This window comes from Neomonachus schauinslandi, chromosome 5 (assembly GCF_002201575.2).
Source record: "Neomonachus schauinslandi chromosome 5, ASM220157v2, whole genome shotgun sequence".
NCBI lineage: Eukaryota > Metazoa > Chordata > Mammalia > Carnivora > Phocidae > Neomonachus > Neomonachus schauinslandi.
The window spans coordinates 123406535-123694892 of NC_058407.1; the positions used below are offsets into that span (position 1 = coordinate 123406535).

The 288358-nt window shown below is 43.8% G+C and overlaps 2 protein-coding genes across 3 annotated transcripts in view; both read left to right on the forward strand.

Annotated features, from left to right (window-relative positions):
- The first annotated feature begins 116499 nt into the window (after positions 1 to 116499).
- On the forward strand, positions 116500 to 241462 carry FAM171A1 (family with sequence similarity 171 member A1). The gene is made up of 8 exons (XM_044914997.1): positions 116500 to 116678; positions 182917 to 183144; positions 192623 to 192715; positions 207410 to 207568; positions 212132 to 212308; positions 235324 to 235440; positions 238254 to 238368; positions 238996 to 241462. The coding sequence occupies exons 1-8, from the start codon at positions 116582 to 116584 to the stop codon at positions 240695 to 240697; spliced, it is 2688 nt and encodes an 895-aa protein (XP_044770932.1). The 5' UTR covers positions 116500 to 116581; the 3' UTR covers positions 240698 to 241462.
- Positions 241463 to 279540: 38078 nt separating this feature from the next.
- Positions 279541 to 288358, forward strand: part of NMT2 (N-myristoyltransferase 2) — a 62350-nt gene continuing 53532 nt past the window's right edge. For both annotated transcript variants that reach the window (XM_021696727.1, XM_021696728.1), the window contains exon 1: positions 279541 to 279723. In XM_021696727.1, the coding sequence (XP_021552402.1) occupies positions 279614 to 279723 (110 nt within the window). In that variant the 5' untranslated portion in view covers positions 279541 to 279613. The remainder of the gene's footprint in view (positions 279724 to 288358) is intronic.

A 288358-nucleotide genomic window follows, 5' to 3' on the forward strand; every position in this document is an offset into this window, starting at 1 on the left:
AATGGACAGGAAGTGGCACTTCCTGCCGAGAGTCGCAATTGAGACAGATGCCGATGGCGCAGAAACAGGGTGGCCGTGACTCTCTGTACAACATCTTTAAATGACGACACCTCCCCGACCCATGTTCCCCATACTTGCCAGAGCAGTGGTTGAAGGGTATTTACATTTTAACAACTTCACATCTGACATCATGTTGGTTATATTAAGTAGTAAATGCGAAGCTACTCAGGACAAACTGGGAGAAAAGCAACAGTTTGGATGGTTCCAATGAATGAGAGACAAGAAAGAGATAATCACAGTTATGTAGGATGGCTTCCCACTCTTAAATATTATCTGCTTACAATTATTATTATTCCATCACGTAGGAGCTTTAAGTTTTTAATTCAGTCTTTCTGTTGTATCATCTTGGCCAAGTCTATGCCGTAGTGTTCTTATTTATAGGAAGTGGGTAAAAATGTGGCAATCCTTCACACAGCAGTAATGAGGTTATTTTTAAAGGAGTTTTAAGGCCCGGGGCAAGTCTTAGTACACAGGTCAAAGGGTTTTGTATACAATCACTAAAAATTCTTTCAGTGCTTCTGTAGCTCAAGATGCATTTTATCCTTGTTATCTCCCCAGAATCATAGGTCCCTTAAAAACATGACCTTGAAAAAATCCTTTTAATTATGTGTTGACAGCAGCACTGCCTACTCCCTCCTTTTCCCATTCACTTTCCTCCCCCAACAGAAATAACACAAATTCTCACCCCGGAAGATAGTTTCGTGCTACAACACATGGCCACAAACTTTAAATCTCAACTGAGCGCTGAGCCCCTCATATTGTGGAAACAGTTCGCTAGCTTGTGCCCCAAATGAGCAACATTGTAAGAGTGGTCATCAACTAGAGACTTTGTTCACTGTATTTCCTTAAAACCTGCAGATTTGGGGCCAGATTACTAACGAGCTATCACATGCGTCAGCCTTGGCTGTCTTCCTCTAATCTACAACTTTGTCTTACAGTTTCATATTTGCATTCATTTCCCTTCCATGGCCATATTAATCAACATCCCAGCAGGACCCTTACTGAACATTCAAGGGATTAAACCAAAGAGCGTTAAAAGAATTATTTACAGAGGGCGAATCTCTGTATGCCAGACAGGGAAAGAATAAGAGGGATGAATTCTCTGACCTCTCCTTCATCCCTGTCCCATCTCCTACCAATACAGCCAGCCCCAGACAGACGCCAGAGGGCAGGCAACCCTGGACAATGTGGGCACTGGCTATCTGCCTCCTGGGGCACGGAGTGTGTGTGACGGACTGGGGGCTGCAGTGTGGAGCCCATGCATGGGCCCTATGACACTGCCTTTCCTTCCCCCGCCACAGCAGGGTGGCCAGACACTGCCATTCTATTGTGCCCTCATTCACTGAATCTTACCACAGTGTGAGGTAGGTACTATTATTACTCTTCCCATCTCTCAGACAAGGGAACTGAGATACAGAGAGGTTGAGTAACTTGGTCAAGGTCACACAGCTAGTTGGTGGCAGACTGAAGATCTGAATCCGGGCAGCCTGGCTTCAGGGACTGTGTTCTTTACCCATACCTAGGTCGTCTCTCATTCTTTTTATTGTGACCCGAAGTAGACACTGGATTTCTATCCCGAATATAAGAAGGAATCCCAAAACCAGCAAGAAAAAATCAAGAACCCACTAGAAAAATGGGCCGAGGCTCTTGATAGGCAACTCACAGAAGAGAAATTAAAATGACCAATAAACATATAAACCATCACTAGTAGTAAAGGAAATGCAATTTTTTTAAAATGAGATGTGATTTTTCTTCACCCATTACATTAGCAGAAATGATCATTGCCACGTATTGGCAAGGAAACAGTTATTCTCATAAGCTGGGTTGGAATACAAATTCGTAGAACTTTTGTGGCACTATGTAATAAAACGTTAAATACCCATTAACTGATGACTCAGCCATGCCCATTGCTTACCATCTACTGTAGAGAGAGATGTCCATTATGTGTACCATGATATCACTGTCATATTGGCAATAGTAAGATTTTGGGAAGTACCTAACCGTCGATTTCACATTGATAGTTTCAAAAAAAATGGCGGTAGCGTCTACGAATCACTGGCCGATAGTTCAGAAGCAAGAGAGGCAGTTACAGCGTGGTGGGTGAAGTTTGCGGACCTGAGTCAGACCCGTGGGTATTCCCATCCAGTGGTACCACTGTGTGAAGAGCAAGCTCTGATCCTCTCTGTACCCTGAGGGCTTCATCCAAAAGCGAGTCTAACAATAGCACCCACTTTGGTGCGAGAAGTCAGGCAGGCAGGACCTGTAAAGATCTCAGAACCGCGTCTGACACCTGCCAAGTGCTCTGTAACTGTTAGCGGTTGTTATAAGTCACCCGGAAAGATCTCCTAGATACATGGTTTAAAAAACAATGCAGACACATGCACGCATGCACCACACAGGATGACTGCAGTTATGTATATAAATATATGCATAAATAATATATGCATATATATGGATGAACATAAGCAGTCACTTAAAAGTGATTTGTATAATTGTCTCACCCTTTTTGGAAGGATAAATGCTATATCCTTTTAAAGAGACATTTAAAAAAATTATTTTTCAGGGCGCCTGGTTGGCTCTGTCAGTTGAGTGCCCAACTCTTGATTTCGGCTCAGGTCATGGTCCCCAGGGTCATGAGATCGAGCCCCGTGCTGGGCAGTGTGGAGCCTGCTTAGGATTTTCTCTCTCTCTCTCTAAAAAAAAATAATAATTATTTCTCAAACTTCACATAGAAAAAAGACTGGAAGAAAATATATCCGAATGTTCACAGTGATTGCTTTTGGATGTAGAAACGATGAATTCATTTTGCTTACTTTTTCTCTTCCAAATTTGCCTTTGGGCTTACGTATTACCTTAATTCCAACATTTAAGCAACTATGGTTTTAGGGAAACACATTGCTAACATGTATTAAGAGAAATGATGAAGCTTGAGACAAAAGGCCTTTCCTCGGCACTGATGATTTTCGTGTAGCTCAGATGAACTTCAGAAGTTTCCTTCTCTACAGTTTTTTTTCTTTCAAAAAGGCAGGAGGGTCTGAAAAGGAGCAGAAATGACTCCCAGTAAAGAGGTCATGTGCATAAAGATGAAAGGCTTTGGGACAGTTTGATTTGGAAGGAAGAAGTTCCCAAACTCACAGCCTCTCTTGTCGAGTGCAGCCTCCCGACGTGCATTGGTTAGACTAGGGTGGTTCACTCAGTTGTGATTCTGGAAGCCTTGACACGACACACATGCTCCATTTTCTCAGGATCCCATCATTTCTAATTGCCTTAAACCCTTCGGCAGCTTTTATTTATGATCCTTGCCTGGTCCCTAAAAGCATGTGAGCCTGCAATGCCCAAGGAAGCCCTCAGTTCAGAACCGAAAGGGAACTGAGAACACGTCAAGAGATTGTGATTAAACACGAAGAAATAGTATTTAGGTTTAAATCAAAGAGAGCTTGCGCAGGCCCATTCCTGACGAACTCCGATGGCAGGCTATTTAACTGCGTGTCTCAGATGATTTTGTATACACTTTCACGGAGATCAGGCATTAAAATCCCACTGGGAATCTTGTAAAGCAGCAGGTCTCTGACGGGCATGGGCGTCCACATCACCTGCAGTATCCAAAGCACAGATTTCTGAAGCCATCCCACCCCCCACTTCACCACTGAGGTGCTGGATCAGTAGGTCACACTAAATCAGGGAAGCTTTGACCTCATTTCAAGAAACTGCATTGTGGTAGACACCTTGAGAGATGCCCGTGAAGCCCACAACCCCCTTCTCCACAGGATGCACCCACACAGCCCACAGCTCTGGCCACAGCAGACTGCACAGGGAAAGACATCTGCTCTCAAGGTGGGCCTGTCAGACTCTCTATCCTGACCACTCGAACTTGGAATTCAGCGAGGCTAATAACCTCCACTCATTCTCCAACTGGAAGGAGGTGGGACGTGCGAAGTTGGAGGCGGGGGGAAGGCTATCTTCTGCCTCCTGGATATAGAAGCAAGGAAAGCTAATCTTTTAAGGAAATGAAGCAGCAGTGCAGAGAAAAACAAAACTGAAAGATGATGCAGTCCCGTATGAAGGTACAGTAACTGCTATGACAAACAGCCCCAAATTCCAGTGACTTAACACAATAAAATTTTATTTCTTGCTCATGTAACTGTCTACAGTGGCATCTTTTGGTCAGTATTTCTATCCTGTGGCTCTGCCCTCCCTCAGGTCCCTGGAGGCTTGCGTTCAGCCAGTGGATAGGATCAGCATATAGGAAGCTTTTATGTGCCAGGTCTGGGAGCAGCACAGAGACTCAACTGGCCAGAAGCCAGCTACGTGGCCCTGCTTAAAGACAAGGCATGCTTGGAAATGTGGTTTAGCCACGTACCCCAAAGAAAAAGGGAAATGGAGTTTGGTGAACACATAGCAGTCTCTGCTAAGCTCCAAAGAGAGAAAAGTTAAAAGAACAGTTGCCAAACTATTATCAAAATGTAAACGAACAGAGTTACCTGGGGGGCTCAGTGGGTTAAGCGTCCAACTCTTGATTTTGGCTCAGGTCATGATCTCAGGCCCTGAGATCAAGCCCCGTGTCGGGCTCCGCACTGAGTGTGGAGTCTGCTGGAGATTCTCTCCCTCTGTCCCTCCCGCTCATGCGCTCTCTCTCTCTCTCTCAAGTAAGTAAATTAAAAAATCTTTTAGAAAAAATGAACAAGCAAAAACCAGAAAATAAGTAACTGTGAGGATGTGGAGAAATTGGAACCCTCGTGCACTGTTGGTGGGAATGCAAACTGGTGCAGCCGTTGTGGAAAACAGTATGGAGGTTCCTCAAAAAATTAAACATGGAACTCCCTAGGGTCTGGAATTCCACGTACTCAGCGGAATTAAGAAAAGGAATCAAACAGGTACTTGCACACCCCTGTTCATAGCAGCATTATTCACAAGAGTCAAAAGGTGGGAACAACCTGAATGTCATTAAAAGATAAATGGATATACAAAATGTGGCTTATTCATACAGTGGAATACTATTCAGCCTCAAAAAGGAAGGAAATTCAGGGGCTCCCGGGGTGGCTCAGTGGGTTAAGCATCTGCCTTCGGCTCAGATCATGATCTCAGGGTCCTGGGATCATGACCTGAGCTTAATGACTGAGCACCCAGGAACCCCTAAAATATTTTTAACAAAGGAAGGAAATTCTGACGTATACTATAACATCCCAAAAGTACAAATATTTTATGATTCCACTAATACAAATTTCCTAGAGCAGTGACATTCATAGAGATAGGGAGTGGAATCGTAGGTACGAGGGGCTGGAGGGAGGGAGGAATGTCTCTAGGCCAGGTTTATTCCTGAGCTACAGACATGAATGTAAAAACAAACAAACAAACAAATAAAAAACATGTACACTCAGGTTCCACACATCCTATCTCAACACATCATCACCCTCTGCTCTCCGGAATCCGTTCCTCTGCTCCTCCTTCTCCATTCTCTATTTCAGCCAATAGTTCTGCTTTCAGTTGCCCAAACATCCAAAGAATTATTCTAGATGCTCTTTCTCTCCAACCCCACCATCAAAACCATCTGTTCAGCCAGAAGCGTCTTTCCCATCCTGTGTGTCACTGCTCTAGCCCAGGCCTGCTTTAGTCTCCAGATTCATCACTAACAACGTGCTGATTGCTTTCAATACCTTCAATCTCTTTCCATCCTTTGCCCACGATTCCCCAAACAGATCATCGCAAAGTACGGGTCTGATTGTGTGTCGTCTGCCCGCCACCCGGACTCGTCTGCCCACCTCTCACCCTCCATACAATGGCACGTGAGACTCTTCATAGAACCAGCATTGCCCATTTCCTCCCGGCCACCCCATCTCCCACAGCACCCAGCTCACTCCCCACACAGGGCTACTTCTCAGGCTTCCATGACGTCACAGTGCTATTCCCCCCTGCCTGGAGTACCTCTCTCATCCCCTCCTTCACTTCTCTGTCAAGAGTCAGGTCAGACATCACCACCTCCTGAAAGCCTTTTGTGACTTCCCATCCCTATCCCTCATCTGGGTTAGTTGCCCCTCTGAAATGTCCTCCCAACCTCACAGATGCTCCTTGTACATTCATTTCTCCATCCACCCGGCTGCCAGCGCTTAGGTCAGGGACTCTGCTTTTGCCTCAAGGCCACCAGAACCCATCTCTGTGTCTGGCATGTGTAGACGCTCAACAGATGTCTGTGGTTCCCACTAAGGGGGATTCATTATTTCCTGGGAAAAGTTATAAAGACAAGGTGCCAATGGGAAAAAAAAAAAAAAAAAAAACCACACATGTATTGATGTGCTCATTACACATTCAATCAAATCTTGATTGGGGAAGACTGGTTTTTTTTGGACTACTGACCCTCACGCAAGGTATCGCCCTATGCTAGGGGAGCGAAACTGAAAGCAGCCCTTTTCCCATCCCTGAGTCCGTCCCTGAACTGACTGTATTCAGGAATGCAGACACCGAAAACAATAAAACACAACTGGAAGCTAATGAAATACTCATTTGTACTCGTCCTGGCCATGCTTCTACATGGGAGTAATTCCATTTACATCTCTAGAAAGAAAATCTGGGTTTCATTTTGTAAACTCAGAGCAGACATAAGGTGCCCAAAGACATCTTGACACTCCAGCAGTATTGTAGAGAATTCCACATATAGCACTTTTTGCTGATGACACCACCACTCAGAAATGTGACATTTTCTTCTTACAAAGGAGAAACTATACTTTGCCCATAATCTGGCAACTCACTTCTGAAAGCTGTGTTTAGGACTGATTTGCTCCAAATTCCCAGATGAACACATTCATGCAATTTCTATTTATAGGTTAAATCTAGTCACTACAAAAATGCACAATAACAAAAGATGGTTACACCCCTAGCGGATAACCTACTTAAAGGAAAACCACTGGTCTCTAGGAAAGCGCAGACCACAGAAGGCTTAACCCCAGCCTTGCTTCAGTGGAATTTGACCTGTGTAACCATGTCCCTTCCTCATATAACAGTTCTCCAGCAGCACTTCTCCGCGGGCTTAATCCAAACCTTGCTTGCTGCCTATCCCAATCCGTTTCTGGCACTTGGTATTTTGTGGGACTGGATTGAGTTAAGAGAGCCAGATAGTTTCAGTGGTGAGCAGCATGAATATATGAATGAAGGTATGATGAATTCAAGTGCTCTGACTTCAAGAAAGGATAGGCACGGGGCCCAGGTAAGATACGAGGGTAAAAATCCGTCTCCCCTTGGCCTTAAAAATAATGAAAAGAATTTCATGGTATGCATAAACAACATCTCACTCCTTCTGTAGATGAGCATTTCACACAGTGTTCTAGTCCCCAACATTCATGCTTGCAATCCTTTTCTCACATTCTTATTTTAAGAATAATAGATCAGCTTAGCTATTGGGATAGGAATGTGGAATCACATTCTTATTAGGAATATGGAAATCTTCCTCTTGCAGAGATCACTTTGGTACTAAGCATGAATGAGAATGACAACAGGGTTCAAAATCATGTCATTCTTTTTCTGGCCCTCGCTCACAATAATCCTTGCCCTCCAGTATCGTCAGTCTCCAGAAGATACATACCTAATTTCTAGAATCCACTCCCACTGTTACAGAAACCGTCCACAGTACACAGGCACTGCTAGAGGTCTGAGCCAGCATGGAGACCCAGAGGCTCTGAAAGCACCCTCGAATTTGTTACCATGCCCCAATCTTGAGGATTTCTAAAAGAACACACCACTCCAGGGCACTCAGATCTGCTCGGGTCTCAAGCATCCCAAGCATCCTCCGGAACTACGGGTGGTTATGATTCCTTTCCTCCTTCCAGGGTCACAAGGTCAGGGCCAAGGGAAAATTACTGAAAACAAGACCATTGAGGGTTGACTTGCTAATATCAAAACATGCTATCCTGACACATTAACTATAAATAGCACAGAACTCACACAGGAAAGACAGATCAATGGAATGAAGCGTCCAGAGACTAGATGTAAGCACACACACACACACACACACACACACACACACATGCTCACAAATTTATTACATGATACAAATATTTCAAATTGGTGATTCACAGAGAAAAGACTCTTAGCAAATAAATAAAATAAATGGCCTACCAGTTTGGGGGGGAAAATGAAGATTGATCCTCATCTTCCATTCCATATCCAAATAAGTTCTGAATAGATTCAGATTCAAATGTTAAAAAAAAAAAATCCCATAAAATAGCCAAGGAAAAGATTAATAGGTTTAAACTTTTCTATGCTTAAAAAAAACAGACATATGACATATGTTTATAGGTAAATAAATGCATCTTTGCAATGCCTCTTTTTAAAGGTGAATATAGAAAGGCATCTTACAAATCAGTAAGGGAAAGAGGGATTCTCCACCAAAAAATGGGCACAACACAAGGAGGCGATTCACAAAGGTAGAAATACAGATACTACAAAATGCTGGTAGAGATCAAAGCAAGTTGCATTAAAAAACAATGATCTATCATATTTCACCTATCAGATTGGCAAACACTGAAAAGAGTGATCCTACCCAGGGTTGACTAGGCAATAGCCAAGGGAAATAAGGCCCTGCTTGTGGGAGTGGAAATCGATACCCTTTCAAGAACACCGTCTGGCGCAGGGCATCTAACTTCAAAATACATGTGTCATTTGACCGGCAATTCCACTCTGGGAATCTATCCTGAGAAACAGTCAGCCAGGTATGGGAAGAGGAAGGTGCACACAGTGAGGTCAGTTTGGGGGGACGGGAATGCAGCAAAGGGATGTACGACAGGTCCCAGGGACTAGGGAGGACAGAGGGGAGGACATTGGGCAGATTTCCTAGAGGAAGGGATGCTGGAGGTGAGTCTGGGAAGACAGGCAGAAGGAGGAACAGAAGGGACAGGAGGACAGAGGTAAGGCACAGAGAGAGCACCGTGCACCTAGGAACATAAGTAGGGCCTTGGAGCTGGGGGCAGGGAAAGAGGAGGAAGGGAGTCAGTAACAAGAATACCAACAAGGGCTGCTTGTGATGTCCACTTTATGGATGACAAAACTGAGGTTTGGTTACACAGTTCAGGTGGACAGAGATGCTCACATTACTTGTAATGATAGAGCGGGAATTTGAGCCAAGGTTCCTCTGACTGTGGAGCCCAGGGCATGGTGGGGAATTTGGGCTTTCCCCAGCTGGCCACAGGCCACTGTGGAAGGCACGTGGGAGGCACGTGGAAGGCACATGGCGGGGGGGGTGGATTCACCTTCCTCAAGTTTGCTCTGGCGGCAGTGTGGAGAGCAGATCAGAGGCCTCCCAGGAAGAAAGAGAACAACCAGGTAGGCATTGATTGCAAGACCGATGAGTGAGGAGAGACCAAGTAGGCATGGAGCGGTGGGGGATTTGAGAGAGAAAACCCACAGGACTTGAGGACCTGTTGAGCGAGAGGGGTGGGAGGCAGAGGAGGAGTCCAGACTGACTCCTGCTGTCCCCCTGACATTTCACGATGAGCAAGTGCTAATATCCAAACAATTGCTCTTGCTTCTTGGACACACCTCTATCCACATCTTTGCTCTCAGCCTTCCCTCCCATGACACATCATCCCCAATTGCCTTCAAGGTGAAATGCCATCTTTCAAAGGCTGTCTCCAATGCTACCTCCCAAAGTCACAGAAAACTCTTCTTCCACCCCACTTAGAGAGTGTCTTGGGGGCATTTTGTGTTGGCCTTTACCTGCCTGACAGTTAATCAGTTGTGCAAATACCTTGTTTTCCTCTCTTGTCCACATGGCCACATCGTGCCCCTTCCCACATGTTTTGCAGGACAAAGCAGAGGCTCTTGGGCATGGTGGACATTTAAATAGTTGAAATAAAGAAAAACAAATAGCTCTCCCCCTCTTTCTGCTCTTAGATTTTGCCTTCTCAGCTTTTAGCAAAGAGCTTGCTTAAATGTTTCTTGCTCCAGAAACCAAAAGAGTTGGAAGGAAGTTTTGGAATGCTGCGGGAGATTTTCTTAATCCTTAACTGGCTGATAACACTGCAGGAAACTAGCTTAAGGAAAACAGTGATGAAACAGTAAGGTCCTATTACCCCTATTACTGCTTCCCTGCTATACTGAACAGGACATTCTGAGAGTAATTTCCAGTGGAATGTCTTCCAAATGTATATAAATAGTCATGGTCAGCCTGGTGAAAGTGTGTGTTTCCAAGATGAACTGATAAACTAAGCAAGATAAAAGAGGTCAAGTGGACAAGATGGATTGCACAGGACATTTATAGATGAAGTTGGCTCATTTTGCTGGAAAGCAAGTGCATACGAGTTCAGACACTCTATGGATCTGCCTCATTTTAGAAAGCACGGGACAAAACTTTAATCTCAAAAACAAGGATAAATAAATAAGGGGAGACTGTTTACAGAACCAAAATAGTCCAAACTCTACAGTAAGTCAGGCACAAATAGATATTCATGCAAGAAATCAGGGTGATCCTTGGTAAAAATGAGTCAACTCAAAACCCTCCACCATGTAATGCTTTGGCCATTGTAGTGATGGGGTCCCAGTGGGGCCCCTCCTAGAGTTGTCTTTCCTCTCAACCACTCCATACACCAAACCAGAATTTCCCAAAGTGTGTTGCCTGGAACACTAACCCCAGAAAATTTTCCATCAAGGGGGTTCCATGGTCAAAGACAGCTAGGAAATGTTTATTAATATCATAACATCTCTTGGAGACTCACCATGCATCTTGGCATCATGGAGCCTCTGAAAACTCTTCTATAAATAAACTTTCACTCTTCTTAAGCGTGTGTTTCCCAATTATTTGGTCATGGAACCTTCTAAGAGGAGCAAAAGTAAGACCATAGCACGAGGTTGATACAGTGTTCCCCAAAACCCAGTTGAGAACCTCAAGATCTTACCATCCCTGGTTTTCCTTCCTTCTTCTGAACCTCATCTCTTCACTTCAAAAGTCAATGGCCACATTGCTCTTTTCCTCAAAGCCCAGAGAGGTGACTAGAAAACATGAAGAGATCATTTAATTCATTTATGGATAATGACTTTTTTATTACCTCTCCCTGGGAACATTTACATTTTTCCTGAGGCCTTCTGAAATATAATGGCTAAATCCAAAGGAAGAGTGCAAATGCCAAGACTCTCATGCCTCTGTGTCACATCAGAAAAGTCAGCTCTTCTTTCCAGGCATAGACTCCCCACCAGGGAGACGTAGGGAAGTTACACTCCCTCTCCTTGGCCATCAAAGCAACCCCCACAACAACAAAATACCATGTGTGCTAACATTCACCCTCATCTTTACCTTGTCATGCTTTAGGGATCAAAATAAGTATTGCTTCCTTCTCCCTGACCCCTGGATAGAATAACAAATGGGGCTATCCACATTCATAAAACCCAGGACGTCCCCCTGCCCTGCCCCCATAGCATGTATCACTTTGTATGCCACAGTGGCTCACTTCTCTGTCTCTCTGTCTCCTCTTCTTCTGTGTGCCCAGAGCCTGGCCCAAGACAGAGTACATCGCAGGAAATCAATAACCTGACGAATGGAGAAATGTGTTTGTTGGTTGTCTTTTAATCCAACGGGACTAACAATCCCATTTCCAAGAAGAAATCTAAAAGGAGAAGATGAATATATGAGTCTGCAGCGGTGAGAGTCTAATGATCCCATTCATACTATTTGAGCATTGCCATATAAGGCATTATAGAAGAAACAACAGGAATATAAAAGGTTTGTAAGATCCCATACCTGCCTTCAAGGAACTTAAAATGATGAAGGAACAATCATAACCCTTCTACTGGCCTGCAACATGGCTGATGCAGGAGAGCAATGCTGAGCACTAAGAGTGTCCTGAACACCCTCTCTATTTCCATATTAAGAACACAAACAGTTATTAGATTGAAAGTTTCACCCTGGCCCCCAGTGCCAACAGCCTAAAATAGGGTAGCTTCCTGGGGCAAGGAGGCTTGCCCACAGGATACCTAACAGACATAGTGTGTTTCTGCTACTCAATGCTGTGTAGGCACCAGCAGAGCAGACAAAAGATGCAAGGGCCCAGGCTCACGGGGGGCTGAGGAAGTCGGGTGGAGCTGTGCAGCTTTGCTGGTGTGTGTGATAGCAGCCGAATGGGGAACATCTGTGTCCTGTCAGAGTTTCCTAGAGGTCTTCTCTAACTGCAGTGTGAGCAAATTAAGATTGATAAACTGTAGGGCTCTTTCTGGCTTTAAAGATCCCAGATGCTCTGCGAAATTAATGAATGCTCTATCTCCACTCAATCTGACACCAAAACAGAACTTTGAAAACATACCAGACCCCTGCTCCCCCAACACCCCGGGCAGCGCTCCTTCTTTCAGCTCGGATTCCAGGGGCGCACACCCATATATTTAGTTGGCGACGGTGTGTGTGTGTGTGTGTGTGTGTGTGTATACATATGCGCACATGTGCATTTTCAGACCAGAACTATCTTCACTCTAGGGCATGTGTACACAGTCTTGACCAACAAATGTACCTCTGTTAACACAAACTCCCCAACTAAGTTCCTTAAACACCAAACTGTCCATTACAGAGTAATTCCAAGAAAGATGAGATCATTTGCGTCATTTGGAAACTATTGTTTTACTCAAACACAACACATTGCTAATAATAATACCTAAGTTGTTCTGTTCTTATTCTCCAGCACTGAGTTCACTAACCTAGTTCTCTACATGGCCAACAGCATGTTTTATTTCTATCAGTAGAAAATAATCACATGTAGCTCGAGGAAAAGTATTTGAGGCACTTAACTAAAGCAATTCTATTTCTGTGAGATTCTGAAGATCAGATACAATTGGAGAACAGCCTTTTGGTGGCCACCCAAGTAAGCACGCAAGTCCAAATGAAGTATCTCTAACAATGGTAGTTCCCTTAGAAAAGGAACTGACTAGAAGGCAATATCCCTAACAAAGGAAAAGCATCCTAGGAGGATACCAAAGCCAAAAAAAGAAGAAATGCCCTACAAAATTCAGACCACTGGATCATCTACTTCCGTGTTCTCTTTCCAATTAGGGCATTAAAGGGAATTAAATAGTTTATCCTCTATAACATCATCCTCAGAAGTTGAAAATGTCCCTAAACATCCCTAAATTCCCTATCAAGGTTGGTGAGAAAACTTAAAGCAATGATTTGGGGTGTTGAAGCTCTTTTAAGCAGAGCATGCCTGGACAGGGGCCCCAAGTCAGCGGCCTCCAGCATGGGAATCACACTGGTTTCCTCTGCTGCTTGTTATCTGGTTTTCAAAGTTCTCCGTTTCCAGAGCCCAGGGATCATATCGGCAAGCCAGCTTCATTCATCCCCCCATTCATCCATTCAGCAAGTCTTTATGGTGCATTTAAGATTCCACCACCTGGGATACATTGGCGCATAATAAAACTGTGGTCCTCAAAATCTGGTGCGGGGACCAGGGGTATCAGCATCAGCTGGGAACTTATTAGAAATACAAATTCTTGGGTTCCACCTCAGACCTACCACAAACTCGGGACTGGCTAGCAATCTGGTTTTTTAGCAAGCCCCCCAGTAGATTTGGAGGCGCATTTAAGTGGGGAACACTCTCACGGAGCACACCCTCTTGTGGAGGAGATGGGCGATAATTAATAAATAACAAATGTGTGATATAACGTGAGGCAACAATTTTTAACTGTTTTTTTTTTTTTTAAGTAACTCAAGGAAACAGGAAGAGAGAAATAGAGTGCTATGTCAGATAGGAGGGTCGGGGAAGGAAAGCCTCCCTTCGGAGCAGAGCATGAAGCCAGGGCACAGGACACATGCACAGCCAGCCCAGCATCATCGCGGCATCCTGTCTCCCTTCAGAGCTTCCGATAAACATCAGACCACACTGGAGAGACGTTTGTCTTCCCAGCCATTCTAGAATGCCTATGGGAATTTGAATCTTGAGGAAAAGTAAAAAAATCTAGTACCTGCTCCAAACCTCCAAATAAGTTTTGAAATCAGAAGATTACAAAATAGCCAAAAGCCTCAATGATTTCACTTACCATTGGAATAGACGTAAGAGAGACCTTCTTGACAGGGAAGATTATGAAAATATAGAATGGGCTGCCAAAGAAGACACAGGACTGCTATCCTGAAGGAAAGATTATTCCCCAACACTCATGATTCATGTGAAATTCTGGTGGGATGCAAGCCTGAAACAGATGACCCTTTGGGGTCACATTTATGCCTGAGATCATAAACATCTGCTATACTGTTTTTCCAATGCTTTTAATAAAAATCCTCAAATATATGGAAGAACAGAGTGAGGATCCCACATAGACGTGCCATCTAGAATCCAAAATGTTACTTTTTTCCATATTTGTTTTACCTAGATAGATAGGTAGATAGATAGATAGATAGATAGATAGATAGATAGATAGATAATAAATAGATATTGCAAGTCATTGGAAAATAAATGATACTGTGTCACTTTACCCTTAAATATACAATCATGCATCTCCTAAAAATCTATTTTTTCCGACAGAATCACAGTGTTATTATCACTCCTAAGAGAATTATTAGTAATTATCTAATAATTTCTAATCCATATACAAGTTTCAAAGATTTCCCTTAATTACTTATTTAGGTGATAACTGCAAAATGCTCATCTTGGTTGGATAGAGATTTGAGTTTCATCTGGTTCTAAATACAGACATAGATATAGACATTGAAATTATACCAAAACTTAAGATGACGATGATCACTAACCCAATGGTTACAATAAACAATTTATGGAGAAATGTTAGAAAAGGAAGTAGGGATCCCAGAAAAAGAGACTGAGCCTGCTATCGATTAAATGTCTGTGTCTCCCCAAAATTCATATGTTGAAATCCTCACCCTCCCCCCTACCCCGGACCCTGTGATGGCATTAGGGAGTGAAGCATTTGAGAGATAATTAGATCATGAAGGTGTAGCCCTCATGAAATGATTAGTACCTTTAAAAGAATAATGAGAGAGCTTGCTTCCTCTTTCTTTCCATCATGTGAGGGTAGAGCAAAACAGCGACAGACTCTAAGCCAGGAAATGAGCCCTCACCAGACACCAGATCTGCTAACACCTTCATCTTGGACCTCCAGCCTCCGGAACTGTGAGAAATAAAAGTTTGCTATTTAAGCCACCCAGTCTGTGATAATTTGTTATAGCAGCCTGAACTGACAAAGATAGAGTCTGAATACATTCATTCATTTATTCAGCAAATAGGCTGCTTGTCAGACCCGCAGAGATGTATGAGACAGACAGTATTCATGTATTCTAGGGTCAGTTCAGTCAGTAGAGGAGAAGTCAGAATCGAGGAGAAATGGCCGCCGTGTAATGGGGATCCCTTTGTGGGCTCAGGACCTACCTATCCCTACATCTTTCATCTTACTGCCAGTCTTGAAAAATTCTTTTTACTTATAAAATGGGATTTTTTTTAAAGATTTTATTTATTTATTTGACAGAGAGAGAGAGAACACAAGAGAGCACAAGCAGGGAAAGTGGCAGGTAGAGAGAGAGGGAGAAGCAGGCTCCCCACTGAGCAGGGAGCCCTATGTGGGGCTCGATCCCAGGACCCTGGAATCATGACCTGAGCTGAAGGTAGATGCTTGACTTACTGAGCCAGCCAGGCATCCTTAAAATGGGATTTTAAATTTGCAGTGGACTCACTCATGGTTTAGAGGGCCCTGTGTCTCAGGGAGGTAACCTACACTTCTAGGATTAGAGTGCCAAGCAGATGGACACTGGGACCGTCAAGGTCATCTTGGATGGAGACACGAATAGAAGAACCAGGGGAATGCCAGGTCAAGAAGTGTCCAGGCCACACTGAATGAATCTTCGGCTTCTTTAGCGTTTGAATGGAGGGGGGAAAGAGGGACATCTCTCCTGCATTCCTTTTTTACAGGTTTTGTCTAAAAACTGGCAAATGCAAGACATAAAGCTCGACTCTCAGGGACAAAAGTAATCTGTAATACCATAATCTTTAAACAGAATGCTAGAAATTTAAGAGAGTGTGAGGTCTGGTCATTGAAAAAAACATTTATGTAACATCTATTAGACAGAAGAATTAGACAATTTAGGAGACTCAGACAATCGGGAGTTAGTGCTGCTCTTCACGAGGTTACAGAGCTTTAGGAAGGAAAGTACCAGTGACTTTCAGAGGACACATAGCTATTGTGGTGGCACAGTTATGTTTAAAACATAGGTTTCTTTCTTTACCACCCGAGGCTGTCTCCAGCAGCCCATAATGGCCTTGATGAGATTTAATATTACATGAGTCCTTTGTTAGTTTTATTACATGTAAGTTTCAGGAGGGCAGACGCTTCAATTTGTTCCCAGATGGCATTCCCCGCCCCCCCCCCCCCCCCCCCCCCCCCCCCCCGCCCCGGCACAGTGCTGAACACATGTGCTGTATCTGGCACATAATAGGTGCACAATATATTTTCTAACTAAATGAACATGCATACCTGAGGTCATACAATATATTACAACATCTCCTCCCATTGTGTACTAAACACTTTTAATTTGTGTGTAACTTGCTTTACCTCCCACACTTCACAAGGCCAAAGAAGTAACAAGGGCAATGATGATGATTTAAATAGGTCAGGATATTTTGTTTTCCTCAGATCTGATCGTACTTCTCAGAAGCGCTTTATTTTAATTATTGAATTATTCTAATTTATTCTAATTCAGAATTATTCTCATTCTTACATAATGAAACCATGCCAGCAGAAGCTATTTCATCCTACTCTTTGAGGGGGAAAAAAAAATCAACACTATTGCAACACTAATGCAAGTCATTGGTGTAACTTCGACACTAATCCATTGATCCTCTTCCCATTTTATGAAAGCAAGGAGAACTACATCATAGATTTTTCTATGACTTAACAAGAACCAATGCTCTATCTAGCTAACCTCAGTCGTTCATGTATCACTTGGACGGTAGCCTAATTGGCATTGAACCTAAAGCAGTGTTCTCAACAGCAAATACATTTTAGAGAATACATTTTAGAGACAATTTCGGTGGCTCCTGAGACCCTTTGGCAACTTCTCTAACTGTTCCTCAAGAGAAAGTAGATTAATCTTTAACTCTGATTGAATTTCCCGACACCAAATGGCTTCTCAGTCTTCTCTCAGTTAGCAATTTGCCAGTCATTTGGGATAAACAGTTAATAATTATCAAGACTTTGGAATTCTCCACACTCTGTGAGGTAATTTTTGTAAGTTTAATAACCATGCAGACAGCTCCCCTTAACATTCTCAGTGCTTCCCGGCAATTGGCAGTTGGAGGCATCCTCCAAACCTCACCATTTGCTTTCTTAATTCTATCTGCAATTATCTAAACACTCTATGAAGAGGTGATGGCATCTCTCTGTGGAGGTGGGATACCTACCAACAATGGCAAATTCTTCCCACCTGGTGTTTCTCAGGCTCAGTTAGAAACGCCAGCTGAGCTTCTGCTCCTGGCTAGGAAGAAGCAGAGCTGCATCCCATGGTGCTATTTTATTAACTCGCTCCAGGAAACAATGCGGTGAGAAGTAGACATTGTTCTTCGGTTGTCTGCTGATCAGCCTCAGTGGGAAGGAAATTATCCCTTGGACAGACCAGAAGGAGTACAAAGAAGGTCCGGCAATGCATGGTCTTCCCCGACTTAGTTTTTCAGAGAACTAGGCAGTGGATAGAGTATCACTTCACCCCAGCTCATCAGAGTCACACTAAGTATGTACCAGGCTCGCTAAAAAAAAAACAATACAGAGATTAACATCGCCCTGTGCAAATTCCTGGAGCATACTTTTAAATGTGATGCTATGTGAATTTTACCCCAACAAACAAATATATAGACAAACAAATAAGTGCCTCCTAGGCACTGGAAAATCAGCTAGGAGATATACATATTAAGTGGCCCTTCAGCTACATCTTAGGAAGCACCACCTGTCAAGTGGACAGTGAATGTAGCCAAGGGCAGTCTTCACTCTCGATAGCTACTGTTCTAGAATAGAAAACAAGGAAAAGAAAAAAGCCCCCCAAATCAGCAGGACAAGAGAAAGGGAATTGCTTTAGACAGGAAACGTCTCAGAAAATAATTTAATATGGTAAACAGAAGAAAATTCAAATACTCTCCCAGAATGCAGAGAAAAGTTGAAAAGAAGGAGAGATGATAGAGAAGACAGTGTTTTAACCTAAAAATTGTCATAGTTTCTGAAAAAGAAGCCAAAATAGTTGAGATAGAAGCAATATCTTCAACAAATTTCCCTGAGTGTGTAGATCAAAGAATCTCCAAACAAAATCAGTTAATATAAATCCACAATTAGATATCCTTTAAAAAAAAAGAGCAGATTATGAGAATGCCTCAGTCAATGTGTTAACAGGAACAGGAACTTCTGCAAGTAGGCTAACTGTGCACGTGTGGGGAGGGTACAGGAGAATCTCACAGAGGTCCACTGATGGCAATATGGGTGGACTTTTAGGAAAAAGTAACCATTATCAGGAGTGTTTCTCTCTACCCCTACCTCCCCCAACTCCAAAAATTCAACTTCACTCCACGACTGTTTCATCCAAGTTTCTCCATGAACTGACTTCCCTGCTTATTTGCTTACACATAGCTCAAAATGGCAGCTCCTCGATGAAACGTCAGCACTTGAGTCCGCATTATCTTTGAGCTTAAATTCCTACAGCTAAAAAAGCTCAGTCCCTGCTCTCCACTTACAAGTTTCTGGATAAGATTACTGATGGCCCAGCTTTGGAGAGTTGTCCACCCATGGTCCAATTAGCTATAGCCAAAAAGGCAGGGCCCTACTGTGATCAGAGCTGCTCCATGTCCTCTAGGAAGGGGTTATGGAATTGGAAGAAATTATTGAAACCTCCAGCCCAGTGAATTAAGAAAAACATTCTATAAGCACCCAGGCAGGAAAAATATTTACCGACTATGGAACAAAAACCAGTGTGGTCTTCAGTGACTCTGCAACATTAACTACCAGAAGACAAAGAAGCACAGTCCACTCGGTTTTGAATGGGGAAAGGTCATGAATTTTGTATTCAACCAATATAAACATATTCTTTGCAACTGAAAGACGTTCTCAGACCCGCATGAGATTTTTTGAAAAAATACCTGTCCGCTGAACACAACAGATTCCTACTCAGGTGAAAAGAAGTGAATTAGGGCCCTGAACTGGGTGCAACTGGACTTTCTATTACCTGTACCGGGAGCCTGGAATCCAACTCTGAGACTGAGGCATATTATTTTATACACAAAGCTATACCCAAGTGCTCCCTGGTTACAGAGGAGACTAATCACAATTAATAACTCTAAGTATCGATAAGTCATAGACTGAATACTCAGGGTTTCACTCTAAGATTTCTGTGTATTTATAGTAATAACCCATATCCGGTTGATGGATAATGAGCACATCAAGGGGATATACATGCTGGCAAATCTCCTTTGTCACTGTCATTGACAAGGAAAGGAAATGTCTGGGTTTGCTACATGAACAAGATATGTCATTCTGGTTAAATCATCAACAGATTAAGAAATAAATAATAAATAAAACATTAACAAAGGAAAGCCTGAAACAATAAAATGGTGATTTTATTTAGCACTCAACTGTATACAAGATGAGTGTGAAGTACATTCTTTGCATTACGTCCTTGGGATCTTTACATAAGCCAACTGAGATATATGTCACTATTCCCATTTCAGAGATCATTAAATTGCAGCTCACGGAGATTAAAGAACTTATCACAGTTGTGTGGCCAGGACCAAGCTGAGAGCCACACTCAAATCTGTCTGATTCCAAAGCTTGTGCTTTTAATCACTTCTAGTTTATTCTCTTCTGAAAGTCAGTTACTAAGAAAGCCTGGCTAGGAAGGATCCTCTTGTACCAGATCAGTTAGTCTGAAAATCACAAACCATTTCCCAACTCCCAAAAAGCTAAACAAAATAAAATAAAAACTCCAAAACACAGATAGGTAGATACACAAAGCAGATATATTGAAATAGTAGAGAACAAATAAATGTCCTTCCTACCAAAAAGGAGTATTCTGAAGTTTAAAAAGTCACTCTTAAGTTTTTCTTTAAACATCAGGGAAAGGATATCCCAAAGAATGAACTAGAAAGATTGCTGCAAATTTCTCCCATCTGATAAATATCCCATGTTGAAACAATAAGTTTCAGAATTTTCTTTGAAAGACTATGCTTAACATAAATGTTCTGAAATTTTCCTTTGTTTTCTCACAGTTTATGATAAGTGAATCAGAGATGACTGAGTTATATAGCCATTTAAATTAAGTTTATGAAATCTTTATAGCATGGGAAATGCCAATATTTCACATGATGCCATGTGAAAAAACCAGGATACAAATTTTATAGAGTATAAACTTCAGTATTTAAAAAAATGCATAGAAAGTCAACATTAAGGACATACACCAAAAGGTTGAGAATTTGGGGGTTTGTTTGGACCAGTTATGAGTAATACTATTCCTTCTTGGTTTTTTTCCTAATTTTTTTCCAAATTTTTTAGAACGTGTACAATTTTATCATCAAAAATATAAACTTTATTTTTTAAGAATTGTGACCTAGCCCACAACTTCGTTAGTGTCATTGGCTCAGTAGAAAGAGCACTAGATTCAGGAGACCAGAATGTTTTAATGGGAAAGTCTGCTCCATCAGCCCTGGTTGTCCAATAATGAAGTCACCAGCCCTACATGCCCAATTCTCTTCATGCGCAAAATGAAAGGGTTGGAACAATGATCTCCAGTGTCCCTTCCAATTCCATGGAAGATCGTACTGCCATTATGCACACTCCATTGGGTAACTGGTGGCCATGAGAATTTGTCATGCAAACTTCCCACTAGAGGAAGTGTAATTGACCGGGAGGTCCAGCTGCATGCTCTGAAATCCATCATCACCTTTGCATCAGGGTCACATTTCCCACAGGCTGCTCTCAGCCCATGGCTGAGCACAGCAGGGCATACCTGGGAGGGGCAGGACCCCTCTCAGACACAGAACCTGGCTTTGGCTCAAGGACTCCCTAGCAGCCTTGCTGAACCTTCCTTGAACCGCACAGCAATCTTGGATGTTTCCACCCAACCCTCTTCCTTCTCTTCTTCACTCAGGGTCAGACTTGCGTTGTGGTCTGATGGTTCTCCTTCCTTTCCTGGCTCGCCCTGCATTTTTTTCTCACACAGATGTGTCCCCTATAGATCTCATCTTGGCATCTACTTCTCAGAAGACCCAGACTAACCCAACCTACTGGTAGATCCACAAACTACACCTGTTTACTACAGTCCAAAAAGAGTTGTATTCTATTGCCTATAGACAAAAACAAAAACTTTTTTTTCAATGTCTTTACTGGGTTTATTTTAAATTTGCTCTTCTTTCTTCCTCGCTATCAGCCATATGTATCTCTTCAGCAACTTCTGACTCCCTACTTCAGACCAGAAAACACAGTTTGTTCTTCATTTCTGTCATCTGCAACATTAGAGGAATCTTCCTCTGAGATTTCAAGTATAATTAATCATTTTCATCCCAGTGTGACCCCCTCCGGATGAGTAAGGGACCGTTTCTTGCTAAAGTCCTCTATTTTTAATAGAGTAGCTTCCACCTTTCATGGTTGGTTGTCAGTCTTCGCCCATCATGGTTATTTGTCAGTCTTTGTGCACCTTAGAACTCCTTTGACAATGTCAACAATTCACCATTTCCTGACTCTTCTGTCCACTTCTTCCAGGTTGAGGATATTGAAATCCAAAGGTCTTCCTGCTGTGCTGTTTAGAATCTTGTTTGTAAGCTGAATGAGGCAGCCTCCCAGATTTAAACTCAGAATTCCACATCAACATTTCAGAAAAGACACCCTTACGCTTTGCTTTGGTAATCAGGAGGAAAAACAAGCAGCTCTCCAGGGAAGTAGAGTCCTTTCTTTGATGAGCTCTGAGTAATCTAGGGACTCCATGGGAGACATTTCCTCCTCTGGGTGAGGGGCAATGGGTCCTGGGGAGGGTCACCACCGAGGATGCAGCCAGTGCCGCCCTTCCATCCCCCAGCAACGGGTTCTGTGTCGTGGGCCTTGCGCAGGGAGCGTTTCATCTTCTTGGTGATGTAAGATTTGGCTCAGATTCATGGATTCTTGTGGCGGCTGTTGTGCCTGTGCCAAACCCTTATATAGTGATGCTCAAAGAGATTAGGGAGGAGAGAGCCCCCTGCCTGTGCACAGACAAGATCATGCGTTTTGATGAAAGGTGCTTTGATTCTGACCCTTTATCTCCCTCAGCCAAGACTCCAGAGCTGTCTCCAAACTCACTCGACACAAGAAATCCTCAGGTTGCAGCAGGTAAGATGAACTGGAGGCCTGGTCAAAGCAGAAGGGTACTGCCAAGTTCCTCAGAGAGAGACCTGGTCCAGCCTGGGAGGGGCGGGATGGGTCTCACCCCACCAGACAGAACCCTCTGACTCCAGGTTCCCAGGACACTGAATCAGCAACTCTACTCGCTCGTTTGACCAAAATGACTAAATAGAAGGCTTTACTCAGCGAACAAATACCAGATTTTTTTCTACTTCTTATTCTTGTTTCTACTTTGTCCTTAGGGAATGTAGAAAAAGCAAATATTATCTATAGCGATTTCCTCTTCTCAGAGACCACATGCATGAGGCTTTATGTCTCCAAAGAATTTGTAAACTTTCTCTAATATAACCTCTCTCTTAGGTTATTTATCGTGACATTTCCAAAACAAACAACTAGACAACTGAAACACGGTCTTGGACAAAGAGGCTTAGGGACACATTGGTTTAGGGCAGCAGGAAGGACACCTGCCTGGAGAACAGAGGAGCCCATCCCTTCAGCCTGTTAAACTCTGTTGGGTTTCTCCAGTCAGCCACGAGTGCTTCAAGAATACATGCTACTCCCCCTATCCTCCCTGCTAAGGGGAGGGCACTTTGCGACAGAGAAACTCCAATTTCTGAACATAAATCTCCTGCTAATACCCACATTCCTCACACACCGCCTAGACAAGATTTCGGATTTTCTTAGTGTACTTAGGCTGAAACTTCAAGACTTGTTGTTAATCAAGTTTAATCCCAGGTTACAAATACCCTCACTAAGAAGTAAAGAATTCTATCCCCATCGGTATGGGTGCAATTCCCTTCCTTCCAAAAGTATTCTTTCTAAAACTAAATGCTATTGCAAATCTCCTAAAAAGGAAGAAATGAAGTGGTGGGTGTCAGGGGGAGGGAACATCCTAGAGTCAGTAGCTAAAAGCATAATAAAATAGACCAAAGCTTTGGGGACTATGAAAATGTCATGAATTCAGCAAAAGAATGAGAAAGAAGACACTCCTAACCACGTTTGGGGATTTGGGATACATTTTATATTATGGATGGTCCCTCCGAAAGAATTCTCTTTAAATACATTTACCTCAGGGCACCTGGGTGGCTCAGTCGGTTAAGCGTCTGCCTGGGGCTCAGGTCCTGATCCCAGAGTCCTGGGATCGAGTCCCGTGTCGGGCTCCCGGCTCAGCGGGAAGTCTGCTTCTCCCTCTGCCCCTCCCCCCACTCATGCTGTCTCTCTCTCTCCCCCCCTTTCTTTCAAATAAATAAATAAAATCTTCAAAATAAATAAATAAATACCTCACTCTTGTACAACTCCAGAGAACATTTCAGAAATGATTTGATGGGGGCGCCTGGGCAGCTCAGTCAGTTAAGCACCTGCCTTCAGCTCAGGTCATGATCCTGGGGTCCTGGGATCGAGCCCCATGTCAAGCTCCCTGCTCAGTGGAAAACCTGCTTCTCCCTCTCCCACTCTGCCTGCTTGTGTTCCCTCTCTCACTGTGTGTCTCTCTCTCTGTCAAATAAATAAATAAAATCTTTAAAAAAAAAAGAAATTATTTGATGCTGTCCAGGTGAACTAAAAGCCATACCCATCCCCGAGAAGCTAAATTCTTTAAGCGGGACAATACAGTGAAACAGGATGGTCCAGTGGAATAAGTTAATATGAAGCTATTGTGTCAATAGCTCGATTGCTTTCTTAAAATCTTAACTGAAGGTGATTGTAAAGTGAGTAAGAAAATACATCATGTGATTTTCTTAAGGAATTGGGTTGGTGATACATGAACAGTGAACTCATTTGAGGACAGTGTTACAGCTGAGCAAGGGCATCTTTGTTAATGACTTGGAAGTTGACCAGTGGCTGTCTCAGTCAATAAAGCATGTGACGCTGGATCTCCAGGCCGTGAGTTTGAGCCCCACGCTGGGCGTAGAGATCACTTTAAAAAAAAAAAAAAAGTAGAAAAAGTAAACAGAATTTGAAGGAAACCCAGAGACAAGTAAAATGGAATTAGAGGTGTGAAGTCTTATCCCAGGAAAAATTCTACTTCCAGCAGAAAATTACCCAAAATTCAGACTTGTAAAAGTATGGGTGAGCCTGGGACAGGTAAAGAAACTGAGGAGGGTAGGGTGCCTGGGTGGCTCAGTTGGTTAGGCTACTGCCTTCGGCTCAGGTCATGATCCTGGAGTCCCAGGATCGAGTCCCGCATCGGGCTCCCTGCTCGGCAGGGAGTCTGCTTCTCCCTCTGACCCTCCTCCCTCTCATGCTCTCTGTCTCTCATTCTCTCTCTCTCAAATAAATAAATAAAATCCTTAAAAAAAAAAAGAAAAAAGAAACTGAGGAGGGTGTGGGAAACATGTGCCTGAATTCATGCTGTGTAATAGAGAAATCAAAGACCAGCATTCTGTGCAGATTAATGATGCTGCTTTTCCTAAGGAAAGATGATTTTCCCACTCCCTACAAATTGCTTAATTTTCCTCTCCAATTCTGCAAAACAGAATAACTAAATTCCAATGACCTGAGGGAAATCGAAGTTTGGGCTGTATTTAGTACGATGCGAATTGGGACCAAGGTTCTCACTTGCTTTTGGGACGGTAATTCCTATAACACCAGAAATACTATAGTTGCATTTTTGAGTTCATGATATTAGTACATCTACATGCTTACTTGAATCCGTGCATCATGACCATGACCTAAGGAAAATATTTAAAAAGTGCATGCGTGGGTTTTGCCTGAAATGGCAGCGGGGAAGAATGGAGTGGGAGCAGCACCATAAGTCAGGTGGAAATGCTCGCATATGAGGGAAGGCAGGAGTTTAGGTGAGGGGGACATGTCAGTGACACTTAGAGGAAACAGAAGAACCCCGCTCCCAAGAGTATTAGGAGAAAAGATTCTGAGATGAATAGCTTAAGCCACTTTATCCTGCCCCTTCAATGCCAAAACAGACAGCCCCCTGAGGTTGTCAGGAATATCCTAGTGCAACTGTGAACAGGGGACCAGAACTACATTCATAGAACTGACTCCAGTCTTCTTCAGTGCTGGAAAATGCAGAATTAGGCAAGCTAAAAATGTTTATTGAGAATTGTTATGGACTTAGGACTGTCGGGGATACTTTAAACACACTAAAGAAGTGTGTAATAGAATCTTTTTTTTTTTTTTTCTAATTTGGAATCCCATGACTTGAAAACAATTGGTGGGTAATAGAAGTCAGTGCAAAACTATATTGAGTTCTTGGGTTTAGTCATGATGCCCAAGAGAATTTCATAAAAGAGTGTGAGCAAAAGTATCCATGGGGGCTTCCCAGAAAATGTGATTTTGAAGGCTAAGTCGGATGTGAATGGGCAGCGAAGAAGGAAAGGATATTCTATAAAATAAAATAAAATAAAATAAAATAATAAAATAAAATAAAATAAAAAAACAAAAGGAAAAGACAAGACCGCAAACAGGGCTTGAGGGGACAGCAGACGGCCCCAAAGGGGCTGTAATGAGGAGCTCTGCATGATGCATTCTCAGAGGGCGAGTGTGGGGTCAGATGAGGAAGAACTGCGGAGCAAGGCAGAGGGATACGTGTACTCCATAATAAGAAAATAAGGAGCCACTTAGTTTCTGAGCAGGGAGTCACGCCGACCAGCTAATAAGACTCGTGCCGAAATCCAAGCATGGGTAATGAGTGTAGGGTAAAAAGTGGTGGTTATAGCAACATAGACAGGGGAAGGGAAGAGAAACATTCCAAACAAAAGATGAGAGAGACATTTCAAAGGCACAGTCCTGAGGACCTGGTGGCTAACCTCCTGACCCGGATCTCCAGGGGGCAGCCTCTGACTGCCCGCTACCAGGAGTCAGCTGCCATCATCTAAGCAGGACACCATGTGTAACTCATTCCCCCCAAGTACTCCTTGCTGGAGGGAGGTGGAGAGAAGAATCAGTACTCTGTTGACTCAAAGGCAATGTCTGAATACTGGGAATGAAGACCACAGTAGATGTTTGAGAAGGAGATGGAATGTGGAGCAATGTAGCTGTTACAGGAGTCACAAGCCCCCAGAAGTCCACACTGAGGTCCCCCTGCCCGCAACATCATTAGCACCTAATGAGAAAGTGGTAAGATAAATGGGTGATCAAAAATACAAAAACACTGGGGCGCCTGGGTGGCTCAGATGGTTAAGCGTCTGCCTTCGGCTCAGGTCATGATCCCAGGGTCCTGGATCGAGTCCCGCATCGGGCTCCCTGCTAAGTGGGGAGCCTGCTTCTCCCTCTGCCTCTGCCTCTCTCTCTCTCTCTCTGACTCTCATGAATAAATAAATAAAACATTTAAAAAAAAAAAATACAAAAACACTAATTCAAAAGGATACATGCACTCCAGTGTTTATAGCAGCATTATTTACAATAGCCAACATATGGAAACAGCCCAAGTGTCCATCGACTGATGAACGGATAAAGAAGATGTGGGGTGTGTGTGTGTGTGTGTGTGTGTGTGTATATAATGGAATATTACTCAGCCATAAAAAAGAGTGGAATCTTGCCATTTGCAATGATGTGGATAGAACTAGAGAGTATAATGCAAAGCAAAATAAGTCAGTCAGAGGAAGACATATACCTTATGATTTCACTCATGTGGAATTTAAGAAACAAAACAAATAAGCAAAGGAAAAAAAGAGAGAGACAAACCAAGAAAAAGACATGTAACTATAGAGAAGTTACGTGTTACCAAATGGGAGGTGGGAGGGGGATGGGTGAGACAGGTGATGGGGATTAATGAGTGCATGGGTCAGGATGAGCACTGGGTGATGTAGGAAGTATACCTGAAACTAATATAACACCGTATGTTAACTACACTGGAATTAAAATTAAAACTTAGTTTAGGGGTGCCTGGGTGGCTCAGTCAGTTAAGCAGCTGCCTTGGGTTCAGGTCATGATCCCAGGGTCCTGGGATTGAGCCCCGTATTGGGCTCCCTGCTCAGTGTGGAGTCTGCTTCTCCCTCTCTCTCCTTCTGCCCCTCCCCTCCACTCCTGTGCTCACACGCGCATTCCCTCAAATAAATAAATAAAATCTTAGAAAAAGCACCTTAATTTAAAAACAAACTATTTGCCCTTACACTAAAACAAAACAAAACAAAACAAAAAAACCAAATGGGTGATAGTGTCCCTTCCTTAAGGAAAGGGAAGAAGGACAGCTCATACCATGCTATTCCTACCCTTCCCCATTCCAGCCCCAACACCCAAATCCATTGGCATCTCAGGCTCTGGGATTTACAGTCTATCTAGCCCACTCCTTAGCCTTTCTACATGGGAGCCCCTTCGGGAGTTCTAACATTTTATCTCACGCTTCAGCCCCACTCACATATTCAGGGCATGGATGAGGCAGCTCAATGCTGAATCTCCCTTGCCTATAACCAATTACTGCAAGTCGAGGGGGAAGGCTGGGTAAGACACCTCACTGATTTTAAGATTACCCATTGTCTCTGCTTCATGGCTTCCTGATCGTCTGTTCTAGAACATTAAGCAGAAAGTCATAAATGTTATTTTAACTGCAGTCAGATGACTAATAGGGACTGCAAAGAAGCAATTACTGGAAGGCAAAGGCAATGCAGATTTCCCCCTAACCCTCAGTCCCTGCTCAAGGCCAGACCAGTTTGGCAACGACTCTGAGGTCTCCGGGAGTATAATTCTTCATTGAATCAGCATTCACCAGACTGCTCTGAACACACTTCCCTACAATCATTTTTATTACTTATTTTAATAGTCAAGTGTGTCAGTAAAATCTCATCTAAAATGAATAGACTAAACATAACAATTTGTTAGGGTAAACCAAATGAAACAAAAACAACATAAACGACATTCATGTAGGAAATTATAGAGAAATTGTCTCTGTAAATGTGTGCTTAATAGAGACTTTGTAGTAAAATGTCAATGCAAGTATCATTCAGTTATCACTGTGAACTGTTGTTTTCAGGTAATTATCCGGGGACATTTTAACCCTAGGCTGGCTCACCTCACCATGTAATCTGTCTAGGGACCTCTTCCCCTCATGTTCAGTCAATATGCACTCACAGCTAAAACAATTACCAGACTGAACTAAACAAGCATAATTGTGAAGACCAGTATTGAAAATAAATTATATAGTGGATTGTTTGCTCCTTGCTGCTTCTCTGTTCCTTCTGCCTGAATGTCCTTCCCCTTGCTCTCCACCAGGTGCAGCAAACCCCTGCTTATCTTCCAGAATCCACATCAGGCTTGGCTTCCTTGGAAATACCATTCGTGCTGCCAGCCCACTCCCCTTCTAACAAGAACACATCAAGCCTCTCTCTTCATAGAACTTTCCATTCACGCCAATGACAGCACTTTTTCCTGGGTCTCTCCTGTTCTGCTCTTGCCTCCCTCATTCAGAAAGTAGATAAGGTCCTACTTTTTGCAAGGAATGCTGCATCTAAGTACCCTACCTCTTAACTGTGCCCTTTTAACTTCTTTTTTGTGTCCCTGATGGTTCTAATAATCATTCTATTAACGTCTTACATCATGTTATCTGTCTTTACAGCAAACCTCCACTACAACCTAGATGAGTGAGATGTGGATTTGCTTATATGTCAGAGCTTGGGAGTGAAGGACAAGATGAGGTAGAAGGAAAGGACAGTCAGCTCAGAGGAACGGCGTTTCCCTATCATTTCAGCAACAAATATTACACCTAAAAACGCTCAAATGGATTGGTGATCTCCTGCAGCATCTTTTCATCAATCATTAATGCAGTGTGAGTTCTCTGTCCCCAGGTGCAGCTGCCTTGCCTGTTGCTTGAGAAAAAGTATCCCATGATTTGTTAAGACATCTGTGATCCCCCTGAAAGAGCTTGCACTTTAAGACCAGTAACTGGAAGCAAATATTTTAGAGCAAGAAAAAGAAAATGAGTTTCAGGCATGCAGAAAGATGAGACACATATGTAGAAATCAGAGTTAAACTTTCTTAAACTCATCCATTCAACAAATGCTGGTTGAGATGATTCTATGCTGGTTTCTGAGTCTTCTCTTTTTTTCTTAGTTAGTGTAGTTAAAAGTATTGCCAATTTTGTTTTGTTTTGTTTTGTTTTTTGGAAAAACTTGTCATTACTTTCGATGTTATGTTATGCTTTATTCTGGTCTCTATTTTATTTATTTCTGATTTTTCTTTGTTGTTTCCTTCCTCTCCTAAATTTCAGCTAAGTTTCTTCTTCTAGTTCCTTGTGGCATATTGTCGTTTATTTAAACTTTTTTTCTTAATACAAGTATTTATAGCATAAATTTCAGTCTAACATCTGCTTTTGCTGCATCCCATAGGTTTTAGAATATTGTGCTTTCCTTTTCTTTTGTTCTAAGACATATTTTGATTTGCCATTTGATTTCTTTTTTTAATTTATTTTATTATGTTATGTTAATCACCATACATTACATCATTAGTTTTTGATATAGTGTTCCATGATTGTTTGCGTATAACACCCAGTGCTCCATGCAGAACGTGCCCTCTTTAATACCCATCACCAGGCTAACCCACCCTCCCACCCCCTCCCCTCTAGAACCCTCAGTTTGTTTCTCAGAGTCCATCCTCTCTCATGGTTCGTCTCCCCCTCCGATTCCCCCCCTTCATTTTTCCCTTCCTGCTATCTTCTTTTTTTTTTTTTAACATATAATGTATTATTTGTTTCAGAGGTACAGGTCTGTGATTCAACAGTCTTACACACTTCACAGCGCTCACCATAGCACATACCCTCCCCAGTGTCCATCACCCAGCCACCCCATCCCTCCCACCCCCCACCACTCCAGCAACCCCCAGTTTGCCATTTGATTTCTGATTTGGTCCATTGCTTGTGCAGTAGTGTATAGTTTAGTATTTACATATTAAATATTTAATATTTACATTGTAGATTTTTCTGCTTTGTTTTATTGTTGATCTTTAGTTTTATACCATTGTGGTTGGAAAATATACTTGGTATGACTTTAGTCTTCTTAAATTTGTAGTATTTGTTATGTCTCTTTTTATGTGATTTAACCGGGGGATTCTTCTGTGTGTATTTGCAGATAATGTGTATTCTATTTTTCTTGGATGGAATGTTATTCACATATCTTTTAGAACCATGCATTCTTTTTTTTTTTTGAAAGAGAGAGTGTGTGAACGTGTGAGTGGGGTGGGGGGAGGGCAGGGAGAGAGGGAGAGAGAGAAAGAATCTCCAGCAGACTGACTCCCCACTGAGTGCAGAGTCCGACACAGGTCTGGATCCCATGACCCTGAAATCATGACCTTAGCCAAAACCAATAGTCGGCAGCTTACCTGACTGAGCCACACAGGCACCCCTAGAACCATGCATTCTAAAGTATGCTTCAAGTATAAATGTTCCTGTTTAAAAAAAAAAACACACACTCATTTTAAAATAAAGCTTATCAGAGGGGAGGTGGGTAGGAGGATGAGTGAAACAGGTGAAGGGGATTAAGAGTACACTTATGATGAGCACTAATGACGTATAGAATTGTTGAATCCTACTATATTGTACACCTGAACTAATATAACACTGTATGTTAACTTACTGGAATTAAAATAAAAATTTTTTTAAAAGACTGTAAATATATTGTTCTTCATTACATCTATTAACTTCTTTAAAAGGCATAAGATTGTATAAAGCAATAATTATGACACTTTGTTGTGTTTATTATAACAAATATAAATGTATACAAATGATCATAGTGGCACAAAAAAGGAAGGAATAAAGTTATATTGAAATAATGTTTCTAAATTTTGCTGGAATTAAGTAGTATTCTGAAATAAACTGTGATACTTCAGATGCATATTATAATCCCTGGGGTAACCACTAAGAAAATAACTAAAAATTGTATGTTGAAAAAAAGCAACAAATGATTTGAAATAATATGCTAAAGATACTTACACTAAAAAGACAATAAGGAAAGAAGTGGAACAAAAAGATATGAAACAAATAGAAAAAAAAGTGGCACTCAGAAATCCACCCATATCAATAATTATATTAAATGTAAATGGGCAAGATGCTCCATTCATAAAAGAGAGACTGACAAATTGGGTAAAAGAGCAAGACTGAACCATGTGCTGACTGCAGGAGACACACTTATATTCATTGACATAAAGACATTCAAAATAAAAGGATAGAAAAAAAAGATATACCATACAAAAAATGACCATAAGAGAATTAGATGGCTATGTTAATAACAGACAAAATATTAATAGACAAAGAAGAAGCTCATGATGATAAAAGGGTCAATTCATCAGGAAGATATAATAATTATTGATGTATATGTACCTGACAATAGTGTACTCATTTTCATTTAGTCCAGATAAATGAACAGAAGACCAGAGGATAAAAAATACCCAGTTTTCCCATGTCTGCACACACAGATATAGTAAAAAAATTAAAAAACACATAGATGACTTCAAAAGAGAAGGCTTTAAGCATAAATGACTTATTCCGAATTTCCAGGTTCAGTGGTTTCTAAGTAATGAACTTAGAGTAAATAAGAAAACAATGATTTCTAATCATGTGGCAGCCAGAGTGGTATTCAAAATTTTATTTACATATTAAGAGCATTTTTTTCCTCCAAGCATCTTATGCTTGTTTGTCCTAAAGAAATCATCATCATCAAAAATCTGGGGGTCTGTCTATAGTTAGCAGTTGCATGTTTGAATAATACATGCATGCCTGTTGGTTGTGTGGATGTATGTAACCATTGATGGAGTCCATAAAGCTGGGGAAACAGACCGGTGGTGGCTAATGACAGATGCCAACTTTATATTCCTGCGCTAGCATTCGGGAAGTCTCGATATTTCTACGTGTATTTGAGCCTCCTGCTTGTTTTAATTACATTAATCTAATTCTAAGTGATGCATGATATCAAGCATGACCAGGAATGGAAATATTTCTTTGTGGAATTTTTAAAATCTTGATTGCTGCGAGGAAAAGACCTTTAAGAAAACACAGAATCTTTCCAAACATAGAAGAGATTCCTGTAACTAAGACCATTCCCAAAATGAAATAGCATTACCGCTGGCCTATTTTCCCCACTCCTATTAGTCATGACAAGACACCCCCCAAAAGGACAGAAATCAGAGAGAATGCAAGAAAAGGGCACAGAAAACAGAACCTAGAAAGCAGCGAGCGGGAGCACAGAAGTATTTTTCATGTCTTGGTCTGTGAGAGGAAAGAGCTGTTTATTCAAACCACTGCTTCAGGGGACAGGCAAACAGAGAGGAGAACACCGACCTAGTGACCTCCACAAATTACTGGCGGTAGCTCGGCCTCCCAGCCTCCCCTGCAGGAAGCCAGTCATCCAGACTCGGAATTTCCAGTCCTAATCAGAAGGGGTGATGGGGCAGGCCTCGAGTGAGAAAGTCATGAGAATACTCTTGGCCACATTCAAAGTTCAGGGCCACTGTTTCCTCCTGGAGCATTCTGAGAGTAGCTGACAGAAGCTCTGAGGCCAAGGGGCCAAGGAAGCTGCTTCAAGGATTGGGAAGCAGAGAATGTTGCTTTTCTCCCAGGGGAGTTTGATGACAGTGGGTGGTCAGCTTTGGCTCCAAGTCCTGGATTAACAGGAAATCCTTCCTTCTGGGTCACTGAGTCACTGTGTCTTGGAATCACTAGCCAGACAGGAACCCTGCAGTCTCTTCAGCCCTCAGGTAAGACCACCTTGTCCAGTCTATGATGTTAGCGGGACCTGGTAGCTTCCGTGAGCTGTGCTGTATCGCCCCCTGCTGACCAGCCTGGTGACACACCCAGGAAAATGGCCTTGACACTGATAAGCTATCCCATGACAGGTCAAGTCACTAGCAGTAGGACATGTGTTTCATTAGACTTTTCCTGAGGTTGACATTATTTTGCCTGGATCCATAGCACTCTTAATACCCAGGGTGACCTGCCCATGAGAACCTACCTGGATTATATGGCACAAGCTATTTTTGGGAACTAAGGGCATATCCCATCCAACCGTGCCTTTAGCTACAGCAAGAATCACAGATGAAAGATTAACAAAATCTCAAAGGACACTGAATTCCAATGTGTATCCAGTACTCAAGTCCCCGCTACATCTTTCCTGGCAAGGGTCCATTCAACTTGCATTCAAATATCTTCCAGGTTACAGTCTTTTTCCTTTTAAGCCTGTTACTTCTGCCTAAAGAGTCTTGATGTTAAGCTGAAATCGATTTCCCTATGACTTCCCCTGGACAATTAAGTTCCATAGTGAAGAAACTGTTTCTGTCTTATAAGGGTTGTATTTCACCACATTCCTCCATTTCATCCATGGGAACATCATGAGCAATCTCATCAAATATTTTGTTAAAATCTAAAGCACTGTATCATTCCCTGAGCTAGAAGCCCACAAACCCCCGCCACTGAAAGAAGTTGGTTCAATGTCCTTTTTGGATCTCATAATACATGATCAGCTTGTTCTTATGGAACATCAGCGAGCACCACTTCCTTCTTTGAGAACGCACAAGTCATTTTTTAAATAATCCACTCTAAAATCTTACACAGCGTTGACATAAAGCTCACTGGCAACAGTCTCAGGATTTCTAAGAATTATGAATTGTTCCTAACACATACTTCAACATCATCATTCTGCTGAGGAGCCAAACATTTCTGCCATCAGAGTCATTTCTTAGGCATAATTTGGCATAAATTATCTGAAAAGCAATCTGGAAATACACAGCCAAAGTCTGTTGCATACTATTCTTGTTCTCAGGTCAAGACACAAAGACATTCACTTGAGTCTACCTTTTCAGGGCCCCAAATTGTCCCAAGGGAGACTGATCTCTGAATAAAGGCTTGCGGATATTGATAGTGATATTTATGACTGCATTCTTCATGAGAGGGAAAACTGGAAACAATCTAAATGCTCAATATTGAGTGTATGATTAAATAAGGAAATACTATCAATCACTAAAAAAGTGGTTTTGAAAATAATTTTTGACAGTATGATCCATATTGTATAAATCCCAAATTGGATATGATCACAGATCTGTTCAAAAAGAAACAATGGGGCTCCTGGGTGGTTCAGTGAGTTGGTTGAGAATCCGATTTTTTATTTCAGCTCAGGTCCTGATCTTGGGGTTGTGAGATCGAGGCCAGAGTGGAGCTCCATGCTCAGCCCCTCTCCTTCCCCCTCTGCCCACAATCCCCCCATTTGCTCCCTCATGTGCTCTCTCTCTCTCCCCCACCTCACTCTCTCAAATAAATAAATAAAATCTTTTAAAAAAAGAAAAAGAAACAATCACTATGCAAAAAAATTATTGCTGAATAACAGAATAACTGTTTCCACTTTTTAAATATTTTTCAACTTTTCAGACCTTTAAAATATTTTTAATATCAGACTTTTTATCTTCTTTTTTTTTTTAAGATTTTATTTATTTGACAGAGAGAGACACAGTGAGAGAGGGAACACAAGCAGGGGGAGGGGGAGAGGGAGAAGCAGGCTTCCTGCAGAGCAGGGAGCCCGATGCGGGGCTCGATCCCAGGACCCTGAGATCATGACCTGAGCCGAAGGCAGACGCTTAACGACTGAGCCACCCAGGCGCCCCCAGACTTTTTATCTTCTTAAGTCATTTCTTAAGGGTACAGCACTTTAGGACTGCACACATATGGCTATATCAAAGGGGACTGGAGTCCAACAGTATCTCTTTTTAAAAAACGTATGAAATTTGAAAGTATTTGCTTCTGTGGAGTTGTTTGGAGAGGAATAAAAATAGAGGTTGAGGCATGGGACCACTGTATTGTTACAAGCCTTTTAACACTATTCTAGCTTTCAAACTGCATATACCACATCTACTAACAATAAACTAAATGTTGTTAAAATTATTTTTAAAAATAAAACAACATGTTTTGTGGAAATCATTATTAAAAAGTCATGAAAGTAAGAAAAGCTCTCCAAGGTTATTGGCATGTTCATAAAGTATCACAAGAGAAAGGGAGAATCGCATTTAAAGAATAGCTTTATGTTAGGCATTCTCCCAGAATCTTCCTAACATGGAAATAGAAGGCGCTGTTCATACCCTCAAAGACTTTACATGTAGGTCCTCTCAGAAGAAGGTGAAAATAAGTACATAAAATAAACAAAGTGCAAGTTACCATATAATAATATCATAAATGACGTATTTTTAAACGTCTTTTTTATTTAAATTCATTAACATATAATGTATTATTAGTTTCAGATGTAGAGTTCAGTGATTCATCAGTCTTGTATAATATGCAGTGCTCATCACATCATGTGCCCTCCTTAATGTCCATCTTCCTATCCCCCTCCCCTCCAGCAACCCTCAGTTTGTTTCCTAGGATTAAGAGTCTCTTATGGTTTGCCTCCCTCTCTGATTTCATCTTGTTTTATTTTTCCCTCTCTTCCCCGATGATCCTCTGTTCTGTTTCTTAAATTCCACATATGAGTGAGATCATATAATTGTCTTTCTCTGATTGACTTATTTCACTCAGCATAATACCCTCTAGCTCCATCCATGTCATTGCAAATGGCAAGATTTCATCCTTTTTGATGGTTACTATTCCATTGTGTGTGTGTGTTTATCACATCTTCTTTATCCATTCATCTGTTGATGGACATCTAGGTTCTTCCCATAGTTTGGCTATTGTGGACATTGCTGCTATAAATATTGGGGTGCATGCACCCCTTTGAATCACTACATTTGTATCCTTTGGATAAATGCCCAGTAGTGCAATTGCTGGGTCATAGGGTAGTTCTATTATCAACTTTTTGAGGAAACTCCATACTGTTTTCCAAAGTGGCTGCACCAGCTTGTGTTTCCACCAACAGTGTAAGAGGGTTCTCCTTTCATAAATGACATATTTTTAACAATGTTGTATGGCTGAAAATAAAAGGAAAGAGTATGTTGGAAGGAGTCAGAAACTGCTTTGTGGGAATCGCATTGGAAGTTAAAAGATACCTATGACTTTGGCAGGAAGAGAAGTGGGACAGACCCCCAGTCTGAAGGCAGAGCTTGAGCAAGAATGAATGGAGCCCACATGGAATGACTTTGGCCGTTGGGATGGGAGGGCTGGGATCCCAAAAAGTCACACTGACAAGGCACCACCCATGCTGGGTCCATAAATCTGGGGGACAGTAAATGTTTTTGAGCCAGAAAGTAATATAATCACACAGTTGTGCTTCAGAAAGATTAGTTTGACAAATTCTACAGGGAAAATAAAGAGCAGACATCAGAGACCAAGCAAAAAGATGTACGAAAAGCCTGAACTGCAGAGAGGGAGTGTGTTGGGTCCTCACTGGCAGGAGCATTCAAGTACGTGCAAATATGTTTCAAAACCGCCCCAATTTCTTTCTGTCTAGTTTCTCCTCCCTACATCGTCTTCCTCTCTCATTCTCTGCTCATTTCCTCCTCTCTTCCCTTCCTACAGGGCCAAGGATTCCCCTAACTTCCCTAAGGCCAAGGAGTTATTCAGTCATTCTGTGCACATTTCATTTGCTCCAAAGAGAAGCCCAATCGGAGACATGGGCCTCCCCTCAAAGAGCAGAAATGAGTTCCTGGAATCTTTGTAGAGGTCTTCCCTCAACCCGGAGGCAGTTGGAATGGCAGCGTCTTGACCAGGCCATGTATGCAAACTTCAGATATCAGTTCGTTATTTCATTGACCTTATTTTGTTTTCTGGTTTTTGTTTTTTGAGAGAGAGAGCATGAGAGCGAGAGCTCACGCACAAGTGGAGGGGGCAGAGGAAGAGGGAGATGGGGAGTAGACTACCCACTGAGAACGGAGCCCTATGCACCAGGGGCTCAATCCCATGACCCTGAGATCATGACCTGAGCCGAAACCAAGAGTCATATGCTCAACCAACTGAGCCCCCCAGGTGCCCCTCATAGACCTTATTTTGAATAATACATTTTTCAGAATTGAAACAATGGGTTCATATAACTCCAGTGAGTGTCTCTTGAGAACTTCAAGTTTAAAGGTTATGTTAAGTGGCTTTTAGGGGAAAAAATAATAAAATCACAGGAAAGGAACTGAATCTCCATACAACTATTGTTTGATTAAGGAAATTACAGATAGGGAGGCTTCCTTCATAAAACACAGAATTATGAAAACTTCCTTAACTTTAACAAATATAAATTGAGTGGCCTCATAGACTCCAGACATAATCTATCATCTGATCTCCCATGGCTCAGTTGATGTTAGGACCCCTCACAAAATGAAGGAATGTTAAATGCTAACAAAGAAAGTGACATAAAAAGATGCATGCTAAGAAATGATAAAGAAAATTCTTCTTAGCTAAATAAATACAGGGAAATGTTTTCCCTCATGAGGTCAGTCACAAATTTTACAATGCAATTTAGCAGAAGTGAAAAGTAGCTCAGGAAAGATTCACAGTTAATCTCAAAATGTCCTTCTAACCCTAATAGTGGTTTTCCAGTAACTCAATGCTGAGCTTGGGATTATAACCCCAAAACATTACTTCAGTATGAAACACCAACTGAATCCCTGTTAAATGGAACTCTTCTCCACTCTACATGTTTCCATATGGAGGTACCTCCATCAGAGGAACACAGCTGGTCTCTTGCCTCATCCTTTTTCAGGCTTCTTTGCAGTAAAAGCGTGCATAGTTATGTGTGACAGACATCGGTCCGCATTTCCCAATTAAGGAGAGTTCATCTACTATAAGACTATAAGCACAGAGGAATCCATCTCTTTTTTTCCTCACTCACTTCTTCCCTGGTTAAAGTACCAGGGTGAATTTGGAAGAATGAACTAAGCATCCCACTGCATGACCTTCACTTCCTGTCTAGAGACCTGTGTTCTATTCTACTTTCTGGTAAAGGGAAATAATCTACCCTGTGTGAGAGGTCTCATTGTGGAGCTGTGCCAGAACTCTGCAAAAAGGTACACCTAATTTCAGGTGAAAGCTTAGCAATCCCATTTGACTACAGACCCAAGCCACTTTCTGCCAACTACTTCCCCCAACAACAAAAGGGTGAATATTTTATATATACCCACCTGACTACTGAGTCTATCTTCCAATCAGGGCAGAGAGAAGTACTAATTACTGACTCCCTAAAGTCTCAATGCACAGGTAGTAGAAACATTTTTTGTATCAACATTAACTGACAGGTGTAGAGAAGGAAAACAGCTCTTTCAGAGATATGGCCCTAAAAGTCTTCATAGTAAAAGCTCACCAAAGATGTCTTTGTTTGATGGTAATGTCAATTTAGATCAACAATTCCTTGACTATTTACTGCATGCAGCATCTTCAGTGCAAACAGGAGCTGTGTGCAGTGAAGAAGTGAATGTTATACAGAGATAAGCAAGAAGTCTATAATCTACTGGGAGCACAGAGATACACACAAATAACTTGGATACAAAGCAAACCATGATAAGTGATATATAGATGTAACATTATAGACCAAACACTATGAGATTTTCAACAAATGGTGGTGGGACAGTTGAATATCCACATGGAAAAGAATGAAGTTGGAAACAAACTGAGGGTTGCTGGAGGGGAGGGGGGTGGGGGGATGGGATAACTGGGTGATGGACATTGGGGAGGGTATGTGTTGTAATGAGTGCCGGGTATTATATAAGACTGATCAATCACAGACCTACATCCCTGAAACAAATAATACGGTATATGTTAATTATTTGAATTTAAATTAAAAAATAAAAAAAGAATGAAGTTGGACCCCTCTGTCACACCATACACAAAAATTAACTCAAAATGAATCAAAGATCTAAAACTCTTAGAAGAAAACGTATTTGTAAATCTTTTTGACCTTGGATAAGGCAATGGCTTCCTTCTTTATTGTGGTAAAATAGACACAACATAAGATTTACCACTTTACCTATTTTAAGGTAGGGGTAAAATTCAGTGGCATTTAGTACATTCTTAATGTTATGCAACAATCACCGCTATCTAGTTCTGGAACATTTGCATCAGGCAATGGCTTTTTAAATATAACACCAAACGTATAAGTGACCAAAGAAAAAAAAAAAGATAAATTGGACTTCATCAAAATTTAAACCTTTTGTGCATCAAAGGACACTATCAAAAGAGTGAAAAGACAGCCAGCTCAGAGAATGTGATAAAATATTTGCAAATCATGTGTCTGATAAGGGTCTAGTATTCACAATATGTAAAAAACAATTAAAACTCAATAATAAAAAGTTAACACAAATTTTTCAATGAGCAAAGGACTTAAATAGACATTCTTCCGAAGAATATATACAAATAGCCAAGGAGCACATGTAAAGATACTTAACATCATTAAGGAAATGCAAATCAAAACCACAATGAGATACCACTTCACACCCATTGGCATAGCTATACCTAAAAGAAAGACAATAACAAGTGTTGATAAGGATGTGGAGATATTAGAACCTTCCTGCATTGCTGCTGAGGGTATAAAATGGTGGAGCCATAATGGAAACAGTTGGGCAGTTCCTCAAACAGTTAAAACATAGTTACCATATGACCCAGTAATTCTACTCCTAAGTACATCCTAAGAGAACTGGAAACATACTTCTACACAAAAATTTATACATGAATGTTTACCCCAGTATTATTTATAGTAGCCAAAAAGTGGAAACAAAAATCCAAATATCCATCAACTAATGAATGGATACACAAAATATAATACATCCACATGATGGAATATTATTCAGCCATAAAAGAAATTAAGTACTGATTTTGGCTACAATATGGATTAATCGTGAAAAAACATTATGCTAAATGAAATATGCCAGACACAAAACATCTCATATTTTTTTATTTCATTTATATGAAGTATCCAGAATAGACAAATCACTAGAGACAGAAAGTAAAGTTGTGGTTGTAAGGGGATAGAAGAGGGTGGGATGGGGCGTGACTGCTAATGGTAATAAGGTTTCCTTTGGGGGATGGTGAAAATATTTTAAAGGCAGATAGTGACGATGAGTGCACAACTTTATGACTATGCTAAAAATTGCTGAACTCGGGGCGCCTGGGTGGCTCAGTTGGTTAAGCGACTGCCTTCGGCTCAGGTCATGATCCTGGAGTCCCTGGATCGAGTCCCGCATTGGGGTCCCTGCTCGGCAGGGAGCCTGCTTCTGCCTCTGACCCTCCCCCCTCTCATGCGCTCTCTGTCTCATTCTCTCTGTCTCAAATAAATAAATAAAATCTTTAAAAAAAAAATTGCTGAACTGTGCACTTTTCATTAATTTTTTTCTTAATGCCTTGTGGGAACAAAAGAAGGAAAGAAACAAAGTGGAGTAAAATGCAAACAATTTTCAATGCCTACAGGCCAGAAGCAAAAAAAAAACATAAGTTAAAACCAAACACATTATAATGATTATACTGATATTCATCACTAATGAACTCTCCAGTTTGGAACTTTATTCTAATATTAGCTGTTTTTCTTCTCAAAAGATCCTCTGCAAATGAGTGAGTCTTTCTACTCCCAAATATCAACATACTTGAATCTACTATATGACCAACTACCATTTAGGTAATTAAAAAAACATATACTCTCATAAATGTAATTAACAGACTATAAATTATAAATTACACGGTAGAAGTCTAATTTGTTGATACATCGTATGTATGCTCTCATGGCTGCATTAACCCTACCACACTTTAGATAATAATTTATACCCCAGAACTGTAGAGCTTTATGCTTTACAATATGCCTTCACATACATCTTCTCATTGAGTTCTCAGCCATGATTCTATGAGGTGGGCAAGGCTGGAGTCAATATTCCCATTTGACAGATGAGAAAAGTCAATCCCAGGAAAATTACAGTGTTTTGCCGAATGTCCCACAGCTCACTGGCAGAGTCATGACTATAAGTCAAGTCTTCTACTTCCTAGGCAGGTGCTTCTGGCAGGGGTCCCACCTCCAGCCAGATCACATTTCCTGGGATGAGCTATCTCCATAACGCATGTGGTTTGGCCATTCCCAGACTGGCTGGCCACAAAGCAGCCTCGACTGGACTCACACAGCACAAGCTGGCCACACCACAGATGACAGAAATGCTGCTTCTGTCTGCCTGAGAACAAATTCCCTTACAACACCCCATACACAATCCAACATGGAGTCCAAAGGCCTTGGTGGGGTCCAGCCTGAGGAAGAGAGCTCAGTAATCAGTGGAAAGTAGGAGCCACTCTTGACACTGGGAAGTTGGGAAATGACACTCTGGGCATCCCTGTCTAGTAACCACAAAAACGCCACGACAACAAAATATCTTCAAAAAAAGATGCAAAAAAAGAAAAGAAAACAATTCTATCAATACAGTGACAATGTGTATTGAGAGAAAGAGTGAAAAATTCAATCACTTTCTTCCATGAAATTCTTCAAATGAATTCCACAAATATCTTGAAATTTCTGGAAAGCTACTTTTTAAATCTCCAAATCTGTGGGGCGCCTGGGTGGCTCAGTTGGTTAAGCATTGCCCTGGGCTCAGGTCATGATCCCAGGGTCCTGGGATCCAGTCTCGTGTTGGGCTCCCTACTCGGTGGGGAGTCTGCTTCTCCCTCTACCTTTCCCCCTTGCTCATGACCAATCTCTCTCTCTCTCTCAAATAAATAAACAACATCTTTAAAAAATACTAATAAATCTCCAAATCTGTATAGTAGAATGAATTTTTATTTTTCATTTAGATATTTAACTTCATGTAAAATAAAGTCAATGTAAAAAGGCAATTTTTTCAAATAAATTCTATGAAATGTATATATAATGAAAAATGTTTACTGCATAGAACAGCTTGGTCAAATGCTTTATTTTCTGCTGTCCTTTTGGAAAGAAAGAGACAAAGATGATTTTTGCCAGCTTGAGGACACTCTAGAGAGGTGACAGTTCCTATAACAGACACAGCTACAAAATAGCCCACTGCACTTAAACAGACTAAGACCAGAAGCTAGGTAGAAGTCATTTGTAAGACTGCAAGAAAGTAAGTAATGAATGAACTTTTGAAACACTCCCTAGGTTTACCAGAGATCACTAAGGATTAGACAACAGTTTATATAAACTCGCTGATTCTCAAAGGGTCAAGAAACAGGAAACTGAAAATTAGTAAAAAAAAGAAAAAAGTAGAGGTGGTGTCAGAAACTTTGATACATATGTGTGAATAGTTGATGGGGAAACATTCCAACTTTAAACAATGTGGAATAAAGTGGGGGAAATCATTTGAATGTTGACCAACCTACTCAAATATTATGCATGTTCTGCCACATGACTTCATACAACAGATAATTCCCAAAAGGTTTCTTGAAATTTAAATAAAAAGGTAAAAGCACTGCAAGGTTATGAAAACAATAGGACACAAAATTATATATAAAGCATGGCCTAAATTTTGTAATTATATGTGTATGTAAAAAAAAGACTGAAGGGGAAATACCAAAATTGTGTAGCGCTTATCTCTGGAAATTGGGATTGCTGGTGGTATTTATTCTTTTCTTGTTATTTTCAGAATTTTTAAAAATAACCTACATAGGGGCGCCTGGGTGGCTCAGTTGGTTAAGTGACTGCCTTCGGCTCAGGTCATGATCCCGGGGTCCTGGGATCGAGCCCCACATCGGGCTCCCTGCTCGGTGGGAAGCCTGCTTCTCCTTCTCCCACTCCCCCTGCTTGTGTTCCCTCTCTCGCTGTCTTTCTCTCTCTCTCTGTCTCTCTATAAAATCTTTAAAAAAAAGAAAAGAAAAAAATAAAAAATAAAATAACCTACATAGGTGTGTGCTATTATAATAAATACATGCAATTGATACTATAGGAAGAAAATAGCAATGTTACTTCTTGCTATTTAGTTGAACCCCACAATCAACACATTTATAAAGATAACAATTCCTTTGTGTAGAACACAACAAACTTTCTAGTGCTTGTATGTGGTGAGTTTAGATTTTGACTTCATATCCAGATACTTTTACTTAAAGCAGATAAATTGTCTACGGTGAAGATGCAATGAGTGCTAGGTTTGTAATACTTTTTCTTCATAGTTACCAAGGATTAAGGAGGAGGGACACCTAAATGTCTCACCTACATGTTATGCATTTTATCGAAGTAAATATCAGATATAAGATGTACTTATAGAGATATATTTCTATATATTCCTCAAATAAAAATGCAATGTTAGGATGATTTAAATAACAGGCATTATTTAAAACTAACAAAATGACAAGATGTCATCAAGACTCCTCCAGAACTCCTGAAGTAATTTTCCTTACAGGAATCATTCACTTGACAATTGAAGGATCCCTTCAATTCCAACTGAGGTTAATGATTTGCATCTTTTTCTTTCAAGACAGAGAACCACGGGGGAAAATTCGTTTAGCTGTCTCTGCAGTGTCAGCCTGTCCAGACTCAGCAGAAGATCACCCAACCAAATTAGATCAGGAAGGGAGCAGTATATACTTTTAAAGGCTTTTGCAAGGTCTCTAAATTTTAAATCAGAGGTGAATGATGGGATGCAGAAAGCCTGCCCAACACTTCTCTGGGATAACAAGTATTTTCCAGTTAAAGACATCGTGAACTAGAATCAGGTATTTGCAGTTTGATTGCTGGCACAGAGAGAATGAACGAACAGACCTGACCTGGTCTAAAAGCAAAGTGCCCACCCCTCTGTGTCCCCCAAAGAGAAGGCGGTCTCATTCACTAATGAACAGATGGCTCACTGAGGGCCAGGGGTCCCTTGGTGCACCTGCAGGTTACAGGGCTACCCTTCGCTTGAGGAGACAGGCACAGAGATTTTTCTGCTGATTTATATTAGGTTCTGCTCTCAAAACAAGACAGAAGGCAGCTGTTTGGGAGAAGGCCCTATCCAAGGAGCAACCGTGATGCACAGTGTTGGTGTTGGCTCCGTGAAGAATAAAACACGCATCCAGTGCAGTTATCATAACAAGCAGAGAATCAGCGATGGAAACCATGCCAAGAGAAAGGCAAAGCCTTTGATTTCTGTCCACCCTTCCCCGCACTGTCACAAAATCTCATGAAAGTAATTCATCTTGGGTTGTGCATCCTTTCTGATAGTGTTTCTGGTCTTTATGAAAGAGGACGCTTGGGGATTTTCAACCTTTCGGGAGTGCCTTTTTTTTCCTCACATTTTTCTGATTTCTGCTCCACTCTGCTCCGTGGTGTACCTGCTCATGTCTGAACATTCTCCCTGGCCCTTTTGGTTCCCCTAAAATAAATATGACTTGTCCTCATTCTGTCCTTCTTCTTCCTCCGGGATATGGCTGGCTGCCATAAAGTCAAGGGTTGAGATCAAAGGGAGGTTGCTCCTACGCAAGAGAAAACATAGATTGTCAGCTGTACTCTCTCCTGATCTGATTCAGAAGAAGGGGGCAGCGAAGATTTAGGGATGTTTCCCACCTCTTAATGGTCTGAGTAAATGAAACTGGCTGCCAACAGAGGGAAGGAAACTATTTTCTATTGAAATTTATGATCTGAGTCTAGCACAGCCTTCTGGAAAGTTACTAAAACACTGGGTGTGAATCTCCCCCTCAGAGATTTCTGTATGTCCTTTTGATAAACAAGCAAACAAAAAAATCAGAAACTCAATCCCACAGGATCCCCCTCATTACACCTCTGCAGCAAAACAAGAAGCAATAAAGCCACTCCAAAAGAGTCTTTCCCAAAGCCCTGAGATTCCCAGTCTTGTGTTTAACTATCTTATCTGTAGGAGTTCCACTTTCTGTAAAAGGGCCTCACCCAGAGATCTCTTCTAAATCACACGTGCCTTAATTTTAGGAGCTGGGAGACAGTGTTCTCTGTCCTACATCTAAGACAAAGTATTTCTATCCCTGGGCCTTTTTCAGTTTAAGAATCTCGAAGGAGGGAGAGAGAGAGAGAGTAAGGGAGGGAGGGAGGGAAGAAGGGAGAGAGACAAACTGGAGATGAATCAATACACAAATATACTGAAAAATGATGATCCACGTCTACTCAAAATTGGCCCAAATTTAGGAAGCCACAACACATGCCCCATGCAGAGAGATACTGTTAAAACGAAGTACACATTTGAGGGCATGAAATAAAACCAACCCATGCTTCCAGCTCAATTTGGAAGAGCAACTTCTCCAAACGATCTTCCTGCCTCTTACTGACTTACTTTATAGTCAACTGTCAACTATGTTTCTAAAGAAATGTTGTGGGGAAACAAAATCAATCCTCATTGAAAAATAAGGACGTAACTGCTTCAAATAGGTAATTTGTCTCAGGTAAGTAACTTACGGATATCTTAGTCTTTCAGTTGTTTAACTGACAGCTGCAGTACTCAGGATATCGGGGATATTGAAGATACTACTGTTGAGACATAAGTGACAAGACAGCTTATCCTCAGCTAAGGATCTCAGGCTGTTCCTATACTGAACAAACAGACAACTGGAACTGAACATACAGCTTTACGCTAACAGACCAAACAAATATTGGCAACATTGATCCTTATATTCTTTAGAGCTTGAGGACATTAATCAAAATTTCATTCACTAACAGTTAGATATAAATATGCACTGTTGCACTGTGAGCTGGTAACCCTTCCTATTTGCATAGGATTTGCTTTTGTCCAGAAAACAGGCTTATTCTATAAAACCAAATTTTTTATTTTCAGACAAGGTTCTTAAGCCATTCATGGGCTTCTTTTTTTTTTTTTTAAGATTTTATTCATTTAGAGAGTGAGAGAGAGAGTGAGCAGGGGGAGGAGGAGAATCTCCAGCAGACTCCGCGCTGAGTGCCGAGCCCGACACAGGGCTTGATCCCACAACCCTGAGATCACGACCTGAGCTGAAATCAAGAGTCAGATGCTTAACTGACTGAGCCACCCAGGCGCCCCACTCATGGGCTTCTTATTCTCAGGGCCAGGAACCTAATTTCATAATGACTGGTAGCCCTTAGGACATAATAGTTAGACAACTGTCAAAAACAAGTGGTATATTTGTTGTCTTTTTTAAAAATTTATTTTAGGGCGCCTGGGTGGCTCAGTTGGTTAAGCGACTGCCTTCGGCTCAGGTCATGATCCTGGAGTCCCGGGATCGAGTCCCGCATCGGGCTCCCTGCTCGGCAGGGAGTCTGCTTCTCCCTCTGACCCTCCCCCCTCTCATATGCTCTCTCTCATTCTCTCTCTCAAATAAATAAATAAAAATCTTAAAAAAAAAAAAAAAAAATTTTAAAAATTTATTTTAAGTAAAAAAAAATGTTTGAATTAAAAATGATCTGGGGGTGCCTGGGTGGCTCAGTCAGTTAAACGTCTGCCTTTGGCTCAGGTCATGATCTCTGCGTCCTGGGATTGAGCCCTGCATGGGGTTCCCTGCTCAGAGGGGAGTCTGCTTCTCCCTCTCCCTCCACCCCTCTCTTGATGTCTCTCTGTCTCAAATAAATAAATAAAATCTTTTTTTAAAAATGATCCATTAACTGAAAACATATTTTGTAAATGGCCACCATTTAATTCATCTTAAAATGTTGGGGAAAAAAACAATTTTGAAGTTAAAAAAAATTTCAAACTCAATGATGAATTTATTCCATGAACAGGAATGCTCCTCCTTGTCATGTCATGTCATTGCCACACTATGCTCATTTCGTGTTTCTTTAAAATTTTATTGTGTTGTGATAAAATACACATAATATAAAATTTGCCATTTATTCATTATTTTAAGTGTACAATTCAGTGACAGTTAGTACATTCACAGTGTTGACAACCGTCACCACTATCTAGTTCCAGAATATTTTCATCACCTCAAAAGGAAACCCTATTCTCATTAAATAATCACTCCCCCTCCTCCCCCCATCCCTCAGGCCCTGGCAAACACTAATCTGCTTTCTCTGTGGACTTGTCTATTCCGGACATTTCATATAAATGGAATCATATGCTATATGGCCTTTTGTGTCTGCCATAAAAGCAGAATGTGCATATTTCAGTCTTGACAGTGAGCATCACCATCATTTTTGCCTTCACATTGAAATTCTAGATTTGATTTCCTCTGTGAATTAGAGTCCTTCCCTAATTCCTGATATTTAATCCAGAACTTAAAAAATTTTGACAGGTTTCCGACTCATTCCAGAGCCGAGAACAATTTTGCTCAAGGTTTCAGAGCACAGGACTTCCTGCTTCCACCAGTAATATTACACCTAGATTTATACTTAGGTCTATTAGAATGCTTTTCAGTTGCAAGTTGCAGAAAACCACCCAACTATTGGTACATTAAACAATAAGGTGTTTATTATCCCATATAACAAACGAACAAAAAAAAATCCAAAGGCAAGGTGGATTCAGGACAGTTCAGCACTTCAGTGTATGAGTTTCTTTTAACTTTCTGCTCTGTCATCCTCAGCTTGTTGGGACCTCCCACCCACCCTTCTCCTCCCACCAGTGGTGACCAGATGGCCACAGCAGCTGCCGAGGTCACTTCTTCACAGAGCTTGTCCAGAAGCAGAAAAGGACAGTTATTCCTCTCATCTCAATTTCTATTAGGGTGGAAGACCTTTCTCAAAATCCTCCCAGCAGATTCCCTCTCGTGTCCCATTGACCAGTTATGTCACAAGACCATACCTTCTACCTGGGGTGGGCAAGAGCAGTGGGCTTGCCACGCCAACACTCACTCCTGGGTCAGGGGAGGACCCGCAAAGCACATGGCCACCAAACACCTCAACATAATGGGGTTCAGTTAGTGAGGAAGGCTCGGGAAATGATAAACTGATAGGCTACCTGCCTTGTCTGCCTTGGTATTTGTGTTGGTTTTAAATCAATTACTTTTCCAATCTTGTGATCTGAATGGCTCCCTGCGGTTGTGTAGTCTGTGACATCAGATCTGAGTAACTTGGTTGACCAGGCATTCATTAAAAGAGGTTGTTAAGAATGAACTGTCGGGGCGCCTGGGTGGCTCGGTCGTTAAGCGTCTGCCTTCGGCTCAGGTCATGATCCCAGGCTGCTGGGATCGAGCCCTACATCGGGCTCCCTGCTCGGCGGGAAGCCTGCTTCTCCCTCCCCCACTCCCCCTGCTTGTGTTCCCTCTCTCGCTGTGTCTCTCTTTGTCAAATAAGTAAATAAAATCTTAAAAAAAAAAAAGAATTAACTGTCAAAACTCACATTTTACTTAGCTTGATAGCTGGTTAACAGAAAATAACAGACGTTTTTGCTACATCAACTTGGCAGAAACAAGACTAGAACTGCTACGTTATAGCACTACGTGGTGAAAAAGGCGATATTTTGAAAAGTTTCCTTTCCATAACAATGTTGCACAGGTGCCCTGGATTATTTATTCACCATTCAGAGGTTATTCTAACAGGTTGTATTCCACTGATCAACAACTGGATCAATACTTTCCACCACCCAGGTCACTACTTTTGTCAGGCTCTAGAGCAAACCCACCAGTGAGTGTCATGTAGATAGAGCCCTAAGGGAACGAATAAATCTAGAAGCCCATCAATTACAGTGATGGTTACGAGGGAGAAGAGCATAGATCACTCACAATTCAAAGGAAAAAACAAAGCACAACCCAAAATGGGAGTTGTCCTCTTCCTCCTCATCCTGTGGGGAGAGAAGCCTTAGGAAATTTGAGGAACTCTTTAGCCAAGAGAGTAATGAGGCATAAATCCTGCCGATAGATAGTGAGAAGACTGGCTCAGGAAGTAACGCCACTAAACCAAAGGACCCTCCAGTGCTGGGGACAGTGATTAATGGTCTAAACTTGACACCGTGACTTGGAAAGGGTTTGCACCGTTGATTTCCACTCTTAGGAGTGATTTGCAGAAACTGGAAACAATTTTGGTGGCCATTGTCACCGTCTTGCCAGTTGCCTTTGCTCAGCATCTAGCTCAGGGAGCAAGAAGAGAGTTGTTTATAACCTTTTCTCTTGGGACTTAAGAACCTGGGACTGTTATCTACGCAGTTGGTGTCTGCTGGCTTCCCTCTAAAACTGGAGGATGGGTTGTTAATGTTACAATTTATGGAGGGCTTATCAACATACTTCAGCTTGCAGATGGCTCCAGGCAAAGAACTTCACTCTTATCAGAGACCATTCTCTTCGGCTGTCATTTGTTGGTCTTGGATATTAACACGGGCCGAGCACCGTTGTCGCACACTTGGAATGAGAACAACAAAAATCTTGCAGACTGCCTTTTGGAGGCTGAGATTCTGTCACCTCTTCAGAAGTCTGTCACGTCTCTTTATCACTAAGCTTTACATCTCACATATTTCCCAGAACACAGGAGAATTAAACAGGAAGACCAGCCACTCTTTAGGACTCACAGAGCCTTCAAGGAGGAATGTGGGAGTTTTTTCCCTCAGTCTAAAATAGAGAAGTACAGAAAGGGCAGGAATCCACTGGTTGGTTATTCAGTAACCTGTTAGGGTACAGATAGGTAAGTAATTTGGTTGCTGGAAGAGAAAGCCAGAGGCGAAGCTATCAATTGTCCCAGCAACACTGTCCATGGACACATTTTCCGCATTTTTGTGACTTTTAAAAAATAAGCATCCCAGAGGTCCACTGTGTCCCAATGATTTCTTTAAAGTAGTTATCAAAAAATTACAGTCGTTACAATATTGCTGCCATACTTAAAACATTTTTGGAACGGTCCCCTCAGAGCCACCCGCACGTAGGAAAATTAGGCTCATTACTTTACACCTGTATTTCATTTAAGGAATAAAATAGAATTCTTCACCTTATACACCCACTTGATTTACAGGTCTTGTTCCTGAATGACATTGCTCCACCAGTGGAACCTCTGAAAGGCCAATATTTGACCCATAAAGAACATTCGATTAGCGCAGTTGTTGAGCGCTGTTTTTAAAGGAGTTCTAAAGGTGTTCTCAACCATAGGAGGAGCACAGGAACTGCTTAAAAAGAAACAAGAGGCCCCAAATGCAATCACTTGTGCTAAGCCCCATGCCAGCAAGCCAAGACTTAATACTTAACCTACTGCAATTTCAGCTTCTCCCAGAGGTGGAATTTTAAACCAGTCTGGAATTTTCTGATCAACACTATAGTAAAGTAGTCTGCATGATAGACCTCAGCCCTTTCCCCAAAGGAAGATGACCCTGCCTAAAATAATCCTTTCTTTTGTTTATGACTTCCTTGTCCCTGCCCTCTTTTGCCTATAAAAGCCTTCTTTTTGTATAGCTTCTGGTAACTCCTTTCTACTTGCTAGATGAGAAACTGTCCCATTCAGGAATCTTAGAATAAAGCCAATTAGATCTTCAAATTTACCTGCTGAATTTTGTTTTTTTAACAGATTAAAGACACAGTGTTAATTTTTATATGTATTTGTTTAAAAAACATTAATTCATTGCTATGACATCATCGAGTTATATTAAGAGGCTAACTGCTATTAAAATCACTACATCATACACCTGTAACTAATATCACACTGTATGTTAACTGGAATTAAAATTCAAAATTTAAAAAATATCTCTTTCTCACTGCTACCAACTGTCCCCATTCCGCCATCATAAACAAACCAAAGTCAAATATTTCTACAGGTTGACAATACTGATGAAATCACTGTACTATTAGAATTTTTCCCCACTTCTTGCTTGCAAACGTCTTTACATTAACAAGAAATGTGCAAGTGCTAGGTAAAAACAGCGAAACAATAGCTGAACCAGAGAAAGAAGCTATTAGGAAAACCACAAAAAGTTCATTGGTTTTAAGCATCTATGTAATATGCAGTATAGTTGGGTTGAGCGTTGAGAGTCTACAAGTCAGACATTTAATCCTGACTCTGCCACCACTAGACGTGTAAACTTTGCCAAGTCACTAGGCCTCTCTAAGTGTTAATTTCCTCACCTACAAAATGGAGATAAAAGCAAGTAGTTCTCACGACCTCATACTGAGAGGACTACATGCAATATTGCATGTAAAGCCCCTGCATCACCTGGGCACAGGAATGCTCAAGAAATCTTGGTTATTTTTCGGGGCGCCTGGGTGGCTCAGTCTTTAAGCGTCTGCCTTCGGCTCAGGTCATGATTCCCAGGGTCCTGGGATCGAGCCCCGCATCGGGCTCCCTGCTCGGCGGGAAGCCTGCTTCTCCCTCTCCCACTCCCCTTGCTTGTGTTCCCTCTCTCGCTATGTCTCTCTCTGTCAAATAAATAAAATCTTTAAAAAAAAAAAAAGAAATCTTGGTTATTTTTCTATTGGTCCACAGAAATCTGAAATTCTGAATGGAACACCCTTCTGATAGATGACTGTATTCCTTACTAGCCTATACTGTGATAAACTGAGTTATAAAATCAAAATTTAAGAAATCTGGAAAGAGATTTTTTAATCTTGCTTAAGACTCTATGTTTTCCTCCTAGAAATTCCCTTTCAACCAACTAAAGTGGTTGCCAGCACAAAACGGCACTTTCTTGGCGTGCAATGCACCGTTTGTCATGCCCACTCAATCTAAGAGTCAGTCTAATTTATAACATGGACTTGTCAAACACCTGATGAATCCACAGGGACATCTAATTCATCATAAAGAAATAGAAACATCACTTACTATTGGTCACTAGCTGCCTAGATGATACAGAAATCAAATAAGACTGAAACCACGTGACATTAAATCTACTATTTAATGAAATAGTACTATCTACTATTTGTGTTGAAATTACGACAAGAATACACCTGGGTGGCTCAGTCAGTTAAGCGTCTGCCTTCAGCTCAGGTCATGATCCCAGAGCCATTCCAGTTGCCTTTGCTCAGCCTCTAGCTCAGGGAGCAAGAAGAGAGTTGTTTATAACCTTTTCTCTCGGGACTTAAGACTGGGACTGTTATCTATGCAGTTGGTGTCTGCTGGCTTCCCTCTAAAACTGGAGGATGGGTTGTTAATGTTACAATTTATGGAGTGCTTATCACTTGCAGGGAGCCTGTTTGTGCACTCATGTGCTCTCTCTCTCTCTGACAAATAAACAAAATCTTAAAAAAAAAAAAAAAAGAGGGGCGCTTGGGTGGCTCAGTCATTAAGCGTCTGCCTTCAGCTCAGGTCATGATCCCAGGGTCCTGGGATCGAGCCCCGCATCGGGCTCCCTGCTCTGCAGAAAGCCTGCTTCTCCCTCTCCCACTCCCCCTGCTTGTGTTTCCTCTCTCACTGTGTCTCTCTCTATCAAATAAATAAATCTTTAAAAAAAAAAAAAAAGAGGTATACACATATTCCATGTGCAAAGAAAAGCACAAGAAGATGCTGTACTCTCCAGCCAAAAGAATAACCACAGTATGCATCCATTCTACACCTAAGATGTGGATATTTGGGTTAGGACATAGGTTTGGCTGCTATAAGAAAGAGGTCTGAAACAACCAAGGCTTTAAAAAGCTAGTAGGTTAGGGGCGCCTGGGTGGCTCAGTTGGTTTAGCATCCGACTCTTGATTTCGGCTCAGATCTTGATCTCAGGGTTGTGAGATCAAGCCCCACATCAGGCTCCAAGGTCAGCACAGGAGTCAGCTCGGGATTCTCTCCTCTGCCCCTTCCCTGCCCACCCCCAGACACACGTGTACTCTCTTCTCTCTCTCTAAAAATAATAATAAGCTAGTAGGTTATTTCTCTCTCACATAGTCAAGGAAGGCAATCCAGGACCAAAATGGCAGCCACATAATCATCAAGGATCCAAGTTATTCTTTCTTGTGCTCTGAATCCTCAAAATGGTTTCCATCTCTTGGTTCAAGTTGGTGGCTCTATCATGTCTGCATTTTAGTTTATAGAAAAGAGGGCAAGAGAAGGCCATGCGCTTCCCTTTAAGGGAAAACCCAAGAGGTACAAAGAGGGAAGTTGCCCACCTCCCTTCCACTTGTCAACCACCAGCCTGTATTGGTCACGTGGCCACACCTTGTTACAAGGTCTTGGGTTCAGCCAGTAAGATGAGAAAAATCAGTATTAGGAGATAACTAGCAGTCTCTGCCACAGTGGGGTGCATTTATTTAGTTGAGGTGGCTTAGAAATAAACCATTCTTTAATGATACCATGAGTCACTGGTTCAAATGCTGCTCCACGTGAAGTCCTGTATAGAAAAGTCCCAGACTTCATCATTTCTATGCATTCCATAGTTTACCAAGCAGATATTAAGCCAGAAGTCATCTCTTAGTCTAGGATAGTCTGGTTGCTGCACATCTAGGTTGCCTCCACACTTCCAAAACTCTCTCTGCAAATACTTTAACCGGAGCTTAATTTCCTCTGTCTTTTAAGTCAGATATCTCTGGGGGCTATTACAGGAAAGTCAGCTTTGGTTGGGACAGCCCTCTGGAGTCCATCTGCATTTTTCATAGCAATCACTGGATCTTCAATAAAGATTTTCATCACTGAATCACCCAAACATACAAACCCTTCAGCTTTTAAAATCAATATTGAAAATTAAATCAATTTGAGTAATAGGAACAGAATGCTATACCCAACTTAAAAGGAAGTTAGCACTTATTCTATATGTGTGTGTGTGTGTGTGTATTCTTATTTTGATTTTTTTGTTTAAACTCTGTTATTTTTTAAAACTTTGACAACAGTACCTCCAAACACTACTGCAACCACAGTCTTGCTGGTGAAGCCCTCATGTGAGGCCTACACTCCTTTTTACCCTTCTCAATGTACCATCTTTTAGCCCATGCCTTGCCCTGGTTTCTATTTAATTCACCACCCCTTGGGATGCCTGGTTGGCTCAGTCAGTTAAGTGCCCAACTCTTGGTTGGCCAAGCTCAGGTCATGATCTCAGGGTCCTGAGTTCAAGCCCCACATCAGGCTCCATGCTGAGCATGGAACCTGCTTGAGATTCTCTCCCTCCTTCTCCCTCTGCCCCTTCCCCCCCACCTACTCTCCCGTGTCCCTCCCCTCCTCTCTCAACAACAAAAAACATTTACTGCCCCATTCACAGCTCATTTCAAGAGTCTGAGAATTGTTGGCCCTAAATTTGGAAGGAAGAGAGTGCTGTCTCTGTAAGCTGAGCGTGGAGCCAGTTGCTACTCTAGCATCTGTGAATGACCCTGAATTTGCTTTCGGTACACGCAGCAGATTTTGAATGGTGTCAAGCTGGGATTCCACACAATCACATCAAGCTGAAATGGCCAAGAGGCTAAAACACTGTTCTCTTCTTCCGAGGGGGAAAAAAAAGCTGAAAAAGTTTCAGTAAATCTTTCTCTATGCCAATCTCTTTAAAAAGAAAAGAAAAAAGAAAGGGGCACCTGGCTGGCTGAGTCAGTCAAGCAGCCAACTCCATCTCCGCTCAGGTCAGGAGCTGAGGGTTGTGAGATTAAGCCCTGCATCGAACTCCGTGCTGGGTGTGGAGTCTGCTTAAGATTCTCTCTCTCCCTCTTCCTCTGCACCCCCCACCAACACTTGCTTGCACATTCTCTCTCTCTAAAAAAATGAACTGATTAATTTCAAAAAAAAAAGAGATTCAAATTTAAATAGAGGTAAGAGATTAATGGCTTTCTAGGGGAGTATAGGGATGGGGGGTGATTTGACAGAAGGCAGTAGAGCCTTGGGGGTGGTGATCGAATACACAAGGATGACTGCCTTTTCTAACAGTTATTTAGATAAGGTTGATTTCAAATACAGAAACATTTCCAGGGAGGATTGACCCCAAAGTGACCTGCATTTTCCACACCTTGCGTCTACACTTTGATCACCCAGGGAAATCCAGATCTCCCAGAGACTTCGAAGAAGGGCTCCTTGCATTCACAATGAAAAAATTACAGCAGTGGTATTAATAACATACCTTAGTACTCACCCCCCATAGCGCTGGAGGGAGGGAGAAGGGTGGCCCTAGCCCAGATGCTCACACTCAAGTGGGGTACAGGAAATTGCATAAAATGATCTTTTAAATCCAATTTAAAGTGCATCTTATCCTATTCCATAGTCCACAAAGGGAGGTAGGAGATCTGAAAATACCTTTTTTCACCCTTTCCCACAAGCTTCCCCTGCCCCGACCTTTTCTGCTGACCCTCTCAGTAGGAGGCCTTCTCACAACTCCCAGGGTTCCGACTCCCAGGGTACAGCTCCTCTACCCTATTAAGAGTATCTGTTATATCTGTTATAACTTATAACACTGCTATTGTTACTGCCTCTGGGACTTTTACTGCTATACTACCGACTACTGTCTTTGTAATTCACTCTCAGTCTGCTGCAGTCCCGGTGCTAAGCACTGCACTTACATTACCTCCTTTAATCCTCACAAATCCCTGTAAGTAGGTTCTGTTAGTACTCCTATTAGTCATGTGATGATATTGGTGCGGGAGGACTGAATGAACTTGCACGAGGTCATGCAGCTGATGAGGGGCAGAGCTGGGCTATGATAAATCAGAAAGGCTCCACCAACGGCCCTTAGGAAAGGAGCTGGTGAGGCTCAGACTCAGCAGATCCGATGTGTGTAATTGTTTCGTCGTGGAGAACTTTAAGGATAGCCCTTTCCCTTGCTTATAACTCCTCGTCGTCACCTGCTGTGCCCGGATGACACTGAACTCTCTCACGTGTCGTTTACAAGCCCTGCGTGATTGGACCTCTGCGGCTCCGTCTAGCCAGACCTCCCAACGCTCCCTGCCTCATCCTTGCCCTCTAGCTACATTTGCCAAAATCCACTTGCTAGAGGCCCTGGCTGAACTGTTGGCTTTGCACTTTTTTTTTTTTTTTTAAGTAGGCTGCACGCCCAGTGTGGAGCCCAACATGGGGCTTGAACTCACGACCCCGAGATCAAGACCTGAGCTGAGACCAAGAGTCAGTCGCCAACTGATTGAGCCACCCAGGCGCCCCAGCTTTGCACTTCTATGTGCAGTCCTCCCATCGGATAGATTGCAAACTCCCAGAAAGCAGAGAACATGCCTGCAGTCAAGAAACTCATCAGGGACTAGTCTGATGGCAGCAGAGGGGACACGGGGATGAGTAATAATCTGATGCCATCGGTGATGGAGGAAGTGGCAGTTCGAAGGCAGCACCTAAGAGGGGCCCCTCATGCAGGCTTACAAGACCCGGGAGGGCCTCCCTGAAGAAGGAATGAGTGACCAGAGACTTTTCGGCTGTATTAGGGTCGGTCAGTCTAAGGACAGCGGGGGCCAGAGGCAGGGGACAGTGCTCTGGCTGAGGAAGAGCACAGGGGAGGAGAGAGCCTGGCTGGCGGTGGAAACTCAAAGCGGTTCAATGAGGCTGGAATTACCAGAGGAGGCCTGTAATGCGTGGATTAGTGCATTAGTAAGTAGGGGAAGCACATGAAAGCCCTCAAACCAGAGTCTGCACCTTATCCAGTCAGCAGTGGGCCACCGCTAATATTAAATGTCTTAGGCAGAGGAGTGACGTGACCAAATGGGCGTTTTTGAACAATCACCACGTTCTTTACTTCTTTTGCATTTTCCTACAAGCTACTCAATACAATTCTCAGCATATGGGATCAAAGACACAGGTGCTAAACACAGTGAGATTTCCCAAGGAAGATTAAATTTTGTTCATTTTTTTCCTCAACTCTGGGTAGAAAGAGGCCAGAAAGTCCCTGTGGAAGAAACCCTCTCCTACAGTCAAGCAAGGCTGCCTGAAGTCACGGCACCTGTCCTTAGGATACCATATTGTCTGTGGGACAAAAACAATCAGCTCTTTTGTGTTTAGGTTGAGTAAGGAAGGCGGCAGGGGAAGTCAGGCTCTCAGGACACAGGCTTCAACAGGGTAGAATAATGACCTTATTGTAGGCCGTCCTTAATCAACCTTTTACATAAGGGTGCCGGAAAAGGGGGGGCTCCCTGAGGAGGGAGATATGTAAATAACAGCCAACACTCACATAGAACTTACTCTGTGCCAGGACTCTACATATATAAGGACTACATATATACTAGCTCAGTTAATCCTAACAACAACCCTGTGACAGAGGGACCTTTATTAACCCCATTCTCTAGATATAGAAAGTAATGCACAGAGAGGTTAAATAACTTGCCCAGGTCACCCAGCTGATGAGTGCTGGGATTCAAGAGCCAACTGCACCTCTTATACTCCCAGCCTGGAGAACCTGCTACCCCTTCACCCCATCTCAGATCCAGCCTTCCCAGCAGAGCCACGCCTCTAACATTCAGCCCTCCACCCCCTAGGGGGCCAAAATAGAGGATCCTTAATTCCCTGGTCTCTCTGTGATTCCAGAAGTGGGGCTCTGGTCCCAGCTCCAGAGACAACCAGCATCCCGAGCTGGAGAAAAGAAAAACACTCCCCAGTTTTACTGATAAATTACTCATCTGACTTGTTCATCCCCTCATTCCAGGTTCTTTGTTCAAATGTCACTTCCTCCTAGCAGCCTTCCCTGGCTGCTTATCTAAAATACACACACACACACACACTCACACACACACACAGATACACACATACACAGAGGCATTACTCTTTACTCCCAGATTCTGGTTTATTTTATTTCACAGCACCTATCACTAGCTGAATTTACATGATCTATTTATTTATGTAATTGGTTCCTTGGTTATTGTCTCTTACTATAATATTATATATATATAATTTGTATATTATGTATAAATAACATATAGTCATACATATTTATTATATATTTATTATATTTTTATATACACACACATTATTATTTATATAAATTATTATAACATGTGTGTGTATATATAAATATAAATTCCATGATGGCAGGGACTTGGTCTTTCACTACCATAGTCCTAGCTCCTAGAACACAGTCTGGCAACAAAAGGGAGCCACTCAAAAAATTTTTTTAAGTAACTAAGTAATTGAAAGGTGAATAAAATTATTATTGATCAACTTTGCAGCCTCACCTCTGCCGGGACTGCTTTCACCATGGAAACACCTCTCACCTCACCCCTTCTCACCTCTTTTTCTCTTACTTCCACATCCACAAGCTCTACTGGTGGGAAAAAGAAAAAACCCAAGTCTGTGCTGGTTTCCCAGGGTGCACTTCTTCCTGTGTAGGGGGAGGGAAGTGTGTCCGTTTTGGCAGGACTGGTTTTGTGATATGCTGCATATCTCGGTGGAACGGACTCCCTACACTCGACCGACTTCCCCCCGTCCCAGAAGTGAGCTCTGTGATCCCAGCACCATGAGGTGGGGCAATGAACTCTATCATTTGGAGTTCTGTCCAGCTCATTGTTGAGAGTTTGTCTAACACTAAGTCAAGAGATTTGAGGAGGACACAAATAAATGAGTGTAAAAGCCAAGGGAAAACAATTCTTTAGACATCTGTGAGAATGAAAACAAGCCTCTGTGGGATCTGGCCACAGCAGACTCCGTGTCCTGTAGTGAACGAAAGACAACTTCCCAGGGCAGGAGAGGGTCTCCTGCCTCACCCTACTGCCCCCCTCACCCCCACCCCCGCCACCGCTCTCTGTCCATTGTCTTCTTGGTTCCTTCAGCCCAAGCAGAATTGCAGGAGGCCAAACAAGGCCAGAAAGGCTGGCCAGCTGGACTTTGTCCACAAAAGGAAAGTTAGTGCCAAGTTCTAAAGTAAGGGAGGTATGCTTTTCAAATTGTCATTGTTTTTCTCATTCTGGACTCGCCTACAACAAATTTTGCTCCCTTAAAATGGAAAAACAGCAAGGCGTTCTGTTCATGTAAATATTGGAACAAATGAGATGCTCCCAAGAAAAAAGAATCCCAATGGAAGAATTCAACCTGAAGGTGCTTCTTCAAGAATATTCAACACGTGAGCATTTGGAAATCATAGCAAATATCCAGTACCAAGTCTGAATAATTACCTGTAACACATGCTAGATGTGAATCACAGAACATTTTATGTAAATACAATGTTAATTAAGATAAATTTTTGTTTCTACCTCAAATGTTTTAGGCCAGAATTAACCAAATTACTTGCTCTGATTATCATTGCAGATGCTTACTGTATACTTGAGGAAAATACTTAAATTCTATTACTGATATGTCAAAAAAATGTTCTAAAGTCATTTAAGACATTTGGGCATGTTGCCTCACAATCTTTTTCATTCACAAAATTCTTTTTCCTCCGTAATAAGCTTTCTGTCAACAACAATATCTACTGAGCACCTCTCTGTTCAGAGCCACCTGCTCAACACTTTCATCTCAGGTAACAGCTGTTGAGGTCAGTGTGTCATGGAAGCCTCAACTTGCCATAAAAATCCCCTTAAGCCTTGTGTTCTCTTGGTTTGTGTCTCAGAATATTTTTATTTTGATTTATTTTGTATCACATGCCCTTGAAACACCAGATTTTCCCCAAAGCTTCAGCATGTCTCCAGGCTGGAATCCTTTCTCCATTTCCGAAGTTTGTTTTTTTTTTTTTGGTTTTTTTTTTAAAGATTTTATTTATTTATTTGAGAGAGAGAGAGAGAGAATGAGAGAGAGAGAGCATGAGGAGGGGAGGGTCAGAGGGAGAAGCAGACTCCCCGCCGAGCAGGGAGCCTGATGTGGGACTCGATCCAGGGACTCCAGGATCATGACCTGAGCCGAAGGCAGTCGCTTAACCAACTGAGCCACCCAGGCGCCCTGTTTTTTTTTTTTTAAAGATTTTATTTATTTATTTAACAGAGCGAGACACATCGAGAGAGGGAACACAAGCAGGGGGAGTGGGAGAGGGAGGAGCAGGCTTCCTGAGGAGCAGGGAGCCCGACGCGGGGCTCAATCCCAGGACCCCGGGATCATGACCTGAGCCGAAGGCAGACGCTTAATGACTGAGCCACCCAGGCACCCCTCCAAAGCTTTTTTAAACAACACGATAGGGACCACGCTAAGAAATACTAAAATTGTCAACACCCTTTCAAAATGTGTATCTTCAAAATGGAGTGAATTAAGCAATCATCCTCATTCAAATTCAAAATATATAAATATAAAATATAAAAGTTTCCTCATACTGCAATTGTGAAATATCAGCATTTCATGAAAATATTTGTGTCCAGAGATCTTATAAAACTGGGACTTATTTAGATATAGCAGTAACTTTCACCCTTTCTTCTAAACTCACAGCAGCCTCGGCAGAGTTTCCATGTCTAGACACAACAGAATCATCGTTTTGTTCAATCTTAGGTTCTTTTTCCCCTGAAATCATTTGTCAGCAAGACGTGAAAAGTAGTCGGTTGCCAGCTCAGACAAACCATTCTGAGGGTTTCCATCTATCTTTCATTTTGCAACCAAGTGGCACAAATATTGGACATCTGATTCACCCACCACACTAATTTCTGGCACGGATCCTGCACCAGCTGCCCACTGTGACTTTTGGCGAGAGTACTGATGAGTTCTGTATATACCCAGGGTTGAGAAGGATACACAGAAACATGAATGACTGCTTTGCCACACTTTGGCTAGGACCTCTTTAAAACTCTGGTCAGTGAAGTGTTTAAAAGTATGATGATCCTAGACCAATTCTTTGGAAAATAAAATCATCTTGAACTTTGGGCCGAATGGGGGTATATTATTTTTTTATTAAGATTTTATTTATTTATTTGAGAGAGAAAGAGAGTGTGAGAGAGAGATCATGAGCAGGGGGGAGGGGTAGAGGGAGAAGCAGACTCCCCGCTGAGCAGGGAGCCCGATGTGGAACTCGATCCCAGGACCCTGGGATCATGATCTGATTCGAAGGCAGACGCTTCACCGACTGAGCCACCCAGGCACCCCTGGGGGATATTTTAAATGAGGAAAAAGAAAAACTAAGGAAGCTGAACTAGACACAATAAAGCAAGAGTGTGAAAAATAAGGGGTTTTTTAATCCTTTTGTACTATCTGAGTTACTTTTTATCACATGCGTGTTTTCCCAGGTAAAAAAGGACTAGAACTTTTAAGTCAACAATTTATCTTAATTGTTTTTGTTCAAGGGTTAGCAAAACAGAGCACACGTGTCCAAGTGGTCCATGAGAGGATGCTACTGGTGCAACCAAAGGCCAGCACTGCCTTGGTTGTGAGGTCTGTGTCCCTGGAAAACCCCCTTTGTGGCACCCTGTTCATGCCCTCCTATCCTCCCAGGCACCACGCGCCCTCACACGCCTCCGTCTCTAGGCCAGATCTCCTTCTGGCTCTCAGCTCTCAACTAATTCCTGTAGAAGTGTTCAGTGTCTTAAATATGTAAATGTACGTTTAGAGCGATAGTTAATTCCAGAGGGGTGCCCCAGGTGAGGCAGTGAATCAGGCCACTCCTCAGCCTCATGATGTGTGAATCAGAGGCAGGGCAAAGAGAACCAGCGATCACACATGTGTGGAGTAGAGTTCCTCAACTACGATTTGCTATTCATTTAATTTCTTTTAAGATTTTATTTATTTATTTGACACAGAGAGAGAGATCGCGAGAGCAGGAACACAAGCAGGGGGAGTGGGAGAGGGAGAAGCAGGCTTCCCGCGGAGCAGGGAGCCCGATGTGGGACTCGATTCCAGGACCCTGGGATCATGACCTGAGCTGAAGGCAGACACTTAACGACTGAGCCACCCAGGCGCCCCTGATTTGCTTTTCATTTTATCAGCCAACAACATCTATGTGTCAGGCTAGGTGGGAAGGTCTCATCCTAGAGAAGTTCATATGCTCATGTGAAAGGTAGGCACATCAGTAAATCATTGCTATTCCATGTGATAAATAACTAAAATGGAGGGATGTACAAAATACCACTATGTCCTTGAAGGATTTTAAACACAAAATCTATATAGTCAAAAGCTATGTAGGTGGAACCATGGAAAACCAGAACCTGGGAGACCAGAGGGGAGGCTCTGACACAGGCCATACCATGGCTGATAAAGGCGGTGGGAACAGGCAGAAAGAGGCCAATCCTCCACCAGAGTAAGTTATCTCAGACATATCAGATAATGTCCATCCTGTATGGAGAAAAAGAGAGTGCATGTCACCCTCCGGTGGCTAACCCCGAAAATGAAAGAATTCATATTATAATGTATGTGTATATTGGTGTATAGTTAACCACTATCCTAAAAGATGATTCTGCTGAAGGTGCTATTAATGTTCAAGTGTGTCAGTGAAAAAGCACGAAAAAATTATTATTTTAATGCAGGCTTACATCTGAAGTCTGTGTTCTGATCCATGGCCATAAACACACTATCGTATTCATTGACAACCACCATTGTCAGGTTTTACCTGCTGTCCTTAATACTTAGCACATCATCAGAATGTATTGAAAAGGGTCTCAGAATCAGGACTTCTTGGTTCTACTTCCTACGCTGCCTCTAATGAAGTACAGGATATTAAACTGGTCATTTTTCCTCTGACACCCTGGTTTTCCCAACGATGAATGATTCTAGGGCTCCTCTGAGCATCCAACTGGTCTTTCTTCTCCATCACCTGATGGAAATGGGCCCATTCAGTAAGTGTGCCCATTGTCTCCTTATTTCTCCACATCTATCAGTTGTGTGTAATTATAGACTGCTTACAGGCTAGTGAGCCCATTGTGTTCAAGGATGGTTCATAACTACTATCTGTGAAGTTCTTCAACAATTTAGCAATTACAGCTTTAGAAAGCCCAAAATTTAATCATAAAAAAGTTACTATCTCCAACCTGCAAAATATTTTCTTTGTGTGTCCACACATACTCTTTTATCAGTCTCAAAGTAGAAAACAGTTATCTTCATCAATCAACCATCTAATTATTTACTGATCAGTATCTGCATTTTGTTTTTAAAGGATATTTCAGTCAACTGAATTTAAACAAGAATAATAAAGACAATCAAAAGGATTATTTTTTTAAAAAAACTATGGCAAACAATGACTCGAATAACGCTCCCCAGTCCTTCAAAATGCATTTACATTTAGGAAAACTTGCCATCACAGGGCAAAAAGCAAGAACTTTGCTGGGATTAACACACACCTCCCCCTGCTCAACCACACCTGGTTTTATGAAGAGAATTTGTACTACACATGCATGTTTACTCCCCAAACACCAACCCAAGGCTAACAAACATAATAGAGAGCTTCTCTTCTTTGTTTCTGTTTGCAGTGTTCATTTGAAATCCCTTAGATACTTAGACTAAGGGTGGAAAATGCCAGATTCCCCATGAGGTTTATGACTTTGTATCAAACTAAACCAGAAGCCCCTTCTCTTTTCTCTTTTTTGTTTCATTCAGTTTCTCAGATTCAGTTCCTCCATCCAGAATTTTATTTTATTTTATTTTATTTTATTTTATTTTATTTACGTAGGCTCCATGTCCAGCTTGGAGCCCGTGAGATGGAGACCTAAGCTGAGATCAAGAGTCAGGCGCTTTACCCACTGAGCCACCCAGGCACACGTCTCCGTCCAGAATTTAAAGAGAAAGGAGGATAAATAAGAAAATTTCAACAATATTATAAATCTCTTTTTTTTTTCCTGTAACATATTATTCACCAAGACTGTGAATTTTAGAGACTAAGAATAATATGAAAAAAAGTCATATCATTTACTTTGCTCTACTCATTTACTTTCACTCTACTTGTTTTGCCTTCTCCTACTTCAGCCAAATAGCCTGGAAACACGGAAAGATATCTAGTTTACGTTTTAGTAATTAAATAGAACAAGAAAAGAGAATTTTTAAGTTTTCTGAACTCCAACTCTGAAAGTACTGGATGGATGAAAAATAAAATTAAATTACCAGTTGAAGAAGGAGCAGGGACCTGCAGGATCTGAAGTACATGGGAAGTTGTTTGGAGTTAGAAGTTATTTTTTTTTTTTAAGATTTTATTTATTTATTTGAGAGAGAGAGAGAGCAAGCAAGAGAGCAGGAACAGGGGGTGGGAATGGTAGGCAGAGAGAGAGGGAGAAGCAGACTCCCTGCTCTTCCCGCTGAGTGGGGAGCCCGATGCGGGGCTCGATCCCAGGACCCCAGGATCATGACCTGAGCTGAAGGCAGACACTTAACGGACTGAGCCACTCAGGCGCCCCAGGAGTTATTATTTTGATGCAGTTAATGTCTCAATCGAATGACTCCCCTCTGAGATTGTTGTCAAATTCAGCTAAAGGGAGAAGTGAAAAATCACGTACACCGTGCCCTGAGAATGCTGCTTCTCTTCGTGTGAACTGTGACCTTAGCCCTTGCAAGGAAGCATGATTCCTAGACTAGAAAGAGATCCTGAAAGGATGTATAGGAGCACTTTGTGAAATATGGGACCAAAACATTGGAACATAAACCTGATCATGATGTGACATCAGTTTTCAGAAAATATGGAGACAAAGGAACAAGTGACACAATCAGCAAAATCCAGACTATGGGAAACTCTACAGGACACGCAATCCAGTTTTTCAATAAATAAATATCAAGAGGGGAGATAAAGACATGAGGGAAGAAATCCATAGATTAAAAGATGTTTAAAAGACATATCAACAATCGCAGCTTATGCCTCTTACTTTGGACAGTGAGTGAAACAAAACATAAAAATGTTATGAGACAATTGTGAAAACTGGAACCCTGACTGGTTATTGATGTGCTTAAGGAAGGGCTGTTAATTTTTTTTTTAAGTGTGAACATGGTATCAAGGTTATGCTCAAAAGAAAGAAACCTGATCTTTTAGAGTAATATTCTGGAATGATAAGACTTGCTTCAAATAATCAGGGAGGCGTGTGTGGGTGGATAAGGGTACAGAATTCAAGATAAACCATAAGTTAGTAATTGTTGAAATTGAATGACAGGAACATAAAAGTTCATTATTCTATTCTGTTTTTGTAGATTTTTGAAATTTTCAACAAGAAAAAAGTTTAAAAAAAATAAACAGCAATGAGATTGACAGTGTTGGGGAGGATGATGAGCAGCTGGTATTCCTGAAGACAGTAGGAGGAAGAAATGTTGCCGTGACTTTGAAGAGCTATTGGCATCCTGAAGTAAAGTGCAATGTGTGTACACCTACAACCCTACCATCTCACTCCCAGGTACTTAGAAAACAAACTCAGAGAGGCTGAATTACCCTCTAAATGGCTTTTTAAACCGCCCCCCCCACCATTGCTTTCTAATATTTTTAAATTGTTGACTTCCATAAGAAATTGTACAAACTACACTGAATGAGGGAATCTGAAGCTCAACCAGTTGCAACGACTGTAGGCATTCTTTAGGTTTTGGTGTTGTTATAAAATACTTAAGGTGCATAAAACGTATAGGTTTAAAGGACTATCTCACACATAAACAAGAACATGCGTTGTCTGTAATAGTGGAAAACTGGAAGTGATATAAATACACATCAATAGGTGAACGGTTTAAACAAGTGTGGAGAATTCGCTCAATGTGCAAATGTAAAAATGAATAAACTAGACATCAGCTTGGATTGTTTTCCAAAACAGAATGTTGAATGAAAAAAAGCAAGCTGCAAACAAAGTCAGTATGATAGATGACAAAGACATGAATGGAATAATTGGACTCCAAATACTAAGGAGGTGGGCAGTGAATGCACTTGGGAATAACACATAGAGTGTTCAAGGGTACCCTTGATGGGTCTGTTCTTAAGCTGACTGTAGGTTCATATATGTTTGTTACATTATTATCTATCCTATTTTGTATCCCTGAAATATTTAATAAAAGAATATATTGAACAAGATGATGCCTCTCAACCAGCTCCAGTGATGGGCCTGGGGTTAGCAGGAAAAATGTTGCAGCCAGCCAGCCCGTCACACATTATTCTCTCATTACAGAGAGTTCATCTTACTTCTTACAGTGTGGGTGATTTTTTAAAAATCAGAAAGCAGTTTTCTGGGAGTAAAAATCCAATTTGCAGGGTAACACGACTTCTTTGGACTTTGTTGTTTTACATGTGAAAAGAACAGTAAAGGATTTGTCATTTACTTCATCCACCCATCTGAACTATAAGACCTGGAGAGAAAATCCCAGCAGAAGATCTTCAGATTCTCAGATGAGGAGTATTAAAGATAAATGCCTAATGAATGGATCTTTTCACAATATTCCTATTTACTCAATGCCCAGAATTTTAAAGAATTTGAAAAAAAAAAATGACACTCAGAATCTTAGTTGGTACCTACCAAGACTAGCTTAACAGATCTGGGGTTTCCTCCCAATGCCTTCTCAGCACATCCTAAGTTTCTGGTTAGTGTCCAGGAAAGCAACAATGCTGAAATCTGACAGAAAAGACAGTGTAGCAGCGCCATCTACTGAAACCTAGACAATTTCCCACAGAAATTTGGGAAATGACCTAAGGCGTAAAAAAAAAAAAAAAAAAAAAGAAGTGGGCTTTAAATCAAACAGGAAAGAAAAGCGCGGTGCCTCAGAAAAACTTTTAAAATTAACGTATTTATTTTATTCTCTAACACTAACTGAAGTATTAAAGTGGAACATTTAACACTGCAATGCCGTGCAGGTTGCATTTCCAAAGGTGAGGTTTGGTTTGGTTTTTAAAGACCACTACTCTACTATTACTCACAAAAGGACAGTCTTAAAATAGCTTGCACTTTGGGGCGCCTGGGTGGCTCAGTCCTTAAGCGTCTGCCTTCGGCTCAGATCGTGATCCCGAGGTCCTCCGATCGAGCCCCGCATCAGGCTCCCTGTTCGGCGGGAAGCCTGCTTCTCCCTCTCCCACTCCCCCTGCTTGTGTTCCCTCTCTCGTTCTCTCTGTCAAATGAATAAATAAAAACACTTCTAAAAAAATAATAACTTGCACTTCAGAACTGTGCGGTGTCGCTCGTCGGTTCTGGAAGCTGCTGCGGAATCTCAGGCCCTGAAATGGAAAGGGATTCTGAGGCGCCTGCCTAGAAAAGCATACCTTGGGATAAAGTTGCCCCAGGCCTTAATCTCCTTATAACTTCAGCCTGTTTCAGAATGAAAGCTCTTCAAATATCTGTCAGCCCATTTGTAGTGCTCTTTCCTGAGGCATTTCCTTTACAGAGCGGGAAGCTGTGAGAAATCTCGGAGTCCCCTCATAGCGCAATAGCAATAACCCACTTCTCCAACCCAGCTTGCAGGTGCTGCATGCAATCAGAAAGCCAGGGGCCACGGGATCCACACAAGCTCCAGGGCGCGCCTTACAATCCGGTTTGCTCCTGCCAAAACCAGACTAGAGCAGTCGGAGCCACCATGGACCCCACCCTCGATCTTCCACTGACTTTGCCTTTGATTATAACGCTGACACGCACGCCCGGGGGGGAAGTAAAGCACAGGCTGCCTGAAGCAGCATGTTCCATCCACTGCGCCTGCGCCTGCACGCCCTCCGGGTCCTTCCCCGACCCTGCGTGCTTCGACGTCACCGCGCTCCCACCTCAGACCCTTCAAAAACTTCCCAGTATCCTTTGGGGTGCAGCCTGGTACCCTGTCCCTAAGGCTGTCCCCCCTCCTACCCGGGCACGAGCTGGCAGTTAACCACCTTCATGCGGCCTCGTGTCTTTCTACCCAGAATCAAAGAACCCCCAGGTCGGTAACAGTACTCACTGTGCCCGAGTGGGTCCCCAAATGGTAGGTCACGTCACCTGTCCAAACAGTAAATCCTCCATCTCTGAAAAGGATGGTGAGTCCTCACGAAGACGTTTTTCGGCTTGCATGCGACAATTCTAAGAAAGGAAAACTCTCGTAAAGGCTGGGGGAGCAGCACGTGGCGAAGCAGCACGTGGCGAAGCTGTCCGTGAAGAGGGCGGTGGTCCTTCCCCAGCAGCCCCTTCTGGCCTCTGCCCAGGCCAGGAGCAGAGGCTGCTGCTGCTGACGATGATGATGGTTTTGTTCCTAGCGAGTGTCAGGGGGAGGAGTCCTGGTCACAGCTAGGAAAGAGAAGTCATTTGGTGAGGAAAATTTAAGTTGTCCCTTGCAAGACTGTCCTGAGCCTTTTTGTTACCGAGCTAATCAGTGACCCTCCAATGACAGGTGTCAGCAGTGGGTCTTAGAGACGGAGGGAAGACTCCTTGGAAACGTGGTGATCCTAATGTGCAGCCATCGGTGAGACCATAATCTACTTATCCATTCAGTTTTTGATTATTTGCTTGTTTCCAGTTTGGGGTCATTATAAATAATCTGTGAACATCCTTGCACATGTCTTATGTTGCTCATATGGACACACTTTGCATGGGACCATGCCTAGGAATAGAATTTCTGGGTCAAAGATAGCGTGACCATATGTTTTGGTCATCTAGCCTGGGACACTTTGGAAAGGAAAGGTGATGTTTCAAATATTAAAATTTATTTATTGACCACAAATTGGTTTAATAAATTGGTAGACCTATAAAACGATTTTGATTCAAAACTGATTTTCAAAAATAAAATCCCTTCTAAAATATTAAAGTAACTATAACTATGTACATGAAAGTAAAATCCTAAAAAATATTCATATTGATAATTGGCATATATATTTTTAAATAGAATAACTATGCTGGGTACATATTCACATATATAAGTTAGTTTTAGCCACCTCTAGTATTTTTTGTGGGAACATTTTTTTTTTTAAGATTTTATTTTTAAGTAATCTCTACACCGGAGGGGCTCGAATTTACAACCCCAAGATTAAGAGTCACATGCTCCTCTGACTGAGCCAGCCAGGCACCACAGAACATGTACTTTAGTAAGGTCTTATCAATACATTTGGTAAAACTGCCTACAAAATTTCATCAAAGTTGCATTTAATGCTAAAATAACTGTGATGGTTGATACCTTCCATGGGCTCTTCTCTATGGAATGTATCTGTAATGCAAATGATCCGTCTGCACCTTCCAAAGTACCTTGTAACATCAGAGCAAAGTCTGCTAAATGAAGGATAATCTCAGTTCTAGTTCTTGTCATATAGAACTGTGTAAATATTTATGCCCAATATTTTCCACAGATGCTGTCTTTTTGTCTCTATTCAGAATAATGTTCTTCAGCAAATACTCTTACAAGCAAAACTTATAAAGTAAGTTGTCTATTTAAAATTTTTTCAGGGGCGCCTGGGTGGCTCAGTCGTTAAGCGTCTGCCTTCGGCTCAGGTCATGATCCCAGGGTTCTGGGATCAAGCCCCACATCGGGCTCCCTGCTTGGTGGAGAGCCTGCTTCTCCCTCTACCACTCCCCCTTGCTTGTGTTCCATCTTTCGCTCTCTCTCCATCAAATAAATAAATAAAATCTTTAAAAATAATAAATAAATAAAATAAAAAAAATTTTTTCAGACATTTTGCCACATATATTTGCAGCAAAATTCAAGGCCTTCTCAATGCTGTTCATTTCTGGTTAGAATACAAATATGGCTACTTAAAAGTAAGAACCCTATCAAACATGCCAACATGATTCTAAAATTAAATCTGCTACAATATTTGAGTTCTCGTCATTTAATTTGTTCAACCCCCTTCCCGACCCCCAGTTGCTTTAATAGGGATAAATTTCAATACCTTACTGATTACAAGCTTGGTGTTCAGTAATTCAAATTGGTGAAAATTTGAAAAGCTTCTTTTTTTTTTTTTGGTACTTAATTTTTTAACATTTTGATTAAGATTTTCAATAGGTTCTGGAAAAACTCAACCAAAATATAGAGGATCATTTTCCAATACCATTATGGGGTATTAGGCATATTAATGAAGTAATATTCAAATACTTAAATGCTTTTTTAAGATTTTATTTAGGGGCGCCTGGGTGGCTTAGTCGGTTAGGCGTCTGCCTTAGGCTCAGGTCATGATCCTGCGGTCCCGGGATTGAGCCCCGTATCAGGCTCCCTGCTCAGTGGAGAGTCTGCTTCTCCCTCTGTTCCTCACCCTGCTCATGCTCTCTCTTTCTCTCTCAAATAAATGAATAAAATCCTTTTAAAAAGGGTCTTATTTATTTATTTTAGAGAAAGAAAGAGCACAAATGGGGGCAGGGACATAGGGAGAGGGAAAGAGAGAGAATCCCAAGCAGACTCAGTGCTCAGTGCAGAGTCCAACTTGGGGCTCCATCCCTCGACCCCAAGATCATGACCTGAGCCAAGTCACCTAGAAGCCCCAATTATTAATCAGGTTTTAAAAGTTTTTAAGTATTGGGGTGCCTGGGTGGCTCAGTCAGTTGAGCGGCTGACTCTTGATTTCGGCTCAGGTCATGACCTCGGGGTCATGAGATCAAGCCCCGCGTGGGGCTCACCTGCTTAAGATTCTCTCTCTCCCACTCCCTCTGCCCTTCACCCCGCTTGTGCGAGCTCTCTCTCTCTCAAAAATAAAAAATATCAGTAGCATTAAGTACTTCCATAATGTTGTGCAAACATCAGCACTATTTTCAGAACTTTTTCATCATCTCAAACAGAAATTCTGCACCCATTAAATGTTAACTCTCTAATTTTCCCCCCCACCCCTGTGTGCCTGGTAACCACCATTCTTTCTGTCCATATGACTTTGCCTACTGTAGGTACCTCATATAAGTAGAATCATGCAAGATTTGTCCTTTTGTGTTTGGTTTATTTATGAATTTAATGCTAATGTTTTTTGAAGCTCATCCATGTTATAGCATGTATCAGAATTTCATTCCCTTTTAAAGCTGAATAATACTCCATTAGATAGATAGATATAGATCTATAGAGACAGAAACATAGATATACAGATATCACACTTTGTTCATCCTTTCATCCACTGATGAACATTTGGGTTGTTTCCACCTTTTGACTATTATGAGTAATGCCACTGTGCACATTGGTTTACAAGTATCTGAGTGTTTGCTTTCAGTTCTTTTGGGTACATACCTAGGAGGAGAATTATTGGATCATTTGGTAATTCTGTACTTAATTTTTTGAGGAACTGTCATACTGTTTTCCATAGCAGCTGCACCATTTTACAGGATTCCAATTTCTTCACATCCTTACCAACACTTGTTCTCTCCTCCTCCACCCCTCCCCTTCTCCTCTTCCCCCTTCCCCTCCTCCTCCTCCTCCTCCCCCTTCTTCTTCTTCTTTGTAATAGCCATCTGAGTGGGTGTGAAGTGGATCTCATTGTGGTTTTGATTTTCATTTTTCTAATGACTAACGGTGTTGAGTATCTTTTCATATGCTTATTGGCCATTTCTATACCTTCTTTGGAGAAATATCTATACAAGTCCCATTTGGCCCATTTTTTTTTATTAACATATAATGTATTATTTGTTTCAGGAGTACAGTAAGATTCAACAATCTTACACAATTCACAGCGCTCACCATAGCACATACCCTCCCCAATGCCCATCACCCAGCCACCCCATCCCTCCCACCCCCCTCCACTCCAGCAACGCTCAGTTTGTTTCCTGAGATTAAGAGTCTCTTATGGTTTGTCTCCCTCTCTGGTTTTGTCTTCTTTCATTTTTCCCCTCCCTTCCCCTATGATCCTTGTCTTGTTTCTCATATTCCTCATATCAGTGAGATCATATGATAATTGTTTTTCTCTGATTGACTTATTTCGCTTAGCATAACACCTTCTAGTTGCATCCACGTCGTTGCCAATGGCAAGATTTTGGGTTTTTTTTGATGGCTGCATGATATTCCATTGTGTGTGTGTGTGTGTGTGTGTGTGTGTGTGTGTGTGTGTGTGTGTACACCACATCTTCTTTATCCATTCATCTGTTGATGGACATCTAGGCTCTTTCCATAGTTTGGCTATTGTGGACATTGCTGCTATAAACATTGGGGTGCATGTACCCCTTCGGATCCCTACATTTGTATCTTTGGGGTAAATACCCAGTATTGCATAGGGTAGCTCTATTTTCAACTTTTTGAGGAACCTCCATACTGTTTTCCAGAGTGGCTGCACCAGCTTGCATTCCCACCAACAGTGTAGGAGGGTTCCCCTTTCTCCGCATCCTCACCAACATCTGTCATTTCCTGATTTGTTAATTTTAGCCATTCTGACTGGTGTGAGGTGGTATCTCATTGTGGTTTTGATTTGTATTTCCCTGATGTCATTTGGCCCATTTTTTAATTGGGTTATTTATTTCTTTGTTGTTAAATTGTAAGAATTCTTTTCTTAAAAGATTTTATTTCTTTATTTGAGAGACAGAGCACGCACAAACGGTGGGGAAGGGCAGAGGGAGAGGGAGAAGCAGACTTCCCACTGAGCAGGGAGCCTGACTCCAGGCTGGATCCCAGGACGCTGGGATCGTAACCTGAGCTGAATGTAGACGCTTAACCAGCTGAGCCACCCAGGCGCCCAATTTTTAAGAATTCTTCATATATTCTGGGTATTAATCCCTCATCAGGCATATGATTTGCAAATATTTTCTCCCATTCTGTGTGGTGTCTTTTCACTCTTTTGATACTGTCCATTGATGCACAAAAAAGTAGCACATTTTCTGACATACTAAGAAATTGTGTGTGTGCCACAACCAATTCCAACTACATTTCTTCTCCACATGTTTCTTAATTTTAAAAGAGTATTGTTTTTACCTCAATGTAATGCTCTACCAAAATTTGTATTTGTATCACTATAAAATATTATCTTTAGCGTTGAATATTTTAAGTGAATCTGTAGTAGCATTCACCATCGTGTCATACATTTTCCCTTTGGAGGAATGAATTTTAAAAGCTTTACTTTCATTCCATGAATTACAGATAAAAATGCAGCCATGATTAAAGTGCTTTTCTACTTCAAGCATCAATGACAGTACTATAAAACCATAATAACTTAGCTGTTTGAAAAGTTCTTGTTCTGCTAATGGAGTGAACACGCTGACAGTTATCACTTTGCTTTTTGTGTTTGCACAAGAGAATTTGAAATTTAAAAATGAGCAAAATTAATTGCAATGGTCATTTGATCTTAATGAAAAGCCATGCTTCTTGGAGAGATAGGTAAGCCCACGTTTTGTAGCTGCTTACAGTCTTCCTAAAGCTGCTATACCTTAATGTATTCGTGGACATTTCTTCAGTTCACTTGTGCCTTCTCCTTTTCAGGCAGTTAGTGATAACCCTTTGCCCCATGATGAATAATAGTTAATACCAACAAGTATTATGTAAAAATAATATATTTATCATCTTCCATAAGAAAATTAAACTACTTAATTTTTTATTATATATGCACTTCCACCCCCTTCAGCTCATTGCTCCCAAGAGAATTTATTGTGAAAAAGAAAAGCATTGCCAAATAAAACATAAATAAATGAACTATTGTAGACTTACACCATGTAATACATAACAAAATTACTATATTAAGAGCATTTGGACTCATCTCAATTCACTCTTTAACAGGACAGCTCAGCCTTTTTTTCTGCACATATTTCAAATACATCTAACCTGTGGTTCCTCAACTTTCTCACGAACCATACCAGGTGGCCACTTACTGGCTTCGTGCCTCTAGCAAGCCAGCGCCTCGTGGCCAAGGCGCCGTTGGTTGGTATTATACCAAATGGCCAGCAGGGGCAGCAGTGTCAAGAACTTCTTTTCACCACAATTCCAAGACTGGAAAAGATAGCTAGCTATCAATAGACTTTTGTGTTCCAGAATATCTGTTTTTAAATCAGTGAACATCTACATGCTCTCCATCAAAAGGAAATTTTAGTTAGGTGGCATCAGGAGATCATTGGGGAAAATAGAGTGTGTTATCTCTGGTTGCCTTTAAGATGTAACAATATGTTATATTATGAACTCGCTCTATTTACTGCATGTATGTCCCACATTACTAGACATGCTCCTGGCAAAAGCTGGAAGAATAAAGTAGAAGTCCACCAAACCTTTCCTGCCTTATTTTTTCTTTTAAGATTTTATTCACTTATTTGAGAGAGAGAGCATGCAAGCAAGAGAGCACAAGCAGGGGGAGCAGCAGAAGGAAAGGGAGAAGCTGACTCCCCACTGAGCAGAGCCCAATATGTGGCTCCATTCCAGGACCCTGAGATCATGACCTGAGCCAAAGGCAGCTGCTTAACTGACTGAGTCACCCAGGTGCCTCTTTCCTGCCTTATTTTAGTGCAACTGTTAATGACAAATTTTTTTGTTTAAAAGTGGAAAAGTTTAAGAAAAATGCATTTTTAATTAAGTTTAAGACTAAAAGCATTCTGAGAAAATATGCATAAGCCAAAACTATTCAGAAGAAACCAGGACATGGTCACCTACTCATAGAGAAGGACCATGTTCTACTTTTTTTTTAATTAATTTATTTATTTGAAAGAGGGAAAGAGAGTGAGCACACAGAGGGAGAGGGAGACGCAGACTCCCTACTAATCAGGGAGCCTCATGCAGGGCTCGATCCCAGGACTCCAGGATCATGACCTGAGCCGAAGGCAGATGCTTACCGACTGAACCACCCAGGCATCCAACCATGTTCTACTTTAGAAGACACTGGCAGTTTCCCAAAGTGATTGTTGGAATTTACATCCCCACCAAGAGCATAGGAAAGATGAGAGATATAATTATTCCACTTCTTCGTCAACATTTCAGACCTTTTGTCTTTTAAATTTTGACCATTTTGGTATATATACAGTGGCACTATGTTTTGGATTTACTTTTACTTCACCTGCTTAATGAGAAGAAACACATTTTTTTGACTATTTGAATATACTTTTTTTTTTTTTGAGGTGCCTGCTCAAGCCCATTTGTCTTTTGGGTTCTGTGTGTATATGTGTATTTTTCTTACTGATTTGTAGTAGTTCTTAATATATTTGGTAAATAAGCCACTCATTAGTTACATGTGTTGTAAGTATCTTGAGCTACTCTCAGGTTGCCTTTTTGGCCTCCAAATGTTTTCTTCTGGTGAATGAAAGTTTTTAATTTTAATGCAGTCAAATTTCCTCTTTAAGTAATCTTTCTTTATTCAAAGATCAAGAAGATATTATCCTATGTTATTGTCTTAAAGCTTTTTTTTTTAACCTGTCATATTTAGGTATACAATGCTACTGGAATTGATTTGGGGTTATAGTAAAACATAGGGGTATATAGTAAGACATAGAGTGAGACATTTATTTTTTGCTATACAGATATCTACTTGATTGAGTATCATTCTTAGAAAAGATTATCCTTTTCCTACTGAATTTCAGTGAAGATTCTGTCACAAATCAGATGACTCTATGTTTAGGTCTGTTTCTGGGCTCTATTCTGCACTCATCTGCTTGGCTCTCCCTATGCCAAGACGGCCCTCTGTCTCAGTACTATAACCTGGTAATAGTTTAGTTTCTTATGGCATGAGTGTTCATATATGTTCTTCTTTTTAAAGACTGGCTTGGTGATTCTAGGTTCTTCGCATTTCCATATAAATGTTAGAATTAACTTGTTAATTTTATCCAAAACCAAACGAACTCTGCTGAGATTTTGATTGGGTTGCAGTGTATCTACGGATTAGTTTGGGATGAATTGACAACAATATTGACTGTTCAAACCAGGAACATGGCATATTCCTCTATTTATTCCAGGCCTCTTTAATTTCTCTCAGCAATACTTTGTAGTTTTCAGTGCAGACATCGTGCACATCTTTTGGAGTTATTCCGATATATTTTACATTCTTTGTGTTATTATAAATTTTATTTTTAAATACAATCTTCTAATTGTTAGTTGCTAGCAATAGAAATGCAATTGATATTTATATTCTGAATTTGTACCCAACAACCTTGTTAAAGTCACATAAGAACAATGTTTTGTTTATAGATACTTTTAGATGTTTTTATTCACATTATCACATAATATGTGAGTAATGGCAGTTTACTTCTTTCTTTAAAATCTTTATACCTGTATTCCTTCTTTATACTTTATATATACCTTTTAACATTGGCCATGCCTTGACTACAATGTCTATAGAAATGGTGTTAGTGGACAGGTCACCACAGGGGGGAAGGCATTTGCTATTTCACTGTTAAGTACAATGTTAGCTGTAGAGTTTTGTAGATACCCTTTACCAGATTAAGGAAGTATTCTACGCTTATTTTACTGAGAGTTTTTTAATCATAAATGTTATCAAATGCTTTTTCTGTACATATTAAGATAGTGATGTAGTTTTTCTATTTAATTCTGTTATTTTAGTGAATTACATAGTTGGGTTTTTTTAATTTTATGCCAATTTTGCATCCAAGAATAAATCTCACTTGGTCAAGATTTATTATTCTTCTTTCTATAATTGTTTTCAATTTGGATATTTTTACATCTATGTTCATGAAAGGGATTAGTCTGTAATTGTCTTCTCTTCTAATATCCTTGTCATATTTTGTATCAAAGTTGTACTAGCCTCATTTTAAAAAAAAGGCAAAAATCATTCCCTCTTTTTCTATTCTCTAGTAGAGTTTGTGTAACATTAGTATTATCTCTTCCTTAAATGTTTAGAATAAGTCACTAGTAGAAACATATGGCTTGGATTTTTCTTTGTTGGGAGGTTTTTTTTTTTGAGATTTTATTTATTTGAATGAGAGAGAGAGCACATGCATGAGCAGTGGGGAGGGGGAAGAGGGAGAAGGAGAAGCAGACTCCTCACTGAGCAGGGACCCTAAAACAGGGCTCCATCCCAGGACCCTGAAATCATGACCTGAGCTGAAGGCAGATGCCCAACTGACTGAGCCACCCAGGCACCTCTATTGGGAGATTTTAAATGTTAGATTCTAACTACTTAACATATATAATACTATTTACTTTTTCTATTGCTTATTCAGTCAGTTTGTGTAAGCAGTGGTTTTCAAGGTATTTGTTTTATTTTATTTGTTGAAATTTATTGGTAGAAAGTTGTTCATAATGTTCTCTTAGCTTCTTTTTATTATTTGTAGGATCCATAATGATGTTCTCTTTTTATTTCTGATATTGATTGTGCCTTCTCCTTGTCTCTCCCATTTTTGTTTTTCTTGCTCCGTCTTGCCAAAGATTAATACATTTTATTAGTCCTTTTATTTTAGTGAAGTTCTGCTGGTAATTTTCTATGAAAGTATCTTTTTCCTAACAATTTGAGAAGGATATTTTTACTGAATATCGTGTTCTAGGTTTTCAGTTCTTTTCTTTCATTGCTAAGATGTCATTCCATTGAATTATGGCTTCATTGTTTCTGCTTTGAGGTTGGCTGTCAGTCTTGTTTCTTCTTTGAAAGTATTATGTTTTATCGTCCTCCAGCTGCTTTTTGGAATTTCCCTTTGGCTTTGTTTTTTCAGCAGTTTTACTATGTTATACCTACATGTGGTTTCCTTTATATTTACCCTGATTGGGGATGATACCTCTTAAGCCTGATTGTCTTTTTTCAGTAGGAACATAGAAATTTGTTTTGTTTTCTTTTAAATTATTCTGACTTTAAGGGTGATAATTAATTGAACATTTTTTTCCATTTGTGAGTTTATGAAAAAATTCAGAATGTATACAGTAATTAGAGACATAGAGATTAAAATATTAACTTTATTCCTAGTAAATTTGCAGTTGAAGAAAAAACTAATCTCAGATCACAAGCAGATTTCTAATATTCCACCTGAAGTCTAGACCTCAGGGCAACTTTCCCAAGGGAGAATTTTCATTTGGAGACAAGGCATCTTTCCTCTGAATTGCTGCCTACCACTTATTGGAACATAATAGTAAGGAAAGAGAGAAATGATCTTGTAATCTAGAAAATAGATCACGTGTGCTTACCTCATGGAAAACTGAATCAGAAACCAATAAACTTACTTTGTGGGCAAATAAGCCAGAGAAAAAGAAGGAGCTAAGTTCCTACTTCCAGTGTCATCGATTAGATAAGCCACTTACTCCCTCAGGTGAAAGGAGAGGTAATAGTTCCTCCCATATTTTCCCTCCTAAGGGATCAAGTTAAAATTCCCCCCCCCCCTCCATGGGAACAGACTGCCTGAGATAAACATTTTCCTTAAAGTAAATGATAGGGACACTAGCATTTTTTGGTTTTGGGGGTTTGTGTTTTTTGTGTTTTTTTTTTTTTTCTTTTTTTCTTTTTAGTCTGATTCCCAATCCAAAAGTTTAGTGAATCTTTTAGTACTATGCCTTAGATTGTGTAGAAATTCCTGAAGAGGTAAGCACACATGCTTCTTCTAAGATTTTTTTAAAGTTTATTTATTTAAGCAGTTTCTACACACAACATGGGACTCAAACTCATGACCCCAAGATCAAGAGCTGCATGCTCCACTGACTGAGCCAGCCAGGCACCCCTTCTTCTGAGATATTTTATCCTCACTGAATCTCTGTATATTTTCTTATGTACCTAAAATTAAACTTCTGTAGACTTCTTCCAATCCTCTACACCTGTCTTTCCATGAGCATAACAAAAACCCATTAGTGAATGCAAGCAATCCTTAAATCTTTTCTCCTTAAAAGCCAGGAAAGGATGGAGAATTTCTAACAGGTATAAATTAATATCTTTAATGTCTCTTTTGTTATTTATAAATAAATGTTATATCCTTTATAACAAGCCCCTTTCAACCACACTGGAGTTTATGTTAATGGAATGATTTTTGGAAAGCCCCTAAGGTTGGGGGCTGGTTGCCAGGGGAAACAACCATGAATAGAGGCTTGAAATTTTTTCTGTCCCACCCTCTGATTTCCAAGAGGGAAGAGTGTCTAGAGGTTGAATCAATCACCAGTGGCCAATGATTTAATCAGTCATGCCTGTGTAATGAAGACTCCATAAAAACCCCAAAGGACAGTGTCTGGGGAGCCTCCAGATTGGTGAACATGTGGAGATTCCAACAGAGTGGCGCACCTGGAGAGAGTATGGAAGCTCTGCACCCCTTTCCATATACCTTGCCCTATGCATCTCTTCTATTTGGCTGTTCCTGAGTCATATCCTTTTATAACAAACCAGTGATCTAGTAAGTAAAATGTTTCTCTGATTTCTGTGAGCCACTCTAGGAAATTAATCGAACCGAAGGAGGGGGTCTTTGGAATTTCCAGTCTGTGGCCAGACGGTCAGAAGCACAGGTGACCACCTGGACTTAGGACTGGCATCTGAATGGGTTAGGGGGCCGTCTTGTAGGACCAAGCCCTTAACCTGTGGGATCTGATACTATCTCTAGGTAGACAGTGTCTTAATTCAGTTGAATTGCAGGACATCCAGTTGGTGCCTGAGAATCGTTTGGGGGGGGGGGTACCTCTACATCAGAATTGGATACAGAACCCTCTTCTTGTACCATTTAGGAAAATTCAATCTTGTTTGGAGAGTGAAAATTTCAGGAAACAAGGTTTGGGGGATGGCAGCATAAATTGCCAAAACAACCATCTTGTGTTTTTTGTTTTGTGTTTTCTAATTTGCTTTCTTTTATTCACAAATTACCAGTTGTGTGAGTAAATCAAAATAGGTTATTTTGATTTCATATAGAAAGAACTTAATGTAAATATTGAATCATCCAACAACACAACTAAGTCAATGCCACATTTTATAGTTAAATTATTCAATGAAAAAACTTGAGTAAGTTATTGTTTTAAGAGAAAAACTTTAAATACATTAAAATGCTTTAATGTAGGAAATAACAGGAAATTCCCTGAAATAAAAAGTGTTTTGAGGAGATTACTGAATTCCCACGAGCCAATGGAAACATTTAATGTTTTACAGTTTTCCAAAGTTAAAGTCTGCAATTCTGCGGCAGGCCCTGTACTCTTCCTTAATACATAGGTGCCAAAAAGGAGGAGGATCAGCAGTTAGTTCCCTTCCAACTGGAATAAGAAATTATTCTAATATTAACAAGTAATTTTGCTTGTGATAGACTCTCCAAAGGAAATAAAGATGGTTTACATAAGGAGAGCCATCAAAACAAAAGCATCCATTCAAGAGGAATCAGCAAGAATTTGAGCAGCTACTGAAACTATCAGCCAGTTCCAGAAGGAAATGTAAACAGTACTTTCTACTTTAGAAAAATACATCTCATCTCCGTGATTGTTCATCAAGACACGAAGCCAGAAACTGCTCAATATTCTGTTTCAGAGAGGCTAACACAAGGGAGGTTTCCCTTACAAACCTAGACAAGAGACCAGTAATCACGGGCCCTGACAGGTCAATTAAATGCTTTAAACCATCACAGGAATAATTTTCAGGTAATAGAAAGAGGAAGTTTACGCACCTGGAAAAGACTAAATAAAACTTAGAGAATTAAATGGTCCTGTGCGTGCCATCCTAAATTCCTTAAATTTCATTTACATAAGAACCCTGTCAATTAACAATGGGACGGAGGTCTGCGTGGGTATACAGGGAAATCTAAATCCTCGCCAACCTGCTGGACTCCTTGAGGACCAGGACCTTGTCTTATTCATCCCCAGGCACTCACACTACTAGGCCTTCAAGATGTATTTCAATTAAAGTACATTAAACCAAATGGTATTTATAAGCTAAGATATGATTTTAAAAAGGACAGAAATTAATAATGATAATTTTCCTGTACTTTTTATTTGATCAAATTGGGAACCTTCTTTTGCATTATTCCTTTATCGCTTTTCTCTGACGCCAGGCACCTTGAGGAAAAAGAAGCTGTCTTGTCTTCATACCATCAGTCTAGCATAGGAAGAGTTCAGTAACTACTTTTTAAATGAATGAATGAGTGAATGAATGATTCTTTAAATTCTCTCTTATTAGAAATTACCAATCTGTACTCCTGCAGAAAATCTGGTTAAGGAAATTGTGACAGAGGAACACGGAAAAATATAACCCAAAACCAGATGGGATAACAATACGTAAACAAAATAAACTAAGCATGCACATCTTATCTCCATCTGGTACAAATTTAAAATCTTTATAAAACAGATATTCTGAGATGAACAAAATTGCAAAGGATCAATGTAATAGTATCATTAGTCAACAAAGTATTTGCAAAAACATAGGGTCCAAACTCCATTAGTTCAAGTGTTAGGAGAAAGCATAAACCAGCTGAAGAAGCAGTCTGAAGTCTCAGTGCAAAGCAAATGGCAAAGATAAGCAATAATAAAAAGGGACTTATAGTCAAAATAATGATAATTTTTTTTTTAAAGATTTTATTTATTTGACAGAGAGAGACACAGCAAGAGAGAGAACATAAGCAGGGGGAGTGGCAGAGGGAGAAGCAGGCTTCCCGCTGAGCAGGGAGCCCGATGCGGGGCTCGATCCCAGGACTCTGGGATCATGACCTGAGCCGAAGGCAGGCGCTTAACGACTGAGCCACCCAGGCGCCCCCAAAATAATGATAATCTTACTATAGCTGCCACCCTACCCTCAATACCTCTCATTTTCTTCATTGACCCCTACATTTCCATCAACTTGGGAAAGATAATAACAAATCCTTTTTATTTCTTTTAAAGATTTTATTTATTTATTTGACAGAGAGAGACAGCAAAAGAGGGAACACAAGCAGGGGGACTGGGAGAGGGAGAAGCAGGCCTCCCGCCGAGCAGGGATCCTGATGCAGGGCTCCATTCCAGGACCCTGGGATCATGACCTGAGCTGAAGGCAGACGCTTAATGACTGAGCCACCCAGGTGCCCCAAATCCTTTTTATTTTTGTTAAAGATTTTATTCATTTATCTGAGAGAGAGAAGAGGGAGGGGCAGAGGGAGAGGGAGAAGCAGACTCCCCTCTGAGCAGGGAGCCTGATGCAGGGCTCCATCCCAGGACCCTGGGATCATGACCTGAGCCACCCAGGTGCCCCAACAAAAACTTTTTAATAGTTATTAGCAATTTGGCGATGGGTGTGAATCTTCCCAGTACCCTAAGAAGATGACGTCATTAATCTAGTTTTACAGATGAACAATTTGACGTTCAGGAATTAAGTAACTTGAACCCAGGTCTGTCTGACTCCAAAGCTCAGGCTCTTTTTCTTTTTTTTTACCTGAGATACAATTACATATAACATTGTGTGAGTTTAAGGTATACAACATGTTGATTTTATACATTTACATATTGCAATATGATTAGCACTGCCGTGTTCGCTAACACCTCTATCACATCACATAATTATCATTTCTTTTTTGTAGTGGGAACAATTAAGATTTAGTCTCCTAGCAACTTTGAAGTTTATGATACAGTATTATTGACTATAATCACTATGCTGTGCATTAGCTCTCCAGGACTTGTCTACTAGTTGCAAGTAAGTACCCTCAAACATCTCTGCAGTTCCTCCACCCCAAGGCTGTAGTAACCACCATTCTACTCTGTTTTTGAGTTCAGCTTTTTAAATATTCTTCATATAAGTGATATCAGACACTGTTTGTCTTTTTCTGTCTGCCTTATTTCATTTAGTATAATGCCTTCAGGGTCCATCCATGTTGTTGCAAATGGCAGGGTTTCCTTTTTTCTCATGGCTGTAATATGCCATTATGTATATATTTATAGTAATATATATATAGTAAGATGCCATTATATATATATATATATATATATATATGTATGTGTGTGTGTATATCTATATTCCACATTTTTTTAATCCATTCCTCCCTTGACAGACATTTAGGTTGTTTCTGTATCTTGGCTACTGTGAATAATACTACAATGAACGTAGGGGTGTAGATATCTCTTTAATATTCTGTTTTCCTTTGGATACATACCCAGAAGTGGCTTTGCTAGATTATATGGTAGGGTTTTTTTTTTTTAAGATTTTATTTATTCATTTGAGACACAGAGATACAGAGAGAGAAAGCATGAGCAGGGAGAGAGGCAGAGGGAGAGGGAGAAGCAGGCTCTTTGCTGAGCCAGGAGCCCGATGTGGGGCTTGATCCCAGGACCCTGGGATCATGACCTGAGCTGAAGGCAGACGCTTAACCATCTGAGCCACCCAGGCGCCCCTAGATCATATGGTAGTTCTATTTTTAATTTTTTTGAGGAACCTCCATACTGTTTTCCATAGTTAAAGCCCATGCTCTTTCTTAATCACCATCTTAAAATGCCCTATAGTCCAGGTTGCTTGTTGACATCTCAACTCAATGTGCTTTTATAATCCTATAAAAAATAATAGTACCGTAAGAGACAAGAGATTGGCCTATCTTTTGCTTGTCTTTGTTTCGTTACTAAATCTAAAGAAAGAGGATACTGACAATCACCCTTTATCAAAATATTGTGAGATAAAAATGAAATAATATATGTAATTCCATCAGCCTGATTTTTTAAAAAGATTTATTTATTTTAGAGAGAGAGACTGGGCGTGCACAGTGCGGGGGGCAAAGGGAGATGAAGAGAATCTCAAGCAGACTCCCCACTGAGCACAGAGCCCAACGTGGAGCTCTATCTCAGGACCCTGAGAGCATGACCTGAGCCGAAATCAGGAGTCAGACGCTTAACTGACTGAGCCCACCCAGGCGCGCCCCCCCCCAATGGATACTGACTTATCACCATGGTAAGTATAAACCATGGAGTATAAACCATGACCCCAAATTTTAAAAATCTTTTATTCTAGCTAAGGAGGCCAGAGAGGCAGGACATCATTTAATAATTGCTAAGCAATTCAATATAGCCTGTAAATACTGTGTTCTTTTGCTAGAAAGCAGGGTCCATGAAGGCTTGTTCACTATGTATCCCCAACATCTGGAATGGAGCAAGGCATGTAATCAAGCCTCCATAAATATTTGTTAAATGAATAATAATGGATTAGTCTACTCAGACTTGAGTTAATGCACTTTGGAGACAAAATGCTATTAACATTTATTTTTAGAATCTTAAAAAAAAAGACATTCCCCTGTGCTTGACCCTTTCTGGTCCAACTGCCCTCCTTGTATATATTCTCAATTTCTAGGTCAGCATGTTGGGAAGTCCATGGTGTCCATAAACATGCAAACATCAGAATTTCAAAAAGAATATATCTAAGGAGTAGAACTTTAGCTTCTGGAAAAATGGTGTGGACAGGATGGCCTGAAATCTTCACACCAAAAATGCTAGGTCAAATATTTTATTTTTTTAAGATTTTTTAATTATTTATTTGACAGAGAGGGAGAGAGAGAGCACAAGCAGGGGGAGCGGCAGGCAGAGGGAGAGGGAGAAGCAGGCTCCCCACGGAGCAGGAAGCCCAATGCAGGGCTCGATCCTAGGACCCTGAGATCATGACCTGAGCTGAAGGCAGACGCTTAACTAACTGAGCCACCCAGGCGCCCCTAGGTCAAATATTTTAAAATCACTCTTTTACATGCATAAATGAACTTAAAAGATAGTGAGGTAAATTCTAAGACCAAGAACAAAGCAGGAACACAAGTCTATTTAGCATATGTGGATGCTGAAGCCACCTGTTACATTAGGGGACCTACTGATAACAGGTGACTCAGAGCACAGAAGATGAGTATCAAAGTCAGGAGCTCATGCAGGGCAGGAAGTCAGATCACAACTGTCCCCTGTCCCTCCTCAAAGATTATGCAGTGCTGTAGCCTCAGAGAAAGCATCAACGAGAAAAGGCATTGTCTTGGCGGGGGCAATAGAGAGGAAACGTGACTGAATCTGAGGAGGGAGGGAGCTGCCCCAATCATTGTGTCCACAGGAAGCCCTGCACAAAGGTCTGGGACATAAACTCACTCTATTTGCAGTCTGGGAAACCACAGCCAGGAATTTCCTTCTAAAAAAGGCACCAGCAGAAGCAAGTGTCATTCTTCTCTGGAGGGTTGGACCTTCAACCCATTTTGACACCCAAGAGATCACAATCTGAGACTCTATTTTACAAGCAGTTTAACTCGCCTGAATGGATTAGGTCTTCCAGTATGGCCTGAACCATGGCTGACCTCATTTGGCCACGGTTGACCACTCTAGATCTCCTGGAAAACACAGAAGCAGCTGAATCCCAAGCTGAAATGGATTTTCTTAATTCCTTGATTTCTAGAAAAATTGCTAGTGGCAACTGTCATTCTGCAGGCAAGTTGCTGTCTCCTGAGGGCTCTGTAGATCCATTTACAATCAATGTTTTAAAAATCAAGTTACATCATTAATATGTCTTTTGTTTTAAATGTGTACCCCTCTGAGAGAGAGATTGATTAACCTCTGCTAAAGCGAAAGGAGCCAAGGAAAACAGATGGCATGTCTTCTTCCTATGTCCTTTATCTTTTTCCTGGAAATCTGGTTTGGGAAAAAAATTGTAGTTTTTGCTACATGGTTATGATTTTGTCATCTTATGCTAGTGAGTTTTTATTTTTTACTTTTTCCCTTCACACTTAAGGAATAGATGTATCCTCTGTTCAGTATTATAAGCAGATCGAGGATAGTGATTTGGGATTCAGTAGCATCTGTTCCTCCAAAGGCCCTGACAGGAACTTTGGGGTCCCACATGAGTCAGTGACAATGGTAAGCTTGGATATACCCTTGTCGATGTGTGGGGGGGCTTTAGCTCAGTCAAGTGGAATGAGAGAGCAAGAAGGACCTGGTCCAGTGGCCTGTTCCATAAACACATTACAGGTGGGGTTCCAAGGCTCCAGGGTTTGACAAAATTTTTATGAACTATAAAACAAAGGCAGAATTTCAAATACCAAATTTTAGATATGTAGCCAATAAACATTTCTGTATATCACAAGATTTTTTTTTTTTTTAAGTAGGCTCCATGCCAGACATGGAGCCCAACACAGGGCTCAAACTCATGACCCTGAGATCAAGACCTGAGCTGAGATCAAGAATTCACACTTAACTGACTGAACCACCCAGGCACCCCCACAATATTTTTTTTTGTTTTAAGCAACATCTTAGGGTTTTGTCTGGCTACAAAAGAGATTGATGCTCACCGTAGAAAATTTAGAAAATTCAGAGAAAATATAAATGAAAAAATTTGTAACCTAAGGCTCACAGAATGGGATTGATTAATCCTTGGTTCCTGATATAGATGCTCATCATTGGTCTAGCACAACCTGCTTGTATTTATTATTTTTAATAATATAATAATATGTAATAAATGTAATAATATGTATATGTGTATTATACATATACATATATGTAGATATAAACATACACATACACACATTGTGATGGCTAATTTTATGTGTCAACTTGGCTGGACCACAAAATGACCAGATATTTGGTCAGACATTATTCTGGGGTGTTTCTATGAGAGTGGTTTTTTGTTTGTTTTTAAAGATTTTATTTATTTATTTGTCAGAGGGAGAGAGAGAACACAAGCAGGGGGAGCAGCAGGTAGAGGGAGAAGTAGGCTCCTTGCTGAGCAAAGACACTGGGATCATGACCTGAGCCAAAGGCAGATGCTTAACCAACTGAGCCACCCAGGCATCCCAATGAGAGTGTTTTTGGATGAAATTAACATTTACAGTGGTGGAGTTTGAGTAAAGCAGACTTCCCTCCCTAGTGTGGGTGGGCCACATCTAAGCAGTTGAGGGCCTGAATAGAACAAAAGCCTGACCCTCACTCCAGGAAGAGGGAATTCTCCAGCAGACTGTCTTCAACCTTAAACTGGAATCTTAGCTCTCCTGGGTCTCCAACCTGTGGCCCACCCTGTAGATTTTGGACTTACTAACCTTCATAATCACATGAACCAATTTCTTATAATAAATCTTTTTCTGTATATACACATCTGTATATAATAATTATATTATTATATTGTTAAAAATAATGAATACAAGCAGGTTTTGCTTATCCTGTAGAACCCTGACTCTGTAGGACCCTGACTAATCACACATATATACTTCTAATATTTTTTTGGTATTGTTAAATGTAAAAAAGGAATTCATATTTAGCACAATCTTCTTTAACTTGATTATTCACTTAATACAATATTACTAAAATTTAGCCATATTGTTACATGTCTTTTTTTAAATTTTTTATTTTAGAGACTGAAAGAGAGAGTGAGAGCATGTGGATGGAGGGGAGGTGCAGAGGGGGTGGTGCAGAAGGGGAGGGAGATGGAGTCTTGAGCAGACCCCACGCCTAGTGCAAGCCCGATGCAGAGCTCAATCTCATGACCCTGAGATCATGACCTGAGCCAAAACCAAAAGTCGGATGATTAACTGACTGAGCCACCAAGGCACCCCATTACTCTTATGGTAGTTCATTTTGACTACATTATGATAGTCCACTCTCTGGGATCTATAGCTTATGCACCCATTCTCTTGTTGATAGGCAGGGGTTGACTCCAGTTGTTTGCTATGAAATAATTTTTTTAAATTAAAAATAGTATTATGATATCTTTATTCCAACCACTGCAGATGGTTACTAACATTTTGGTATGTATTCTTTTAGACCTTGCTATATAAATTTCTTTATACAGTTAGGATTCTTATTGCTTTCCCAAAAAGTGGACCTAATTTATAATTCTGTGATCAGAAGATAGAAGGGCCCATTCACAGCAAAAGGACTACCTTAATTTTAAATCTATGACAACGTGATAAGCAAACAAAGGCATCATGTTATTTTTAAATTTGTTTCCTTGATTACTAGCAAATAAACATTATTTCCCAAGTGACTTTAAGTTTAATTTTCCTCAAACAACAGGAACCATAAAGAAAAAGCCAGCAATTTTTGCTTTTAAAAAAGTACCTGTTTTAGTGGGATATTTGTATACATTCCAATCATTGTGTTAGTTTGGTGGAATAAATTTCATGAGCATCTTAGTTCAGCTCAGTATTTCAGTGCTATACAAAGGGCCTACCAGAAATAATGATCCTACTTATGGGACCATGCTTCATGTCAACAATTTTTTTTCTCCCAAATCACCTTCAAGATGGTGAAAAAGATTAGCCGTGGAAACACTTTTTAAGCCTACACCAATCAAACCTCTCCAAGAAGTAAAATTTTATTTCCCCATTGATGCCGTCATTTCAGAAATTTTGCTGAGTGTAAATATAAAAAAACAAAAAAATCCCCCATACTCACCACCAAGAGGTAGCCGCATGATCTTATTTTTTATATTTGCTTTTATTCTTTTCTAAACATTTTTGCGTAGTTGAAATGCTCAGAACTCGGTTGCTGGTAAGGGCATGGGAACCAGTTCTTTCTGCAATTTTAGTCACACAGAAATATTAATATTTATGTAATAAAATTTATTAAACTTTTCCTTTATGATTTCAGAGTTTTGCCATATATGAGGAAGGCCTTTTCCCTCAGCCTGTCACCCTTACTCTCCCAAAATTATAAAAACACAACTATTTTTTCCCCTAGTATTTATTTGGTTTTGTTTGTTTGGGGGTGTTTTTTTAATTTTTATTTTTATTTTTTTTAACTTTTTAAGTAGGCTCCATGCCCAGTGTGAAGCCCAACGCAGGGCTTGAACTCATGACCTGTAATCAAGACCTGAGCTGAGATCAAGAGTCTGATGCTTAACCGACTGAGCCACCCAGGTGCCCCTCTCTGTTTTTTTTAATTCAATCTTCCTTATTTCCTATAAGACAATGGGAACTTTAGAAGACCAACCCCATGGTAGACCATGTACAGTAATAGTTAATTTTTCAGCCCAGTCAGAAAATAAATTCTTTGGGTGAGCATATATTACACAAAACTGAAAGTCATTTCTATTTCTCAAGTAGTTTTCCTAGAAAACTGCTTAAAACATCATATGCTCCCTTAGGAAACAAAAACACTCTAAATAAACTAACCTTTTCTTGGTCCTAGGATCATCACTATATGTGCATTATATGTATACATATATATGTATATATACATATACATGTAAATAAATATATAGCTAGGTGATTTTACGGTGCTAAAAGAGGGATTAACATATAAAGTTTGGAGACAGTGGAAGCCACCCCCAGTCACAGACCAGACTGCTGCTACTAGTTAGTAGGAGGCTTTTACTGGTTTTACTTCTTTTTCTCCCACTATCCCATCAACTTCAACTTCCCCCTTATTAGTAGGTCCCCTTCGCTTTCCTTCTGTACAGATGGATTCTCTCTGGAAGTAGACATTCCCAGGGCCCTGTATATGCAAAATCAGTCACTGTTTCTTATACAAATTAGTGAGCTTTTTATTTCTTTGTAACAGGGGAATGTGCCTGTTTTCAGATAGCTGTTTCCACCAACCATTTGAAAGACCCCTAGGCTTAGGCTTTGGGGTTGCATAGAATTGGGCATTAATGGTGGGGTGAGGTGAGGTAGCACACTACAGAATGGTGAATAGGTGTGCTGTGTTTTCTCTTATTGATGCTTGGACCACTTGCACCGAGCCCAATGGTTGGCACATAGTTAAAACTTCAATAAATGTTGAATGAATGAGTAGGTAAAATTATATATCCCGGGAAGAATCATTCTTTTTCTAAAATTCCTGCTGGTCCATAAAATAGGCAATTCTTCCAAGTTCCCCCTCCTCAACTTCCCAGGGAGATGGGGAGAAAGTTGTTGCTTGCTGTTCACTTTTCACTGGCTCTTCACTCCTGCTGGTGAGGCGGGGGGAGTCTGAGGTATTGTTTCACATTCACTTCCGGAGAATGGACTCTGTGAAAGTGGACCCTCAGGAAAGGCACTTCTCTCTGTCTTTTTCTTGGGCAGCTCTTCTCTGCAAGGTGCACTTACCCACCTAGTAGTCCTGCTTTGTCCAGTCAGAATGCACCACTGAATACACCCACCCCTGTGGGCAGGTGCATCATCCCACCCTCTGCCTGGGATCGCATGAGTGTGTTCAACTTAGGGAAATAACAGCAAGAAGCCCACATGGCCAGAGATCCAAGCACAGCAGTAAAGCTCATGTATTGATCTCTGCCCTTCTCATGTGTATATTCTGAATTTCAGAGCCCAGAGGAAAGAGTGACATCATTAACTGGGTTCTTCAACCCTATTCAGAGAAATAGCTAGCAACTGTAAATACCAGAGAGGAGATGAATAGAATGTTTGTACTACAAATGAAGGAAAAGGCAGAGCATGAGGGAAGAGAACAATGAGTTAGTCCCTCAGGAAGACTGTCTTCTGGTGAACTCTTGTGGCTTTCCCAGGCTGGGCCAAAAGAAACTGCTTCATGATAATTCCGTCCCTTCCCCCATCTTTTCCCGCATTTTCCCTCCTCCCCCAGATGCATAGAGAATTTCTCAAAGTTCTGGTTGTGATCATTTCTCCCTGGGAGATGTGGAAAGGAGAACAAATGTCAGTTTTTAAAATGTGTTTATATATTATGAGTTAAAAAAATGAAATTCAACCCAACTTTTCTGGTCATTGCTGGCCTGCTCCTTAAGTGTTTTAGTTCTCAAAATTATTAGATTGTATCTCTTAATCAAGGTAAAGAAGGTGTTATGCTTATTATTATCAATATTATTGTTAAAGGAAGAGGATGATAAAGAAGGCAAAAATTAAGTATGCCTTTGTTCTTAATATTGGAGACAAACCAAACTGGTGGCAAGCAGGCCCTGAATTCTGATATCATGGTGAAATACTCAGAGCTTGAGACTGGTCACAGGTTTGGACCCCCGTGGAAGACACACACAAGACTCTAGCTCTTGGTTTTCCCCTGCAGAACAAGCATGGAGCAGGGCCATCCTGGCTGCTACTCTGATCTTCCTGCTCATTGAGACCATCGTGCTCACCTGGCTCCTGATGGCTATATGCATCCACCTGGCCTCTCTAACATCAGTGTCTCACCATCCCCATCATGTCAGAAAGCCCAGATCTTTTAAAGCATCTTCTCCATCTGGCCTGTGCCTAAAGAGGACAGCCAATCACTGAGCTTCACAGAGATGCTGGGGCCACTCTAGACAATAAATTCCTTTCCACTCTGTTGGATGGAATGTCCTTCAGACTCCCCTATACAACTGGTTTCTCTGGTAGAGTTTCCATGGAGAGACACCAGAATAGAGAGGAGTGGGCCACTTTTCCAAACTCAGAGCATCCGGAGAAAGATGAGGATTCAAGATTCTCAGGAGCATCAACACAGATGTTCCCATCTTATTTGTCAGGGTACCATTCTTCCCCAGGTGACACAGCAATGTATCCACCAGAGTAGAAGTTGAGACTGCCACCAGGTGACTTTTAGTTCCTTATGCCTCTGAATAAACAGATGAAGGGTTTGGCAGGTGATTGATCCTGATTGCTAAGGAGAATTGAGTTAACGCTATGCAATGCAGGTAAGGAAGAATATGTCTAGGAAGAGGAGGTCCCTTAGGGTGTCTCTTCGTACCACCATGTTGAGTGACAAAATTCAACTGAAAATTACAACAGTATTTGTCTTTCTATGTCTGAATCTTACTTTTCTGTGGAAAACAAAAAGTTCAAAAAAATGTGTTAGCTAATTCTAAGGTGGTAATCATATTGCAGTATATAAGTGTATCGAGTCAACATGTTGTGCACCTTAAAACTTATACAATGTTATATGTCAATTATATCTCAATAAAGCTGAGGGGGGAATAATATAATGATGATGAAAAAGAAAAAAAAGGAAATTACAAAAGGAGGGGAAGATGGAGGAATAGAGGACCCTAAACTCGCCTCCCCCCACAGATATAACTGGATGACACTTGCATCAGTGTAAATAATGACCCAGAAAATGACTCAATGACTGGTAGAATGAACTCCAGAATGAAAGGTAGAGAAGAGGCCACACTGAAGAAGATAGGAAAGGCAAAGACACGATTTGAGACCTAAACAGAGTCTGGTGGTCTGCGGACAGTAGGGATCCAGGAGTGCAGTGAAGAGCGACAGATGATTGCATTGGGGACCCTACATGGGGAAGACATCCCCCATAATATTTGGCTTTGAAAGTAAGAGGGGTTGCGTTTCGTGAGTTCTTACAACCAGCAGGACTTAGGGCCTAGAATTCTAGAAATCAGCAGGCTCTGCTCTGGGACAGTCCCAAGGGCATTAGGAAGCTGAGTCTCTACCCTTAAAGAGGCAGCATGCCTAACAGCCTGAGAAGACACAATATAGAACCAGCAGTTTGGAGGATGCCCAGGGCACAGAGGAGGGAGAGTGATTTGCTCATCACAGAGCACGTCCCAGAGAGATAGGGATCTCAGAGACACCCCTCCAGGAACAAAGGAGGTGGCCAGTGCCATTTTTATCGCCCTAGCAGGGACACACAAGCACCTGTGGGGACTAGCACTGCCTCGCTTGCCTGCACCAAGCCCACCCTCCCAGCATGTCAGAGGATCTGCCCTCCCAGTCCTGCATGCCTTAGTCTCAGCACTGTGGGGCCACTTCCCAAGATCAGCACAAACCTTGCCAGCACTGAGTTTTCCAAACTCTCACCTTTTGCAGGGTCTCCATCCTGGTGGCCAGAGCAGCAGGCACTGCAGAAGTCTGAGGTGCGCCTTTTAAAAGTACACACCCTGCCCATGCACAAATTGAAGATATACTTAGGCTGGGCCAATCCTGGCAGCAGTGGCTCTGGGTCTCATTTAGCAAACAGACCAGCATGTATCTTGTTAAAGTCACCCCACTTCCGCCAGGCATCAAACATTGCCCACAACAGGCAGAGACCCACTGCAGACAAGTGGACTGAGGGGAACACAGCAAGAGAACAACAGGGCACACAAGACACACAGGAGTCACTCCCTGAAGCACCATACCCTGGGGAACAGGGGACACTGCACTGCTAGGCATTTCAGAACCTCTTCATAAGGCCATTACCTTCAAGAGCTGGAGATGTGGCTGACTTCCCTAAAACGCAAGCTGACCCAGAGAGTTAGACAAAATGAAGAGACAGAGAAATATGTCCCAAATGAAAGAACAGGACCAAACCATAGCAAGAGACCTAAGCGAAACAGATACATGTAATATGCCTGACAGAGAATTTAATGATCACAAATACACTCGCTGGACCTGAGAAAAGAGTGGAGGACATCAGTGAGACCCATAACAAAGAGATTAAAAAAAAAAGAAACAGATATGAAGAATGCAATAAAGTAAATTAAAAATACACTTGATAGGATAAATAGTAGGCTAGATGAAACAGAGGAACAAATTAATGACCTGTAAGACAGAGTAATGGGAACTAACCAAACTGAGCCAGTGAGAGGAAAAAATTATGCAAATTGAGAACAGTCTTAGGGAACTCAGTGACTCCATCAAGCAAAATAACATTTGCATTACAGGAGTCCCAGAGGAATATGAGAGAGAAAAGAGAGCAGAAAATCAGTTTGAAGAAATGATAGCCGAAAACTTACCTAATCTGCAGAAGGGAACATATCCAGAACCAGGAGGCACAGAGATTCCACCCCCGCCAAAAATCAACCAAAGGATGTCCGCACCAAGACATACAGTAGGTAAAATGGCAAAAAATAAAAAATAAAAATGATAAAGAAAAACTTTAAAAGCAGCAAAAGGAAACAGTTACATAGAAGGGGAAACCTCATAAGGCTATCAGTGGATTTTTCAGCAGAAATTTTGCAGGCCAGAAGAGAGTGATATGATATATTCAAAGTGCTGAGAGGGAAGAATCTGAGGCCAAGAATATTCTATCCAGCAAGGCTATCATTCACAATAGGAGAGACAAAGAGTTTCTCAGACAAACCAAAACTAAAGGAGTTCATGACCACTAAACCAGCCCTACAAGAAATAATAAAGGGGACTCTTTGAATGGAAAGGAAAGACCATAAATGAGAATATGAAAAATAAGTATATCAGTAAAAATCAGTCAGGAGATTCATAAAATAAAAGGATTAAAATATGACACTATATACCAAAAACATGGCAGGGAGAGGAGCAAATAATCGGTTCAAACTTAAGCGACCATCAAATTAATATAGACTGCTATATACAGGAGATGTTATATACAAACTCAATGGTAACCACAAATTAAAAACTGTTAATAGGTAAGCAAAGAATAAAGAGAAAGGAATCTAAGTATGTCACTAAAGAAAACCAGGAAATCATAAAAGAAAGCAAGAATCAGAGAAAAGGGGCACCTGGGTGGCTCAGTCGTTAAGCGTCTGCCTTCGGCTCAGGTCACGATCCCAGGGTCCTGGGATCGAGCCCCACATCGGGCTCCTTGCTCTGCGGGAAGCCTGCTTCTCCCTCTCCCACTCCCCCTGCTTGTGTTCCCTCTCTCGCTGTCTCTGTCAAATAAATAAATAAAATCTTTAAAAAAAAAAAAAAGAATCAGAGAAAAAACTACAGAAATAACCACAAAACAAGTAACAAAATGGCAATAAATACATATCTATCAATAATTACTTGATTGTAAATGGACTAAACACTCCAATCAAAACACAGGGTTACAGAGTAGATAAAAAAATGAAACCCATCTATATGCTGCCTATAAGAGACTCATTTCAAACCTAAAGATACCTGCAGATTGAAAGTAAGGGAATAGAAAAACATTTTTCATGCAAATGGATGTCAAAAGAAAGCCAGGGTAGCAATACTTATGTCAGACAAAATAGACTTTAAAACATTTAACAATGTTAAAATAAAGAGGGCAATCTAATAAGAATATACAACAGCTGTAAATATTTATACACTCAACATGGGAGCACCCAAATACATAAAGCAGTTAATAACAAACATAAAGGAATTAATTGATAATAATACAGTAATCATAGGGAACATTAACACCCTACTTTCATCAATGGACAGATCATCCAAACAGAAGATCATCAAGGAAACTGACTTTGTTTTGTTTGGTTTTGTTTTAAGAATTTATTTATTTGACAGAGAGAGAAAAAACACAAGCAGGGGGAATGGCAGGCAGAGGGAGAGGAAGAAGCAGGCCCCTAGAACAGGGAGCCTGATGCGGGGCTCAATCCCAGAACTCCAGGATCATGACCTGAGCCAAAGGCAGATGCTCAAGCGACAGCCACCTAGGCACCCCAGAAACATGACTTTGGATGACACACTGGACCAGATGGATTTAAAAAGTATAGTGAGAACATTCCATCCTAAAACAGCAAAATATACATTATTTTCAAGTACACATGGAACATTCTCTAGACAACATCACATACTGGCCACAAATCAAGTCTTAACAAACTCAAAAAGATCGAAGTCATACCATGCATCCTCTCTGACCACAATGCTATAAAACTAGAAACAAACCACAAGAAAAATCTGGAAAGATCACAGATACATAGTGGTTAAATAGCATGCTACTAAACAATGAGGGGTCAACCAAGAAACCAAAGAAGTAATCAAAAATTATATGGAAACAAGTGAAAATGAAAACACAATGGTCCAAAACCTTTGGGATGCAACAAAAGCAGTTCTAACAAGGAAGTTTGTAGCAATACAAGGCTATCTCAAGAAGCAAGAAAAATCTCAAATAAACAACTTAAACTTACAACTATAGGGGCTAGAAAAAGAACAAACAAAACCCCAAACCAACAGAAGGAAGGAAATAATAAAGATCAGAGCAGAAATAAATTATATAGAAATGAAATAAATTATATAGAATCGAAATAATATATAATAATATACAGAAATATATAGATGTAATATATAGAAATTTATAATAATATAATATATAGATATATAGAATATATAGAAATATAGAATAATATATAGAAACAAAATAAATTATATAGAAACAAAAAACAAAGACAACAGAAAAAAACAGGAGCTGGTTCTTTTAAAAAATCAACAAAATTGATAATCCTCTAGCCAGATTCATGAAGAAAGAAAAAGGACTGAAATAAACAAAATCACAAATGAGAGAGGAGAAATAACCAACACCACAGAAATACAATTGTATGAGAATATTATGAAAAATTATATGCCAACAAGTTGAACAACCTAGAAGAAATGGATAAATCCCTAGAAACATAAATTACCAAAACTGAAGCAAGAAGAAATAGAAAATTTAAACAGACTAATAACCAGCAAAGAAATTGAATCAGTAATCAAAAAACTCCCAACAAACAGGGGTACCTGGGTGGCTCAGTCAGGTTAAGCGGCTGCCTTCGGCTCAGGTCATGAACCTGGGGTCCTGGGATCGAGCCTCACGTCTGGCTCCCTGCTCAGCGGAGAGCCTACTTCTCCTTCTCCCTCTGCCTGCCACTCTGGCTATCTCTCTGTCTCTATGTCTATCTCTATGTCTCTGTCAAATAAATAAATCTCTCTGTCAAATATCTCCCTGTCTATCTATCTCTCTCTGTCAAATAAATAAATAAAATCTTTAAAAAAAAAAAACCTCCCAACAAACAAAAGTCCAGGACCAGATGGATTCACTGGAAAATTCTGCCAAACATTTAAAGAAAAGTTTATACCTATTCTTCTCAAACCATTGCAAATAATAGAAGAGGAAGAAAACCTTCCAAATGCATTCTATAAGGCAAGCATTACCCTAATTCCAAAACCAGATAAAGACACTTCACAAATACAAAACTGCAAGCCAATACCTCTGATGAACACAGATGTCAAAATCCTCAACAAAATACTAGCAAACTGAGTCCATTGTTAAAATGTCTATACTACCCAAAACAATCTACGCATTTAATGAAATCCTTGTCAAAATACCAACAGCATTTTTTACAGAACTGGAACAAACAATCCTAAAATTTGTTTGGAACCACAAAAGACCCCAAATAGCCAAAAAAAATCTAGAAAAAGGAAAAAAAAAAACTGGAGGTATAACAATTCGAGACTTTAAATTATACTACAAAGCTGTTGTAATCAAAACAGTATGGTACTGGCACAAAAACAGACTTATAGATCAATGGAACAGAATAGAGAGCCCAGAAATAAACCCATGATTATACAGTCAATTAATCTTCGACAAAGGAGGCAAGAATACACAATATGAAAAAGAGTCTCTTCAACAAATGGTGCTGGGAAAAATTAGACAGCTGCATGCAGAAGAATGAAACTGGACCCCTTTCTTATACCATTCACAAAAATAAATTCAAAATAGGTTAAAGAGCTAAATGTGAGACCTGAAACCATAAAAATTCTAGAAGAGCGCACAGGTAGTAATTTCTCTGATATTGGCCTTAGCAAAATTTTTCTAGATATGTCTCCTAAGGCAAGGGAAATAAAAGCAAAAATAAACTATTTGGACTACGTCAAAATAAAACCTGCACAGTGAAGGAAATAATCAACAAAACTAAAAGGCAATCTACTGAATTGGAGAAGATATTTGCAAATGACATCTCCAATCAAGGGTTAGTATCCAAAATACATAAAGAACAGATAAAACTTAACAACCAAAAAACAAATAATCTAATTTAAAATAGGCAGAAGACAAGAAAAGATATTTTTCCAAAGAAGACATCCAGATGGCCAACAGACACATGAAAAGATGCTCAACATCACTCATCATCAGGGAAATGCAAATCAAAACAATGAGATATCAACTCACACCTGTCAGAATGGCTAAAATCAAAAACACAAGAAACAACAAGTGTTGGCAAGGATGTGGAAAAAAAGGAAACCTTGTGCACTGTTGGTGGGAATGCAAATTAGTGCAGCCTCTGTGGAAAACAGTATGGAGGTTCCTCAAAAAGTTAAAAAATAAAACTACCCTGTAATCCAGTAATTACATTAGTAGGTATTTACCCCCAAAGTGCAAAAACACTAATTCAAAGGGATACATGTATCCCCGTGTTTATAGCAGTATTATTTATAGTAGCCAAATTATGTAAGCAGTCCAAGTGCCCATCAATAGGTGAATGGATAAAGAAGATGTGGTATATATACAATGGAATATTGCTCAGCCATAAAAAGAATGATACCTTGCCATTTGCAACAACATGGATGGAGCTAGAGAGTGTAAAGCTAAGTAAAATAAGTCAGGGGAAGACAAATACCATATGATCTCACTCATATGTGGAATTTAAGAAACAAAACACATGAGCAAAGGAAAAAAGAGAAGACAAATCAAGAAACAGACTCTTAACTATAGAGAACAAACTGCTGCTGACCAGAGGGGGGGTCGGTGGGTGGGTGGAAAAAACAGGTGGTGGGGATTAGTGAGTGCACTTGTCATGATGAGCACTGGCTGATGTATGGAATTGTTGAATACCTATAATGCACACCTGAAATTAATATAATACTATGTTAACTATACTAGAATTAAAAATAAAAATAAATAAAAAATAAATTCAAAAAAATTAGAAATAGAGGTACCATACAATCCAGTAATTCTACTTCTGGGTACTTCTGAAAACAAAAATGCTAATTCAGAAAGATATTCATCCATCACTATGTTTACTGCAGCATTATTTACAATAGCCAAGATATGGAAGCAATCTGTCCATCAATAGATGAATGGATAAAGAAGATGTGGTTTGTGTGTGTGTGTGTGTGTGTGTATGTATTATGTATGTATGGTATACACACACACACACATACACACACAGAGGAATATTGCTCAGCCATAAAAAAGAATGAAATCTTGCCATTTGCAACAACAGGGATGGACCTAGAGGGTATTATGCTAAGGGAAATAAGCCAGGCAGAGAAAGGCCAATACCATATGGTTCCACTTACATGTGGAATCTAAAAAACACAACAAATGAACAAACAAGAAGAAAGAAACATTTAGTTTGCCTAAGGGGAAGGGGGCAGAGGGATGGGCAAAATGGGTGAAGGGGATTAAGAGGTACAAATTTACAGCTAAGAAATAAGTCATGGAGATGAAAAGTATAGCATAGGCAATATAGTCCATAGTATTGTGATGCACTTACTGTGGTGAGCACTTAATAATGCGTATAATTGTTGAACCACTCTGTTGCATGCCTGGAAGTAATTTATTTTTTTTAAGATTTTATTTATTTATTTGAGAGAAAGTGCATGCACAAGAGTGGGGGTAGGGGCAGGGGGAGAGAGAGTGAGGGAGAAGCAGACTGCCCGCTGAGCAGAGAGCCCCACATGGGGCTCAATCCCAGGACCCCGGGATCACCACCTGAGCCAAAGGCAGATGCTTAACCTAAACTGAGCCACCAGGCATCCCAAAAGTGATTTAATATTATCCATCAACTATACTTCAATAAAATTTTTAAAATTGTTTTTAGGGCGCCTGGGTGGCTCAGTTGGTTAAGCGACTGCCTTCAGCTCAGGTCATGATCCCAGGGTCCTGGGATCGAGTCCCGCATCAGGCTCCCTGCTCTGCGGGGAGCCTGCTTCTCCCTCTCCCACTCCCCCTGCTTGCGTTCCCTCTCTCGCTGTGTCTCTCTGTCAAATAAATAAATAAAATCTTTAAAAAAAAATTGTTTTTAAATGCAAAAAAAGAAAGAAAATTACAATAACCCAATTTGGGGAGGACTGCTACTGGTCCAGAGCTTTTAGGAATGAATGCTTAGGTCACTCCACCAGACCATGACCCACTAAGGAGCTTGCTGTGACCACATGACCAGACATAGAAACGGTGATGGTAATTATTGCATTTCTTCCTTATTTTAGTATGAATGTGTTTGTATATATATTACCAAATACTCTGTTTTCTTCCTCTTCCCTTTACCATCTAACATAAGATGTATGAATAACAGTTAACTTTATACATCACAGTAATTAAGTTAGAGGGTATGAAAGCAGAGGAGTGAACATGTGTGACCCTGCAATTGTCTTTATTTGGATATTAAGTCTGTTTTAAGGAGATGTGCACAGGTGCCAAGTTGACAAAGGGTAGACTGTAATGGTCAGTCTTATGTGTCCGCTTGGCTATGCCACCAGCCCAGTTATTTGAACACTAATCTAGATGTTGCTGTGAAGGTATTTTGTGGATGTAATTAAAGTCCATAATCAGTTGAATTTAAGTAAGGAAGATTATGTTTGATAATTTAGGTGTGTGTGATTTGCTCAGCCGAAAGACCCTAAGAACAGAGCTGAGGCTTCCCTGAGTTAGAAGAAAGTCTGCCTGTGGATAGAGATTCAGCTCTCGCCTGAGACTTCAGCCTGCTCTTCCGGATGGCCTGCCCTGTGGATTTGGGATCTCGCTGGAAGGCAGACTCCCATGGAGATGAGAATGCAGAAATTGGGGGTGCCCCTGGCCATAACATCTGTTAAGAAGGACGGGGAGCAACAGAAAGTGGAATGTGTGGGTCCACCAGGCTAGGTTGTACCCCTCCACCTCAGAAAAGTTGGTCAGTGAAGAGATTTTGGACAGTAGAATGCTTTGAGTTGCTGGCTGGTGAGTTTATGCAAAAGATTAAAATACATCGTGCAAAAGAAGAAGTGAAGTAGAAAGGTAAGTTAAGGTTAGGATAATTAAGCACGTTTCTGCACACTAACTCCTATTCTCCTTTAGAACATAATTTTCGGGGTGCCTAGGTGGCACAGTTGGTTAAGTGTCCGACTCTTGGTTTCAGCTCAGGTCATGATGTTGGGGTCGTGAGAGACAGCCCCACATGGGGCTCTGTGCTCAGCAGGGAGTCTGCTTCCCCCCCACCCCGCCCTTCCCCCTGCTCGCTCACACGTGCTCTTTCTTTCAAATAAATAAATCTTAAAAAAACAGAAAAGAACATAATTTTCAACAGGGGGGAGTGGGATTGGTTCTTGATCAAAAAATCATATACTTTTTATATATAAAGCAGATGTATGTAAAGTACATAAACAGATATACAATATATTGTGGTACTAAAATTTCATGGCAGGGGTGATTAGGAAAAAATGTCTGAAAAGGCTCTTTAGGGGGTGGTAATGAAAAAAAGGTTGAGAAATACTGCCTTAGAAAGACTTCTTAAATATTGCCATTGTGTGCTTTTTTTTAAATCGTGGAAATAGCATTGTTGCATTTTCTTTCTGCAAGAAAAAAAAAGAAATACATTCACATTATAAAAATAAACATAGATAAAAGATTGTTAAACATCCGACTCGGAAATAACTACTATTGCACATTTAGGATTGTGTGTGGGTAGCTGTGTGCACATGCATGCAGGCACACATGCTTTTTTTCTATAGATATTTTTACTTCTACTAAGATGAAATTACACAATAATTATTATTTTGGAAATGTTTTTTCCATTTAATATTACAGTTAGCTTTCTATGTGGCAAAGATCAATGGGAGCATAATTTTAATACCTGCATGATATGCCACCTCCTAATGTATTTAACCAATCTCAATTAGTAGAGCTTCACATTACAACAGTGTTTGTAAACATTGCTGTGCTGAACATCCTGGACTTGCTTTGTTATTGTTTGAAGATAATATTCCTGAGAGAGGAAGAGTTAAAGTCTATGAACTTTTTTTGTAGCAATGAGACATGTTGCCAAGTTAACTGTTCAATAAATAGATTTCCACCATCATATTAATGCCTTCATAGTATTCCATTGTAGAAGATACCATAATTTTTTTAATCAATACAATATTTAAGTGATGGACGGTCCTTTGCCATTATAAGCAATGCTGTAAAAACATCTTGGACGTGTTTTCGCAGGCAGAACTCCTGAGTGGAATTAGTGGACCAAGAGTAAAAAATTTAAACACACACAACATTGTAGTGTTTTTGAAATGCCATTCCAATTTACCCTCCATTTGAAGGCGATTAACCATTTACAAATCACAGCATTTCTGGCCTCATGGCTTGTGACTGTATGTCTCGTAGGATCAGCCTCTGGATGTATTGAAGGACTCCATCCCTTTATGTTCTGCTTTCTTGTAGATCATAAGGAAAGGCCAAGGTGTCTTCCCCAGCCAGTGCCTGAGGCCCCTGCAGTTTCCAGACGTTGCAACAGATATCACAGTAGAAGCCTGGAGCTCCTCTCTAAAAGCCGCTTTCAAGAGATGAAGTATAGGGAAGTTTTCATACTGGCTTCCTGGTCTGCTGTTACCTTTGGTTTATTTTGTTTTCATTTTTAACTTTGGACCTGCCAGGATGACAGTCTCATGTTATACATTGCCTGACACAGGACTTGGGAAATTATTTCTGGCCAAGGTCCTTAATCCTGCTCCCACAGTACTCACTTGCTTATTTTTGCTTCTGTTTAACAGTGAAACCATCAGGGGCAAGATATCCAACAAATGAGCCTCCAGAGTCTTTATAAAATCCTAGTAAGTCTCCCTGTTACTCATAGATGCATGGAAAACCACTGCAAGTCACATCATTCTGTTGTGGAAACTAAGGCTAGGCTGTGTTTTATCTAGATTTCTTTTTTTTAGATTTCTAAATGTCTTTTCCTTCTACTTCCCACCTCTCACCTAGAGCTAACCTGAGGCTACTAGCCCTGGACCAGAGGTTTGAGTGGGTGACCTTGCTATAGAGGATCTGGTCACAGAAGCTCTGTTGGAGGAATGACTTGGTGGGGGGGGGGGGGGGGGGGGGGGGGGGGTGGCGGGGGGATCCAGCACTCAGAAACATCTCCGCTTCTGGGTCACCAGCCGATCCTTTGACTTCAGGACCTCGTCTCCCATCTTCTCAAAATCTCTCTTCAGATTATCTCATCTTATGAATAAATGAATGTAGGAATCAAGGATGATTCCAGGGGCGCCTGGGTGCCTCAGTCAGTTAAGTATCTACCTTCGGCTCAGGTCGCAATCTCAGGATCCTGGGATTGAGCCCCGAGTCGGGCTCCCTGCTCAATGGAGAGCCTGCTTCTCTCTGTCTCCTCCCAGCTCATGCTCTCTCTTGCTATCTCTGTCACTGTCTCTCTCTCAAATAAATAAATATTTTTTTTAAAAGGTGATTCTGGGGGAGGAGGGTTCATACTTTTAAAATTGTGGCAAAATACACATCATGTAAAATTTACCATCCTCTACACTTTTTTAAATATACAGATCCTTGACATGAAGGAAGGTCACATTGTTGTGGTACCATTACCACCAGCCTTCCACAGAATTCTTTCTGTCTTGCACAACTGAAACTCTGTATCCATGAAAACAAAAAACTCCCATCCCCCTCCCTGCAGCTCATGGGTGTTTGGCCTGAGCAGCTAGGGGAATGGTGGTGCCCCTCCTCTTTCCTGTGCTCACCATTGCCCCTCAGCTTTAGATAACATCCTCTTTGGCTCACCCACATTGTCCTTCAATGTTTACTTGAACCTCATATGACAGGTATTCTTAGTTGGGATCGGACACGGTGGTCTCCCTGTGACGGCCACCTAAAGACAACCTATAGTGATCTACTTTGTGTCTCAGGGTTTTCCCGATGTCTACTTCAGGGTGCTAATCCCTCAGTGGCCAGTGTTTAGTTCATCTAAATGAGCACCTGAATTCACTCTAAAAGTCATGACCCAACGGAAGACCAAGGAAATTTGAAATGTGAAGGAGTTTACCATCGATAATTGCATTTGTTTAGAGCTTTCAGGTTGCAAAGTTGCTTTGTTTTCATACACAATCACGTTTCAACACTTGAACAATCCTGTAAAGTAGTTGGAGTTACCATCCCATTTTTTTTGGAAATGAGAAAGTGGAGTCTGAAAGTAACTTGGCAAAAGTCATGCAAATAATCAGGGTCTCTGTCTCCAGGTCTCCCAAGAAGGGAGAAATTCTTGAAGTTGTAGAAAATCCTAACTGTTATAATTACTTCGTTGGAAAAAAAAAACTTCCCAGTGTACCAATTAGTTGAGCTTTGGCTACTATTTTGATTTGGTTAGGGGAGATTTAAACCTACACTTCTTTTGCTAATTTTATTTACTGGGTTATTTGAATTACTGCAATCTTGAAAACTTGCTTAAACATTCTCCTACATTGTTTTCGTTATAACATTACTCAGTATGTATCTTCATCTTCATTCCTGTGCCTAAATTTAGCTGCTTATTGTCCAGCCATAGAAAACTGGATGTTCTTTTTCCTCTTAAATGGTCCCAGCTCCTATAGGTCCTCTCCAGCTGACCTGCATCTTTCTGCATTTTTGGCACAGAATAAATAAATGTCCCGTGTATTAAAGTACCATAATCAAAGATTAAATTAAAATCTCATTCTCTCCTTTCTCCTCTGCAGATTTTCCTCCAGCCCCTTTCTCTTTACAACTGTTCCCCTTTCAGCAACCAGGACCTCAGTACAAATGGTTACTTTAGGGACAAGTCAAAATTATAGGAAACATTTTGTTTTTATCCCTCATATCCTGACTTAACCCTACTTTTCACATTGACTGGGCATGAGGATTTTTTCGAGGGTTGACTCGTCCTAAGCTGGGCCCCTGAGTGTGTTGTGGGGCTCTGTGTGAGGCAGCTCCTCAGCCACGAGGCCTCCCTTGTCTTTCCCGGGGACAGATGGTATGCTCAGTGGGGGAGGAACCAAGCAGATGTGAGCAACTATCTTCAGGTTGTGGGGGAGAGGCACAAAGCCTGTGCCCCAGGAAAGCAGAAAACCATCCATTTTCAAATCCCAGCCTCCTCGCATGGAGCAAAGGGCCACATTTCAAACGTCTTGTGATGCGTGGAATTCTGGAGAGCCATGGAAAGCGTGGTTCCCTCCTGGTTTCATGCTTGTCTCATCCATCATTAACTTTGTGAGAGTCTGTACTAGGGAGAAGGGCCCTGGGTCTTTGTAAAATCATGCAGAAATCTTCTTCCACTTTATACTGAGTCTTTTTAAGTTACTACAATCTCCGTACTGTTGAAATCTTCGGATGGGCATCTGTTTTCCTTTGGTTTCTTAATGAGTCGTCTTCGATGCTAATAAGAGAAGAAAGTCCTCTCTTCCTAATTCTCCCTCCATTCTTTTTCCCTCTGCTCATGCCCTACTCCCTCCAAATGACCTCCTTCTCCACTTCTTTTTTATCTTCAAAGCTCTCTGGTGTATATTATCTTGTCACCAAAAAGTGTTTTGCTGCACCCACCTGCAAATCCTGGTTAGCCATAAACTTTGCTATTTTAAGCGATAAACTGCGCATAACTGATCTGCACAGTTTTTAATCCCCTGCTCCTCCCCCCAAGCGTGGGCTGAAACCCCACCGGGGATTACATTTGTGACTCTGCTTGTCTCTGATGCCAAACACTCAGTCCTCTCCTGAGTCTCCCATTCTTCTCGTGTTCCTGATTAGCTCTTCCTTCCCCTGTAATAGAAGCTTTGGAGACAGGAAAAATAGCTGCTTCCTGTTCCGCCTGAACTGTTTATTATGTTTAATTAGCTCCTCTATGGTGATTTCTATTTTTATTGGCCAGGATAACATTCATATTTGAAAACTTAGTTTTCAGCAATGGCTGACCTCTGTTTACCAAGTTAGGCCCGGCTTTCATGACTTAACCTCAAAAAAGACTGCTACGACCTTTCAGTTACCCAGAAGGCACTCATGGGTGGTGGTGGATCGTGAATACTTGGGCATGAAAGACATTTCAGTTCCCACCATGGAAGTGAAAAGGCAGATCTGTCACCAGCTTTGTCTGTGATGCATATGCAGGTGTGACAAACAAAAAGAGAAAATGAGAGTAAGCAGGATAAGGTTCAAAACAACAAGAATTTAGTATCCAATAATACACAAAGAATTATCATGCTTTTAGGGCTTTCTTCACTTGGCATGAAGTAAGACTTAAGGAAGTGGTTGTCCAGCACGTCCAGAGTTTCTGGTTTTGCTGCTTTATGTTTCTCATATGCTTATCCATGTAGGAAATGTCCTAAAAGTACCTTACTGAAAGAGTCTAGTCTTCCGGGGAGTTTTTCTTCACTGTGATAACAACCACAGTCGGTGAGCCTTGGGAGGTTAGGTAAATGTCACTTCATCCTGCAGGCAGTGTTTGGAACCAGCAAACTGTGGGCACCCTTCATCTCTGATCTCCTACTGCAGCAGCCAGATTCTTTTGTTTGTAGGTACAGAAAGCCCAATTCAAGACGGCTAAAGGAAAAAAGAGTTTATTCGCTTAATAAATGAAAGTCCTAGGGAGGCAAGCTTCAGACACTGGCTGGGCACAGGAGCTCATCTCACTGTCCCCATCTCTTAGTTCTGCTTTGCTCTTTTGGTTCCATTCTTAGGTTTTTACCTCATGGTGGCAAGATGGCTGCCAGAGGTTGCTGGCTTTTATCCTTTCCTCTCATTAATTCCAGTTGGAAAAGCCCGCCCATCTCTCTCTCTCTTAAATTTCAAATATGTTTAAAGTTCTGGAATTGGGTCTGACCTAGGCTGACAGGACCATGCTTCCACCTCTGAATGGTGGCTAGGAATGCGGGGGGGTTCCATGCTGACTGGCCAGGCCTGGATTACATGTCTACCCATGAAGCCAGCCCTGAACCACCTGGACTGAAGGAGAGGAAGGGTAGGTCCTATAGGGAAGTATAGGTTCCGTTACCAAATCAAGGGAGCCTGGATGCCCCGCACGGGCAAAACAGTGAATGTGTACTATGCCCAGATCACATCCGCGGCTGCCTCGGTGGAGTAGAAGTCGAATCACTTGCTTTAACACATGCAGCTTTATTCTAGAACTTCTGAGACAGATTTGAAATTCAACTCACCCAGTTAAGATGTCTCCCACCCACTCTTCGGGGTGGGTACACCTAGTTTTGCATGTCTGTAACGCATGTATGATTTCTCACCTGCAAGTGTTATTTCTGGTGCTTGTGCACCAAATCATATGTGCACCAAAATCCAGCATTCTCCTGACAACTTACATCTCTTCTGAATTGTTTCCGTCTAATCTATCTAACGCTGAGTGGAAAGTGGATCATCACCTCTTCCAGGCTTTAAAAGGCTTTTACATGTATGCAAGTTTTTTAAAAGCCAGACCATAATTTTATTTGGTGTGTGGGTGTGAATGTTTGGGGACAAAGATTGATAGAAATGACTTCAAAGTTCCTAGTTAGATACACTGTAGGAGTGACATTCAAGATTCTATTGGCCACAAGCACCTGCTTGGACTTCATACAGTTTCAAGGACACTGAGAAAATGAACTGCTCTCTTCTCTCCCTCGTAGTCTAACGTTAATTTGCAAAACACATTGTGTAATGAAATTTACAGAAGAACCAATTCCAGATCATGTTTCACTCTTTGTGGCCTTGTTACGAGGGAAATAATCCTCATATTTTGACAACTTAGTTATTTTTAAAACTGTGAACTGGAAAGTAAATTAACATTAAAGACTCCAGATTGTGGGGCAAATGTCTCTCTCCCTTCTGACTTTCTTAGCTGGCGCTCGCTAGCTTAGCTTGCTACTGTCCCAGCCCCCTTATCCTTACCTGGGCCTCTCCCGAGTGTAAGACAAGACCACATGACAGACCCAGGGACTTCCGATTCCTGCCTTCCTCAAGGAGGTATCAGTCTTGGAAGAGGCATCAGCTTCCTTCATTCTTGGCATCCAGGAGTCTTGCCGAGTCCACAGTCCAGCAGAAGGGATTGTGACCAAGATGCTGAGGCACATGAGTGACTGTCATGGAAGGAACAGTGGTTAAAGCTGTCTCCACTTCATCTGAGAGTTGAGGCCCATAGCACCCAAGGGAGACCCCAACAGCACCTTACAGGGTGGGAATGAGGTGAAACCAGCCACCCACCTCTGGCCATGAACCTTGTGATCTTCAGAATAAGCTTATGTCTGCAGTGGAGTAAAGACAGCTGCTAATGGGAGCCAGGCTCTGTCCTTTCTCTCGTTGGATCCACACCCTAGGAGAGGTGCTGCTATTCTCATCCCCATTCTACAAAGGAGCAAACTAAGGCAAGAAATGATGAGCTAAATCACCCAGGGCTACACCACTGGGGTCCAAGCCCAGTCAGCCTGGAGTCAGCGCTCAGGCATTTAACCACTATACCACATGCCTGCACATATAGAGGGTTTATTAGTATGGGAAGATACTGAAGTGCTTCCAAATAAGACTCGCAGCTGATGAGTCATATTTTTGGTGAAATATTGATTTCGGAGCACTTGAAGGGAAGGTCTCTAGGTTGTGGGATTTTCTTGCTCTGTTTGTTTGATGCTTTTGTAAGCTTAGGAATCTTACCTTTTATGCTACTATGGGATGCTTTTCCTCCGGGATTCCTAAGAGTCAAATGTCAGTATGTGCAGAGTGAGGATCTGGGCTCTTCTGTGTGGCTTGTCCCCCGTTCCTTTCCTGCCTCCTGATTAAATTTCTCTAGGTTCCTGTTTTCCATCATCCCTTGCCACGACACACCATCCTTCTCAAGGGAATATACTCGGAATCACTACTCTTAGATCCACTAACACCCTCACCCGAGGTAAGGGTAGATTCTTGGGGTTGAGCAGATGGTATGGGGGGAACAATGCCTAAGTCCTGCAAAGTAGTGGCTCAAAAAATACATATTGGAAACAAAAATACTTTTTTTAGACAACTATGTCACAATTATATAACACCTTTCCTTAAAAATAGGTGAAAGAATAATTTTTGAATCATAGGTGCAAAAAATCTAGTATTTCATGTAAAAACTTACATTCTTCTGAATTATTTCCCACCAATCAAATCTACATATACCTGCCAGTAGGTAAGTCAATGGCATTGTTGAAAGTCAACTCTGAGCAAAGCATTGTTGGGATCTTGAGGGAGTCATTAAGATGCAGACAAGGAGGTTCCCTCCAAGAACTTATACATTGGGAAGAAAAGATATAGCTGTGGAAAAGATATCACAGATTTTGAGGTATACTATTTTGAGTTTATTTTAAATGACTGAGTATGCCTTCTTTTGAGGAGAAGATTCTGGAGAATTATTGTACACATAAACCTTTCCCCTAAATACTGATGTCACAACTCAAGAATAGTGTACTTTCAGAGGTCAAAAGTTTACATAAACATTTCAGAAAGCCATGCCAGATGTTACAGTTTTGACTGTTGCAGACAAACTGCATGCACTTTGGACAATGTGGACCCAACTCACTTTAGAATCTGGCTATACATCTTTTTTATACATAGTCTAACTTACATGTATAAAGCAATTGTTTCCAACACATGGTCACATGTAATAATAATATCTCCACAAAGTAGCTAATGAATGGGGTGAACCTGACCTGCCAGAGAGCAGTAGGGCTGTAGGGAGATCACAGCAGAGGTAGGACTTGAACCTCACTGCAGAGGTGTGAACTTGGTGGGCAAATGTCCCGCATGAGAAGGCTCAAGTTCAGCTCAGGGTCTGGGATTTGAAGTGGGATCTCTAAACAGTAGTTAGAAAGGGAAGTTCAGAAAAGTGGGAGAGGGTGAGACTAGAGAGCGTTTTGAGTTACCTTCTTAAATTTTGGGCTAGTGGCAAGGATTCAGTAAACACTTGCTAATTCATGAGTCAACCCAATGTAGTAGAGTTATATTTAGACTAATCAGAAGGAATTATTTCTTCAAGGTAAGACATGATTTTTCACTTTGGTCGGTAATTATTGAGCACCTACTTGGTGCCAGACATTTTTTTCTAGATGCCAGGAATATGGCAGCTAGCTAGACAAAAACCTTGTTCTCATGGAGCTTAGATTTTAGTAAGAGGAGGGTAACAACCAGTAAGCTGAATAACTACATTAATATAAAGATCATGTTAGATAGTGATAGGCAATAACTTGAGAGAAGAGGGACTTTGGATAGTGTGATCAGACGATCTCTGAGGAGGTAATATGACTAAGCTGGTGCTTCAAAGGAGCATCAAACACAGAATTGTTTCTACACATTAGAGTCCACAGGGTGCCTTTCCTTCTCTGTGAGGTTCTGTCCAGCCAAACCTTCAATGCCAGTCCTAGAGATAACTTTCCTTGGACCTTCCTCCCCTCTGCAAAGGTAGCCTGTCTTACCCAGCCTCGCTGGGTGACCTTAGCCTGGCCTCTCAACCTGCTATAAATTTTCCCTTTCTTATTTGTGACACAGATATTTCTGTTCCCATCTACTGAGCCTTTACTGATGAAGCCTGTAACCTATCTTTCAGACCATGGTTATTCAAGCTTTAAATGTATTACCTCTTTATTTCCAAATCAGTAGAAGACCCATAGTTCCCAAGTGTACTTGTCAGGGTTCTCCAAGAAATAGGAGCAACAAGAGATGTGTAGATATAGAGACATGTATTATGAGGGACTGGCTCACACAATTATGGAGGCTGAGAAGTCCCACAGTCTGCCATCTGCAAGCTAGTGATCCCGGAAAGCTGGTGGTATAGTTCCTGTCCAAACCTGAAGGCCCCAGAATCAGGAGTGCGATGTCTGAGGACAGAAGATGAACGTCCCAGCTCAGAGAGCAAATTCACCCTTCCTCTACTTGTCTGTTCTATTCCAGCCCTCGAAGGATTCGGTGGTGCCTGCCCACCCTGGGGAAGGCCATCTGCTTTACTCAATTCAGCAGTTCAATGGTGCTAATCTTTTAGGAGACACCTTCACAGACACACCCAGAAATAATGTTTATCAGTGTTCCCTGAACAGGAACTGTATGGAAAAGGACCTCCAGCCGAAGGAGCCACAAAACCAAAGAAAAAGGCTGACGAATCCAGCTTGACAAGAAATGGCTTAATTAAGGGGACTTATAGACAGAAGCCTGTCTTAGGTAGCCACAGATGAGTGGATCTCAGTGACCCCACCAACCCCCCCTTTTTTTTAAGATTTTATTTATTTGAGAGAGAGAGAGCAAGCATGAGCAGGAGGGGCAGAGGGGCAGGGAGAAGCAGACTCCCTGCTGAGCAGGGAGCACAACGTGGGGCTCAATCCCAGGACCCTGAGCCTAAGGCATACGCTTAACCTGAGCCATCAGGTGCCCCAACCCCACACACCTTTAAGACCTGCCTTTGTAGCCCTAGGGGCTGGGAGTACCTACTGAGGGCCCACCTAAGAGGAGAATGTTTAATAGGTGTGTGTCATTGTCATATCTCCAGGGCAGTTCAAGATGTTATGCCCCAAGGGTGTGCTTAAACAAAATGAAAGAATTAAGAATTTGGGGATGCGGGGTGTGGTGCTGTGCTCAAGAAGGTTTCAGGTCTCAGGATGGTCCTCCTGGCAGATTTGTCCAAGATGGCATCACACAACCTGGGCATCCCTTAGCCCCGTCAGGTCGACATGAAAAATTAAACCATCCCACTCCCCACATAGAGAACCTCTCTCTGTCTACCCCCTTACTCTCAGGAATAAATATTCCTTTAGCAAAAGTATAAATAGGGTTCAGGGATATTTAGAGTGGAAATACTTGCCCTGCATTCATACCCATTACTGGGCAGAGGGGTTAACAACCAGAACTTTTAACACTGAGTGAGAAATGCCACTGACTTAAAATAGACATTTGAGACACAGAATCCATTTTTGAAACCGAGGACTCATATTTGGACATAAAACCAGAACTTTGAAGGATTATGGAGGAATAAGTTGTTTTCCCTCCTCCTCCCTTTTTAAAGAAAACCATTGGTTTTCACCCAGGATTTCCCAAACAGAAGAGTTGGGAGTTTAAGCTGATTTTTATATTCCTTTTTTTTTTTTGGAGGTTTTTTTTGTTTACTTTCTGAAGATTTCAAAAGAATCTAACTAAACTACAAAATATTTACTAAAATTTTCATGAGACTTTAAAATATATACCAGGGCAAAATATAAAATACATTACAAATATAATACAATGTCATAAACAAAAAATGGGTTTTTTTTGTCCACAAAAGCCTCTGTCTCTTTAGAGGGTGATCATAGAACACAAGCAGCCAAAGGCACGTCTGCTTAAGACTCATCAGGGAATCAGCGTAGCCAGGACGCAGGGGTGCAAGAGCGCCTAGCTCTGGGGGTCCCAAACAGACCAGGGTCAGCCACTCACCGCTGACAAACATCCAAAGGCAGAGAGACTAGTAGTGGTGAAAGGAGAAAGGAATTTATTTCAGTGAGGCCAACACCAGGAAGACCGCAGACCAGCAACTCAAAAGAGTGTCTCCAAAGTGTCGAAGATACTTCTAGGTTTATATAAGGAAAATGTGGGGCAAAGGTGGGTGGGTACCTGCGGTTGGGCAGTGAAGGTCAAATCAATTAAGGTCTTGGAGTCAATCACGGCAGGGTCTTGCTGGCTCGGGGCAGTCCTTATTGAGGGGTTTCAGTTCCCATCAGGGGATGCTTTGCCGGCAGGGTCTTCCCCTGAGCTTAGAGACAAGCTGGAAAGAAGAACCCAACTAGAAAGTTTGAGGTCAAAATGGAGGTAGGCCAAGTACAGCCGTTCCAACCCTTCCATTTTGTACAGAGAATGATCCATCTCCTAAGGCCGTATGCTTTCAAAGTCAACGCATCTAAGCCTGTTGTATTATTTGCCCAGACAAATCCCCTCGTTGCCCCCATTATCTACAGTCACAGGGCCTGTAAGAAAGGGAACTGTTGGAGGGAGAAACCCTTTGTTTATTAATTGACCAGGACTAGGGCATTATGAGAAATGTACCAGCAGCAGGTAGCTTTGGATCAAAACTTCAAAATTAAACAGGGAAATGAAGAGATTGGGAAAGGAAAGGAATAGTGCCCCTCACAGTGTTGACCTGAAAACTGACCCACCAGAGGGGAATTTAGGACCTCGAGCACAGAGACACTTTCCCCCCTATTTGAGGTACAGAATGAGCCCCAAAACAAGAATCAATTAGTGCTAATTATCTTCTCCATTTTCTCCATTATCTTCCCGTCTTTTCCCAAACTCTTTTTCTCTAAAAAAAAAAATTTTTTTTTTCATTTTCTGCCTTCCTTGATGTCCCCTCTAAGTCTGTGAAGGCAGATCAGTAGTCAGAGATACACGTCTTCCAGGGAGAACGTGGAAGCTCACTTTCCTAGTCTCCTTGAGCTCTCCTTGTCTCTGACAGTATTTCAGTGGGCCAGCAAAGGCTTGAACTGGAAACTTCCCCTTGCTCTAATGGAGCGGGCTCATCAAAACAGAACTTTCGAACTAAAATGTATCGCTGAGCAACGGGATTCTCAGCCGCCAGCCTCTGAATATTCTTTCCAACAGTCAAGCCCTATTGATATGTCCTGGCCTCCTTTGGTTACAATGGGGCATGCAAAGTGAAACAGGGCTACAGGGGATCTGAAATTCACTCTTGTAGGCTATGGTGCCTTTGCAACCTGTCACAGGAAGCTGACATCAGACATGCATTCACTGAATTAGATCTTCAATAAGAAACCTCTCCTGGCTGAGAACCTGAATGAGAGAAAGGAGATCGTAGGGGGGAAAAAGATATCTAAAAGAAAGATCTTGTTGGAAAGTCACATGGATTGATAACATGAGTGCTAAGCCACAAAAAGAGGGCCAAGTGGGAGTGTGGGGGTGTCAGTCAGTCATTTTTCCCCCTTTTTCTTTTTCAAATGGAGGGCAAGTGGGTTCTGAAAAAAAATGCTGAGACCTTGCAATTTCCACCCATGGCTACATTTTATCCAACTTTAATAAAAGCATCAGCAAGCAGAAGTAGGAATGTCCATGACACACTTCCTGATCTGTACAAATCAGTGTTGTTCACAAGCAGCTTCTTACTCAGGGCGGATGTGAAGAGGGGGGGCGGCAGGAGGAGAAAGGGGAGAAGGTAGGACAATGCCTCTTAAAGCAAACTCAGACAATTAAAATTCCACCGCATGGGCACCAATGTCAGGAAAGATTTCAATTGAATAAATCATCTTGGGCTAAGAAACCTTGACACAGAGCCCCTGAAATCAAGGTCTCTGGAAAATTCAGACAGGAAAAGTTCTGTATATAGCATCACTGCTTTTGGCAGAGGACTGGAAAATTGAAATCAAATGCTGCAGTCAGGCAACTTCTAAGCAATTTCAAATAAGTACAGTCATAATTCATCTTTAGTCAAACAATGTGAGATTTTAATAAGAGCAACAGGAAAAGTTCTAGAAGGAAAGAACACTTCTAATTTCCATTGTTCTGCAAACACTCCCTCTCAAGCAGTGATTTTTTTTTCCCACAGTTACTAAGTGGGAATCTGATTATCAGAAAATGAGGAAAGGTAAACCATATTCTTTTATTCCAGTAGAGAAAAAGTGTGCTTACTTAACTCTTACATAATTCTGGGCAGATGATATGTAAGTGTGCTTATTTATGTGATTTAGCAGAATTTGTGCTTCTTAGCCTCCCAACCATGTAACTGAAAACATCCAAGTAATGGGGGAATGTGCTTGGGGGTCGCAGTTCTCTTTTTGGGTTTGAGACAGGCTGGCAGGGTACACTGTGCAAAATAACTTCTTTGTGTTTCACAAAATGGATTAGGGGTGGTGTTTCGGAAACTATTTATTCAAGCCTCCGTGTCACTGTTAAGGTACATAAACTTCTAAAGTGCTATGTCATCCACAGAAATCGTCTCACACAATAATACCAACCATTACACCTGAGCATCCACAGTCATGAATGTGACCCAACTTGACTTGACTAACCATTTAATGTTTGCTAAGACTTCTCCCATTCTTAAAAATTCTAGTCTATACTAGGATCACAAACACCAGTGTTTTAAGGGAATAATAAAGCTTAGGAAAAAAATGGTTTAGTACAGGGTTTTTTTAACTTTTAACTTTGGGATAATTATAACTCACAAGAAAATATAAAAATACTACAGACAGGTCCAGTTACACCCTGCACCCAGCTCCCCTCCCCCAGCAACCCGATTGTAACATTTTATATAACTATATTACATTACCAAACCAGGAGATTGACACTGGCACCATATTATTCACTGGATACTATTAACTAGATTCAGACATTACTGGGATTAGAACAGTTTTTAAAAACTATTTGGACACAGCAAGAGGTTAACTTGAATCATTTGCATGAAACTCATTCTTGGAGGTAACATTCTTTTTTTTTTTAATTTTTTTTAAAGATTTTATTTATTTATTTGACGGAAAGACAGAGAGGGAACACAAGTAGGGGGAGTGGGAGAGGGAGAAGCAGGCCTCCCGCCGAGCAGGGAACCCGATGTGGGGCTCGATCCCAGGACTCTGGGATCATGACCTGAGCCGAAGGCAAACGCCTAACGACTGAGCCACCCAGGCACCCCTGGAGGTAACATTCTTACAGGGAATTTGAGTTTGCTGTCATCAGAGCTGGATACTTTGAGCAAATTATTTGTCACTGAGCTTCAGTTTGTTCATCTATAATTTGGGAATCCTAATACTACCCAAGTAAGTTGTTATGAGTGAGAGTGGCATATATGAGGAATGCCCCCTCCCCCAAATAATTGTTTTCTTCATTCCTTCATGAGACTTCAGCTCCCACGATTTTTTAGGAGTCCCAGGTGATCTAATAATCAGCATGGTTAATGTGCTTTGTTTGTTTTTGGCTCAGGCTGGTCCTCTTTCTTAGAGCCAACATCCCCAACATCCCTGACCAAGGCACATCCTTAAGATATTTGAAGTGGAAAGTTTCGACTGTAGGATGGGGCTTAATGCTACATCTCTTAGAAGGCAGCCCGCTACCTTGAAAGTGACCTGAAAACTTCAAGACTGCCCTCCTCCATGGAGCCATGTTCTACCCAGCAATCTAGCTGGCTTGGACTCTGGGCTCCTGCAGGCTGGTGACTCAGCTGGAGTTGAGGACTGAGCTGAACTGTCATTCCATTCGCTTCCCTGCTCTGGCTCTGAGGTGGACCCTGGAACAGCCCTAAGGCTTTGACTCTGGAAGTCAGAAGGAGGAGGGATCAGGCAGTCCTTAATTGTGGGTTTTCCTTCTGCCTTCTGACTACCTGTCACCCTGTGCAGGTGCACAATTTGCACTAATTGTAGCATTGGTCCTGAGGGTGACAATAAAACCCATATGGGCTCCTCCACCTCCTGGCTTTTATTGTGTCTCACAATGATTTGTCTATCATAAGCCAACTGGGCAAGTGCCATCCTTCATTCTCTTTTTGGTACACTGCCTGCCCTGCCTTAATGCCCAATTAATAAAATTACAGAAATAACCCTCCTCTGGCCGATTTCTAGAGGCAGCACTGGGCAGTGAGACTGGTGTGGATCTCCTTAGAGCCTGGGTGCCACACAGAGGTCCGAAGATCACTGCAGTGTTGGTTGGGAGATGGGGTGGACAGAGTCAGGGGGACATGAAGGTTGCATGGAGAAAAGCATACAAACAGGAGCCATTTGAAGAAGGGAAATTGGGGTGGGGGTGGGGTGGGTGTACCTAGGCTTAAAGGAAGCCTGAGGATTTTGTGACGAGCTTTAACCTTAGAGCCAGACTGATTATTTTATTTCAGCCTTGGCTTTGCCACTGACCAGCTACGTGCTTTGGACAAATTCTTAACCCTCCTTAGCCTCTATTTTCTCATCTGTAAATGAGGGATAATACCATCTATCTCTTGGTTCATATGCTGTGAAGACAAAAGTAAAAAAAAAAAAAAAGTACCTAGGCCCTCAATATATGTAAAAGTAATTTTTTCCCCACCCTAACCTGCTAGAAATAGCCAAGCACAATTCTACGGAGAGCCGCTCATCTGTCAACACTTAGGCACAGAGGGCCTACTACATTTTATACAGGCATAGGGATTCTGTTTCCGCTGACCTTTAACATTGGATGTCAAGTCAATCTTGGGGAACAGAGGCAGACTGGGACCTGAGTAGCTGCAGGTGGCGTTATACCGAGGAAACTGAGGCAGGCCACGCCCTGAGACACAAATACGTCCTGAGGACCCTCAGTTAACAGGTGCGAAGGCCTCAGCCCAGAAAAGCAGGTGTTTCTTTTTTTCTCCAAAGTAGCGGGGGAACGGGGGGGGGGGGGGGGGTGCTGGGGCTGTCTTGGGGCCAAAGGTCGCGCTTGCGGTCCTTGGGGAGGTTCGAGGGCGCGCGGGCGGAGGTGAGGGGGCGTCGCTGCGAGGGCGGGAGCGGGGCTCGTGGGCGCGCGGCCCCCTCCGCGCGCGGCGCCGCGGCCGCCAGGTGGCACCACGGCGGGGCCTGGGCGCCGCCGGCGGGCGGGGCGGGAGGCACGAAGGGGTTAAAGAGTTGGCGGAGCCGCCACCGCGGCTCTTCGGGGAAACCCACCGGGGTGCGCGGAGGAGGGAGCGGCCGTGGGCTGCGGAGCCCGGCGCCGCGCCGGGCGGGGGCGCGGCCAATCGGGCGGCGGGCCCGGCGCGCGCGGAGCCAGGCGACATGGAGGGAGGCGCGGCGCCCGGCCGCCCCTGACGCGCCGCTCCGTCCCGGTGGTCGGTGAGCCCGAGCCGCCCGGGGCCCTGCGGCGCGGAGATGAGCAGGTCCGCGGCGCTCTTCTTCTGCCTGCTGGGCTGCAACGTCTGGAAGGCGGTGACCAAGACGCTGCGGGAGCCCGGCGCCGGAGCCCAAGGTCGGTGCGCGGTGGCGGGGCCCGGGAGGCGCGAGGGCCGGCGGCCGGTGGGCTTTTGTGTCGGCCACGGGCCTGCCGCAGTGGTGGCGGCGGCAGGGAGGCTCTCGGGCCGCATTGTGTCGGCGGGCTGCCGGAGCCCCAGCCGCAGCCTCTGCCGCCGGGCCTGCAGCCCCCGCGCCGCGCTCCCGAGGGGGCGGCACCGCCGGGGGGACGCTGAGGCGTCCAGGGCAGAGGCTCCTGCGGGGTCCGAGGCCGAGGCCCGAGGGGGTGCGGGTGGCACCAGCTGTTGCTGCTTCGGGGGGCTCGTCTGCGTGCCTCCCAAGCTCCTTTCCTTTATGCCGTGACACGGGCACGAGGCTCCATCTTCTCCTTCGCCCCGGCGAGAGGGGCTGCCCCGGGGTCGCCGCCGCCCGCTCCACCCTCGGGGCTTGGGTCCTGGAAACCCGAGTGCGGGGGCTGAATTCGGTCCTTTTGTTGTGGCGGTTGAGGGGGTCGCCGCCGCCTCTGGGGTGCCCTCGGCGCCCTGGGACCCGAGGTCCGTGGCCGCTGCCTGCCACCAGCCTGCCGCAGTTTGGGAAAGTTTCGGGGTCTTCTCCCCCTCCCTGTCCAACGTCTTTTCCAGGCCTCAAGGGATTTGCTCAGCGCCCCAGGAATCATCCCCAAAAGGGGAGACAGAATTAGAACTGGGAGGCCATACTCACTTAAAAAAATCATTTCTAGGTCTGTATGTTGCCCGCTCATGCCTTTTGTCTAATCTTTGGCCTCTGCAAATCTGCTTTCCAGACCTGGGAGTAATGTGGCCGTCTCTGAGAATGGCCACAAGCCTGTCTTTTGTTTTCAAAATAAGAATTTATCTGGGGGGTACCCCGAAGCTTCCTTTGCATGCGTGTGTGGGGACAAAATTGAGTGCTTCTGTGTTGCCTGCCTTTTCAAAAGGGTGAGTGAGGCCGTGGCAGATGAGCATCTGCATCCGCCCTGGACACCACTGCTGGGCCTTCCTCGGCCTCTCTGGGCTCCCGAGAGAGTTTCTCTGCAGCACGGTAGACCCCCACCCCCCCCACCCCGGACTCCTTGCCCGTGTCATCTCCTGGCAGAAAGGTGTGAGTCTTGTAAGGTCTGCCGCGTAGATGGAATGAAGGAGGAGCACCTCATCCAAGCGGACACCATCCTCTTGGACAGACCCTGACTTACCCCCTTTTCTTCGTGCTAACCTCCTTCCCTTGTAACAAATATTCAGATATTACCTGGGAGCAGAGAACCCTGGGTGGACTTCCACCCATGATGTGTCAGGCAAAAAAGGTTCTACCCACAGACGGCTGGGTTTAGTTTGTTACCTACATGTTGAATTAAAGGTTTTCCTATTCGTCACTTGCTGTATCATTTGCAGGCATCTCTTTCATCATTGCTTTTTCTATAGCTGTGATATAATAGGACTGTTATGAACTGTGTATAAATTTAGTAATGTATATTGTGGAAAGGGGGACATTGACAAGGTACAAAAAGACCCATATGTCTCTTCAGTAGGAAATGAATGTTTAGAACATTAGATCATCGGTGTAGAATTGTAGCCTCTTTCATTAATACCCTACTGCTCTTTGAATCAGCTATTTTAATGAATATGATATTTGTGTTTCAACGAGGCCATTAATTCCAAAGAAGGGGTTGAGTATTTTGCATTTGAAATAGGAATATATAGAAACATTAAGTTCATGCCCTTATAAAATAGAGGAAGGCATGGCCTCAAATGAAAAAACAGTCATGAACAAAACCTGCTAGGTTTATGTTGAAGACCACACTTCACAGAAACCTTACTGCTAAAAATCAGATTGGGTAACTAAACGAAATGGAATATCCTATGAAGTGGGTGAGAAATGATCAACCAATGGGGATATTTATACCATGGTTTGGAGTGTCTTAGTATATGGTACGGTTTGAGTGGAAGACCAAGTGTTTTGGAATGTGGAATGTTTTTCCCCCAGGATTACTGCCGTGATTGGGTAGGATGGCTTTTTAAAGCATTGAGCCTAGGAGCTCCACCAGAAATCAAGGTCTCACTATCAGTCATCTAGGTTTTGAGCCAGTTTGTTTTTTTTTAAGATTTATTTATTTTAAAGAGAGAATGTGCAGAGCTGGGGGGAGGGGCAGAGGGAGAGGAGAATCTTAAGCAGACTCCCCACTGAGGCCCAAGCAGGGCTGTCACAGGCCCCATGAGGGGCTCGAGCTCATGACCCTGAGATGGTGACCTGAGCTGAAATCAAGAGTCAGTCACTTAATCAACTGGGCCACGCAGCCCTGAGCTAGGACCATTTTTAAGAGAGTGGACAGTTGCTCCTTTGAGGTTGGAAGGTCACCTTCCCCCAACTGATTTCCTCAAACCATCTTGACACTCAACTTGTAACATTGTTTTTAAATTCACCTCTTCTCTCCTAGATCACATACACAAGGAGGGAAAATGCTACATCTGATTTCACTCTGCAATTCCAGAGCAGGTGTAGATTGTTTTGTACGTGGTGCTCAGGTCGTGCTGAATGAGTGAAGGATTGAAGACCGCTAATACACACACTGTAGTGCAACATGATGCATTTTTTACAGGAAAACTTCAATGCTTACCTTCTCCAAAGCCTAATTTATAAGAGTTTTGCTTTTATTGTAGAAATGGTTACTTGAATCATTCTTTGAACGTGCATTGTACACATACCTTATACACCAACAGAGTTTGGGAATGGCTTAGGGAAAACTACTTAGAGACCGAGAACACAGAAATATATACTGTATACTGTAGAATTACAGTTAAATCCCTGAAACTAAATGACACCTTCTTTATTAAATGAGTCTTTATCACTTCATCTAAGGAAATTAACATGTGCAAAATTTCTTGGCATTACTTTGCTCTTTATATATTCAAGATAAAATTTAAGGTTTGGCTTCAGATTCTTCTTACTGTAGCTGCCTTGACCCAGCAAAGGGATTTCATAGGCAACAGTTGTCAAAGTGAAGTTTTGCTTTGCTAATCAGGAATTTGAACTAGCTCTGGAATATGATTATGGGCTTTTATTAAGTGTTTTCATATAAGTTTCTCTAAAGTGTTTGTCCTATCTACTTTTTTTCTGAGGAGAAAAGCAACTGTTACTCAGAAGTACTGACTAATGTTTACTTTCTTCACCTCTTGGACACTGTGCATTGAAGCTGGCTTCATAGAGGGGGCTCTCCTTGAAGCCGCAGTAAGCTGTGCAGATGTACTCCATAGGGACGTAGTTTTGAAGCCCAGCACTGTTGTTACGTGCCAGAAGAAAGGTCAGAGCTAGGTTAAGGACTTCATGCTCAGACTTAAATTGTATGATCTTTAGTTTGCTTCTCATTATCTAATAGTAAGGTATTTTGCAATGATGTGCTAACTTGACGTTCATCTCCGAAAACCTACAATCTGTCATAACATTTGAGGTGAATGGTTGGCTGTCTTTCTTCTCTCTGAGAGGTCTATCCTTTGCCAAATTCAAATTTCAGTTATTAGAACACCATGATCAGTTGAAAGACCGTGCAGTGGTGTAAGATATCAGGAAGATCATCCAACAAGCATAACTTATGCTGACATTATATTAAGAACATAACATCTAAATAAAACTCACATCCTGGGAAATTGTAGTACTTGGACTTGCTGAGGCCACCGGGCTTTATTGCACACCAGGTGTGGGAACTCTGCAAAAGTAACAGCAGTATCTCGGTAATTTCTGGCAAAGACTCTGAAATGACTTTATGAATTATTTTTGTGTCATAGTTGTACTTTTCCTATAACATTTTGTAACTTATAGCTTATTTGCTTAAAATTCTAGCCAAAAAAGGGAAACTATTGTATAGATTTCTAAACTAATAGTTTGCAGATGAAAGTACTTTCTAAGCTTTGGTCAACTCTTCATTCTAAAGAAATTACCAATACCTCTGTAAATCTAACTACATTTTTATTGTTGGGAAATACTAATTCAGTAATTTTAGTAAATACACGCTAGAAAGGCACATGGAAATAAGTTGGACGTAACACAGACGTGTATAATACTATTGAAGGAAAAATTTTATTAAAAAATTTCAAAACTCTAGATGGAAGAATTTGTCCTGTGATAACACCTACCTCCTATATTTTTTGTGAAACATGTCTAATGGAAATTATCACATAGTTCCATGACTGTTAGAGTTTGAGCAAGTTACAAATAATTGTAAACAAGTCATTTTCATTTTATTTCACTGAATATAATTTAAGGACTTTTATTTTTATTTATTTATTTATTTATTTATTTGACAGAGAGAGACACAGCGAGAGAGGGAACACAAGCAGGGAGAGTGGGAGAGGGAGAAGCAGGCTTCCCACGGAGCAGGAAGCCCGATGCGGGGCTCGATCCCAGGACCCTGGGATCACGACCTGAGCCGAAGGCAGACGCTTAACGACTGAGCCACCCAGGCGCCCCTAATTTAAGGACTTTTAAAGACCTCGGTCCTGGCTAAATTATTCAGTTCCACCAAACATGGAACTGAATGTATTTAAAATTTTTTTTTTAAGCTTCTTTATTTTTCTTAGTAATTTCTACACCAAACTTGGGGCTTGAACCCACAACCCTGAGCTCAAGAGTTGCATGCTCCTCCAGCTGAGCCAGTCAGGCACCCTGAAATGTATTTTTAAAAATAAGCTTCAGTACTCTTAAATAGACCAGTTAATTGTTTGAAATAATTGCTTTTAAAGAAATCCTACAGTGTGACCCAGTAGTATGCCCTACATTAAGAAAACTATTGTTTTCGTAAAATCAGACTTGTAAATAGGCAAAATTTGAGGCAATTCACAACTATAGAAAGGTTTCTTAAAAAGTTCCCTAAGAGCACACAGTTAAGTCGGCGTGTTTAAGGTGATTCTACCTTCCTCTGGTCAAGTCTCTGTTTTAAGTGATTTCTTCACCAGCTCCTCTTCCCCTCGGATTCACATCAGCCTGCAGATATTTACTCTTTTTTATTTCCTTCACTTACCCTTTACAGAATTTATTAATCCACACGGATTCCGGTAATGAAATCCTTTTATGTGGATGACTCCATTTTTGTCTCTCTTGCCTTGATATGATGTCTTAGCTCTATTTCTTTTTCTCCAACACTCTACTAAACCTTTCCCTTTCAGTGCACTCTGCCTCCAGCCCCTCATCTTTAAACCTCCTCCAACCCAGCATACCCGAAGTTCTCTATTAACTAGACTCAAAATCTGGGTATCTCCTTAGATCATTTCTCCATCTTCTAGTCCACACGATCGGTAGTGTTACAGGTGTATTTATATGGCACATTTATGTAGATGTCTCTAGATCAAGATAGATGCATTTATGTAGTACAGAAGGAGTGTTCCCTTGAGGTCAGGTTTATCCTCCTTGTTCTGGAGATGAGGAAAACTCAGGCCAAGAGAATTAATATTTTTTTTAAAGATTTTATTTATTTATTTGAGAGAGAGAGAATGAGAGACAGAGAGCATGAGAGGGAGGAGGGTCAGAGGGAGAAGCAGACTCCCTGCCGAGCAGGGAGCCCGATGCGGGACTCGATCCCGGGACTCCAGGATCATGACCTGAGCCGAAGGCAGTCGCTTAACCAACTGAGCCACCCAGGCGCCCAGGCCAAGAGAATTAAAGTGACCTGAGCTCATGGCACTTTCTCACCACATGAACCCTGTGGAAGGTAGAAGAATGGTCCTTAGAGATGTCCATATCCCGATCCCTGGAACCCATGAATATATTAGTTACATGGCAAGAGGGTCTTTGCAGAGCTAATTAAGGATCTTCAGATGGGAAGATTATTCTGGATTATTCCAGGTAGGCCCAATGTAATCACAAGGATTCTTACAAGAGTGAGGTGGGAAGATCAGAGTCAGAGATGGAGACATGACCACGGAAGCAGAGGGTCAGTGTCAGAGAGACAGTGAAGGTGTTTCACTGCTGACATGAGAATTGAGGAAGGGCCATGTGCCAAGGAATGCAGGCAGCCTTTGGAAGCTGGAAAGGGCAAGGAAATGGATTCTCCCCCAGAGCCTCCAGAAGGAACGCTGTCTTGCTGACATCTTCACTGTAGCCCATTCGATACTGACTTTGGGCTTCTGACTTGCAGAACTGTAAGATGGTAAAATTATGTCATTCTAAGCCACTGAGTGGTGGTAATTTGTTACAGTAGCAATAGGAAACTCATACAGATACTGACCCCCAAGAAGTGTGAAGAGAAATGGGCACCCACGCAGTCAGGGTAATGGTACAGCAGCAGTGGACCGTTGTGGGGAACCAGGGCTACTGAGGATAATATTTGGAGTCACTTGGCATTGCCAAATTGGAGCCATGTTGAGGATCCTTGGAGAGTGCGTCAAGGACCTCCCCCACCACTATCGCAAACAACTTTCTTTCCTAGGTGGACTCAGGAGGCTGTGACTTACTTGTAAGCAGAGTGTATCAGATCTTCTGTGTTCCTTCTAGAGTTGGGATTAGCCATACCTGCAGGGAGAATACGGAACCTCCCAAACCCCTGCCAAAAGCTACTTTGAGAAATCTTGCTTGCTTTTTTTTTTTTTGACAGAGAGAGAGAGCGTATGCGCATGTGAGTGAGCAGGGGAAGGGCAGACGGTAAGAGAGAGAGAATCTCAAGCAGGCTCCACATTCAGTGTGAAGCCCAACATGGGGCTCGATCTCATGACCCTGAGATCATGACCTGACCCAAAACCAAGAGTTGGTCGCTTAGGGGGCGCCTGGGGGGCTCAGTCGGTTGAGCATCTGACTCTTGGTTTTGGCTCAGGTCATGATCTCAGGGTCATGAGATCGAGCCCAAGAAGTATACTTAGGATTCTTTCCCTCTTCCTCTCCCTCCCCCTCTTCCTCTCCCTCCACTTACACATGTGAGAACACACACACTCTGTCTCTCATAAATAAATAAATGTTTAAAAAGAAAAATAAAAGAGTCAGACACTTAACCAACTGAGCAACTGAGGTACCCGAGAAATCTTGGTTGCTTTTAAACTTTGGTCTCATTTTTGTTGAAACTTATCTCTTGGTAACTAAACAATGTAAAAGAACCTTGTCATTGTATGTCACTGTAGGCCCCCCAACGCCTTTATATAATGAAAGGATGGAGCCTCCCCCCAACTTGGAGTGGCCTCCCAGGTGTCGTCTCAGGGGCTCAACACACTGTCTCTGATATCTGTGTGCCTCTTGAGGCCGATGAGCCCCACCCGCTTTGGGCCCCAGGCCCCAGTGCAGACAGAGGGAGAGCAGAGTGAAACACCCGGACAGAGCACATGTTGGGCATCACAGGAAGAGCAAAACTGCTTGATCTCCTGCAGTCTCTATCTCGCTGGGGACAGAGTTAAGTTCGGTGTAGCCCAGAGAGGGGAGCTGCGTGGCGTTTGGACAGGTCCCAGAATAGTAACTGATGGGGTCTCTGGCGGTTGAGTGCAGAGGTGTGGGATTCAAACCTCAGGGGCTGGGAGAAGGAGAAGGAGAATGAAGTGTCCTGGCTTGAGGCTTCTCCCCAGGAACTGAACTTGAGAACGGAGAGAAGCTCGATCTTCTCGAGTTCTGGGCTTTGGTCAAAAGGTAAATACAGAATGGAGAAAAGGAGAGAATCACTCAGTTATTTTAAGGCTGAAGAAGACCTTGTCTTCCCATTAGATCTCCTAAACAGTCATTCGCCCATTTCTCCTCATTTTCACGATTGCGCATCCCTCACCCTCATAAGGTACTCGTTGAAAGCATGCCATCTTTTTCTCTCCGTTTTAATCTGTTCTTTCAGCCCAAGCTCTGTCCACAGGTCCCTCTTCAAACACCACTTTATTTGTGTTTCTCTCCTGCAGAAAAACATTTAATACTTTCCTGTTGCCCAAAGCATAAAGTCTAAATCACTAAGTCTGGCCTTGACAACTTTCCTGTCTTTCCTCATGTGCCTATTCCAACCTTTGCACCCTTGCTTCACCAGTTTAAATCATCTTCTCTAGCTGGAGCGTTCCATTCATCACCCCTGGCTGACCACTGTACATCCTCACCCTCACGTCCCTCCACCTCCAGCCGTGTTCCTGTTGATGCTCTTACAACCCTATAGACAGAGCATGTGCTGTATGAAGACACGCATAAATATGTGAAATACCTCCTAGACAAAAAAGGGTGGCGTGGAGGGGAAACCCTTATTTTTGGGAAAGCTTGATTAAATCCTTACCCTGTGTTATTTTACAATCCAATTGGAAGAGAACTGGAAAAATAAGAAGGTATCACTAAGGGACTTTTTAATGTAATTGGGCAAGTCTCTTAAGTAAGATGAAACCTAGTAACACTTGTCTGACTAAAAGTCCATCTACAAGTTGTGATGTGTATTTCCAGGTATTTCAAGGATTTATCCACAGTGGGACACAGAAAGTTTAATTTTAGAGAGCATAAGCATGCGGACATCACTCAGGGTGCTTATTGCTTATAAATTTGGTTAAGACATGTCCTCTTGGGTGCCTGGGTGGCTCAGATGGTTAAGTGTTTGCCTTCGGCTCAGGTCATGATCCCAGAGTCCTGGGATTGAGTCCCGCATCGGGCTCCCTGCTCCGCGGGAAGTCTTCTTCTCCCTCTGCCTCTCTCTCTCTCTCTCTCTCTCATGAATAAATTAAAAAAAAAAAAAGAAAAGAAAAGACATGTCCTCTTGGTGATCAGATATTTAAACCATGACAGCATTGATTGGAAATACTGGTACTATAGTGCTTTCCAATGTCAGATGAAGCTCTGAATAATAATAACAGGACAATCAGGTAAAACTCATACTACTTAAATTGAATGGGGAGATAAGGTGACTAAATATAGATCTGATATGTTCCACTATTTTGGACCCTTAATTTTATGTAAAACATGTAAACACGTACTCAAATATGGAAACTGGCAAGATTTTTGGATTTGTGGGAAGTAGCAAGTGGCATGGGAAAAGCTGGCTTAGGGAAAGATACCTTTGAAGTGAGTGTTGAGTTTATAAAAGATTAGTTTCATCATTCTATTTGTTTTGATTTAAGCTGTACCTCACAGGGACAAAGAAATGTGAGTTTAATGAGGAAAGTTAATTATTTCCATGTCAGGTGAGCATTTCATTTGCTTCACTTACTTTTTTTGAGCTCAGAATTTGAGTGGAAAAATTACTGAATTTGTATTGAGGGAAAGATTGCTAATGTAAATTTTTTTTTGAAGGTTTTTGTTTTATTTGGAGAGAGAGTGCAAGCAGGGAGGGACAGAGGGAGAGGGAGGGAGAGAATCCCAAGCAGGCTCCACGCTGACCATGGAGCTGGATGTAGGGCTCGATCTCATGACCCTGAGATCAGGACCTGATCAAGATCGGACACTCAACTGACTGAGCCATCCAGGCACCCCTCTAATGTAATTTTTAATGTAATTTTGACGAGGTGAACTAAAGACACTGAACCCACTTTGGTTCAAGCTGTGACTTCTGATTTTTAAAAATTATTTTATTCTATTATTTTTAAAGATTTTATTGATTTATTTGAGAGAGAGAGCACGTGCACAAGCTCAAGGGGGGCGGGGAGGGGCAGAGGCAGAGGGGGAAGCGGCCGGGAGCCTGATGTGGGGCTCAATCCCAGGACCCTGGGATCATGATCCGAGCCGAAGGTAGACGTTTAACTGACTGAGCCACACTGGTACCCCCAAGACCTTTTGATTTTAAAACAGTAATAGCACAGCCTCAGTGGATGAGGTGCTCGCTCCTCCTTCTTACCCTGGTAGTACCTGAGTATGGTGGTGGTGTGCGTCCTTTGCACCCCAGTCCATTTTGGAGGCTCTGGGGAAGACTTTGTTTCCAAACTGATTCAAGTTATAGTCAGAATTCAGTCCCTTGCAGATAGATAGAAGGCTGAGGTTCCTCTTTCTTTGCTGGCTGTCAGCCTGGAGCCTTTCTTTGCTCCTTAAGGCCACCTGCATTCTGTCACCTTGCCCCTTCCATGGCTAAGCCAGCAGCAGCACCTGGAGACCTTTTCACATCTCACCCCTCTCAGACTTCTCCTGCTGCTGCATCTCTCTGACCGCAGCCAGAGAGACTTCTCTGCTTTTAAAAGGGCCAGTGTGATTAGGTTGAACCCTTCAGATAATCCAGGAAAGTCTCCCTATCATAAAGTCTATAACCTTAATCACCCCTACAATCCTTTTGCCATTTAACATGACATATTCACAAGTTCCAGGGGTGAAGGTATAGACATCTTCCGGGGGCTCCTTCTGCCTGCCACAGCCATAATGTGGACAATGGGTCAGTGGGCAGAGAGGATAGGGAGGTCAGTGAGAATGGGAAGGCGGACGGAGGAATGTCTTCTCTTGGCAAGTTCCAGGGAGGGCTCTGGACAAGTATCTCCTCTGTCCTTTGCTGTCCTGAGACCTTACAAATCCAACACAGTCTCGTATGCAAGGAGATCCTTGGACAGCTAGCTTATGGGATACCAAATGCTGTGCTTCAAGTAGTCCCGAGTTTTTGTAGTTTGAGACTGAATTCAATGAATGGTAAATATTTATGGTATCTGTATTATATCTAATGTTAAGTCAGTGTGATAGTGGCAGGCACTCTCTGCTTCATTCACAGAGACATGAAAAGTACTAATAATGATGAGCTAACATGCATGGGGTGCTCATTACCTGCCAGACATGATGCTACGTACCTGGATGGATTATCTTCCTTAATCTTCATGTCTCTCCTGTGAGGTGTAAATATCAGTCTCATTTCATAGAAAAATGAGATAGTGAGATGCAAAGAAGTTAAACTGTTTGCCCCAAATCCCACAGTAAGTGGCAGAGTCCCGTGTGACACGAGGCAGCCTGCCCTGCATCCTCAGGTGGTGCTGCTATCATGAGATTTGGAGGATTACATCCTAACTTCACACAGTTTTGATCCTATGGCATTTTACCAGTATAAATAAAGGGCTTTTAATGGGCCTGGTCGTTTTTATGGAGAAAGACAAATCTACTCCCTTGTGTGGTCCCTGTTTGCTTTTGAACCATGGAAAGCAACCTTGAACGGTTATTTGCTGAACAGCTCCTGAGAGCCAACCTCCTTGCCTCGTGTTGTGTGGGGTCCAGATGCACAGAAGTGATAAGAAGCTCCCCCAAGTAACTCTTGAGCTCTTGAGGGAGGTCCTGTCGAGCAGGGTGGGATTTGGGGTTACACTCAGCTGGGCTTGGGGGAATCTTCTGGCCTGTGTTCAGAGCCCGTTAGTATTTGGCAGACAGTTTATATAACAAGAGAAACTTGTTAGGACCCAACAATTGGAGAGTTGGCAGTAGGGAAGGATGTGGTTATTTGTAAAACAGTCCTTCAGGTATGTTTGGATCCGTAGAGCATAATGTTCTTATGGCATCAAGCAAGGGCTTTATTCACTCTGAAGGAAGAGTGAAATACCGGTATTTATTTGGTGTTTGAATTTACTTGCAGAAGTTTAATCTTTCTCACTCTTAAAAAAAAAAACCAAAACTATCTTCGTTCTTCTTTGCTTATACAATGATCCTGAAAATAAATTTTTAAATGATGCTATTATGGGACTATAACAGATTTTTTCCAGTTTATTTTATGAAAATGTTTAGCCATACAAAAAAATGGAAAGAATTTTACAGTGAATACCCATACTCACCACTTAGATTCTACAGTTACCATTTTACTATACTTGCTTTATTATCTATTAGTCCATCCATTTATCCATCTTATTCTTTGATGGATTTTTAAGGTTTTTTTTTTTTTTTTAAGATTTTATTTACTTGACAGAGAGAACAAGTAGGCAGAGAGGCAGGCAGAGGGAGAGGGAGAAGCAGGCTCCCCGCTGAGCAGGGAGCCCGATGCGGAGCTCAATCCCAGGACCCTGGGATCAAGACCTGAGCCGAAGGCAGCCGCTTAACCGGCTGAGCCACCCAGGTGCCCCTCTTTGATGGATTTTTAAAGTATGTTTCAAATATCAGTGCCCTCTCCTCCAAATACAGCAGCATGCATATCATTAATTAGTATTCAATATTAGATTTTTTCCAAAGGAGAATTTACATACAAGGAAATACACCATTCTTAAGTGTTGACATATGCATATACCTGTGCAAATGCAAATCCCATCATGATACACAATATTACCATCATTTCAGAAAGTTCGTACATGCCCCTCCAATAAATCTCTGCCTCTACCTCTTAGGGGCAACCACGATTCGGATTTTTTCCACTATAGATACTTTCTTGCCTGTTGTAGAACTTCACATAAGTGGAATTCCTACGGTATGTACACTGGGTTGTTTGCCGTAACTTTTTTTTGAGATCCATCCATTTGTTGCTTGTATCAATAGATTGCTGAACAGTAGTCCACTGGGTGAATATCTTACAGTTTATCCATTCTCCTGTTGATAGACACACAGGTTATTTCTGGTTTTTGGCTATTGTAAATATAGCTGCTCTGAACATTTTTATACAGTTCTTTGTGCATATTTTCACTGCTCTTGCGAAAAAAAACAACTACTGGGTTATAGGGTAGGTGAATGTTTCTAGTTTCACAAGAAACTGCTAGACCTTTTCCCAAATTGGTTGTATTTTTCTATATTCCCACCAAAAATATGGGAGAATTTCTATTGCTCCACATTCTCACCATCATTTGGTGGTGTTATTTAATTTTAACCATTTTTGGTGGGCAGATTTGTATATAGTAGATAGATCAATAGATGAACAATCCAGTGCATACATTTCATTTTCCAGCTATAATTGGCTTTAGTTTTTGAAGAGTGTTATAGCACTTTTAGAAATCAAAATTGAGGTTTCACCATTATGTTTATTTTCAACAATGTTTTTATGCAGACTTTTATTTTTCTTTGATAATTTATGCAAGTCTATCACATGACCAGATTATCTCCTCACTGAAAATCCCATCTGATCATGTAGAACCACTTTATCACATACCTGCCAGATAAGCCATGTCCATGCATGTGGAATATGTGTGTATGTCAGGGTAGAGAAAGAATAAGAGAGAAAAAATAAAAGTAACCCTTCCAGAGTCTCATATTTGCATACTGCTGAGGTTATGTAGGTTATATAGGACTAGGGGTTACATGGGACTGTTTCAATGCTTGTTCTCTTTATTTTTTTTAAGATGTTTATTTATCAGAGAGGTTTCGATGCTTGTTCTCTTTATTTTTTTAAGAATTTATTTATTTATTTATTTATTTATTTATTTATTTATTTATTTATTTATTTATTTATTTAAGAGGGAAAGAGAGAGAGTGTGTGCACAGAGGGAGGAGCAGAGGGAGAGAGACAAGCCAACTCCACGCAGCAGAGATCATGACCTGAGCCAAAATTGACGCTAACCAACTGAGCCACCCAGGGAACGGGATGCTTGTTCTCTTTAAAGGAAACCTAACGGTTACATGTTAGTTGCAAGGTGTAAGAACTGATACACGCAAACAAATGCCAGGAGCTCTTAATGACCAGGCAGCTTCTAGAAGTTACTCTGTCATTAACCCTTTTGAGTCGATAGTGGATTCAGTCAATTCGTCAAAGTATTCTAATAGCCTCTTTTTAAAAAGTTAAGATAATAAAGTTCTAAACATCGATTCACGGAAGTCAGAAACTTTCAGTCAGAGTTGAGCATACCAAAAGATCTATTGGAAAAGAAAAATGGAATTCCTTGAGATTTAAAAAACTCCCCTAACAATTGGGTAAATCTTTTGGAAATTTAGACAAACTATGGTGGTTTCCTTATTTCCTTTGCTTGTGCCATTAACCTATTACAGATACACATTTGACGTTTCAAATGCACGTGCATGCTCACGTGCAGATTTTGTGGGACCGGGCTGTTCCCAGAGATCCATGTCTGGGATTAGGGAACAAGTGGGTGTTTAAGTCAGGTCCTCTATTTCTCAGTTCGATTTCTTCCCCATGTGGCCTCTCCTAACTTTTATTGTTTCTGAGCTGCCTGCCTTTTAGAAACTGTATCCAAGCAAAGAACAGCGACACCTGTGGGCAGTTAGTGCTGGTCCTTCCCCCCAGCCCTTTGTCTGGTTCTTTGGGTTTCCACCCAGACAGATAGAATTAGTGGCATAAATAGGCCTTCTGTTGTTTAAATTAAAATAGAGATTTCATAAAAGGAGAAGGTTCCCGCCCCCGAACTTAGAAACATTTTCTTGCTTCTGTACTCATGAGATTCCTGAATATGGAACCTCAGAGCCCTACGATTATTCAGTGTTTAATGTGATAGAAAATCATTCTCTGGGAACTGCTGGCCCTTCTATTATCGTGTCTGTATTTTTGATAGTAAGGGAATCTGTGGTCATTCCAAGTTAGGAAAACAGAATAGCATTAGATAAATGCAAGTCTCTTATGGCAAGTACCCTAATACAGAAGGGCAGTATCTACTTTGGGATGGCATAAAAGAAGTTACTTCTGTTTAATGTCATTTGTATTAAAATATCCCCCATCTAATGGGAGGATGGAGGTAAGTGACTTTTAGATGTCTCCTTTAGAACAAGGTTTTTCCATTTTTGCTTGGCTGATTGATCTCTGTCTTTGTTACCTACCATCTGCTGTCCATGTTTTTGAATGTGTGATCAAGCATATGGGAAAGGAATAGAAAAGTTAATGCATTCAACTGGTGAGGGTGGAGGACATGGTGCCTGCAGTCTGGTCAAGTTTACAGCCCATCTGCTGGAGCACAGGGGGCCCTTTTAAAATGTAGCTTTGCTCTCCAGGCTCTAAGTGCAGAGCCCCCTCAGTCCACAGCTTGTCCAAATGGTACCAGTATGACGGCTGCAAAATTAAGTCTGTCCTTCCTAAACTATTTCACTTGGCACACAGGGCATATACTCGGTGCACAGTTTTGTGGGCACGTTTTTTCCTTTACTATAAACTTAAAGACTGCCTAGTGAAATTAAACTTAAAAAGCGATGCTTTTATTTAGCTCACTCACCTCTTGGCAGCACAAACTGTTGAAATGGCCTTTAATGCACACTTTGTGTTTTGATTCTTGTGCTGTAACTTAGGTTTTTAGTTGGAGATAAAATTGATAAAAGGTTCCTATTGTGCACTTTCTCTGCTACTGTTTGAAATAGTTTGTTTTTTTGTTTTGTTTTGTTTTGTTTTACCATCTTGAACCTCATTTGCCTTTTCAAATTTAAAAATAAAATCATTGCCTATAATGATGTTTCTTTCAGTGTCTTGATGGAAATCTTTTAGATGTTACATTAAATATTAAACTTAGGCATTCTAAATCAATACATGTTAAAGTACTACATAAATGCTAAGTAAACAAGAGAAAGGAGTTCTAGCTTTCAGACTGGGATATTTTTTATGTGCACTAATTAGATAACATTTTGTTAATTAGATGGGGCTATTCCCTGCTCATATCTTCCCATTTCTAAATTCAGAATCCTTAAGGAGACATTTACATGAGACAATGGCCTGGCAAGATTTGAAGTTTGATACTTCTTAACCTTCTTTTCCTTTTAGCTGCTTCATGCTGATGAGCCATTCTTCATCCATCCATCCATCTACCCATCCATCCATCCACCCACCCATCTATCCATTCGTCCATCCATCCATCTACCCATCCATCCATCCATCCATCCATCCACCCTCCAGCCAGCCAGCCAGCCATCCATCCACCCTCCAGCCAGCCAGCCAGCCATACACACAACAAAGAGTCTCTGCTTTCCTTACCTTTCATCACTGAAATGTTGATAATAATAATTTCTTAAATTATAGATTTTTAAGTGCTTTCAGGTCTACTATCTGTTTTACTCATAATTCTGAGAGGTATTCAGGGAAGAGATTATTCTTTGTTTTACATGGGGGAAGGGGGAGTGTGGCTTGAAGTCATGGGCTGGTACAGCATGGAGATGTAATCCCACATACATGCTTCTCGTCTCTCAGAGTGTCTCTCTCAGTTGCTTTAGATACACTCACTGATTCAGTCGGGATTTCCACACAGGGATTCTCCAGTCTGAGCCACCCCCATTCCTGGGCAGTAGACATGCTACCCACCAAGCCTAGTTCATATGTTTATAATGAAAATAGGCATTATCAGTCACTTCTTATGGCTCCAAGCTCTGGGGATCCAAAGATAATCAGGACCCAGCCCCTGCTTTTCAGGTACTCAAGCTCCCGTGGGAGAAGTACAGAGAAACAAAAAGCACTATAGGTGGGAGCAAAGCATCTAGGGGTGCAGAGGAAGGAATAACTAACTGGGCAGTCGGGGAGGCTTCCCAGGGAAGTGGCTTGTGAGCTGGGGTTTTAAGGCCAAGAATCATGTGGAGGAGTAGACCAAGGCGCTCCCTGGGCCACACCACCATCCATGTGAACTGTAGCTTTTTTGTCGTTTATAGAGCATTTGAAAAAGAGCTCCCTCTGCCCCAAATAATCCGTGGAGTGGCTGAGCTTCCTCGTAAACTCGTGTCTCATACTTACTCCAGGGGTATAATGAGTCATGGGTATTATTCTGAGTCTGGGAACCAGTTGCCCTGTCTCATCTATCTTCCTCACCTAGATTGTTACACATCCCCTTTTCCTGTTGGTCCTGGTTGGTGGGTTAATCTTCAACCAGATATTCCAGCATCAAAGGGTCTGGTTTTGCCAGTATTACTTGCCTCAACCCTAGCCTCTGCTAATCTCATGGAATTTATTGAGGACACAATTAGTTGTCTTTGTTACTGATCTCCATCACTTTCTTTCTTCACTCTTGTCCTGCTTTCAGTGGAGTTAATGGAAAGTACCCACACCACAGCAGCCAAAAGGGTACAGAAAGTTCAACCTCTTCAAAGTCATCTTCAGCAGCGGAAGAATAAAGACTTTGAAAATTGTTGAAAATCACCACTTACACCCAGATCTTACTTAGTTTATATAAGGTTATTGACTGTGCACTGCTTATCTTTCCAAGCACTAAAAATGTGTGAGGTAAGGAAGGTGATGCTAATTATTTAGTGATGGGGTGGCAGTGATCTAGTGCCCAGCGATGACCCCTCCAGTGGTCCTCATGGACGCTATGGTAGAGGCATCTCCGTGTGGGCAGAGGCTTCTTGACAATCAGGAATGGCTGGGAGGTTCATTGAATTCTCTTGCTTTTGCAAGAATTGAAAGGGAAGGGGCAGAGTGTGGTAGGTAGAGCCTACAGTTTGAGTGCTACTCATTTATTTACTCTCTCACTCATGGATATTTATTAAACCCATCCTATTATTTGTCAGGCAGTATAAAATAGACGAGTGATCCCCACTCTTTCAGTTTATAGCTTAGTGGATGCAGTTAACTCTTCAGTTCATGGTGCTGCCATTCCAGGTGGAAACGTGTACTTAGGCATGTTGTAAAACACCTGTGTTTAGCACGGACCATGTGCGTATGGACTTGTTCTATACTTTATACTGCACCAGCCCTGCCTCCTTCTGGGTGGTTCTAATTACATATCATTTTTCTAGGTAATGCTCTAAGTGACTTCCTAGCTTGATATGAAGCACTGGTTTGCTAATAAGCCAATTGCAATTGTCACAAAAGAGAAGAGAAAAGGAAAAATTACATAATCATACCTAAAATTGAACTTGAGAAATAGTTTCCATTTCCTCCTACCCTATTACCGTATATAATTTAAAGTTGACATTGCTTTAGATGGTAGCATGAAGCCAAACCGCTTTGGAAAATGAAGGCTAATGGACAAAGAAAAGGAAAACAGCTCTTTTACTTAGAGCAAAGTTTAAATAAAACTGAAAAACATTATAAGATGAAATATAATTAATGAAAGGAGTACTTAATAACTTTCTGAGGCTCCTTGCTTGGTCTCCATGTTCCCTGTGGGTATGGGGTGAAAATACAGAAAGCCAGCCAATCTTGCTCTTCTAACCACTGCTTCCCAGACTTTGAAGCAGATATGAATCACTTGCTGGTCTTGTTAAATGCAAAACTGGGTCAGTGGATCTGGTGGGGCCCCTAAGATGCTGGAACTCTTACCATGCTGCTGGTCACTGGACCACACTTGAACTAGTGAGGCTGTTCACAGCACATCCTATCCTAATGTTTATTTTTTTTTTTTTTAAAGATTTTATTTGTCAGAGAGAGACAGCAAGAGGGGACACAAGCAGGGGGAGTGCGAAAGGGAGAGGGGGAAGCAGGCTTCCTGCTGAGCAGGGAGCCTGGTGCGGGGCTCGATCCCAGGACCCCGGGATCATGGCCTGAGCCGAAGGCAGACGCTTAACAACTGAGCCACCCAGGCGCCCCTTCTATCCTAATGTTTAAAGACAGAGGCAGATCCATTGAATCTGGCTGCTACTTCCTTAGATTTTTAACTCCGCAGTTTAAGAAAACTAGAAAATTTATTCTTACCTTATTCAAAGCCTAGCTTCAAGAGAGATAGCTAATTTAGTATATTCAAGTGTTGTGGAACCCAAATGACTTGGAAGGGATTGCACGTCTTTTTCAAGGTAAGAATTCCCACTTGGTTACTTCATTCATATAATTAAAATGTTCATTTATTACGTACTTCCTATGTACATGATAAAAAGCCTGCATAGCTCCTAGTGACTTTTGGTTTGGGGATCTTATGGTCTGCCTATCGCCGGTTAGAGGTGAGCTACCTCTAGTCATGCTGCCTATATTTTTGACCCAATAAAACTTATTTCAAGGGAGCAACAGAAGTACGGATACTGTCCTGGTTCTAGTGTATACTTGGTATTGAACTACCTTTTCATACTTTCTTTTTAAATGGAGTGTGGCTGTTATAAATTGTAAATCAAGCTTGTACATTGTTATCAGTTTTATGTTAGTAGGATCTTTAGTTTTGGGCAGATGGTATCTTGAAGAAGTCATTTATTGCCTGCTGTTTGGGCTTGTTTAAATAAATAATGGTTGACTCTTGTTACTCGGATGTAGAGTCCCTGATTTTTTTCCCGTCATTTTTTTTTTTTTAAGAAGTAACACCTAGCTAGACCTGTGGGTCGCTGTGTTCAGAAGCCGTGGCTTTTGCCCGGCTTGATACCAGCAGCAGGCCGTGCACCCACCCCAGCTGCCTTTGCTTGCTCGTCCCCCTGTGGAAGGCGGTGCAGGCACTGTGGAGGCAACGGAGTAAGTGGCCTTTTTGTAATTTATCTCCCCGGGGATTCTTGGCTGCCTGCAGAGTCCCAGGAGGCCTTGGGGGGGTGGGGGATGGTAAAATGATGATCTTTGTGAGCGCTGGTCTTTCCAGATCACGGGGTTTTTATTGCTGTTTTGTGTTTTTGAATGAGTGAAGTAAAGTTGAGAGCCAGAGTCCCTTTCCTCTTGAACTGTTCATTTCCTTGTCTCCGGGAGCAGTACCACCTGCCAGGTAAGAGCCAGGGTGCTCAGGAGTCAGCTGGAGACCCAGCTGGACCCCGCATGTTGGTACCGCAGGGAGTCAGGTTCATGGAGGGGGGGAGGTGGGAGAGGTTGAGGAAAGGCACCCCTAGCCCCAGCACATCGCATCCCAGCTTTCCGTCCGGAGCGGTGTCGTCAGCATGCCCCAGCCTGTGGCTCCCTCTGTGTATTTTCTGTAGATCTGGAGGCCGCTCCCACCATAAGGACATACCTGTGAAAACCCCCTTCCCCCAGCTCCAGAGCCCCCTCAGCTGTTCATTTCTCCCATTCCACTGCCAGAAAAGCCGCTGTCTACACTCAGTCTCTCCACTTGCTCACCCCCAGACTCACCCCGTAACGCTCTGCCGTCCATCCCCTGTCCCTACCACTCACAGCCAGCTCTCATTTCCCAGTCCACTCTCCTTTGACACCGGTCCTGACATCTCCATGACTTGCTGTCCCCGCTCCCATGGCAGTAGCATCTCCCGGCTTCTCTCCTGCTAGGGCTGCTCTTTCTTCGTCCCCTTGGGTCCCTCCTTCACTCCGCTTCCCCTTAAGAACTGTGATCTAGGGTTCCATCCCTGAACCCCTCAGAGCATCCGCTCTACACTGGGGCCTGTGTCCATCTGTCATTGGATGCACCCCCAGAGCTCCTCCCGCCCACCCACCACCTGGGTTTTGGTTGTGGGATGTCTTCATTCGCGGGAGTCCAGCATGCTCCCTTTGCGGAGCCTTCATACCCACCTTACTCCTCTTGCCTGAGTGCTTTGGCCTGACCAACTCCTCTTCACTCTTCTAGAGCATCAGGTGTCATCCCCTTCAGGAGCTGTCCCTCCCCGAGGCTGTGTGCATAGCTTTGCTGTCTAGTCTACAAATTTTTACTGAATGCTTCAGTATTCTGGGCACTGTTCTAGGTGCTGAGGGCGCAGCAGAAAACTCTTGCCGCCCTGCGTGGGGCAGTTGTGTGTACACTTCAGTAATCCATCTGCCTCTCCTCATCTGGTCCTTGGTCTGTGTTTGCTGAAAGAGCAAATCCGGTTACGCCAATTTTCTTCTCTCCTCTTTCTACCGTGTCTTTCCTCCATCTCTCTCAGGAGCAAAAACAGGAAATAGAACTTCATAATTACAAGATTAGCCAGATAAAATTTCATCACTGTTTCTGGTTTCTTTACACAGTTTGTTAAACTTTCGTGTGTGAGTGTGGTACAGAGGGTGAGTTGAATGCTTCCTTTGTTTGATAAATTTGCTCAGCTGCAGCCAACAACAAAAGTTTCTCTTCTGTTGTGTCCTTTGTTCAGAGCTGAAGAACTTGGTTCTTTGAAAAGTCACTGAGAGAGAGGGATATTCAGCTTATATCTTATTCTAGATTGCCCCTGTGCCTATGACCACCAAAGCATTTTGCAGGGGAATAGACACAGGGTTTTCAAATGTTTATATCTTGTAATACCGTCATCCCTTCCTCCCAAAACAGAGTGACACAAAGCAAGAAAGCCAGACCATTTATTCTGGGGCCATTACCAGCGGAATTGCCAGATAAAATATGGGACACTCAGCTAAGTGGCATTTCGGACAAACAGTAACTTTGTAGTATAAGTACGCCCAAATATTGCATGCGACATGATTACACTAACAGTTATTTGTTGCTCATCTGAAATTCAAGCGTAACTGGACAATCCTGCATTTTTATTGACTAAGTCTGGAAACCCTTATCACTGGCAGAAGGCAGTTGTTGGGATTAGCCATTTTTAGCTCTCATTTCAGTCATGGTGATTTTCAGAGGAGCGTCTCAGTATTTGGTGAAGGCCGCAGCCTTTGCCAACTTTAATCTCAGCGCCACTTCTGGAACACTCCTCAACCCTAATTAAGCTGGAGGAACAGTGAGAAGACGACTTCCTCCTTCATTACACTTCCTTCAACCTGGAGGCGTGACACCAGGCGTTAAAATGTTGTTTGGTGGGAAAGGTGAGATCACAAATGTCAACCCAGTCTTCCATCCTTGAGGCTCCTTGCCTGCTCCAGGAGTGGAAATTGTCTGATACGTAAATATATTCAGTTTAGCAGTAATTTATTAAATACTCATTTGAAAGGCAGAGTGGGAGAACCCATGTCCACCTTCAAGATGCTCACAGTCTTGGAAGAAACAAAAGCACTCCCAGGGGGGCTCCACCTTGGGTGGACATTGTAATTACCCAGGAGCATTACCAGGACTCACCCCAGAGATTTGAGTCTGAGGTCTAGTGAGGCCTGAATATGGGGAGTTTTTCCAAAAGCCCTCTTTCTGATTCTGGTATCAGCCATGCTGAGTTTCAGCATTCTGTGTTGTCTGGAAATATTCTCTGAGTACCTATGTGGAGATAAGTGACAGAACCTTTGCTTATGGAGTAAACACAGGGCAGGTTTCATTCTGGGCCATGACTCTAGGGCGAGGCTTCCAAGTGGCCCAAATGATCAGAAACCCATGCGTGTACTAACCACGTTCTAAAAATCATGTATAAATGGGACTGGAGAGGGTCAGACTTGGCACACTGGAGTGTCTCAGATTGGAGTTAAAAGTTTATGGGAGCTGTATTCATGCTTATTTTCCATTTGTCATCAGTCCTTCATTCTGTGCAGTTTGCTGTGTAATTGGAGGGGCCTTAACCTGGGGTGGTTAAGGTGATGAATGTGAAGCCGAGTGTAATTGCATTCCAGCACTGACTGATACAGGCTTGTGGCAGGGACCCTCGCTGAAGGTCGCACAACAAATGGAGGAGCCAGGCACCTTTTCCAATCACGATGCCTCCTAATTAGGTTAACAAACTTATCCTATTGCTAAAAGTCTTGAGGGGCGGCTCCCAGGAAGAAGTGGGCTGATTTGGTCAGCAGCTTGCCTGTGACTTACACCCCACATCAGAGTGTCCTTGAGGACCTCCTCCATGTGAGCCCTGGGGTGCTCATTAAATATGCGGAGCCTGGGCCCAGCCTCACAGCTGGGGGATTGGGATCTCTGGGGGTGGGCCTGCAAACCCGGAAAATAACTCTTGTGGTCCTGATGCTGACATCACGGGCTTAGTCCGAGCAGCATTTTGGCCACAGCTGGCCATTGTTTTTATTATTATTATTATTATTATTATTATTATTAATAATGTGGACCTCCCTCTGTTTGGGGCGGTGGTGTCTGACTCTTTGCCTTTGCAGAAGGCTCCTTTTTCCTCTGTGCTGTGCCTGAGGATCTCACGGTCATCCTCAGAAGTACAGGTGGATCCGGGGCGGTCTCCAGCTCCTTGGAGTAGCTGACAACTTGCCCACATTTTGTCTTTCTGCCATGTGGCCTTGGACTCACTTGTCCCCCTTTGATTCTTTCTTCCTATTGCTTTGAAGGCAGATTGAATTTTTTTTTCTTTTTCACTATGAGCAGAGTCTTCCACATCTAGCTCACAAGTAATTCCATGTATTTAACATAGATCTTCATTAATGTACAGTAGAGCTAAAAATAAGATGGTGGTGGGGCGCCTGGGTGGCTCAGTCAGTTAAGCGGCTGCCTTCAGCTCAGGTCATGATCCCAGGGTCCTGGTATCGAGCCCTGCATCGGGCTCCCTGCTCGGCGGGAAGCCTGCTTCTCCCTCTCCCTCTGTCTGCCGCTCTGCCTACTTGTGCTCTCTCTCTCTCTGTTAAATAAATAAAAATCTAAAAAAAAAAAAAATAGGATGGTGGCTGTTAACAGCAATTGAAAAAAATAAGGAAAGTATTAAAGTTTTTAAAATGTATCTTGTAAAGCCTCTTTACTTTTTGCTAATTTGGATTTTGTAGTGACTTGGAGAGTGGCTTCAGTCAGCTGAAAACAGAACATCTTACACAAATTAGGTGTGCAGACCAGCAGTTCTCAAATAGGACTTTTCGTGAGCTAAACAGAGGTGTTCTGATACCAAAAATGGAATATTTGGGACTTTTCCAGATTGTACTAGAAAATATTATAGTTTAAAATTTTTCTAGTCCGTGCTGCTTATCTCAGTTAGAACCTTTTATAAGATGAATTCTGTCTTAGCCCGAATTGTAAACTTCAGGTTTGATGCACCTAGAAATCTGTGCAGATTATCTGCTACTGCATCTAGGTGTCCTGCCACCCGAGGAGTTTGTCATCTACTGGCATAGACAAGACTGCAAATGTAAAAGCACTAGACTCTATTTTCGAGTGACTTCACTTACATTGAAAATGCTGATAAGTGGTTACAAATTAGATGCACCCCCACCCCTTCCCCATCTCATGCTCTTGCTTGTTACTCTGGCCCCGTTTTATCAGCTGTCATCTCCTCGAAAGACTTCTCTGTAGGGTCACTTAGCACTTTGTACAGCCGCCATCATGTCACCTGCCGCGTTTCATACATAGGTGCCCCTCACTGCTCCATTCCCACTACCGGGATATACTCACTCCCAAGACCTGCAGAAATGTTTATCCTCAACTGACTGTCCTGTTTACTGCATGTGCCACCACGGACACAAGTCTGTGCAAGAGGCCGTAGAGTGAGTGGTAGGTCCTCCCTGTTCTCGGGATGGGACATCGACTCCGAGTGTTCGCGAGCATTGTGTGTGGGATTTCCTGGTTGCCCGAATGCTGGGGTCGAGGACGAAGGCAAGGAAGGGCACGGACATGGGCGGCGGGGTGTTTGGCTTGGTGGGCTCAGGAGCCCAAAGTTCTGCAACACGTAGGACTTTGTGATGTTCTTGTGGCAGCAGGTTCACTATTGTGGGCCCTGAGTCTGGTGTGTGAAGGGGGTCCTGTCGCTCTGAGGGAGGCCAGCAGTTCGCCTGTGTGCCCATCAGTGGTCTCTGTCCTTCCTGGCCTCTGCATGTGCACAAATAACAAGATCCCTTCCTGCCTCTTCCTAAAAATTAACTGAGTAGCCGGGAGTCCATACTGATACAAACAAGCGATGAGTGAGTGAGTGAGTGAGTGGAGAAGAGACAAATCCCCTCTGCAGAAGGATCCCGGATAACTGACGTCGATATTCTGCCGTCAAGGGCAGGTAACAAAACCTCCAGCCCCTCGAGTGTGGGTCACACATAGTGAACTTCTTTCGAAGAGGGTAGTGTGGAAAAGGGGGCGTAACTCTACAGTGGAGAAACTTGACAAACAGGCAGGTGATAAAGGTTAACATCAGTAGCAATAAGCCATGTTGATAATAAGTCCCCTTGCCCCGATGTGTCGAGAATGCCAATTTACCTCTGGGGTCTTCCTCCCCAAACCCTTAACCCCAGTCCAACCATGAGAAAAACATCTGACAAACCCAAATTGAGGGACATTTTACAGAACACCTACCAGGGGCGCCTGGGTGGCTCAGTCGTTAAGCATCTGCCTTCGGCTCAGGTCATGATCACGGGGTCCTGGGATCGAGCCCCGAATTGGGCTCCCTGCTCAGCGGGAAGCCTGCTTCTCCCTCTCGCACTCCCCCTGCTTGTGTTCCCTCTCTCTCTGTGTCTCTCTCTGTCAAATAAATAAATGAAATCTTTAAAAAAAAAAAAAAAAAAGATACAGAACACCTACCAGTAGTCCTCAAAACTGTCCAGGTCACTGAGAACTAGGGAAGTCACAGCCAAGAGGAGTCCGAGGAGACCTGACCATTAAATGTCATGTGGTACCTGGATGCAAGCCTAGGTCAGGAGAAGGACATTAGGGGAAACTAAGGGATCTGAATAAAGTATGGGCTGTGGTTCATTAATTGTAACAAGTGTACCATTCTAATATAAGATGTTAATAATCGGGGAAACGGGGTAAAAGGTATGTAAGAATATATGTACTGTCTTTGCAATTTTTCTGTAAGTCTAAAACTGTTCAAGAATCAAAAGTGTCTTAAAAAATAAAATAACCCCCAAGGAGGAAGGTATCTGTTGGTGCTGGAGATGGAAGTGAAGGGGTTTTAGAAGGTGATGCTTATTAGCTAAAAATACACGTTTTATGGGAGAAAATAGATGCCATAATTGAATTTAGGGACCATTAATACTAGCAGAATATACCCCTCATAGATGTCATCAGTCTCTTCGGCTCTGATTCCAGGTAAAATGTATAAAATAGTAGGTCTCTGTTGTGAATTTATTTATTTACGGGCATTAACAAGTATAATAAAGGCCAAAAATGTCCAAACAGACCATGCGCCATGAGAACAGAAGCAGAACCATCATTAATGACTTTGCTAATTGCTCTTTATTAGTTGGCATTCATTCTGTAGTCTGACATTACATCACAAATATTACTAATTTTTATACCTATTGGGAAAGAGCCTGCAAAATAGCGACTTTCCTCCTCAGCTGTTCCAGGCCTCAATCAGAACAAGGCGAAATTCAGCTGGTGTGGGGAGAGATACCCGTTTTAGGACTCCAGAACTGTTAGCATTTCCCCCCCACGGAATGTGTTGTTTGCATACGCGAGATCCGGGTGAGCACTTAGTTTCCGGAGCTCCAAAGCATTCACCATCAGGTCACACTCATGCGCATCAGACTCAGTGTCAATTCCAAAGTGAGTGCTTCAGTGATGTTTAATTGGACTCTTTATATAGTACGCCTGCTACAAAGAGCATGTTGTCCTTTAAGTAGAAGTTGATTTAAAACCATGATAAGTGAGCCGTAACCGTCTTGAAAGAGGGTTTTTCCTCCCCCTTTTCCAAAGGCCTTCAATGCATTGACACTAAGGATACTTTGAAGATACTCTGTTCAGTTGAAACCGCCAAAAGGATCCAGTGATATGAACCATAGTTCATACCAGAAAAGTTTCAGGTTCTAGTATGAAGCTACAGGTAAAAGCTCATTTGCTTACATTTCTTCCTTAAGAATTCATCCTCCACTGATTTCTGCTGTGACTTCTTGACCCACAGACCTAAATTTTTTTGTAAAGCGGCTTCATCAAGTAATCTCACTGCGGGAAATACAGTTTATCAGGGAACTTTGGGTTCTAGTAAAAGATGAAAATGTATTAGTTTATTAATAAATTGATATTTATTGATAATTAATAGTCAGCATGTACTGTGCTAAGCATGTTGTGTGTAACTTTTTAAAAAACTAATAAAAGTCTGCACTGCCCCTCTTTTTGCTAACAGAACCCCAGTTTTGTTCAGGTGTCAGAGTAGCGGGGGCTCATCCTCAGTTCTGGGGTGTGACAGCATGCCCCAGTCCACTTTTGCTTCCTGATAAGTGGCAGGTGTGTAGGGAAAGGGAAAGGTTTTATTTCCAGCATTAATTTCCCACCTTGCCTATGGGTGTTGGGCATAGACCCTCAGAGCAGTCGGTTTGAGCTTGTCCTTAGGGAAGATATCATGGTCTCTTCAGACAAAACCACGACCTGAGCTCAAGTGAGTGGGAGAGTAGATGTGGTTCGGTCAATCTCCACCAAGTTTAGAACATTTATCACTGGACAGTGATCCCTAAATCCTTGAATTTGAGAGCCTATTTCCTATCGAAACGGTTTGCAGTCCCCCACCACCACCACCAACCATTGCATACACAGTATCATGGGGCAGGGAAAGTATCTTGGTCGTTTGCGTGTTCTCAGAGTGTACGTTCAATCGCATTTCAGTACCTGAAACCCTTTTTCTACAGAGCTGAAAATAATGGCAGAGAATGTGCAGGATTTCCCCAGTTCTGCCTAGACACCACCATAGCATAGGCCCACGTTGATTATAAAGCACAAGTTTTTTTAGTCCACAGAAAATGTTTCTGCAGGTGGCTTTGCACTCTTGCAAACTCCACAGCCACCCCCCAGCGCTGGTGACTGCTGATCTTCAGGCGCTCGGTCAGAAGCTTTGCCCTCGGGGCGCCCGGGTGGCTCAGTCAGTTGAGCTTCGGGCTCTTGGTTTCAGCTCAGGTCATGATCTCAAAGTCGTGAGATGGAGTCCCGCATTAGCAGGGAGTCTGCTTGAGATTCTCTCTCTCCCCCTGCCCCTCTCCCTGCTCGCTCGCTCTCGCTCTCTCAAATAAATAAATCTTTAAAAAAAAAAAATTGCCCTCTTGCACGTGGAAAGCAAATACATTTTACTGATAAAATTGCCCTATTTGGTCCTCCTTTTACTTCTTTATTTTCATGTGTGCATGTATGTGTCTCTCTGCCCGTCTGTCTGGGTCTTCCTCAGCCCAGCCTTGCCTCAGGAGGAACATTGAGAAAACACCAATGACCCCAGTCAACCTGGGGTGACATGCCCCCCAGATGGTGGCCTTGAATCCTGGTTTGTGGCTGTAGCCTTCCCTCTCTCACAGCTCTGTTTTTGAGGGTACCATGCTCTGAATAACATCCTTTTCATTATTGCTCACTCCTCTCTCAGAATTCTGCATTGTTGACTCAGGTATACAGTAAGGATTTCACAGTGGTCACTCAGAAAGACCACTCAGAAGGACCTCTGACACCAGATGCTCTATTAAGTTCCCAATTCTTGAGTAAGAATCTAAGGGCGATTGCAAAGATTAAAAGAAATTTCTGTGTATTATGAGTCAAAGTAAATAATAAAAGCTTAAACAAGTCAGAAACTTGAGTCTAGTAGAAGATAAAAATGAACCTAAACTTTATTATCAATCTTCGGAATTTATTCCTATTTTCTCCTTTACTTTTTAATCTATATTAGAGGAAAAACTATATATATCTATCTACATACTTTTACTCCACCCTGATGGAAACAAAAGATATAGTTATTGTACACGTTCAGGCTATGAATCAAACAGGTTTATAAATCTCAACATTATTGCTATATAGAAGTACACATCTTATAAATGTTTGATTGCTTTTAAAATTTAATAATCTCCTTTGGCCTTTGTTTTGTTTCCCTTCTGTTTGAACATCCTGATAACTACTTTAGGATCGTGATTTTTTATTTATTTTTTAGCAACAAAAAACCTTTCCATTAGGCAAATAGATTTCTTGCAGCAGCTTTTTTTTTTCATATAAGTTTATTCTTTAAAATTGTTTTTCTTTTTACCTTTTGACCCCCTTCACCCATTTCTCCATCCTACCCCTGCTGCCTCTGGCAACTACCAATCTCCTCTCAGTATGTATGAGCTTGTTTTTGTTTGGGTTTTTTGTTTGTTTGCTTGTTTGTTTTAGATTCCGCATATAAGAAATCATATGGTATTTGTCTTTCTCTGTCTGACTTACTTCATTTAGCATAATACCCTTGAGGTCCATCCATGTTGCAAATGGCAAGATTTCATTCTTTTTCATGGCTGAGTAATATTCGTTTGTGTGTGTGTGTGTGTGTGTGTGTGTCTGTGTGTCTTGAACATTCTATAAATGCACTGTTGCATTTTATTAATTTTAGTGAACTATTCCAACAGATTATAAACAAAAGTAAAGTTAATAGCTGTAGTAGCTAACCACCAAATGTTTTATTCACTGAAGTTTTTGTAAGTCCATTATTTAAGGTTTAAGAGATGCCATCCCCGATCTCCTGATTCCTCGAGCAACGTTGACGCTGGCAGTATTTACCAACCAGTAAGTGGCTTGCAAGGAGATGATCCTGTCTCCTCTTTGATCACAGAACCAAATTCTAAAATCCAAGGTCAGAGGATATTTTCCATTTTTCTAGAGCTCCATTTCTCATTAAAAGTGGGGGGAGGGGCTGTAGAAAAACCTTATTGCCGTTAAACCACTCCTCAAAAGGATCTGTAAAGAGAAACCTTAGTCTTATTGAAGCCAGGCTAACAGAGCTGTAACATCTAGGTGAGTTCATTTGTATTGCCGTGTTTAGGATCAGGAACACACAGGAAAATCAGGAGCTCTAGGTCTGGGAAGAGGAATTCCCTGGGAGAAGGGACTTTGGATATTCAGGAGGCAGATTTGAAAACTGGGCTAGTGATTCTGGTAGGAAGGCTGATGATGAGACCTTGAGTGTTAAGATGGATCCCCAGAGAGCAGGAAGACAGTGACCAGGAGGCTGAGAAGCTATATGGGGTGGGGGGGGGAGGCGTGGGTGGAGCAAGGGAGAGAGTTTTAAAGGCATGAGTGGCCTTCAACCCCAGACCCCAGGAGTGGGGAGCTACGGAAGGAATGTGATGCTAAGAATGGACAGACGTCCCCCAGGAGCCAGGTTTCGGAGCTGTAAGGAGAGCAGCTGGGGGCTGCAGGGAGAAGTGTCAGATGGTGACATGCAGTTCATCTCATGGTGTGGTTGATGACGAAGTGAAAGCTGTTTTATGTGCTCGAGCTCTGTGCTCAGCTCTGCACTGGGGATGTTGAGTGCGGGCGGGGCGAGGGGGTCATTGATCATCTTGCTTGGAACATCCCTTGATAGATTCTGGTCCCTTTTTCTTACTGTAAACACTGTAAGATTGCAGTGATTCCAAACTGTTCTTCCTACCCAGACCCAGACCCAGGCAAATGAGCTGAAATTTTTTGCTCCCAGCTGACCTGTTCCTCAGATGAACTTTGAAGAGACTTGTGAAGGGGACCAGGAGGAGGGAACAGATGAGTCAAATCCCAGAGGAGCAGCCCGAATGCTCAGGACCCTCTGCAAGCCTGGGCTGTGATTCCCCGGGACTTGATTTGTGTTAGAAAGGCTACATTTATGCATTTGTTAATGACGCTGGTTATTTCAGGTTGGTGAGCTCTGTCTTGCATATGAAGACTTTGTATTTGAATCATCACTTCCATGCAGTAAGACTGGAAAACCATTTACGTATATATCATACAAAAACTTTGCGCAAGCAGCCCCCATATCAGAATCTATCCTGTGGAGGAATGTAGCCCTATCTCTCCTGGAATCCAGCCAGCATTGAGAAGTATAAAAACTCTCTGGCTTAAAAAGAATAAAAGAGAACCGTTGGGCATCACAGAAACTGAGGAAATTTCCAAGTAAACTAAATATTGTTTCTCATGTCCTAGAAAGGAAGACACCAGATCAATGCTTGGTTACGTCTCTAAAAAGTTGAGCTTAAAATACAAATGCCTCCAAATGCTAGTACAAGTTTTTAGTTTTTCTAGATAATTATACTTGAGTTCTTAAATCTTAATTGTGGTTTTTTTAAGAGTATAAAACCAGCACTGTTATCAGCATATAGGAGCATGTATTTGAGTTTTGAGTGTGGGGTATTCCAAGTAATTTCCAGCCCAAGCCTTGTGCCTAAGGGGCTGAGAGGTAGCTGCTGGTGCTGGGAGCGTGCTGAAGGAGTGTTTCTAGAGCTAATTTTAAATAGGTAGATGTTGGCTGTCCCATTTTTTTAGATTGCTTCTAAATCTTTTTCTCTTACACGATGTATGAAGCAGATTTCTTTGGTGTCTGCCCACTCATTTCGAGAGGCAGAAGATACTTCCGACACTGGGAGGGACAGGGCGATAAATACGGTAGAAGGGTCCTTTGGATTTGAGTTAGAAAACCTGGCTCTTCCATCTCCTGGCTCCCCCAACTTTTTATTCCTATGAACTTGAGCAAAGTACTCAACTTTCGCAGACCTCAGTTCCTTCATTTGCAGTACAGAGCTGATAATGCCTCCCGGGCCCCGAGGAATGTCGTTACGTTCCGGTGAGGTCATGCGTGTGGAAGCATGCTGCAGAGGCTCTACACGTCGACACGCTCCTTCCTAATGAGTGCTTCCCAATGGGCGATGGTGGGGAAGGTTCATAAAAGACTGCCTGTGGGTGGCATTTACATTTGTGCCAGAAGGAATTAGCTGAAAAGCTTTTGATTGGTATACTGCTTTTGTCTTATTATTAGGGTGATCTTATTAATAATGACTGAAAGAAGTTTTTGTGCTAATCTGTGGAATCTGATTATCTCTCTCCCCTGCACTATTACATAGAAGCTCTTCTGCTCTTTCTGTTTCATTTCCGTTTGCCCAGTCCATGGCTCCCAAAGAAACGGTCTTGTGTCACTGTAAAAATATCAGAGAATCTGTAGTAAAATAATTCAGTCTGGAAAGACTGAAGCTTATTGTTTATATCAGCCATCTCCGAGGAGGAAAATATTGACCAAACAAATTAAAGCTCTAGACAGTGTTCAGCCATTTGCAGTGCTATTCTATGCAATAAAGAAAATGCTTTTCTTAAATGCCTCCTGCACCCAGAACTCTTGAGGTTGCAAGTAGAAAGAAACGCAACTCAAGGCGGGGAGTTTCATGAAGTTTGGTTTATGAACCTAAAAAAGCCAAAAAGCACAATGCTGGGGCAGACAAATACTGATCTGGCTTAGCAGCGCCACTAAATGTCCTCATTTCTTTTCTCCATCTGCTTTGCTTTCCATGGTGTCAGCCTTATTCTAAGGGTCTCCCCTTATGATCCTAAAAATGGCTTCTGGTGGGTCATAGTACAGTATGTACCACTGTTCCCAGCATCTCCAGAAGAGGCTGTGCTGTGCATTCTTACTGGATCTGCTCAGGTCATGTGCCCAGGACAGAAATCATGGGGGTCCAGGGGAATGGGCTGTGCCAGTCACCATAATCCAGATCATGGATATCACTGCTGGAGCCAGATGGAATCTCCACAGGGTAATGAGGACTCGTAGTCAACAGAGGTCTCCCTGCAGTCCTTTCCTGTTCATTATGGGTGGTTGGTCAGGATTCCTGTTGATAAACTCTTAGGTACTAGTTTGAGTTAGTATACATATTTTAAACTCAGAAATGGTTATCTGTTAAAAACAATACATGGCACTTGGTTTTTCATATTGCTCTGTACTCTGCATCCAGCTTCTCCGTCTTCTTCCCGCGTCGCCATGCTTAAGGGCTTCCTTTCTCCTGTAACCCTAGCAGAATCTCCCGGTCATGGGGACTCACTGCTGCAGTGGTTTGCCCAGTGCTCCTTGCTTATGTTATGACCAAGGGTGAATTACTGAAGCTCTGAGCCACAGGTTCTCTGTGAAATGTGCCCTCCTTACAGGGTTGTTTAGAAGATTTTCTGAGATGATGTGTCTGTCCCAAGGAGCAGCTCAGTGATGGACGTGTGGTTTCCGATCTCCGCCCTGATAGCCAGAAGCCAAGTCTGTCGGTGCCCTGGGGATACCTGCTTTGCTAGATGCTACAACCTGGGGTGGAGATGCTTGCCAGGGCCTGAGCTGTTTGAACCCCAGCTTGCCAAATCCCCAGGGCGAGGTAGGGCTTGGAGCAAAAATCAGTGAGGAAATCAAGGAAGCCGATGAAGGAGGGATATGACCTCACCCAAGCGGAGGCAGACAGGCTCCTATCCTGCTGCAGGACTAGAAGCCCCGAGCTTAGGCTAAGCCTGTTCCAGGAGAGGGGTGGAGTACGGAAAGAGAAGGTAGCTCCCGCAGTTCTTAGGGGTATCCTGTATTTAGATGGTTAAACTTCAGGGTACCTTGCCTACTCCTGTTCAGAAGAGCCCAGTTTCTGATGAAAACCAATAATTTAAAATTTATTTTTAAAAAAGATTTTTTTTTTCTTAAAGGATACCAAAGTACTGGTAGATTTAAGCAATGGATACATAGTTATATCCCTGTCAAGGCTGTTCTGAGGCTAGTTTCCTTACTGAGAGAGAATGGCCAATTAGGTAATCCTTGCTCTCCTCATCGAAATAGAATAGGAGCTAAGAACTTGTGAGCACTGAGCACCTGGCAGGCCCTGTTCTAAGCTGTGTGTGTGACCTGACTTGCTCTTCCCCTAACACCCTGTGACTCCAGGAAGGTCTTGCCCCCAGAACTCAGCTGGCAAGGGGCAGAGCTGGGATTTGAACCCAGGTATTCTGGTTCCAGAGTTTTGGGCCACCATACTACACCACTTCCTTAGTGATTTGATCTCAGTTAATTTTTTGTTTTGAGGGACTGCCTCATCTGAAATTTAGAGCTTATGTTGAGTTTTGATGGGTACTTGAGGGAAGAGAGAGGTGGTTAATCATTTCAGATACATTGTTGCCACATTTTAGTGGTGAAAAACCCCCCAGCGTGTGGCCGTGTCCTCCTGACCAAAAAAACCCAGAGTAGTAGGAAGCTGTCACTCCCACCAGAGGCAGCTATTTGAGACTTATTTTTAATTACTCACTGAGACTGCTTCAACAAATCCAACTGTGCATGAAATTAGTGGGTTATAGGAGAGGCAGGGAGAAGATGTGTTGAGTCCAGTTGACTTGTCCGAGTTATTAATAGAACATAAAATAGAAGAATCCAAACTTCCCCAACAGATAAAGTAGAGGATAACTAGCTAGAGTGGGAAATGATACTTTTACTGAACAGTTCATTATACATTTCCTAATCCTGGGCATCCTTAGAGTATTTACAAGTGGGATGTGATGTAGATATGCTTCATCTGGATGAGGTTGAAGACAGAAATGTCGTTTACGAGCAGGAGTCTGCAGTCATAATTGTTTAAAACTGAACATGAGAAGATAGAGGGATGGGGTTGTGAGAGCAATGTCTCTGCACTGTTTATGACTCATCTTCACCTGGGTCAGAGTAAAAACAGCATTTACCTACAGTGTTCACACTCTGCATCTGCCCCCAGCATTCCACCGGAGGTGGGAACCCAGCCCTGCCAGGAGGGAAGATGAGCATGTCATTTGGAGACGAGAAGAAATGGGATATGCATTCTGGGTAGTTACGCAGTTTTAAAGCTTAGTTCTGCTGCCACAGAACACAGCAAGCTTTTGGAAACCCTGAGTTCCAGCAGAACATAAGCAGACTGGAGGAAAGTTAGAGGCACAGCACGTAACGTGTCTGTCTAATGGTCCATGACTAACGGGAGTAAACTGGGTAGAACCCTGCCATAGATCAGAAGTGTCTGAGGTACATGGCGTCAGGTCTGGAAAGGGGGCAAAGAAGACGGAACTGGGCCAGGCCTGGACAGGTGGTGGGGTTTGGGTGGACAGAGCTGAGAAGAAAGGTCAGGAGGAGGGCTGGAGCGAAGGCACAGCCATACCACGGACAGTTAGGGGATCTGAAGAGGGAGGTGGAGGGACGGGGATGAGGCTGGCCGGGTCTGTGAGCCCAAGGAAGCCGTTTAGATGCACAAGACCAATTAACTGCTGTCCCTGCAGAAGAGTCGGGAGTAGCAAGGTGATCCGGTAAGATCTCTTGAAAGAAAGAGGCATTTTCTCTTAGGAATCAGGCCGTCGTCTGCTTACCTGGTGGTGGAGCGAGATGTCACGAGCAGCACAAGCTTACTGGTTCACTGGTGCCCACATACGGAATGTGGGGCCGGTGGCCATGGCTAGCTGGTGCGTGGCCCTGGGTGCCGAGGGCTCGTGTGGAGACTTCGTTCTCAAACTGGCATCGCTGGCTCTTGTTTGTCATAAGCCGATCTGAATTCAATATTCCATAAACCCTAACAGTGCAGAGAGAAAGTCATCCTTTTGTGAGACTAAATTAAGGTTTTGGAAAGATTCAGTTAAGGCCATCTGCTGAAGAAAGGTCTGGATGTCATAACAACCCTAAGATTGGAAGGGGGCAGTCATTAGAAGCTGGAAGGATTCTGTGTCCAATTGCTTTTAAAGTACTCTCTCCAGTTAAAATGAAACTGGAAGGGATGCCTGGGTGGCTCAGTCGGTTAAGAATCTGCCTTCAGCTCAGGTCATGATCCCAGGGTTCTAGGATCGAGTCCTGCATCCAGTTCCTGGCTCAGCGGGGGATCTGCTTGTTCCTTTCCCTCTGCCCCTCCCCCAGCTTGTGCTGTTGAGCGTGTGTGTGCTCTCTCTCTCTCGCAAATAAATAAATTAAATCTTAAATGAAACTGGACATTGCAGACAGTGCTTTATGCGTATAGATTTTGCAAGGAAGGTGACATGGGACTGCACCAGCCATCAGGGAAGGAGGAGAGGAGAGGAGAGCACGTTACTTAGGTTACTCCTGTTGGTTATTGGTCATTAGACAGATGGTGTGCTCTGCCGCTAACGTTTCTCCAGTCTTAGCACTTTCATTGCTTTTCCATTTTGTTCCAAGTCCTTGGATGCAGGGAACAAGTGCTGGGTGGAAGGGTCGGTACAGATGTTTTCACTCAGAGAGTGAGTACAAGTGTAAAGGCCTTTAGTTAGTCCAGGTTGCTCAGCCTGCGATTTGTTATTAAACCCATGACTAAATCGAGCTTCCTACCATTACAGCAAGGATATTGATGGGCTGGTTTAGTTTTTTTGTTCTTTTTTGTGGGCTCTTATCCCTCAGCCTTACATCTAAGGCTTGAACAGACACTTGGTGGTGAAATAGATTTTAAGATTGTGGTTAGGAGACCTCTTCTCCATTCCTTGGGTAGATGTATGTAAAACCACCCCTGAAAATGAACAGCGAGTCTCAGCGGGGTGTGTGTGATAGATGGAGAGTGCATGAAGCCCCAGGTTGCCCGGGGTTCCTGCCACCAGAAATGCTTCCATGCCAGGAGGGTTGAGGACTGCCAGAAGGTAGGATTAAAATGTGGAATATTAGCAATATGGTATGCTCTTGGGAATAAAATATATTTGGTTACAATATACAGAGACTGTTTCCCCCCAAGGAGGGAAGAGCTCTTAAAGAATGTGTCCTTGGACGACTGGGGGAGGATCTGGGTTGCTCTGGAATGGTCTACCATACCTGCTTGCGTGGACTGCTTCTCCACGTAAATAACCTCATCTTCCCAGAGGAAATGATGGAGAAGAGTAGGAAGTGTGGTGTCTCAGTTGGGCACGTGACAAGTAGATGCCTAGGTGTTACATTCCCTGTTCATCGAATCAGACTGGTATGATGCATACCAGTTTCCATCTAAAATCTTGCACATTTGGGGGAGTGGAGATTAGGACTCAGATTTATCTTGCAGTCATTCATTTCGCTTGCCACCTAGTTAAGAGTGTCAAGAATCCTAACTGAAAGTTACATGATAGCACTTTTGCAAAATTGATTAACCACCAGCCTTCCCATTTTTGATGCCCCGCTTTGCAATGGCTTATGCTCTATGTGGATTTTTTTCATCACGATATATTTTTAGGAGTACTGAAAGTAGAAGCTTTCCCTGGCAAGTAGAGGGCTATTGGTTTTAAAGTATTTGTGCTGTGTTTAAGGATTTTTTTAATTGTTGAAACTAGACAGGGTGCTGTATCACACTGGATTCCTAATACCATGTTCTTTTCTCCCATCTGTATTATTCCCCACTTTAAGTAAAATCACAACACATAGGGTGGAAGATATTGTGGTCCCTTTCATAAGACAGTTTTGGTTGTGGAGGTGTATGCGTTGTAATGCTGTTATACGTTTGAATCCTATGGTTCACTCTTATTTTTCTCTATGGCGCACCAAATAAATTTGTGATTATAAGTTGGCTTCTTGGGTTGGCCTAGCTTTCAGGGGAGAGAAGGTACCAGTTATCCAGTGAGAGTATTGCCATCTTATAGAGAGATGTATTTTTCATTGCAAATTAAGACTTTGGGGTTTTGTTTTCATACATCAGTCTCTGTCAGCCTGGTAAAGGTGAGTCCAGGCAAGGTCTCCGCCAGAGCTAAAGACCAGACCCAGACATTGAGACAAATTTCCCAGAACAACCCCACTCCGTGAGTCTGCTTAGTGAACAGCTAACTTGCTACTCCTGAAAGAGCTCTACCATCCTCATGCTTTTCTTTGAAACATTAATAGTTACTATTAAACAGTTTGGGTAATAGTGACTAACTGTGTCCAGGAAAGATCAGTGCATTTGAAGGAGTGCTGTATCCTGTTGGAGGTAACTTAAAGGTAATCAGCCATATCTCCCCCTGTGTGCAGCGAAAGTTCAGATGTGTGCAGTAGCCTTAATATTAAGGCTATCCCGTTTAAATCCACAGTTCATGTTATCGAACATGGGTGGAACGTGATGGAAGAAATTAAAATAAGAATGATCTTTTTCTAAATGCACTTAAGATAAGTAAGACTAGTTTGAGTGTTGGAAAGCGTTCTGGAAAGGAAAACCTCGTAGCGAACCGAATAGAAATCTCTTGGCAGTGGACTCTCTCTCCAGATGTATTCAGTTATTGAAGAGCTGTCAAAGAAAGCACAGCATTATTTGTCCATTTAGAACAATTTCAGAAAGCACTTTTTAACCCCCCAGTGGTATTTTTCTTCAGCCTTCTAATCTCTGCAAAGGTTTTTAAAAAGATCTAACAACTCATGCTTGTATCGGGCCTGAAGTTACCCCTGGAGCATAAAGAGAAATAGTTAGTGTTCGTGTGAAAGGAATTGTAACCACTAGAGTTTTATTTCCTGCAAAATTTTGCACCATGGCCCATAATCATAGATAAGCTGTCTTGGCTCATGGTCAACAACAATATCTACTGTTTGTTTCTCAACTATATGATAAATACTGTAAGATAAAAATCAGGGCTGTATATATTCCTTGCATAACTACGGAGCTGGAAACAACCACCCGGTCATTTTCTATTCTAAACATTTCATACTATAGTAGGGATGAGTCTGTGTAGTTTTATGAGCTCATAATGATACAAAATACAGTCGACATGGTCTTTCTTTTTGACTTGAGGCGCAAACAGTTCCGATTTTGAAGCATCAGGTTTTTTTCTCTCAGTTTTCATTAAAGGGTTTAGGTTTCTGACTGGGAATGCTGGTATTTGAATATATCGAAATTTTCAACTTAGAAAAATTCAGAACATTTGGGTTTGGGTTTTCCTTTGTGGTTTAATCTTTGTCCAAAAGAAAGTCTTTAAGTGAAAGTTGTACAAAATTATACAACTATTTGACTATGCAACTGGGTTATAGTGGGGGGAAAAAAGAAGTAAAACAAACCTAGTAGGGTAGCTTCTAAAGACTCGAAGCTGAAACTGTGGCTTTCTCCTGGTTCAGTGCTGGCAAGAAGTGGCTCTGAGAAGTGTCCTTTTAGGAACGTGAGTGAGAGGACAGACAGCCCACCTGAAAGGAAGGGCTTGTTTCTTAAGATGCCTGGACACAGGTGTGTGTTTATTTTCATTAAATCACAGCCAGGGTTCTGCTGGAGTTCCAGATCACCCTCATTTTCCTAAGCAGACACTGTCCTATGGGAAAATTGTATGAGCTCTCTTATCGTTTATTGAAAGCATTTAGTATCGTATTTTGAATATTTGAAAGAGTATGTATTATCTGCATTACCTTTCCCAGGTAGCAAACTTGAACATGTAAGGAAGTCCTTTTGCATGGTGGCCACAAAAGGATTAAATATAAAATAAATCAATGTGATTCTGACAGTGATGTGACTTTGAATGCCAAGATCAACACAAAAATCTGCTCACGTACCACCACCGTTAAACTCTCTTTTCACATCTTTTATCTAGAAACCATTGGATTTAGACAAAATAGAAGTTGGCTGAATTGCCTGAACTCTTCAGACCTTTTACTGATCATTTTTCAGTACATCCCCTGCACCATATTATTCTAACTACTTAGGCGGGACTAGCAGACGATGATTTCTTATGGGCATAACTGCTGTATGGTCTAAAATGGTTTAATGTAAAAAGCGAGGTATTTTCACCTGCTGTTTTCATTTCTTTAATGAAAAGGCTGCAAATAGTGAAGAATGTTATTAAAAATTGTCCTGTGCCTTCCTTGAGTCCTTGGATTAAGGGATTGTTTTTGTTTTTATTGGTTTCCCCATTCCCACTCTACTTTTTAAGAAAGAGTCTTCCCCATATGTGTCCAAAATCCCTGACCATGTCTTGGTTTTTAATTGGGGGGGGGGATGTATAGTGTTCCTTTATGGTGAACATTCTGGGACTCTGCTCCATGTACATGCCATCCACAGGCTTGAATATAGAAATGGGCACGTGTGCTCTGCTTCCAAAAGTCTCTTCACTGTCCTCCTGAGTCTAGCTCTATCCTTCCAGGCATATTACCACACATCAACCTCCCTGGTTGTTCTCTGAACACCTTGATGGTCTCCTTGACACCGAAGTGGGGGTAGGAGTGGATGTCCCACTGATGACTGGTTCTTTCTGTGCTTCTCTCCCTTTTGTCTCCTCTGAAGCCTTTTACCCCTCTTGAACCCCTGAGAGGCTTCTGGAAAGTCATAAAGGGATGGGAAGAGGATTAAAATATTAAGCCCACTTAAAGAATCTGAAGGAAATAAAATTAAGCACACTCTTTCACAGGAAAAATAAGATTACATATGCCTCAAAACTCCTGAACAGGACTGACCAAGTTGATATTCTGAAGCCCCTGAGAGGAACCAGTTTTAGCACTTAATAGGGGATTTGGCCAGAGATTCCCACCCCCTAGGGTCTAAAGGGGAGCATCTTGGGTGACACGGACTGCATTGGAAGCAGGTGCATTGAAGCAAGTGAATGGATTTCTCTGCAAGAGGCTGGAGTTAACTGCCTTATTTCTGTTTCATCCTGCTACCTGTAAAGATAGGCAACCAGTTTCACGACCTTTCTCCGTGTAGTCGTGGGATTTGGTCACTGATCTTAGGGTAGCTGCTCTCCTCCCAGGAGGGCTGAGCTGGATCCTGGCTCCCCTTCTGATCCATTTCCTCTTCCAGATTCATTTGCTCCGGGCATTAAGGAGGCAGAGTCCCAAGCTCCTGGCATCCTACCTATCAACCAATGTGATCATGTCATTTCCTGCTAAGAAAGTTCCAGTGTCCCGTCACTGACGTCATTTGTCTCTACACTTCTTTGATTATATACCTCTAGCAGTAAAATGGAGCCTGTGCCCTGAAAATGTGGAATATGTATAAATACTTATTTATAAATTATGTCATATGTATCTGTATAAACTATTAATACAACCAAGTTTCTTTTTTTAGACTGAAATGTATATAAATGGCTTTCATGTTTTCCTTTAGTGACCATGGGCTTACAGGGTAAATCCAGACCTCATTAAAGGCATCGGGATCCCCTGTTGCTGACTGCTACCCCACCTCTCTGGCCATACGGTTTTGCTTTGCTCTCTGTCTGCAGGTAGTCCCCGCGGCCTCTGTCAGGCCTCCCACCTCACGCATGCTTTTCTTTCTCCACACGCTTTCCTTTGTCTGGCATCACCTTCCTCTCTCCAGCTTCCTCGAACCTTCAAGAACTGCTTTTCTGCCTTACGCAACTGTCGACGCCTTCTTTTTTTTTTTTTTTTAAGATTTTTATTTATTTAAGAGAGAGAGAGAGAGCATGAGAGGAGAGAGGGTCAAAGGGAGAAGCAGACCCCCTGCCGAGCAGGGAGCCCGATGCGGGACTCGATCCTGGGACTCCAGGATCATGACCTGGGCCGAAGGCAGTCGCTTAACCAACTGAGCCACCCAGGTGCCCGACACCTTCTAATTCTTCGTTGGCTCCCCCAGAAGGTATCTGTGTAGACAGCTCTCCTGCTAGACCCCAAGGATTTCAGATGTTGGTTGGACATTTCCTCCTTGTGCCACCCAAACCTGCTTCAGGACTCATATGGGGTCCTGAAGCATCTTTTCTTTTACATTGTGTCAGAGAATACACGAGTCTGTCTGTGGAATAAATCCCTGAAAGTAGAATCGCTGGTCAAAACAAAGATGCACTTGTGACTTTGATGGGTATGGCCAAATCGCCCTCAGAGGGGTTATGCTAATTCATGTTTCCACCGGGAATGAATGTTGAGTGCCCATTTTGACACAGTGATGCCGACACAACATATTATCAAACTTTGCCATTGTTGACAGTCAGGTAAAAAGCGTTATCAGACAGACGTAGCTCTTTCTGAGATTCTGCTTAAACCTTTGCCCTTGTTGAGGATTGGAAAAGCAAGTGACTATGTCTTAAGAGGTAAAAAGGCCCCCTTTGGGTGGAGTTGTCCCTCCCACCTCAGTCACTAAGTCAGCATCTAGAAGGCTGGTCCTAAAAGGAGGGATGGTCTCTCAGAATTAAATGAGCCAAAGGCAGTAGATCACTGAGAAAGATGCTCTTGTAAGAACAGGGCCACAAGAAGCTTTTCGCTTAACATGAAGTAACTTTGCAGTTTGGAAGGACACCAAAGCGTGTCCTTCCAGTGCATGGACAGTGAGGAAGGAAGCCACCCTCTGGGGTGATGCATGTGTTCCAGACGCAGCCCAGATGGTCTAAACAGAACATACAGCTTCTCAATAAGCCAAGGAATGCTGTTATTCAAAACAGGTAGATTATGCACAAGAGTTCTCAGAGCATTATTTATAGTCATGAAAAACTGGAAGCAACCTACAACTCCAGAATAGGGGATAATTATACGACATACCCATAAAATGGAATGATATGTAATCTTTAACATAATTTTTTAGGGACAAGGGAAAATATTTATATGCTAAATTAAGTAAAAAATGTAAAAATCTTCATGCTATGGAAGGAAATATGGCAAAAAATCCAAACCAAAATAAAAACCTGAGCGGAAATATGCCAAAATGTCAGATTTAGTGGCCTCTGGGAGATGGAGTTGTATGTGTGCATTTTTTTCTTTATGCTTCTTTATATTTTCTGTATATTAATTTCCTGCCTTACACTAAACCTCAGCCCCCTCCAACCCTTACTTGTCCCCAATAAAAAGGACGTCAGACCTCCTTAAGGCCTGAGCTTGGGACTGAGGAGGACACCAGCTTCATCTCAGGGAAAGAGGAATGGGTTGCCAGTGTGATCAAGGCCTCAGTAATCCTTATTAGTTAAAACATAAGTAAACTCTTTCAGTTGAGAGGAATGTTTCCTGAGACCTTTGTGAATAAATCCATATTTACAGATGTGCTGAGCCTATTAGAATAATGGGGTAATGTGGTATCAAAAGGTCATTTCCCCAGGCTCTGTCCCAGGCACTCTCTGTGGCAGAGAAATTCAGTCACAGAAAAGGAAGCTCAGCCATTTCTTATGATGATGATGATGGCGGAATACCAGTCACATGTATGGAAGACTAGCCGCGTGCCAGGCAGGAATCTCAATGCTCTGCTCTTAACCACACACAGAGTATACTGTTTTAAATACTATTACTGTCCCCATTTTGCAGATGGAGAAAGTAAGACAAAGAGAGATTAGATAACCTGCCCAGGCACACAGCTAGTAGCTACAGAGTAGAAGCCATTCTGCCTTTCTTTTTTCTTTTTTTTAAGATGTTAATGTGGAGGGCAGGGAGGGGAGTAGAGGGAGAAGGACAAGCAGACTCCAGGCTGAGCACCAAGCCTGGTGCAGGGCTTGATCTCAGGACCCTGAGATGGGGCTGGTTCAGCTTCCTTACCACTGCTGCAGCCATGCGGGCTTGGGTGGCAGGGCAGCATGTCAGGCTGCTTCTGTCCTATCTTCCCTAGGACTCCAGACAGGTGCTCCCTCACCTTCCCCCAGGCTATTGGGGGCCATGCTCCCTGTCTGTAGGGCTGGGATGAAATGCCTTGATCTACCCCAGGGATGAGGAAGAGGGCCGGGCTTCCTTGAACTCCTTCCCCAGAAATCACTTGATAATCACAGAGAACTCCCTGCCATGTTTAGCCTGTGGTGTTGGGTAGTTGGCCAGATGGGCCCAATAACCGTCTTCCTTACACAGTAAGCATAATGCACACCCCGGATGAATTATGGTTTCCTCACATTGCCAGCCTTTTTAAAAAGACTTGCAAATAGACAAGACTACAAAAGTTAACATCTGCAAATACCCATGTCTGCTGTGTTTTTAAAAATGAATATTTGGGTAATCGGCTAAATTAAAGAATTCTAAGACATGCTGAATGGATTTCTTTTCTTGTGTTTTTTTTTTTTCCCCCCTGATAATGTCAAGATCTGAGTGAAGATGATGGCAGGCATTCAGGCCTGTGTTTTTATATCATTGTATGTGGCCTCCTGTTTTGAATTCTTTCCAATCACAGCGTGGCGTTTGCCCTACCCTATACTATATGATCAGACTCTTGACGTACCACCCCTCCAAATAGTCAGTTTTGGCACTGAAAGTTGACTTCTCTGGGTCTGATGAGGGAAGCACATTGTCAACAGGAAATATCTGCCGGCAAGACGGAAGACTTCAGGAAAGATAATGGGAAGAGGGGCCGGATCCCTGCGTGTGGGTTGTGTTCAGCTCTGTGGACCAAGGATATGGGACGGGAGCAGTTCCTACTTGCTCAGTGTGTGGACTAAATAAAGTTCTGCTCTGTTCTAGCAGGAAATGAGTCACCCTCTTTGAGGAACGTGGAGGCTTGCTTTTCTCCGATTGCACGCTCCTGCAAATCCTGAAGTGGCTTCCATAATAAATAATAATTTTAGTTTTTTTTCCAAATTAAGGATGACAGTGTGAATAGTGAATGGAGTCTTCCACCCAGGAGGGCTATATTTTTCTTTACTCTTAGAATGTTTATTTATGCACCTTAATTTTTCTTTTAGTTTGGTTGTGCCTTATACTTTAACGGACTTGGGAATATACAGAAACACAAAAGTTACATCTACAAGTGCCCAGGTCTTCTGGGTTTTAAAAATGGTCAGTGCCTTCATTACAATAAGATTTGTGAAAGTATATCTAAATGATTTAGGGGCAGTCTATGGTTTGGATGTTGTCATTTCCAAATTCTTGCTAGGCAGGGTCTTCAGGAGGGAGGCTAAGTGTTAATCTTTAACTCCCCGAGGCCCTCGTTGGGATAGTGAGGAGAGAGAAGTTACAGAAAGGAAAATGTTAGGTCAGGACAAGGAAGAGTTTTCTCATATCCAGGGCTGTGCAGTCATGGAATGGGCCGCTGCCCAGGGCAGGGACGCTCTAGAGGCAGTTCCATCACGGATGCTGGAGTTCGCCCTCCTGACTCTCCTGGGGTCTCCCTATGGCCTTTCTCTGGCTGTGGAGATCCGGGATGTAGAGAAGGTCCTGCTGTACAGTGGGGAGCAGGGAGATCCTCCTGCTGTTCACAGTAGGGACACCAAATGCACACGTGTTCACAGAGGAAGAAATACATTCTAATCTTGTGCTGTGAGACCCCAGGATTCTCTGGGGCCAGTTGCCGGGACCCGCACTCAGTCGCTGACATGCGGGGGGAGGTGCAGAGCCCACGTCAGAAAATGCAATCAACACTCTGCTTCTTCATCAAGAACCTCTCCTTCGAAAATAAAAAAAAGTGCTGTAACTCAGAATGGTAGTGAGTTAATTCTGGTGCCAGGTTTTTTAAAAAAGTAACTGCAGTTTACAGAGGGCCCTTCTGCGGACGTCTGCCTGAGCATCCCGGCTTGCAGGTGTCGAGGGCCGGTGGGGCCTCAGGGAAGAGGGAGCTCCAGGCCAGGGGCTCTCCCCAGCGTCACCCTCCTGGCTCCAGCCAGACCAGACTCCGTGCATGCTTCGCTTCAGCAGAGCATTGTACTTTATTTTATTTTTTTAAAGATTTTATTTATCTATTCATGAGAGACAGAGAGAGAGGCAGAGGCAGAGGGAGAAGCAGGCTCCCCGCAGAGCAAGGAGCCCGATGTGGGGCTCGATCCCAGGACTCCGGGACCACGATCTGAGCCGAAGGCAGACGCTCAACCAACTGAGCCACCCAGGTGCCCCTCAGCAGAGCATTTCAAAGAAGGGGCTCTAAGAACAAAAAAAACATTAAAAACCTCCCCCCATACAAGTGGGCTAATTTTGTAGCTCAGCAGCAAGGTGACACGGAGAGCTTCGGAGTGAGGATGACATGTCAGCAGGGGTATCACCTGCATTTTGCCTGCCGCTTTGAAACTTGGAGCAGGCTTTCCTTCCTGATTTTCTTTCAAGTGCACTTTTATAAGCAGGGGGCTCTCTCTCTCTCTTTTTTTTTTTTTTTTTTTTTCTTTTCTTGGGTGACCTTCTGGTCTGGTCACATCTGAAAGGCAGTGTCTGGGGCATGAATCGCAGGCAGCTTTGGTGTGACAGAAAGTGCACCAGACTTTGCAGATGGGAGCCTAGATTTCAGTCTGCACACCCCCCCATGATGAATGGAGATTAAGCCATATTTACTACTCCTTTTCAGTGGCAGGAAGGAGATCACATCTGTTTAAAGGAGGAAACAAGCATTTACACATTGAAGGCAAATGTTACTTCACGCGAATCGGAGCCTTTATATGCCGTTACCTGCTTGTGCAACACGGGTCAAAAACAATTAGAAGAGAATTATGGGTTCAGTTTTCTTTCTGCCTCCTCCTCCATTCCAATTCATCAATGTGTTCAATGCAAATGGAAAATTTTGAAATGATACATTGCGGTTATACCTGTGCTGGAGAAAGCTTGCACAGATCCCATATTGTGCTTATAAAATGCAAAAGTCTGCTTAGACTTTTCAAACAGAAGTGCTTAGACAGCATGGCCCATTTTTGGAAAGGAAGGCAGTTGTTGTAAAAGTGTATTGTTCGGGGAAGGGGGAGAACCAGGTGGGCCTATCACTGCATGAAAAGCAGAGATGAGGGCGCCTGGGTGGCTCCGTTGGTTAAGCGACTGCCTTTGGCTCAGGTCATGATCCCAGAGTCCCAGGATCGAGCCCCACATCGGGCTCCCTGCTCAGCGGGAAGCCTGCTACTCCCTCTGACCCTCCCCCCTCTCATGCTCGCTCTCAAATAAATAAAATCTTAAAAAAAAAAAAAAAGAAAAGCAGAGATGAGGCTTCCAACAGAAGTATATCAGGGCAACTCTCCCTCCGGCCCTTCCTCCCTGCATCCCTCGGGTTCCCTGGGTCCAGTGCTACCCGGCTCTGCTGCTCCTTTGGGACTCGTCACTCCACCCTTGTCCCAATGGTAAAGGTCCGTCCTGCTTTCCAGGCACAGGGAGGTGGAGAGGGAGGAACTGTCCAGAGGAATGATGCTTAAACCCTACAGACCTTCTGCAAGAAGAAAGTTTTGTTTTGGAGACAAGCAAGTTGGGGAGAGTTTTTAGCAGAGGGCTCTAGCTGAGAGAGGGCTTGCTGCTCCTCTGCAGAGCTCGCTGGAGCGGGTCACAGCACTGCTGCCCAAAGACCAGACCTGTTTGCCTCTCAACCGCCATTTTTAGGGTATTTTTGAATAGTTTAGGTCATACATCCCTTTACTATAAATCATGGATGTGATGTGTTTTATATGATGGTATTACTACTAAGATCAAATAATAGAACCTACGTGATAGTTATTTGGAGACTAATATCCTGTACATAGACAAGGTTTTTTTAAAAAAAGATTTATTTGAGAGAGAATCTTCAAGCAGACTCCCCGCTGAGTGGGGAGCCCGACACGGGACTCAGTCTGACGAGCCTGAGATCATGATCTGAGCTGAAACCAAGAGTCGGATGCTTAACTGACAGCCACCCACATGCTCCTGCAAGGTTTTTATTTTTATTCTTTTAACTCAATTTTATATTACACTTTCCCAAACTCTTTCCCTCAATCCATACCTGCTCCCATGCAGGCATGGCGACAGAAATTAGGAACTGATCATTCTTTTATATACATTTGGTGGTTCCAGGTCAGAAGGAAACTTTAACCTCAAGTACAATTGGCTAGTGAAACTCAACTATCTTTCATTGTCAGGCTTGCGGCAGCCGAGGGGGGTGGGGGTCCTAGACCCAAAAGACAACTTCTGTTTTGAGATACAATTTGTTCTTGGCTTGAGAACAAATCCCAGACAGCTGCCAAAATTAGAGATCAGAATTTGGAAATTAAACATACCTTTAATGTTCTTTCTTCCTAATTGAAGATTTACTGTGTCATTAAGCAAAAATAATTTACTGATCATGGAACATTTTTTTACATTAAAACATTAGCAGCATTTTCCTGTGTTTTGAATTAATAAAGGCATAGAAAATGCAGCTTTCGTTCAAGTCCAACAGCAAGTCTTCAGAAGCTAGATTCTTCACCTCCAAATATTTTGTTTTCTTTGTGGATTTAAATTACATGCTCTTGAGTATCTCATTTTAAACTTGGGCAGTTGGCAGACAAGACTGAATATGGTGGTTTGTTTCAGGTGGCTTTTAAATTGTGAGTTGTGAGCACATGTTCAGCTTACTTAAATATCAGTTATTTCAGTCAATATGTGCGTTAGAAAAATGAGATAAACTTAGTTTCTGCTTGCCCCTAATTTGTATTACATTCATGTTTAAGTTATATACATTCAATAATTTATTATTTGCAAATTACCTCATAATAAGAGATGAGCAAGAAGATAGAATAAAGTTTGAAGTAAGTAGGACCAGGTTTGCAACAAGGAATAGTTGTTCGTGTTAAGATTACATTTTTTTTTTTTTTAAGTTGAAAAACTGGAGGAGTTCTTTATGGAAATAATGATCAACAGAGACTGTGTCAAGATAACATGTCTGAGCTGTTCCATATCTTAAAAACTCACTTTGTCGTTTTAAAAACTAAATGTTAGCAGATGTTTGTCTATTTACACGTCTCTTTAGGAACCCTTGCATTTATGAACTTTCACAATGAGGTAAGAGTTTTCCTTTCTGTCTGATTACAGTACACGCCCTTCCTGAGTAAATCCTGTGTACCCTGATTGTATACTTGGACATGGAGGACGATGTTTGGCATTTGAGTTGTCTGCATAACAACCAATGATTCTGAAAGATTAATGCCTGAATATGGACAGCATGAGAAAGACAAAAGCATTTAATCCTTTAGTTTTCACTTCCTCACATTGCGCCCCCCATGCTCCTAAATAAGCTCTAGGGACGCCTGGGTGACTCAGTCAGTTAAGCATCTGACTCCTGAGTTCAGCTCAGGTCATGATCTCAGGGTCCTGAGATCGAGCCCCGCCTTGTGAGGCTGTGCTGAGTGTGGAGCTTGCTTGAGATTCTCTCTCTACCTCTCCCTCCGCCACCCCTGCTTGTGCTTTCTCTCTCTCTTTCTCTCTCTCAAAGATAAATAAGCTCTAAATACTGGTTGGTTTTGGAAAGGAGACATCACAGTATTGGAAGAATAAATTCATGTTTTTGTGGTGGTGAATGTTATTGTATTGGGTTCTTCCTCCAGTCACTGTCTACTTGAAGACAGAATCCTAACTCTGTAAACCTGTGTATGGCCTCTTGGCTCAAGCTTTTTAGAAGCTGGTATGTGCTCTACCAAGGTGGTGGCTTCAGCCCTCATGGCCCATGTACATGGCATCCAACTGCAGCAAGTCAGTGAGTGGGAGGTTGTTGGATTTGTATTGATGCACAACTTCCTGAAAAACAAGTCAAAGTATTTGCCCTGTTGAGGATATGTGGGTGGTGTCCTCCTTATGCTGCTGGGTCAGCACATGGAAGCAGGAAATAAGATCACTCGACAGGGACCATCTCCCCACCGCCCTGGATCCAAGTACAAGTCTGAACCCAGAAAATGTCACAACAAAAAGCCCTGAAACGATCCCCAAGTTCACTCCAAAACTACTGTGGCATGATGAAGAGCCTTGTTCTGGGAAGCTTGGCTTGGCAGAAATGTTGGCCATGGTGGATGTTTGCTGAATTTAGATCCGATGAGAAAGAGGCTATGACCTAATTGAGCAGAAGAATGGAATCCAGAAGTAATTGCTGGTTCTCTGTGTGTACAGACTGTCGTGTTTGGGATGCAGTTTCTGCCACTGCCCTCATTTCCATTGTGGGGTCACCCCTGAGAATCTTCACCCTAAATCGGATGGTCTTGGCCATCAACTTCAAAAGAACACCTCGTTCTAAAAGAGCTAAATAAATTACTCTGAATTTACTGATCTTGCTGACAGGATAATTTAAACATTTTTTTTCCTCCGCCTGCTTTCAGTATTTTCGTGTGACTTTTTCAGAGGAGAACCAAAAATACTCTGCCTGTTGTAGCCTCCATGAAACACCCAAACTGAAATCGATAACTTAAAATCTTTTTGAATCAAATGATTTGCACAGATGTGTGAAGATAGGGAGCAGCCCCGGCAAGAACCATGCAGTCACCTTGCACGCTAAAGTGATGCCCGTGGTGCACCTGTCTCTTTTCTAGGGGACTGTGCTCTGCCTGAGAGTTCGTGTCCACACTGTCAGACCCTTCCTTTAGTGATATTTTGATACCCTTCCCACTGAGAGCCTCTGCCCAGGCCTCTCCTGTGCTGTGTTGACAGGGGGTCAGTTCACATTCAAGTTCACCCTCCTGAAGCTTCCTTCCTGTTTCTGTCCCCACCGTCCTGCACTCTCCCATGTGCACCAGCAAGCCCCTCCCTGTAATCTTGAGGACTGGCCTTCCACGAGAGTCTCCTCATTCTCCCTTCCACCTCCAGTCCCCCTTTGCGCAGTCCATTTTGCATCTTGTTTTTTTTTTTAAAGTTTTTATTTATTTATTTGAGAGACAGACTGAGAGAGAGAGAGCATGAGAGGGGGGAGGGTCGGGAGGGTCAGAGGGAGAAGCAGACTCCCTGCTGAGCAGGGAGCCCGATGCGGGACTCGATCCCGGGACTCCAGGATCATGACCTGAGCCAGAGGCAGTTGCTTAACCAACTGAGCCACCCAGGCACTGCATGAATGTATGTTTTCGATGTAAGGTCACTGCAGGGAACAGACAGGGAAGGATGTAAACATATCCTCCTTCAGTTTAGTAAAACTTGAGGATGCCGTGGAATTCACAGTAGTCTGAGGGAAGGAGCCATGCTTTCAAATCTGCAACCACTCTGTGGGCTTCTTCAGGGTCCAAAGATGGAAGACCGTGTCGGTGAAGCTGTTGGAGGGAAAGAATGAAAGTGAATGGGTTCGTTAAAGAGTAGTTTTGATGAGGAAGTTTTTTTGTTTTTTTGTTTTTAAAGATTTTATTTATTTATTTGAGAGAGAGAGAGACTGAGAGAGAGAGCACATGAGGGGGGGGAGGGTCGGGAGGGTCAGAGGGAGAAGCAGACTCCCTGCCGAGCAGGGAGCCCGATGCGGGACTTGATCCCGGGACTCCAGGATCATGACCTGAGCCAGAGGCAGCTGCTTAACCAACTGAGCCACCCAGGCACCCTTTGCATCTTGTTTTAAGAGCCACTCTCTGACTGAAGTTTTCAGCAAACATCTGCTGTGGTAAGTCTGTAGTTTCTCCTACACCGCCCTGATTGAGCTGACAGCTGTCAGAGTCCGGAAGGTAACCTGGAGCTTCATCGGGCCCACTACAGAGTCCTCTCCCACGCCTCCCTAACAAGTCAGTGCCTCCCCTCGCTGCTGAAGTGTGCACTGTGGTTGGCAATGTGCTGTTGATTCGTGCAGCTGAGACTTCTATAAAGTTCCTCCTCAAGGCAAGTGTAACCAGAACTCTGCTCATGAGTTATCTCCAGCCAGAAAAACCTTGAGTCATCTACTGTTGTAAAACATAGGATATAGGGGCGCCTGGGTGGCTTAGTTGGTTGAGCATCTGACTCTTGGTTTCAGCTCAGGTCATGATCTCATGGATCATGAGATCGAGCCCCAAGTCAGGCTCCGCACTCAGTGGGAGCCTCCCTCTCTCTCTCAAATAAATAAATAAATCTTTAAAAAAAAACCCCACAAAACATAGATTGTGTTATTCTTCAGGTATGGTGAGATCAGGAGATGATTGCCATTGAAAAGATAATTTATTATCCACCCAGTTCCCAAGAGGAAGGGGCATGGCATGACATTGTCAGGGTTCACACGGTGAAGCAGCAGGTTGGTCAGGAGTCCTCTGACTGAGGGGAAATGTGGGCAAGAGCATTCTTGTGATTTTCTTGGGAAAGAATGAGTGAGGCAGGGCCAGGATAGGCTAGTTTGAGTACTTTCAGCAGGCTCTGGGGTAGAGGGGCTGTCCCTATTGCCTGATACCTGCCCTGTGGTCAGTAGGGCAGGTGGATAGTGACCTACAGTGTGAGAGCCCCATAAAGGAGGTGGCTGAGGGTGTGGGCTCTGGATGGGTTCGTTTGCATATGGAGGCATGCTCCCAGGCAAGTGCTCAGACAGTAGTTCCCTCTCTAAGAATTTCCTAGCCCTGGGAAGGGTAGTCCTGGCGGGGTCAGCAAAACCTTAGTTAAGTTGTCACAGCCTAATACACCTACTCATCCTTATGCTCCCATCAGTTACAAGCTAGCCATGTAACCTTGAATGAGAACCTCAGTCCTCATCTGTAAAGTGAAGGATTAGAAGTTAGAGCACAGCCAAGAGTTCTGTGTTTCATCTTTGTGGGGATGAAGCCTCTGACACTTCCCACTACTTCTCCCCCATTCCCAGGTTCTTTTGGTTCAGATTCCCAGGGGGAGGGTGCACTAACTAGAATTCTCTCCCTGGCCAATGGGCGGGGAAGGCCGATCAGCAGCTGGCCACCCTGAAGCATCGTTACAACCTCTTTCGTACGTGGACTTTTCTGCCTACAGTCGTATTCCTAACTCCTTTGGCCAACAGGCTATCTTTGAGATGTAATCATTGGCTCTGCCACTCCAGTAACTTTTGAATTCTTGATCCGAGCCAAGTGATTTTTCAGTGAGTATACGTGTGTGACCCATTTGACAGGTGACATTTAATATTGCCTTTGTGAAGAAGAGCTAATAGTAGCATCAGCTTCCAAGTATAAGACAAAATATGGCAGACCTTTTATACTGAAGCTTGGAAAAATAAATCTCCATTTTATGTTGCAGAATTATTAATCGAGTTGGCAGTGAGGAGGAATGTGGAGCTCTTATTTTTCAAGGCAAGAGCAGAAAATAAAATCGCTCTTTTGACATTGATGCCAGGATATGAGCTATAAAGGCTAGAAAGTGAAATGTTAATCCATTTGGCACAAATTAAGAACCATTCTATAAACTTAAACTGTGTGGAAAATATTGTATGTTGGTGCTCACTACGGAAAAAAAGTCCCAAGGACCAGTACTTTGCTGTTCAGAGGAGTCACGTTTTTTCCCCCTCAGATGGAACAGGAAATTTAAGTTGGGCGTGAAAGGTTTTAAATTTCTTAGACGACCCCTATAAATTGGATTTCATAAATATTGGTATTAATCAGAACATTATAAGGTCTGTAATATGTAGAAGTGAGCACAGTTTACAGTGCTGTCTCATTAATACAGAGTTTATTCAGACATGTGAAAAGCAGAAATTGTATTTCACTAAACAAATGTACACTTTCAGATGTTAAATGAATAGCAACTAATTAGCATAGAATTTTAATTCCATTTGTCATTATTGCTCGTGATGACCTAAATGCAGCTTTTCAGCTCTTAAGGTTTAAAAGGGAACTACAATGATCGGTGCTTTAAAAACAAACAGAACACACACTAATGCGTGGAGTGGAAAACCCACGGAGTCTGCTGTTTCTCCCTGTTTTCCTGTCGGGGAGGCTGGGCCCATTGAGAGTGGAATGATTGTGTTAAACCAGTGGAGCAGAGTGGCTGGTAGGGGGACAAGTGTGAAAAGAGCAGGAGAGGTTAGAATTTGCCAAGAGAAAAGGGCAGCCTGAGTCATCCCTGATGGAGGGTTAGAGAATTTGAGGGGCACCTGGGTGGCTCAGTTGGTGAAGTGTCCGTCCAACTCTTGGTTTTGGCTCAGGTCATGATCTCAGCATCGTGGGCTCCTTGCTCAGCCAGAAGTCTGCTTGAGATTCTCTCTCTCTCCCTATTCCTCTGCCCCTCCCCTTGCTCATACATGTGCACGTGCTCTCTCTCTCAAAATAAATAAGTCTTAAAAAAAAAAAAAAAAGAATTTGAAACTCCACTGGCAAAAAAGAATCTTCATAAGCCAAAAGGCACTCCCCCAAACTTGGAACTGTCTTGTCTCTTGTTTTTTCCTCTGACTCTCCTGGTCCTTCTCCCAGGACCCTCACCCACTCCTTTCCTGCCTCAGTGCCTTCATAAATCCGGGACTTCCCTGGGCTCCTCCTTAGAGGCTGTCCAGAACTGTGAAGGGTCTGTATTCTGCCCTATTTGTTAGCTAAGAAGGCGACCTCCCATGGCTTCATAGATGTAGGTAGAAGACAAAACACTTGTGGGTCAGAGATGAAGGACTATTTATCCCTCACAGCAGTTGCAACAGCCAGAGTGTCAGTGTTCTTGCCCCAGTTTCCTGAACCCCATTTCCCATAGGGCTGGATGATACCCACACACGCAACAGGTTGCATTACAGAAGCTTGGGGAACCCAAAGGGCATGCCTGTCCCTTGCTTAGAGGGAGACACATCTATCTTGCATGGCCGCTCACTAAACATCCTTGAAGAGATAGTCCAGAACAAAGAGAGTCTATGCCTTACAAGATGTTCAGAAATACGGGAGACCCATGTAGAGCTCTCTCCTAGCAGTGGCAGCTCCTTATGCCCTTGGGACTTGTTGGGGGCTGGGTGTGAAAGAGGAGGAAGAACCTTCCATGAACCTTTTCAGGAAGGCTTCTGTAAACTGCCTAAAGGTCCTTGGTGATCCTCAGGTACAAGTCAGATGTTGGGAAACAATTACAGAAATGGCTAACACTTAACTAAACCGTTGCTGTGTGCTGTGTTATATACCAAGCACTTTACTATGTCACTGTAGCCATATGAGATGATCATGGGGGTGCATTGTTACCTCCTTTTTTACAGAGGAGAAAACTAAGAGCAAAACTAAGAGAAAACTAAGAGTCAGTGGGGAGATGAGACTCAAATACAGGTTGTCAGAGTCCTCAGCCCTGTGCTCTGAAAAGCACACTATCTTCCTTTTTTTATTTCTCTTTCATTGAGAGGCGTTTGGAGGTGGGGGGAGGGGAAGCCCTGAAATTTTCTTTCACCGGATAAAGTTAGGGGAATGCGGGCCAGGAGGCAAGGAATGAGCTCTTGCTAGCAGACGCCTTCCAAACATCATTGTTGGACCTCCAGCAAATCCTACAAGGTCTGCAAGGCAGTCGGTATCCCTGTTTTATGGATGAAAACACAGAGGCTCAAGGAGGCTGTGGGCTTGACTGGGACCACATAGCTCCTGAGTGAGGAGCCTGAAGCCAACCGTGCACGCTGTGGCCGTGAGACATGCCTCCTGTAACATTCGGCAGTAAGTCCTGGACGTTCACATCAAGGACCTTAAAGCGCCCTGAGATATTTAAGCTTCTTTCTGAAACAGAAAGGACCATTTTAATAATAGGTTCACTGTAGCTTGTTAACTATCTCCATTCCCTTGGAAAGATAAGCCCATACGGGTAGTTTAATCACTGCATTGACTAAACCAGCTGCTTCCGGGACCTTTATCTTTCTATCGTAGAAGTTCAAGTGCCAGAGAGCCTGCACACTTGGGCTATTCACAGCCTTCCAGCAAGCCACTTCAGCTTGCATTTTTTACCCTTTTTTTTTTTTCAATTCTAAATGTAATTAATGAGTCTGCTTCTTTACCACTAGCTCCCACTTGGCACTTTCTAACTGTTCTCTTCCTAGAGAGAGAAATGACTTGCTAAAAAAAAACAAAACAAAAAAAACTTCGTAATCATAAACATCTGTAGGCTTCTTTATTCAAAATAAATGTCATGTTGCTCTTGACCAACTCCTAGAAAAAACTATGAAAAATGTATATCCATAGATAGAAGGAGATCTGGAAACACAAACATATGTATGCACATACACACACATACACACAACACACAGAGCTTTTCCTCCACCAGGTTTCCTTGGCAACCATCCACTAGCATCTTCCAGCAGATCTTTAAAGCTTGGCTAAGGTGTGTGTGTTAATTTTATAGACATGCTTAATATCGCTCATTAACTTCGCAGTTCCCAGATTCTTCCAAACTCTCCTGAGGGGACTTCGTGCCTTTGTGAAAATTTTAAAATACCAACAGAACAGAAGCCTTTTAAAGTGGTTGCTTCTAGTGATTTCCTTACAAACACTTGTGGGTCCTCTTGTCCCCAGAGTGTTACATTGTTATAATTCTCTTGTTCAGTTCCGAAGGATGCTCTGTGAGCTCATACAGGCATTTGCCATATTTACATCACCATGTCAGAATCATCATGTCCTTTCCCATATCTGACTAAAAGGAGGATATTGTTAGGTTTTTATATATGCGTTGATTTCTATGGAAAAGGTCTCTAGAGTTGGAGCCACAGCTTTGTTAAAAGCTATTTTTAGCACCGTCTTGATGTTCAGTAACTGTTTCACTTATGTCTTCTGAACAGTTGGAGCATCTTTCATTCTACGCTGGTTTGAATTTTTTTGGAGAAGTTTTCCCCAAGATAACTAATCGTACCTTCACATAGTACTTTAAAGCTACATCTGAGCAATTCCTCTTACTGTGTAAGAGGATTAGGATTGTGTCCGTTTAGTTTATTGTCAGACAACTTTTTTTTTTAGGTGGGATCATAGGAACATTCTGAAATGATTTTGCTTGAGAATACTTGGTTATATATGTAAGTTGTTTGGTTGAATCAGGTCAATCCAGCAATAGTTTCTAGATAATCCTGGGATGTTTACCTAAATAACCCCTTCACCAGTCACGAGAATGTAGTCCCTTTATAGTTGCATTTATAGCATAATGCACATATGGAACCAACCCCAGAAAGCTTCATTTTGTACTGGGTGCAATAACAGAGAATGACTTTTGCCATTTAACTTAGTGGTAAATGGAGAGACCTAACAGGATGCTTATCCAATACGCTTCAGTAGGTTGTTGGTATTCGAGTATTACATTTTCTACTTCCATTATAGAGTGTTTCAGGTAGGGGTGGGGGGGGAAGAAGCCATCCTGTTGCTTTAAAAAAGAATGGAAATCAATGTCATACATGGATACATCATGTATTCTCTCTATATATAATATCTTCTTTAATTGCTATGTTTTCGCACGAATGTTTATTGTGTATTTCAACATTGGCAACTTGGTGATGTTGGGTAGAAAATTGTTAATGGGATGATCATCATTTTGACCTTCATGCATATTTCTTAACGGGGGGTGGGGGGGGAGGAATCCACTGATTTAGGGCCCAGGGATATCCTGGCAGCCCTGCCAAGACAGAAGTAACATATGTGAGAGGGACAGACAGATGGGGGGTGGGGTGGAGGGAGAGAATGTGTTGTGTGCAGACAGAGCACATGCCCTGCAGAGGTGGGCAGCCAGCAGAAGCCGCTCGTGGAAACAGCACAGATCTCTCCTTACTCCAAAAGGAAGCTGTAACTGTCGAGTCGACCATTTAGCGGGCTTTTCATGAAGTTTAGAACACGAGTCAGTTGCCAGAGATTGTAAAACACAAAAAGGCACAAAATGGGATCCTAACTTACCCGGGGGCTGCTGCAGCCAACGTACCTCTTCCATGCTTTTTCAAGTGAATAGAAATTCAAATGGAAATACAGAGATCATAATCCTCCGCTGATAATTAAGGGACATGTTTGCAAGGAAAACCTCCCGAAACTGGGGAGGAGTTGTGTATCAGATATTGTGACCACAGATTGATAGGGCAGCTCCTGATTCAATCAAGAACAAAAGGTGTCTTCAGTACAGAATGGCTCCTGACAGGACGATCAGGTGGACCAGGAGGGAGGGACCAGTGCCCAACAGATCTGTCCCTCTGAAGTACATCCGCATTGTCCTTTCTCTTTTCCCCTCTGAGGACAGAACAGAAGTGCTGGTCTTTGCAGAAGAATGCCATACTGAATATTACTGTTATAATTAAGCACACACAGTGTTTGCCAAATGCTTTAAGTGCAGCTAAAATTGGACATAAGGGAGTCCTGGGATATACAGTTGTAGCAGATTTTTATTGTCCTATATATTATATATGTGTATGTATTATATGTATGTATATATGTATAACATATATGTAACATATATAACATTTTATATATAAAATAATGTGTATATTAACATAATTACACATGACTAATAGAGTATATGTTAATATAGGTTATATGAGATATCTCATTTTATACAATATATGTTATATATACATCTCTAAAATATATATATATAATTTGCTTGAAAGACGTGATTCATTAAATTTTGAGAGCAAATAAAATTGAATGATAAGGTGCATATGCACTAGGTGAAATTGGAGAAAAACCAAAAAAACTCTAGTACAAAGTGCATTCTACTTTTGCCAGATTACAAAGTAAATTTTAAACCTTTCATTTTTATGAAAGAAGTACAATAGATGGAAAGTTTCCTCTTCACATGTTGGGCATCCTAGGATGTGCCCGTTATTGCTGCATAAAGACAGGGAAATTCTGTGAGTCTCCCGAAACTGTAAAAATGTCACCGCCAAGTAACATGGGGCAAAGTCTCTTAGAGCAAAGGTCTGGTAACGTTTTAAAAATAAGTTCCCATTTGGAAAATGTTTTTAAATGATGGAGTCCTTTTTTATTGTTTTATGTAAGACATGAAAAGCCATCGTAACGCCTTTGAATTTCGGTGAAGTCTAACTGTTAATCATAGTGCTGGCGGCTCACCAGCGAGTTCCTTTTCCACCGCGTGGCCTGGGGTGAGGCCGCCACAGGGGCTCCAGGCAACTTGGGATAGAAGCCTGTGCTTGGTCTGCTGGTGGAAAAGGACCTCCTCTCTGCAGGGCCCCTCTGGCCAACTTTCCGACCGGGTGGGTTGCTGTGGAAACCAACAGCTCTAAAAAACAAAAGGAAAGGAAAAATTAAAATCCCAGAATAAAGACTAATTTGAGTGGCTTCAAAAGTGAATGAAACACAGCCACAGGGAGCCAGAAACTTCACAGAAACAAACAAACAAAACGAAACAAAAAAAGATGGGAGTCCACGAACTTCACTTTCCCTTCCCAGATGAAGCCAGAGTTGGTGAGAGTCCATGGAAGTGAAAGGTGAGAGGCGTCTCCCAGCTCTGTCCCCAGTGAAAACCACAAAGGACTTCCCGATCTGGGAGAGGACACGTTAGCGCACGACCGTAACAAAGCGCTTGAGATGTTGGTCTTGGAGTTTGGATGAGAGATTATGAAATAATGTGTTCTGTCACTTGCAGGGATATAACTCAAGGTATAAAGTATTTGAAGAAGACGCAGGAGAGAGAAAAACAAGGCCCCTCAGGGTTGGGCTTCCTTCTGTGCATCTGCGAGGTGTATGCCATCTTCCCGGCCTCTTGCCCCTACCACTGTGTTTGCTCTCAGCTTGCTGTTTAACTGGTGGCTTCTGTGAAGCCAGCAGTTTGAAACAGCCTCATTGCCTTTAGTTCTAAATCTGTGGCAGAAGAAGGGAAATGACTAAAAGATAATGTTTCGTTTTCTACCCACAAAGCAGATGTTCTTTGTACTACTTCAAATGGACTAGCTTGTGCCCTCAGAGCCAAACTCTGTGTTTGCCAAGAGCAAAGGAGCCCTGAATCACTGTGGAGGGAGAATTCCTGAGTAGCTGTTGCTTCCTTCTTGGTTCTCTCACTGGCTGGTGAAAACTTGAGGGGAATGCTCTAGAGGCGGTGGCTGAATTCCTGATCCTGAAATAATTCGCTGAGTAAAAGTGTGTAGCGAGAAGAGACCTGAGTCCACATTCCGGGGGGCCTGCCGACCGCGAGCAGACAGAATGGGAGCACGGGATGGGTATTTTGTTAGTCAGGGCTCTCCAGAGAGAATCAAAGTTTATGTAGAACGAGATTTATTCTACAGAATTGACTCATGTGATTGTGGAGGCTGACAGGCCCCGAGATCTGCAGCGTGATTCAGCAAGCTGGAGACCCAGAAGAGCCCAGGGTGTAGTCTCAGTCCAAAGCCTGGCAGAACTGATACCCAGACAGAACTGGCATTTCACCTTCAGAAAGCAGGAAAAGCCAGTGTCCCAGTTCAAAGGCTGTCAGGCAAGAGGAACTTGGGGGAGGATCAGCCTTTTCATTCTGTTCAGCCCTTCAACTGATTGGGTGAGGCCCACTCACGTTAAGGAAAGCAGTCTGTTTTACTCATATAATTTAAATGTTAATCTCATCCCAAAACACCCACATAGAAGCACCCAGAATAATGTTGACCAAGTATCTGGGTACCCCATGGCCCAGTGAGATAGGCACATAAAATTAACCATCATACGTACTGAGAAGTTAGGCCAGAGCCTGGGAGGAGACCCCGGTGGGTGCAGTTCCAAGGAGATGGTCCTCAACGACATGGTGTCATGCTAGACAGTCCAGAAGCTGAGGAGTGCAGACACCACTACGTGCTCTGGCTAGTTTAACCAGCAAGACATCATTCAAGCTTTTAGGTAGCTCACAGTAGTTCTGGGCCAGAACAGCCACCCAAGCCATATGGCAAGACTGAGCCAGGGACACCCTGTCTCCCTCCTGCACTGAGACAGGGCGGCTTGCACTGCTGGCCCCAAACCAGATGCATCCTCCTTCGGTCAGAAAAGGCACCTGCTTTTTTATATTGCTGTCTTCTAAATCAAAACCCAGCAAGAGGATATCAGATTAGCAGAGTCCAAGTCCATTCCTCCCCCTTGGCTACCAGGGAGGCTGGGAAACCGAAGTTTCTGGCATCTGCCAGATGTTTGGCATGGCGTGGTAGCGTAATCAAGAGGGGAAGGCTGTTCAGGAGATGCCGGTTGCCTTCCCATACTACTCGTCCTTCCAGCCTCCCTTCAATTCTCAGCTCTTCCAGAAGCATCCCACGCTGAACTCCATAAGCCATAAGCATCAGGGCCAGTATTCATGCAGGACTTGCCTGCTGCAGTTAACGGGACGCTCACAGGCATCCCCCCCCCCCAGCTTTGTAAGTCTTCTCCTGTCACCCCCACATCACCTCTACCTCTGTAGACCTTTGAGATCTTTTTTCTTTGTTTTTGTTTGTAAACCCCAGACCTCATTAGTCTCTTCTTTGCTATATTTTTTACTCTGTCTTACCCAGCCAGTTTCATCCTTTTTGCTCTCTGTCACATGGGTTGGTCGGTTGGTCTTACCTCCCCCACAGCCCCAAAAAACTAAACTTTGTAAACACAGGAGCCATTTCTTTTTTCTTCTTTTTTGATCCCCCACAGTACCTAATGTCATGCTAAGTGTACTGTAAATATTTTCTGATTATTACAGTTCATTATCTGAATGAATGCTTTTCAAATGAATTTCAGTAGTGTCTATTTGAAAACAATAATGAACAGAAATAAATGAAACAACAACAACAACAACAAAAAAAACCACCCAGGGCTATTTAGGCCATGTACCAGCTGATATCTAGAAATTTGCCTGTTAGTTTTAAGGACTCATTCAGCAGACTTACTGAGTGCCTACTGTATGCCGGACATTATTTTGTGTGCTTGGAATACATGAATGAAGAAGAAAAAAAGAAACAGACAAAATAGCTCTCTCGAAGCTTACGTCCTGGAGAAGTCAGACAGTTAATAAACACGTAAGTTATAAACGCGTTAGAATTGTGCATAAAAGAAGCAGCAGAAGCAGAGCAGGATAGTGTCAGAAGCACAGGGTGGGGTTGGAATTGGCATTTTAGATAGGACGGTCAGAATTGTGAAGAAAAAAATTTGCTTCTAGACAAGCAGAGAAAACTGAATTTTTGCTGAATCTGAGATAATGTAAAGAGGTAGTTCTGTGAATTGGGTAGAATAATGGCATTTTGGTTATTTTTAAAGTCCTTATCTGTTGTTTGGGGGGGAAGTCTAGGGAAGGGGAGGGGCAGAGGGAGGGAGAGAATCTTAAGCAGGCTCCATGCCCAGCTTGGAGCCCAGCGTGGGACTCAATCCCACAACCCTGAGATCATGACCTGAGCCGAAATCAAGAGTCAGACGCGTTACCAGCTGAGCCACCCAGGCGCCCCAAGTCTCTATCTGTTGTAAACTGAAATATTTATGGGGAAATAATGTGACCTAATATAATTATCCGGGATTTGCCTCAGAATGTTCCAGCAAAAAAGTGGGAAGGAAGGTGGGGGGAGGGAGAAAGGAAAAGTTGAGTTAGGGGAGAATAGATGAAAGAAGAATGGTGTAAAGTTGGTATTTGAAACTTGATCAGTGCAGAGGGTTTCCTCATACTATTCTTCCTATCTGTATAGATGGTCTAAAATTTCCATAATAAAAGTTACATAAGACAGATGAATCATTGAACTCTATCTCTAAAACTAATAATACACTGTATGTTAATTGAATTTAAATTTAAAAAATAATAAGTTTTTAAAAAATTTTTTAAAAAGAAAAAGAACTGGTGGTCAGTAAAGTCATTCAAGAGGTGACTTTTTTTTTTTATTTAGAGAAAGATTGAGTGTGTGGAGGGATGGGCAGAGGGAGACTCCACTGAGCACGGAGCCTGACACAAGGCTCGATTCCATGACCCTCAGATCATGACCTGAGCCGAAACCAAGAGTCGGATGCTTAACCGACTGAACCACCCCAGTGCCCCAGGAGTGACATTTAAGCAGACAAGGAGGAGAGACATGCATGGATTAGTGTTAAGGAAGAGTGTGGCATGCAAAGAAACATACGGCACAAAGCATGTTCCCAGAACCCTTACTCCTCGAATGGGGGAAGGTGTGGGAAATGAGGGCTGGCAGATACTTGAGGGGTAGAATAGAGAACAGAGCCTTTCAAGTCACTGTAAGGACTTCAAGTGCAGGTCACACCAATGAGACTGCTAAGGAGCTGCTTCAGAGTCCTGCCCAGATGTATTTTCTTCATTGAACCATTTAGGTACCTGCATTTCTTTGCTCAGATCCTGAGATGAGAGTTTGTAGTACATGATCGGTGCTATCCAATAGAATTTTCTGTGATGCTGGGAATGCTCTATCTCTGCTGGTCACCATGGGAGCCCCTGGCCACAGGTGGCCGTGGAATACTTGAAACGTGCCTAGTGTGATCCAGGAGCCCACTTTCTGATTTAATCTTATTTTGATTAATTTTAACCTAAATTTAGAGGCCCACCTGTGGCTGGTGGACCACGCAGTGTTAGGATGGTTAGTTGCACTTGGGCATTTCCCTCCACGCCATTTTTATTCAGTTCCAGCAGCCAAGTCATTCTCACCTCAGGGCATTTGCACCTCTGCCGGTTGGTTCCCATGTGAGCTTAAACGACACCTACTCCAAAGGCCTTCCCTGACCTCCCTGTTGGAGGTAGGTTCCCCCTCCTGATGGCGTCCTCAGTTCATAATTACGCTTGGCATTTACTTACTTTCTAAAGCCAAGAGCTCCTCAAGGTCAGGGGTTTGATCCTCTTGTCTCCCCTCGTGGGCCTGCAGCAAACGTGGGAACAGAAGCAGCGTCCGTGTGTACAGTTTCGGGGGGATAGAGACGGGGCCTCTAACCCAGTTTGGGGAGGGGTTGGTGAGTCCGGAGCAGTTTCTCAAACCTTAAGTAGGGCTTTTAGAAGATGAATAGGAATGAGGAGCATGAAAGTAACGTTGTAGAAAGGCCTTTCCTACAAAGATGAGAAGGAGCAGCAGGTAGGAGGAGTAAGGAAAGCATGGGGTGGGGTCTGCGGGCCTGTGGGCCGTGTGTGCGGATTGGGAGGGGTCCTGATTGTGGAGGACCTCAGAGGCCTTGGGATGTAGCGTGTAGGTCAGGGGCCGGCAGATATTTTTTTTTTTTTTTTAAGAGCCACAAGTAAATAGTTCAGGCTTTGCAAGCCCTAAGGTCAAAACTTCTGAACTCCACCACTGAAATGCAAAAATAGCCTTCGACGACATGCAAATGGCTGTGGCTGTCTTCCAATAAAACTTTATGGCCACACATTCAAACTCCAGATAGTCCTCAGAGGACATTAACTATTCTTTTGATTTCTTTTTTTTCCAACTATTTAAAAGAGTAGAAACCATTCTTAGCTCGTGGACCATTCAAAAACAAGCTGCCGGCCACATTTGGCATCTGGCCATGTTTGGTGGGAGGCATTAAACGGTTTGAAGGGGGACAGGAAGTGGTCAGATCAGGATGTCAGCTAGCTCCATCTGGCTTTGGTGGGATCTCAGGGGCACATGTGAAGACAATGAAGACAGTGGCGGTTTCTGTGAAGAGGCTGGGCAGCAGTCTGGGTGAGGGATGGCGAGGTCTGAAATAGGGCGACGTTAACAAGGATGGGAAGAAAGGCCTGCCTTGTGACCTATATTCTGCAGTCAAAATCAGTAAGAACTTGGTGATGGACATTCAGGGTAAGGAGTAAAAGAATGGTGCCCTAGGTCAGGCAGGACCCATCAGCTCTCACTGACCAGCTGCAATACGGAGTGCATCTTAATGCATATTTAGGTTTGGGCCACTTATAGGGTCTTCCTTTAATCTGCAAAATGAGAGCAGCTTCAATAAATAGTGCCTCACCTAGTCCTCAGATTAGTCCCCTGGTGGGAACAATTTTGTTTGCTGTTGAATGGATAACCTAATTCTAGATGTTACTCTAGAAAAATGATACCCCAGTACTCTGTAATAATCACCTAACCGTACTGACATTTTCCCCCATCCTATCCTACCAAAAGAAGTAGCTAAATGATCTCCTTCAAAGTATATAATTGCAGAACGTAAAGTAGGCTTCTGGTATTAGAAGAAATTCCAGTGGTAGAATCTAGGACATTGATTATAGTAAAACTCCTTTTGCTGTCCAAATCTTAGCTGCTCTTACGAAGCAGCAAACAGTGCAGAGAGAGCAGGAACCTTGTAATCCCAATTGTTAGTAAATGTTTCGTTACCATAAAATTACATAAATTATTCCTGCAGCCCTACAAAACTACCTTTTCACTTGCCCTGTTCTAGGGGATTTCTGCTGTGTGAGTATTAATGAAAGTGGAGTTAATTTACGTTACAATTTCGCACGCCACCTGGGGACACAAAGACTTGGGTTATATAAGAAAACATGTGTGCGGTGTACATCCTGCAAATCTGCATTAAGGTAACTGATAAGATTGGAAGGGATTAACTCGGTGTATTTTGTAATGTCATATCCTTGCTTTTCATGATGTTGATTTTATCCCTCTGTGGACATTAGTTTTCTCCCTGAATCAAGTAGCTAAGTTCAGCTCCTTTAGCCTTTATTTTTATCTGTCTATGAGTTTTTTTGAGAGATTTGTTTGGTGCAAATCTCTAATACCTAGGTCTAGGATTCTTTAGCTGTTCTTTATGGTTGTCTAGTCAAGAAATATATCAAGTTGCTCAGTGAAAAAAATGGGTGATTGACTAACTGAAATTTGCAGGATTCAGAAGGTTGCTTTAGTATCATAAGGTACTTGGCCAGTTACCAAGGTGGCAATCTTGAACCAAAACATTTTTCTCACTGTGATTGCCCCAGCTGAGGAAGGGCCTTGGATATAAAGCTATTACTTGCTGAAGAGGGATGCCTCATCCCTGCACTTTGTTTTATCCCTTTCTCCCGTCCAGTGCCCTTCTCTGTGCCCCGTCCAGGCACGCCCCGCCCCCACCCCGGCCCAGTGACTGAGTGCTCTCAAGCCCAGTGATTGGAATAGCGTAATGGTAACCGCTGTGTTTGTGCTTACTCTGTGAGGCATCGCACTGAATGTCTCCACCTGTCTCTTGAGAAATGTGTTGCTGTCACCTCCACTTTATAGAGGAGCAAACAGACCTGGTGAGGATAAGCACCTTGCCCCAGGCTCCGTGGCTAGAACTGGACTGGGGGGGAGCTCAGATTCAGACCTAGTGGGAATTGCAGTAGGGTTCTGGGGTTTGTGCCCACAGGACCAGCTCCGCCTCGCCTCCCAACCCCTCTGTGCCGGGCGCTCCCCTGAGCCAGACTGCAGTGGTTCTGTAGGCATGGGCTTCCCTGGTCACCTGCAGGGTCTTTGCTTGTCCTTGCCCTTGTGTCTTTATCCCAAGGCATCAGTAGAGCTTTCAGATCTGAGGCAGCTCAAAATATATGGCAAGGAGTGCCCAGGAGTGTGCCGGTGGACTTATGTCGCTGGGCACCAGCCACTCCCTCCTGCACCTAAGCAAAAAGGGTTTATCGGAGCAGGAAACATGTCTGATTTCTGGAGTACCATGCTGGCATCTTTTAATCGACGTCCACCATGATGCTGGAATCTGGTGGATTCCACCAGATCTCTTCCACCTCATCTCTTCCTGGGTTATTACAGAGGCCTCTTAACTAGGTGCTCAGTATCCAGTCTTGCCTCTTCCCCAGTCCATCCTTCCCCCACAGCCAGATGTTTCTACAACAAATTTAATTGCCACTCCTTGTCTAAAATCTTTGTGACTTCCTATTGCTCTTGGGATCAAGAATGATCCTTTTAGGTTCCTTCTAAAGCCCTGAGTAGTCTGGCCCCTGCTCGTCTTTGCAGCCTTGTCTTGCACGGGGCCTCATGCCCCTCACACTGTCTGTCATCCTTCAGAACCTGTGTTTCTCCAGGAAGCGTGGTTTTTTCCTTGCCTCTGAGCCTCTGCTGTTCCATCAGTGTCCCCTTCGTGCACATCCCCCAGCATAGCGCTTGCCGGTATCCTCACTTTTCTTCACCGCTGTGGTTTACTCAGTTACAGTTCTAGGCACAGAGTAGCAGCTCAGTAGACCTCTCTTGCATGAACAAATGAAAACTACCCATTCCATTTTAGGTTTTTAACGTTAATTTGGATCTGTCTCCCACATTCATGATTTGGGTTTGCTAATATTGCTGACTCAACTTCATTTATCTTTTCAAATTTTTACTTTTTTTTTTTTTTTCCCTTTCTGTAAGCTTCTCTTTTCCCACTCTTCAAGTCCTCCTTTTTAAAGATGTTTTGGACTGCTTTTCGGTCTAGTCATCATGATTACCAGCACAGCGATCCCAGGTAGCTCTCGGCCATGCTCCGCAGGACTGTTGAAGCCTCTGGGTGCAACTCTTTCAGCCTGCAGGGTCCTTCAGTAGCCGCCCCAGCCCTGTTTGGGCCACGTGTGCCAGCAGTGCGGGGAAGGATAAACGAGTATTGTGTTTGCAACAATGTCTTTTTTTTTTTTTTTTTTTTTTTTTTTTTTAAAGATTTTATTTATTTATTTGACAGAGAAAGACACAGCGAGAGAGGGAGCACAAACGGGGAGTGGGAGAGGGAGAAGCAGACTCCCTGCCGAGCAGGGAGCCCGATGCGGGACTCGATCCCGGGACTCCAGGATCATGACCTGAGCCAAAGGCAGTCGCTTAACCAACTGAGCCACCCAGGCGCCCGCAACAATGTCTTAAAGGGATAGAATTCTCTGTTATTTGTTGGGGTGAGCAGGGAGGAGGAAAGAGGAAGGCAGTTTATGATGGGCAGTGGTTCTGGGGGGAAAAAAAAGGAAATTAAATTGTGTAAAGTAAAAAGGAATCTCTAATAAGAAAATGTTCCCTAGTTCCAACAATTCATATGCTGGATGTACATCTAGATTTACTTAGCACAGCCCCCTCTCCACTCCCATCAGCGACAGCAGAATTGTTGTTGAGGTGGGCCAGGTAATAGCAGTTGTTCTTTGTTGCTTTTTCCTCACTCCAGAGGTGACCCTGAAGGTCCACATCAGTGACGCCAGCACCCACCAGCCCGTCCCAGATGCGCTCATCGAGATTTTCACCAGCCAGGTGTCCATCGCTTCCGGCACCTCGGGGACAGATGGCGTCGCCTTCATCAAGTTCCCGTATAAGCTGGGCAGTCAGCTGATCGTCACCGCCACGAAGCACGCCTATGTGCCAAACTCTGCCCCGTGGAAGCCAATCCGATTACCCGGTAAGGCCGTCCTAATCTTTCCCTGGAGCAGAGCTCATGGTCCATGCTAGTGCTGGAGTCAGGCACAGAAGTGATTTGAGAGTGGAAGGCAGGTGATCAGAAAAATAGGGGTTTAGTCTCTGCTTTACTTTTGGGGGACTTCTTTTTTTTTTTGAGATTTTATTATTTATTTGCCAGAGAGAGAGAACAAGTGCACAAGCAGGGGGAGTGGCAGGCAGAGGGAGAAGCAGGCTCCCTGGGAAGCAGGGAGCCCGATACGGGGCTCTATCCCAGGACCCTGAGATCACGACCTGAACTGAAGGCAGACACTTCACCAACTGAGCCACTCAGGCGCCCCTACTTTTGGGGGCTTCTTATGGGAAGGATAGGTGGGGTCCTGTATGAAGCAGGTGGGGGCTCTCCCTCGGTTTACACACACACCCGAATCAAAAGCCTTAGAGTTTCTGCCCATTTCCCCAGCATCCTCCTTTGTACCTTTTTGATTCCAACTGGTAGGATGGCACTGGGGCCATGCCCTGGAACGGAGCTTCCTTGTTCTGCTTCATGGGGCTGACAGAACACTGGCCAAAGAGGCAGGGGGTGATGGGAACTCTGTCTTTCTCTCTCCCCCTTCTCACCTGCTAAGGGAAAACCCACTCCTGTGTGTTTCCTCAATACTCTTCCACACTTCGGCGCTTCTGATCACCCAACATGCTGGGTATTTTCCCAAGCATTTCTCAGATTCTCGGATGCCAGCTGGGTGCCCTACAATTTAACTCCGTTCTGACACTATCCACTATCCACCTGGAGACAGCATCAGATCCCACAGGTGAAGGGCTCGGTCCCACATGACTGCCCCCACCCCACGTCAGACACCAATCACAAGTCCACGTTGTCCCCTGGGCTTCTGACCCACTGGCTATAAATCAGAGGTTCCCCAACCCCCTCCTCAGGTTCGACTCGGTGGCCGCAGTGGCTCTCAGAAGTCAGGGAAACAGTTGTTAAAAAACAAAAGTCAACCAAGTAAATTTGAAGTCTGTTTGGCTTTATTTAAGTGATTCGTAAATCAGGCAGCATCCATCTCAGAAGTAGAGGGGAGCTTCGAGGAGTTGCACAAAAGGGAAGATTTTATAGGAAGGAAGGTGGGGTGAGGAGTTATTAGCAAAAGAAAAGAAAGGATTGTTTCAGGCAAGGTCACTTTTCCTTATGGGGGAGGGCAGGGATCTTACTAGGTGGGTCACTTTATCTTTTGAGGGGGAGTGGAGAGGGCCCATGTGACAGATTACCTCATTGATGCTGATCAAAAAAATTCCTGACTGACCCAGTTAAAACTGTATTTAGGTTAGGTGAGGTATTAAGTTCCAGTTTGGTGATTCGGCCTGAGTGACGCCATTTTGGGCCTGTGGGTTTTTTTGGTTTTTGTTTTGAACACAGTTTACTTTCTAGATCACTGGTTCATTACAAAGGTATTGAAGGAACAGCCAGATGGAGGAGATCGTTTAGGCAAGGAGTGTAGGAAGGGGCACCGCACCTCCACGCCTTCTCTGGGCGTACCACCCTCCCAGCACCCCCGTACGTACAGCTGCCCAGAAGCTCTCTAACCTCATCCTATTGGGTTTGTATGGAGGCTTCACGACATAATCAGGACTGATGAACTCATTGGCCACTGGTGATTGACTGGACCTCTAGCCCCTCTCCCCTCCCCCTGGTCAAGGGAGTGAGGCTGAAAGTTCCACTTGGTTGGTTCTCCTGCCAACCAGCCACCACCCTTAGGTCATCTAGGGGCTTTCCAAAAGCCGCCTCATTAGCTAAACCCACATTGAAAGAGACATGTTATGAGTAATAAAAGTCACCTTTATGGCACTTATCACTTAGGAAATGCCATGGGTTTAGGAGCTGTGGTCTAGAAACAGGACCAAGACCAGATACATATTTCTTACTATAAATCACAGGATTAAGTCACCATTCACCCCTTCACAACGCTGGTCTCCCACAGGGGCAAGCATGGTGTCTGACACAGATTCACGGATGGGGTAGGTGGGGAGTTGGATGTGGCCCCCCTTCTGTCCCCTCACCTCTGGCTCCCGCTAGTACCTGGACCACATTATCTGTTAGCACCAAGATTAGGGACAAGGAGGGGCTGAGGGCTGGAGGGAGACGCTGCCAGGGTGGAGTTTGGAAACAGGCTGACCTGGTTCTGGCACCGAATCTGTGCTTGAGCCCCTCTAGCTTCCTTGCCAATCTCTGTAGAATGGAGCTCATACCACCTGGTAGAGTTGTTCTGATTGCAAAGCAGTTAACATATATAAACGACCTTTCAGTGCCTAAAGCACAGTAGGGGCTCAATAAATAGCACAGTGGCTGGCAAAATACCAATGTCAGTGTTCAACTCTGTGCCACTGCACCACTAGACACACTCCGTCAGGGTCCCCGCTGCCTCTGGGGACACATGGGAGCCAAGTGTGGCTATACCTGCCTCATAAAGCCCTAGCGTCTACCCTCAGTCACAAAATTCTCTTTAGTTCTATTTACATTTATTAAGTACCTATTATGCGCCAGGCGCTGCCCTAGCCGCTGAGAATAGAGATCTAGAGACACAGAGCTTGCCCCTGGGGAGTTTGTAACTTAGTCCGGGAGTTATGTAGTCAGCCACCAAAGCCATTCCCGTCTAATGGGTATGTTCACGCGCATATATGCATAGGGAATGCTGGAGCAGGGAAGGTTCAGCCTAGGTGAGGGAATAAAGGCTTCCTGGAGGAGGTGGGAGGGGAGCGGAGTCTGGAGGATGAATAGATATTAGCATTAGAAGGTGCTTGTAAGGGGCACTTGGGTGGCACAGTCGGTTAAGCATCTGACTCTTGGTTTCGGCTCAGGTCGTGATCTCAGGGTGCTCGGATCGAGGCCTGCATCAGTCTCTGCACTGACTGTGGAAGTCTGCTAAAGTTTCTCTCTCTGTCCCTACACCCTGCACCCCCCACCCCCCCGCCGTGTTTGTATGCTTTCTCTCTCTCTCTCAAATAAGTAAATAAATCTTAAAAAAAAAAGAAGAGGTGCTTGTAAAAAACACACAGATTCCAGGACTCATCCTTTCAGTCTGGGGATTGATCCAGAAGTCTGCAATTTACCAAGAACCTCCCCCCCCGCCCCACAACACACACACACACACACACACACACACTCCACTTACGGATAAAAGCATTCACTAAAGTTGGAGACCACTGCTTTGTGAACTATGGGAAGTGGATTTGATATAGGTACAACTGAGGAGATCTTCTGGAAAAATCTTAGAGAAAAGGGGATAAACCATGAGAAATGTTTAGCAGACAAAATGCAGAATGTCTCTGGGAACAGGTGACAAGAGCGTTAAGGGAAAGGACAAAACAGAAGAAATGTAAGTTGAATCTCGGGTTTCTAGCTGGTGACAGAGCGGATGGAACAGATGGTCAATAGGGTTGGGAGACCCACCACTTCATGGTTCCCTAAAGTTGACTCAGTTGATGCAGTGGGTTAAAAGAAGCCCTCTTCTGCTTCCCCACTCCCCTGTGCATCCTCTCCCCAGGCTCGGGGCTCAGGCAGAGGGGGATGCAGGTGCTAGCGGAGGTTGAGGATGGGAGGGCAGGAATGAGTGTTGGGGGTCATCATTGAAGATGAGTTTAGTGGAGGGGACACTGGTTTTGAGCTGCCTCTGGGACACAAGTGTGTTCAGCCTGTAGTTTGAAGTGATTTGAAGGCTCGGGGGGTTTGGAGGTAGAAGTGTGGTTTGGGGGTCATTAGCATTGTTGAGATAAGAACCATGAACTCATTAGCATTGTTGGGTTCAAAGCTATGAACTCACCAAAGCATGGGGGGCAGACCTGGGACAGAATCCTCAGAAAGCCCACAAAATAGGAAGATGATCTTTATTAGGTTATATATGAAGAAAATGTTTGACCGCTTCCATTTTTCACACTGAGAAATCACTGGAAACAACCCAGGGAAGTTTAAATGGTAGCTGGACACCACAACTCCACCTTTGCTGGGAGAGCCCCCGCACAAACTTTCAGTATGTTCTATAAAGTCACCATGCACCCTGGGGTAGTCAATACTGAGCCCTGGCTTTCAGGGGAAATTCAGGGTTAGGGTCCTAGGAGCTTCCTGTCATAACATTTTCATCAGCCAAGCAATACATCACCTTGGTTTATGTGTGTTTTGGGGTGTTTAAAGACACATGATTTAGGGGCACATGGGTGGCTCAACAATTTAAGCGTCTGCCTTCGGCTCAGGTCATGATCTCGGGGTCCTGGGAGATCTGGGATCGAGCCTGCATCGGGCTCCCTGCTCAGTGGGGAGTCTGCTTCTCCCTCTCTCTCTGTTCCATCCCCTGTTTGTGCTTTCTCTCTCAAATAAATAAATTTTAAAAGCTTGTAAAAAAAAAAAAAAGACCCTTGATTTAATAATATACTGCTGGTTCATGAACATGGAACTCATGGCCAACAGCTCCGTAACTCCTGGTTGAACAAAGCTTATCTAACATACATTTTTCCCATAAGCACCTCCCAGCCTTCCTGCAGTTAGGAATGGCAGCCCTGGGCCTGGGGGGCCGTTTTAAACAGCGAAATCACCAAAAAGAAGCACAGGAATGTGAAAAACCTGGCACTTACAGTATGTGATCTGAAAGGAAAAGGCAGAGTGTTGCCTTGTTTGACCTCAGCTGGGAATATGTGCATCCGGGCCTCAAATTTTTGACCGCTCTGTACTTGCACATATAAAGCATCATGAGGATTGACTGTGGGATCACAAATGAATTTTAGCAAGGAGGCGCATTCGCAAACAATCCACGAATAATGAGGGTTCAGTGTACTGTAATTACATTCGTTTTGACTTTGTAAACATGATCATTTGAGAAAAAGCAACCGTTTCCATAATATCCATTTTCTTAAATGAGTCAAAAATGGAAACGATGTGGCTTAATTGGAAGGGTTTGGGACTAAGCATGAAGACCCCTGGGTTCTCGCCCCACCCACCCCCGGCTGCCCCCCCCACACGGGGGCCCATCACGGCTTTCCAAGCCCACATTTCTCATTTCTAAAACTAAATTAATTAGACTGAATAATTTTCAAGGATCCACCCATGTCTTTGATTATTTTTCTCTGTTTGCCTCGTTAATATAATCAAGATACTCTTAACTAGAATCTGACAGAAAAGATGACCAAACCTTGGACTTGCCTATTATGAAAGGCAGAGTAAACTACTGTTTCCATGCTTGCTTTTGGAGGTCAAGAAAATACTGTTGGTACTGCAGATAACTGGACAAGGAACAGAGAAAAGCTGGGAGCCTCTCCTAAAATGTGGTGACAATTCGAAACTAGAAAATGCTTTCTTCTCTACACGTGCGCACATGGTTTTGTTGACATTCTTCAGAGATTTTGGAATGGATTTCTTTTTTCGTCCTTGAGTCTTTCCTGGAGAATGTATTGGTTTTTCCCTTTCGAGGAAGGAGGTATAGATTGGAGAGGGGGACGCCCAGCATAAGGAGAGTACCCTTTACCCTTGGCAAACAGGTAAAACAAATTCACTTATGGAAAATGCAGTCCATCAGTGAAAGACTGTAAGTCCACCTCTTAATTAGGCCCATCTCCATAGTTACTGCTCTACCAGGCCTGTTGCAGCCACCTCCAGCTCGGTCCATCTGCCCCTTCAAACCACCTTCTATATTCAGTGAGCATCCGTGTCTTAAAAATATGTTCCTACATGTATATATATATATACGTATATATATATACGTATATATATATATGTGTATACATATATATAATTATGTTACACGTCTGCGTGAAGGGCTTCAGTGTCCCCAGGATAAAGTTTAGATCCTCCTTCCCTAGTCCCTTCTTCCTTATGTATCTCATGGTCTAGATGCCTGGGCAATTTGTTGTTCTCTTGATGAAGCTGACACGTCGCCCGCTCTGTTTGTCCGCACGGTTACTCCTTGACCGATGCTCTCTTGGCGAGTTTGTCTTGGGTGTTCCATGCCCAGCCTGGCTGTTCGCTGCTCCGTGCAGTCTTCCTGACTCTCGCAGGTGGAGTTCGACATTCCTTTCTCTCTACTTACCAAAACATAAACATCTGCCCGGGAGGACAAGAACCTCCAGACATCAGCCAGCATCCCCCCTGTGATGGGGGTCTGGGGTCTCTCTGCGCCCCCCTCCCACACCCCTTGGGGCATTCAGTCCCTTCTCTCCTGCTCCAGGAAGCTCCTGTGGTGCCTCTCAGCCCACTCATCATGAGAGGTCATTTTTCTCTCCAGGATATAAAGCTTTAGAACGTCTGCTAGAGCGGATGCCTTATGTATGGAAGTACCAAATGTTTTCAGTTAAGAGATGTTCACAGAACACCCTGCGGTGGTCACACAAATCTCGAGAGACTGATCACAGGTGACTTCAGAGCTCAGAGTCTCCCACAGCGGTCGGCACAGAGCTTTTCAGGGCCCAGGAAGTGCCACTTGGGATGTGTGTAAGCTCTCTGATGGGACAGGGCATTCGTGAAGGCAGCATCGCTACAGTGACCCTTTCTTCTGGGCCACTGGAGACCCAGTGCTGTTGGGTGAAGGGGTCATTGTTAAAGAAGGTTAAGTGTCCCTTTGAAGTAGTTACGAAGGATTTATCCAAGGTAGGTCTCCCTGCTTTAATCCTGGCTCACACGCATTCCCTGACCCTCCCTCCCCCAACCTGAAGTGACTTTTCTCCCAACTTTGAACTCCTAAGATGAATTCTTTTTTTTCTTATTCTTTTTGTTTTTGTTTTTGTATTTAAAATTATAATTCATATACCATTAAGTTCACCATTTTGAAGTGTGCAGTTCACAAAATTACACAACCATCACCACTAACTAATCCCAGAATATTTTCTGTACCCCCCATGACCCCCAGGCCCTGGCAACCACCAGTCTCCTCTCTGTCTCTGTGGTTGGCCTATTCTGAACATTGCAGATAAATGGAATTCTGTAATATGGAGCCTTCTGTGTCTGGCATCTTTTACTTTGCGTAGCGCTTTCATGGTGCATCCGTATTATAGCCTGAATCAGTAGTTTATCCTTTTTTATGAATGAATGATGTTCCATTGTATGGATGGACCTCATTTTGTTTATCTGCTCATTGGTTGGTGGATATTGGGTTGTTTCCATTTTTTGCCATGAACACTGACTTATAAGTTATCGTGTGAATATACATTCTCAGTTCTCTTGGGTCTCTACCTAGAAGTGGAATTGCTGGATCAGATGGTAACTCTGTGTGTGATATATTTTGAGGAACCACCAGATTATTTCCACAGCACCGAGGTGCATTCTTATGTTGCTCATGGCAATGACCACCTTCCACTTGTTGTGTGCCCCAGGCCCCTTCTGATTAGAACCTCGCAGGCCCAGATTGCCTCCAGCACTGATCTGTTCCACGCTTCAAGCACTGGGCCTTGTATATAATGGCAGCTCCGTAAGTTGACTGTAGAGGGGATATGAAAAGAGAGGTCATGTCCAAGGCCAGCTCACTGGTCCCCTCCGGGCACTATTAAGAGCCAGTAGTGCTAACAGATATTCTTAGCACTTGATATTTCTGGTCCCTGATATTTTCCCAGAAAGTCAGTTTACCTCTCTAAACCTTGCTTTCCTCATCTTTAAACTTGGACTGGATAAAGCCCAGTGGGTCTTTGAATTTGAGTCTGTGTAGCATAGCAGTTGAGAACAGACTCCAGAGTTAAGTCCTAGCTCCAGTATTTACCAGCTGTGGGATCTTGCACAAGTTAATTCCTTACCTATAAGCCTGTTTCCTTACCTGTCAAATGGACAAGTTAATAGTATCTATTTCATAGAGTTGGATTTTTTTTTAAGATTTATTTACTTATTTGAGAGAGTGTGTGTGCGTGCGTGCATGCACGCACATGCGTGAGCAGAAGGAGGGACAAAGAGGGAGAGAAAGAATCTCAAGCAGACTCTTGAGCATGGAGCCCAACAGGGGGGCTCCATCCCACGACCCTGAGATCATGACCTGGGCCAAAACCAAGAGTTGGAGGCTTAGCCAACGGCGCCACCCAGGTGCCACCATAGAGTTGTTTTGAGATTTAAATAAATCACCAAATTTAAAGCACTTAGAATAATGTCTGACATGTTACTAAGGGTTCAGTGACTTAGTGAGCATTATTTTTCCATAATACATTTATTTGTTTTCTCTTCGATTCATGTTCTCCCCAGAAACATGCAGGCTTTGTGAATTTTTTAGTTGAAAGTCTAGGCACTTAAGCAAGAATTTTAAAAACAGCACGAGTGCTGTCATCTTATTAGTTTCCGGAATACGGGGGCATGTTCTTCTGTCATGTGTCATTTGTTAACCTGAGCACATGTTTTTAAAGTCTTTTTTAAACATTAATATCTAACTTTCTATATTTTACATTCATATAATGTGTAGTATGTTCCTAATGTGAAGAGACTCAGATACTTTACTAAAAACTTCTAGGCAAATAAAAACTAGTTGACTGTTGTAGCGTGAGCAGTTGTTATACGAGAGATTGCGGCATTCTCGTAGCATCCAGAAAGTCTTGCTAATCAGACTTAAACAAAAAATGTTTCCTTTCTCTCTACTCACAACACTGCTGACACAAATGAATGGGGCTTTTTCTCAAACCAACCAATTCTCCAACTCTCTGGACACCAATGGGGTGTCCTACAGTTCAGTTCAATTCTAGCATTACCCAGAGTCAGCGCAGACCCCCAGGTGAAGGGCTCAGTCCCACGAGACTGCCCCCCCCCCACTCACACACAACTCCTAGCATGTCACCACCTGTGCTTCGGGCAACTGGCTCCAAATCGGGCGCCTACGACCCTTTCTCAGGTTCAGTAATTTGCTATAATGGCTCAAGAACTCAGGGAAACATTTATTTACATTTGCCAACTTATTATAAGGGATATCATAAAGGATACGGATGAACACCCAGAGGAAGAGATACACAGACGAGGTCTGGAAGGGTCCTGAACACGGCAGCTTCTGTCCCTGGGAGTTGAGGTGTCCCACCCCCCTGGCATGTAGATGCATTCACCAATCTGGAAACTCCCCAAACCCTGTACTTTTGGAATTTTCATGGAGGTTTCATTATGTAGGCAAGATTGATTATGAATTTAATTTCTCACCCCTCTCCCCTCCCTGGAGGTGGAGGGGTGGGGCTGAAAGTTCCAAGCTTCTAATTACAGCTTTCTGGTGACCAGCCCCCATCCAGGAGCCCACCCAGAGTCGCCTCATTAGAACAAAAAAATCCTCCTAACACCCAGGAAATTACAAGGGAGTTAGGCGCTCTGTGTCAGGAACCAGGGTCAGACACCAAATAATATTATATATTTTATTATGTCACAATACTAAAAATCAGTATTGTTGATTGATTTGAAATCAGACAATACAAAGAATGCGGTGTGCCCCAAAAATTAGAGTGGGCGCTTTTATTTAAATTTCAGAATTCCCTTATGTCCATTTTTGTTTCTGCAGTATTTTCTTCACTGAGCCTGGGCCTGCTTCCAGAACGATCCGCCACTCTAATGGTGTATGAAGATGTTGTCCAAATAGTCTCAGGATTCCAAGGTATGTTGAATATTGAAAAAGAGAAGTGGGGCGCCTGGGTGGCTCAGTTGGTTAAGCGACTGCCTTCGGCTCAGGTCATGATCCTGGAGTCCCGGGATCGAGTCCCACATCGGGCTCCCTGCTCGGCAGGGAGTCTGCTTCTCCCTCTGACCCTCCTCCCTCTCATGCTCTCTGTCTGTCATTCTCTCTCTCGCAAATAAATACAATCTTAAAAAAAAAAGAAAAAGAGAAGTGACAGTAACTTTTGTTACTGTCTGCTGTCTACTAAGATCTTAAAAGAGACAGCTTCTTGTCAGATGGTGATGGCAATGAATTTACCCAGAGCTGAACACAACGTGTGTTGTCCGTGTGAGTGCGCAAACACACTTGAATTTTTGGTTAAACTATCCACTGGCTGTGATCTTGTTTCTTTAGGGCCAGCCTTTAAGTGCGTGAGAAAAAAGAAGGGACCGCCACCACTCTGCCCATACCACATCTCTCTCTTTTCCAAAGTTGAGGATATTTACCTCGTGGGTTCAGAGCCCAGGACCCCACCTGAGCCTCATGAGCAAAGGTTCATAAGTATTCAAGGGGTTAGAGTTTCAGTTTTGTACAACAAAAAGGATCTAGAGATCTGTTGCACAATAATGTACCTAACAGGGCGCCTGGGTGGCTCAGTTGGTTAAGCGACTGCCTTCAGCTCAGGTCATGATCCTGGAGTCCCGGGATCGAGTCCCGCATCGGGCTCCCTGCTCGGCAGGGAGTCTGCTTCTCCCTCTGACCCTCCCCCCTCTCATGTGCTCTCTCTCTCATTCTCTCTCTCAAATAAATAAATAAATAAAATCTTTAAAAAAAAATAAATAAATAATGTACCTAACACTATTATACTGTACACTTAAAAATGATTAAGATGGTAAATTTAATGGTATGTGTTTTTTAACACAACAAAACAAAATACCCCCCCTTAGAAAAGAGAGAGAGAAGGTTCATAGACTTTCAAGTGTGGTCTTTTTCTCTCTCTTGTCCCTCATTTTCTTAACCCATCTGACATACATGCAGTGATGTGCATAAATGTGACCTCACACCTAATTTCTCTTGTGGAGACTCTAGTACCGAAAGCTTAAGGGATTTCTCTGAGCTGGTGGTGGGGTTAGAATTGGGAATAATACTTATGTCAAATGTATTTGTGCTGAGATCACTTTCTTTCATCTAAATCATGGGCCAGAGAGTGATCTTTCCAGCTTTTAATGTTCCATCAGATTAATTTTTTATTTACTTCATTTTAATACCATTTGATAAGAATCATTCTCTACCTAACCACATTCGTGTGCCATTTGCAAATGAAGTGAACTCATTCATTCCTTTTTTGTTGAGTGGCTGTGGGGAACGTGCAGAGGTGAACACCCAGCCATATAATTAACATATAACATTGTATTCCTTTTAGGCATACAACATAATGATTGGATATATGTGTATATTGCAAAATGATTGCCACAGTAAGGCTAGTTAACATCCCTCACCCCACATAGCTACAAATTTTTCTTCTTGTGATGAGAACTTTAAAGACCTTCTCTCTTAGCAACTTTCAAATATACAATACAGTATTAAACTGTAGTCACCATGCTGTACATTATATCCCCAGGACTTAGTTATAACTAGAAGTTTGTGCCTTTTGAGCCCCTTCACCCACTTCCCCCCCCCCCCCCCTCTGGCAACCACCAGTCTGTTCTGTTTCTATGAGTTCGGTTTATTTCAGATTGCACATGTAAGTGAGATCATGTAGTACCTATCTTTCTCTGTCTGGCTTATTTCACTTAGCTTAATGTCCTCCAGGTTCAACCATATTGTCACAAATGGCAGGATTTCCTTCTTTTTTATGGCTGAGTAATATTCCATCATAGATCACATTTTCTGTAGCCGTTTATCCGTTGATGGACACTTAGGTGTGTCCACGTCTTGGCTCTTCTAAATAATGCTGCAGTGAACATGGAGCGTGATAATGGTTTTCTTGAAATGAGGGAACGATTGTACTTCCTTCTCATGTTCTTCACTAAGAGAGGAATCTTTAGTGTCTTGCTCTCATTTCGACTGGACTAAATTCCGATAAAGACCAAAATGATCTCTATCAGAATTTTGGTCTTTATCAGAATTTAACCCAGTGGAAAATGATAGCAAGAGTCGAATGGTTGCAATGAATGTCCTTGATACAGATAGGCTGTCCTCACCCATTTATGTCATGGCATAGGTTAGGATAAGCAGAGTATAATTTAGAGCTGACTGCAGCTCTTCAAATAGCAAATGAGAGTGACGAATCCCCTGGACCAGACTCCTTGTGGCTTTGGAGTTTGAGATCGACTTCTCATCTCCTGAGGAGAGGAGCCCATACAGCCTGCAAGCAACTCAGACCCAGCCTGGTCGGGACTCTGCTGCTTCTGATTGGGGTTGTTGCTGTGCCATGTGTCCACGTGGTGGGGGGACTGACACAAAGCAGTTAAACAGGGAGTGCGACCCACATGTCATAGCATCTTCTTTTTAGATATGCCTTAGGACCCATTGTTTTCTTTCACAGCCTCGAATGTTTTGATTTTTTATTTAAAAAAACTGACCACGGGGCACCTGGGTGGCTCAGTCAGTTGGGCATCTGCTTTGGCCCAGGTCATGCTCCCGGGGTGCTGGGATCGAGCCCCGTGTCGGCTCCCTGCTTGGCAGGGAGTCTGCTTCTCCCTCACTTTCTGCCCCTCCCCCCGCTTGTGCGCACTCTCTCGCTCTCTCTCAAATAAATAGTCTTTTAAAAATAAATAAATAAAAATAAAAGTAAAAAACTGACCACCTGCTATATGTTACACAACATTCTAAGTGTTCCTCTTAACTGGCCCTTCCCCCACCATTTCCTCAGAGTTAGTCCTCATCTCCTCTCTTGCTGGCTGTTCTCATTCTTTGTTCCAGTTTTCTTCTGCTTTCTCTGAATTAACCATTCTTTCCCCGAGATGTTGGTCCACCAACATCTTTGGTAGAACGTTCTCAAGAAGCCAGCTGGGCTTCTGCAGTGTGGACCTGCCCGTGGGCCTTTATAAATGGAGACGAGCCAGGCTGCAGGATACAGACCAGAAACGACATTGTCCAGGAGAGCCCACCGCACCCCGCCCCACCCCTGCCTGCCCCAGCCCTCCCTCACCCTGTGTCCTCTGGGCACAGATACGGCTGCAGCAACTCCCTTCCTCCTCTTCTCTGAGCACCGCCCCCCTTCCTGGTCTGAAATGTCCCTGAGCTCACACAGCCTTCCCTGCAGCCTTCTCAAGTGGGGGCTGAGCTTCCATGACTTGCCTCTTTGCGGCTCCTTGGAGGCTGACTGGACCACTCACCACCAGTGTCTTGGTCAACTTTCCTCCTGGACTCATGATATGAGCTCCTAGTTCCCAGGCTCACGATGCTCCTCTAATTGTTTCTTGGGGACGTTAGCATACCTACAGACGATGCCCATCTGGTCCCCCTACTGCTGTTCCACTCCCGGGGTGCTTCTCTCCCCCACTGGGTGAGTGACCACCCACTTCTGCAGGCATGCCTTAGGCCTCCTCATTCCAGCAAATGCACCACCTCCAAGCTCAGCCACCACATTCCCTCCTCTTACCTGTGACAACAGCTTACATACCACTGAGGGCTCCAGAGCCATGACCCACCATGTCCTTGCCAACAGGATTCCCTCCCTCCCCAGCCGAAGTGCCATGGCCCTTCGTTGGAATTGTCCCCTTGCAGTACCCGCCCCCCAGTGGTGTTGCTCCCCTCCCCCTCTGCCACGTTTGCCTGACTCAGTAACTTCTGAGCCTGGTTGACCTGAGCCACGTTTGGCCACGCCAGCACAACCACACGTGGCTGGACGGACCCTCACATTGCAGCCACTGGTTGTGCAGCTGGTTCATGACCACAGGCCTCGAATGGGCATCAGCCCTGCGAGACAGGGGCCCTTCCTGGTCATTTGTTTTCTGAGTCTCCAAGACGACTTTGACACCCTCTTCTCCATCTCCCGACTTCCTGTGTGTACACCCACACTCACATCCTCGATCTCAGCTCATGACGTCGCTACATACTTCACGGAGAAACTGAGAACCCTCCCTTGCCCACCGCAAGTCCACACACGCGCCCGCTGCTCCTTGTTGTGCTGGAAGGAGGGTCCCTGTCCAAGTACATGCCACTCCCTCTGTTTGTGCTCTGCATCCCCATCTCTTCTCTTCCGCGGGGACTTCAGTGTTCCCTCTTGCTCCCGCCCCACCGTTTTCTCCCACACTGGAGTGGACAAATATTACAATTGTGCATCTCTGCCAGTTGCTTCCGCAACCATGCCTGGCTCTAGCCACTGCCCTGGGTCCCTGTGACGTCTACATGCCCTTCTTTCCTGTTTCCTCGACTGTCTTTCCCTGTTCAGCACACTGCAAGCCCTCCCCTGCTTCATTGCTCCGTACCGACTGCTTTGTTGGAGTCTCTTATAGCCCCATGTGGCCAAACCCAAGGACGTTTCTCTCCGCATCTCCCTGGACGTCTCCACAGCATCCTACAGAGATGACTCGAGACTCTCCTCCCTTCACTCCCGTAACATCATGCCTTGATTTTCTTTCTCCTCTTGGTCACTTCTCTGGACACTCCGGTGACTGTTCTGGGCCTACATTTCTTCTTTCCAGGACTCTCCCTAGAAGATATCATGGGCCCATGCCTTAATGCTCCCCGGACACAGATAACTCCCAGTCTCACCTCCAGCCTGGACTCCCTGAGAAGGAGGCCCAGAGCTAGCTGCTGCTTTGTCATTTCCACTTGGCTGTCTAATAGGCATCTCAGACTTATACACACAGAACTCTGGCTGTGTTTTACTCTCCATCTCCGTAGGCAGTACAAACATGGTACCTCAGGGGTCAAGACAAACCCTAGGAACTACCCCTGACCCTTCTGTCCTCACAGCTGGCTCCCTGGCAGGGCTGCTTCTCTCCATCTGTGTTGCACCACTTGGATCCAAGACACTAACCCCACCCCCCCACCCCCCCAACCCGGCCCGGAGAGTTGCAGTAGGTTTTTAATTGGCTGTCTCGTTCCCACCCTCACCAACCTATAATCTAGTCTTCACCCAGTTACAGCGATCAAGTCCCCTTGCTTCTGCTCTTCAGCAGCTTTTCCTCTGTACTTGGAATAAAATCCCAAATGCTTACACTCGGTGCTGGACAGCGCCCTGGCCCTGAGTCTCGGTGGCTGCGCGATTACCTGGAAGGTAAGGGTCGGTAAGAAGGGGCGGAGACTGCAGTATTTGTATACATGGTTTCCCGTGGGCAGGTTTTCTGCAGCGGCCCCTCCACACATACTTCTTAGTCCCCACAGTTCCCATTGTAGACCTTTCCTCTTCTCCTTCCCAGGCACCTTTGACCTCCACTGCACCCACGTGTGTGACCCCTTCTCAGTCCCCCTCTCCCCGGGAGTGGCACTAACCCTAGCAAGCTGTTTGTGACAAGGGCTCACACTGCAGCCTACGGAGCCCATTGCTGTAACCACACTTTATCCCACCATGCCTGCCAGACCTCCTCGTCACTGCCCACTCCGCCCCTCACTGTCGCCCGCCCACCCTGAGACCTCATTGTCTCCCCTGGTGACTCTGAGGGGCTTCTTGAAGGATCTCCGCATCGTGTCATATGCCCTCGGTAAACCATCACCTTCGCCCCGGGTACCAGTTGTGCGTGACCCTCATCTCTCCTTCTTGTGCTCTATGAGTCAAATAGCGTTCCAGGGCCCAGGCCTTATACCCTGAGTAATTTCACGTGATGTCCCCGTGCTTGCACACACTTGCCTTGTTTCTGTTGCCCACTTGCATTGCCAGGCCTGTGCCCTGATCCAGGCCCTGGTCACTCTCCCCTCGGACCATGCAGCAGCCCCCAGTTGGTGTACTTGCCTCTAGTCTTTGAGTTTGGATTGGTGCTGGGCATGAGATTGACCAGACTTCCCACCTCTTGTGTTTCCTTTCCAGTACACCTTGCACTAAACTGCTAGAGGAATCTTCTGGGAGCAGAGCTCTAGTTCTTTCACTCCCCCATCCTCCCTCCCCTCCCCCATGCCCTAGAATAAAATCCAGTCTCCTTCCACAGCGCACACCCACTTTGTGATCCAGCCTCAGCCTCCCTTCTCTGGGCTCTTCTCCTTCACATATTGAAGGAGAAAGTATTCTAGCCTAACTGAATTTCCTTTTCTGTTTTCCATCTGGGGTGTCCCACCCCACCTTGCAATCTGTCTTCAAGCCCTCCTTGGACGTCAAGACCAGCTAAGGACACATCCTCCAGGAGGTCTTGTCTCCATCTTCCCTGGAGATGTGATTCATGCAGGTGCCTTGCCCTTCAACCTCAGCAGCCAAGGGGCTTATATCATGTGACCCCTGGCTCAGGGGTAACCAGTCCACAGTGCAGCCAAGGGCTGGGACCCAGCTGGAAGAGAAAGTCTGGAGCCATCCGTTCTTCTCTCTCTTCCTTTTAGTGGAATCAAGCTAAGAACCCAGAAGAGGTGAGACTCTCAGCTGAGTGGTTCTGAGGCACAGAGGGTCTGTGAGCATGCCAGGCCACCTTGGAGCCCAGGTTAGAAGAGAAGAGAAAGTATGAGTAAGAAAAGGGAGGCAGTTAGTAGCAGGTCAGAGAAACGCAGATTGGGGATTAGTGGAGTCCTGTTGATGACACTGCATTCAAGTGAAATCTACAGACACCTGCTGTGTTGCCCCGAGTTGTCCTGAGCCCAGAACCAGGTGTTCCTGCAGCTTCCATGCCCTCTGGCTCCCATCCTTGCATTCTGACCCATCTCTGTCTCCCTTCTTGCCCTTCATGTCTTTATCAATAACCAGAAGAGTGTATTAAAACAACCCTCTAGCTGGGGGCTGTGTATCTTTTTATGATAACTCCCTTTCCCATATTTGGTAGTAATACCTTATCTTCCCAACTAACATTTTAAAATCTGAAGGTAAGAAGTATGTCATGTTCATCTTAAAACCTTCCCAGGGCCTGGCCCTATACCTGCCTTATGATAGGTATTCAATGAGCAATTCACTGAATGACTGAATAAATAAAAAAAAATTTTTTAGGGATGCTTCGGTGGCCCAGTCGGTTAAGTGTCTGCCTTTGGCTCAGGTCATGATCCCAGGGTCCTGGATTGAGTCCTCCATGGGGCTCCTTGCTCAGCGGGGAGACTGCTTCTCCCTCTGCCTCTGCCCTGCTTGTGCTCTGTCTCTCTGTCTCTCTGACAAATAAATAAAATCTTAGGAAAAAATTCTAAGATTTTATTTACTCATTTGAGAGAGAGAGCGAGAGAACAAGCACAGAGGGAGAGGGAGAAAGCAGACTCCCCTCCAAGCAGGGAGCCTGCTTCTCCCTCTGCCCCTCTCTCTCTCTATATATATATCTCTTATGAATAAATAAATAAAATCTTTAAAAAAATAATAATGCTGCATGCTGTTTCATGTTTTCTTACCAGTTGGAAGGAAAGCCATGTGTAGATAATTTTTGGTCTTTGCAGTTCTGTTCTATAAAATTAATATAAAACTGTATTTATAAAAGCTGTATTAAATGTTTGTTCTCAGATTGGTCAAGTGTAGGTGAATTTATTTTTTTTCGTGGATTCAGAGGAGAAAAATCAATTCTTATTCGATCAGAAATGTAAGTACTGTAAGTCTTTGAATTTTAACGTGTTGCTCAGATGTTATAATGTGTCAAACGCTCCTGAGAAAAGGTAGGTAGTGTGCCGACAGTTCAGTGATGAAGCTTCACACGTTACGTGCATAGTCTTAGGTGATGAGTTTTATGTGACACTAAAGTAAAAGCTTTCAAAGAATGAAGGCCACTGGGTGGAGATGAACACAGAAGAGGGGAAGGAGCCCATTGTTCTCGGTAGTTAGATGTTTCATGCTTCAGTGGATGTTTTTGTTTTGAAATATTTACACCCAAGTAAAATAGAATAAACTCATAGAAAATGAGTTTTCCTAGAAAAATAAAAAGACTGCCCACTTGTTTTCCTCTCTGTAGGTACAGTATTTGTGTAAATTCTGAGCAGTTGGCCTGCAGCTCTGGCTCTCAGAGCATCCAGCAGACCTTCATGGGTCTCAGAAATGGGGCATTTTGTTGACTCCGAATGTAAGGACATAAATAAGAAGGTACCGTGTGGTGTGTGTGTACACACACACACACACACACACACACACACACACACCATAGAATAGTATTCAGCCATCAAAAAGAATGAAATCTTGCCATTTACAATGGTGTGGATGGAACTAGAGGGTATTATGCTAAGCAAAATAAGTCAGGGAAAGACAAAGACCATATGATTTCACTCATATGTGGAATTTAAGAAACAAAACAGATGAACATAGGGGAAGGGAAGGAAAAATAAAATAAGGTAAAAACAGGGAGACAAACCATCAGAGACTCTTAACTCTAGGAAACAAACTGAGGGTTGCTGGAGGGGAGGTGGGTGGCGGAATGAGGTAACTGGGTGATGGGCATTAAGGGGGGTACTTGATGTAATGGGCACTGGGTGTTCTATGCACCTGATGAATCACTAAACAAATAATACACCATATGTCAACTAAATTGAACTTACATTTAAAAAAATAATAGGATACCATGAAGATGCCTGACTGCTCAGGGGGGCACTGTCAGCACCCAACTGACTTCAGGCCCCCAGAGCTCCACTGTAAGCCACGCCCACCTCATGCACACCGCGCCCCGCACTACCCGCCTCCGTGCCCCTGTTCTTAGCGATGACCTCACCACGGTTCACGGAGAGGAGAAGCCACCAGGGGAGGATGGTTTGGTGGCTTCTCTCTGGCCTTGTAACGTGTCTGCTACGGTCCCTCCTCCACCACGGGCCCCTTCTCTCGCAGGTCCTTCCACCCCTTATCTCTTCAGGCCTCCCTCCATCGTTCTCCTCCCGCTGTCCCTCAGCTCCCTGAACCCTGCCATTCCAGGAAAAGCCCTTCCTAACCCCCCTTCCTCCTTCAGGCTCCACTCGCGTTTCCATCCTCTCCCAAACGGGAGAAGTCCGCCCTCACGCGTTGCACGCCTCAGTTTTCCTTTGCCTCACGCCATTCTGGAAGTTTCCCTTACAGAGTTCCATGGAGCTTGAGGCTGCCGGGGGGCCTCCTTCTGGGTCCTGGTCACCCCGCGAGGCGTGGAGGGTGGGGGGTGGGGGCCGGGTCGAGCTGCGCAGACCCAGGCGTCCTCCTGGAGGATGGCTTCTCACTCCTCAGCTCCTTGCCCCTCTGGCCTCTTCCCGCTCTTTCTTCCCTGCCCTCGTGTCCGCCTCCAGCTACCTCTTCCATCCCCAGGCCGCTGTCTTTATTCGGCATTCCGTCGTTTCTCACGTGAACCCCTTAGGACAGCCTCCTGGCCGACCTCTAGTCCCTCCATCCCTCCACCCGCCACCGTCAGAACGGGGGTGAGAGCAAACGCGATCTTTTCCCTCCCATCCTGGGAACCCCGCCGACACCCTTGCACCTGGCTCCCAGGGCCCCCCGCCCTCCCCAGCCTCCCTGCTCAGGCTGGCCCTGCTTCCAGGTGTGCGCTCCCTTCCCCCCGCCCCCACACCGCCTCCAGACACAGTCACAGATGCCACCCACGGAGCTCTCTCGAAGTTTCCTCTGTACTTTTCCACATAGGTCTCTTATTTTGGCACTTAAAACATTGTGGTAATTAAGCCATTCCCATGAAGCCTTCTGTACTCCTGAGCCCCAGGACGGCGGAGCCTTTGTCCTTTTCCTCTTCACATATCCAGTGCCCCTTGCAGAGAAGAGGCATGTCTGGATCATTGTGAGGATGCTCAGAGTATCTTGTGCAGTGGTTCCCAGTCTGGAGCAGTTTTGTCCCCCAAGGATGTTGGGCAGTGTCTGGTGACGTTTTTAGTTGTCACGACTTGGGAGCTGCTCCTGGCATCTGATGGATAGAAGCCAAGGATGCTGTCAGACATGATGCAGTGCCTAGGCACCCCAGCCCCGCACTCCCCAACAAAGAATTACCTGGCCTGAAATGTGAGTAGGGCCAAATTGAGGAATCCTGACCTAGTCAGAATTAAGACAGATCGCTATTTGGATCTAGTGAGCTGCCCAATGTAGTTTATCTTTACATGTAATTCTATAAATATTGTTGAGCACCAGCTATGTATAGAACACAGTGCAATGTGTTTTACAGAGCACCTGCTTTCAAGAAGCTTCCATCTAAAAGGGGAGAGGAGATGGGAAATTAATGTTTATCCTGTACCTGTTATGTACCCGGAGGCCCTGCTAGGCATCACGCATGTGCGCTCAGATCTGGCATCACAGCACCGTATTACGAGACAAGCATGATTCATACCTGTTTGAAAGGTAAAGAACCTGGAGCCCAAAGTCACTCAAATAAAAGATGATAGAAGAAAGATTTAAATGTAGCACTGAGTGATTCCACTGCTCCGTGTTCTTTTCTCATGGTGCCTCTGATTAGGGAGATGTACACGTTTCCAAATAAACATAATACAGGGCACAGTAAAATCCGTGCTGGAAGAGCGCCTGGGGGGCTCAGTCGGTTAAGTGTCTGCCTTCAGCTCAGGTCCTGATCCCGAGGTCCTGGGATCAAGCCCCTCGAGTCCAGCTCCCCGCTCAGTGGGGATCTGCTTCTCTCTCTCCCCCTGCCCCTCCCCACAGCTCGTGTTTTCTCTCTCTCTCTCTCTCAAATAAAATCTTTAAAAAATAATAATAATAACTGTTAATTCTGAAGTACTGAACTGCACCTCTCATATACAGGATGGGAATTAGAGCAGGTTGGGTCTGTGCTAGTCTGTAACTGTCACCGCCATCATTGTTTGCTAAGTGGTGGCAATCCACTGAAGGTCTCTGAGCAGAGGAGGAATGTGACCAGAGCGACTTTAGAAAAGTCAGTGTGTCAGTAGATGGAGTGGCAAAGGTGAAAGGCGGGAGCACAGTTAAGGCAAGGGGTGATGTAGGTTGATGTAGGGTGGAGGCAGAAAAGGAGGAGAAGATGATGCTGGAAATGTTGATGAGAGATTAGCCAGTCCTGGCAGTGAGTGGATGTGCAGAAAAATCGAAAGGGACAATGATGGCAGCCTGGAAGCAAAGCTGGGTGTTGAGCAGAACGGGGGTGTGGTGAAGTGGGAGAGAAGCTAGGGGATGGTGTTGGAGTGCCGGTGGGGCATCCAGGTGGAGGTGTCCAGAAGGCAGAGAAAATACAGACACCGGGCTCAGAAGAGCATCGGGGCAGACAGGAAGGCCACCACGGAGGGGAGTCAATAAGGTAAGAACCCAGAAACAATGGAGGCAGCTGAAGGCAGCCCCATAGGAACTGTTTCATTTGGAGGTGGGAGGAGAAAAAACATACTTGCAGAGGAAAAAGCCAGCTGACTCGAGAGACCAGTGTGCAGGACTGTGAATGCCAAGCAGGAGGGGTTCCTGGGCGGGGGCGGTGAACAGTGTGGGCCATTGTAAAGAGGTCAGTGAGGAGGAAGGCCGAGAAATAGTCATGGGTTTGCAGATTATACAGTCATCCATTGACATTTCCGAGGGCGGTGTGTGTTGTGGGTAAAAGCCAGATCATTGGGGGCTGGGTGGAAGGAGAGGAGGCATTCCCTTACGGGGATAACAGCATTCAAGTCCTGTCTTGGTGTTATTTTTCTACATGAGGAAGGAATGGGTATGTTTGTTGGTTGTGGAGGAAAAGCCTGTAGAGAAAGATGATTAACAAAGGCAAGAAGAGTTGGTTGGGCCAAGTCTTGCAGCATCACAAGCAGAAGTTGGGATGGAGGCTTGGGTTGACTGACCCTGGAGGAGAGCAGGGACAGAAGGGAGAAGAGAAGAGGGAAGAAAGAGATTTTGAAGTACAGAGACAGTAGGTGGTGGCCCCATTGTTTTCAGTAACAGAAGGCCTGAGCATCTGGGGCTGGGGATGGAACCCTGAGTCTGAGAAGAACAGAGAAAATTTGAGAACCCGCTGTTGTGGGGAATATGGGAGAGGCATCCAGAAAAGACCTAGCCAGGCCTGTCTCCTCGGTCCTCCCATCCCCAGCCAGTCACACCTCGTCCTGGAATTGCAGAAATCCAGCAGCACTGATAGAGGAAGATAGGCGTGAGGACATAACCGCTCCCCAGCCCCACACAGACACTTTGGATTCCATTTACACTGAGGCCTAGAGTAGCTTCCACCCTTCTGTAACTCCTCAGATGTTTCTTGGGTCATTTCGGCAGGCAGAGAGAGGTCTTGCCTTTGCTCTGTGTCTGGGAGTGTGTTTGGTCCCTCAGCAGACAGGGATCCATGTCATGCTGGTCACAGCATGCGTCCAATCGCTGGACAGACACGTCCCCTGCTAGTTAACCTGCCCCAGGCATTGCCCCTCTGTGCCCCCCACCCACCAGTCACAGCAGATAGAGCCCAGATGTCTGGCTCGTGACCAAGTTCTCCTGCACAAAAAAGGAAGGGGAGGCGGCAGAGGGAGGGCAGAGCAGGGGTGGGGAGGGGAGAGAGATGCATCTCCCACTAAAATGCATGATAAGCCAGAGAGCAAGAGAAGGCTGCGTGTCTGTTGAGAGAGAGGTGAGGGAGAGAGGGAAGGGAGGACAGCCAATGGCCCCTGAGAGCCGGGGAGCAGTTAGGTCTGGGGTCTCCCAAGTTCCAGGCCAGTCCCCCTGAGGGGGTCAGTGTGATCCCCCCCTTGACCTGTCAGCAGTCACCCTTTTCCTGAGGCCTGGAAGGCAGCACCTCTCCCACCCTGTTCTGCCTCAACCCTCATGAGGACAAGTCCCTCTTGGCCCCGTCACACTATAGACACTCTTTTCTTCTTACTAGCAAGTTCTTTGTTTCCCCCACTGTGTGTAACGAAGGCGGGCACCAGCAGCATTGTTTAGATTGAAAAACAGTAGACAAAGGGAAATAAGTTCTGGGAAAGTTCACTCTCACTGACAACAATAATAGGATCAGGGAGGGAGTAATGTTATGTCGTTGGGGGCGAAGGGGTGAAAAAGAAAAGGTTGGCTTTGACTTTCCATCTCCAAGTGCAGCAGGGAGAAGAACAGAGAAGCAGACCGCTCCTCGCCGGGCGTGGAGGTGGTCCTGGGGGGCTCGAGGTGTCCAGACTCTGTGTGGACCAAGGAGGTGACAGAAGGAAGACATCAGTCTTCTGTGACATCAAAGGAAAAGACCAGACTGAACAGAGCTGGGAGTGAACAGAGACAGATACTTGGATGCTAGTGCATCGCCGTGGGTTGTTTTGGGGGTAGAGAGAAGCCATGGAGGTTTGAGACAGGACCGCGTATCCATCCAGTTAGTTTCAGCGGAGGTGACGGAACGCAGATAGGAGTCATGACTTGGGGCATCGGGCTCCCAGGGGCCCGAAAGTGGGGCCTGTGTTTCACGGAGTGGAGAACCAGTCATCTGAGAACTCTAACCAGTGATTTTTAGGTGGTATGGGGGGCATCTGACTCTCCACCACCTCGCTGGTACATGCTCTAGCCAGCCTACCCCAAACTTCACATCTCTTGAGCTTCTGCGGCCTCACTTGTAGGAAGAGGAATGTGGACTCTTTGATACCTTTGAGCTCTAAAACTCCCTTATGCTTCAGAACCCTTTTGGATAAGCTTATTCCATACCTGAAAGTTTCTGATCCAGGGTTAAAAGGAACCCTGGGGTAGGCATAAAGACCACCAGCTTGGGGCTGGGCTGTGGTGCCAGACAGCCCCAGCCCCAGACGGGGGGCAGGGAGCCCCCAGCGGACCACAGGGGAAACCGCAGGCCCGGGGCAGGATATGCAGTGACCAGAATGCCAGGGCAGATCACTGCTTTTGAGGAATGGCTGTTTTAATCCACAGAAGTGTGTAAGTGCCACAACTCCCACTTGTATTAACTTGTGTCTTCGGGATGTTTTTGCTGGGTTTGCGCAAAATGATTTAGCACCTTGACGTCTTGTGACTGTCGCCATAGCATTAGGGGAACACAGGTTCCGGTTCTGCAGCCAAAACAACATCTGGAGCCCATGCTGCCGACGGTATCACCCGGGTAACTGAAGGGGCCCAGGCCGTCCTTCTGCACACGGAGCTGCCTGCCCCAAAGGGAGTGTTCCCACCTCCTTTCTAGAGCCTCGTCCTCAAACGCCCAACATGAGCTGTGACGAATAGGGTGCACCCCACCCGCAGAGACTGGATGCCACATGGCAGCTTCTCGTTTGTAGTTCTTGTCCAGGCTGCACATTGAATTCCGTTGCTGGGCTTCAGTTTGGTCTGTGGAGGGAAACCAGATTTTACCAGAAGATTAAGGAGGTGTTTGTAACAGTCTCAAAGGGTGTCGCTTGCTTTGTTTACGTAAAGAGATGAACTGTCATCTACTCGTTTCACTGATGCAGACTTCCTTTCCTAAAATGTTGCCCCCCCCCCCAAGGGCGAATGCTGGGCAGTGCAAAGCTTGCTCACAAATAGGACTTGGAAAGCTTTTTTGTTAAAAACCTAAATAACATCCTGTGTCAAAACAAATGTGACAATGGGCTATTATTTCTATCCCCATAATAGCATGTTGTCACATCTTTGTGCCCTGTGGGGCGCTGCGAATGGGGGATGGGCAGAGAGGCGGGGACGAGGGGGAGGGGGCGGGGAGGCGCTTTGCCACTTGGAGTAGCGCTTCCTGGTTGCCTGAGATTTGCCGCTCCCCCGGGAGGTAACTCCGAAGTTCATTTCTGCAGGTGCCCGGCCACAGCCTCGAGTTCACTTCCAGAGGAGAGCCCTGCGGCTGCCTGAGAACACCAGCTACAGCGACCTGACGGCCTTCCTCACTGCCGCCAGCGCTCCGTCCGAGGTGGACAGTTTTCCTTATCTGCGAGGCTTGGATGGAAATGGAACAGGTAATTGGAGTCTCTTCTCCTCTCAGCTGGGGCTTCTGTGGTTGCATTTGGGGATGTGGCTCGAAGCGTTAGTACTGCCCAGAAGAACCACCGGAGTTGTGAAAGTTCAAGTGCGTTAGAGCGGTGTTAGTTCGGGATTCCCGTCTACACCACCGCAGAAGTACATTTGAGTGCACCTGTCTCCTTCAGCCATCTTGGCTGACGTACCTTCGGAGCTCCCCTTTGGTAGACTAAATATATTTAATTCAGAGAAGTGCTTATAATTGAAGTTGGGTTTGTTGTTGTTTTTTTTTTCCCAAGTATAAGGCTCTCTGCCCTTGTCCCACTTCCCTCTGGAGTGGGTTTGGTGGAGCCGCCTGCGTGGCCGCCCTCCCTCTCCCACCCACGGGTCACAGCGGGGAGGGGAAGGGGGGCAGTGGCTCTGATGCAGACAGTGGGGACAACGGGGATGTCATGTCTAGGAATCAGGAGCATTTAGGAGCGGGATCCTCTTCTCTACCATCTGCACCCACCCAGCATTTTCCCACATCTTTCCATCCTCTGCGCTTTTCTCTTTGCCTTGACTTGGCAAGCAGTGGTCAGGCTTTGATGTTGATTTGAATCCAGACCTCTAAGTCAGCTTGGTCCCTGTCACCCTGGACTGGCCGGACACATAGAACTGAAAAATCAGAGAAACAAAAAACCAGCAGCCAGAAAATATGTAACAATTCCTTATCAGTAAAAAGACTGGCTTGCAGCCAACAGTGCACTCGGCACTCGCGTGGTGCCTAGTCCTAGGGACTGGAAAGTGGCAGATGCTGAGGTCCTGAGTCATTTCTTGTCTCCCCTCTTCTTTTCCCGACACTTTTGATTAGTCACAACATAAACTTGAAAACCAGAGGCTGTTCTGGGTTAAATCCTACCAGGTGAGGAGGTGACTGCATTTTCCCCAAAATGCTTTTATTGAATTTCCCTGACTTGTCCAGTGCTTTACATAAACGGATCTTGGATCCTTCTGAAAAAGCTTTTACACCTGCAGCATCTGATCCATTTTGTAGAATGCTGACGAATTTCTGGTGACCAGTCAAGGTGACCTGGTGATTTGTTACTCACTTTTCGCCCGTTTGTGGCACCTGCTTTCAGAAATGGTTCTCCTTACTTTAATTTTATACATGATGAAGATGCAATTAAGACATCAGTAACTGGCCGTCGGATAAAACTGCATGGTAGTAACAGTAAACATTAAGTAAACATTATTGGGGGGAAAATGTTGACTTTTACTCTAAGCGTACAGGCCGAGGAGAAAAGTAGTATTTCAGGGAACATGAAAAAGTACAATTTGAGACCATCATGCAACCTCCACCCAACAAATGGTGCACAATCATAAAACCCTAACTTGGAGGGACGACCTCATTCCTCAGAGCTCATTAATTTTTCTGTGCCCCATTTCCAAGAGCTCTTGAATAAATTATGAAATCCGAGATGATGGGGAAGGGAGAAGAACAAAAAGACATAGAACTATTGATTTTAGAGGGGTTTGTTTTATTTTAAAATCACTGTGTTATTTCAGAGGGAAGAAAGAAGGTCTTTAGAAGGTTACATGCAACTTCTTTTCCACTGAAAACACTGACAGCTGATGTGGGAAGAGGAATCCGACCTACTTGAGGGCTGCCAGGAAAGGCGACCACCCCTGGGCATGTTGGCTCACACCTGTGAGCACATTGGAGCGTGGACTCCGCTTAGCACCCCGACATCTCACCAGCTAGGTGCCTATGTCCAGTTTCCCATGGTGCAGAGCCTCTCTTCCCCACCCCCCAACACTTGCTTGCTTGCCTCCTGTTTTATAAGATGCATCTAAGAGATCTCAGCTTTGCGTGAGGGCCCGGCCCACACATAGCTGTGTGAGACGGCAGGTCCTAACCAGAGTCCGGCAAAGGTGAATGGAGGCCACGAGTGGGGTTGGAAAGGGCTCTGAAGGCTGGTGTCCTCGGAGTGTTCTTGGTTGTGTCCAGTTCAGAGGGAGTTTATCCAGAGTTGTAAATAGAACAACTCAGCCAGATGGAGATTTGGCCCATGTTCTCATTTGTTCACCTCCGTCCACCTGCTCCATAGTGTCCTGGTGTCACATGGGGCCGCCGGCTCCCCCACACAGGCCTGAGACACTGCACCTTCACGGCATCACGCTCCCCACTCTGGTTGCTAAGAAAGCACACAACCGTCCTTTGACATTCCCAAGGGGTTTTCAAGAAATGACTCCTGCTAGTAACTCCAGGAAGACAGAGAGGAGTCCGTAAAATGACTAACATCCAGCAAAGCTGGAAACAGAACGCAAAGCCAAACAGAACCCTAGATGCTCTCTGAGCAAAACCCCTCACGTTACAAGGGACGGGTCGGAGACCTCCTAAGCTTGGTCCAGTGGTGCCGCCTCCTCCCCCTGCTGCCTTTGCCTGACACCTATCTTTATTGGGACATGACAGGAGCCTGGTAACATCAGGAGAGGGGACAAGAGGGAAAGATCTCATTATATACAGAACTCAGTGCTTTGTGTAGAGTTGCAGTCTTAGAACAAGTGCTGGAAGGGAAACAGTTGAGCCCTTCGAAGTATGACTCATTCCAGAATAGAGTGGGAGGGTAAAGGGAGAGTGTTTGGGAAGGCAGAGTACGAGTGGGCCTTTAGCGGGGCACTGAGAAAGAGAAAAGAAGCCTCAAGAAAGCAAGTGTAACTGCCTGCTCTGTCTTCTAACGGAGAGCTTTTAAAAGAACCTTAAATCACGTGAACCTAATGTATATTGCTTTAATTAAGATGCCCTTTTCTGCAATGCTGTACTTACTTATAAATGTTTATAGCTGAGTCTGTTTTCTTTCCATAGGCTCATAGGAAGGCATCTAGTCCAGATAATGCAGATAAGAAAAACAAATCCCTGAGGAGTGAAGTAACTTCCCTGAGGCCACATATGCGGCTAGTGGGTGCCTCTGGTACTGGAACCCTGGCTTCCTGGGCCAGGAATGTGCAAAAAAAATAGGAAGGGAGAATTGCTGAGTGGGGATGAGGAGGCAGAGCTAAGTGGGAGGCAAGGATGGATGAGGAGTCTGGAAGGCTTTCCTAGTCTACCTGCTGCTTCCCTGTGCAGACCTCCTGCCTCAGGTTTGCTGAAAGCAGCAGTTCTCCCCAGTTGAGAACGTTATGTCCGAGTTGTTTATTACAAAGGCTAGTGAGTTCCTGAAATTTTTCTTGGTTTTCAGTTCTGTCTAATCCAGAGAGTCTAACAGAACCTAGAGAGGTACATCATAGACCTGGCTTGACTTCTGTGTTCCCTTTGGGCAGTTGGCACATTTAGGTCTCAATCTAGAAGATATTTTGACCAGAAATTTGGTAAATTCTGGGTTTTCTTTACCCACAAGTGAAATGGCCAGACTGAAAGATTTCAGAACTTGAACCTGTGATTCCAATGTGGACCTTTTGATGAAATTCCCATTATCGTGCCTTCTCCTTCAATGACAGAGATGGATATAAATTGTAAAAGGTAGTTCTGTCATGACTCATATATAAATTGCTCTACAAAGAGTTTAGCTATAACTTGTGTTGAAACTCTAAAATTCACTTAGATTTGCTTTAAATGTTTACATCTAGTCCTAAGTAGAGGTTCGCATTAGCTCAGGTAGTTGATGGGTAGGTAAGTATCTAAGTAGCTTAGTAAGAAATCCTACAGATTATGTTCTAATGGAGCTTACATTTTTTTATCACTGTGCTTTTGTCATTGTGCTCAAGATTTAAAATTATAACAGAAAACATTTTGTGTGATATTATATTTCACTGGAGAAAAATTGTCCTAAAATGGATTACTTAAGTAGATAAATATAGTATTGCTGTCATAAGCATTCCCTGATTTATCTATAAAGTAGGCAGTCATTAAAGCATTGGCTTGGGTAAAAGGCCTCTAATGTAGAATAATTGGGATATTAAATTCCTTTTAAACAGATCAAAATAACAATGGCAACTAAAATAACTCATAAATATTTCAAGTCCAGGTTTTCAGTAGTGTACTTTTAGTAGAAGTAAGTTAGGATTTTGAAGCACTCCTTGAAAAAAAAAAAAAAAATTCCTTTTTTTTAAGCAGTCTCTAATGCAAAACATTTGGTTTCCTGATGGGGCTCTGCCAAGTAATTAACACGTGCATGGGGCTGACTTTGTCTAGGAGTTGATTTCAGGGATTTCTACACATCGCCTCCTCTCACCTTACAGATGAGTCTTTTCCTTTTGAGGCCCCTCTTTGAAAGCAGAGCACCATAGTGTAGTTGAGTCGGCAGACCTGAGCTTAGATCCCAGACAGACCACCATGCCCTTGGGGCCAGCTCCCATTACTACCCTCTGTGAGCCTGTGTCTTTTATCTGTAAACTGTGGATTTTGCCTACCTTACAAAGATGCGGTGAGGATTTTATAAATGTAAAGGGCTTACTGCCGTCCCATACCCCTCCTCCCACGTAGGAGGTCCCATACTCAGTGAATGGCAGATGCAGACGGTGGCAGGAGCCCCCCGTAGGTCCCTTTTGCACGTGTGATGGAGAATCCCTCTTGCTTCCAGGAAACGGCACCAGGTATGACCTGACCCCAGTCACGGCCGTCAGCGTCCACTTGCTCAGCAGCGATGGAACACCGGTGCTGGTGGATGGTCCCATTTACGTCACCGTGCCCCTGGCCACACAGAGCATTCTGAGGCACAATGCTTATGTCGCCGCGTGGCGGTTTGACCAGAAGCTGGGTAAGCGAGACTCCTGTGATTGGCTAGCAGGGGACTTCATGACTGTTTGATTTTCCTTTTAAGAAGCCCGTGCAAATCTCCTCTCCTTGAAGGTACTGAACGTTGCGTGGTTTCTGGCTGGTGAAGCTCACGCCACTGGGCCATGCAGGCACGCTCTCTGGAGGCTTCTCTTGTTTTCGTTTCTGTTGTACATTTAAGCTAACTTACTTGAGTCTTTAAAGGTCATTAGAGCTAAAATTGGCTCCCCTAATCTTTAGCCTTTTATTCTTTAGGTTCTGTCGTCTCTCTTGGTCATGTGGTTTTTAAGTTTAATGAAGAAGGAAAAACATGGCCAACAACGTCCCAAGAGAAACTAAAATGACCCATAATCCCCCCACCTAGAGAAAACCACTTATCGTATTTGGCATTATATCCTTCCAGTTATTTCACCCTCACGTATGTGTTAGTTATCTGTCGCTGCACAACAAATTGCCCTAAGACTCAGCAGCTTCAACCAACAGTGAGCATCTCTTATCTCACATTTCTGGAGTGTCAGGAGTCCAGGGACAACCTAGCTGGGTGGTTTCTGGGTCAGGTCCTCCAGCAAGGTTGCCGTCAGGCTGCCAACCAGGGCTGTGTTCATCTCGGGGTCGGGTGGGGGCTGGTGACCGTGCTTCCCATCCCGCAGGGCTGTTACAGGCCTCAGCTCCTCACTAGCTGTTGGTCTGTTGGTCGGAGGCTTTCATTCCTTGCCCTGGGGGTCCCTCCATAGGGCTGCTCACAACGCGGCAGCTTGCGTTCACTGGAGCAAATGATCCAAGAGAAAAAAATAAAATAAAATACAGAAGCACAAGTGGGCAAAATGGAAGTCACAGTCTTTTACAACCTAATGTCAAAGTGTGACACGCGATCGCTTCTTTCCAGATGCTGTTGGTCCCAGGGCCCAACATAGGTACAGGGTGGGGTGGACTGCACAAGCATGTGAACACCAGCAGGTGGGGATCCCTTGGCACTCTTAGAAAGGCTGCCTTCTGCAAAATATATTTTTAACAGGAATGGGATATATGCTATAATACTGTTCTGTAACTTGCCTTTAAAAACCACTTGCGTATCATAAACATCTTTATGTAGCATCAGCTGTGAGACTGCAATGTCAAAATTAATGATTGCGTAGTATTTCATTATGTCGATGTGTCATAATTTGGTTGCTCTGTGCCCTATAATTAGAGAAAACATTACTGTTCTTACCAGTGCTGTGAAAAATACCTTTGTAGCTAAATCTTTAGGCATGGCCATGGTTGTTTCCTTAGGATAAAATTTTAGAGGAAGTGATACTGCTGGATTAAAAATGTATGAAATTCTAAAGCTTTTAATACATCTTTCCAGATTGTTCTCTAGGAAGTTTTATAGTTGATGCTCTTCACAACAATATGGGCACACATGCTTGTGTGCTTAGATTTTCATACCATCTTCGTTCTTATACCCCTTCGGTACCCCGTCCCTTGAAAGTCAAGCTTGAAAATGCCAGTTTTCAGATGCCCTCATCCAGAATTTTAAAGCATTAGACCATGCATAAAGATTATTGGGAGATGTTTGATGTCAAATGTATTTTCAAAGATACCTAATTCGATGAGGAGTCAAATCATAGTTCTGGGAGGGGCGCCTGGGTGGTTCAGATGGTTAAGCATCTGCCTTCGGCTCAGGTCATGATCCCAGGGTCCTGGGATCGAGCCCCACATCGGTCTCCTGGCTCAGCGGGGAGTCTGCTTCTCCCTCTTCCTCTGCTTCTCCCACTGCTCATGCTCTCTCTATATATATCTCTCTGTGTCTCAAATGAATAAATAAAAAAAAATCTTTAAAAAATCATAGTTCTGGGAATTTATATTTGAAAAGAAATGCCTGTTGGGTGTCTGGGGTTTGGTCTTGTTTTGTTTGTTTTGTTTTGCTTTTGCTTCGTTTTGCTTTCCAAATAATTACTAACAGGAGCCATAATCATTTGTGTGGAATTCACTGATTTCACTAAAGACGTACTAAACTTGACGTTGACAGATGGACGGTGCCATTTCCTTAACATAATCCTGCACTGAGATAGGCTGCCACTGACGTGTGTTCTCAAGGACTTAGTCGGGACCTAAGGAGCCCAGCACCTCCCAGAAGAAGACAGATTGAGAGGGGCGTGCCTGGGAGAATCTCAGAAGAACACAGGAGAAAGTAGGAAGGAGAAGGGAGACAGCTTGTATTTTGTATCCTGAAAATCTGGGTCTGCTCTTGTAAAGCTGTAAGTCCCACCTTGGGCAAATCCCCGTGCCTGTTTTCTCATTCGTATAAGGTGTGTGTTTGTCAAGGCTCTTATTCCCTTGTATGTTCTGCTTCTCTCCCTTTGACCTCCTAGTTGGCCCCAAATGTGCCCTGGTCAGTGCACTGAAGCCGCAGCATGACTTGTGGTTAAGAGCAAGGGGCCTGGGGGCACACTGGATTGTTATTCCGCCTCTGCTACCCACTGGCTGTGTGGCCCCGAGCAAGTTACTTAACCTCTCTGTGCCAGTTTCCTCAACTGTGAAATGGCGATGATAATAATAATGTTGTTACAAAGAGTGTATTAGACAAAGTTCTCCAGAGAAACAGAACCAAGAGGGTGTGGGGGTGGGGGTGTGTGTGTGTGTGTATATATATATATACATTAAGGAGGAAAGAGATTTATTTTAAGGAATTGGCTTATACATTTGTGGAAGCTGGCAAGTCTGTAATCCGCAGGGTCAGCCGGCAGACTAGAGACCCAGAGAGAAGCCGATACTGTAGTTTGAGCCCAAAGGTAGTCTGCTGGCAGAATTCCCTCTTCCTTGGGAGAGGTCAGTCTTTTTCTTAACGCCTTCAACTGACTAGATGAGGCCCACCCATATTATGAAGAGTAATCTACTTGACTCAGCCTACTGATTTATATGTTACTCTCACTTTAAAAATACCTTCAGTGCATAAGTCAAACAGAGAAAGACATGTATCATATGATCTCACTGATATGAGGAATTCTTAATTGCAGGAAACAAACTGAGGGTTGCTGGAGTGGGGGGTGGGGTGGGAGGGATGGGGTGACTGGGTGATAGACACTGGGGAGGGTATGTGCTATGGTGAGCGCTATGAATTGTGCAAGACTGTTGAATCACAGATCTGTACCTCTGAAACAAATAATGCAATATATGTTAAGAAAAAAAAAGAAGAAGAAGAAGAAGAAGGTAGTGGGAGGGGAAGAATGAAGCGGGGGAAATCGGAGGGGTAGACGAACCATGAGAGACGATGGACTCTGAAAAACAAACTGAGGGTTCTAGAGGGGAGGGGGGTGGGAGGATGGGTTAGCCTGGTGGTGGGTATGAGGAGGGCACATTCTGCGTGGAGCACAGGGTGTTATGCACAAACAATGAATCATGGAACACTTCATCTAAAACTAATGATGTAATGTATGGGGATTAACATAAGAATAAAAATAAATAAATAAATAAATAAATAAAAATAGCTTCAGTGCAACATCCATACGTGTCCTACCAAATATCTGGGGACCATGGCCTAGCCAAGTCGACACAAAAAATTAACCACTCCAAGGAGAAAATGAATTAATGGTTGTAAGAGGCTTAGTAGAGCGCCTAGCACCCGAGCAAGGACACCCGAAGAGTTTAGAAAGTAAACAGAAGTCTCCCCATCCTGTAGAAGGCTCCCACGGACTGTGCCCTTCAAACCCCTTAGCCCAGATCTCTTGAAGGACTGTTCTCCACGTGCTGCGTCCATTTCTCAGCCCACTGTGATCCTACTCCTGCCTCCCACTCTTTGGGAACAGGTGTCCCGGAGCTCATCAGCGGCTGCACGACTCTGAAGGCAGGTGACCTCCTCATCCACTTCGAGGTCTGTGTGACATTTCGAGGTCTTCTTCCTTTGTGACGGGCCCTCCTCTGTTGGCTCTTTGACTCAGTGTCCCCCTGGGTCCTCCTCCTATGCTGGCCACTGGCCTCTGCCCTCTGCCCAGCTGCTAACTTACCCAATATCAGTTGCTGGGGCACCTCACTACTTCCCTCACTCCTATGGCTCCCTATGCACCCAGGTCCTAGTCTCTGCTCTGTATTTCCGACCTTCCAGTAGACATCAGTTTATGGATGTGCCATAGGAAAGCCAAGTCCAAGATGCCTAAAATTAAGGTTTATCCACTCCTCTCGCTCCAGCATCTAAACCTCTCCGTGTTCCCTCTCTTGGTTAAGGGTATCACCTACCAGACCATCAGAGTAGAAACCTCAGGGTTATCCCCACTTTATTCCTGCAACCACATCCGGTCCCGTGTTGCTGTCAGATCAGTGCTTCTCAAGCTTCACCCTCTCCCTGTCTTCTCCGTGTTACCTCTGCCTCGGTTCAGACTCTTCCCTCTTTTCTGGCCAATTCCAGCAGCTGTTGGAGCGCCTCCCACCTCTCCTTCCCTCCACCGGGTCTTCTGTATCACACCGTAGGTTATCTTTCCAAAGCGATAGAAAGACGTATGTATATGATCATCTTCCATGTAGATGGGTCCTCTTAAGTACAAACGTTATCGCCTAATATATTCAACTGCCCTGACAACTAAGAAATTGCAAGGCCCTGCCCGTATGTATTTCTAGTATCGCTGTAATACGTACAATGTAAGCGAGAGGAGCTACGTTACTGTTCAGGGGATGGAGAGAGGGATTTGAAAAAAGAGAGCTCCCGCTCAGAAATGTGATGCGCTAGGGGGACACCTCCGCGCAGCCGGGGAAGGGCACACAGTCTGGTGGGGTAGCAATGGCAGGCGTACAGAAGACAGCTGGACATGAGGCAGAGTGAGGCCGGGACCAGCTCTGAAGGCACGTGTGGGCCTGAGGAGCCCGGGGACAATCTCGCATGGGAAAGTGGTCTGTGCTTTGGAAAGATAACCTACGGTGCGATACAGAAGACCCAGTGGAGGGAAGGAGAGGTGGGAGGCGCTCCAACAGCTGCTGGAATTGGCCAGAAAAGAGGGAAGAGTCTGAACCGAGGCAGAGGTAACACGGAGAAGACAGGGAGAGGATGAAGTTTGAGAAGCGCTGATCTGACAGCAACATGGGACTGGATGTGGCTGCAGGAATAAGAGAGCAATGCATGTACTGTGATCACAGCGGTCCTTGTGAGGGAAACAGGAGGAATCAGAACGAGAGGAGATGGCAACAGGGTGGTCAGAGCAGAGACTCCAGCGATGTCCTTTGAATATAGAGGAGGAGGTCACAAGCCAAGGAACACAGGCGGCCACGAAAAGCTGAACAGGGCAAGGCAACAGATTTTCCCCTGGGAGCCTCCAGAGGGAACCAAGCCTGCTGACACGTTGACTTGGGCTCAGTGGAATTGACTTCAGACCTCTCACTTCCAGAACTTTAAGAGAATACAGTTGGATTGTTTAAGCCCCTAAGTCTGTGGTCATTTATTACAGAAGCAATGGGAAATTAACACAATACAGAAGTCAGTGAAAACAAAGAAATGTGCATTGTTAGGAGGAAGCCTCTGAAATAGAAGTTACCCGATTCTCTAGCTCTTCTCTGGAGATAATCCCCACAGCATCAAGCCTTTTGCCATCAAGAACCTTCATTGTGTACATGCTCTATTTTCATTCAAATGGTCTTTTTAACTATCTACTGCGAGAAATGTAACTTCCAACTCCTGGCTATAACAGCTTGTATGTATACACAGAAAAGCCAGCGTTTACATAGTCATTCAAAAATAATCAAATGAATTAAAATATGCTTTCTGAAAACTTTAAGATTGATGGACATTTCAAAGAAACCGTATGTTCTTTCACTTCCTAAATTCAATAGAAGCCTACATATTTCATAAGGTTGGGGTTTTTTTTTTACTATTTTTTTCTTTATTATTAAGGTTCTTATTTTGTTATATTTAATCAATAATATCATTATTTAAGTAGAAATTAAGTTATCTTGGTTAAATAAAAAGTTCCAAATATTATCAGATCAGGAAAAAAGTAGGAACACATCTTAAGCATGAAACACTACTTACTAATTAATAGCTATTTATGATTAATTCAAACACAATAAATAATCACCTCAAACCATTTTAACACTTTAAATGATGTGCTTTTAAGGTAAATCAAAGTAATTTTAGTTCCAAACTGTTTAACAGCCAGATACAGCAATCTGTGAATCCATTAAGAATTTTTCACCTAAATCAGGGTCGGCAAACTACAGCAAAGCTAAGAATGGTATTTACATTTTTAAATGATTGAAGAAAGAATCAGAAGAAGAGTATCTCATGGCACATGAAAATTATATGAAATTCAAATGTAAGCATCGCTAAGTAAAATTTTATTGGATGCTATGGACTGAACGTTTGTATCCCCCTCCCCAAAGTTCCTGTGTTGAAATCCTCACCCCCATGTGTGTGGAGGTGGGGCCTCTGGGAGGTGATCAGGTCATGAAGGTGGAGCCCTCAGGAATGGGACTAGTGCCCTTGTCAAAAAGAGACCTCAGAGAGCTCCCTCACCCCTTCCACCATGTGAGGACACAGCGAGAAGATGCCATCTGTGAACTAGGAAGTGGGATTTCATGAGACACTGATTCTGACGGCACCTTGATCTTGCACTTCCCAGCCTCCAGAGCTGTGAGCAATGAATATCTGTAATTCATAAGCCACCTCGTATGTTATTATTTTTTTATAGCAACCCAAAGGGACTAAGACGCTGGAACACAACCATACCCATTTATGTATGGTCTGCGTGAGTGCTATCTCATTACACCCGCCGGGTTGAGTGGTTGAGACAGAGACCAGATATCCCCACAAACTGAAAATACTGTCTGACCTCATACAGAAAAATGTGATCCTTGATCTAAAAGGCATTGAGAGGGAAGCTCTTACCATTCTAGTATTAGAATGTAGATTCTAGGGACGCCTGGGTGGCTCAGTCGGTTAAGCATCTGACTTCGGTTCAGGTCACGATCCCAGGGTGCTGGGGTCGAGCCCCGTGTTGGGCTTCCTGCTCAGCAGGGAGCCTGCTTGTCCCTCTGCCCACCCCCCTGCTTGTGCATGCTCTCTCTCTGACAAATAAATAAGTAAAATCTTAAAAAAAAAAAGAATGTAGATTCTACGCTCATGGTCTGCAGGGCCGAAGTGGGGGCGCCTGGTGCAGCCACATCCGTACTTCCTGCCATCCGGGTAGCCCTCCAGCATTTTGCCAGGAGTGAGCATTGATGCTCAAGTGATAACACCTTTGTTAAAGGGCAAGACTTCAAACTCCGTAAAGAAAGATGGAATCGCTTTTAGTCCCATGGGACTTTTATTTGCAAAATAAATCCACATTTTGACACTAACTCGAATACCACAGTCCGTGACTGCCAGATAACTGAAAGTTTACTCTTAGGAGAGGGACCTCGAGGTGCTCCTTTTCAGACACCATTAGACTGGAGTCAGTATTTGATGCTGCCATTTATCACTCTTGTCATCGTCGTCGTCTTCTTCTTCTTCTTTCTTCTTTCTCCTCTTTCTCCTTCTTCTCCTCCTCCCCCTCCTCCCCCTCCTCCTCCTCTTCTTCATGGCTACAGTTGTCCTTTTTCTTTCCTTTTGGAAGAAGCGAGACATTTTCCATTATACAAATTAGCATCTCCATCCTTCAACCCACATGTTCATCGGAGGATGACCTAATAGATCAGCACTGTCTTAGAGCGTAAGTAAAGTTGGATTTTGTTTAGTATGTTACAGCAGTTTGCGTTGGCTCATTGTTTTGTGCACTCTCCATAAAACGGATTTCTTTAAGAAGTGCAGCTTGCCTATACTAGAGTTCAGACCTTTGCTGCATTTACGGGCAGCCCCGAAGCCGTCGTGTTAAGATGCTGCTTGATTGGTGCTGCAAGGGAGGACTCTGTGTAGTGAGCACAAGTCTTTCTTTTGAGGAATTAGAGGTTTTCTTGAACTTATGATCGTCTCGTGGTGCTTTTTTGCAAATTAGAACAATGCCAGTGTCTGTGTCGTGGGGGGGGAAGGCTATTGTGGACATACACACATTCTCATCAATCATGTGCGGGGGTGCAGTTTGTCCTTTGAAGGAAGTGGTTTTCCTCCCCGGGTCGGGCACATGAAGTTTCGTTGGTCATGGTGACTGCATCCTAGCTGAGGCTTTCTGGGCGGTAGGAGAGGCTTCTGTCAGCTTGCTTTTACAGCATTTGCTCTCTCACCTAGAACTGGGACCGCAGATGGCTGTCCGATGTTCCGGGTTGTCACACTGTGATCTGACTTATTGCCCTGGGGAATGGTCACTTCTGAACATGCAAACCAGGTTAGTGGTTGGGATTTAAAGTGACCCGGTGACATTGGCCAAGAAATCAACCTTTCGGTTTCTGGATGCGATGAGTTTCTGCGGTTTAATGATCACTTGGGTTACTGGATTTGAATACTCTTCATTCTAACAAGATGACAGAAATAAAAGCATCTTCTAAGTGGAGCTACATTGTAGAATCCAGTTTTAACTGCCTTCCCAAAACACAGCCTGCAGAGTGTGTGTGGGTTGCTATAGAAATGGCAGTTACTGAACCACCTCTTATCATGCATGTATGGTGCATATGTAGCAGGCGCTCAGGATCCCCACTCATAGCTGGCCTGGAGGGGATTGGTCTCCGCTTCAGATGGTGAACATTACTGCTGATGCTGTGCTCTTTGAATTAGTCCATTTAGGTAAGTCACAGCCAGCCTGCCCTGGAAGGTGGAGCTTGATTTAAAATATAGATCTGGATGTTTTTTCCATTCCATTGTTTTTTTGGCGGGGGAGGAAAGGATGGGAGTTCTTATAGCACCAAATTATGTTTGGAACTGGCAAAAAATGAACATAACATCCCTGCCTTATCTTTTTCTCTCTCTGTCCTGAGCCACACGTCAGGAGGGAAGGTGACATATTGAATACCAAGATGTAGAGATTGAATTACAAGGATGAACTATATTACACGGGCTGGGCAAAAGTTAGAACAAAAGAAAGGAGTTCATGTTTCTAGCAATTAAGTGCATATTTACATGTGTGATACTAATTTTAGAACCGTGTTTTTTCCAAAAAGAACAGACTCCATAGTTAAGAGTACTACAAAGAAAGAAGCAGACTCACCTAATCTTAAGTGTGATGTCAGTAGATCCTTAAGAAAGATATGAAATAGGTCTTCTCCCAGGGAAGGCTATTTCTTAGAAACAAAGAAAGAACTCTCAGGAAAGGAATCTCCACTTTCCCCAGACGTTAAAATTGCCTACAAAGGTGAATTCAGGCTTCTGTTGGGTATTTCGGAGAAACCAAGGTAATTTACCTGCAAAGAAAGCCGACTGAAATGATGTAAAGGACAGAAAGGAACACAAGGGAGGGACAGGACGTCATTGGGGTACGATGGCTTGAACTCTAGCTGACCAGAAATCTCGGCTGCCATGTGGCCAACAAACCGGTGTGGTTTCGAGACACAGATTGGCATCTTTTTGCCACGACAGGCCATGAGCATCAGCACTGTGATGACGCGCTGCCCCTGTGGTCCAAGGGGAGTGCGCTCGGGCCGAGGAGCCCGTGCGCCGCCCATGGGGAGAACGGATGCACAGTCATCTCAGAACATGGACATTTGTTTTTCAATTGTTGCCTAGCAACTAAAAAAAACATTCTTGTGATATCAATCCATTCCTAGGAATCGTTAAGCCTTTTGTGTTTGTAGCCACCGCCTCCCCACCCCCAGCCCTGAAATGAGACTTTTCAGAGAATAATGAATTGCCATCACATGAGCTACGTTGTAGTTGTGATTCAGGGCCATTTTTGTTTTGAAACCTTATTCTTACAGACTTCATCTTCCCATAGTGTCACTTTATACAGAAGTAGAACTTCCTGTGCTTGAGTTTAACCGAAACAGTTTTTGGCAAGCTTTACAAATGACTGTTGCCCACTTTGTGGCCTTGGACTGAGATCAGCATGTTCCTCCTGAAATGAAATGTGTCTTACTGTCAACTCTTAATTCCCACTTACAGAATATTCACATTGTGGATTTTCTGTGGCAAATTTGTAGCCTCCTGCTGGCTTCCCCGTCACCTGGAAGCCTCCAAGCCCCCTTGCGTTGCCGCTGCCCCTCGGCCTGCCTTTTAAGCATTGCGTCTAGCGTTGCTCGTTCTAATGTCAGCCTGGGTGAAAAATAGGAAGGTTGGAGCTGCCATAATTTACTTTAAAACCAAACAGTTTTAAAATGGGTTCTGTCTTCAGTTCTCTCCATTGAAATGGATAATTAAAGGGAAAGGTATTTTTTGATAGAATTTGCACTGATAGTACAGTGTTTAGCAGTCTATAGAATATAGGCAGCATGAAGCCCAGCAATTGAGGCAGCTTGGACTTGGAAACTGGCTCCTCCTACTAACCAACTAGGTTACTAGTTGTGTGATGTTGAGCAAGTCCCTTAACCTCCCTGGGCCATAAAATGGGAACGGTGCCTTGCCCTCGATAAAGAGCTCTGTGCATGTTAGCCATCATTGTTATAATCATCACTGCTATTGAGCCCATATTCAGCTTCTGCAGTTTGGGTGAAACATGATATAAGAAAGAAGGACAAGAACAGCGAAGTCCTAGTGTCTTTAAATTTAGTATCCATTCTCAGCTAAGGCTGTCGTGTATTTGGTAAGCCCCAGGTATCCAATCTGATCAGCTGGTACCCTTGTTTCATATTTATATGAGCTGTTCCGTGTTTTGAATGTCCTTGCTGTTTCCCTATTTCCAAATAACTCTTACAGTTCAGAATAGGTTTTGATTTGAGCAAAGCAGGCAAATAAGTCCCCTGGTGTGCCGAGCAAGTGTTTGCCCAGGGAGAGAGCCCGGCCGGGTGCCGGGCGTCCGAACTTCAGCCCAGCCCTGCTCTTCCTTCTCACAACTCTGCACCTTGATCTTTATAGCAATCTGTGTTACTGTCCTCACCGCAACATGTGAGGACCCTGAGGAGGAAGACTTGGGATGGAGGAAGATCCAAGGTCTAGGCTTTCCTGAGTCAGATTCCAAGTTTTTCAAACTGGAACCTGTTGGCCCAGAGAGCGTCTTTGGTGTATGGGAATTGTCCACAAGGATTTTAAAATCTGAGGGTTGGGTTCTGATACTAATCTTGTAAAATTTAACATGAAGAATATTCTGCATCATCAGGATTCGATACAGAATGTAAAGCCGTCAGATACTCTCATTGCCTGGATATACACTTATTAGTAGACTAGTGGATAGAATAGAATCACAGAGAGAGAACTGAACTGGGGTAGCTGCCATTCATCAGGGACCCCCCCACCATATTAAGGAATGTAAGGTCAAAGTCCGTGGAAAGAGGAAAATTTCTTGGCAAGTTCAGCCAGAAAAAGGTGGCAGGAGAATCGAGTCACAGGCACACCAAGCCCAAAAGAAGCTTCACCCTACATCTCTGTCATATTTATACAAGTAACAAGTGCCCTAGAGGCATCGGGTACTACATTATGTTGCTGTTTTTTAAATTTAATTTTATTTTGAAATTTTATAGCCCGTGTCTGTTTCTTTTTTAAACTTGTTTTGGTTTCAGACTTTTGTATGAGCTACACTCTTCTATATTAGGATATATTTAACACATAATGACTTTTTAAATAAGTTGAACACATTGCATAAGAATTTTGTTTCCCTTCTAAATTAATTTTGTACATTAATCAAGTCTGGAAATCATCAGAAGGAAAGACAGTCCTGGCCTGATGTCTATTTTTGGCAAAGCTTCATCAACATTCCTGATTTAATCTTGGAAATATATGCACTACTGAGAAAATCTTTCAGATAGGTCGTTTTATCTTCTGAACTTTTTAAGATTTATTTATTTATTTGAGAGAGAGAGAGCACAAGTGGGAGGGACAGAAAAAGAGGGAGAGAGAATCCCAAACGGATACCACTCTGAGCGCAGAGCCCGACTCAGGGCTCGATCCCACGACCCTGAGATCATGACCTGAGCTGAAACCAAGAGTCGGACACTTAACCGACTGTGCCATCCAGGTGCCCCCATTTTGTCTCTTGGAATAAAGTTCTCCCTCTTAGAGACTCTGCCCCTTGGGCAGTACCAACCTTAGACTGAGCAAGAGGGAGAGCTGCTCTGACCCTCTGCTTTAGAAGACCTCACTCTGACCCTCCTCCAGCTGTGCCCTCTCCACATGGGATGAGACATCCACTGACCCAAAGGGATGTGGCCACCTACAATCTGAGACCCCTTTCTAGAATACCCTTCTGGTACCCTAGAATCCAGGGTTCCCTGCCCACACAGGCCTAACCTGGCTTCCAGGTGCTCTACCCCAAGTCCTTTTCCCAGGGGGAAGACCCCCCCACCCCTATACGCATGCCATGTGCATACCATCAGGCCAGAGGAGTGGCCAAGGAGTGGGTACTGGCTGGGTCTTGAGCTTGGACATGGAGTAGGGATCCACATCCATGTGCACGAGGCAAATATAGGTCTCAGACCAACTCTCCTGTTACCGTTTGTTCCAGCATGTACTCTGAAACACCGAAGAATTCTACATCCAATCTTAGACTTTAGGTTCTGTAAAGTTATGGTTGAAAGGTAGGACGCTTTTATTTAACAACACGATCACTTGCTTTGTAACTTTTAAATACTTAGATATGTTGTAATGGACGTCCATTTATACTCTCGTCTTGAGTTCTGCGAATGTTAGGCGTGAGCCCGTGCCTGGGCAAATCACTCCCTTCTCTGAGCCTCATGTTGGTAGCCTCCAAAATGAGGTAGAGAATGCCTGCCTTTCAAGGTTGTAGAAGGACTAGAAAGAGACAAGGTCCATGAAGCACCTAGCACACAACCAGGGATACATGATGTTTTGACTATGTTGGTTCTTTTTGCCCCTTACCTGGAGTCACTCCTTTAAAATTAAGTGTTTATGTGTATGCATGCATGTACAGAACACACACACCGAGCAAACCCAGCCTACGGAGAATGCACTCCGTTCGAGGGGTCTATAGAAGCACTGTTGCTTGCTCTGCAGTATGACCCATAGACGCAGCTGTACATGGCTGCCCCAGACATTTCAAATGTGCGGTTCGAAATGTGCCTACATCGAAGGAGAAGAAAAATAGGATCATTTGGGGAAAGGTGTTTTTTTTTTTTCTTTCCTACTCACTCTTTGCTGAGCTTATCCATTAGCAAAGCAGGTATTGCTATAAACCAAAATTTTTCATCACTATTCTCCAAGCAGCCCTGGAGGTGCGGAGCTACCGTCTTTCTTAATCAGAAAGAAGCCAGAACTCAGCACACACACACAGCATGCCAGGGAGTGCAGGAGAGATGCAAAACATGATTTCCTTTGGACTCCAGATCCTTTCCTTTCCTAGTGGACCAGATTTCTGTGCATTCCTGCTCCTATGCCAAGACTTGATGCGGCTTAATAGAATGATGGGCTGAATCTGGGAATGCAAAACACCCCATTCCCAGGTGTGTTTGATTTGGCCCATACAGTTGGTTTGGGGGCAGTTGTTTGTTTGCTGTGTTTTAATTTACTGCCAACATTTAAAAATTAAAGATTTCCCATGGAATTCTTTTCTTGGCTTCTCTTTTCTGAAAATCAAACAGTTCGTTCATTTCAGCAAATATTTATTTTTTTTAAAGATTTTATTTATTTATTTGACAGAGAGAGAGACAGCGAGAGAGGGAGCACAAGCAGGGGGAGTGGGAGAGGGAAAAGCAGGCTTCCCGCGGAGCAGGGAGCCCGATGCGGAGCTCAATCCCAGGACCCTGGGATCATGACCTGAGCTGAAGGCAGACACTTAACGACTGAGCCACCCAGGCGCCACTCAGCAAATATTTATTGAACAGCTTATTTGTGCCATACTTTCTCTGCTCTGGCTCTTGGGATAAAGCAATGACAAAACAAGGCAAGGAAGGCCCCTGTGATTATGAAGCTTTTGTTCTAAATGAGGGAGACAGTGAGCCAGCTTGCTTCATAGGACCTAAGTACCGTAAGGCTGTTAGGTAGAGTGATGTCAGAGAGAATGATCGGCTGGCCAGAGCCTTTGGTGAAGTCACATTAGAGCTGAGATCCTGTAGACACCTGGGAGCCTAACAGGAATATCTTGAGGGCAGAACATTCTGGGCAGAAAACAGCCAACGCAAAGGGCTTAAGGTTGGGATCCATATGGTCACATCCAGTGGCAGCCACCGGTTCCACGAGTGTCACTGCCCCGTCCAGCAAGCGCACGAGCGCATCCGTAGGCATTTGGATTTGCCAACTCCTGGCTGGTAGTCTGACGAGTGACTAGGTTATTTTTTTAATATAGTAGAAATATTTCTGAAGTTGCTTCAAGCACTAGCTGCCCAGCCGATGCACCATGGCAGCGCTGTGGGAAACAGAAGTGCCAGTAATTTAGAGCTTTGCTACTCAAAGTGTGGTCCACAGCTGGGGAGCCTGTTAGAACCTCAGACCCACTGAATCAGAACCTGCATTTTAGCAAGATCTCCATGGTAACAGGCTCTTTAGCAAGCACGGTTTGGACCATCTTTCCACATCTGTACAGATGTTTGTAAACTTCTCTGTTATGCTCTCCTTCATTGTGAGTGAGCTTTCTAATGCTGGGGATTAGTGGCTGTGCGTCCCACAGTCCTGGTCCACTCCCTCCACCCAGTCTCTTCTGACATATAATTGCAAGATGGATATTGGATGTAGTGGGTAACGAACAAAATTTCTCTCCACATGGGCGTAATTAGCCTGTACTCTGATACAGAATATCAGAAAGGAAATAGCTACTTTCTAGAAATATACATATATCTATTATAAATCCAAAATTCTCTCATTAAATTTTATTAATGCTGTTATGTATCCTAATGCTTTTGGATATTTTAAGGCATATGCTTTCTATAACTTTGCCAGAATCTTTATGGTTTCCTATTACTCTTTTCTAAACCTTGGTTCAGTAAGGCTTCTGATAGCTCAGCTAAAGCTTAAAGGAAAAAAGAAGAGTCACTTGCTTAGATTAAAGTTATTTTTAAGAATCTACTTCTCAAAAATTACCCTAAAAATACCCAGGGAACATGGTGTAGCTGAATACAGATTCATTTCTTGTTTTAATATCTAATAATTCAACCTATCTCTGATTTTATGCTTCAGACGGAAGGTCGTTGGTTGTAGGGAGTTGCCCTTAATTTTATTCTTACTTAAATCAGTCCTGAAATGTACTTGCCCAAAGCCCAAGGACTCCAACCATCTGTACAAAACTTTTTACTCTTCGGTTTGATTGCTTTCAACAAGAATGGTTGGATAATTGACACGAGGTAAATACTTTGCTATGTAATTAACAAGAAATGCTTCCCCCCTCACAGATCTCATGCAAAAATAATCCCAGAGAAGGAAACATAGCTACTCAAAGGCATGGACTTGACTTTGGGGAAAAACAAGGCCATGCCACAGTATCATCAAAGTAGAAATTGTCGCACGTTCTGATTTTAGTGAGGGATCCTGGCACAATTTTGTTAGAGCATGCAGTAAAATAGACTTCGACCTTGCTTCTTCTGTGTGCACAGCTGGTAGAAAAGCATAGAAGAGGTTATAGCCCTCGAGACTGCAGATGAAAGCCCTGTAAAGTAAGTCAGTCATATCTAGATTCTAGAGAAATCCAGCGTATCCGGGGATCAGGAGAGACTCTGATTAAAACTAGCGATGAGAAGCAGCGGCAGAAGCACTTGCTAGGGATCTAAGAGGGGCCTACTTCTTAAGAAATTGTTCTCAAAAAAAAAAAATAAAGAGGAAGAAAGAAGATTGTGCTCAGAAGAGCCAGTGCCCACACCATGCAAATTATTGAGCAAGAGTCACCAGAGCTGGAAAGAGGAGATGGTTACTGGCCATGGCCAGCAGCTGAGAGGCAAGACCATGTGTTCCTACCAGCAAGTTTACAGCTGCCTCACGCATGTATGTTTCCCACCTCTCACCATAAATGTTCCCAAATATCTCACAGTGAAAACGCAGGTGTAGGAGTAGAAATAGCTATATTTCACAGTGTGGCTGTTCAGTACTCACCCTTTGACTGGTAGAACTTCTTGGAGGTGGGTTTTCTGAGTGGCCGTGGAATATCCTCATGAGTCCCAGCTTCTAGACCTAGTAGAATTCACCCCAGTCTCTTTCAAGAGAAATGGATGAATTCGAATGTGTTAGCTGCAGGAAGGCGAACATCCAACTAGCAGTACCTAAGTGATGAGGCGTTTATTGTTTCCCTGACAAAAGCCATGTGAAACAGCTCCAGGATTGTCGCGGGGCCCTACAGGTCCTCTGCTGTGCCCTCCTCAGCATGCCCACAGTTCACATAGCTAGAAAGTGGCAGAGCTGGAAACTCACTTGCAGGATTATCTTATGCTGGGGAAGCCATCCATGCAGTCAGCCGGCTCTTTATACTGCTGGGCTCGTATCTCCCATGTTGGGAGATCCGACGTGGTGTCATACCTCACTGCAAATACAGTGGCTTGTGTCCTTGTGCATTGCCTAATGCACAACGTGTCAGCTTCAGCTTGTAATTAGTTAAAGTGTGGGTTGTCATTCACAGTTTCCTTTTCAAAATCAGTAGTGCTCCTAGTATCAGGGTTTTCTCTGCTTGTTACCAAATGTCGCGATGAGTTAGCGTGGCTGCTACCATAGGGGCTTCCAGGCAGAGGAAATACAGCAGGCAAGAAAAGCAAAGTAAATATGAACCCTACAGGGCGTATTCAAGTTAGACCTGTGTTTTGAGCCCTTTTACCTATTTTAGAGTTTTGATAGCCATTTGTTACATTTTTTAACTCACTTTGCTTTATATTTTGCCAATAAAGGCTGATTTCATGACTGCTTGGCCACATAGCAAGAAGGCAGCCCTCTTGGTGATTGCTAAGAGAGCCCGTCACATCTTACAGGCGAGAGGAAGGCATGTCTTTCTCTGCCTGTCAATTACTGGGTGTAATAATCTTTGTGGTTAAGCATAGCTTCCAAATTAAGAACTCATGGTGCTTTATGCACAACGAACCTTGCCAGCTGAATACATAACTAATTCATTTTCAAAAGATTAGGACGACTTTTCCACAAAGTATGTATTCTTGAAAATATCTCTCAGTCTTTCTACTGGGTAAGGTTTAACTCTAGAAAATGATAATCCAGACAAAAACTGATCTGAGGGTGTAATGTGGAAGGAAAGAAATACTGAACTTGGATTCAGAACACCACTTTGGATAACTGGTTTTGTTCCCCAGTCCCTCACACTGCCAGTAGACATTACTCAGGACACAGTTTTAAGAAGGTGGGTCATCTAGTTCCTGGTGGCAGACTGCAGTGCGAGGGGGGGGGGGAGAAAACCAGGCATGGCGCGGGGTAAAAGCAGAGCGGGTAACAAGAACACTGGTAGCACCATAGAAGAAGGGAGGGGAGAAGGAAGCAGGGGAGAGAGGGAGGGAAGGAGCAAGGGTATGGGAGGTTATAGCAAATGTAGGAGCAAACAGCTCCATTCCTCAGTAGGGACCTAAGGGCATCAGTATTTTAGAACCTAGCATTGTAGTTAATCATGATGATGGCCCTGAGTCATCCTGAAAAATCAAAACTATATTCAATTTTATAAGGCAGCAGTAAATGACACTTTTTGGAATTTTTGTTAGAACTTCCATTTCACATTTTGGCAAATAAAACGCAAGCTGTATAGAAGAAGAGCTTCCAGGCCATGTTGAGGAGATGTCCTGGGGCTGCCATGGTGGGCAGGTTAGGGGGAGGAAGGGTGTTCTCTTCATCTTCACATAGAGAAGCTTATCCTACATCTTTTTTTTATATATGAATTTCTGTTTAAGATTTCATCCAAGGGAGGGGCGCCTGGGTGGCTCAGTCGTTAGACGTCTGCCTTCGGCTCAGGTCATGATCCCGGGGTCCTGGGATCGAGCCCCGCATCGGGCTCCCTGCTCAGCGGGAAGTCTGCTTCTCCCTCTCCCACTCCCCCTGCTTGTGTTCCCTCTCTCGCTGTGTCTCTGTCTCTCTGTCAAATAAATAAATTAAAAAAAAAAAAAAGGACATGAGGGGCTTCTCCGTATCTGGACCACAAAGGAGACCAGCTTCACAGGGACAGCCTGTCACACAGGTATACTGACCGGGGAGTGTGCGGCGGCTGCCCCGTCAGGAGGCAGGTGGGCAGAGTGGAGGAGAACGAGCAGCTGGAGCTTTTGTCTGTCCACACAGCAGGAGCAACCCAGGGCCATCCCGGTTCTGTCTGAGCGGTGCCTGAGGCGCCCCCCATTCCCCCGCATGAGAGGAACCCCCCACTCCTGGCAGACTGGTCACAGGTACTGTGCTCATGTAGCCTTTATTGCACAGAATAGACTTCCCAGAGGTGTGTTTGCTCTGCTGGCAGGATCACCAGCGAAGCTTCGCGTCACTCGTTCCCTAACGGGGAGCACAGGAATCTCTTAATGTGTGCTGGCTCCTCAGGCAGGGGAGTCGCCCTCATCCGGCGGCATGAGGATCTCACTAACGAGAAGCATATGTTCTAGCACACAATTCATTAATTCTCGTATTCCCCGTAGCTCATTTCTTCCCACAAAACACGGAAAGCTTGGAAATGGCGTTTGCCAGTAACAGCATGACTGTTGAATCCCGAGATAGTGTCCCCCTTTATTCACTGAAGACGTGTGCGCTTTGCAGAAAACCTAGGCCAAAATAAATCCCTCTTTCCCAGCTGGCTTTGTTCCCTTCAGTTTGAATTTTAACCACACTTCTGGAAGGATGTCTTTCCTGACAGCCACACCCAGCTTTTCACAGGAGGTCATCTGATAGTTTTGGGGGTGCACGTCGAGCCTTCTCTCATTCTCGAGTACTATTGAGCTCCTACGCCAGGTTATATTTCTTGATGCTGGGAAGAAGACAAAAGGAATATAGGACCCGGGCCCCAACTCACGGAGCCTGCAGTCGGAGAGAGGAAGCAAGATGCGGGCCAAGTGGTTAGCAATGGAAGCAACATATATTTTGGAAAAGTGATGCATTGACACACACCCCAGGGGTGCCGAGACGTGGGAAGATCCTTGAGTTCTGGAAGCACTTGAGCTAAACACGTGACACGACTGGCATCTTGAAAGATGGGGAGGTTTCTGGAAGAGAGAAAAACGATGGGAGATTAGAGCAGCAATGGTGGCAAAGCTGTGGACTTAAGTCAGGTGTACACTGTGTGAGCTGATGTTTGAGGAGCACAGGGTCTGGGCGGGGGTGATGCTAGAGGGGCAGGTGGGGAGAAGAGCTCTCAGCACGCCCTGCCTCCACCTACCGGGCCCGGTGGCCTCCCTTTTGTTACCTTAGTTTCAGGTGTACAATATAGTGATTCAGCACTTCCATACAACACTCGGTGGTCATCGTGAGACGTGTGTTCTTCATTCCCTTCATCTGTCTCGCCCCTCCCCCATGCCCCCCCCCCCCCCCCGTAACCAGCACTGTGTTCTCTATAGTTAAGAGTCTCTTTCTTGGTTTGTGTCTCTTCTTTTTTTTTCCTTTGCTCATTTGTTTTGTTTCTTAAATTCCACGTAGGAGTGAAATCAAATGGAATGTGTCTTTCTCTGACCTATTTCGCTCAGCATCATACTCTCTAGCTCCGTCCATGTTGTTGTAAATGGCAAGATTTCATTCTTTTTGTGGCTGAGTGATATTCAGTTGTATATATACCACATCTGCTTTATCCATTCATCTATCGATGGACATTTGGGCTGTTTCCATGATTTGGCTATTGTAAATAATGCTGCAATAAACAGGGGTGCATGTATCCCTTTGAATTAGTGTTTTCCTATTTTGGGGGTAAATACCCAGTAGTGCAATTACTGGATCATAGAGTAGTTCTATTTTTAGCTTTTTGAAGAACCTCCATACCATTTTTTAATGGCGTTGGAAGCCCTTCCCAGCCTCTTCCCCACGCAGACAGTAAACTCCTTTCCAGCCCATCCCTCCCGCCCCACCCTGCCTCCATCCCATCCCCGGGCATCTTCCAAGCTACACTTTCCTTGCCTTCCAGCACACTGCTTCCTTCTCCTCTTCCTCTTGGTGTCCTCCCTACCCCCCACCCCACCCCCAGCTGACAGTGCTGCCGGTTCTTCAAAACTTACATCATCCAGAAGCCTCTGCCTTCCCTGCGCTCCCAGGGCAGGAGCACAAAGCAGTGGCGTGTTCTCCAGTCACTGGCCTTTCTGGCTCCTGCCAGCACCACCGCCCAGCTGGGGCCCTCCAGACTGGACTGGGGAACTTGTTAGCTGGGGAGTGGGGGGGGGCTCCATTCACCAGGCTTGCCCCCAGTTTAGCTGGGAGATATTTTAGAGATGTTTTTCCAGTTGATGTGCTTGTGTTGTAGAAGGCAGAGACAACTTAGCAGTCTTGTTAGGTTTGAATGAGCAGCAGTTGGGACCCATGAGCTTCAGATCTTTCTGTCTGGGTGCCTTCAGCCTCACGGGATATCCACTCCATATGCAGAGCCTTGACTCAAGAATCCAGCCTGGGGAAAACTGCAAACCAAAGAGTGCACGCCACCTCCTGGCCAAGGTGAAGATCCTGTGTGTCAGAGAGCGCCAGGGGGAGAGGGGTGGGGTATGGAAGTCGAGCACGGAACAGCATGGCATCCCCAAGTGGAAAACTGGAAACGGTCGCCAAAGGTCGGCTCCCTACCTTCGGGGAAGCTATCTTCCCAAACACGGAAAGCCTTAAGCTGCAGGTGTCAAAGGTCCCGCGTTTCCATTTCCTCAGGAGCACTTGTTAAAAAAACAAAATGCAGTGGAGTAAATTTGAAGATCTAATTGGCTTTATTAAATGATTCATGAATTGGGCAATATCCCATGTAGCAAGTAGAGGGGAGGAGCTCCGCTGAGCTAAACAAGAGAAAGGTTTTTAAAGGCAGAGAGAGGGCATAAATAAAAGAAGGAAGGACTTTATTAGCAAGGAATTCACTGTTGAGGCAAGGTTTCCATCCTATGGGGAGTGGAAGGGGTCTATCAGGAAGTTCCCTAGTATTTACCAGGAAATTCTGTGCTGCCTGGTTAAAGGTTACATCCCTGCGGCATTGAAACTGCAGTTAGGTTAGGTACTAAGTCTTGGTTTAACTAAGTCTTGGGGCCTTAACTCAAGTGATGCCACTGTGGGCTGTGGTTTTGTTTTTTAACACTCCGTAGAACTACATGATGCTCTGAGTAGCCAAATCATCTCTGGGTTGGTTTTCTTCAGCAAATGAATCTGAATTGGGCATCCTTGTTCTCCTACTCATTTGAGAAACTTTCCAGTTTGTATTCTTGTCTGACGTGAATAGAAATCCTCTCCTGCCACGAAACCTGTTGCATGGGAAGGTCCGACGATGCACAGCGCTTGCTGACGCCTAGCCTCTCCCACCTTCCTCCTTTGTTTAACTGCTGTGTGAGCAGAAGGGCTGCTGAGCAAGATTGGGGGCTTTGCCACGGGCACCTTTCCACTCACTGCATTTGAATGTTGCTATGGCAACTGACAGGCCTTAGAAGCAGCACCAAGTATCGTTTCTTTCTTGCGGGGAGAACAGTCCCTGTTGCCACCTCAGGGATGGGTGTGCATAGGAAAGGCAAGGACCGGAGGGGAGAATGGCTGGTGCACATTTGGTGCATTTAGGCCTCGGGGGGACACTTGCACACATGGCCATTTCAGGTAGTGGGACATTATTGGAGCAGGCTCAATGGAGGAGCACCCTGGGCATTGAGGCAGGGCAGGAGCCCGGCTAAGTGAGGCCTCCACATCGGTAGGCTGGGGTGGGTGTGCGGGGACGGCTGGAGGGCCTGGCCAGCACTCTCCCTTGCCTTCTGCTGCCCGCCACCATCATGGGCCTCAAAGCAAGGTTCTCTACCAGTGAGTAACAGCCAAACGTCCTTGGGCGTTGGGTCTGTGTCCCGAAAAATTAAAAGGTGCAAAAGTCACCAAATGTTGGGAAGGTTTATAGGAAATGCAGCAGGGTAGATCAGAAGAACTGGCCCTGGCCCTGAGGATGGACAGACAGACAGACGTGGGTCAGCTTCTGCTCTGCTCTGTACCCCTGAGGGGTCTTAGAAGAGGTCTGTACCTCTCCAGTCTCCAGTGTCCTCATCCAAAAAGAGAAAATAAGTCTTATTCTATAGAGTTGCTGTGAGATTATAGACAATGCATATAAAATACATCTGCTGTGACCAGCCTGTACATAGTAGGTGCTCATTAATGTTAAATACTAATTAATAACTGAAAGCACAGACATGGACATATCCAGTGTTTCCCAGTACCAGAATCAACTGGAAGCTTTTTAAAATACTCACCTACGGGGTGCCTGGGTGGCTCAGTTGGTTGAGGGTCCGACCCTTGGTTTTGGCTCAGGTCATGATCTCAGGGTGCTGAGATTGAGTCCTGCATTGGGCTCCACACTCAGTGGGGAGTCTGCTTGGGATTCTCTCCCTCTTTCCCCCCACCCCCGCACATATACACACTCTCTCTCTCTCTGTCTCTCAAAATAAATAAATAAATAAATCTTTAAAAAATAAAAAATAAAATACGCACCTCTCAATCAGGTTTACTGGGTTAGAATTTGCAAAAATAAGACCAAGAACTCTCTCTTTATTTTTTTAAACTTCCATAAGTAATTCCAATGTAACCAGTGTATGATTTTGGACAGGAAATTTGCTTATTTTCTTGAGAATGAAGAGTATAAACAATACTGGATTCCCCCCTCCTTTTTTTTTCCACTCCCACCAACCCTTGTCTTGCAACCTTTATTCTACTAACCTCCAAAGCTTTCTGGTAGAATTATCTGTGTTTGAAAGCAAAGATGTTTGAGAAAGTGGTTGAAAGTAATATTTAATCAGAAAGGCAAGGAAAAACTAAAGTATCCATCTTCCCTGAAAGAAGCTGAAAAGAATCCACGGAAAGCTTATGCTGTCCCTTCATGACATTTGGACCATGTTGGCTACATGATGGGTCACAAACATGACATTTAAGGTGACTGGTGTGATATGTGTAAGCCTGAAATAGGAGTTCAGCGTGTGTATAGCTGAAGTTTTTTCTACATCCCACAGGAACGTGGCTGAAGAGTGGTCTAGGCCTTGTGCACCAGGAAGGTAGCCAGCGGACGTGGACGTACATTGCCCCTCAGTTGGGGTACTGGGTGGCGGCCATGTCTCCTCCCAACCCAGGTAACACAAAGCCAACACCCGCGATGGTGGGCGGTGATTTCTTTGAGGGTTCAGGCTAAGTATGCTTTTGAAAATTACTTTAGCAGGGAGATCACATCTTACTCAGAAACGGTGGAGAAGGGCACCTGGTTGGCTCAGTCAGTGGAGCCTGTGACTCTTGATTTCAGGATCATGAGTTCGAGCCCCACATTGGGTGGAGAGATGAGTTTTAAAAAACGGTTGAAAGTCTGAAAATCAAATGACGAAACGAAGGTATTTTGTGGGGGTTGGAGTTCTGGTTGTGACTCTCCCATCTAGGGTAAGAAAAATGCACAGAACATACTCCTGTCTCTTGTCTCTGTTTTGCTCAGACAGCTGCCATAGGGAATTCCTAATCTAAAGCCCATAGAGGCAGTTCAGACCTCCTCCCTAATTCCAGAAACAGCTGTGGCCTGTAGTAAGAGAAATATGGGGGAAGGGCACTCCTCAGAGCTGCTAGCAGACAATCCCCATTGGAGCCTTCTTGGGGCAAAAAGCTTGATTTGGCATTTCCTAAAGGCTTAAAAACAGACCAGTTGCTTTGTGTCTAGAACAGTAGTCATCTCCATTTAGCATATGCGAATTAATTCATATTTTTTAAAGCATGACTAAAAAAAATGTTTTTGACCTATACGCCCTAAGTTATCCCAATGACTATTCCAGAATTGTTTCTTAAAATAATCATCTTCGGAGAATTCTTTCCAATGATGGCTTCTGTTCCTCAAAATGCCTTTAGAATCTGTATCACTTAGACTGCCTTCCTTAGTGAAACATTTCATTGGTGGCAGATCTTTATGCTCAGAGGGTCCCTTTGATTTTTCTTAGACATATCTAAGAGTCATGCACAGCCAAATCTGGTGAATGAAGTAGGTAATTGAGCTAGGTCAAAATGTGCTATGATTAAAACCTGTCTCTCGTCATGAAGGAGTCCAAAATATTTTAGCAGTGGAATTATCACTGGAATGAACACTCAGACTCCCAAAGTAACTAACTTGACGGAGGTGTTGAGACATTGGTCCCATTCACTTTCTGTTCCCATACTGAGAAAATGTACATTTCACATCTGTGTCTTGAGAATCTGTGTTTCCCTTTGTGATAGTGTTCTTGTAGCAGTAGAGGTGTGAGCCAGATACAGAAATGCCCCAGTCTCCAAATCTGAAATATCTAGAATATGACTAAGAGGAAGGAAGGAAAGAAAATAAATACCTGAAGTCCCCAAGCAGAGGCCACAAAGCCCATGCATTACAGTTAACTTTCATTTGAGATAGATTTCCAACCACCGTGGCTCTCAGTTTACCCATCACGCCACAGAATAATAGATATTCTGTAAAAAGGGCAGAAAGAACTTCTTGCTGTTAGGTCCACCAACCTTTCCTAGCAGCGAAGGAAGAGACAAAAATCTGTAAAATTTAAGTACGGCTGTGAATTTTCTAGAGATTTCCATTGGCAAAAGTTAAGATAACATTTTAAGTACTTAAATGATTGAGCTTGAGTTCCTTGGAAATGATTTTTATGTGTCCCCCGGCTTTTTTGGTGGCTCCTGCCAAAGGCATCGCCCATGTCTCTGGGGGTCGTGTCTGGGTAAAAAATCATTTCTCTGAATGATTAAAGCAGCATATAGTTGTCAATTATTTTTCTAACTTTTGTACATATTAACTCCATTCACCCCATTGAAGTGAATTATGTTTGGGAGAGAATGGTGGTACCTTTTGAACTTAAGTAATGTCACTATTTTCAAAAACTAGTACACCTCCTTAGGTTTATCTAGCTCTTAAGGGGTCTCCTTGCAAAGATTTTTTGAAGAAATCTATCCCTTAAAATATCAAGAATCAATAAGTAAATGGGTGTTTCTGGTGCATAGTGATCATAACCATGCCAATCGGACATAATGAAAAACCACATTCCTTCCTTCCCATCTATTGGCTCACTACTGGGATGCCTGGACACCAATGTGTCCCCCAATATTATAATTTGGGGAGGTTTTCATTGTCGCTTTCAATCTGTTATCAGTGCCATTAAGGTGGATTCTTACTGCTATTGAACAATATCTTTATTGTTAAACTCCCTCTTGGGATTCTTTACAGTGTAAATTAAGAAGAAAATATGTTTATCTCTGGGACCTTGTCTGTAAGTTCTGAAGAGTTCTGTGGCCAGCATCAGGTTAGCCATTTTGAAAAGGCACTGTAGAGGAAGATTTTATTTTTTAAAAAACGGAAGACATTTTAGAAACACTTGACAACCCATAAGCAGCTGTGGATTTTTTTTTTTTAAGTCATAGCCGATTCATTTCCGATCTTGCAACTGATTCATTGAGGCAAAGGGCCCTCCATGCAGTAATAATTATCCAGGGAAAGTGAGAATAAAATCTTGCGATTTTTTTTTTCCCCTCCTGCAGTACGAGATCCCCAGATAAGCCATCTCTCTAAGAGTCCCACTCATTATGTCATCATGCATCCTTTTGCTTTCCCTGAAAGATCACGTCTTTAGAATGCTGAGCCTGCTACCGAATGTGGCTGTCTTCCAGGCTAAGGAGGGACCCTTGACCCTGCATTTAGCACTTGACTATACAGACCACTCCTGGCCACAGCTGCTCCAGGGACGGTGGTGGTAATCCCTTTCCATTGAGTGAAATTCCGGTGATCTGTAAGTGCATCATCTAAAGGGTGTTTGCATCTGGCCCCTGCTGCACACCCCAGCCGGGAAGAGTAAGGAAAACATAGGCTCTCGGTTCTGTGTGTCCTTCTTCTCCTTTCAAGGTGTTCTCCAATCTAAAATGCCCTTTTCTGACCTTCTAGGTCCCGTTGTCACACAGGACATAACCACGTATCACACGGTGTTTCTTTTGGCCATTTTAGGAGGAATGGCTTTCATACTTTTGGTTCTGCTGTGTCTCCTTTTATATTATTGCAGGTAAAGTTTTTACCTTTTTGGCAATATCTTTTTTAATTTGGAATTTCTTGGGCAAGCATTGATTTTGAGGTCTTTTTTTTTTTTTTTCTTTTTCTGAATCAAGGTCCTTTTTTTTTCCCTCATGAAAAACTGCTGAAGAACTGAACATTTGTCCTTAAAGTTGTGAACAAATGAACATGATGTGGGGGGCATGCTGTTTATAAGTTTGCTCAGAAGGGAAGTTGTTTTATTTTATTTTATTTTTTTTTAAGTTTGACAGTTGTCATGATTCGTTCAGAATATTCCTAACCCCTGATTAAGAGATGAGATTCTCAAGGACAAAGCAGAACTAAAATTCCTATTTTGATGCCTCGGCTCTTCCATTTTGTGAGAATGTTTGTTGTCGACTCTTGGGGGACTGCTCTTGAATGAATAACTTGGTTAAACGTATAAAAGCCTGCAGGTGAAATCTGCAGATTGTGCTGTTCTGAATCAAAATAAGGCTGAGGGTGTGGGGTGAGAAGGCTTCTGGCTGTTGGTTAGTTGTCTTGTTTCTTCCTGTGGAAATGGAGAATTGGGATTTCACGGGGAACTTTACTGCTACGAGAATCTTTAACCTCTGGGTTTGGATTTTATCTTTGATCGTAGGCGGAAATGCTTGAAACCTCGTCAGCACCATAGAAAACTGCAACTTCCGGCAGCCCTGGAGAGTTCCAAACGGGATCAGTCGACTTCCATGTCTCACATCAACTTGCTCTTTTCTCGTCGGGAGTCAGAATTTCCTGGCCCCCTCTCTGTCACCAGCCATGGCCGCCCGGATGCCCCAGGGCCCAAGGAACTGATGAGCGGGGTCCATTTAGAAATGATGTCTTCCAACGGAGAAGTGGACATGCACACCCCCATGCTAAAGCTCTCCTACAGTACCTCGCAGGAATTCAGCTCTCGGGAGGAACTTCTCTCTCACAAGGAAGAGGATAAAAGCCAAATCTCCTTTGATAACCTGACACCAAGTGGGACGTTGGGAAAAGAGTACCACAAGTCTGTTGAGATTTTCCCCTTGAAGTCCAGGAAACCTCTGGAAAGAGAAGGCTGTGAGTCCCCGGGCAACAGCGAGTATAGGAGGGGCTACAATGCCATGCTCTCCCAGCCTTTGTTTGAAAAGCAAGACAGAGACAGTCAGGCCTCTGTGAACCATATCCCCACAGGAAGCAAGCTCACCATTCAGGAACACATGTACCCCGCGCCCTCATCTTCCGAAAAGGACCAGCTGCTAGACCGCCGGCCTACGGAGTATATGATGTCGCGGTCAGTAGACCACCTGGAGAGACCCACATCCTTTCCACGGCCCGGCCAGTTGATCTGTTGTAGTTCCGTGGACCAGGTCAATGACAGCGTTTACAGAAAGGTATTACCTGCCTTGGTCATCCCCGCTCATTATATGAAACTCCCGGGGGACCATTCCTACGTGGGCCAGCCCCTGGTCGTTCCAGCCGACCAGCAGCTGGAGATCGGAAGACTGCAGGCAGAGCTCTCCAGTCCCCATGCAGGCATCTTCCCGCACCCCTCCTCCCAGATCCAAGCGCAGCCCCTGTCATGCCAGGCAACCTCCCAGCAGCACTTGCAGGACACGGGCGCCCGGGAGTGGACGCCGCAAGGTGCGTCCATGTCAGAGTCTCTCTCCATCCCGGCATCCCTGAACGATGCGGCCTTGGCTCAGATGAACAGCGAGGTCCAGCTCCTGACCGAAAAGGCGCTGATGGAACTTGGGGGTGGGAAGCCGCTCCCACACCCCCGGGCGTGGTTCGTCTCCCTGGACGGCAGGTCCAACGCGCACGTTAGACATTCGTACATTGATCTCCAAAGAGCTGGGAGGAACGGAAGTAACGACGCCAGCTTGGATTCTGGCGTGGATATGAATGAACCAAAATCTGCCCGGAAGGGAAGAGGAGACCCCTTGTCCCTTGCGCAGAGCCACCCGGCTGCCCAGGAGCATCCGCAGAAAGAGCCGAGGGCGGCGGACAGCACCTCCTACACGCAGCTCGTGTACCTGGACGACATGGACCAAAGCGGCAGCGAGGGCGGCACCACCGTGTGCACCCCCGAGGACAGCACCCTGCGGTGCTTGCTGGATGGCTCCGGCCGGAGGAGCGGCGGCCAGCTGCCCAGCCTGCAGGAGGAGACGGCCAAACGAACTTCGGACGTGCCCCCGGAGCCGCTCGCCAGCCCCGAACAGAGAAGATCTGCTCAGGAGGACGACGAAGAGGAAGATGAGGAGGACCAAGGAGAAGACAAGAAGAGCCCCTGGCAGAAACGGGAGGAGAGACCCCTGATGGCGTTTAACATTAAATGAGCGATCACAGAGCCACCCGGCCGTGGAATATAATGCAGTTGCCAAAAATCCTTTCTTCCGGAAGCAGTTTACCTGTTCGGGGAAGACATTGAACAGCGGCGTCCGTGGGAGCAGACTCTCGCTGCGTCACGGTTCACTGTGTAAATGTCAGAAAAGAATCAAAGTTATGACAGAATAAAGGATGATGTTCCCGGATGCCTCGCCTCCAGGGAGATGGCTGAATGTGGTGTCCGGACGTCACTCCGCATCTTGGACACAGAAACCACAAGTGATGTTGCTAAGGTTCTGCTGATCACCTCAGTTGTCCCTCAGATTCTGGGAACGGATGAAACTCTTGTCACATTGCTTGAATCCATTTTATCACGATAATGCACCTGTGAAGTTATTATTGAGATATTAGCTTAGCACTTAGTGTCTCGAGGTATGCATTATCTCAAAGGAAAGCTATGCATCGCTGCTTCGTGCTCTTACTTTGCTTAGGTTTTTTGCGTTGGTTAGGTTTCGTTTCGGGTTTGCTTTAAAAAAAAAACACACACAAACACACACAATTTGGTTGTAAAGATTTCCTTCTTTCTTTTTCATCTGTTTTGCTTCTCGGTGGTTTATTTCGGTGTCTCCTTCCGGGAACTCCCGAGTGTGTCACCTCTTAACATCCAAGCCTTTTAAATGAAATCGTACTGAAGTTTTTGTCAGCTGAGAGCCCTTCAATTCTGGTCCCGTTAACTCCAAGTGCCTTTTTTACAGTGACAACAACAGTCCCTCACCTTTCTTCTTCTTCTTCTTCTTTTTTTTTTCTTTCTTAACTCCTTTAATTGAACTGCCTGGATTTTATAAAGTTATTAAGTGATACCCCTTTTCTTTAAACTGCATGCTGCCAAGTGCCCGTTTGTGCTCCCAATTCTCATTTCAACGCAGTGTTCTCTCTAGTTCCCATGTGTGACGTGGATTCTGTTGAGCTAAGGTAGACTAGAGGACACTTTAGAGATCGCCTTCCCTCCTCTATCCCTTCGGCCACCAGCCACCATTATGGTTTCATTGGCTGTCTGTATATACGGTTATGTATTAACTCGGGAATCCTATGGGCTGATCTTGCTCACCCAGACATGGAGTATGGACTGAGCAAGTGAATGTGACTATTAAAGAAATTGTATGTACTACCCAAAAGTGCCAGAATGACTCTTCTGTGCATTCTCCTTACAGAGCTGCTTGGTTATCCAAAAATGAAAATTCAAAATAAATGCTGAAAAAAAACCCAACTATCCTGTCGTCCTTTTCATTCATTCTGAGCCATTATTTGTTGTTTCGGAGTTGCTATTAAGAATTTGCTCTTGGGGCACCTGGGTGGCTCAGTCGTTAAGTGTCTGCCTTTGGCTCAGGTCATGATCCCAGGGTCCTGGGATTGAGCCCCGCATCAGGCTCCCTGCTCCACGGGAAGCCTGCTTATCCCTCTCCCACTCCCCTGCTTGTGTTCCCTCTCTCACTGTGTCTCTCTCTGTCAAATAAATAAAATCTTAAAAAAAAAAAAGAAGAAGAATTTGCTCTTGGGGCGCCTGGGTTAAGCATCTACCTTTGGCTCAGGTCATGATCTCAGTGTTCTGGGATTGAGCCCCACAATGGGCTCCCTGCTCAGCAGGAAGCCTGCTTCTCCCTTTGCCCCTGCTCGTGTTCTCTCGCTCTCTCTCAAATAAATAAATAAAATATTTTTTTTAAAAAAGAATTTGCTCTTCATTCCCCGGCAGTCTGAAATGCTGGTTGTTGAACTTCTATTCAGAGACTCCAGAATAGACACATAGGAATTTACATTGCAGTTAAAATCCACCTTGTGTTTATTTAGTTTTATTCAAGAACATAAGGTAACTTTTTGTTGTGTTTCAGGTACGGAGAAATGTCTACACTTTACAAAAAACTGATGTTTTCTATCGTGATCAATATTGATCCACTTGGAATAACTTCAACAGTTTTCATTAAAATGACCAGAACCATCCCAGATGGGTGAAACTATTAAGTCAAAATCATTAATGGAGACATCAGAGCATAGAACACAGTAAGCTAACTATGTGTACAGTGACAACTTCATTACAAAATCTTTACTCATGAATTCCATGTGGACAGAAAGCCAATTAAGTTGATTTTTATTACTTTAATTCTCAAAGGTTGATGTATTTTGCTTTTCAGGGGGAAAACATTTGAGATTCCGGGACAGTGCTGGGGCATCTAAATGGATGGGAGTCTTTGGTTTAACAAGTAAGGGACTTTTGGGGGGTGAACATTCTCACCAATAGGTGGCAGGTGAGCCCATGCAGACTTCACTCACAAAGACTACTTGTCACTTCCCAAGAAAAAGTGGCCTCTCCAAGAATACCCAGGGCCAGACATAGATGATTGGGAAAATGCTGGGAGACTCTGAGCCCTTCCAGCCCTGCCTAAGGTTGCTGCCAATGCAATCATCTCCTTATTAAAGCATCGGTTTCCAGAAAAGCCTTATTTACAATGCATGTTACCTGTGAAAAGCAGGTACCACGTTGCCTGTCGGAACTGATTATGGGAGATTTGGTGGGAAGTTTGGAATAACGGGCTTTTCTGACCCCTCCTCATTAGACAGGACATGCCTGGTTTGGGTACAGTTATGCAAAGTATGGAGCAGCTAGCAGTGAGACATTGTGTGCCTAGGAAGACGAGGCAGTGGGTTTGCCGAAAGAAAATCGTTCTGCCAAAGGTGAAGCTTAACTCGTTTTACATTTGTCCAAAAAGAGGCTCAGAGGATTACATGTTTGCTCAGGGTGCCAACACCAATCACCAGACTAGAGCTGTCTAGACAGAGCACTGTGACTGTGGACTTGACACATTTCATTTATTTTCTTTCTAGCCTGGTAAGGGTAAAATACCTCTCATTATTACGAATCAATTATATTGTCAGAAGAACGAAAGCCATCAAAGGCGTGTTGCCCTGCCACCTAGTGGTGAGTTTTCACCAGCCTGCTCCGGAGACACAGATGGCTGGCTGGCCAGGGCCAGCTCCAGGAACACTGCGCAGGTGTGTGCACGGGGATGGCTCGGACACTGGTTCTGTCCTCCAGACAAGGTGAGCAAGGAGATGGGGCGGACGTTTGTTGAGTCACTACCCTAGCAACCGTGTATTGGAAACCATCACGCATTCAATTCTCAAAAGCTTGTGAGGAAGTTATATGTTCATTTTTGTTTTACCTTGAAATAAATGGAGGCTTGGGGGTTAAGTACTTGAGGCTACTCAGCTAGAATCAGTACGTTGCATAAGCCACCAGCCCTTGGGAAATGAACGCATTTAAAGTCGTAAATGTTCCTGATAAAGGATGTATAGGACACGACTTGCAAATCGTCATAAAATACATAATTGTCAATTCCATTTGATACTTGATTCCCATAGAACGCTTTCATTGATTTTTGTCATAGCCAGCCTGTTGCAGTTGACAAAAGGATGTTCTGACATGCATATCTGTTGATTTTTTTTTTACATTAATGATTAACACAGAACTGAAACAAGGAAGACACATGTCAGAATTTCATTCATTCCTCAATCACTGAGTGATTTCTTTGTTGAAGCAGATAAAAGTGTTTGAGTACTAGAAAAGTATTTCCTCAGTTTTTGTGCTATTCTCAACGCAATGGTTCCAGACATGGTACCCTTACAAGTTTAATCTGCATTATTAACATTTTCTCCATCTCTTTCTTAAATTCGGACAATCAGCAGGTCATGGGAGCATTTGCCAGTTTCCATGGTGTAAATGCTCCCATGTGGCCAATTTCAAACAATAGGGTGACATCACTGCACACAAGAGTTGGGAAGAGATGCACAGTAGTACGAGGTTATATTTCCACCAACAAGATACAATAAAGGGAAATAACCCCAAAAGCATAGTCAGATGTACAGTTGATCATCATTTGGGGATTCCATATTTGCAAACATGCCCACTTGCTAAAATTTATTTGTAACCCCGAAATCAAGCCACACTGTGCTCTCACGGTCACTCACAGACATGCAGAGCGATGAGAAGTTTGAGAATACATGTATTAGATGAGCGTTGTTCATGCATGAGTCACAGGGCTGTTGGCTGTGAGTTCAACGTTAACGTATCAATAAAATGTATTAAATAAGATGTCTCCAAAGAGAAACATACATCAAAGAAGATGATGTTTTGATCGGTGGATGAAAATGTGACCAGAGACTCAGGATCCTAACCCTGCTTTTGCCCTGATTACCATGGTTCTAACATTATACTCACAAATTCGGTGTTCAGGATAGCTTTACAGAACCTGACTACCACTAATAATAGGAATGGACTGTAGTAAATAATTAGGACATGATACGCTTTAAGTAATTAGTACCTTTGTTTTTTATATCATTTTTCATTATTTGTTTTATATTTTTTAAATTAAATTATTTGTAAATTGAGTATAGTTTTTAAGAATGGCTTTATCTAGGGATGCCTGGGTGGCTCAGTGGGTTAGGCATCTGCCTTTGGCTCAGGTCATGATCCCGGGGTCCTGGGATCAAGCCCCATGTCAGGCTCCTTGGTCAGCGGGGAGTCTGCTTCTCCTTCTGCCTGATGCTCCCCCTGCTTGTGCTCTCTCTCTCTCTTTCTCTGACAAATAAAATCTAAAAAAAAAAAAAGAATGGCTTTGTCTTAACAACTGGCTTGCAAAATTCCTGACATTTCAAGTTCTCTCTGGAAAGTGTGCCCCAGCATGCCACTAGCTAGAAGGTGGCACATATGAACAAAGTCTGTCTGACTCCTTCACCTGGTCTCTTGCTTTTTCAAAGCTCACATGGAAACCCCTACTTAGGACAAAAAAAAAAAAAATAGGTGCATTGCTTTCCAGGCTTTAGTCTAATTTAATGCAAGACGGGTAGCATTCACTGGGAAAAGGACCACATTCCTTGTCCTGGGGCAGGTCCCTGCAGGACTTGGGAGGAATTTATGAAAGAGTGTGCTCTAATCCATGCCAGGAGATACACACCACCATTTAAATAACACCCCGGTGCGTTTGGAACCTTATTTAGTATAAACTAGCACAGATAAATGCTAAAACCGTGAGGCAAAGCACCCAAAAAATCCAGAACCAGAAAGGAAATAGACCACAAAACCTAAAAATAATCAGGCCAACGAGTCTGATTATATGATTTCTTGTGTTTATCTTATTTAAAAAAAAAAAAGATTATTTGAGAGAGAGAGAGCAGGGGGTGGGGCAGAGTGAGAGGGAGAGAGAGAATTCCAAGCAGACTACCTGCTGAGCATGCTGGATCCCACGACCCTGAGATCATGACCTGAGCCGAAACCAAGAGTGGGACGCTTAACTGACTGAGCCATCCAGGCGCCCCTATCCTCTTTTAAATTTAGGTCTTGCTGACCTCTGTATTTGGAGGACGAGGGGATTAAAAGTGAGTATAGCTATAGATAGAAATGTGTGATGAGTTTTCAACTATTTTGAAATTGCACAATTTCTTTTTAGATTTTTTTTTTGAGGTGTAACTGACATAGAACATTAGGTGCACAGCATGATTCAGTATTTGTATCTGTTGTGAAATGATCACAACATTAATCTAGTTAACATCCATCACCACACATAGTTACAGAATATTTTTTCTTGTGATGAGAACTTTTAAGATCTACTCTCTTAGCGACTTTCAGATACACTGTACAGTATTAGCTGTCCTTACCATGCTGTACATTACATCCCCAGGACTTACTTAATTTTTTCACTGGACGTTTGTGCCTTTTCTGTGACTTCTTGTTGGCTATTTTGACACTGTAATTGAAGCAAGTTGCAGTTATGTTTTGGGACTCTTGACATCACGGAGAACCCGTTGAAGTAGGCATGATGGTTTTCAGGATCCATGGAATCAGAGAAGGTAAGCAGTGGAGAAGAAGCAGTTGGCATAACAGACGTGGGAGAGATCCAGCTAAGCTCTTTAGGTGAAGTAGAAATCGCAAGCCTTTTTTTACGCCCCTGAAAACTGTATTTTCAATGCTGTGGGTATAAGTACCCAAATCCCTGGTTAATGTTTTTGTCATTCTTCACAGTGATTGTGACGTGTTTGACGCTGGTGTTCTGGTACCCACTAGCTGGCTCCTAATTCCTGTAAGACCTTTTACACTTCGGCAGGATGAACAGGAATGAGGGCACCGGAGGACGTGGAACATGAAAGAGCCTTGATAATCTCACACGGGAGGAATTGGAGCCCAAAGTGTTGAGATGGTCGCTCCACACAGTGAGTGGACCACATGGCGCGTCTCAGTCCATTCGCGTTGCTATCATAAAACTCCATAGACCGGGGGGCTTATAAACAGCCATCATTTCTTTCCTGCAGTTTGGAGGCCAGAAGTCTGCGATCAGGGCACCAGCAGGGTCAGGTGAGGGCCCTTTTCCTGGCTCACAGCTGACACCTTCTGTTGTGCTCAGGTTGTGAAGGGGGTAGGGAGCTCCATGGGGCCCCTTTTATAAAGGAACTAACCCCATTCATGAGGGCTCTACTCTCATGACCTAAGCACCTCCCAAGGCTCCACCTCCCGATGCCACCACCTTGGACATGAGGATTCCAGCCTATGACTTTGGGGAGGACACAAACACTCAGGCCAGAGCACAGGACAGGCTCCCATCTCCAGATCCCGGGCCCTGAGTGCCTCCACCCCCTTGGCCACTTCTCCATCCCCTGCTCTTTCTGGCTAGCTCTCCCACACTCTCTGCTATCTGTTCACATTCCGTGTACAATATATATTTAATTATCACAGTAGAAGGCATTGTAAGCCATGATAATTATTAAAATTTTAGGGCTGTGGGAGAAACCCTGACTTGGACTCAGCGCCCCTGGGCATCAGACCTGACTCTGAGACCAGACAGGTGACTGACTTCTATGGCTGTAGAAGGGGGACAGTGTCATCTGTTCTGCTTACCTCTCAGGGTAAGGGTTGTGTTCAAATGAGACAATAAATATTAAAGTTCCTGTAAACTGTAAATTGCGGTAAAATAGAAGTTGTTACTCTTCTTTTCTTTTTAAAGTAGAACGTGGGGCTTGAACTCACGACCCTGAGATCAAGACCTGAGCTAAGATCCAGAGTTGGCTGCTTCACCGACTGAGCCACCCTGCCACCCCAGAAGTTTTTGTTCCTCTTAATCATTCTTTGAATCGTCTAGTTCCCTAATCCTGTTGTTATCGTGTAACAGTGACCATTTTTTTGTCATACCAGCTTCTTCTCAGTTGCTTTTTAGGAAAGTGGTAGACAAACCAGCAAAATCTCTTCTTTCCCATGCTGACCACTTTCTGCAAGGTTCAGCTGAGTGATCTCTCCCTTTGTGCAAGTAGGATGATTTTCCAGGTATCTGACGTTAACCAGGGGGCTCAGTGAAGGTGCCGCCTCCTTACGTATTGGTCTGAAAATATGTATGGGCACACTGCTTAGAAGGCAGTAAGGTTGAGACAGATGCCCCATAACCATGATTTATTTTCTACATGCCACAAACATAAATTCCCTTGTAATACAGGGCAGTAGCCTCTCTGGTCCTTAATTAAGTGGCTCTTGTAGGAAGATCATGTGCTTGTAACTCCAGAACGCTGGTACTTGAATCTAGAGGCACAGTAGCATCACCTACGAGCCGGAAAAACTGACGTAGTCGGGCCCCGCCCCAGACCTATCAGACTCAGAATCTCTGCAGGGAAAACCTGGTACTGGAGTTGCTTTAAACACACTTGCCCCAGCTAATGCTGACAACATAGGCTTGTAAACCACTGCTTTGGCAATTCTGAAGATACTTCACAGTTTGCTAGCAGCTTCCGTTAGGTACCCCGGGGAACGATGGATTTTCCCTTCATTTCTAGGGTAGGTTAGCTGCACCGCCCCAGATTTGCAGCTGGGTGGGCAAACATGTTCAATAACAGTCCCCACGCTGAGCAGCATGTGCCCAACAGATGTGGCCAGTGTGCACACTGCTTGTTGAAACCCGGATGTTGACCAACCCTGGGTTCTGTCCTCCATCCTGCACCCATACTACACGTTGCCCTTGCGATCAGACCCACAGCCATCTCACAGCACTGCCCATGAAGGAACCCCACCACCGTATCTGCAGCCCAGATCTGCTGTTGAAATTCAGCCCAGCTGCTGGCCAGGCATCTCCATCCACATGACCCTCAAGCATCTCAGACTCAACTTGCCCCATGATGGAGTCATGATCCATCACCCCATGAACCTCCCTGCCTAGCCCCAAAACAGGCTCGTTCTCCTCGTTTCCTCCATATCTGCTACCCCAGTAAAGAGCTTCCCCATACAGCTTCCCAAGCCAGAAACGTCAGGGTCAACCTCACCACCCAAATTCAGGCACCAAGTCCTATCAATTCCACCTGCTACTGGAAACAATGTGAATATTTCATGTTTCCAGCTGGCCAGGGCTTTCTGAGCAAAATTTACTGGCATCCTAGGTTTCAGGATGAGTGTAGCCATTCCTTGGAAGACAGAGATAGTGAATTACTTCAGAGAGATTTACAGGTTTATCTCCCCTCGAGCCATTTGTTTGCTATTCATTTATCTTCATTTACATGTGTTGTAATACATAGGGACCTTCTTCCCCTTCTCTCCCCAGAGAGGATTTGTTTCCTTTAAGAAGTTAGTTTCACTCCCTCTCTGAACAGGAGGGAGCAGCTATGCAGTAGATCCCATAAAGCACCAAAATTTATAATTTGTGGGTTCCTCTCCTCTAGTACGGATCCCCTTTAAAGATTGATTTGTTTATTCTTGGGGGGCAGAGGGAGAGGAAGAGAGAGAATCCCAAGCAGACTCCCTGATGAGTGCGGAGCCCAAAGTGGGGCTCAATTCCGTAACCCTAAGATCATGACCTAAGCTGAAATCAAGAGTCGGACGCCCAACTGACTGAGCCACCCAGGCATCCCCAGATCCCCTTTATATGTGCAGTGTGACACGTGTCCTACTGCACTGGGTAAAATGGGGCAGAGGGTAGAGATATTTTTTAAGTAAACAGTCAGTCTGCCTCTGATCCAGAAACCTTCTTTCTGCTGTCAGGATGAAATAAATAATATGTCTATGAAAGCTTGTATGTTAAGTATCTCCCAGACCTGTTCTTGTGGTTGCAAATGACAGAAACCAAACTCAAACTAGCACAAATTAAATGAGGGACTTCATCATTAAGGGAGATTTGGGAACCAGATGACGGGGTGTGATATTGTGATTTAAAGCAAGAAATATATATTTGGTCTTTGTCCTTCTTCCTGGTAGAGCTCCTAAAACCCTTGTTATTTCTTAAGTGATAAGAGCGATAAAGGTTGTCTTGTTATTCATAACAAATCCTTCCAACCACACCTAAGTGTGTTCTAGAGGTGACTTTTAGGCTGCACGTAAGGATGGGGCCTGGTTTCCAGGAAAACCAACCATGTGACTCGAGAGGGTAGGAACTTTCAGTCCCATGCCCTTGACCTCGGAGGAAGGGAGAGGGGCTGGAAGTTGAATTGTTTGCCGTTAGTCAATGATTTAATCAATCCTGCCTATGTAATGAAGGCTCTGTAAAAGCCCAAAAGGATGGGGTTCAGATAGCTTCTGGGTAGGGAAATGTGGAGATTCGGGAAGAGCGGTACGCTCAGAGAGCATGGAAGGCCTGCACCCTTCCCTGCCCCTATTCTTTGCACTCCACATCTCTTCCATCTGGCACTTCTGAGTTATATCCTTTTATAATAAACCAGTGATCTAGTAAGTAAAATGTTTCTCTGAGATCCGTGAACCACTCTAGCAAATTCATGGAATGTGAGGTAGGGGTCATGGAAACTTCTAATTTATAGCCAGTGGATCAGAAGCCCAGGGAACAACCTGGTCTTGTGATTGGCATCTGACATGGGGGCAGCGGAGGGGGTGAGGGGGGACGACAGTCATGTGGGACTGAGCCCTTCACGACGCCATCTCCCGATAGATAGTTTCAGAATCAAGTCAACTGTAGGACCCCCAGCTGGTGTTGGAGAATTTCTTGGTAGTAATGGAAAACCCACGCACATCAGAATCGGTGTCAGAATTGTACGAGGGAACCAAATCACAGAAGACGAGGAGTAATAATAAGGGCTTTGTGTTTACAGACTACTTTCGTAATGCATTATCTTGTTTTGACTCTCACAACTCCCCTGTCGTACAGCTAAAGAAGGTGATGTTAATCCACTTCTGTATCCAAAGATACTGAAATTAAGTGTGTGATTTGAACAGAAACCCAGAGGGTTTGCCCAGAAGCCCAGTATTCTCCCCATGGCACCCAGCTGCCTCACAGAGATTAATTCCTCGGATAGTAACAGCACTAACACTGAGTACTTCCTATGTTCCCAGCAGGTTCCAAGCCCCCTCTGTGGATCAGCTCACTTAATCCTAACCACCATAGCCTGTGAGATCAGGACTTCTGTTGTGTCACAGACAAGGAAACTAGAGAAGCAGAGTAACTTGCCTTATGGACCTATGCTCTCTGCCATTCTGGGATGCTTATGAAAAAGGGTTACTTTCTTACGGAAAGTTAAGCATTATGTTTCCCCGCATGCTAACAATTTGATAAAGAGTTAAAACAACTATAAATTCTTTCAAGGATCGTGGTGGTGGTTACTGAGGTCCTAAGTGATCCTGTGTACTCCTTAGAAAGATAACTTGATCCCTATTCCCCAAGATGGGAAATTTTGGAGTCCTGTGATGATAGTCACTCCTTAAAGGCCAGGCGAGGTAGGAAAGTCGGTGAAGCGAGATCAAGTGCCCTGGGGTAGAAAATTTCATGTTTGATATCAGAAGACACACCAAAGGGCAGAAGGATGACGAATATATATTTTTTAAAAAGCCACTTGGAATTAGAGAATAGCTCAAATTGCATTGGAAATCAGTTACATTTTTCCTTATAAGAGGCCAGAAAAATAGATTTTCCTTTTCCTGAGTGAGAGAGGAGGGATGTACACTGTTTCTAGGGAAGGAGGTTGGCCTTTTTCTGGGTTGGAGGGTGAAAGAAACCTGGAGAGGGGCATCTTCAGAGAAGCACCACAGAGCGGAGAGCATTTTTGGCCAGAGACACTTGCAGAGTCTTGCATGAAAGATGGTTGTTTTTTTAAGAGGTTGTTATTCTATAATACTGAAGCTAGCTCCTTTTGAATCAGTATTGGAATGGGACAGTATCAACCAATAAATAGGTGAGAGTGTCATCTTGAACTGCAATAAAAGATTTTTTGTTTGTTTTCGAGAGAGAGAGTACATGAAAGGCAGGGAGGGGCAGAGGGAGAGGGAGAGAGAGAATCTTAAGCAGGCTCCATGCCCAGTGCAGAGCCCGATGGAAGGCTCGATCCCAAGACCCAGAGATCATGACCTGAGCCGAGGGCAGACGCTTACCCAACTAAGCCACCCAGGCGCCTCTGCAGTGAAATGTTTTATGTGAGCATCTGCTGTTCCTTTAATGTGGTGAGAGCTATTGTTGTTCCTTGTACTCTATTAAGAATACAATACACTGTTTAAACTTAACTTTTTTTAAGATTATATTTATTTATTTGACACAGAGAGAGACAGCGAGAGAGGGAACACAAGCAAGGGGAGTGGGAGAGGGAGAAGCAGGCTTCCCGTGGAGCAGGGAGCCCGATGCAGGGCTCGATCCCAGGACCCTGGGATCATGAGCTGAGCCGAAGGCAGACGCTTAACGACTGAGCTACCCAGGCGCCCCTAAACTTAACTTTTTCACTGGGCCAATAGAATAACACTTGGACCTTCAGGAAAACCTTATGGTGGGAAAAAGCAAGTGTACATGCAGAGACACACGTAACTGCATTAACAATATGGGCTGTTCAACTAGAATTTTCACACACTGACAGTGGACATCAAGAGGGAAAGAGGAGGGCGCCTGGGTGGCTCAGTTGGTTAAGCGACTGCCTTCGGCTCAGGTCATGATCCTGGAGTCCCTGGATCGAGTCCCGCATCGGGCAACCTGCTCAGCAGGGAGTCTGCTTCTCCCTCTCCCCTCCACCTTCTTGTGCGCTCTCTCTCTCTCACTCTCTCTCTCAAATAAATAAATAAAATCTTAAAAAAAAAAAAAGAGGGAAAGAGGAAACGTAATTGCTTCTCAGAACAGAAACATCATCTTTTATTTTGTGTCCTGAGATTTACACAGTGGTGTGTGTGAGTGTGTGTGAGAGTGTGGAGAAGAGAAGCAGTGTATGTAAGAGCTGAGAAGAAACACTAGCCACCAGAAGAATTTACTTAAAAATTATAAAAACAATGTTACTAGGGATGCCTGGGTGGCTCAGTGTGTTAAGCATCTGCCTTTGGCTCAGGTCATGATCCGGGAGTCCCAGGCTCCACATCCGGCTCCTTGCTCAGTGGGGAGTCTGCTTCTCCCTCTCCTTCTGTCCCTGCTTGTGCTCTCTTTCTCTCAAAAAAAATTAATTAATTAATTAATTAAATTTAAAAAAACAAAAAACAATGTTACTGAACCATGTAGTGAATTTTGGTGTTTCCTGTCTTTATAAAACAAGTTATTTCGTAGATGGAAAGTTGTTTGCTAAGTTTTTGCAATATCCTTTTTCCTTTACATTCTTAGACATAGAAACCAATGACGTTTCTTCTCATGTGTTTAGAGGTATTTTCTATGCCTCTTTCTGGCTAATAATTCCTTCTTCTCTGGAAATGATGCCCAATAGACAGGCTGGAACCCAACGCCCTCCCTCTGCTATGGGAGTATAGTGATTGGTCCACATCCACAGTGATTGATCGAGATGGGGCCAATCAGAATTCTTCTCTGTGCCCTTTTTTTTTTTTTAAACTAGAGCTATGAAAGGTGGGGCTGGTGGTAGAGCTACATATATGAATCCCAAAAATTGTTAATGGTTATATTCCTTTAACTCTCTGAGTAGGGAGCCCGATGTGGGGCTGGATCCCAGGACCCTAGGATCATGACCTGAGCTGAAGGCAGACGCCCAACGACTGAGCCACTCAAGTGGCCCTGGAATCAATTTCATTCCTTTAATTTTATTATTCGTCCCCCTCCTTCCCTTATTTAAAATATTCCAATACTCTTCCAATAAATTCCCCTTTGTTTTCAGCTAGCTCAAGTTTGTTTGTCACAAGTATCTAACACAGCCCAGAAATAAAACATCCTACTAGCCAGACCTAATCAAACAGGAATCCCACTGCTGTGTAAAACCTATGTGTGATTTTTTTTTTCAGCTCCAACCAAAGGCATTTACAAAGTTTTGCCTGACCGCTGCCTTCCCACAAAAGACTTGCTATGAGCCCAGTGCACCTGCAATCTCTGAGGGGCCTTGCCGCCAAGGACTCAGGCACCACCTGCCCTGGCCCTCGTGAAATGGCAGGAGCTTATGGTTCAGGCCCCCTCTGCAGTAAGATGACCCCCTCTCCTGCTGATCCACTGACCCTCGGCTGGCACTCTCCCGTGGGGAAAGAAGCACGGGGGGAGCAGAGACGCCTTCTCATGTTTAAGCTCTTGCTTATACTATCACAGTAAGTGACTAAAGACTTGACTGCTACTATCACTTTGGCAAACACACTACAACTTAGATATTAGAAGACATGCTTGTGCTTGAGAAGATCAATAAGCTGGAATATATACTTCTGGAATTCTTTAACCTGGCTTCTATGAAAGTACAGTTGACGCTTGAACAACACAGGTTAGGGGCACTGAGCTCCAGACAGTGGAAAATCCTCATTTAACTTTTGACTCCCGCGCAAATGAACTATTAATAGCCTACTGTTGACCGAAAGTCTTACCAATAAGATAAACAGTTGGTTAACATGTATTTTATATGTTATATGTATTGTATGCTATCTTCTTACAATAAAGTAAGCTAGAGAAAAAAAATAATGAGAAAATACATTTACAGTCCTGGGTTTATCAAAAAAAAGAGATGCATATAAGTGGACCCACGCATTTCAAACCTATGTTGCCCAAAGGTCAACTGTATATGAAAATTCTCATCATAAAATCCTAGATAACTCCCACCACCCAATCATTGGACTCATAAGTCACCATGATAAAAATTATAAGTCGCCATGACAAAACAACAAATTCTCCTTTTGTTGCGTTTTAGATGCTCTTCATTCTTTCAATGAGAACTACAGCATTCTTAATTCTCCCTGCCTCTGCATTATAGAATCTTCCCATTAGAGATATGAAGGTAGGTAAGAATCATGACTTCTGTGAATGGCAATCAAAATCATTCTGTTGGCACAGTCTCTGCCTTTGATTTTAAGGAAGGAGTGAGAGCAAAGATTGTCATCAGAGCTGAGATTCAGAAATTGTCTGACAGAGAATGGATTTTTAAATACACTTGTCTTTTAAATCCCATTTTTGTGTTGATATAACTGTTTTTAATTCATTTAAAAAATCTTCTCTACCTCCTTTTTTTTTTTTTGGACTAACTCAGCGTCTTTCTTTTAAGCCCTACATCAAACCTTCCACCACCTAGGCAGGCACAAGGACAAATCACCTTGAGATTGACCTCATGATTGTGTGTTGTCTTAACACGCACCCATTCTATAAGCCCAGAGCGCATGAAATAAACACATGCCCAACTCACCTGAGGCTCTTACGTCAAATGTCAACTTAGAAATAGATGCGTCTTCTGCTGAGACAAGCCCAGAATGACAACCAAAATTCAAAGGTAAAATAGGTAAGTGTTAAGAGGATACAGAGAGCCTGGAGGGCTAGCCTGGCAAGGTCCAAGGAGGAGGCAAGACTTGCACTCAGTTTAGAGAGTCAAGTGAAAGAGTCTTTCAAGAAAGGAGGAGAGGAGGCAGCAGGAACCAAGGGTAGGGGGAGGTCGGCTTACAATCATATTTACCAGGACTCGGCTCTCCAGCTCCCAAGTTGCATTTCTCTGCATGTTTATTCTTTGTGTTGCAATAGTCGTACCCAGAAGATGTAGAGCTGAACTGACTACCCCATAACATCTTGATTTTTCTCAACTATAGCTCAATTATTTATTTTAATTGAATAAAAAAATGTTTTTAATCCTGCCATTTGCAGCTATACAGATGGACCTTGAGGGCATTATGCTAAGTGAAGTACCCAGGCAGAGACAAATGCCGCGTGGCATCACTTATATGTGGAATCTAATTTTTAAGAAAGTCAAACTAATAAAAAAAGAGTAAAACAGTGATTGGAACCCCAGGGTGGAGGGTGTGGGGGGATATGGGAGAGGGTGGTAAAAGGGTACAAGCTGTCAGCTGTAAGATGAATAAGGTCTGAGGATCTTAGGTACCACAGGGTGACTATAGTTGATAACACTATGTTATATAATCGAAATTTGCTAACAGAGTAGAACCTAAATGTTCTCATACACAGAGATAAACATGCGAGTTGATGGATGTGTTAATTAAGCAAGTGGTAGGAATTCTTTCACAAAAATATTTCTTTATCTTTATCCTTGGGGACATTAGCTGTCAGATGATGGCATCTATTGTGAGTCAGAATCTCTTGGTTTTCTGGAATACCATAGTAACAATGTTCTTTATTTTTTTTTCCATTTGAGAATAACCTTCGGGATAATTAGAAAAATGCCTTTGTATGACTCAATATTTTTTCTCCCTGTTCCCTCTGAGGCCTGTAACACCGACCTGCCCTAGGAATTCTGGATTCCGGAAACCCTTGGTGAATGAAGTCAGCACATGGTCGATGAGATGACTCACTAGTGTGATTATCCGTTATCTGTTTCCTTTAAGAAAGTCACTCTCAATTGTTTCAACGCGTGGGTCTACTGATAAAACCATTACACTTCTGTCATCTGCGTTCATAGCCTAGTGTGCTGATCGGTGGGATAATAACAGAGTGGCACCTCTACCTGACTCCCTCCTTCCAAGTGTCAGCAGCCCCAGGGTAAACGCTTTTAGACTGTTTAAGATGGGCACGAATGGGAAATGCACATTTTTGCTTCAGGCTGTGGAACTCCTGAGCCGTCCGAGGCCCCCAAGCCCCATCACCTCAGCGGTTGCTTCCAGAGGAGAAGGGGCTCCAGCCACTTTATCTGTAAGACTGCCATCATCCCAGAGGAGGAGGTCCTTCCCCGCGGAGAGGGGGCTGTCACCCTTGCTTCTCCTCATAAACTTAGGATTTTGCCGAGGAAACAAATACACATACTTGAGAAATTAACAGTGCAAGTAGACAGGATTTAAGACTTCGACGTCTACTTATGAAACTCTCCCACCCGGAGAATGGCTGAGTTAGGCTAATTCACCCAGGAAAACGGGAGAGGGAAAGAATCATATGGGTTCCACGCAGGACGGAGGCCCTGGAGCCCTAGAAGATCATGGGAATAGTTCATAGGTTAATAGGTATACTCACCAGTCACATGCCTCTCCCTTAAAACTGTCAGGGATGTTAAAGTTGCAATCAGAGCCAGCATCTTTTTTTTTTTTAAGATTTTATTTATTTATTTGAGAGAGAGAGCGCACACAAGCAGGGGGAGCAGCAGAGGAGGGGGAGAAGCAGGCTCCCCGCTGAGCAAGGAGCCCAATACGGGACTCGATCCCAGGACCCTGAGATCATGACCTGAGCTGAAGGCAGACGTTTAACTGACTGAGCCACCCAGGCGCCCCTTTCAGCATCTTTGAAAGACAAATTCTGACAGAGAAAATGAAGCTGTGGAATTATTTGAAGAGGAACATGAGCTGCCCTTATGTGGAAGTGACCACACAGCACAGAGTAGGGACCCCTTTAGCTGAATAGTGTAGCCACACATGGCCGAGTGCAGACTTCAGGGAGGTCAGGCACAATTACGCCACAGGGCCGCCGGGGTGGCTCAGTCGTTAGGCATCCGCCTTTGGCTCGGGTCATGGTCCCAGGCTCCTGGGACCAAGCCCCACATCGGGCTCCCCACTCGGCAGGGAGTCTGCTTCTCCCTCTGCTTCTGTCTGATGCTCCCCACCTTTGTGCTCTCTCTCTCTGTCAAATAAATAAATAAAACCTTAAAAAAACAAAAAACAATTACACCACAAAGTCCAGCCTTCCCTTATAAGAATGAGTTCCTCTTGCAAAGAATGAATTGAGCGCATCAGTAAGAGAAAGGACTTCGCCAGAAGTTGCGGCTAGGGTAGCAGAGAGTCACGGGCAGAACTTAAAAAGGAAATGTCTGGGAACTGGTCCCACGACACTTAGCCCACTTACAACAGGGTCAGAGAGAGAGAGTGGGAGCATTTGGGAAAATTTCTTTAGACAGAACAGTGCTGTGAACTCCAGGCACAGGGCCAGACCCCGGGGAGGGGGCAGAAACTTCTGTGGGCAAAGAGGCTAGAGTCACAGAAGTAGGGGCGCTGACCACAAGCCGCCTCTCTTCCCCGGCCACGTGTTCTGCGTTATGGCCAGCCCCATCGGAGCAGAAAAGACAAGACCGAATGCCAAAACAAGCAGAGGTTTTGCTTATTTACAGGACTGAGCATTCTGATGAATAAATCGAGGCACATTTTGTCACCCAGTGGTCTGTAAGACTGTTGTTCCTCGAGAGTGACCAGAAATGTCACCAACTTGACACGTTTTTTTTTTAAGATTTTATTTATTTATTTATTTTTATTTTTATTTTATTTTTTTTTAAAGATTTTATTTATTTATTTGAGAGAGAGAATGAGATAGAGCATGAAAGGGTCAGAGGGAGAAGCAGACTCCCCGCTGAGCAGGGAGCCCGATGCGGGACTCGATCCCGGGACTCCAGGATCATGACCTGAGCCGAAGGCAGTCGCTCAACCGACTGAGCCACCCAGGCGCCCTAAGATTTTATTTATTTATTTGAGAGAGAGGGAACACAAGCAGGGGGAGTGGGAGAGGGGGAAGCAGGCTCCCCGCCGAGCAGGGAGCCCGATGCGGGACTCAATCCCAGGAGCCCGGGATCATGATCTGAGCCAAAGGCAGACACTTAACCGACTGAGCCACCCAGGCGCCCCTCAACTTGACAGTTTTTTAATGGACAGAAGAAACTTCCCCCTGCTCCCATCAAAGGGCAGTGGGAGAGAAAACCAGGTTTAAGTTGTGTTTGATTATGTAACAAGTTTAAGTAACTTAAACCTGGTTTTCTCCTATAATTTCTCCTCCATTCTCCTCTAAGCATGTAGCAGAATCTATTCCATTTCTTTAGAGCACCTGGCTTCACATCTTGTGTAAAGGCATCAGCTAATTTAAAGAGATTGTGTTAAGGGGCTCCTGGGTGGCTCAGTTGATTGATTTTGGCTCAGGTCCTGATCTCAGGGTCACAGGATTGACCCCCACATTGGGCTCCACACTCAGCCCTGAGTCTGCTTGAGGATTCCTGCTCTCTCCCTCTCCCCCTTCCCCCGCTAAATAATAAATAAATCTTTAAGGAGATTGTGTTAAGAGTGCTTTGGGCAGTTATAAGGAGGAACAATTATATTTTTAGGGACTCAAAGATCGACAGTAGAGAGAAGGGCTGAACGAGGCTGAAAATGCCTAGTGAGACAGGGGTGGCTGATGGGATGTGGAAGGATGCTGGGCCCTGGGCACCAAGTAGCCAGTCTTGCCCAAGATGCCGCTATCCAGACAAGACTTAGGGGCAGTAGAACTGCTGGACAGAGAGGAGCCATATAGACCTGGATCACAGCTGTCCAGCAGAAGCCACAAGGAAAGACACGACCAAGTTCACTGGGGCCAGTAAGACCCATGGGCATCTTTGTACAACCTTGAGGGAGAGGCAGTGGTCCAAAAACGCTGGAGATTGAATTTCCCACTGATCCAGGTGCCTGAGGTCTCAGACTCAGATCTCAAAAATAAAGAAATGGATGTTCCTTCTATAAGTTTGTAGCCTTAGATCCACACCCATCACAATAGAAAGGAAATAGTTGGCATTAAGATGTGATGAGCAACCAAAGAAATAATCAGCTGTCAGGCAACAGACTGACATTTTCACCAACTTAGGATTTCCCGAATTCCAAAATTTAGTTTTTTACGCTATTTAACAAATTTTTTCTTCCCAGAAAGTATTTTTCTGCAGTAATAAGTACTTAAGTGAATTGGCAGACAAGGCATTTTAAGGTGTGCTTTAGGAAAAGAGGGAGAATTGTGGGGTTTTTTCTTGGTGTAGTGGACACCCCTGGGTTTGCCTGCCAGGCCCCCATCTCTGAAACTGCCCTTCCATTCCACCCTGTATTAGTGGGCTACTGGCAGACATGTTTCCTGGAGTTGATTAATTCACAGGTTCTCCAAAGGGTATGGTGCCCATGGCTGGTGGCCTTTGAGCTCCCGTTCCTCCCTGATACTATCACATAGTTATCACATAGCAGCCGTGCAACTTCGGTGGACTTGACTGTGGACATGAGCCCTAATTTGGCCAAAGATGGTGAGCATAAACACATCCTCCTTGCCCAGTGATTGGTTGAGGAATGAGCACATGGTCTAAGTCTAATTAAAGTGAAATTGAAGACTCTCTTGTTCACCCATTGGAGGAAAAAGAAATACTCTCTGTACAGTGAAAGCTGAAACTGCTAGAGTCATTCTGCTATCAGGAAGTCAGGGGATGCAACTGATAGAAAGCAGGAAAGCAAGCCAAAAGAATCACAGAGAAACTGAACGGGAGCTCTGATCAAACCAAACCTGAAGCTTGCCAATGCCATTGGGAGTTTGAAATGTGATTTAATAAATTCACTTCATTATTTAAGTCTGTTTGAATTGTGTTTTCTGTTGCATCCTGATATGTAAAATTTGTTTCCATCAAGAGGGGAATTACAAGTAACAGACCCTAAAATGTGAAATCGACTAAGTGAAGTATGTGGAAAATAGTGAGACAACTCCATTTTATGTAGTGGCAATGATAAATTGGGATTCAGAAGATGTGCCTACCACGATCTTAACACGAGATTTGGTAGAAACATTCAAGATACTGGAGTGTATTGATTGCTTATTGCAGCTTTCCAGAAGATTCCATAAGAAAGAGCTTAGGCTTTAGAGAGAGAAGACATTATTTTGCACATGTCTTAGTAAAGCCTGTGATTCAAGACATCTGAGGGTATCAAAATCTGGAGTCTGATATGGTTGAAAAAGCCAGACCCTTTACTTCAAGTCAGCAGAAGAAGATCTTGCAGGGGAGACGAGCAGGGTTCAAGGGAGGCATCATTCTCTCTGCCAAACATAGAGACAGTGACTCCAGTTGCACAGATGGGTTGCACCACAGCGTCAGGGGACAGAGTAACTGTCCCTCTCCATCCTAAGTTGTTATTCTGAATTTTCCTGGGGCAGAAAGAAGCCTAGACAGAGCAGGGTCATTAACCAAAGGCTAAGAATGGGTAAAGTAGAGCTAGCAAAGACAGTTCCACATCTAAAGGCTATTACAAACCCATGACATTGACTATATTCTTGTTATACTTTAATAGAGTTTCCCTAACTGCAACCTCGTTCTATGATGTTGAAAATTTCCTGTTCATCGTTCTTTTAATTGGCTCTAGTTCTGGTAAAGAGACAGTTCTGTGTGACTCACAGTCTTTGGCTTCCTGCTCCCAATATATTTTTTTCTTTATTTGGTTGACCCGGGTCATAATGCCTCCTAATATGAATGGGAGAATGAAAGATCCCCCAAAAAAGCTCTCTTAAAAGTTGGCCTAATTTGGTCTTATTTCTCTTTGCTGTATATTTGTAACAACTAAGGAAGCAGGTGGAATGTTTTTACTGATGCTTATTTTTTTCCCAAAATTTTGGTCTCTTCAGTATTCCAAGCAGTTGAGTTTTTTTTTCACTTTAGTAGATTTTATTTATTATTTCATACAGTGATGCTAAGAGAATTTCTAATTTTTTTTATTTAAAATATTTTTTATTGGGACACCTGGGTGGCTCAGTCGGTTAAGCATCTGCCTTCGGCTCAGGTCATGATCCCACGGTCCTGGGATGGAGCCCCGCATCGGGCTCCCTGCTCAGCGGGAAGCCTGCTTCTCCCTCTGCATGCCACTCCCCCTGCTTGTGCTTTTTCTCTCTCTCTGAAAACAAATACATAAAATCTTTTAAAAAATAAATACATAAATAAAATATTTTTATTTAAATTCAATTAGCTAAGATATAGTGTATTATTAATTTCAGATGTCGAGTTCAGTAACTCATAAGTTGCATATAACACCCAGTTCTTAATACATGACATCCCCTCCTTAATGCCCCATCACCCAATTACCCCATCCCCCTACTCACCTCCCCACCAGCAACCCTCAGTTTGTTCCCTAGAGTTAAGAGTCTCTTATGGTTTGTCTCCCTCTCTGATTTTGTCTTGTGTTATTTTTCCCTCCCTCCCCTGTGATCCTCTGTTTTGTTTCTTAAATTCCACATATGAGTGAAATCATATGGTAATTGTCTTTCTCTGATTGGCTTATTTCACTTAGCACAATATCCTCCAGTTCCATCCATGTCCTTGCAAATGGCAAGAGTTCATTTCATTGATGGCTGAGTAATATTCCATTGTGTGTATAAATACCACATCTTCTTTATCCATTCATTTGTCGATGGACATCTGGGCTTTTTCCATAGTTTGGCTATTGTGGACAGTGTTGCTATAAACATTGGGGTGCAGATGCCCCTTCGGATCACTATGTTTGTATCCTTTGGGTAAATACCCAGTAGTGCAATTGGGGGGTCATAGGGTAGCTCTACTTTCAACTTTTTGAGGAACCTCCATACTGTTTTCCAGAGTGGCTGCACCAGCTTGCATTCCCACCAACAGTGTAGGAGGGTTCCCCTTTCTCCCTAAGCAATTGGTTTTTAGATTATTCTAAAGTGTACCAGGGACACATGAGGTAGGAAGCCTAGACGGGCTCTTCCAGTCTTCGCTGATTTATATATTATGGGTCTAGTGTAATTACTTTTTCTACACTTGATCTTAGCTGAAAGGCCGAGAAGCTATGTAATTACTTTTTCTAAGATGATTTCACTTTTATTTTAAGATTTTATTTATTTATTTTTGCAAGCGAGAGAGAGATTGTGGGGGGGGAGAGGCAGAGGGAGAAGCAGACTCCCCGCTGAGCAAGGATGCTGGGTGGGGGACTGGATCCCAGGACTCTGGGATCATGACCTGAGCCGAAGGCAGACACTTAACTGACTGTGAGCCTCTCAGGTGCCTGAAGATGATTTCACTTAAAAAAAATTAATAATAATAATAATGTTTGAGAACTGTTGTCCCAGGCACTGGCCACAAAGATCTGTTCTTAGCTAGTCGTTGTGCTGTTATGCTTTAAAAATACATAAATAAATAACAGAAGGAGAGAAATGGGTGGAAGGAGGAAATGGGGGCGTCAAAACAGAGGAAGGTGTATCCCTGCATGTAGAGGGGGGCTCACACCCAGAAGAAAAGTAAACTTCGTGGACTCCGCATCTTCTGGGGTAGCAGCAAGATGTCTACACTGGTTCTCAAGGTAAGGATTAGGGAGAGCAGAGGTGGCTAAAATTGAGCCCATTTAAGAGGTTTAGAAGATTAACCTCACAACTGACCTCAATGCTGTAACTCAGAGGAATAGGAGAAAAACATGCAGAGAGAGAGGGTCGCCGCTTCCGGAGCTCGTCAGATGGTTTGATGTCATCACGGAACAAGGAGCAGAAGTCCCTCAGAGGTCCCCTGGAGGTCACGTGGTCCAGTCTCCTCATTGGCAGATTTCATGAAAGACTGGACTGAGGGAGGTTTCAATGTCCATGCACAGGCGACCTACAGCTGTAAAAGGCGGTGGTGGCCAGCCAGCCCTTTACACATGGCTCTCCTATTCTAAAGAGCGAATTATTTGAGGACCTTCAAAGACAACACATCAGGAACTTGATATAACTGGTGCGTTTCTTCCCATGCTCTCCGCCCTGCATGTGGGTTCCTGGGCACCACCTAGCCAAAGCATTAGCAACACAGATATTTGGGGGAGTGATGGCTGAAAAATATCTAGGCACAAATTACCCATTGCTATTTTTAAAGTGAATTTGCATTAACTACTCCCGTTCCCTGCTTTATTGGAGAAGGTGGGTGAATTCCATTAAGCCATACCTTCCTGTTGGGTCAGAGTTAGATAGAGTCGTCTTTATCTTTCCAGCTTTTCTAATGATTCCTCTTGCCTAGATCCACATCCTTAAAGGCTGTAGTTTTGGAGGAGAGACTCTCTAATAATTGTGTGTCGTGGTTCAGTTCACATGCCGTCCTTCAATATTTAGCATCATTTCTCAAGTACCAGCTATGACACGAGCACTAAACAAAGTCCTATGGAAACAGAATCATTGCAACAGGGTTCCATCCGCAAAGTTTGCTCACACCAGTGGTCATAGTGGCAAAGCGCAACGGGTCGTTTGGGAGTTCTGTCTGTGATCAGCTCACTTCTGCAGAACCATGAGAGGTGAAGCAACTTTCCTGTGGGTTGGGGCTTTCCCTGCTGTACCTGTCACAGCCATGCTGACGTTCAGGGCTCAGAAACAGATGTTTTAAGGCATTCCATGGAGTAGACTGGTCAGCCTAAGACGTCCAGAGAAATGGATTGGGGTGTGGTATCTCTCGGGATTGTGCTCCTACGTAAAAATCATCGGGGCAATCAAAGACAAGCCAACCCAGTCTGCTGTAACAGCCTTGGGGATGGAGGACCGAAGGGATGCTCCGAAGGACCTGGGCTGAGGGCAGAAGCCTGTAAGAGGGCTGAGCCCACGCAGGGGCTGCTACGGGGATGTCTGGCTTACTCAGATGAAATCTTGACCTTCCGTAAGAACAAAAAATGCCACTGAGTGGGGGGCCCAGGGCCAGCCAGGTCCTGGCTGAAGAATCATTGGTGTATTTGCATCCCCATCTCGCCAAATCTCTCTTGAGGGAAAATGTCCAGCCTTTGAGGACACCTTGGTGGGACCAAGGGTTATGAAATTAGAATCGGGCCCATGTTTTCATTTGCAATCTTGATCTTGTCCTTTTGTTCATATGTGCATCAATAGGGTTTTTCTGTTTCTAAAGCCTGGTGCCGAAGGACGCTTCATTGGATTCGGTTGCTTGGTGTACGAAGGAGGACTGAAATTGGATGTCTGTCAGTGATTCACGTGAGGTGCCAGAAGTCACCCCCCGATGCGTCGCGAACCTGAAAGACACCACAGCAGAGGCACAGAACGAGGAGCAGAACGGGCTGTGCTGTGGGTCACACCATCGCAGGGGCTGAGCCAGAAGCTGGGTTGGGGTTGAAGCTAGCAGTCCAACAGGTAATTCAGGACATTTTGATGAAAGTAGACCTCCTTCCCTCATCTCTAACCACTGCACAAAGGATTTATCCTCAGAGGCAGACCTGAGGATGACTCTCTAGCTCGTAAAAGAGAGAGGAATTGAAAATAAGATGTAGGAATATAGAGCTCATGGACGCTAGAGACGGGACTGACAGCCCTTGCCTGGTAATGGGCAGAAGGAAAGGCATCATCTATCCCCGGATGTTGCTGGAGGAGGAACCTGCCACTTACATGTCCTACTTACTTGCAATGAGTCAAGGTAGAGACCCGGCTAGATGTTTGGGTTTGTTTTAAGATTTTATTTATTTGAGAGGGAGAGAGAGCATGCACAAGCAGGGACAGAGGCAGAGGGAGAAGCAGACTCCCGGCTGAGCAGGGAGCCCGATGCGGGGCTCCATCCCAGGACCCCTGGATCATGACCTGAGCCGAAGGCAGATGCTTAACGACTGAGCCACCCAGGCGCCCCCAGCTAGATGTTTTTAATTCTTAGAAGAATCATTTAAGTTGCATCAGTGTAAGGCAAGCAGCATCCACTGACTCGGGAAAAAGGTCTAGTAGGACCTTACATCTTTGGCTTGGCGACATTGTCTCCCTGGGGAATGGTCCCGTGTACTTAAGGTGCTAAGGCTGTTTGGGAGTGAAGACTCACATCCCTTCGCAGTATTTAAAGTTAGGGAAACCGGCAGAGGGCTCTGTTAGCTATGGGGGGAGAAAAACACATAGCAATAAAGGTCTAGGAGATCTCTGAAATAAAATGACCGTGGAGATTGGAAGAAACAAAACCAGTGAGTAGGACACTGCTTTGAGTCAGGAGAAGGGACATCAAGGCAGGAGTGGTTCTGTCCATGAGGAGGCAGAACCTCTTGTGGGGGCAGGCTGACCTTCCAGGGGAGGGGTTGACTGAGAGAATCCCAGGTGTAGACCCTTCCTGTCCTCAGCAGCAGCGAGAGCAGAGAAGCACATTCTAAAGTAACCAACTTCCAGGAGGGGTTGGAACCTTCTCCAGCTCCATCTTTGAACATCCCTGAGGCATGATGGGGTTGGGCAGGCAAGTCAGGCCCTGACATTCCCAGCTACAGTGAATCATAGAAGGGCCCAGAGGGCAGGACAGGTTAAACCTTGTCCTGCTTTTCATGTCACGTGGGGGTGGAGATGGACCGTGGGGACCCCAGGCAGCGGGAGGGCATTATTTTGTAAATCTGAGCTGAAATAAACAGCTTCTGGGACTCTTGAGATTTGGCGGGGTGGGGGGGTTGGTATACTGTCTCTAATGGAACCCAAAGATGGAAATCTAGGATGCCAAGGGTGGGAAGGGGCCAAGGCAGGCTCAAGGGGGTCCCTTCTTCACATAAATGTAAGACCAGAGGGCACAAGCAAGGAGAACCATTGTTTACAACACTTGATGCCAACCTGAAAGCAGAAAGACGGCCTTCACAGCTGATGCCACCAGGCAAGCTGCGGGCATCCTACCACCTCCTTGACACTTGCCCTCTGTCCGGGCTTCTGCAGATAATGATGGGCCTTTAAATCCCCACCAAGGTGGGGTGCCTGGCTGCCTTAGTCGGTGGAGCATGCATCTCTTGATCTCGGGGTTGTAATTTTGAGCCCCACATTGAGTGTAGAGATTACTTAAAATCTTTAAAATGTAATAACTAACTAAATAAGTTAATTGATTAAATATAATATAATAAAAATTAAATAAATCCCCACCAAGGGCGCATTTGAGACCTTGTACATACAGTCTGTGACCAAGCACAGCCACTCATGGGGTAACTCACCCAGAGGACCCAAGGAGACTGGCATCTAAGAGTCGAACTGCATTTGCTTGGACATGTCCCAGAGCTGGTTGCACAGCAAGCTGAGAACCCCGCCATGTTCCCCAGCCCCATCCTGTCAGAAACCAGCATGGACAATGCAGAAGAGCACAGGGGGCTACATCTAGGCGAGAAGAGCAGAAGCAAGGAAGCAGGGTCAGGTTCTGAAATCCAGGATCAAAGCCAGATGCAAGACGCCCGGCAAGGATACACTAAGAAGCCAGCTGTTCAGAGCCAGGAATTAAATGCACTTGACTTACCAGTCCAGATGCAAGGTGTCATCGAGTCAGAGGCAGGCCCGGGGGAGGAAGCTAGGGCTCAGGCAGGACTCAGGGGTCCCACGGGAGCCACTACTTTCATCTGCCCTCCCCTGCTCAAGCTCCTTACGCTTACTTACCCAAGAATGAAGGATGGGGTAACCGGAAGTTCGAAAGGGAACTAGAAATTCTGCTCTCCTGAAACCCACACAGGCTCTGCTTCGTCCCTTCCACCCGGCGAGTCTGTGCTGAAAGCAGCAGAAGGACTTCAAAGTACCAGCCTGTTCCTCCTCTGCTAAAAGTCGGAGCCACCCCAGGCTCCAGGCCACAGCTGGAGAACCCACAGGAGAGCCAAACAAAAGGCTGAGCTTCACCACAGTCAACTTGACCTTTACTTTCTCTTATACCGCCTTTGCCCTCCAGGGAGGTCTGGTTCCTGAAAAATCTCCAACAAGTAGAATGACACCTGTCATCTCTTCTTTTTAACGTTGCCCAAGGTGGAGGCTAAGGGCGGAAGGTGGCAGGGCAACCAGATGCTGATTTGCAGAAGAGCGAAAGCCAGAAAGGGCTTGATGTGAAATAGTGGGCTGTAGAACATTCAATCCAAAATTGACTGTTAAACTTAACATTGAGGGGGAGGTAGCTTGACTCTTATGGTCTCAATAGTTATTCTCCTAAGCCCCAGATAGGCTCACACAAAGTTGGGGTGATGTGTGCATTCAAATGTTGAAAGAATAAATAGAAGAATGAAGGTACCAACCAATTCACGAAATATGGAAGTTGTGTGACATCATCCAAAGGGATGATCTTAAAGCAACGTAAAATTAAAAAGCTGACTTCTCTTAATACCACTGAAAAGAGTCACAGACATACACGTACCCGTATAGGAAGGAGCTTTCTCAAATGACCACACTTCCCAAAGCTTTCGGCTTCCTTAAATTTGTATTAAAGACTCTAAATGTCTCCGCGATCATTTTCAAACGTCACTGTCCACATAGACCGACCCAAGGAGGGGTGTCTGGGGACAGATATGATGACACATTGTAGATAGTGGAGGATGGGAGTGTTGTGGCCTTCAAGCTTTGAATGTCTTATCATTTAGAGAACAGTTCATTTTATCACACTATCTGAATATTTTCCCAAGAGTTGGTGTGGAGTTGCATGCGGTTGAACTGCCACGGAGTTGCATGCGGTTGAACATGAACCTGGCATGTTGTTCTGTTTTGAAAAATAGAGAATATTTAGAGTTTTCTCCCGAAAACTCTGAAAAATAAATATACGAAAATTCTGGAGTTGGGCTTGATCTCCAAAATATTTCCATGAGTTCGCTTGTACCAGACAATAAATAATTTTAGAAAAACAAAGGACGAGTTAAAGCATGAAGCATGACTTGCAGGTGTTATACAATCTGATATACTAGTTGAAAAAAATATATGAAAAGATATACTTAGTTGTATAAAGAATTCACTTAAAATTTCATCATGAATATTGGATGCACTTCTAACTTTAAAACGGTATGTTCTGCACAACCACGTCAATAATCCATATGGTAGGGGCGCCTGGGTGGCTCAGTCGTTAAGTGTCTGCCTTCAGCTCAGGTCGTGATCCCAGAGTCCTGGGATCGAGCCCCGCATCGGGCTCCCTGCTTGGCAGGAAGCCTGCTTCTCCCTCTCCTGCTCCCCCTGCTTCTGTTCCCTCTCTCGCTGTGTCTCTCTCCGTCAAATAAATAAATAAAATCTTTAAAAAATAGTAATAATCCATATGGTAAAATATATTTTCTAAACTATTCACTGTTAATTATCATAGCCATAAAATAATTCTTTTTACTGAGGAAAGGGTTACATTTTCCAGTAACTTATTTTTTTAAAGATTTTATTTTTAGGTAATCTCTACGCCTAATGTGGGGCTCAAACTCACAACCCTGAGATCGAGAGTCATGGGCTCTATTAACTGAGCCAGCCAGGGACCCCTTTCTAGTAACTTTCAAATGCTTGGTTAAAATGTCAGAACTAATGTTCTAAGTGGAGAGGTTACTTTAGACTTTGAGATGTCATCCTCTCATTCAGAATCTTCCATCATCCTGTTGTCTGGTCTCCCCTGCACTTCTATTCAAACCCAACTGGTCTCCTCACTGCATCCTGGACCATCCTGCTGACTCTCAGACCTCGATCTCGGGTCTCAGAGGCCAAGATTTTCTGGCTGGAGAGCCCTTCCTTTCCCTGCCCTCTACTCCCCAAAGTCCCAAAGCAGACCAGCCTCCTAGGACAACTCGTGTTCCTCCAGCCTTCTGGAGCCCCTTCCCTTCCCAACCAGCCCACCCACCATGACATGGTGCTCTACCATATCATTTATTTAAGTTGTATGGCTTGCCACCATGACAAGATCAAGCTCCCAGAGGGCCAGCCAAGTCTTATTTTTCCTTTAACGCCCATGGATATCCAGCTGTGAAGCCCAGCATTTGATTTGGTGCTGAGAAGGCCTGAGTTGAAATCCCATCCCTGTCATCTCATTCATGACTCCCCTGAACTAGCAATTACTGACCTTGTGCTATGTCAGCACTGTGTTCTGCTGGGGGACAAAACGCTGAATCAGGCATGGCTACCACTTTCAAGGCCCTCAGGACTGAGATGTGTCCTCCCCCACCCCCACCACCAAATTCATATACTGAAGGTTTTATGTCCCATAGGGCAATATATGGAGCTCTAAGGAAGTAATCAAGGTTAAATGAGGTCTTCAGGTCCTGTTACTGGAGGGGAAGGCCAAGGCTGCTCTGAGTTCCCTGAATCCCTGGCCTGGGGTGGTATGGACCTCAGCATCAAGCGGATCTCAGGGGTTCTCCTAGAATCCAAGGTCTGCTTTCCTAAACTCTTCAATGCTTAGGGAGCAAATAGCAGAGCTAACCTATATAAACAGTACTCTTAGCATAGGCTCCCATAGCCTCCTCCCCGCTCAACCAATTCTCCCCAGAAACTAAAACTGAAATGGAGAACAGAGGATGATTAAGCAGTAGGGTTCAGCTGAGGCAGGCCTGAGGCCTCAAGCCAATTCCATAGAGCATGGAGCCAACAAGGACAGCTGGCCTGCCATGACCTCTCACCTCAGGCTACCCTCCCCTCTACTAGGCACCGAGAATTTATGGACGGGTATTCGCCAGACTATACTGCCCCGCCTTGATGTGACTCAGCTTTTCTCTTAGCCTCCAGGGTTTTTTTTCTTTTCTTTCCTTTTCTTTCTTTCTTTCTTTCTTTCTTTTTCTTTCTTTCTCTCTCTTTCTTTCTTTCTTTCTTTCTTTTCTTAAAAATTTTCCACCCTCTGCTAAATGAAAAACCATCTTCCTAAATCTCCAGTTCAAGTTCCCAAAAGAGAGAATCTAATTTGATTTTCAAACCCCCTTTTGAAGGATGCTTTAATACAGGGTGTCTTGATGGTCCTGCCTACTGTCTTGTCTCCCTGGCCGTGACCTGTGGGCGGGGCCCTCTCCCACAAAGTGGGTGGTGAGCATCCAGGCATATGGGGGCGAGCCTGCCCTACCTATATGGGTTGGGATGCTCTCAGCTGTGAGTCACAGAATATCCAAATACAAGGAACCTAGATACTAAGAGATTATTTTTCTCCCCTAACAAGAAGCCTTCGGGTAGTGGTCCTAGAGCTCAGAGGCTCGCTGACCGCATGGACGACCAGGCTCTTCCCATCTTTCCCCTCTGCGAGGTGGCTGGACAGTAGTTGAATCAGTTCAATGAATACAGGAGACGTTAAGATGCCCCAGGGGCCCCCAGGGGGGATCTTGCGCCACCTCTAGCTTCGAGACAGGCAGCAAGAGTGAGCATCTGTCATTTACCGTGTTGTCCGCAGGGGCCAGTGGATGCCGATGACACATAGAGGGCGGCACATTGCGTAGGCAAGTATCTGCTCTCACAAGCAAACAGGCAACTGCGACAGGGCTGCAAGTGCGAGAAGAATTTGCTAAGACACTATTTTGGATGAGTTACATAACCTCTTTGAGGCTTGGATTCCTAAATGGAAAACGAGAATAATATCTACAGCACAGAGCTGTTGTAGAGATTAATGGGAAATAAGTCACATTATTGTCATGTGTAAGAGCGTCCCTGCCTCTATCCCTGGCATGCAGCAAATCCACATTTGCTTCATCTTCCCCCGTCACCAACAGAGGAAATACTCTGTAAATACTTGTTAACCAGATACAGCACCGCTTACCTGGAACGTTATCCTCTTGAATTTTGTTCGGTTTTTGTTGTAAAAAAAAAAAAAAAATCGATTTGACATGCAAAGTAAAAGTAAACATCAAAAAATGCAAAGACTGGCATGCTAGGAATTAATTTAAAATGCAATCATGCCTCATCGTATTTACCGGAAAGCTCAGTAACTCCATTTAAGCATCTAACATATTTCCCCTAGATCATCTGATTATCCATTGTCACTCTCCCTTCCTCAGGCACAGAACCTCTGAATAATCTTCCATTCCTTCCCGCAGTTGGCTCATGGCTGAGGTGTTGGGGGATTTTTGTTGTTGTTGTTGTTTTAAAATTTTGTGTATGTTTAGTGTGGTTTTTTTTTTTCTTTCTAGTGTAGAGTCTATGGGACAGACTGGGGTTGTTTGTCATCTGAAATAAATCAAAGTAACTGGCAGTTTTGCCTCCAGATGCTGCTCCTTATAAGAGGTTCAAGACACTGTGGTTAAATCCATTTCTCCCACCTGTACCTTTGACAACATAATCGGTGGATGCTTCTGCAGGGGATTCAATTTATTCACATTTGATTTCAAGACTCTTTATCAAATTATCCTAATTATATCACTTCCCAGATCCTTTCCCTGCCAATTATGCAAAAGGCATGTGGTTTCCTTCTTTCCCTTTCAACATGTCATCAGAGGCTCCTGCTGTCTACCCAAGATTCAAGCATTCTTCCTTTTATTCAAAATTCATCTCAGGGCGCCTGGGTGGTGCAGTCGGTTAAGCAACCGACTCTTGATTTCGGCTCAGGTCACGGTCTCAAGGGTGTGAGATCGAGCCCCGAGTCAGGGTCCACACTCAGCGGGGACTCTGCTTCCTCTCTCTCTCCCTTTGTCCCCCCCCCCCCTGCCCAAAACATCACCTTAAAGCCCATCTCCTCCGGGACACTTGTACCTGCTAAGTGTGATGTCGTATTTGTTTCTTAGGGATGCCGTAACAAATGACTACAAACATCCTTGGTGGCTTAGAACAACACAAGTTTATTCTCTCACGGTGTTAGGAGGCAGCAATCCCAAATCAAGGTGTCATCAGAGCAAGACTCCTTCTGAAGGCTTGAGGGGAGAATCCTTCCTAGCCTCTTCCATCTTCTGGCGTTTCCATGCCATGGCATTCGTCGGCGTGGGAATGTGTAATCCCAGTCTCTGCCCCGTCTTCCCTCTGGTGCGCCCGTCTCCTCCTCTTCTGTCGAATCTTCCTCTGCTTCGCCCTCAGAAGGACCTGCCACTGGACTTAGGGCCCACCTGGGTAATCCGGGGTGATCTCACCTTGAGGATCCGTAAATTAATTACATCTGCAAAGACCCTTTTTCCAAATAAGGGTACAGTCACAGGTTCGGGGCAAATTTTATCTCATGTACATTTTACCACAGTTACAATTTTTTAATAAAAAAATAGAAAGACAACTGGTTCCCTAAGGTTGAGCTTCATCACCTGAGAAGTATACTCCTGAGAGTGTAGCCATTCACTTGCATCACCCCTGTGGGACTCAGGGTCAAGGGGGACTGACACAAATACACTCTTCTCCTGCTTCTTACTGTGCTGTGAGACAAAATCCTTTGTTTCTGAACGAGGAAGCTCATGTCTTCTAGTAGCAATAAAACTGTAACAAGCACACTTGTTAGCTTGCAAGCCAGGGAATATCGCAGACTGCTCACAGTTCTAGACACATACTGTTGCACGTCACTGTTACCAAGTGGACACAAAACCAAGTGTGCTGAGCCACAGAGCCCATGCTCCAGCTCTGGAACATTCTGCTCCCTAGTCCTTGCATACAGCTCTCAGAAAATTATGCCCATGATTCCTGGGGAAGACCACAGTGGAGGAAGGAAGCTAAAGTTAAATTCAACTCAACAAAATTTCATTATGTGCCTGCTGTCTGCCAGGCCCCCTATAAGACTGATAACGGATCTCATTCTCAAGGAGCCTGTTATCCAGGGGAGATGCAGACGTGTGTCAATAATAAAGTGCGATAATCACCACATAGACCAAGTGCAGAGGCAGCATGGTAGAGAGCGACAGGTCTGGGCCAGAATCGACCGCAGACTCGTGCTCTCCGTCATTACCTTATATACGTTTCCTGAGAAAGGCATTGTCTATTTTGACATATGATTTCTAAAATATGAACACAAAAATGTATCATCTTTATTACTAAAAGAAAAATGAACTTTGGCCGTACAAGATCCAGTGATGCCCTGGTGGACAAAAGCTTGGATATATTCAAGGAATGTGGCAAGCAGCATGGTTTCAAGAGAGTTCAGGCACCCTGCATCTCGGGCTTTGGCACCATCTCCGCAGCCTCTGGCACTGTCATTGCCCTCAAGTCCCACCTCGTCCTCCAGGGGCAAGACGGACTCACCAGCCGTGACGTTCCATAAGGCAGCCGGTCTGCCAATTCTCTGCGGTTCGGCCCCACTGGCTTGAGCAAGGATGAAGTCTTTGCAGCAGAACACTAAGCCGCTCGAGTGTGCGATGTTCACACTCAGAATGCCCATCAGAAGTGCTTCTCAAATGCAGTTTCCAGAGGTACAGCACATTCATAGGTTCCTACACGATTAGTAATGGAGTCACTTAAAAAAAAAAAAAAAAAGATGAAGCCCAACAGGAGCCTGAAGCCAACCAGCTATCAGGAACAGAGGGTACAATGCAGAAGTACTGGGCAGGGCTTGGGGCGCATAGAGTGGAAAGTGTTAAACTACGGATCTGGCAAGAGTCTTCTTCAAACATAACCTGATATACAGACAGTAACCACAACTGATTAGAAGGAATGAGTCAGTCTTTAAGATTGCAAGTCCTGGGGGTGCCTGGGTGGCTCAGTCGGTTAAGCATCTGCCTTCCGCTCAGGTCATGATCCAGGGGTCCTGGGATCGAGCCCCACGTTGGGCTCCCTGCTCAGCGGGGAGTCTGCTTCTCCCTCTCTCTCTGCCCCTCCCCCCTACTTGTGTACTCTCTCTCTCTCTGTCTCAAATAAAATCTTAAAAAAAAAAAAGATTGCAAGTTCTCATCCCTGTATATTCCTTCCAATTCTGCTTGCAAATGGTCCGCTTCTTTCCTTAGCTCATCTCTTTCTTGCTGAACCCCATCACATGCAGTTAGGAGTAACCGACAGTTTGAATATTCTGCCTTGAAATGATCTTTCTTGAGTCTAAGGTATATTAGATATATTTTCTCTCTCATAAGTTGCTAAGGACAACTTAGCAACAAAAGGTTTAGCATTCATCTGACAAAAGTTCCAGGAGGAAAGGATGAGCTCCAGAGGGAGAAAATGGGGAACACGATATTTGAGGAGGTAATGGAAGTGTATTGGATACTGCATAACATGGGACACCATATTTTTTTAGCCTTTTATGGTTTCATTACCAATTTGCCAATCTCTGCCTGCTGCCTAATTGTAAACCTAATAGCACACATAGATTGTGCAACATCCCGTGTTTACATTCCAATTTCTGAATCAGTTACCAATTGTCGCATAACAGAACACCACAAAATTTAGCATCTGGAAACAACATCACTTATTATTTCTCACAAATCTACAGGTCTGCTAGGTGATTCTGCTCATCTATGCTGAGCTCAGCTGATCTTTGCTGGGATCATGAGTGCATCTACAGTCAGGGCAGGTGAGCTGGAGGTTGGCTGGTCCTAGGATGGCCTTGTCTGGAAGACCCCTAATCAGTAGAGTCTCTTATCCTTCTAGGAGGCTGTGTAGGCTTGTCTTTGTTGCAGTGGCAGGATTCTGGGGGAAAGACAGAGAGAGAGAGGAATCACACAAAGCCTTTTGAGGCTGGCCTTGGATCTAACACACCATCTCTTCCATCACATTCAAATGGCCAAAGCAGGTCAAGCCAACCTAAATTCAAGGGCTCTTGCTGGAAAGAGATGCAAAGTCAGTTGCAAAGGATATGAATACAGGGAGAGGTTAAGAATTGGGTCCACTTTCTTTCTTTCTTTTTTTCTTTTAAGATTTATTTATTTATTTGAGACAGAGAGAGAGAGCACAGGGGGAGGGGCAGAGGGAGAGGGAGAGAGAAACCCAAGCCGACTCCCTGCCGAGCATGGAACCGGACACAGGGCTTAATCCCATGACCCTGAGATCATGACCTGAGTCAAAACCAAGAGTCAGACACTTAACTGACTGTGCCATCCAGCCACCCCTTGGGTCCATTTTCTTAACCAATCTAACACAATGTGCTTACATTAAAAAAAAAAATCTTGCCAGTAACTGGGTATACATAAATCCAAAGGCTCATGTTTTTCTTTAATCATGGAAAATACACTTCCATTACCTCCTCAAATATCTTGTTCCCCATTTTCTCCCTCTGGAGCTCATCCTTTCCTCCTGGAACTTTTGTCAGATGAATGCTAAACCTTTTTGTTCTATCACCTATGTTTCTTAACTTCTCTAAATTTTTCATCTTTTTATTTCTCTGAACTGCTTTTTGGGTTATTTCTCGGGTCTACATTCCCATTCATTAAATCTCTTTTCAGCTGTATCAATAATTTACTATCCTCTGAAGAAATGGAAAACAGTAGGGTGGCTCCTCCATGTACTGTCCTTCCAAAATGAACCTTTAGATTTCAAGTATAAAAATTATTTTTTTATTTTAGAGAGAGAGTGAGCAAGAGAGTAGGGGGAGGGGCAAAAGGACAGAGCTCTTTGAACCTGCAGAACTGAAACTGTACCCATTTAAAAACTCCCCATTTCTGGGGCAGAGAGAGAATCTCAGGTAGACTCCATGCTAAGTACAGAACCCAAATCAGAGCTTGATCTCACAACCCTGAGATCATGACCTGACCTGAAATCAAGAGTCGGATGCTTAACCAACTGAACCACCCAGGTGCCCCTAGATTTTGAGTATAAATAACACGAGCTTCTTGGACTTTTCCTTTAAAATCCTATTGTCAAATTCTCTTAATTGCCTCTTTCTGTAATCTTATCATCCCCCTCCCCACTTCTTCACATTATAGTATTTAGAGATGAAAGTAAGAGACAATATTCAAATCGATCTTGAGGTTAAGTACCATGTAGTATTACTTCACAGCTAATGTATGATACAACAATCGACTTATGTAAGAATTTTTTCATTGTAATTAAGGCATCTCTACGGTTGTCACCTCATGCTATGTAATGGACAACAATAACTACATGTCATCTATCCTTGTATTAGATGTGGCTTAAAATTTTTTTATTATTGTTTTGTACTTAAGAAATGTAGTTTGTTAGCAGAAACAAGGATTATATATAAGTCTCCGGTTATATCCAGAAGTTAAAGCACCTCACACCCATAGGATGGCTCACATCAAAAACCAGAAAATAGCAAGTGTTGGTGAGGACATAGAGAAATCCCAACCCTTGTGCGCTGTTGGTAGGAATGTAAAATGGCACAACCACTATGGAATATGCTATGACAGTTCCTCAAGAAAAATTAAAAATGGAATTACCATATGATTCGGTAATTCTACATTTGGGTATATTATCCAAAAGAATTGAAAGCAGAGATTCAAAATGATGTTTTTCATCCACATTCATAGCAGCATTATTCACAACAGCAAGAAGTGGAACCAACCTAAGTGTCTATGGAAGGATAAATGGATAAACAAAATGTTTATATCCATATAACAGGATATTATTCAGCCTTAAAAAGAAGGAAATTCTGACCCATGCTACAACATAGATGAACCCTGAGGACATTATGCTAAGTGAAGCCACTCTTGAAAAGACAAATACTGCACGACTCCATTTGTATGAGGTACCTGGAGTAGTCAAATTCATAGAGACATGGGCGCCTGGGTGGCTCAGTCGTTAAGCATTTGCCTTCGGCTCAGGTCATGGTCCCAGGGTCCTGGGATCGAGCCCCGCATCGGGCTCCCTGCTCAGCAGGAGGCCTGCTCTCCCTCTCCCTCTGCCCCTGCTGTGTTCCCTCTCTCACTGTCTTTCTTTCTGTCAAATAAATAAATAAAATCTTAAAGCAGACTCCCCACTGAGCGCAGAGCCTGCTTCGAGCTCCATCTCAGGACCCTGAGATCATGACTGGAGGCGAATCAAGAGTCGGATGCTTCACCCACTGAGCCACCCAGGTGCCCCAGAAATGGGGAGTTTTTTAATGGGTACAGTTTCAGTTCTGCAGGTTGAAAGAGCTCTGGAGATTGGTTGCACAACAATATGATTATACTTAACCCTATGGAACTATAAACTTAGAAATGGCAAAAATGGTCTATTTTTTATTACGTGTATTTTACCACAATTTTTAAAAACCAAAAAGTTATAATAGTTCAAATAAAATAAAACCAATTATACAATATGGTCTTACACCTATAATAGGAGATGAGTTAGCAGGATAGAAAATTCTCCAGGGCCTCTTTAACACACTGGTAGATACTCTATAGTACTCTCTTCTCCACATCAGTCTTGGATCTGAGGTTCTAGAAGATGCCACTTGGTTCCAATTCCTCAAACTCTAGGATTAAATCAGGGAAAGAAGCAAACATTTTTAAATAGTTTCTGTACATGACAATAGGGTTTAGGAATCTCCAGGGTCATCTGCAAACTTTGCCCTCCTTCAAATGATTAACAATAACAAACACTGTATTATATAAAACCTCAATCCTGTACTGAACAGACGTCTGGGCCAACTTCTTTCCATTCTGGGGAACAGATGTTCCCTGTTTGTCATTGTTTTCCAGTGTTAAACGGATTTTTGATGCCCTCATTTTATTTGTCCAGGATTATTTGTTTTCTTATTCTTTTTTGAGAGGTTTTTAGTCAAAGCTTCTTGCAAATTCAAATAAATAAGTTTCCTTTGCTTTGTATTTTTAAAATCTTTTCAAGAACCCTTCTGATCGGTGAGTGACTGAGCAGATAAACTTGCTCCTGGTCATGATCCTGCTGGTTACCCAACTAGGTTACAGTCATCCGACTGTTCATGTTCACAGACAAGAGCTGCAGGAAGCTCTCTGATCTATATTTGCCTTTATTCTGAAGTTTGAAGCCAGAGGCCACAAGTGACTTTCTGCCTCAGAAATAGTTGCAATTGCGAAAGATAGTATTGTATTTCCTTCATGTTTTGGCCCCATTTTGCACTTCTTACAGAGCCTTAGCAGGCTCAACACCCTCAGTCATAAAAGGCTGATGAGCTTTGAAATCGCTCTGCAATTTTTGTCTTTATATACTCTACCTCATTGCATTTGAAGGGCATAGTCTTCCCTTGTGGGGGGGGGGGGGGAAGGCACAAAATGCTCCCAATACTTCTGCAAAAAACGAACCTACACCAAACATTTCAGGTGGCTTTTTAAAGTCTCATTTTGCTCGTTGAGCAGTTCCTGGTAACTATCTTTCCACTGACTTTGTAAACCTTCCCGTGGTCCCGCAGGACTTTTGAACACCAACAGTTAACAGGAAAGCAAAGGAAGGGCTGCTGTGTACAGAATGCAACAGCAAATAAGAGCCTGAACTTGACCTGCCTTTTATTTGGCAATCCATGCAGCGGGTCCTTTCCCTCCTCGGGGCGACACAGAGGGTTTCAGCCAGAAAACCCTATAGTTTTGCTTGGAGGTATAGGCTATGACTTTGACGGAGCAAAGCTGAAGTGTCCTACCTGGCACTATCCAATCCCCCCAGCGTCATGGACATTACCCCAATTCCCCTAAGATGGTTCTGCTCTGAGCCGACTGCCTGTGATGTCCACGGAAAACAGGACAGCTCAGAATTTTTCTGTTAAGTTTTCGGGCTGCCAGTCTATTTGGAATGGGGATGTGGGGAGGTGGGAAGCCCTCTGTTTTGATTTTGATTTTATAGTGTATTGGAAAGACAGATACAAGAAATGGAATTTTTAAGGAGTGTATGTGTATGTGTGGGAGGCTTCTAGAAATCATGGGCCTTGGCACGCCTCCTCTTGAGTAAAAGATCCCTGCAATGGTTAAAAGCACTTCCTAACCTGTAGAGGTGTAAAATCGCCTGGCCTGTGTTCCAAAATGAAGACTCAAGGATTTGGAGACTGTGGCCGCATTCAGAGACCAGCACGGGGCCGAGGCGCGGTGCAGGCTCGGGTGGCAGGGCTCGGCCCCAGCGCCCGCCCCACCGGCTCGCGACCACCCCGCCCCGCCCCTCGCCCTCCCCTCCCCTCCGCTCCCCTCCCCTCTACTCCCCTCCGCTCCCCTCCGCTCCGCTCCCCTCCCCTGCACGGCCCCTCCCCCCAGCCCCCAGGCGCCGCGAGGCGCGCCCACCCCTCCCCACCCCCGCCCCAGCCGCGGTGGGCGGGCCCAGGCCGGGCGGGGCTGGCGGGCACCGCGCCCGCGCTCCTGGCTCGGAGGAGACGGCGGGCGGCGCTAGGGGGAGCTGCTCGCGCCGCCGCCGCGCTGGTCCCCAACGCCCGCGGCCCCGAGCGCCGCCTCCCCAGCCCGCGCCGCCGCGATGGCGGAGGACAGCGAGTCCGCGGCCAGCCAGCAGAGCCTGGAGCTGGACGACCAGGACACGTGCGGGATAGACGGGGACAATGAGGAGGAGACGGAGCACGCCAAAGGGTAGGCGCGCGGGCGGCACGGGGCGCGGGGACAGCGCGCGGCGCGGGTTGCGCTCGGACGCCGGGGCCGGGGTCGCGGGCGGGGCCGGGGCCGCTCTGAGGGGGCGGGCGGCCCCCAGACCTGCTGAGGTCCCGCTCCCGCGGCTCCCGCGCGGCGCGGCGGGGGCGAGGCCCCTGGTGGGCGGGGAGGCGCGGGGCCCCGGTGCGGGGACCGGCGACGCCGCTGTCACCTGCCGCGCGACCGGCCGGCCCCTGCTCGTCCCCGCCTCCGTCTGCGCCCGGCCCCGGCCCGCGGGTGCGACGCGCCGTCCTGGCCCACGTGCGACTCGGCGGGACCGAGGGGAGGCGCGGCCCCCGTCCCTTTGTGGCGGCCCCGTTTGTGGGAAGTCGTCCTCCTCGGCTCCTTGTCATCCTCTCCTTAAGTCCTTCCAGACCCTCCCACCCCTCCCCCAGCCGCCACCGCCTCCAGAAAAAAAAAAGAGGAGCTGATGGGGGGAGTGGTTTTAGATTTGCGCGGGGTCGTTTGCGCGCGGGTGGCGGGGAACTGCGGAAAGTTGTGCTTGCCGGCCGCGGCCCCCGGCCCGCCCCGCGCGGAGCGGGGCTGGGGGCGCCGGGGGTCCCGGACCCCGCCGCTCCCGGGGACGCGCGGAGTTGCTCCTGCCCCGCGTGCCTGCAGAGCTCTCTAAAGCAGGACCGGTCCGCTGGTTTGGGCTCAGCCTTGGGAGATCTGAACAGATCTTGCTTGCAAAACGGGTGTTTGATCTCCAAAGCCAGATGCACCAAGCGTTTTAGCACCTGATCAGGTTTCTTCTTACTCCTTTTCACTGGCTCCCTTTTCTCCCCCGGAGACTTGATTTGCTCTCCCTTTGGAGAAAAGATTGCTTCCGGTTAAGGGTATTGAAGTTCTGTTTTTAGAGTCTGGGAGGGGGCCGGTCATTTTAAGTAAGACTGGTGTCCTTAAAGGTGGTGTTTGCACTCCCCTTTTACCCCGTTGGATTCAAACTATTTCGCTGGTCCAGAGCACTTATTGCTGCCCCTTAGATGTAAGATTTTTGCAAACCATGGTGATTGATGAAGAAGTGGGTCAGCTTGAAAACATGATAGGGAGGCCTTCGTCACAGATGGCTTATTTATTCAGTTCATGGAGAGGATTCTTTAAATGATTGATGATTTACAGTGTAAAGCATTTGCATTCTATTTAACGTCTGCTTGAAGATTTGTTTAAGAAAGGAACTTTTACTGAGCTTTCATGTGTTATAAAATATTAAAAGAGATCAAGAAAAGGAAAAGCTGACTAAATGTTTCTCCCATTTGCAAGTTGCTTTTTATATTTTTGCAGTGAATAATACTTTGGTGGCAGCTGCAAGTACCGAATGTTACAATTCAAGTCTAGATTTTTTTTTTTTTTAAGAGGAAAGGAAATTCGACAGAAATCTGAGCGTGAGTTCTGTCTATGCAGGGATAGAAATTTGCCCGTCATAGCCAGCTACATATAAATATGCTTTTGAGACAATCGCATTAGTGCTAGAATGGGCCCAGGTGAAATGTGATGGATTACCCAAATAACTGCCCAAATAACTGTCCATAATCTTTCTGGCGAGACCCTGGACTTCTGTCTTCTCCACTGTAATTTCTGTTTATTATTCATTCTTTTGAAGGCTTGGTTTGTACCTCCTTGCTTACACAGTCCAGAACATTCATGCTACAGAGAAGTACTCATTTGTGTTTGCACTGATCTGGGGCCTGGCCCAGGAAGCCTTGCCACACATAGGCTGCTTAAAGTTTCCAGATCAGCACCCAGAGGCATCTCTGTGTCCTCTGCAGAGATTTTCAGTGTTAGACATCCACATATTGTATGTGCGCATGGTTACTCACCATTTAGAGATGCCCAGTGGACTGAAGTGTTTTAACCAAGAGCAGATAATATAACAACTGCTAGTGGGAATAGAGTGATAGAATGGATTTCTTTGTAGTCTGTTAGGAGGAGATCAGTAAAACTTCGAGTTGCTGCTTTTTTGGATTTGAATTTAGATGGCATGTGCCAAGTCTGTGGGTAATTGTGTTTTGTTTTGGCTTGTGTACTGATGATATGGCTCAGTAGAAACCTAGATTTTTTTTCTTGTGTGGCTCCAGTTTGTAGATGTTAAAATTTGAAAGACTCCTCTTTTCTGTGCACGGCCTTTTCATTCTCTACTGGTTTAAATTAAGTGATGAATAAAGAGCCTTTGGAGGAGTGCGTAGGTAAACACTTACCTTTTAATGATGAATTACTGCTTTGAGGCTGCTCGGTATGGATCAGTGCACAAAGCAGTAATTTACTAAATAGTACCCTTGTGGCCTGAGGAATTAATTTACCCCCACAATTGAGTATGCAGATGACCCTTGAGCAACACTGGCTTGAACTGCATGGGTCTAATTATATGTGATTTTTTTTTCCCCATAAATAATGCAGCACAGTACTATAAATGTATTTTCCTTATGATTTTCTTAATATTTTCCTTTCTCTAGGTTACTTTATCCCAAGAATATGGTATATAATATATATAACATACACAATATTTGTTAGTCGACTCTTTATGTTATTGGTAAGGCTTCTGGTCAACACTGTGCTATTAGTAGTTAAGCTTTGGGGAAATCACAAGTTATACGAAGATTTCTGACTCCGTGGGTGGTCAGAACCCCTAAAACCCACGCTGTTCAGGGGTTAACTGTCATGTATTTACCACTCATTTTAGACATACTAAGTTGCAACTAGAAACTCAGATAAAAGGAAGATACCAAATTAGATTATTTTGCCACCAAAATGTAAACATTATTGCATAGTATGCTTTTCTTTCATTTTCATAGAATTTTCCTTATGGATTAATTCATTTTTGTGGATAATGCTTCAAGCCCATGAATGAAATATGTTTTACGCTCAGTGAAAAGACTAATAGACAATTACCTAGAAAGGTTGCTTAAACAACTCCCTTAAACACAGGATTTACAATTAGGGCAAGTAACTCAGTCCTTGTAAAGAGTTTGGAGGGAACTTGAAACTTTCAAGCAAATTCAAAGTTTTAAGGTAATCACGTTTATACTATTATTTTCTTAGCAAGACTTTCTACGTAGATAAAAATGAACTTCAATCCAGCTTTCTGTGTGAATTATTAGAAATAGTCCAGATTGCTGAAGATTTCTGTTCTGTTGGGGGTGGCTCTGGTACTAAAGAGGTTACCTAGAGGGTGACATCCCCTGGAGTTTTCCCAGGTGGGTTCGAGGTTAGGTAAATACTCAAGGATCTTTAATACTTAACCTCAGTTTGATGGTGGGTTTCTTTCTTCAAAAGGGATTTGGGGAAACAACAAGGATGGGGCAGATTGTTGAAGGATATGGTAAGCTTACCATCTTCTCGTTCTAGCCTCCTTTTTATACATCTTTTCTCCATTTGTAAAATACATTGGGTAGTGGTAATTACCTCGTATTCGACCTACCACCCACATGAAGCATACTTACTGTCCAGTGTTGGAAGCAGGGTCACACTTTCGGCCCCAGATAAAATTAGTGTTCAGGTTGGCACAAAACCAAATCTCTTTCCTGGCTTTACCAACACTGACTTTCAGAATGCAAAAAAAAAAAAAAAAGAAAGAAAAAAAAATTTCCTAGGCAGATTGTTGTTTTTCATCTCTTTCCTGCTAAGAGCTTTTTCCTCAGTATTCACTGTGGTGGAATATAGAAGGAAGCTACCAAGAATATTTACTTAGAGGGTAAAGTAAGCATATATGAATATGCTGTTGTTGGCAGATAAATGACCAAATTATTCCCTGGGGTAGATATGAAATAGTTTTAGTATTTGAGGGTTATTGTGAGACATTAAAAAAATTTTTTTTTTCTTAGAAAAATTAAAGATCTGGTATTTGGTAAGGATTAAAATTTTGGAATTCTTTTAACAAAGAACATAACCTCTCTTCTCCCACACCCAGTAAGGGGGGGTGGGGCACGGATTGAAGTTACTCTCCGTATAGTGTCTTGTTCTTTCTGGCTTTATCTGTGTATTGTTGAGACCGGCTGTGGGAATTTTTCCGGAGGATCATTCAGAGCTGCCCTTTCTGAAATTTGATGTTATCAACTGTGTAAATCTAAATGGAAAGGTGTGTTAACAGCTTATGCCCAAGGAACTCCCTCAATTCAAGAAATACAGTTTGAAATCATCAAATGTCTGCTCAGACTTGCATCTGAAATGTGGTATCACCCTTGGGCCCCAAACAGACTTCTTCCAGAAACTTAGCTAAACTCTGGAAAATTTCTAGGTGTGGGACACACTCTTTGTTGTGTTGAAATTATTTATTAACACAAGTGTCCACAGTAAATATGTATGAGTTAAAGTCAGTTGCTCAGTTAACTCAGGGATTGGAACCAAATTCTGTACCGAGTAAGTTCAAGAAAATGGTTGGTCAGTTGGTTTTTTTTGTTACTGTATTTGAAAATATGTTTCTGACTTTTACTTGTTTTAAGAGTAAAATATGCTTTATTAAAAATTCAAACAATAAAGTGTGTAAGGAGTGGAAGGGCCTGGTCCTGTTATTTGCTAGAGAAACCACTACTGACAGTTTAATCAACTAACATTTTAATATATATTAAAAAGTGCATATTTAATATTAATAAGATCAAACTTTACATGGACTTGTTATCTTGTATTTTTCACTATTAGTGTTTTCTGCTAGAACTTCCTGCAGTGATGGGTATGTCCAATACAGAGGTCACTAGCTACATGAAAAGTGGTTAGTGTCACTAAGGAACTGAATCTTAAATCTTATTTCATTTTAATTAATTTAAATGTAACTAGCCCTTTCTGAGTAGTGTGTATCAGATTGGACAGCTCAGATCATATCCTGCTTTTGACTTTTAGAAGTTTTTGTGGTACTCAAAATACTACTTTGTTCTTCTCTTGTCTTCGCAGGATATTTTTCATTTCTTCCCTCTTGCGGTTTAGAAGTTCTATACCCTATTTCTACCCTTTCCCTCCCCGCCCCTGGGAATCATCTTTAAATTTTGAACAAGCATGTTTTTATCTGTACTTCTATCAATGTTAAAAATTAACCATTATTCAAAATATTCTACCATTGAACAAAACAAAACATGGAGGATATTTTAACTTCTCCTTCCTTTACGTGTCCTGGGTTTTGTTGGAATAGTCTGGAATTTTAATTCCATGTGGCTTCTTTTATTTTTGCCCTTGTATCCCATTAAAACTTTCTTCTTAACTATTACATTATATTCACAGCCATATTGTCAAAACCTTCTTAGACTCCCCTATTTTTGTTGCTTATCACTATTCCTTGTAAACCATACCTTCTTTTTTGAGTACTTTCTTGCTTAATTTTTTTTTTTTAAGATTTTATTTATTTATTTGACAGAGGGAGACACAGGGAGAAAGGGAACACAAGCAGGGGGAGTGGGAGAGGGAGAAGCAGGCTTCCCAAGGAGCAGGGAGCCCGATGCGGGGCTCGATTCCAGGACCCTGGGATCATGACCTGAGCCGAAGGCAGACGCTTAACTACTGAGCCACCCAGGCGCCCCTTGCTTAATTTTTTTTTTTTATTAGCATATGCAGGTGATCTGTTTTCTGAATTCTTGTATGTCTGAAGATGCCTTTCTTTTGTCCTCATGCATAAACCGTAGTCTGGGCATGCGGGTAATTCTGTAATAATCATTTTTCTCCAAACTCCGCAAACGATTTATTATCATCTAGCATTTAGTGGCACAGATGCTCTGCCAATCTGCTTCTCTTTGTTATATAGGAAACCTCACTCTTTTTCTGTGTTTTGACTTGTTTTTAGTCTAGAAGTTTCTAGGATTTTCTCCCTGTCTTTCTATAACCCGAGGGCTTCTGCATCCTTTTACGTTCTACAATCACACTTTTCTTTACTGTCTAACCAGAGTGGCTCAAGCTGAGACAGAGAGATGGAGATTTTTTCGGGACTGAGGCTTTCATGGTCCCCCCGCTGCCCGTGTTCCCTCCAGCTTTCCCATCACTAGCTCCGAATGCTTTCAATTCCTTTACCCTTTCTCCTCAGACCTTTGACACCGAGTCGGTTAGTTGTCTGTCATCCCCTGCGCCCCGAGAGTCACTAATGTCAGGCTCCTGTGCACACCACCGACGGAGGGTTTTGTGGATGATGAGGGGAGAGGCTTGATTATTGCAGCTTCCAGCGCAACGTCAGACATCGCTGCCCACCGAAGGGATTTAGTTCGTGTCCGTGCCCCTCCAGAGGCCACGGCTTCCCGCATGTTCTTGGGAGTCCACTCTCCCTCCCAGGGTGTTCTCTGAATCTTCCCACCCCCGCCCCCCCTCCAAATTCAAGGTCAGGCCCCAGTGTCCGTTTTTTCATGAAGACTTCCGCCCAAGGTGATCACCCCTGTGAAAGGCCCTATAGCCCTGGCCACCACAGGGGGAGCTGTGGTCCTGTTCAGGGACGGAGGTAGTAGACAAGACGGGCACCTCAAAACATGTCAGCAGGACACCAACGGGTGTCCCCCGTCTGCTTGCAGGCTCTGACCTTTGCCATGTCTGGTGCATGGAACATGGTAGTGGCTTAACAAAGATTTGTTTAATGGATTCCAGTGGCTCTGAATCTCCACTGACAAATTAATTTCTGATTTAGAAAGCTTTCCCCTATGTGCATGAGGAATATGTGAAGGATTTTTTTTTTTTCCTAATTCTAATTGAAAGGACTGGGGCTTAGATTTGCACTTGATTTCTGTGCTGTCTAGATCCCAACGTGGTAAAATAATGGCTAATTTTCTGAACTTCTGGTAGGCTCTTCCTACTTCGTGTATACATTTTTCCTCTTGAACCTTTGCAGCCACAGATGAGGAGATGCGGGCTTTTCCAAGTTTAAAGAACCTGTTCAGGCCGCATCTCAGATTCACACTTAGGTCCTGGGCCTCTTGCTACCTGACTGTAAACTCTCACCCCCCCGCACTAAACTGCATGAACCGTAAATCAATAAAGAGTAATTTGATAGTGTTTCAAGCTCCTCGCCCTTTAATGGCCAACTTGAGCACCTCTAGCATCAGAGTTCACCAGTGTAATGAGTACAGGAAATGTCAATGGATTTGAAAATAAATGAATACATTTCCTTGTTTAAAAAAATACTGCAACTTGATTAGAGAGAGCGGTCTTGAATTTCTCTTCATGTCTGTTCGAGAACTAATTTTAATGATAGCATTGGTATTTTGCAGTGAGATCTTTTTTCTTCCATGCCTGTTTCATACCAGTCTCGTCTCTGTTCTAGACCAAGTTCTGGAGCGGCCCCACTGTGGCCTCCTTCCCCTGGTGCTGTCCCGCCTCCCAGCAGTGCCTTCCGTCAAGTCTCCACAGCGACTTTCCTATAGGAAGCAAAACGGGCTCGGGAATCGGGGTTGAGCATTTCGGGAGGATAGCGCTGCGGGAGGAGTCCACGTGAGCCCACTGGTTCCCCAGCTCCACCGCCCGGCCTGTTTGGCCCTTGAGTGGGTCGTGCTTTTGTGGGTGTTTTGAGTTCCCGTAACTCGCTCCCCAAGCTGCAGGAGAAAATCCAGGGCACAGATCAGCCAGTGGGGGTCCCAGGTGGAGTTGGAATTTGAACTTCACAGTTTCTCTTTTGTTAGCGCATTGTGTTTCTGTTACTGGCTTCAAAACACACGCACACACGCACACACGCACACACGCACGCACGGGAAATATGGGCTCCTTTATTCCCATGGCTGAGTTCATTCAGTGTTCAAGTTCATGTAGTACGTTCCCGAGAAAGATGGTGATTCACTTAATATAATTTTCCATAGTCTCTTCATTTGTTTGTTGTTTTTTTTGGGGGGGGGGCTGTGGGGGATGGAGGGATACTTGTTCTTGACTATCCTTTGGGTGTTTATTAACATTTTATAGAAACTGAAGAAAGAACCAATGAAAGCAGAGTTCTTTTTTGTTTTTCCAAATGAAGTTTTTTTAAAAAAAATTCTTTTTTGCAAAAGCACATCATTTTTAATGTAGGATGTCAGAATGTAGCAACAAGCAATGCCTTGGTGTATTCATATATACATTTTCATATATATATGTATTTCATATATATAATTCATATGTACATGTGCACATTTTCCTATGCATATATATTTACAAAAATGCAAATATACTCTTCCCATTATCCTTGAAATTCCTGTCATTTGATGTGCCGTGAACATCCTGGCTCTCTCCGAGTCCATCCTACGGCTCCGTGGAGCCTCATCATCTACTCAGTCTGCTGTTGGGCTCTTGTGCCGAGGCTGCAGGTGGGCCCCTTCTTCCAAAGCAATGCCTCTTTTCCTGCCACCTGGAGTGTTTCCCTCCCCTCCCAATGGCCGGGGTGTGCACGTGGTACAAAGTTGCCTTGGACCAGCTAAACCCAGCAGACATTCTGGGGATGGCAGCGAACAAAATAGAGGGAGCCTGGCCCGTCTTCTAGAACTTACCTATGGGGCAAGCTGAGATTCATGAGAGCGAAGGGAGCTCTTGTGTCGGATGCTCTGTTATTTGGGACGTTACCCCCCCACAGCCCAACCTGTATGCTAACTAATATATCATCTGTATGTTAGCTTTGGCTTTGTATCCACCTTAGTTTTTTAGATTAAGAAATATTTTG

Bases quoted from the DNA above. Each gene is read 5' to 3' on its own strand.
- FAM171A1 (XM_044914997.1), top strand. From the start codon at position 116,582: ATGAGCAGGTCCGCGGCGCTCTTCTTCTGCCTGCTGGGCTGCAACGTC. The intron at 116,679-182,916 runs GTCGGTGCGCGG...TCCTCACTCCAG, and splicing joins GCCCGGCGCCGGAGCCCAAG to AGGTGACCCTGAAGGTCCAC. The intron at 183,145-192,622 runs GTAAGGCCGTCC...TTGTTTCTGCAG, and splicing joins GAAGCCAATCCGATTACCCG to TATTTTCTTCACTGAGCCTG.